This window comes from Melozone crissalis, unplaced genomic scaffold (assembly GCF_028551555.1).
Source record: "Melozone crissalis strain CALT ecotype California unplaced genomic scaffold, PUWL_Pcris_2 ptg000006l_1, whole genome shotgun sequence".
Taxonomy (NCBI): Eukaryota; Metazoa; Chordata; class Aves; order Passeriformes; family Passerellidae; genus Melozone; species Melozone crissalis.
The window spans coordinates 32,247,045-32,535,402 of NW_026535784.1; the positions used below are offsets into that span (position 1 = coordinate 32,247,045).

Here is a 288,358-nt window from a genome sequence, read left to right on the forward strand (position 1 = left end):
TCATTAAACTTTGCTGGCATACACTGAATATGCCCCCTACTGTTAAATAGTGAAGGAAAATATCTCATCTGCCCTAAAGGAATGAATATGTTCGAAAGAAACTGAGTTGGATGATTTTCATACTTGGAAAATACAAAGCTATTCTGGCTGTGTTATGCTTCTCTCAAAAAACATTTGTCCCACTGGTACAGCTGAGGCACTAGATCAAAGATGATGCCTTTTAGCAGCACTGTGAAGCACAGAAGACTTGCTCAGTTTTCGATCAAACCTATAAATTTCCAGATCCACAATTGCATACTGGGCCTTGGTTTGCTAACAGCTGCTAGTCCCAGAATCTTTTGTGGTCAGTTGCTGCTCTATTTTCTCATGGTGTATCTGCAAATGCTTGGGAGGGGAGATGAGTCAGCAGTAGAATAACTTTAAAGTAGTCATCGACTTTGTTCTCCACAACAAGGGACGTGCCCTAGGTCAAATTTCTTATTTCAGCTGGTTGAACTTCTGAATAAGCTGAAGAATGTTAGCTCTAAAAAGTTTACAGTTCAAAGAATTTCTCTCTACTCCTCTGGTAGGCAGCCTTAGTGTGTCTTTTGAATACACACAGATCAGAAAATCTCCTTATTTTCTTGCTTGTCAAAGCATTACTGTACGCTGCTATCCAGCTTGTAAGTTTATAGTACACCAGTAACTATTTGCCCCTGCTGTCACTGAAATTCTTAGCATTCAAGAATTTAAAATCTGTGATACACAATATAGCTTTTTTACAAGGATAAAGTCTAATAGTTTTTTAAAATAAAGTACTATTGGGCTTTGTAAAGATCCACATTTTCATGAAAGATAAGAACCATGCAAAAAGACAAACATTTTACAAGTTAAAAAAATGGGTAATCATTCTGCCTAGGCATTCAGTACTCTTGATTACTTGCACCAAATGTGTATTTCAATACTGAATGAGTTATTTCTGCTACAGACTTCTAAAATTCTCAGAAAGCTGGAGAGTTTCTGTTGAGGATGTCTCCAATAAATAGGAAAGAGAGAGCAAGAATGAGATGGCCTTGGAATTCTGTCAGAAGAGCCAGAGACCGGTTCAGGACCAAATTTTAAGTGGTCCAGTTGTACATACCACAACCCTATCACTGTTTGGAAGTCTGCCATAGCTGCTCTCAAGAAAATGGCAGAAGGTATTTCTCATTTGTTTTTTACCTTACCTAGAACACTCCTTTTTAAGGAAATCCACATAACTTAGTGTCAAATGCAGATAAAATTTGGCCACAATGGTAAAACACAACAGTGCTCTTGTAATTTGTTTCTCTGATTTGGCAGCATTAGTGAACACTGAGATGATCAAAGAAAAGTTAATTACTAATGTATAAAATTCTCTAGGTGATGTTTCTTAACACCACATGCTGTTCTCTACAGCAAGATCAGCAGGCTTGGGCATCAGGTTCTGAGTCTGGGAAAGTGATGCAGTTCCCTTTGTAAAGACTGACATGTCAGCAGTGAATGTGTCAGTGGGGAGTGGGTGGGAGGAGAAGCAGCCTGATAATTACAGAGGTCAGTGAAACATTCATTGCCTGCTCCAGCCACAGCTATTTTGGGGTTTTTGTTTTACAATATGCCATTCCATAGTAATGATGCTAATGCTCCTCTCCCACAGTAGGTCAGGGAGGTTTGTAAGTGGATTGGACCAAGTGTTTGGGTGCTGAAGATGAGGACCACAACAGAACTTAGCTGGTTTCATGTCTAGGTGGGCTCTGGAGACCTGGCTGTGTCACCAGAGCCCCCAGGTGCAGGCACAGCCAGGGCTGATGGCACAAACTGCTGTCAGAGCTGCATCACAGCTCAGATGGCAAAGCCAGGCTGTGAGAGCTGGCACCTCTCTTCAGAGGTCACACTGATGGGAAATGGTCAGTCGGGGGGATGTGTCTCAGTGCTGGGTGTGTACTGGCAAACCTTTGTTGTGGGGACTCCGTGGTGTGTGTTACTGATGAACAAGACAATGTGGGAATTGTTCCATCTGCTCTCTCCCTACTTTTGCCAATCAGTGTAACACGTTTGGTTTTGACTACAAAGTATCACAGTCTCATACTGGCAGTAATAGAGTGTACCCGTGCAGCTATGATTTAATTAGCCCACAGCTCTGTTTCTATTGAGTAATGGCTAAATCCACCAAGAAGTAGCTTTTGTCAAGTGCAGCAACTAATTTGGGGAAAAACTAGAAAACCTGTACTTTGGAACTTCTTGGACTTTATCAGATACTGCCATCAGAGGCTGGAACTCCAGCCAGATACTCCAAACTGGTAGTTTGTGTGTCTGAAGATCTGTCATGTGTCTGTCTGCATGTTTTCTCTACTGCAGTCCTGTCAAAAGCAACATTTTTAAGGAAATAGGTGGGTTGTTATTTTTTTGTTTGTTTGTTTTTCCCAAGGGCACATATTAGATTCTGGTCAACATCTGGTTAATATTTGTTATTCAAAGGTTATTTCTGTCTGGCATACCGAAGACACAAATAGAAAGCCCATATTTTTGTAACTAAAAGCACTGTGGACAACTTTACAAAAGCTTATAGAGCCGGCTTGTGTTGTGTTTCAGCTATATTTGGTAACACAGGAGAATGCTTTTGGAAGAGATATTAGATGCTGAAATAGTGATTCCAAATATAAACAAGGTCCCTAAGGCATTAATGTAATGTCTTGCTTATAACTTCAAATTACTTTTTTATAGCTAAAACTAGCATGTCTAGTGGCTAATTATAATGTAGCCTGATGTTATACCAAACCACCTCGTTTTCTGTCTTTTTCACATGCACCACTTAACCTCCTAGGCCTTCATTTCATAAAGGATTAAGTGCACTGGAGTATTACTAAGCAAAAAAAACCCAACAAACAAACAAAACAAACAAAAAAGAGCAAGAGCTTTGCATAACAGGAGTAGATTTAAACCTGATCTTAAATGTATGATGAGGCATTTTGCTGAATCCCAGTGGTTTTTTCTCTCTGGACTATCCTGGAAATATAATGGTGTGGTTCTAAGAAAAGAAAAAAACAATGTCACTTACAAAGAGAAGTTACTTATGCTTTTTTTAATTCAGCAAAAAGAAATGAAATTGACATTTCAAGTCTGAAATTGATTTATTGGATACTGTAACACTTAGGATGGAAAAATACAGCACTTTGGAGAGTCTGGGTATATTTTCCATATTCTAATTGAAGATACTGTTCCATTGAATAAAAAAAAAAAATTAAAAAAAATTTAAAAATCAAACCAGAAAAAAAGGGAAGCAATTTTTACCTGATCAAACAAAATGGGAATTGCAGTACTTACCCTTTTAATCTGGTCTGGCTTTGTGAAAAACAGTGTTTAACAAATGTTGGAGTGTTATTGAGATGGCCAGGCTGCAAAGGTCAATAACTGGCTGATTTTTGAGACAGGCCACTGGTGCTGTCTGCACCTTGGTGGAGGACAGATTGCCACCCAGTGAGTGGAAAAGGTGGGGGCATAAAAAAATCTTTGAATGAGATTCAGGATTCTTCTGTGTCCACTAACTTGTGGGTGGGAGGAATAGGAACGCCTCATTTGTTTCTTTGAACCAAAGTAGGGATCTAGAAGCTTCCATTGATGCCTCAGGTTTTAGCTTTTATATTTTTTCAGATTTTGTGCTGCTTCTTCAGTGTGTAGTTCTGGGCTTCATATTAGGGGATGGTAAGCTCTCTTCACAGAGTAGGTAGACAAAGCAATTCCTTCTCTAGCTGGAAACCAAAAACCAATGATCCAAATTTCAGACCCAAGAGCATAAACGACAGTGGAATGAGGAGACAAAAACAAGAAGGATGGGACTTCATAACCTAAAGCTGTAATTGGACAATTAACTCCAATATGCTAATGGACCAGAACTTATGAAGGTGGGAGACCCCATGACCGGCTGTCCATTTCTGTGACCATTTTGGGTTCATCTTGGGTGTAGCCCTAGCCAAGCTCTTGTGCTGCCCAAGGTGTATCCATTGAGCCCTTTTAATAAATACCTACTCTATTCTTTAACTCCATCTAGCTCTGTTCTAGGTCAGCCTTCACAAAGCATCACCATGAGAGATCTCCCTTTTATATTTGGGGTAAAAACATGTGGTTTCATGCAGAATACAGAAAGAACATGAATTAATTTGGCAAAAACTCTGCAAACATTTCAGAGGTGACTGTTCCTGTCTTTCCTACCTGTTATGATGGGAGCTAGGAAAACACTGCTGATGGTAAAGAGTCTGTCATTCTCAGAGGGGTTTTAAAGGAAACTGAGCTAAAACCATGAAGATTTCCAGCGTCATGAATGAGAATCTTTTGTCCTCATTTAGAAAACTTCTCAACCAGTGCTGTTCATGCAGGCACTCTGCTGAAGTGCAGATTAGCTGCACAAGAATGTCTTGTTCAGATTTTAGGGGACTTTGTGTTTGGGTAACAGGAGAACATATGACTGGACATTTGTAATCTACCAGGCAGCACAAACTGTGTGGAATAATCAATTAGTGTAACAAATGGTCTTGTTCTTTTGAAGAAGAAGAAGGAACATCTTCAGCTTGGTAGATTTGTGAGTCACAGAATCATAGAATAGCTTGGATTGGGAAGGATCTTAAAGAACATCTTGTTCCAACCTCCTGCCATGAGCACAGATACCTTCCACTAGACCAGGTTGCTCAAAGCCCCATCCAGTCAGGCCTGAATCCCTATAACAACTTTGGTTATATCTCAGAACAGTACGAAAAAGAAAACAGGACTACAATTTCCTCATAGTTTCACAAAATTTATGCCTGTAGGTTACAAATTAAAAATATCCTGAAAATATTAGCTTTTGTTACTATAAAAGCTTGATCCCTCCCGGGCCTCATTCAATAGGCTCCATCTCTTCATTCTTGGTTTCCTCCATCAGAGGCTCAGCCAATTCCTCTAATTCAGGAATCCATGGCTGACAAAATCCCACAGCTCTGAGATTAGTTCTGTGGATTCAAAGAAACAGTTAAAGCTATGAAGGATGTTGCAACTGGATGCAGCTTTACAGCCAAAAAGAGTTATAAAATATTTTGCAGAGTATACTGCTGCTAAAAATAGTTATGCACTGAGTTGAGAAAATGCAGAGAGGCTGGATAAGGTCAGTAAGCACAACATTACCCAATTCTTACAGTGGAGGAAATTGACCCACCATTAGTCCACATGTCATTCAGTAGATGTTGTCCTGCTGTCATCTGGATGAGGCCTTTGTTGTTTTTCCCTGCTTATCACATTTAGTTATGTGTTGTGCTCCTCTCCCCTTTACTCTCTGGGCTCCCTGAAATTTCCATAGGATTTCAGCTTGTTTTTTTTCTTGCATCATTGTCATCTGGCAATGGACCAACATGTCATAAGTACAATTGCTTAGCATGTATTAATCAGATTATTTACATATATTTAACAGCTCTTGAACATAAGTGTACAGTACCAAAAAATGCCTCTGTTTTTGCAAAGTGTTTGCATATGCCAGCAAATGACAGTCTGGTTGTTTTTAGTAAATTTCAGTTAATTTATTTGCAAAATTACATGAAATACAGAGTTAATGTCAAACCTGGGTTGTTTTGAGATTTTTTGAAATTAAACACATCTCTTTGGAAGCTCCCCCGACCATTTCTAATCTACATCCTTTTAAGTTTCTCGTGAACAAAATTATTGACAGCTCCCCTAATAAAAGAGAATGTCTGTCCAGATGGGATTTTAATCCTGCATATATCCAGCAATTCACTTTTACCAGGTGCAGTCCTTTCTACTCTAGGGCCTAAAGGTGTTTCCACAGAAGATGACAGTAGCTAGGTAGTAGGAGATGTTTCCCTAGGGCTGAGCCAATATGGGAAGCTGACAGTCATTAGCCTCAATTAAAGATGGGAGACTTGACATTTGGAGGGGGAAGGCAAAGTGATTTGGCAAGTCTTAAAAGAAATTTGTAGCATGACTTGTGAATCTCAGTTCATGGGGGCACCCTTTCCCTGAGGAACCCAAATATTCTATGGTGTTAGCATTCCGTTCCCCTGCTAGATTTTTTTTCTCCTTCGTCATTTCACTTGGAAAGTAATCTTGGACCAAAAACTCCTGGGAACAGAAGCTGTCATCTCTCTTTATTCTCTGAAATGGCTGGCATGCCCTTAGTTGAAGGAAATTAAATTGTAAACACATCCTTTATTTCTTGTTTGTATCATCTCTAAATCCCTTTCCTTTCCCTTTCTCTTTTCCTTTCCTCCCTTTCCTTCTCTTTTCTTTTTCCTTCTTTGTTTCCTTCCTTCTTGTGGGCATCATGTGATGTTAGCTTCCTTAAACACTCATATTCCAATGGATTTAATGAGTGCTTGGGAGCCAGATGGCATGCCATATTTTTTTCCCAAACATTTTAAAGAACATGAGAGACAATTCATGTTGACAGGAGTGCTTCGCTGAGGTGTCTGTAAAGCAAATGTGTAACTTGTTACTATTAGAGCAGAATAATTGTTTATGAAATGCATCCTCAAATTCAACAATGATTCAATGAAGTCAACAGAAATAAACTGTGCTATGTAAACAGTGCACACTCTGCAGAGATGTTACCCACTTGTATAAGATATTTATGATCTGAGTGATGCTCTCTGGTATTATTCAGTGATAGTCGCTGGAACCCAAATTCAAGTGATTCTGTATGAAAATCTCCGGTCTGTGGGCAGTGTTAGGGAAAAGACTGGAGACAAAAAAGATTCTCCTTTTCATGTTAGCTGGAAAGAGAGATGTGTTCTTCCTTCTTTTGTCTACTAGGAAGAGAGAAAACCACAAAAGCATTATCCACATAGAAGGAAAATAGATAAAAGCAATGGACTATTCTATAGTAGTTAAGATTGGTTGAAGTTCTAGGTTCAGCTTAAAATATCATGGCTAATGACCCTTGTGCTGCAGAAAGACAACCTGGAGTAGAAGCCAGATACCTGGTTTTGGGAAAACAGCAGAGTCTCTGATAAATGCATGGTCTTCATGTATCCATCTTTTCTGGTTTAGCAGCTGCACTAGCTCTCTGAACCTTTTTTTAAAAAAAAATTTTAAGTATGGACAAATTTACTTCATTCCTGAATTTTATTCATTATTTTTTTCAGTGCTCTACATTTCCGACAAATATAGAGTTCCTTAAGAACTTAAACAAACAAACAAAAAACCCCCACAAATAAACAAAAACCAAAACTAACCAAACACAAAAAAAAACCCAAAACAAAACCCCAAACCAACAAAATAAACAATTAAACAATGGTTTTACATCCAGCAAAAAAACTTGTGTGGGGAGTGTTTCTTTTGTCAAGAAAAAAACCCATGATGTGTAGAAACTGGATAAAGAGAGGCTGGATTCTGAGTGGAAGGAGAGTTTGTCTACAGCAGGCTGGGGATAATCCACCCCTGTGATGTGCAGTATACAGTAATTCTCTACGTTCAGGATAGAAAAAGTACAAAAGATTTAGGCAAGTGAGGATAAAACTATAGAAATATATTTAAAATATACATCCAGGAATTACATATATATATGTATAAATTTTTCCTGTTCTGGAAAAAAGAAATCAAACCAGGCTCCTGTATCACCCCTACAGCTGTATCAGCCTGTATTGTGTAGCTTAGAATTAGAATTTTTGTTCATCATTTTTGATGGTAAAATATATGGTAAAATACACACCATCTAAACTAATCTGAATTGCTCTTCCCCCCTTCTTCAACTCTATTTCCTATAAAGTTAGTATATAGGATTAATAACAAAATTACCTTCTGGATTTTAGAGATGGTAGCTTGTGCAGTCCTGGGTTTCTGCAAAACACACAATTAACTGGGTGCTGTCAGGCAGACCTTTTATGGGGAGCTCAGAAAATGTTTGACTTCTAGTAAAATCTCATCATAAACTGTGCTCTTACAAATCAAAACCTAGATGAGGGATGATTAAAAAAGCCCAGCTGTTGAAATAAGGTAGGTATGCATTTTATATAATCAAGCATTACTTATAAGACAGTCTGGTGTGAACAATAGCTAATTTTTTCCAAGGATGCTATCTCCTGATAATTATTGAAAGAAATTATCCACTGTGATAGATAAATTAAAAAATGGTGTAAGCAATCATCTGAAAATACTTCTTTTCATCTTTAATTACCTAATTCTTACCTTGTTAAGCCAGATGATTGGGTATTATTATGATTGACTACTTTATTAGAAGGACATACAACAGTAAGGGCTTCTGTATGTCACAAGAAGATGAAGTCTTCAGCTGCTCAGTTAAGTACATGAGTGAGGTGAAATGACAACAAAATATTTCTGCAAGAAGATGTGGTATGATACCAGATTTATTTAGGACAATCTTATGGAGAAAACGGAATGTTGGGAGTTCCTCAAAAACTCTGTAAGCATTACTAGATGTGATTCAGGCTGCAAAATGGTAACAAGCTGTAAAGAATATTGGTTTTGACATTTCCTATAATACTGGTGAAGATAAAGGAGGTGAGCAGTCTGTGAGATCTGAGTGATTGTCACTAGCACCATCACAGTTGCCATTTATTATGGAGTGTGTTCAACAGTCATTGCTGGCAAGCCATCAGCTGAAGTTTTGCCAGTGAAAGTCCTTATGTTTAGGATCACAGCTATTTGCAATTATGGAGGGATGACTACTCAGTCCCTTGACTTGCTGCTTTCTGTCAGTGAGTGGATGTGCTACATTAAGTTGGTATTCCTGTACTCAGTACATTTGTGCCTCATTAGGGCTGCCCTTGAAAACGTATTCACGGTCACATATTGGATGTATGCTGAAATAGCTGAGGCTATAAAAACAGTTTGTGCTTGTGGATGTGCCTTCAGTTTCCTGCTCTAAACAGCTTTTGAACTCTTCATAAATGTTATGAATGTCAAGGTAGGTATTTGGGGGAATGACTGAGGTATATGTACCTCAGATCTGCTATTTCCTGGGTGTTAATTACTGTGTTTATGAAACAAAGATTTTTGCTTTGCTTTGTATAAGTCCCTCATGAGAAGGGAGGTGAAGGATCAACTCTTGTTACTTATTAACTATATTTTTCTATTCTTCTAGAATAAGCTTTTAGCTGAATTTTCTCACCCTAATGAGTTCAGTCCAAATCACTTGGTCAAATCTTTGTCTTTATTCCCTCACTTCTTTATGACTTTCCCATTTCTCCCAACATCCCACCTCCTCCCCACTCCTCAACAAAGCAAAGAGTTTACTGACTGTAAATATGAGTAGATAACAGAAAATTTTCAGGAGACTGCATCACAGGACCAAAGTAGGCAACAATTTGTATTTGCCCATACCATTTGTGGAGATTGGACACCTGAGACTATGAATAGGGATGTATTATGGCAGGAAAACCTTGACACTTGCTCCACCATAACAGAAAGGAAATTTTGTCTGGTTAGACAAAACTTTTTTCTGTTAATCCTAATGTTGAGAGCAGTTTTTTGTATGTTTTGGAGTGAAAACCTTTACTGATGAATACTTCTCAAAAATACTCCCTTTTTTTCACCAGAAATTGTAGTATTAGTTAAACATAGATTTTTACAAGATAAATTAATTCCTGAAGTGATTTGTTATGAATCTTACTTTGGAGCTTATATAAATATGTACTGAATGGGAATATGGATGAGACTATGAAAGGCAAAATGGGGAAGTTAAGGATGTTCATATGTAAAATAAAAGCAAATTATGCAAGACCTTGAGTAGATGCTTATAAATGGTTTTTAGCTATTTTTAAGTGCTTTTCCCAAAACTAATTCATTTTGGGTATATTAGATATAATTAAAAGTAAATTGCCTCTAAGAGAACAGGAGGAGAGTTATTTACTCTGGAATATTCAAATACTTCTGCAAAACTTTTGGATGTTATTGTACCAGACTTCCAGTGATATTCCTAATGTTTATGAAATATGCAATACACAAAAAAAATATCCTTTCTATACAAAATGGTCAGTGGAGACTGCTAGGAGTGACATGTCACTCTGTGGTGTCAGCTTTGACTGTTTTCCAGATTGCCCTCTGGGAGATGCTGACTGCTCTGTGTGATGCACTTTGTAGTTTTGAAAAGCTGTCTGTCAAAGGGGTGCTGTACAGAACGTGGTGAGTTTATTCCCTCGATGGATGAGCTGGTTATTTCTTCCTTGTTCCTAGTCCTGGCCTGGGACTTAGGAGCTAAAAAGGGATACATTCTGTGGCATACAGAAGGAGTGGGATGCGTGGAGAGAAGTGAGGGATTTCAGGACATGCTGAGATGCTAGATTCCATCTCTTTAGTCCAAAGTCCACTGATACACAGTGGGAGTGTCCAGTGTCTGTGATCAGACAGGACCTGTGGACAGAGGCTGAATGTGAGACAAATGTTTCCTGAACACAGTTTTGCAGAGGTGGGTGATGTTGGGGTTGTTTTATTTTAACATTTCAGGTTCCTCAGGGCAGCACTGGAAGTGAGGTGCTCCATTTTAGCAGCAGATGAAGCAGCAATAACACAGGCTCCTCTCTGTTCCCTCCCTGGTGTGCCTGACTGCTCACTGGGAGCAGCAGCAGTTCAGTGACCGTGCTAACTCAAACATGGGCCCCACACTGACGTGTGAAATAATCCTGGTCCTAGTGGGAAAACCTGTTTAGCCAGGAGGATATGAAAACATTAGGTAATTTGCCAAGGTTCTGATAGCTTTGTTTTGTTCTGGGTTTTGGTGTTGTGTTTTGCTTTCAGAGTTTTCACAGAGCTTTTATACTTTTCACAGAAGTACCAGAAAGAAATTTTTTAAGAGGAAGAAGTTTTCAATTTTTTGAAAATTTACCTAAACTGTATAAATCCATTTCATGTTGGCATGATAAAAGTTCACTGTTATCACACAAGAACAAATATTGCAGAGATTTTGCATGGTCTAGAAAAACAAAACAGACTGCAGTGTCATAAAAAAAGATCACTTAAGTGCAAAGGTGTGGCAATTTGGACACTTAAATATCTGAACAGCTGTGGTTGGGAAAGTCTGTCAAGTGGCAAAATACTGGGAGGAGAGGGGTGGTTTTTTTCTGTCATACAATAAGGCAGCTGGATTTTCCCTCAGCAGTTTATCTCAGCTTTATGTCACTTGCCTAGAAGGCTGAGGCCATATCCAAGACATTTGGGAACTGCAACATAAAACTTGTTAGCTCTTTATTTATATATTTTGTATGCGTGTATAGCATGTATATATATAAAATCAGTAACTAGACCGGAGTTTTCCCAAGGTAAATGACAAGTGCATTCCTGAAGAAAGAGGAAAAAAAAGAGACAGCAGCTTCAGTGCTGAGCTGCCCAGGCAAAGTGGAAAATTATCAGGTAAAACAAGGCACCTAGTCCAGTTACACCCCTTTTTTTACTGGAAGAAATGCATGGCCGTGTGTTGACTGTGTGACCTGCCATGGAGTTATCATTTGGCCTGGAAAGAAGGAAACCTCTTAAGCTCTTCCCTGGCTTAATTCTGTTCTAAGCCCATGACTCCTGTATCCCAGATACATGTTCCCATCATCAGATTTGCTTAAGCTAGGGAGGTCATCTTTAATACACCAGTTGAAAAGCAAAATAGTTTCTTGAATGTTGATTTCAACTGATGCTTAATCCGCAAGGTTTTACATTTCTGGACAGTGATCATCTGGCTTGAGTGTCAAATCTTCTTGGCCCACTTTAATTTTTTGTTCTTGTTCCTATAAACTGAAACCACTTCAGACTGCTGGCTATGACAAGCTTGTTCAGTGGTGAAACCCTGAAGTTAGGGACCAAGTTTCCAGCAAGGGAGGAGACTTGAAAGCAGGTTTTCTCAGGGCTGAGTGCTCTAACCAGAGGTGTTTGTTTCCAACAGGACTGAGCACACGTGCAGCCAGTTGCTTTGTCCCTGGCCTTACACAAAACCCATGCAATGTGGGAGGCATTTCGCAAGCAGCACAGGGAACAGAATGAAATGCTGCTGGACATTGGAGCAGCATTGCTCTTTCAAGTGTGACTCCTGGCAGAAATCTAAGTGATTAATGATTAGACTCAAGTTCCTACGTAAATCTTGCCTTAAATCAAAACCCAGGAGGAATTTGAAATACCTGATAGAGGGGACCTCAGTTATAGTGGCCTGTTTTGTGCTATTTTGCTCTGATTTGTTTTGCGCTTTTAGATACATCAAATATAATTTCCTGTTTGAGCTATTTTGTTTTTTCCCATGTTAATAGAGAAATCCTTACTTGAAAGCAGTATCTTGGTTGTGTGGGAGAATGACTAAAAACCTTTAGAAAGGAATAAATAACTCTCTTAGGAAGAGTATTTTTGCTTTAGGCTTGAGGAAAGACAGCTGTGTCATTTTGTACATTGTGGACAGGCTCCAAGTGTGTGTACACATGGTCACACAGACAGACATACAAGAATTATTAGCTTGTATGTTCACATTAATAGTAAGGCAGGCATAATAATGACCAGGATTGAACTAGCTGTTACAGATTTGGTCATGATAGATGGAACAGGTCTATCAGATCAAGTTCTTGTATCAGCTACTGTTCCCCCAAAAGGGAAGGTAATCATTATGACACTGATCTGTCTCTTGGCACTCCACTAGCTTTATTGGGAAATCAGTGTGAATAAACTGGCTCAGCTGAACTCTGCTTAATCTGATCTCATGATTTATCCAGGCATCTGGAAAAAAAAGGCTAATGTCACTTTGGCCAATGAATGAACATACATCTGGTTTTAAACACTAAGTCAATGAACACGAATTAAACAGAATCTTGTCTGAACTTTTGAAAAGGATATTTAACTTTGTCAACTATACCACACTTTAAAATACCCACACTAAACTCATGCTTACTCTGTGTCAGCAAAATCTTAACAGCACAAGACAGATGACTCTTTAACTTTTGTACAAGGGTAGGTCAGCTGTATGGCTCAGGACACAGGTCAGAAATAAGGTAAAGTCATAATTATTTATATTTTTTTTCAGTTAGCTATGAGCATCATATTGTATAAGGACAGCAGCAGGAAGATTCTATTTTCTCTGTGGTATACACAACTTCAGAAAACATCACTAAGGACCATTTTTTTGCACTCTGTGTTACTTTGCTTGTAAGCTTCATTTGGAGAAAAAGCTGTCCTGGTCCTTAATTATGCTGGGTACCAGAAATCCTGGTCAGAGACTATTCTGAGTCACAGTCTCATCTGTCAGTGCCTTTTCTTCTTTAACACTGGGGCCTCCAGGCTTTCAGAATATGGCATGATCTGAAACATCATTGTATCACAAAATCTCATTCACTCTTTTGAAAAGAGCCACTTGCAATCTAAATATACTTGCCAAAAGAAACTAATCCTCACAATAGCTTTCCTTCAACATGTTATTTTTCTTACAGATGCTCACCTGTTTGCCAATGCCTAAATCTGCTTTATTTTTTTCTATATGTAAAGAATAATCTGTGGAAGAAGAATCCCAGATGCATAGAACTAATGTTATTAAATGCTGTACAGCTCCCCTGAAACACATATAATCTGAAATTCTGAAAACAACTTTCAAGTCAAAATCAAGAACTGTATGCTTGCTTATAGAAACTCCAGTATCATTTCAGCATATTACTCTGTGGAGAAGAATAACAATTAATAATGACAATAATAATTTTTCTCAAAAAAAAAAAATCTGAAGCATACTCTGGTACAAAATTGTCATAGCTTTAATTAGTATTCCTCAGGGGGTAAATTTACTCAGTGTGTGTGACTTAATTAAGAGTCCACAGAAACCCCTCCAGCACATCATCGGACACAGATCATAACTGTAAATAGCATTACTGTTATAACAGTTTTTTAATATTAGTTTAATTGCATATCATGAATTTTGCTTTGGTTCCTGAATAGGAACTCTCACAGATGCTTCTGTATTTTGGGCTTATCTACCTTAACGTGTTTGAAATTTAACTCCTCTGCTACAGCGATACCCCATACAAGGTCCTTGCGATTTTGGGGCAAGGATACGTGAAAATGAGAGAAACAAAATCCTGAATCATCGAATTGTTTGTATCTCTATATCAAGCACGTTTTTGTGCAGGAAGGGGGTAACAAGGGCAGGACTGAGAGCTTCAGCTCCAGGCCGGACGCCGTAAATTGGAGTTGCAAAGCGGCAAGCGTGAGGTGAAAGCAGAGAGGCCTCCCGTGTGCCAGGCTGCTGAGGCCTGAGCCCCTCAGCGCCGGGCCGTGCCCCGTCCGGCCGCAGAGCCGCGGCAGCGCCCCGGGCCCGCAGCCCGGTGCCGGCGGCCGGTGCCCCGGCGGTGACGTCAGGCCGCTCGCCGTGACGCGTGCGCTCAGCGCGGAGCGGAACCGGCCTGCCCGGGGAGGGAACCGCGCTCCGTGGGGGAAGCGAGCCGGCGGCCGGGAGGTACCGGAGCGCACGTGGGACGCGCTCCTCGCGTTCTGCTCCCTGCCCGTGCGCCCCGCAGCCCGCGCCTGGCTCGGGGCGGGGGGGGGGGGGGGGGGGGACACGCAGGGCTGGGGGGACACGCAGGGACAGCGCGGAGCGGCCGCGGGGACACGCAGGGACGGCACGGGCGACTCCGCTGCCACCGTGGCACCGGCGGCGCGCGGGCTCGGGCTCGGTCCCGGCGTGCCCCGCGGGCGCCGCTTCCCGCTGTCCGTGCCGAGGGCTCCACCTGCAGCCGGGCCCGGGCGGGAGCCCAGCTCAGCCCCACGGGCGGAGCAGGGAAGGAGGGAGGCGCCGGGCTGGGCCGGGCACGGCTGGGGGTAGCCCGCTCGCCCTGGTTGAAGGTGCCCTCCTTGGGCTGGCAGCCGGGCGCTGTGGGGGGGTGCCCTCGGAGCCCCGGCGTCCCGCATTACTTAGTTCGGCTCTGAAAGAAGAGCGAAGGTGATAGAGGTGCCTGCGTGTGCCTGTTGCTCCAAGTATAGCTGGTTTTCCCTTCCGTTGTTTATCCAGGGAGCAGCGGGGCATGAATCCTGCTGCAGCTCTTCCCTCCCAAGTCCCAGCTCCAGGGGGCCTGTGTGGCGTTTCTGTGTTAAAGCACAAACTGTATGTGCTGTGTTGCAGGTAGGCCCCGCCTGTGAATGCCTGGTCAATGCACGAGGGGCTTTCTCTGCTCTGAGAAGTTGCCAGGGAAGGCAGACACGTGGGTCGGTTTCAGGCACTTGTGAATACTTAATTAGGGAAAAGGACACACCGTCTGCTTGTTCAGACTCTGTCACAGAAGACCGAACTCATCATGCCACTGCATGGGTTGGTGGTGGCCTGGCACACTCGGTACCATGTGCTTTTCTGATCATCACTCATCCAGAAGGGTTTAATAGAGCTCAGTGAGGCCAAGGGTAAGGTCTAAGGACTGGCACACTCTTTAGTGATGTATTGAATAGCTTCCATATGTGTAGGAGTAACTGAATAGACCTGAAAGGATACAGGTGGAGAGTGAAACAGTGAGGGGAAGGTATGAGGAGAAATGCATAGAATTATCTAATCAGAAAGCAAATTAAGAACAAAAGGAAGTACTTTCCCACAAATAATAAAACTGGTTGCCTCGGGATGAAGACAGTATAATTGGGTTCAAAAAGGATTTATTCAAATCTATGGAAAAAAGATTCATTGTTACTGCTTGATTCTGCCCCTGTCTCCTCAGGAAATCCCAAACCAGCTGATTGGTTTCTAGAGCTTGCAGAATAAAAGATCATTCTACAGAAGTGCTTCCTTTGTGTACTCCATTCTGAACATCAAAGCTAGCTACTTCAGAATAATTTCGTATTTCAAAAAGCTTTTTTTCTTCCTTCAAAAGCAGAAACAAAAAACCCCAGGCTAGTGGTAAAACACAGTCTGACAGTATTAAACCAGTGTAAATACAATAGTTTCAAATCATACTCAGTAACATTTGCACTGGTGGTGTCCAACACAGATACTTTGGATGGAGTGAGACCTTGAGGCTAAATGATTTCAGCACAAGAATAGTGGTTGCAAGAACAATATAATTACAACCGGTACATCAGCTTTGAATAAACAGCTGAACAGTACATTGTGGCCTTTAGGTGCATAAATCACATAATTCATCAATTGAATAAGATTTGCCATAACTCTAGTATTGGAATGCTAGATTATGTGCATGATTTTAAATTTTTTTTAATACTTCATAAATATTTAAGAATTAACTTTCATTTGTAGAGGTGGTGTCTAATTTAGCTCAGCTGTTTATTTTGAATAAAAAAATGAATGCAGATGAACGAATAAAAACCAAATCACTCATTTTGTAACCTGCTCTTACAAACTGCTGCAAACAGGTAAAGGCTGTGAGCTGACAAGAACAGCAGTTAATGTCTTGCTCTACTGGACACAAAGTTGATGGTTTATTTGCAGTTTCTGGAATATTTTGAAGATGGGCAAGGTGTGTGCTGTCTTTGGAGGATCCCGTGGGATAGGCAGAGCTGTGGCAGAGCTCCTGGCACAGAAGGGCTGCCGCCTGGCCATCCTTGCTAGGAACCTGGACGTGGCCCAGAGCACTGCCCGTCACTGTGGTGGTATGTATGCTGCTGGGCACCCCTCCCTGCTCCCTGCTTGGGGGACTCGTGGAAAAACCCCTCTTGTTTAGCTAGATGGAAAGGAAAATAAAGGCTGAGGAACATTAAAAACCAGCTGTATTGCTTTGATTCTGTTTTCACAATAGTCGTTGAGAAAGTAGATTGCCTTTTTTATCTGCATGATGGCAATTTTAAGATGAGTGGAATTGTTTGGGGTCACAATAGAGGTGGTGTGAAATGAGTCATCCTCAGCTCCTGAAGAAGCCAGAACTGAGACCAGTCTGCTCACACTGAACTTCTGACTCCAAAGGGCAAAAAATATAAAACAAGGAATTGTCACATAACTAATGAATACTATACTTGAAAATCATCTTTATTTAATTGCCTGGGGATTAAATAGGTTCCTTAAATTATAACTAGTTCAACATCTGTTTTGCAACTGAGCTGATACATTCTGAAGGAGGTTTATGAATTAAATACAGCTTTTACTGTGACATTATATATATTTCGATACAGCAGGACATCTGGCACTTAGCTGTGATGTATCCAGTGAACAAGAAGTCCAAAAGGCTTTTGAGGAGATGCAGAGGAATTTGGGTCCTATTAACTACTTGGTTAATGCAGCTGGGATCAACAGGTTGGTTACTCCTGACAAGACAATAGGTAATTCTAGATGCAGCCTACTGTAAGGTGCTCTGGCCCTTTGTGCTTAGTAAGAGTGTTGTTAATGAGCACATCTGAAAACAATATTAAGTCCTTGCCAATATTTTGTTTCTGATGGCAGTAAAATGCTAACAGATGATACAGCTTTCACTGTAGTTTCTGCATTCTAAGTTTGACTTCCCCCTCTATTCTTTCTTCTACTTTTTCTCCCAGAATGGTCCAAAACAGTGCTTGCAAAGGAGGCTCTGTGTCTAGAAGCATGGCTAACTTGTTTTTTGCTATGTGTAGTTCTTGCAGCATTGTCATTTTGAATGCTCAAATGTATGGAGCCACATACACCCCATTAATATTCTGTCCAACAGTCTTTTTTTATGAGTAAACATGATCAGGGCGTTTTTCACTGAATTCTTTGGGTTTTTTTTGGTTTGTTTGTCAGGGATGGTTTGCTACTGAGAACCAAGACTGAAGATATGATAGCCCAGATTCACACGAACCTTTTGGGAACAATGTTGACATGCAAGGCTGCTCTAAAGGTCATGATTCAGCAGCAGGGAGGTGCTATTGTCAATATAGGTAAGTTGTTTGTGTCAGCCAGTGGAGTTCTGTGTACTAGTCTTCTAGAAATGTTTAGCAGGTGTAACATATTACATTGCTTGTTACAATTTACTTGTTTTCCTTTTATTTAGACATTCTAAATTTAGCATTTCTTTATGAGTGCTTATTCTTTTGTGTAATTTCAGCAACTTCTAAATAGCTTTTTTCAGTAATAAACACCTCAGAGTTTTTATTTTGTTGAAAAAAGAAACTTTGCTATTCTTACCAATTACTTTGCTCTTCTTACCAATTCTTTCAATATATATACCAGCTGCTGGCAATTAACTAAGAATTGATAGGTTTAGTCAGTTTCTTTCTTTATTTATTTAATGTGGGCAAGGATACTTTTTTTAGAAAAGTCTTAATTTTACTTTCCTGGTGCTTGTTGGTCAACATAGATACATGAATTATACAAAAATCATGACTAATTGGGACATTTGCTTATCCTAGCAGGCTAAAGTGCATAAAGTCATGCTTATTTTACTCTTCTTGTGACCTCATTTTTCATTCCAAGTTTAAAACTAAAATGATCAAGTGAGTACAATGTTTCAAGTTACCCATTTAATCTTCTCTTTGATGTTTCTTTATTTTAGGGAGTATTGTAGGACTTAAAGGCAACTCTGGTCAGAGTGTGTATAGTGCTACCAAGGCAGGATTAGTTGGATTTTCACGCTCTCTTGCTAAAGAAGTAGCAAAAAAGCAAATTCGAGTCAACGTTGTTGCTCCAGGTTAGTTCTTGAGGAATTCCTGCATCCTTGACTGTTGCAATTCATTAAGACTGTGGATATTTCTTGTACTCTGAAAGTAACTTAAGACTGATTTCTATTATTTTCTTCAGCTTTGTAAGTAAATATTTTTAATATATTTTGTTTGTTTGTTAGAAGTATAATACATTCTTTTAGAAAACCTTCAGTCTTTTCAAGAGAACACCAAGAAATTTAGAAGAGTGAATCTACCTATTCCTCTATCCATTATTACATAATGAATGTAGTTTTTTTCCTTTGATCCTTCTTCAGAAGTTGCTGTCCTTGCAGATGGAAGGATTAGATCTAATTAGAGACAGAGAGCTACCCTTGTCTCCAGCTAGAGGATGCTTGTTTGTTATTACAGTAACATGACAAACCATAAGAAAGCTGTCATAAAAGCACCCCTATCTCCCTGTAGTAAAAGGAGGAAATCCTGAAAGTTATTTCTGTGAGCAAAGGCTGTGCTTTTGTAAGATGATCTAGTTCAAGCAAACTGCCACCCTTAAGGAAAAAACCCTTCTATATTTTCTGAATTTTTCCACCCATAGCTGTGTACACTGCTGCTCACCTTCTGCTACCTCTGATGCCTTTCAGAATTCCACGTGAACCTGTTCAGCTTGTGAACTAGGCAGGAAAAATACTTTTATTCTTTAGTGAGTTGAGCAGCTCATCCACAGCCATCATAAAGGGGCAGAGTATTACAGTAGAAAGCAAAAGGGAGTCTTTCCCTTCTTGATGGCAGCTAGAAAGCAGGTAAGATCAGCTCTTTATAAAGCTGCAGCTTTTGTGTAGAGTTGTGCAGCAGTGGGAAAGCCAAATCTCAGATAATGGAAAACTGTAAAAAAGGTCCTTCAAAAATGTCAAGAAATATTCTTCAGATGAGTGCTCTAATAGAAACTATGCAAGAACTGCCATAAGTTCTAAAATAGAATGCAGACACTTTAAAGTCAGAGAGGGTTTCTTGCCAGACATTTTGTGCTCATATTTTAATTGAGAACATTTTGGTGAAATGAGTATATTTTTTCTTTTAGAAAAGTGATATTAAATATAGTTTTTGGATTGAATTTTAGTTACCCTTTCTTGTTTGATTTTGTTTGGGTTTTTTAAATGGACTTCTATAGATCTCTGCATTTTGGTTATTGCATCATTGCTTCCAAAAATGAAAAGTATTTTATTGGTTAAATAATAAAGTGATTTGGCCATCAAATGATGTGGGCTGCTTTGGGAGACTTTGAAGAATGGTAGCTGGTGCTGAATCCTGGTAATAGATTTCACTTTGTAAGATTCAGTGGGAAATCCACTAGATAAATTTAGTTGAAGGTTAGGTAACTCTTCCTAAATCTCTCTGCTCTTAGGCTTTATTCACACAGAGATGACAGCTCATTTGGAAGAAGATCAGTTGAAGAAAGCAATTCCCCTTGGAAGATTTGGAGAGCCTCATGAAGTTGCACAAGCTGTTGTCTTTCTTCTAGAATGCCCATATATTACAGGGAGTGTTCTGGTTGTAGATGGAGGCTTGCAGCTTATGACCTAAGTACTGCCTTGAATAAAGGACTGCTTCAATGTCATGATGGTAATATAAATATATTCTAAATAAAGGGAGAGGGTTGGAAATCGTTTGAAGATTGATGTACATAATTGACTTGGTCTTTTTTAGTCAGAGGAGAAATTCAGCAGCAGTGAGGTGCAATGTGTGTGTTTAGCTGCCTGAAGAGTCTGTTTGGTATTACAAAGTCTGTGTATGAAACAATTTAAAAAAGATCTGGTTTTGATACAGTGATAGCTTTAATAATGTGCTGATATGTTTTTAAAGCACTGTATTTTTATAAAGTCCTGTTTTCTAATTTGGGAAAGAATGAGATTTTATTTTCATTATCATGTTACACAAAGGTTAATAAAGTGCAGAGACATGTTTATTGGGTGGCAGGTATGATTGCATCAAGTTTTTCAAGTAGGGCAAAGATTGTGAACTGCATAGTTTTGCATTCTTATCAGTTAGTCCCTATAAAGTAGCAAGGAGTTTCCTTTGAGCTTTGTTTGTTTGTACCTAACACTACAAAGCTAGGAACTTCTAGATCTTCAGCATACCTGAATTGCCTTTAGAAGCTTTAATTATATGCACTGTGTTTTTATAAAGACAAAGCCTACTCGGTTCCATTCCTGAACGTATGTACAGCACTCACTCAATCCAGGGGCTCTGGTGTGTGCCCACTGGAGGATTGCTGCAGCACTGGAGCTGCTAATCCTGTCATACTCTCAGCTTGAGCTGCACATGCACTGCTGAACACTACAGCTGCACACCTTGCTCTGTAAGACACTGCAAGGACTCAGTAGATACTTAGAACATGTATCACTTCCAGAGCATGAAGTCCAGGTGTTTTGTGTTTTGCTCTGTATCTTCATGAGCACTCAGTTCAGCTCTTAAGTTGATGCTCCCTCATATGTATGTATAGTCAATAAAATGGCCATTTATTTTATCCAAAGCAGCTTTTGAAGCACAGTAATTATTCTGCTGTAAATGATTCTGAGTGTTCCTGTCTTGCTGAAAACTTACCAAATGTTTGACCTCAGGCTTTTCTATTGATCTTGAGTAATTTTTGATAATTGATGTTTTTATTATCTCTGAAAAAAGCTATGAATGTGATTCAGGACCTTCACTTCTTAGCTCTGGTGTTCATTGCATCATGATCCAGATGTTGATTCAGCTTTTGAAATTACTTCCCATCTTGGCACACACCACAATACAGAAAGAAGAGATCTCACTGATGATAACTGTGTCTTTAAAGTTGGAGATTTTCTTCCTTTGTGCAGCTGAGAAGTTTTGTCTTTGTGCCAGAAAACAATACATGTTCAAGCTTCTTGCAGGTATGTATTGAGAAATAATACCAGGAGTACTTGTATGATCAGGAGATTTTGCAGTTGGTTGTGCTACTCACTTTGGAATATCAAATACCATAGAAGTAATCCTTCCAGGAGTCGCTATCTTCCTGTTATCGCTGTTATGTGTCATATGTGTCTTTGCACCAAAAATATAATTGCTAATTATGTTTTTCCTTGATAGAAGGAGTTGGCCAGAGATGATGTGAATTTTTCCAAGGGCACTGAAGGTGAGGAAGCACAGCTGGTACATTTTCACTAGTCAAGTAGGAATATGTCAGTGACTTGGCTGCTGCCCATACCTGCCCTTGGTCTTTTACAAACAAACCCTGTGTGACATTTCTTGACCAAAAGCCAAACCTAAGAAACTAGAAATAATTTTCTTTTAGAAAGTTCTGACCCTAATTATTATTATCCTTTTTTGGGGGGGGGGGGGGGGGTAAGGGAGTTGGTAAATAAGTTATTAGCAATTAAATTTTTAGTTTATATTTGCAATTAAAACCTGAAATAATTCTGTCAGAAGAATGTCAGCATGCCACAGAGTAATTTCTTTAAAAAGTTCCCATACATACTATGTTTTTATTATTGCTGTTGCCATAGGGCCAGACTGAAGTGTTGGTAGCTTTAAATCACACTTTTAAAAAGCTCCTTCCCCCTCCCCTTTCTTTGAACTGGTAAATTAGGACAGAAAACTGGTTAACATAGTGCTGAATCTGTCTGGTCTGGTGTGATGTCCTGAACAGGGGATGTAGGGACTGTGCAGGGTAGGTGACAGGTCAGGTGTGTGTCTCCTTAGAAGACTCTGGTTCCTCCAGCAGTTTGTGACAGGGATATTTGAACCCACCAGTGTGCAGCTCTGGTTGAGGCCTGCAGGCATTAGAAACAACCCTCAGGTGCTCTGTGTTGCTTTTGAATTTGTAGACTTCTTATCTTATCCTGCCTGCCTTAGTTGTTTCTGTTTCGTACTGAAGAGTCATATTTCTTTTAATTACTTGTTGCTGGAGAGCTCTTTTGTATCCTAAATTGTCTTTGTTGAACTTTGCTTTACTCTTCCAGTTTTTCAAGGAGGGATCACCAGGTAGAACTTCTTGCAGATACACTGTGGATCTATTTTTAAAAATGAAATTATTTTATGTTTTATTTTATACTGTTTCCAAAAATGATGCCTAGGTGTTTTGCTTTTTCCTAACCTTTGCACTTGTATTTTCAGAACAGTAACTCAGTCCTGAATAATTAACAGTCAACTTGGAGTTCATTTCCATATATATGTGCAAAAGTCTGAATTTTTGTATTTTTTTCAGCATGAATTGTTCTCAAATATCTACAGTGAGTTTGGTTTCCTGGTTTTAACACCTATTTCCTCTGTGAAATCATTCTGCAATTTTTTAATTCCTTAATCTCTTTATAACTTTAACTTGGTGTTACTGGAATACACTGTGGCATTCAGAAACTGCTGTCTCAGAACCCTTAGAAATAGGTTATACTTTGCCTGCCCCTACAGAGGAACTGTGGTATTTTATTGGCACTGCACATCCTTAGGGGAGAGAACAACTGCTGATTCATACCTTCATACCCTTTGTCTTCTATCTTTAAACAATGTACTGATATGACAACTTCTTTGGCAGCACAACATCTTTAATAGTTTTTGGCAAGGGATTGTGTCAGATGCCTTTTAGAATTTCAAGTATGCACCATTATTAGATCTCCATACTCTCATCTCTTTTAAGTTTTTTTTTAGAAGAACTCTAAAATGTTTATCAAACATGACTTTCATTTGCAAAAACAACTCTGTGTGTTTATCCTGTTGTTTTCTTGGCTTTAGAACAATTTCTGGCACTTTGCTATGTAGAGAAAAATATATTTAGGCTTTAATTCCTTGAATCCCTCTGGAATCTCTTCTCAAAAAACAAGTGGTCCTTCCACCCACTAAAATCACAAGAACTTGCTGTCACGTTTGCCAGCTTCCGGTCACTCCAGGCAGGTTTCACTCAGAAGTCTCCCACTGCAGTTACTTGGTTTCTGTTAGAACTGGGGAGTGAAAGCCTCATCTTTCCCCTTTGTCACTTTCCTCTGTAACCTCTCCCAATGTAAAGGAAGGAGTAAAACCTTCAACAAGGTGCCTCTAGAAGTTCTCCTTGAGTTCCTCCATGGTACCAAAAACTGATCATAGGGATTTGTTCAGAGTCTGGGGATTTTTTTCCTCAGTAGGTTTTCCTTCCCTGAGCACTTTGCTTTTTATTTGATCATCTGCTTGCCTTCTTCAGGCATGGTTCCTATTCCTGAGGTGCCAGTGTGCTTTTGCAGATTATTGCTCTGAACTCGATCTGGCTATAAATGTTACATTCATTGATGATTAAATTTGACTCCTAAAGCTAGATTGCTGGTTTTACAAAGGTTGATGTTTAAATGCCAGGAGCTTCCCCCTTTCCACAAAAATTGTAATTTGATGTGTGTATTTAAAATTGTTGTACTGAAGTTCAGTACATTCAATCTTGGTGTTGTTATTGGGCTGCATCTTAATTTTGACTTGTCTTTTTGACTTAATTTAAATATTTTATTATATGTTGCTTATTTTTTATGGAAGTCTGTGGTAGTGGACTTCTGTCTTTATTAATAAACTGAGTCAATAGAAATAAAAGTGAAATATATGCAGAAATAAAAGTCACCATTAAAAAAAAAAATCACTATTTGAAGGTAGCATTTTGGCTCAGGCTGTGTACAATTGGGGTGACCACAGCCAGAGCTGGGTGGCCCTGATCAGTTGCATGAAAAAGAATATATTAAAATAGTGATCTTGGCCTCTTCAGTGTGACATTTATCCAACATACTCATGATTGCTGTCTGTCATCACAGTTACATTGCTGGCCTTAGACATCTCAGATGTCATAGCTATGGCCACACATATCCATCTTAAAGGTGGGAGTACCAATAGCATCTAATAACAGAGTTTACCTTGCTAGGTTTGGAAATTCAATCCATGTTTGACTGGATGATTTAATATGTTGATATTTATTTTTATGACTCTTCTATATATTTTGTATCAATATCTTTTTGATCTTCCATCATATTTCTGGTATGTCTGTTTTGTCACTGTCCTTGATTAAAAGCAAACATCTGGGCTTTACATCTTGTGCTGCTGGCATTTATGCCAAGCTGTATATGAATGTTTGGGGTTTTCTACAAATGGGTGTTTGTGAGTCAGACTGCACTTGACTGACTTAAAATGATTACTCAATTGAATTTTTAAAACTTCAGTGCACTATCATATTAGATATAGTTTCTGTGATTCCATTCCTAATGGAAATGAGAGAATGTGCTCTTATCCATCTGACGTTTCTTCACCTGCTATGTTGCTTTAAAGTCTCCTATAATCTCTTAAATATTAGCATCTTTTTGCCTCTTTTTCTCTTTAAGAACAGAGTATTTTCTGGATTCCCACTACTCCATGTTTCTGCAGTTTCTAAAGAATCTGTAGTCCTGTTCTTAGAACTGTTTTTTCAGGCATGCATTGGGACTTTGCCTCATCCACCTAGTTTTGGGAGCATTTAAAGAAGGCTGCAGTGCAAATCTGGTATTTAACTTACTCTGTGTTTTATTCCACATCTTTTTTCCTGCCCCACCCCATCTCTCTGGTTTGTACATGACCTTTCACTACCACCACAGAATTTCTAAAGAGACCATCAAGGCAGGTTTTGAGGGTGGCTGCTTTTGCAGCTGTCATTTAATTCAGCATGCAGTCCTCTTACACAGCAACCCTCTTTCTGACTCACCCATAATGATTGCTTTGAGTTTTTACTCAGCTGGGTTCCTGCTTCAGAGAGGATATCCTTACTAAAAGAAGGTTACACTGTCATTTCTGTGACCTGCCTTGTCACTACCAAGTTAGGAAACCTAAAATTGTTCCTCTGTTGGCTTTGAGTTTGATTCAGTTCAAAGTTCATAGGTAGTGTGATTTGCATGTTCTGGGGTTTAGTTGAAGCACATTGTAGACCTAGAATGTTAATTGTTTTGTATGTCTTCTCTGCATTCTTCTAATGTTTGGGAAGATGATGGACTACTCTTCTTCATCTTTTTTCCTAGGTAGGACATTGGAGCCTTACTTCTGCTTATCTCTCAAGAAATATGTTTGTAACTTAGAAATTGCTGTAGTGAGCTCACTGGCTAACACAAACAGTCTTTTCTTGCTCTTGAGGCATCTGTTGCAATGGATGGGCTGGATGGGCTCTGAGCAACCTGGTCTAGTGGGAGGTGTCCCTGCCCATGGCAGGGGACTTGGAACTAGATAATCTTTAGGGTTCCTTCCAACCCAAGCCATCTGTGATTATTGTCAGTAAAATTCTGTAGCAGGACACATAAAATGTTCATGAGGTGGTTTTGGTTTGGGATTTTTTTAAAATATTGCAGCTGTAAAGAGGAGCTCTGGTGGTGAGCAGCTTTTGCAGACTGTGGTAACAGAAGTATATAGTGTTGGCTGAGGTGGTGCATGCTGTGTGAGTTAGGGCTGTATCCCATGAAGAGATTTCACTGTGGCCTCCTGAGGGCAGTCTATGCTAAGGCATTATTGTATTGGTGATGACTCGGTGAGTAACCCTGTATTGTTTTAGGGAAGTGGAGTTGCCTGTGTGCTGATGCTGGCATCCCTGTTACTGGTTTTGTAAAATCCTGGGTCATATATCCTGAGCTGCTGGGGGTTGTAAAGCATGACTTTTAAAGATGGAAAGGATTTCATACTGAGATCAGTGAAAATTTGGATAGGAAGTAGATATCTTAATCCCAGCCTGCAAAATCTCTTTGTTATATCAGTACCTACAGTTAAATATACATTGTAATGATTATTTATTGCTGTAAGACAAATTTTCCTACTTTCATGTGTTGCACAGTGTGAGGTTGTATTACATGACCTGGAAATGTATATTGGCTGTTGCAATTATGTGACTTATTTTTTTGGAAGAACAGTGTAGTTCATTTAAGTAAAGCAAATGAAAAATTAACTCCTCAAGTCCAGGTGCTCCCACTTGATCCAGTTAATCAGTGTTTGAAAAGACAGGTCAAGTGTAGTTGTGGAGAGAAATCATTGGGTATACTTAGTGCCTGACGAAGTAAGAACTCTGCTAAGTGCCAAGTTGTATTTGATTTTCACACACACATTGTGTCCAATTTCAGATCATATGCTAAAGGCTTCATTTTGCTGTAGATATGTCTGTTAGTATAAAAATGCTACCTGTACCTTGCCAAACACCTTTGGATCAGCATGTCTATAATCACAACTGGCCTGGTATTTTTATGGTTTTATTTTTTATGTTAACAGCTCATATCTGGTAAGGTCTGGGATATGTTTTGTTCATGGTATATAACAAAAACTGCCAATTCAAATATGTCAGTATCAAATGCAGCGGGACAGCACCCAAGTAAAAGCCACCAAAGCTTCCTTGGTATCATTGCACACAGACTAGGGCAGTGTCAGTGGGAGCGTGGGGGGCAGATGTCACTGAACAAATGGAGTTGTGTGGGTGTTCCTCACCATTTCCCAGGCTGCTGGCTGATGGTACTGAGGTGCCCTTGCATGTGTAGTGTGCTGATGAGTTTGAAATTGCTGCATGATTTTGAACAGTTTGTTTAAGAGTAAGTGCAAAATGATTATATGGTATTGCTGAAGCTTGTTAGTGAAGCAGTATGATGTTTTGTGAATTCTGACTTGCAGATCTCCCAGCTCAGTATTTTTAATGCTGAATGCACTCAACTGCTTGTTCCAGCTCTGTGCTAGAGGCTGTACTGTCAACACTTGGATGCCAATGACCTGTTAAAAGCTCTCAGTTGCAGTGATCCTCTCAGTATGAGCTTTATATGAGCTTTTTAATTCTGATCCTCTCAGTATGACCTTTTATCCTAGCTTTTCAGATAGTTGGTAAATTTCTACTACAGACTTCCTACAACTGTAGAGAAAAGAAGGAATATAGTAATTTCTTGTGTTTTGTTTAGATGTCATTTAGTGTGCATGTATGATTTTTGATGGTGAGATGTCCCTGTCAGCAGCAGACTGGAACTGCATCCATTCTTTGCAGGCTCTTGTAGCTGTGTTGTTGGAATGCATATATAGAACAGAGAGCAGCTATAATTTTATAGTTCACCTTAATTTTCAGGACAGCAACATGGGAGAGGTCCTTAATTCACAATAGATTACAGGTGTGGTTCCTGTTGTATAGCAAGTCTTATCTTATTTTCAGCACCTTTTGCAGTAGCCCAGAAAGGTCCTGTTTGGCAGTCTGGGTTTTGTAGCCTCAGTTCTCTATACTCTATGATGTCTGGGCCAAGAGTTGTCCAAAAAAGCTTGATGACAATATGTTTCCCTGAAACTGTGCTGTTAAGCACACAGGAGAAAAGTCCTAACATATAATCCATTTGGTGTGATGAGATTTGTGGAGCTCCTGTAAGTGCTGTAATCATTCTGTGCAATGGCCATGTACTGTTACTTTTTTCTGCTTTCTTGTTCTGCAGCTGTTTCTGGACCATTTATGCTATTGCAGAACTAGAAAGTGATAGCAGTTACAAGACTTGGCTAATCCCCAGGGTTACCTATTACACTGCAGTTGTTTTATAAAGCACAAAATTTCTCCTTCTAGGTGGTGTTGGAGTTCATCTCCATCTGTATGGCTGCTGAAATCATTTCTGTGCAGATCCTGCCACTCCTTGTCTGGCTTTTGTGCTCTAGATGTGACTGAGCATTATGTTCCAAACACATTTTTAGTAGAGATGCAGTGCAGTGTTAGATAATTTTATGTTTTAATTACTTCTGTTAAAGAATGCAAAATGGCCTCATTTTGAGTTAGTTAGTTGCAAGCTTTAAGACAAGTCAAAGAATACTGTGTGCTGTCTGGAATACATTGTACGTTCCTTGGGGCAGGAACTGTGTTTCCATCTGCCTGATGTGTTTCACGTGCTCATATTTCTGTTCAAACAGAAAATCTGTGCAGAGGGAAGGCTGTTTCTTTTAGTTCAGGAGAGTGATATAAATGTCAGTAAATTCTATCCCTTGCCTGCACATTTGAATGGTGAGGGAGTGAATTAGCCAACATGCATAATCCAAGCAGGCATTTCTAGTCTATGCTTGAATTTTTCTGTAGTGCACAGTGTGGGTTTGGCAGCTGGGTCACGCAGTCAGAGCATGCAGCTCATCCCCTCAGCATCATGGCATGTTGGATAATGTGAGCTCATGAAGTACTTACATATGAAATCTGTTTGGGCTACTTGCAGAGGTGAGGATGTAGCAGTCCAGATGTGGAAAATCAAGGCATTTCTTAGCATACACCCTAAGTGAATTAAAATAGACCTTGAAAGTGGTGATAGAGAAAGAAACAATGATTTATAAGCTGGGGTTTCAAGCTGGACTGGTTTTGATCCCCAACTGCCAGTTAACTGTGATGGAAGCAAATTGTGTTTGTTTACTAATGGTTGCTGTTGCCTTAAAGCTGTAGGATAAAGGCACTGTGTGCTAAGGTACACCAGCAGCTGCAACAACCTTCATGCATGTGGGATTTTGCACCTCACTGCTGGTATTCTTGACAGAGGTTTCGGTTGTCATCCTGATCATTGCTGAATTGAGTCTCTGATTGCTGTGAATATGCTTGGACCGATCAGCTTCATGTATAATTAGAAGTCTTCCCATACCTAAACTGGAAGTCTTGCAAAAAGTCAAGGCTCATTTTTATAGTCTTAAAAAATGACAAAAGTACACTCTCAGGTCATGCTATCTATCTTTGGACTATGTGGAAGTTACTTTGATGCTTCCAAGAATTTTTGCTTTTTGGCTTGAGAAGTTAACTTGCTTATGCCACGCTTCTATCTCTGACTCTGTAAGCCCAAACAGTCCCGGTAACTAAGTAACAGCACAGCTGAATGTTTTCATAAAAACAATGTTGCTGCTTAGAGATGTGATTTACTACTTAAGTGTGTCTGTACATACATACAGAGGCAAAAAGTGATGATGACCTCATCTTCAACAAGTCTCAGTTTTTTAGTCCCCAAGCCAAAGGCAAACTTGCTGTGAGCAGACACAACTCCAGTGACTTCAGTTGCAGTATCACCATTAATGTCAGCGCTCACTTAATTGCTGACAGAAGCCTGTTTGTAGTGATCAGTGCTTGAAATGTAAACCCAAAAGAAAAAATGGATAATGTTGCGTCTTTCCTCGTATCTTCATATTGAAAAAAAAAAGGAGAAACTAGTTAACAGTCAGGATTTTGTAAGTAAATCTGACTTTTTTTTTTAAATTCGATTTTGATATTGTCTTGTTACTCTTAAATGAATTTACCAGTGCTCAGAACATGTCTTTTGCATAGAATCAGCTGTAAGTGACGACATATTGCAATTATTAAAAATACAAAACAGACCTGCATATTTTCTAGCCTATTTAAAAAAAAGTATCTTCCAGTTCCTCTATTTGGCAAAAGTTTCTCAGAATTTATAAGTAATGTTCCTCTGTTCTGTTCAAACAAGACTGCAGGTCACAAGTAGACTATTCTGATAAATTCTAGTAGTTTTTAAATGCTGCATATAGGCCTCATTTAATCTGTATTCATAATATTTAAAATTTCCAAATCTTATACTTGAATGCTTATACCAAAAAAGTTATTAATCTTTACCAGAAGGCAAACTTTCTATTTGTGTAATATTTATTGATGCTAAACCCACATTATATCAGCACAACAGTCCAAAGTAATGATAATACATTTTTATAAATACAAATAAAAAGTGGCAAAATAATGCTAGTGAAGCTAAACAAAAAAGTAAATTAGCATGTCACAGTTGAGGAAAATTTGGCAAAAGATATGACATACTTCTAGAATAAAATCAGATTATTCCCACCTGACAGACTGACGTTAATCTGGATTAACCATCCCCATTACTAGTCATATCCTGCACCAGAATAGTACTACCTTGTGTGCTAAAGTTTATTAGTCACTAAAAAACAAAACAAACTTTGTGTACTTACAAAGCAATACACGTATAGCAGTAATGCAATATATGGTGTACACAATTACAAAATAAAAAAAAAACCCAAAACAACAAACAAACCCCTAAGTACAGGACTTCTGAATAAATGAACTGAGATAAAAGATTTCAACACTTTTATTATAAATAATGAAAGATACCATATATGTGCTTCATATAAGGAATACAGTGTTTTCCTTTCCTAGCAAAGGATCGTAGCTCGTACCATCAAACACTCATTTTCCTTGTCAGGCCTAGTAATTTTTCCATCCATTCTTCCTCCCTCCCTCCCATTCAACTGAAATTCATTTGCTTCTAATTTAAAACTACCCAGTCAGGTGTGACTTAAGTGGGGCTCCACTTCCAGATGGATTTTCCTTGCATTCTGTAAGTAGCCTTCAGGCTTTTCACCTATGGTGCACAGACTCTACCCCTCAAAAGAGCTGACATTTGCCTGCAGTCAAGAGAAGGAAAAAATAACATCTACCAGAGACATGTTATACTAAGACGAAAAAACAAAAAGCAGATTGGATTTTTTTTGCCTATCTTCATTTTCTACTTCCTCAAATTTGCAAACTATCACCTGTGGTGTATACTTGTCACTTAAATCTGTAGTGTAGTTTTAGTTTCAATCCATTTTTCACTTACTATACATTTCTAAAATCCTCATACATATTACACAAGCTTTAAACAGTCAAACATTCCATACATACACTCTCTAATTTTCAGCTCACTTTAGAATTTCAGAATCTTGAATGGGAGCATCACAAGGTTACACACTGCTGTCTGGAAATCCAGAGAGTTTCAACGTCTTGCCCAGCCCCTCCCACCCCTTGCAGTAACTCACTGCAGTGGTTTATACTATCAGCATTTTTTCCTATCTAGTTACCAATGTGTAATCTGGAGTAGATTGTTACTATGTCTCAACTCTTCTTTGCTGGCCTGCAGAAGTAAAATTACTTCTGCTTAGACTGCCATTGCTATGTGTTTGTAAATAAGCCTCCTCTAAGATGGCAAAAAGGAAAAACACAAATGAATTGAAAGTTAGGGTATTGATGTCCATATTAACAGCATTGAAAGAAAGATTGTTTTTTTATGGTTGAATAGAAAGCAGTTTGCAGAGATACAGCATTTGCTTACATTTATTTTCCTTGTCCCTTCCTGTTTCATTCTTATAGTATTGCACTTGTTCATCGTAGCTGTCAGAATGTGTGTAGCCATTTTAGAACTGTTGATAACCTTTGAAGAAAACATCTTGCACCATTAAGACTGTGTAGCATCTACTTACTGCTTAAGAAGGTATGTAGTGAAAAATCTTTCTCTCTGATGCATTTTGGCCTCTATGGAAAGGGTTATGAAGCAACATAGGTTAAGGAACCGGTGAATGTGATTCGTTGTGCAATGTGTACATTTCTATTAATAATCTATCTATTCTTCTAATTTGGTATAATGAATAAGGAATATATGGTTACTGTGTTTGTTGTTTATCTTTTGTACATGAAGGTGTCTGCCCTTGCATAAAGTGACATAGGAGTATCATTGGTCAAGGCAATGGCTTTCAGTGTTTCTGCTTTGAAAGAAAAGGATGGAAGCGGCAGCTGAATCTACAGGTCATCGCTCTCTACCAGGCCAGGCTGCATTGTCAGGTGCACTGGGTTTGCTTCTGGCTGGAAAGCTGCTTTGATGTCCAGTCCTTGGTCACAGAGAGCAGCGTACCGGCTGGCCGAGGGCCGCACCTTCTTTGGCTTGGTCTGCTGAGCGGGCTGTTGCCACTGAGCTGAGATTGAAAAGGAAAGAACAAGTGTTAGCCTTCCTGAGCGGTGCACCCGAGTGTGCCAGAGGCTCAGTCAACCCTTTGTGAAGGAGATAGTCATTTCTGAGAAGCAGAAAACCATTATGTCAAAGGTAAATTTGTTTAATTTCTTCACATTGTTGTTTTTTGGTTTTTTTTTCTCAGCATCTAGTTTCACCTTCCAATCTGGTAAGTAAATACAACGGTCTGAGTTATTTTTGGCATTGTTTTCTATTTCCTTGTGCCACTGAGAAGGGTGACAGCAAGGAGGTTGTTTCTGTGCACTCCTATTATGTAACAGGCCTGTTCTAGGGTGAGTTGTTGCATGTAAAATGAAATTTTCAGGTTGCCATTGCCACCCCTTGTATACTGAAGAATGCTGAGCCAAATCTCCTATTCACAATTCCTACTTCCAGCACCAACCCAGAAATCATCCTTTATCAGTCTCTCCCCTTCCCCCTCCCAGTTAATTCTTGCTATGAGAAGACTGGTAAGAGATACTTCTTAAAGAAAATACAGGGCTGCTTTGGAACAAACTGAGTAATTAAGCAGAAAGCCATAAAAACATCTACTACACTTCTGGTAGCTATCACAGGTGTATTACAGACTAATGTACAAAAGAATACAAAAGGTTAGGGAAGTGCCAGCAAAACAACAGTAATAATGATCCACAAAAATCATATGATCATGCCGTTATCTGTTGTTAATTAGCTATATTTAATGTACAAAGCAAAACCAGAAAGCATGCAAGCTTGTTTTGCTTTAGGTGTCTGAAAGATGGTGAAATATACTTTGACAGAGCATTTGTTGTCTTGAAGTAGATGTTTACTATTGAGGAGAAACTATAAACAAAAGAAAGAGAGACCAATGTAAACCATTCTGTGAACAACCCAAAACTTATAGAACTGTTGCTTTTGGGGGGATTAATATGATCATGAAAATTGAAGCCACTTACTATAAACATCCAACCTGGCAGTGCAAGACACAATCCCAGCCTCATTCTTAGCTGAAACAGTGTACCAGCCAGCATCCTCCTTTGTAGCTCCCTGAATAAGCAGGCAAATGTAGCCGTAGTTATCCTGGTGCATGCTAATCAAAAGAATAGTAGAGAATTACTATTTAAATCACAAACCAGTGTAAGCTGTTTTAAAATGGCATTATGAACTGACCCAATCTTAGTTGCAGATTGATTACAGTCTAACTTTAATTAAAATTTTAATTAAAATAGAACTTCCTCTGAACTTAGCAACTGGAAAATAAAGCCTTGAGTATGCTTGACAATTTGGCAGTTTAATATCCTGTACTGAAAACTAAGAAGAAAAAACACATGGAGTAACTTTTCTTTCACGATTATGGATTAAGACATCTGGAGTAGCAGGAACATGAGATCTTACCCAGACTTTTTGTGGAAAGGATAAAGAAACTCAAGGAAGATCTTAAAATGTAAAATACTGAATCTTAGTTGCTTAACTGTACAGCAGAATTATGAATTAGAGTTTCTGCTGAAAAGCACAGAGTGTTCCTTTGGAACCTTGATTTTCACTAGCAAATTTCTGTAGTTTTGATTCAGGAAGAGTAAAAATAGTTCATCTTTTGCTTAGAGTGCAAAGGTAGTTTTCTTTAGTGTAAATCTAATGATGGAAAACAAGTAAAGTTTTATTTCTGGTTCAGGCACCAGGCTGGCTGCAAGTTTGAGTAAATGTCATAAATTATTACAATCACTAGTTAATATTAATGAGATGCCCTTTACACAAAGTGTTCATGTGACCTCTTAGGTTTTTATTTGTTTTACAGGATAAATCATCATTGAAGTTAGACATGGGGAGGTTACTCTAAGCCAGTCTCACCTCACTCGGTCAGTGTTGTATGTGAGTGACTCGTTCTCTTTCTTCCAAAATATCTGAGGAGATGGCTCCCCCGAGATTCGACACTCCAGTCGCACTGGGAATCCCTCAGTCACACCTGTATTTTGAAGCTTCTCTATAAATACAGGTGCTTTTTGTACTTCCTTAGCTGTGAAAATAAAGATTGCACTTATGTTGACACTTGTCTATGAAAACATAGCCTTTCTTTCAGCAGTGTGCCAAAAACAATTATGAAAGACCTAAGTGGCAGGAAACGTAAGCGTTGTCTTCATTAACCATGAAGTTCAGTCCTGGTTCCTCTGAAGAAGACAGTCCCATCATTATTTTAACAGGGGGAAAAGTGAGTGATAAAAAGCTGATTCTGTCTTAAAATAATTGAAATGTAGAGCATGACAACTAGATAAACTGGCTGCACCATGCTTGGTAAAAAGTGCTCCCCATATTCCACAAAAGCACAGACTTTTAACTGAAGAAGGAATTGCTGTACCAGAAGTCTGCAGTGGCATTAGTCTGATGTGCTGTAAAATGCATGAGGCATTCCCACTGGCTGCCCAGGGGTAGACGTGGGTGTGCACAGATTGTCATTACAAAGAAACACCCAGGGAAATAGTCTGGCTGTGGCCTCAAGGCCAGCAGCCCCCTTTTCTTAACTGTGTGCAAAGGCATTATATGCCAGACAACTTATGCCACAATGTAACATGAATAGCTCGCCTATAAATATCCCGTACTTCTGTTACTGCCAGGTTTCCTTTTTTCCTTTTCTTCCCTTTCCTCCACCCCTCAACGTGTCACTTGACATCATCCATGTTTCCTTTTTTCACGCTATCCTGGCAGTGTTCAGTCTGCAAGCTTAGCATGAAGATGTTACCTGCAACAGTGAGCTCCAGGCTGAATGAATTCTCACCAGCTCGGTTGCTGGCGATGCAGGTGTAGATTCCAGCATCTCTGGCTGTGACCGGCTCTATGATCAAGGAGTGCACCCCGTTCTCGCGCACCAGCATTTTGTGATTGCTGTCAGGGCGAATTGGTCTGCCATTGAGCTGCCAGCTTAGGTCTGGAGTTGGTAATCCACTAACCTTGAGTGTAAAGACAACAGTGGGAAATTGGTTTAGCCACATGAAACACTGGAGGAGTCTTGACTTGTTTCTTCAAGGAAGTTTGGTTTGGTTTGCTACTGCAAGTGTACCAAAAGATTTCAAGATCTAATTCTGTCCTGATTTACACATTGAGTCAGTTGTAGTCATTTACTTAACTTTCTGGCCAACTCCCTAAATTCCATGATGTCTTATGGGTGCGACTGAAAAAAGATCAGTGTGTAGATAGGCTAGAAGCTAAATAATAGTACATTGCAAAACAAAAGGCAGGGTGACACCTTTTGTCTTTTTTATTGTTTGCTCTTCAGGTGGAATGAGAAGATACTCCTTTCTAGATTAACTTCTTGTTGGAAAGCTTGCAGACAAAAAGATGTTAGCTGACTAACTACTGACCTCTGAAGCTGCATTCCACTGAGGTGTGCCCTAGTGACAGCACCACCTGCACTAGTTAATGCTGGGTCTGTGTGGACAAGTCTTGCACTCTTGGAAGCTGTGCCACTTGCTGTGGGGACTGCTTCGGAGCAAACAGCTTCTCCCAAATAGGTCAGCATAAAGTAAACAGGAGTCACCCAAGCCTGAATTATTTCTGCTCAGCAGAGTCATAAATCAGGTTTATACTGTTTGAAACTTTTAACAGGGGTTCAAAACTCAAGTAGTGAAAAGACTTAAAATGTAGAAACACATTGTCTTTATAGTGTGTGCTGCTTCCCTCCACACCCCTCTGTAGCTGAATTCTGTAAATCAGTTTACTGTGAGCTCTAAGATTTGCCTGAAGCACTTTCATTGGACGGGAGGGAAACTTTTACTGTCCACTTACTCACTCACAAGCAATGAGATTAATTACCCTGCTAACAGGAGCCGAAACTGCCAATAGGCAAAATTGCCTTGAAAAGAAACCAATGTGGTTTTTGAGTCAGCTGATGTTATCAAAAGGCTGCTGCTACCCTTTGCATGACACTTGCCTTGCAGTCCATCCTGCATAGTTTTCCTTCTTGAACAGTCAGGTCTCCAGGAGCCTGCAGAAAATGAGGCCGGAAGAATCGTTCCTGAATTGGTTCATTTTCATCACCACTGTCCCTTGATCGAGATCGTGGTCTTAAAATAACATGAAATAAAGGTAAATTATTTTTTTTCTCTGCTAAATCAGAAGAACCATAATCACTTATAAGACTGGTTTGAATTTTAAACCACTTTAACCTATACCTAATCACCCCATATTTACACACATGCACTGGTAGCATTTGGCCCAGACTGAGTTAATTATGACACTGCAGTTATTTAATTACATTCATTTAATTCACATCTTGTGACAAACTATGACCTATAAAACAATATTGCTACAGAATAATAGCTTGTAATATTAATTAATTTTATGAATGATAGTATTTTTGTTTTGTCTTTAAATCACTGAAATACAAATAAAACAAGTTAGCCTTGGCATGTAGCTTCAGTTCCCCATTTCTATTGTCCTGTGTATTTAACCCCTCACTGCTGCTGATTACTCCAGAAAGTACATGGACTGTTCATTAGTCATGGTTCCCTTTCAGCAAATAGCAGCAGCTAAAAGCTAACTCATCTCAATTGACAAGAGACCTTTCACATCAGACTTATCTTCTCTTGTTCTGCACTAGTGAAGACTGTACAGAAAATGCTGTGTATTGAATTGCTGCAGATATATTTATTCCTCATTTAACAGGTTTTTTGTATGTGATACTCTTGAATATTTTCAATCCCACCAAACTGTGGAATTGAAACAATGAGAGTTTCAATTGTGAGAAATAGGGAGAATAACTTTGGTTGCTAGTTTTTTTTTGTTTGATTTTTTTTAATATAAAGGTGCCATAAACAGTTTGATAAATAATAAAAATGAAAGAAAAATAGCTCCTGTCCCATACACAGTATCAATCACCTTAAGCTTCCATGATATAATTTAATTCATTTTCAGCATTGGCTATTCTTCGCTTTTAATTTGATCCAACAAATCTTTTTCTAAATGATTCCTCATTTAAGTAGATTTTTGTCTCTATTGAAATTAGATTATTCCATTTGTGTGATTTAGTAATCAAATAATCTTGAAACAAAATTTTATGTCCATTTTTGTCCTTGCCTGATCAGCTCCAGTGGGTTCCATTTTGGAGCCAGTTGCTGCCTACAGTAACATGGTGTGTAAAGAAGAGGAGCTACTCAAATATCCTCCAAAGACCTCTTTTATCAATGGCACATTACAGTGAAATTCTCTTCTTTGAATCCCACATCCTGTTAACTTCTGCCAGTGTTTTCTTTTGGCCACTGCAGTGTCCATGCTGCAGTTCAGGTGCCCATATGCATTTTCTACTGCCCAAGGTCATTTCTCCAAGTTAAAATAATTCACAACAAAAAAGAGCCTAAAACCCTCAATGGTCACATTTGGAAAACATGCTGTACTACTGCATGGGAGATAAACACTCCAGCTGCATGCTCTGCTCCTCTGAGGCTGCAGTTAGAGTTGCTTGAACTTGATTTATTTTGCCCTGCTCTTGTTGTTGCCCTTTTTTCTGCTATTGCTGTGTTTGAATTGGCCAAGCATCACCTGTGCTACAGTATTCTCTTATTAAAAGCTCAATGTTGACTTTTTAATGATCATCACAGTTGTCAGACAGCTGTAACTAAGGGCAAATGGAAGGGCTCGGGGGTTTGTGTAGATATCACTCAATACTGCTTAATAATACTGAAATGGGAAACACAGACTGACATCCCTGCACACACCAGGAGCTCATGTAACTCTTTAGGTGCCTAAATCCATGTCTGGAGCACCTCATAGTTTTTGCCACTTGAATACGTCTAAAGCTACTTCAGTAGGTCCAACACTGCAGCTCATAAGCACCTCTGAGCTTTACTTGGTGAGCTCCTGATCAGTTTTGGAGACATAGATGCCTCGTGCAGGTAGATGGATGGAAGATGGAGAGCAATAAGGAAAAAGTGTACTGATATTGTTTAGTAATGAGTTCTGCAAGACCAACTGGAAATTAAGGTATCTAGTCAAGTGAGTGCTGCACGAGCAAACAACTTGAGCAAAATCTGCCTCCACATTATTGATGAGCATCCTGTTGATAAGATGCCAACAAAGTACAAGTAACTGATGCTTCATAAGGTTTTGTGAAGCTGAGACAAACAGATGACCTGGCACCACTGAAGTGTGAAAGCCACCAACTCATTGCTGCAGCTGCAGGAAAAGGCAGCACTGCTCAAAACTGGGAGGTGTGTGGAGGGAACATATGTTAAATAAAATGGAAAACAAGTTAAGAATTTGTGAACACAGATGTTGCATTTCTACCTCTTTGTAAGTTTACCTTAAAATCACAGACTTTTTTAAGCCTTTGCCTTGAGAGGTGAAACTGGGGTCATTTCAATTCTAAAATATTTTGTGGTTTTAAACAAATAATGAAATAAGTAGAGCCAAGTAGCTTCAGATGTCTAGGAATGACAAATTGCAAAAGACTGGAATAACTTGGACTCATTGTGGGCTCTTTGGAGTTGCAATGCAGCAATGTGATCAGTTTCAGCAGAACTGACATCATGTACTAAATGTGTCCAGGGGACACTCCATTGGTACAGCACCATGCACTGGGAATTTCAGTGAGTAAGAAGATGAAGAAGACTTTATGACTGGCCATGTGGTAATGATCAGTAATTTGAAATGAAGGAGATTAAGTTCAAATTAATCCCCTAATTGACAGCAGGGTGATAGGAATGTTTAGTTTTAAAATCTTCTTTAAATCTCATGTATTTTATGATTTATTTTGGACGCTGGCTGCCATGGTTAAGTGACACAATGTTTGTTGAGAACCTTGTCATCTAAGGGATTGAGACCAAGCTTTGTACACATCAGAAAATTCAGAAGTGGCCACCCACATCAAGTGATACTAAGAAAGTGATATTTGTCAGCTAAGCAAATTTCAGAAAAATACATTAAGAGTGAAATAGAACCCCAGAGTTCTGCCAGAACACATTCTGTAAGAGGTTAAATATACTTCAGGAAAAAGCCTGTTAACAGTGTAACAAGTCATAAAATTCATTAAGTTAATAATTACACTTGTAAAAAAAGCAGTAAACAAATTTTTGTTATTCTCAAGCAGAAAATCTTATAGAAATAATATCATAGTGCCATAGGAATATTACTTATCAAAAGTCAATGGCAATAGACATGACAAATACCACAGTATATGGGAGAACAGTAATTTGGGATATTACATTAGAAAAGCCAATGGCAGGACTCTGTCTTAGGAAGGTTTTAAGTGCTCCCATTTCATCAGTCTTGGGTGAACCCTCTGATGGGCATAGTGAGATCTCACTAAACAGAGATTCTGTGCTGAATGCTTACAGACACTGCTCTTCCAGAGCAAAGATAATGGGATAAGCCCTTCACATGGTTATTTTACAGGAAATAAGAATCCCCAATAATTGCCCTAATTTTAATTAAACAGCTCTACAGAAATCCCTTCTTTCTAATTCATTACTCACTGGACACCCAACCCAAAGCAATAGCAACTTCTTGAGTGCCTGTCTCCATTAGAAAATAAAATACCAGCCAGAAGTGGCCTTGGACTTTGAATGCATTTGGAGAGATTGAAAAGAGCCTCCACCATTATTACCTGAGGTTCTGTCCCTCACAAAAAGACAGACACACACATTTGTCCTTCAGGAAGCTGCAGGAGTGGCAGCTGCTTGATGCTTTCACCCCTACCTACCTACCTACCTACCTACCTTCCCATCATCTTTGCTTTTAAAGATCTTTCCCCTTTGTCACCCCGTGTGCACTGACTTATTCAGCTGAAACCTGATTCTTCATGGCACCTTTTCCCTTCAGGGGCTAATGTGGACTTTCCATTTTTACCATTACCTGAAGGTGCTAAGTGCATTAGTGGCTGGAGATGCTACAGCAGGTGGTCCCAGCCTTTTCTGTGCTGTTCTCACACTCTGAGCTCTGGGCTTAACACAAGGTGACACTGCAGAGGGAGCTGGTGGCCATCTCAGAGAAATGCTGGGAAATGCTTTCAGGGTTGCAGTTTGTTCCATGCAGGAATAAGACTGACAAGATCTTTTAACCAATCAGCCTCACTTCCTAACACTTTATAGCTACCAGAGGGGGGAAGAGAGCCTGTTTTACATGCAGCAGTTCTACACTACATGCTAGCACAGTACTAACTGTTACAGAAGTACTTTCCTGGTTGTATACCGACTGTGTAATTACATGTACTCTGTATATTAGTTGGGCAATATTGAGATTCTATGGCTGTTGGAAGCATTAAGCAAAACACGTCTTATTACAGCAGAATCCAGAAACCAGAGCCCTCACACTGCCTTGAAACAGTTCTGATAACCAAAATCAACTTTTTTGTATAATCTAAAGCTGTCTAAGCTGTGCTAAACAGCCTTATAAATGCTTTGGGCAAAGAAAAAAATTATTTGAAGGGAAAAATTCCCTTCTATGGTCCCAAAACTTAACCCATAGCTTCATATGGGAAAAACTGTAAACTCACCAAAGTTATGTTTAATACTTTATTTCTGACTCATAATTCCTTATAAGAAACTGAACTGAAACATTAAATACTGAAATACTAAAATATTTCTAATGTAAATCTGATAAACCTCTTTGGCATGCACTTATTAAATGAACACTTCCTAGAAGCTGCAGAAGATGGAGGATCCTGGTAGAATCCTAATCACATGAAATATTTTTAAAAAGCCTAAGTGGCAAGAGCCTTCCCAACAGCTGATAGTGTAATTTGAGATACTGAGTAACTAGTGAACACCACAGAGAAAGGAGGAGACAGGGAAATGTAAAGATATTTAGAATTCATGTCATTTCAGAGGTTGCTTATACTTCTGAGTGTACAAGTCCTGTAGAAATTTCAGACAGCAGAGGTCACATTTCCTCCTGAATGCCATGTTTTTAACTTATCTGCTTACCTCACATTCTCTACCTTACCACAGTTATTTTGCAAAATCCATATTATTAAAAGAAAAAAAAAAGCATCAAATACCTTCTTATGTGAGGCTGACCTGAAGGTGACCAGGGACTGCGGCCTCTTTGATTTACAGCTTGAACCATCAGCCTGCCCGTGCAACTTACTCTGCCCTGTTAGGATGACAGAGAGAAGGAACATTAAAAGACTTAAAATATGTAACGATAAATGTTCAACCTGATCTGTTCTTTTTTTTTTCCTATTTTATCAGCTTCCAATCTAACACAGAACAGACTGGAATAACTGTGACTATAATACATTCATGTTGGTTTTTTTAAAGATTGTTAATACCACTGGCAATCAAGTTCCAAGTTCATAATGACTGTTAGTGATGTGGGCAGGAGGTTTCCTCTGTGTGTGCCAAGTGGGCAGAAGATGTCCCATGGTGATTGTTGTTAGTTACCAAAAGAGTTGCTGCCTCCAAAGTGGATTGATCTACTTGATCTGGTGGGCCCAAAACTCAAAAATCCCTCATTATTGTGAAAGCCAAAAGAATTTGACAGGTACGTAACAGGTCCTCTCTGCAGAGTGAATCTGGTTTGAGGAATTGCACTGAAAGGCACAGCTGTGCTGATGGACATTGGTGATTATTCAGGGTATTTTTAATGAATGATAAATAAAACATGGTTCTGGTGTATTTGCCCCCCTTTTTTCTTTTACTTTGTGTTTTAGAAGGCAGGTTTTCCACCACAAGCAGTAGTCCTAACAGATTTGGGATGAGACTGCCCTGTAAGGGATAAAAGCATCTGGTGGTCATAATAAATGACAGCTCTGCTCCCTGGGCTGGTAGCAGTAAAGCAACATCCACATCAGCCTTGCAGTGTATTTCAGCTCTAAGCTATGGGCTCCACACTCAAGTCTGCCAGCATAGAAGTGACAAATGTTTTTATCACAATACTTGTGGGGTTGCAAATAACAGTTCTTTAAGAACTGTCCGAAGCCCATAAAAAAACAATTTCACCAGGCTCACAAGCAGCCTTCAAATAGCAACAACTTTTGTGTTCCCTTAGAAATGAAGTCTGTGTCCCACTTCTATTCCCATGACCCATTTAGTCTGCAAGGAAAATCCCTGCATTAAAATAACCCATTAAAATTGTGCAAGACCCACAGCAATTCCTTGTGTAAAAGCTTTATTTTTCCCCTTATGTTACAAGACCATTGAAGACATCTGGAACAAATGAATTTCTATTTTGGGTACCACTGCATATTAATATTTTTCTGGCAGGTGATGAATACACATAGTTTGGGATCATTTCTGCATATTCCAGTACATGATGGTGTCACAAATAGAAACACAAAGGGCAATAAGGAATTTGGATAGGAAAGATTAAGCAGGAAGCCAAAGATTTCGGAAAAGTCACAGGATGGAGAGGATGGAAACAATGAGTGGGAAGTAATTCATGAGATGATGTCCTAGAAACTAAGGGAACTCCAGCCTGAGGACTGTGGGTGTGTAATGCAAAGAAGCAGAGGGAATGGAATAAAAAGAAAGGTGAAAATAAGAACTCGATGTGAGCCCATAGAGTTCATAGAAAGAGCTCAGTTAAGGGATATGATCTCTAACTAAAGGCCTAAACCAGGCAAGGCTTTGTGTTTGTCTAGGCCCAGGGTCCATTTGCTCTGGATTAACTTCTATGGCAAATTTTACAACAAACCCCAGTGGCGTGTCAGAACTTTAATTCCAGCTCACTGCACTTTATGCCATGGGCAAAGGGGCCTGCTGTGCTAACTACCATGGACAATCTCCAGGGTCTGTCAACAAGGCATTTTACACATAAATCCTATTATGTTAGCCCAGGTCAGGAGATGGCATGGACTGGCAGAGCTTTTATGAACTGAATCCTTTAATAAAACTGATTCCTTTGCTTTAATAAAACTGATTTCTATCAGCTGAGAACACATCTTTTGCTTTAGAGTTTGGTGATTCCAATAGCAATGACCAAACACAGCAGCAGCCTAGCAAATATCTGCCAGTCCATCAGAGTTCTGATGGGAGCTCCCTTATATTTATGTACTTTGCTCTCTTAAGGAAAGGCAGCCAAATTTGCCTAAGTTTGTGATAGCTTTGAGACGTGGACAACTTTCCATTAGAATTGAGAAGGCTTTGCCAAAATTATTTCCACTCAGGATGACTTAAAAGAATTGGAATCCAGATCTTTGAGTGTGAAAGGTTAGTGCATTAACTCACAGCCCTTCTTTGCCTCCATTGTGCTGTTAAATGCATAGTAAAAGCAAGCAAATAGTGGAAGAGATAAGTATGTTTGCTTGGGAATTACACTGTAAAAAGGAGGATGCTTCTGGTTCTTCTCCAAAGAGGGGAAAAAAGCACAAGCACAGAATTTTATCATTTAACAAAGCTGCCTTTTCAAGCTCCAAGCTGGAACCACACAAACCCAGCTCATTTTAGTACATCCAAAAATCCACTAACAAAGTAGTGCCATCATGACCAGAACTGGTAACCTGGGTCACTGTTGTGTCATTGAATGAACATTATCATGAACAACAAATGCTCCAAAGCAGGCTGTAAATATTCAGGGACAGAGTACACTGCCCAAACACAAAGGCAGTTTGTTCAAGTTCTCCAAGACTTTGAATCACACAGTAACACTACACAGTGAAACTCTGTGCATGCACCGAGACAACACTTAGAGGAAGATGAACAGGAGCATTTCTTACCTTAAGCATGCATATATTTTTAAACCTGTTGTAAAATTTCACAACTTAAGTGGTACCAAGTATTGGTAACAATTGGTCTGTCATCTATGTGTAAAAGCTCCCAGCTTGAACAATTCCGCAGCCTTACGCTATTTCATTAATATTTCTTTTATGTGCTTTACTTTTCTACATATGTAGAAATAATAATTAAACCACCCATATTTAAGCACTGCACTTCGTAGAATCTACCCAAAAGCTGCTCTCTGTGTGTTGCCTGTGTGCACAACCCCTGGTATTCCCAAGCCCTCTGCAGTATAAGCAGGACTGACAAGCTGACAAAAATGGCAGCATCATGCTGAGTAACCTAGCAACATGCATAACAGAGCACAACACTCCTGCTTAGATTGAACTCTGTCTCAGTGATCCAGTTTGTTATTCTAGTGTGATTCTGCTTGTGGGCCTAGTCTTGGCAAGATGCACTACAGAAGAAAATAATTCATTACATCCCAAAAGTTATGTTACTGCTTTGGTTTCTCACATGCAACTCTTTCCCCTCAATTTGCTGTGGTGTAGGAAAAGTGGATTGAAAAAGCTACTTCCATAGGATGAGGGATCTATAAGTTTGGCTGTGTCTAATGAACTAGTGGGCTTCTGCTATGTACCTCTGCAAAAAAAAAAATGGCATTGCTAAACCAATAACACTCTGTGTTTCAGAAAAGAGCTGTTTAAGATGAACACAGGACTGTTACAGAATAGTGCTAGATTTTTTTTGCCTTACAGACTTGCAATTTGCCTGATGTAAGCATGCTGAGGTGTGATATACTCCCACTCATTTAAAAAAATTGGCCTCAGTCAGTGAGTAGGGTGAACAAAAGAAAGTTAAATCTCTGGACTGGGTTACTTCTTCTGGTAAACTGGATCTTCTTCTCCCTTTATATATATGTGCTAGCCATGCTCAGTTAGAATACTGAGATGTTATCAGCTGAAACAACTAGTGTAAGACTAATTAAAAAATGATACCCCTCCCCCTGAAACCTCAAACCATAGGAAAAAAACGACTGTTGAGTTGCTAATCTCTTGGAGATAGAAAGGTCCCACCCTACTGATGCAAGATGAAAACAGAAATCTAACTTGCATATTTTATGGTGACTTCATCATTTAATTAAATCATGCACATGTGAGATGAGATAGTTTCCTGAAGATTTATGTCCAGAAGGATGTTTGCTCTGGAGCCAAACCTTCATTTACCTGTGGGTTAGCAGCCATAATAGTGTAATTCCCATCATCATCCAGGGTGGAGGCTGCAGTATGCAGTGAGCAAGTTCCATCAGGTTCTCTTTGAATTCGGTAGTGATCACTCCGTTTAGAAATTTGCTTCCCATCTTTAAACCAATAAATCTACAGGAAAAAAAGCAAAGCACAGCTGGTAAGGGGTGGGTGCTCATTGCCATAATTTCTCATTTAATAGCACTAACAAACTGCTAAAAAATATCATAAATATATCAAAACCATAAATAGCACTAACTAACTAACTGCTGAAACACTCTCTGGTAGGTAGTAAAAGAAAACTGCTTTGATCAACTCCTCATTCTATGAGTCACTTTCACTAACAGTTACAGGATTATCAGTGGTCCAAAGAGAAACAACGGCCTGGACAGTTTCCAACAGAACGTACAGGTGCATAAGGGCTGAACAGTTCAAGAGCTGAAACTAAATGTCATTACAAAGAAGAGATTATTGATTTCAGAGATCACTAACTTTACGTTTATTTTGCCTAAATCTGAAAAAGCTGCAGAAAAACCTTGAGAATGTTTTTGCCGTCTTTTCAGAAAATAAAAACATAAATAAAAAACCCAAGATAATGATAGGCTTAATTAATTCAGCGATGAATTAAATAGAAGCAATGATCTCACTGTTGAAACACCCCTTTTGTCTCATATCCATTACGCTGAGTGGACTGGACCAAAGTGCCAGAGGGGACAGAGCTGCTCAGCTGGCAGTGAGCAGCTCAGTGTAGTGACATGATTGAACCTAACAGCGTCACCCCGGTGTGACAGGCCAGCTACGCAAGTGGACAGCTTTGCAAAGTCATAGGAAATACTTCAAAGCAAAGCAGCACGTGGACATCCCTTAATAACTGCATGCCAGCACAGCTCCAAGCTGCACAGAACACTTACACTGGCTATCAAACAGAGGGCTTTTCCAGTACTTTTGATACATAATTTTATTCTCTGGCTGACCCAAGATATACTTTCAGTGAGCCAAAAAAGTGATGTATGCGGGATAATATCCTACAGTAATCCATGAATTACACACACAAAAAATGTACTTTTAGTGCCTCAAACTTGAAGGGAAAAAAATTGACCTAGCTTTCAGGAGGTTTTTTTTTTTACATTATAATAATAAAGTAAAATCCCAAACCGATATCTGCTGGAATCAAAAGTAAATGTTGTATGCATGAACACACACAGAGGAATATCTGGAAAATGTTATACGAGGAAGGCTGTACTCAGCTGCCCAAATCCATATTTAAGTAGAACATTATTTACTTGTTGTTTCTGAAATGTGTACTACACATAACATCAACTGTGTTCAGCATTTGAGACGCTTGTGAAGATACCTACATCATTTTTAGGAGGCCAAGTCATTCAAAGTACAACTGTATTTGTCCTGGTCCTGCTGTGACTATTTAGCATGAGGAAAACACACATTTTGCTCAAGCTCATTCTTGAAGTGGGAATTTAGGTCTTAAGAGTGAGGAAAGGGTGCTGGCTCTCTAGTAAAAAATGAAGTGACAGAGCAATGTGCAATTCCATTCCTGATAGAGTTTAATCTGCTGGATTCTTCATATGTGCCAATGCTTCAAAGCTTGAAATTCATTCACTTGGGGTTAAGGGTATACTTTTGAATTTAACAAAAAACAATGGAGGATGTTTTTGGTGAAAATCAGTGAAAATTTTCCTTAAACATTTATCACTGTATATGATTTTTATATTAACAGGCATTATGCGTAAGTTGAAATGATTTCATTTCCTCAATAGCCGGTTATACTTGTTTCCCATTTTGTCTGTCAGCAGCCTTGCAGAGGCTCTGTGGCCTGAACAAAAGGTTTAGTCATCTTCTTGTCTGCTGACAGAGCACTTACTGGAGATGTAAGAGATATTTGATCACTTACATACACATGCTAATGGGTGCTAAAACAACATTGCTGCAAAAAATGAGTTTTAACTTGCATGCTTTACATGTGTCATAATGTTGCTTGGAAATCTACTGCATTAAGTAGTAACTATTTAATAACAGTACACTTATCAGAAATATCAGGAGACATGCATGGAAATACACACAAATATTAACTGAACCAGCTATCCAAACATCATGTATATGTTGTCCAAAACTTATATCAACTGAGTTTAAAAGCACTGGCATCCCATATGAGCAATAAATTCTTAATATTACTTTTATCTTACATGCAGTTAATAAGTAAAAGAGCACCACTGCAGGAGACAATGGTCCTCGCAGTGAAATATTTTCTTTCTAGGATAACTTTCCATAAATGTAGCATTAAACTACATAAGCACTGAGCACTGCATCTGGATTGCTTTTATTTGCACCAGATTTTCAGAAACCAGTGTGCAATGACTAGGAATACAATGGTATACACAGCACAAAGGGGGGCTTGATCTTGGGCAGCACAAGCATTTTTAATCACCAAGAATTATATTCAGCCATGTGAAGAGTGAGCAGTATGAGATCTATGTAACACTGGTGTTTCAATTAACCTCTTGTATGGCATTGTCCTAATTCTGAGGAGAAATAATCCCTTAAAAAGAAGTATTCCATAGTCCCTCCTGTAGCACCACAGGTTTCTCATTTCAATGAGAAAATAGTTTTACATTACACCAAAGGTTATAACAAAGAGTAGGTTCAGATTTAAAAAGTCCTACATATGAAGACACAATTTGCACATCAGTATTCAATTTACATGGCATGTTCAGGGGAAAAAATAATCAAGCCAATAACTCTACTTAGAAAAATCCCTTGTAATGAATGCCAGATTTTAGAAACACTACAGTCCTTCCCAAAGCCATTCCTTGGCAGACCTGACAGAATACTTAGAAGGGAGGAGCTTCAAGTTAGTAAATTATTTCCAGCTTTTCATTTGCCAGAGTAAAAAATTTATTCACAAGCAACACTTCCAGCTTCAACAAATGACAGCAGAAGAGCAGCCCTCAGCCATTGAGCTTTTCAAAACTGCTGTCTTGGAATGCTCTGGCAGATGAGGGGGAGAGGGCCTTGGACATTTGTGAAGCCTGGCTAACAAGCAGCCATATAACAGGACTGATATTGGTTCCATCCAAGTAACTTAACAAATTACGCAAAGCATCTGCGAGTGGATGGAACAAAGGGCCAGAGTTCCAGGTGCAAGAGCAAATCCCTTCTTAATGTGCACACTTTGACACTGCAGGAAAACAGAACAGGGCTGTGAATCACAGGGCATTCTCATCAGATTCTCTGTAAGGCAGGCTTTAGGGGAAGTGCTAGGAATGTGGCTTCTTGGTTGTGCAATCCTTATCGCCCTAGTGAGGGAAAGAAGACATCCCCTTTCATCTGTCTTAAATCAGAGAGAGAAACTACACCTTAATTGGAAACTGTGGAAATTAGGGAATGGTGAAGTTGACTAAGGCTGACTCATAACAGGTCATCCAGCAACTTAGTCATAAGCCTCAGGCAGAAAGAATATCTCTGCACACACTGCACTTCTGTCAGCAACAGACCCATTTGCATCCCACCCTTGTTCAGCACAACAGACTCTTACCCAGGGTCATCTCAGAAGTAAGGCTGGACATGAAAATCTTGATTTCAGTCAGACTGGGCTTATCTTCCCAGTGTCTGTGTCTTCAGCTTGAAGCAGGAGTGCTTTTCTGATAGAAGTATACTGATCTACCCCGCTTACTTTGCAGTGGTTCACATCATGTTGTGCTCTTGGAGCACAGAACTGGATTCCTTTCAGATGAACCTAAGCCAGAAAGTGTGCTCCAAGAACTCATCTAGTGTGCATCTGCTTCAGTCTGTGGGAAGAGATTTGAGCTAGCCTGGAGTAAAACCTTCTGACGTGTGTAGGGGTGGAGATCTCATTCTAGAGATTTTCTTCTTCTGGTCTGCACTCCTTGCTGATGCAGATGTAGCCCTAGTTCTCTGTTGTTCTTCCTCTGCTACCTCATAAAGTCCTTTTTTTTTTAAATTAACAGCTTGTACACTATCATATACATATATCATTGGGCATATAAAGTCACTTGTATTTCTCTCTGTTTGAAATCCTGAGTACCCATAAAACCTACACTGGATGAGAGATTTGGATGTGAGGGCTTCTGCGAAGATCTTATGTATCAGACAAGGCATCATTGATCTTGTCTAAGAAGATAAGAGCCCCTGTCCACGAGAGGTCACTGTGAGAGCTGTGAGAGCTTCCCAGGGAAGACACTGGCTTTGGCAGGGGAGTTGAAGAAGCTGCTGCTGTTTGCCTGCTGCATAATCAGTCAGTTGATTGCCAAGCAATTTTTGAAATGGTTGTATGCAACCTATCCAAGGAGGGCATTCTTCCAGACTACTGACATCATGCAGCTGGTACTTTTACATTTGCTACAATGAAATGCTTCCCAAGCCCAACCCTCCCTCAGAAGTTCATCATTAAAACCTCACCATCATGTCTCATCTTGCTGGTGGGAGCTTATGGTATTTTATTACGCCGCCTTCTACATTCCAATAAAACCCAGTCTTGTTAGTGTGTGTAGATGCTGAAGAATGAGAGATACCATGCTGGCTTCTGAACTAAAACCCACATATTTTTGCATTAGCATGTTACCATGCCTGAACTAATTACCCATGCTAGCAAGATGAGGTGGCTTTTGGGCCTCCTATGCCAGCTCACGTGGGGCTTTCTAGCATTGCACTGCATTCTGTGCACAAATGTACCCTAAAAGGTAATTCTGAAAATGACAGAAGTTTTCCTTCTGGGTAAAATAATTGAGAAGAAGCCTCAGGAGGGAGTAACTGAGAGCAGAAGCATAACAGTAGCATTTTTTGCCAGATTTTGACTGATTAACTCCAGTTGTGCCAAAAGAGATTCGGCAGTTTATGCTAGATAGAAGATTTTCTTGTCAAGTGTAAATATCTCCTGTTACTGTAAGATACAGCCCATAGAGTCCAGAGTCTGATGGTAAAGGACCAACACAGAACTCTTCAGAGAAGTTCTAGAAAGATTTACTGTTTTTTCTTACCTTTGGCTTTGGATTTCCTGCCACTTTGCATGTAAATGTGACTGGCATTCCCTCAAAGATTTTGTAGTGCTTCAGCTTTATCTCAAAATAGGGTGACATACTGTTATCAATAGGTTCATCTCCATGTTGCACTTCATCATCTGATTCTTCCACAGGAGATCTCTCCAGCCTGTATTCAATTTCACTGATCAGCCTTTGCTCAAAGCTGGAGACTTTATATTCCTGTCAAATGAGAGGTAGATATTAGTGTCCAGCTTCAACACATTGCTCAGGAAGATATGTTCTTAATATTTGGATTTCTTTATTTTACCAATCTTTAACAAGCCATTAAGTTTTTACATATAAAAGGAAACTGTATCTTGTTGAAGAAAAACACTATAATCCATGTCTCCAATAGTTTCCCTATGAAACAATCGAGACATCTGGTATGAGGCAAAAACTGTATTTCATGTTGTCTTAAGGTCTAATTTATAAGGGGAAAGAAAGTCATTGGTTGCTTTCTTTCCATTAAAAAAAATCCTATAAGAATAAAAGTATTCTGGGGCAGTTCATAAAGACAAAAGGAACACACTGATATTTCCTTGAGGGTACAGACAGATTTAGGGTGGGTTTTGTTTCCAGATGGCTAGAAGACCATATGGTTCACATCTGCTATTTGCATAGAACTCTACCAGAGGCTGAACCAGAAGGATAAAATTATTTTGTTTACAGTTGCCTGTAAAAATGAGGACAAAAATAAGAGAAAATTGCAACAGTGGCAGTCCATGATAGTTGTTTCCCTTTACTCCTGTTGCTATGATTCCCTTTGTATGGGATCCTCCCTTAGAAACAAAATTTACTGTAATTGTATTGAAGATATAGCAAGAAGAGCAGAAAGGTTCATCGAGTGACTTGCTTGAATTTGTTATGATTTACTGATATACACTGTTATTTGCTTTCTTGAACTGTTACTTTGCAGAATTCCTGCTTGGAATCTTACTGATAACAGTGACAATGTCAGACTGTAAAATAGCTCAGAAGCAGGAAAAAAAAATTTTAGCTAATGCTCTTCTCAGTCAGCAGAAATTCAGACACTTCCAAATTGCTTTTGGCCGTTGTCTCTGACTCTTGTATTTAAGAACATGCATCTCATGCAAAGTATCCTTTCACATGCCCATCCCCTGTTGCTGCCTCTGGTCTGAGAATGACATGACATGCTTCTGCCATTGGTTACAGAACTAATCATAACCCTCAATAATTGCAACAAATGGAAGAGCAGAGGAATACCTTGTAAGCTGCAGATAGTTTTAAAATTTCTTTGTTTCCTGAAGGGCACCATAAAAGTAAACCATGAAGTATATGACAGTTAGTATCATGTCAGTGTATGTTATTGTTACAGCACAAAGATAGTGGAGCACACCATGATTGCTGTTAAACTGTCTGCACTCACACAGGCTTCCAGAACAACTTGAACATCCTCATAAATGGAGTGCAGTCCAATTCTCCACAGTTATTAATGCTAGAAGACCTCTTGTTATTAACCAAGAGGAGCAGAATGGAAAGGGGACAGAAAGAAAAACAGACAAAAAAAAAAAACAACCACAAGACAGAAAAAGGTGAAAATGATAACCTTTTGAATATCCATGGGACTCACTACAGAAGCACCAACAGAGCGAGCTTCCTGCAAGGGTAGAAGAAAAGATCAAGAGGAGAAAGAAGACCAAGAGATATCCATGAGAGTTCCTCAGTTTTTATCAGGAGAATGTGCTTTGTGCAGCACCATAAGCAAACGAATATTTCTGAATAGCAGCTCTGGCATCTGAACAATGGAGAATGTGTACCTGGCCTTTCAAGCAGACTTTCTGTTGTGGTTTTGGTCTGCACCCAAAAAGTGCCTATTACACAAATAAAGAGAAGATGGTTTCAAGATAGGAGATGCATTGCTGCCTTCAGAGACTTAAAGGTCAGGACAGAACAGGATAAACAGAAGAGTTTAAAGCAGAAAGCAGACATTTGAGAAGTCTCAGCCTTATGGAAAAACTGAGCAATGGACATGTGATCCTCCAGGTTATTTCACTAATAGATAACACATAACTTCTGTAATCAATAACGATCCTATCTTGTATATATTTAGCGTCTTATGTAGGATTTTATTTTAATGACAATCATAGTCAGTAAAAAAGAAAAGCTGAAAGGCATTTTTTCCTGTGAAATTGTAGAATTATGTGGCACCTGTATTGCAGGATCTTCTTCTGGTTCCTGTATGTTGAAGACAGTTGCAGCGCTGTCCGCTCCCAGCAATCGACGAGCCATTTTTTCCTCGTATGTTAATCTCTGAACAAAAAAATAAAAAGGACATGAGGGGGGAAGCAGAAGAAAGAAAAAAATAGTATTTCTCCAACGACAAAGCAGTACACAGTAAGCAACGCTGAAAGTAACGTTGATAAAAGAGAGCAGCAATATGTTTCTAACAGAAATTTTCTACCACAGATTGTAATGCATTTTTTTAGTATTACAAGTGGCTCTTTTGGCTTAAGCAACCCTTACACTGACTCTGCCATTTGTTTCCATCCTCATGCCAGGAACTTGGGTAGGAATGAGCAATAGGAACTGCTTAAATCATGGCCATCAGAAGAGGGCATATCAAATCATCCCAAATCTTATTCAAGTCATTCTGCTCAGTTTTCACATTAGAACCACAAGGCAGAAAACACTGCCACAAAATGATAAGGAGATTCTACTCTACTTGAATATTTTGTCCAAAATACAGAAAAATGTATTCTTCAAGATTTTAAAATTTCTATTTCTTCTTACTCTTTCAGAAATTTAGGAGACAGCTTATAAAAGACAATTTACACTGAGAAAACAAATTAAAGGCATATCTTAATGCATAAGCCAATTATTTAATTATTAGTTTTCTTCCTGCATTTACAAATGCATTTCAGACACTTTCTTACAAATCAACATTGCAAAAAAATGCAAGTTTGTGGAAGACAAATCAATTTCATGGTGAAACACCTAATTGAAGGAGAAAAATGAAAACTGAATGAAGAATGGAAATTGTAAATATTTAAAAGCATACTGCATGTATGCTTTAAAAAAAAAATCTCATGTAATTTATTTTTGTCTTAATGTCATATTGCAGCTAAACCAGTAGGCTGCAGCTCATGACAACTAGGTAGCGGTGCTGCCTCGGCACAAGCATCTAAGGAAATCATGAACTTTTCTTCATTTATATTTCTTCTGCAGTCACTCCAAGTGCCCACTTTCATGATTACACAGACAGAATTTACCCAAGACAGGAATCTGCAAGGCAAAAGCCACAAGGCAAGCACCAAAACAGAGTTTATTTAGTTCAAGTTCCCACATCATCTGATCACAGTTGGTCTCTTTTTTTTTTTTAATACCTTGGGCCATGTGGGCATTCTCAGGACATTCCATTCATTTGTCCAGGCCAAACATCTCCTTCACTTTCCAAAATAGGCATTGACAGTCATTCTCAGCCCACTTCCTTGGAAAAAACAGGAACTAATACACTCTGGCAGTGATTTTGCTTAACTGCTACAGAAAACTGCCAAATGCTGTGCAGTCAATGGAGAAAGGTAGCAGAAGCAGCAGACGCTCTGAACATTCTCCCTACTTCACTCCATTGACCTTATTAAGAACCAAAATCGAGCAATGTTGACAGACAGTCTGACTCAATGGGCTTTCTTGAACTACACCACCAGAGTTCACAGCTCAGACCTAGAAGCAAACTTAGTAAAATTCTGGGCATTGTCCTGAGAAATGTAAAATTCCGCTTCCTTTCAAAGTGACACAAAGGCATCCCAAGGTAGTCAGATTTTTAAAAAAATATTTTATTGACAAAAGAGGGGTGACAGTTTACATTTTAAAAATTACTTTCCTCTTAAAAGAAATTCCTGCTTCAAAGATAGTGTCTTAATAACTGTAAAAACTTCTTAGGAAAGTTGCTTCTCATCAACTCTGAGCAGGAAGAATTTGGTATTTTATCTTTCATGTGTATCTTAAGGGTATAAAAAGGAACAGAGCTCTTTGTGGCTGTGCATTTCATTACTTGATATGCTCATTTTACCTCATTTCTTGAATCCTCAAGCAGGTCATTAACCCTTGATCTGCAAGTTAGTACTATTGGTTATTTCTGTTCTACTGGTTAAAATTCTATCAGTCAAAAGAAGCCCCCCCAGCTGCAGAACCTAATGATGCTTGATTCCTACTGGGTTGTTTTTCATGATGAACTGCCTTGTACCTCCTCTGATGTCCAGTTACCACCTACTGCTTCTCCCGTCATCCAGTGGCTGGGCACAAGGTGGAATGAGCCTGGACTGAATCAGAGCTGTGCATGTTCATCCACTCAGTAATGAACAGTCGAAAGCAAATGGCCCTTGAGGCTCAAAGAGTCATGGAGGTACAGACTGTGCAGGCTTCTTATGCAAATTGACCATTTTGGTGACCTCCATTGCTTTGTTAAGTCCAAGTAAAGTTGTCAAATAGCAGAAGGAATGATAGAACAAAATGTATCATTCCTTTTGAAATGCAGTTTTGAAAGTTCAATTAAAAATTATAAATGCATAAAAAGCAATCTACAACAATTATTTTATATGTAGCACAGCTCAGAAACTACCAATGGTGCCCACCCTCACTCACTCCCATTCCCCAGGGTATTTTATGCTTTCATACCGGTTGCCCGTTGTTCAAAAGGTCTTCTTTGAAGCGAAGTTTTCTCTCCAGATCCTGAATTACAGCATCCTTTGACCCTTGAATCTCTTCATCTGATGCTATCCTAGCAGTCCTGCCTGTTTTCTTGGGAAATCCTCTGCAAGACAGTACCAAAAAAAAATCATGAGCTTTCCTGAAGTAATTTGTACTTAGGAATGCATCTGGAATCAGTGTTATTAATGAAGAAAACAACATTGTGTCTTTGAAACTAGAGGTTTGACATCTCTCTTTCTATAGTGTCCCTACTAACACTACTGATTAAATGGTTAGTTTAAGGACAAAGATGCAGCTATCCTTTATTTGTGCTTTAGTTGAAATAGCCCTCAGGATTGCTTGGCAATGCCTGCAAACACCATACACTCACAGATGAGCTGTGGCATTAAAGCAAAGTGAGAGGAAACATGAAAGAGAAAGCATGACTAGGTAAGTGGGGATGGAAGATAAACTAGGTTCCTGTGAAGTACCAGAATAAAGATCAGGAAGATGTAAGAAAAGGCAGTTAATTATTAATTTCTTATGTTATTTATTAACTAATTCCTTGTAGCAACTTTGCAATAACTGCATAACTTCATGTTTATTCTTCATATCTCTGTGAACACATACCCATAAGGCAACACATAAATGCTGTTGCTCAAAGAAGAGCCATTCACAGCCTGGGTTACACTGGGAAAAAGAAATGTCATCCTTGTGAAGCAGTTCTCAGCAGCAAGATTTCCCAGTGGAATTGCAACCATTTAGCAGTTCACATTCACAGAGCTAATTTATTCCTCTTACCAGCTTACAGGAAATTTTATTTTTCCAGACTGTACTAATATTTAACATTTTACAGTAATGTTATGATGGCTTTATTGGTGGAAATGCCCAACATGGGTGGTTTCTACTGGAGATCAGCTGTTCTTAACACAGTTGTGAAGAAATCAGCATTGGTATCATATTTGAAACTTGTAGCACACCCCATTTCTCCAGTGAAGTCACACACGATTGTTTAAAACACTGATAACTGGTTCAATATTAGTTTACAGGGTCTTTTTTGAGTAAATAGGGCTCAGCCCCATTACATGTGAATGACATGGAAAACATGGCATTGAATCAGGTAAATAGACAAATTCAGATGACAGAGATAGGAAAAAAAATCAGACTAGCATGTAATTGGCAAAATTATTTCCAATACCCAACTTAATAATTTAATTACCAGTGCCAAAATTCTAAACAAGAATCATACGCAGATAACACATTTTCTTGGATAATATTAAATTCTATGTTTCTATGGTTAGAGAGACTTCATTCTTCAGCAAGTGCTTTCAATGGTAATTACCAGCATTAGAAAAAAATGAAAAAATACACATATACTCTCAAAAGCCAAAAAGGAATTAAGTGAATAGATGCAGAAGACTATAGTTGTAAACATTCCTAACTAAAACATTTCATATTTCCTTGTTGTAAGTAAATCCAAAATGTGAAAACAGTGAAGTTCCTGTAAAAAGGACTGCATTTTTACATTAAATCCCAGCAGAAGAGCAGACATTTGCCTAATTTCACAAACAGACATAGAACTACATCCCTTGCCCTAGAAATATTAATCTGTTAGCTGGTGACCACCAAGAAGAATAATTCCCTCAGCTTTCAGCTGAGGTCTTCTCAGTCACAATAAGAAAGCAAGTCTCCTCCACTCTGTTTTGGGGAAGAGGTAGGAAAACTGTCCCATCTACAGGGAGCCAAGAGAATGTTAAGAGGCAGGGACAAGGTCTCTTCAAGAAAGAGATGCCTCAATAACTCCAGAAATTTGGTGCAGTAAATGTAAAGGAAGAGATGGAAAGAAAATGGACAGGAGACGGTGGGAAGAGTGGATCAGAAGGGAATGTCCCTCAGGACGGCTCAGCATCAGCTGGCAGGATGGTGCCACCTGCTTCTCCCCTTACAGTCCTTCCCTTCACCTCCCAGTCCTTAATCACCTAGGCCAGCATTGCCATGAAACCAAATTTTATCACTTTTGAGACTACATCCCTCCCCCCAAAAAAATTAAAAAGCCCCAAACAAACAACAATGACACCACCCAAACAAAACAAAACAAACCCAACCCAAAAATGAGCCAACTTCAAGGCAGCAAATTTCAAGTTTGGCTTCACCTTTGGCTTCACCTGTACCAGCTTTTAAAGGAGACATGCATCCTCCCTTGAAAATTCCAAGCAATACATTAAGAAACAGCTTTCATTTCTCATTCTCACAAATTTTATACTTGACTAACAAACAGAGCTTTTCCAGAAAAAGGCCTACTTATGCTTGCCTATGCTACTCAACAGGCTGTAAAGGTGAAATGTACAGTTGACCCATATAAGTCACAACAGTGTATGAAAAGAAGAATGAGCTACGTCCTTGGGAGTGGATTCCAAGTAAAGGATTTTCTGAAGCACTATTGATTATGTCTGAAAACAAAACCCCCCAAGCAAATACACACATTTTTCACAGGGAAATGAGTACCCAGAAAATTTAAAGTTAGTAAGTTCAACGTCCACACTAAGCACAGAAAAACATTATCACAGTCCATTTCTAAACAGTGTAGGATAATAAGAAAGTGGAAATTGAATCATGTCAAACCTCATGTTTATCTCTTTGTCAGGCTGAAGGGCATGCAGATAGGCAACAAGAAGTAGCTTTAATACATTTCAGCTTATGGCTTCTGAGTTAGCCTTCAGGAGCTGCAGTAAGTTCCCTAGTAAATCAGGGAAACAGAGTCTGGCTGAAATTTCTATGATATGGCTGTGTAAAGCTATTCAGTCTGAATATTCAGCTATTCAGAGATAACCAGTGATTTCTTTTTTTATCAAACTGAAATAATATAGTCCAATGAAGCATTTCAAAGAGCTCTGTATACTAAGTTGAGCGCTTAGGATAACAGCCTTAATTGGAAAAGTGAAATAGAGAAACACATTTCTCAAATTGGCTGATGACACTTAATTTGCAGAGGCTGTAATTCATTTGCAGGTAACAACTACCACTTACAATAATCTTCATCATTTGTCTAGAGGTATTCTAATGATGAAACTCAGGAAAATGTTCAAAGCATGACAGCAATGCTAAAGGAAAATTAGCATTAACATGTTAAGCATCTTTTGAGAATCTATGAGATTTAAACTTGGAAATGAACAGTATTATTTCAAAAGGAAAAGAAATATAATTCCAGGGCAGGCCAGTATAAGACATGAAACTGAGCTGTTTTCCTTTATTCCTTGCTATTAGACACTGAATCCAGTTTTACCACTGCACTTCAAGAAAAATACAGCAAACCGGAGAGTTTTAGAACAAGAAAACTACCGCACGGTTTTAAAAGCATAGCTTTTGTGACAAACTATGTCACACACAGAGAGGCAAAAATTCTTGTTTATTTAAACAGGAAATTAGGAGAATGAAGATAGACAGGCAAATTAAATGAAATGTCAGAAATCAGACAACAGCTGATATCAGAAAATGGCATTTAATAATTCTTCATGTCCATTGAGGATGATAAGTCACAATAACTTGAAGAAGAACAGGCCTAGCTTAGACACAAACAATGTAGAACTCTCCTTCCTCCGCCCTACAACAGTGACATTTAAACACTGGAACAAGTTGTGTAGCAAAGCTACATAGGAATTTTATTTAAGAACAAGGTATGCAAATATGACAGCAATGACCTGGGGATCCTGGGGAACTTTTAACAGGAGAGGCAGAGTCCTTAACAACCTTCCAGATCTCTGGTTTTGTGTTAGATGATCCCGAGCTCTGCACAGTCCATGTGGAAGTGTCACCCAAGACCTAGTCAAGGCAATTTGCCTGAAAAGTAGATTATCGTCCCTACAGTATTTAAGCAAGGAAGCAGTTGGTTTAAAAATTTAACAATAAAAGTGAGCACTGGTCAATTTCTTCAAATACCTTTGGAGAGCTTCTCTCTTCCTCTTTATTTTAAATTGGGACAAAAAACTCAAAGCAGTGCATAAGGAAACACAGCTCTTCCTGCAGATGCTCTGCTTCCACCCCCTCTTCAGAATCTCTTTCTCTAAATATATACACTTCAAAAACTGTCCAAATAGATACATGTGTGTGTATATATATGCATGCACACATACATACCCCTCAGCAAGTTAACTCTTATGACATACATTCTTGGGACGAATTTCAAAATGTCTACAAAGCAATGATAACAAATAGAAGGACTTTAGTAAATCTATCTTCCAAAGCACAGATCCTTTCAGCCTGAGTAATGGTTTACATGGCAAGACAGCCTGGCAGCAAACTTTCTTCAGCTGCTTTTGCAAATATTTTCCACCATCCTTACATGCCCTTATCTGGATGCATTTAGCTCTAAAGATTTGTGTCCTTGGTAACGCATGAGCTTTCTTTCTGTCTTCTCTCAGGGATATTATCAAACAAAAAAAATTTGCCGATTCATTTATGTATTTGTATGTTCATTCTTTGCCCAAGGCAAATTTCTGATTTGCTGCATTAAGCTAGCAAGAGACAGCATATTTCAGGCTATTGACAGCATCAGTCTCGAGCACACAACCACCGCCACAAATGTGCAGAGAAATGAACAGACTCGAGAAGTAGGCTGCAACTCATATGGATTTTAAGCACCTCTGAAATACACATCACCTAAGTCAGTGGGGGCTTGAATCCAGGTGTAGATAGAAGCACAAATGTTTGAATTCTTTTGGTCAGAAAGGGTGTAATGAAATTGCCAAAACTGTCATCTTAATTCACACAGAGACTGTCATCTTAATTCACACAGAGATTTTTGACAGCAAAGATTTTTGCAGCCTCGGCTTGGCTCTCCTTAGTTTTGAATATTTGCCCTGACATTTGTTTAGAATGAAAGCCAAACCAGCAGTACTTTTTATGTTTTAATTACACGGAGTGCATGCTGGATGCAATTCCCTCTTTTTCTATGTACCTTTTACAGTGTAAACAAGGGCAACAGGCTGGCTGTTGTTATCCTTCCAAGAACAAATTCCTGTTTGCAGCCAATATGGCTTAGTTTCACAGAAATCCAAATTAATTCTCTGGTACTGAGGTAATGAACAGTAACTGGATTTTTTTTCCTTTAAAACTAAAGACTTCCAAAAATACAGCTAATTCCTGCTCACTTCACACATTTTTAACTTACTGTAAAAGCAAAGTTACTACAAGCACTGTAACAGGTCACAAACTTTGAAGCTGCAGCTGTATAATAAAATTGGTTTAATCTGATCTTGTCATACATCTGTGGATACCAGGAGCTTCAGCTGTGTCCGGTAATGTGATGTTACATGCATCTGAATTAAGGGAATGCCTGAAGAGTAGACCTGACTACAGGTGACTTCCAGCAAATGGAACAAATGTAACAAAAGTTCAATTATTTCTACCACCAGTGTTTTGAAACTGTGGTTGAAAAAAATAAATCATGTCTCAGCATTGGATAGGGTTAAGACAGAAATGAACAACATAAATTTCTGAATATCTTTGATCCCTCTTAATGTTTAGACAACAAAGAGTACAACTCACCTACAAAGTGCATGAGTGCTACCATTTTTTTTTTCTCTAAAGCTTATGTTTAAAAATGCATTTTTACTCATTGAAAGAAGAATTACTACTTTTTCATTCCCCTCTTCAGTTCCTTCCCCTCCTGAGCAGGCTATCTCTCTGCCTCATGCTGCACTGGTTACTGTAGCTACATAAGCACCATTTGCCTTTTAAAAGATGTGCATATATTTTGATATCAAATCAAAAATCAAGTGCCTATTTTGTAATCTGAATTTCTGATTATTACCAGCAGTATGCTGAAACTGATGGTAAGAATAAATAACTAAAGCATCAACTGCTTTAGGTAGAAAAGGCTGGCACAATCCTCATAGTCCTGACATTTTTAGAAGAACAGGTAACTGTGAGAAGCATGTAAAGAAAAAGCTACACTGGACTGGGAAAAGGTGTCATATTCAAAATATCAACTAATTCCAGTTGATGTGGTGTTACTGGTTAAGGTCTCTGCAACTATCAAGCACTGTACCTGGCTTTTACATTCACAGATGTTTTTGTGGCATTTAGATCTGTTTAAAATAAAGAAGTTATAAAATTAAGTCCCCTAAAAAGAAAAACCTGCAGACCAAAACAAGCATCAAAGCCATGCTTTGAACAGCCTCTCTGTCTTTTCAATAGGAAAATACATGTACTAATTATCTTAGTTAAGTTCACTGCCATCTTCAATATTCTTAAGAAGCTGCAAATACCATTTTGAAAAAGAAGTGGATAATGCATATCTTGAAAATTAATACTTCCAGATGCAATGATTGTCAGGATACTGTTATTTTGGCTAATGTCTGAGTGTCTCCATGTTACCTCCTTGAGCTCTACTTTTGCACAGCTTAAATTGATTAGATCCGGGGCACAACCTGGATTTCTAAGTTCAAGTAGAACAAATATGCATTCATCATATCTCAGAAAAGCTGATATGGATATGTATTTTATGATAAGCATGTGCAAAAACGAAGTCCCCAATATGAACTGTTTCTTAGCACAACCAACAGGAATTGGTCTAACATCACAGCTAAACCCCTCATGTGTTGGTATAATAGCCACAAGTACTACCCAAGCTATGGGAAAAGAAAATTTTCAAGAAAATTTAAACAAAAAATTGTTTAATGGACAGGAGCAATAGCTTAACAAAATTGGAGGTTGAGAATGAATGCAAACCCTGATATTTTCTGGAATTTTTCCAGTGACAGCAATACTTGCCTTTAGATATGTTTTCCCAATATATTATCTGGGAATATCTCCAGGTATGATTGAATAGGCAGCAAAGAGAGATGAAGTCTCTCTCTTTCTCATAAGCAAGGAAAACACCCTGACCTGTCTTCTCAGTTTGATGTTGGAGTTCTTAATCAAGGTACTTCCTTCTATGCATCATGGTTTTCACATCAACCCTACTGTAGATAACCTCCATTTTTAAAAAGTTGTGACAAGCATAACTTACAGAAAGTCCCATCTACATAAGACAGCTATGCAGCTTACTCTAAAATGAAAGCTGGCTTTTGTGCTGGAAGAGTGTTGAAGGCTCTAAGATAAAAAGATAGAGAAGTGTATTTCTCCTCAGAGTGGTCACCATCATTGTCAGTTCACTAAAGGAACATGACAATTACTAAAATATTTGTTACAATTCCATTTGAGACAGAATGCAATGGACAAATCACAGTACACAGCTGCAAGAACAGACCAGTAGCTCTGATTCAAAGAGAAAAAAGTGCAATCTCTTTCTGATATTGCTTTTTTCATGATTCCCACATAATCTCCTTTATGATTTGGATTTAATGTTCTAAAGGTCACTGAGACAGCAGTTAAATTTTGTGCAGAATGATAAAAGCAGCTTATTTAATTACCTTCTATAAGGTAATTGTACAAAGTTTTCAATTTTCCATCCTTTTCCAGAAAGTGGTAACTCAATATTCACGTTCTTTCACCAATTCTATACAGTGATATTTTTCTCCTCTTTTTAACTAAGGTAGCATTACTGAAGATATCTACTTTTAGAAAAGGTCCCCTTTAAGGAAAATCATTAATTTTTAAAGTTGCCTTCAAAAGGATATATGTATAGCTAACAATATTTATTTTTACATATAGAAAGAGATCCCATTTCTCCAGGATAATTCCACATCCTTTATGGTTGTGGCAGGTTTTATACTTTTTAAAAGCAAATATTCACTAAATAGTCAACAAATCCTTCTCATGAGATTATTTGTGCTTTCACAAATGCTCATGTAAACATATAATTTATGTGTTTAGCTGGAACTTTTAGGTATACTTATCTCTATTCCTTCACACTTTTTGATTTTTTTCTAGGAACAGTGAAGATCAGTTTCTAGCTTCTACAAACTTAATTGTGAACTAACCCCCCTCTGTTGTATGTTTCTGTCACATTAACTCTCTTCCCTGAAAGTGGTTTGTAACCAAAAGCTAATCTGAACACAACAGACCCACCCACCCTGCAGGTAAAGAAGGAAAGAACTGAGATTTTTAAGAACAGTGTTCAACAAACTTACTCCAGCCAAGTTTTACCTCAGAAATTATTGACAAGTGCTCATAATTCCCTTAAGTACTTAATTAGCTATGCAGTTCCACCAGCACTTTTCTTCTGCTTAATAACACAATGCCCTAGCAAGACCTGAAGTCTACCAAATCTATTCCATTAATAAAAAAGGTTATTGCCAAAGCTTGTTCAATTAACACCACCATAGCCACAGCTTGAAAATACTGGTCATTATAAAGCGTCTAGAGCTTACTGGAAAATTGAGATATAATTTATTCAAGGCAAACACTCACCATATTGTTGCAAATAAATGCTTAAAATATTTAAAGATTGATTAGTAGGTATTAATGTCCAAATAAAATGTAGTAAATTCACAAGTAGTTATTCCCATAATACACACAAGACTGTAAGACCACATGCCATTAAAAAAAAATCCAAAACAACCAAACCACAAACTCCATTCCAAACAAATTAAGAATTCCCACTTCAATGTTTCCAAATCTATCCAAATTTAACTGGAAAGGATATTCATTGGTTCAAACTAGTTTAGCTATGCAGTCACTTCCACAGAATCTCAGGGTTCAAAACCAAGGAAAATGTTGAATCATTAGCATGGTATTTACTGTTCATGGGCCCACAGAATACTGGAATTGAAGAGAGGGTAAGAAATGTTTTTACAGAATCACAGAATATTCTGAGTTGGAAAGGACCCACAAGAAAAACTGAATCCAACTCCTGGCCACACACAGGACACCCCAAGAGTTACACTATGTGCTTGAGAGCAACCCAAATACTCCTTGAATCCTGTCAGCCTTGGTGTTGTTACCACTACTCTGAGGAGCCTGTTCGAGTGCCCAACCATCCTTTGGGAGTAGACCAAGCATCCAACCTAAACCTGCCCTGACTCAGCATCCAGCCATTCCCTTGGGTCCTGTCACCGGTCGCCACAGAGATCAGTGCCTGCCCCTCCTCTTTTCCTCACAAGGAAGCTGCAGACTGCAGTGAGGTCTCCCCTCAGTTTCCTTTTCTCCAGGCTGAACAGACCAAGTGACCTCAGCCACTCCCCATACGGCTTCCCCTCAAGGCCCTTCACCATCTTCATTGCCCTCCTCTTGACTCTCTCTAATGGCTTAATGTCTTTTTTGTGTTGTGGTGTCCAAAACTGCACACAGGACTTGAGGTGAGGCCACCCCAGTGCAGAGCAGAACAGGACAATCCCCTCCTCCTTTCCTGGCTGGGGTTGCTGTGCTTGATGCCCACCAGTGCACAGCTGGCCCTCCTGGCTGCCAGGGCACAATGATTTTCCATCAATCAGGACCTCCAGTCCCTTTCCAAAGAGCTGCTCTCAAGCCTCTCATTGCCCAGCCTTCTTGTATATCCAGAATTGCCCTGTCCCAGGTGCAAAATCTAGCACTTGCCTTCATTAAACTTCATACAGTGGGTGATTACTCAACCCTCTAATTTGTCAAGATCTCTCTGTAGGGCCTCTTTGCCCTCAAGGTAGTTGACAGTTCCCCCCAGTTTAGTATCACCAGCAAATCTACTTAGTATTCCTGTGGGTTCTGCGTCGAAGTAATTTATGAAGAGCACTGGCCCTACATTGGAGCCATGTGGAACCCCACTGGTGACTGCTTGCCAGCCTAATGTAACTCTGTTTACTGGAATTCTTTGTGCCTGAACCCATGAGCCAGGTGAGCACCCATCATATGATGTGCTGATCCAGCTGAATGCTGGACATGTAGTCCAGAAGGACACCATGAAAGAGTGTTGAGAGCTCAACTGAAGTCCAAAGAGATTACATGAACAGGCTTCCTTTGCTCAGCTAGGTGGGTTACCTTGTCATAAATTGAAATAATGCTAGTCAAATCAGGGCTTTCCCCTGATGAAGCCATTCTGGTCAATGACTGCATTATCCTTCAGGTGTTTTTCAGTAACTCCAAGAGTAATCTTCTCCATAATTCTACCAGGCACTGAAATGAGACTGACAGACCTGTAGTTTCCTTTGTGCTGTTCTTGAAAACTGGGACAACATTAGCCAGCATCGAGTCAAGTGGGATCTCTCCAGATTCCCAAAACAGTTCAAAAAGACATTGAGAGAAGTCTTGTAATGACATTAGCCAGCTCTTTGAGGATTCCAGGATGAATGTGGAAGCTCAGAAACTATAGACTTACAGGGACCCAGCTGGAGCAGTGATTCCCTCACAAGTTCAGAGTTGACTCTGAGTTTATAATTCTCAGAATCCTCATCCTTCAGCTCAGGGTACTGAGAGCCCCATAGTCCATGACTGGCTCTGAAAACTGAAGAGAGCATTAACTCCCTCTGCCTTGTCTATGTCCCTATTTGTATGGTGAACATACTCCTAATTTAACAAGTCACTGTTATTTCTGGACTGCCTTTTGCAACTAGCATATTTTTTAAAGTTCTTTTTATTGTGCTACACAGTACTGACTGGTTTCAGCTCACATTGAGCTTTCCCTCACAATTTTCTCCTTCCTCTCATGAAGGAGAACAGCATCTCTGTAGTCCTCCCATGTCACCTTGCTTCTGCTGGTCAAACATTTACTTTTTTTTTGCCTTTCCTCTAGAAGAAGATCCCTGCCTAGCCAAGTTGGCCTTCTGCCTCACCTGCTTTTCCAACATTTTGGAATTGCCTGCTCCTGCGCCCGTAGGAGGCGGTGCTTAAAAAGTCACCAGCATTGATGGATCCCAGAACCATCAAAAACATTTTCCCAGAGGACCTTACTCATTAGTTCCCTAAGCAGTCTGAAGTTTTAAATCCAATTGCTTTGTGGTTGCTGTGGCCAAGACAACCACCAATTTCCACTTCAGTCATAAGATTCTGTTAATGAGCAGCAGATCAAGGAGGACATCTTACTGAGTTGGCTCTCTTAGTGTCTGCACCATGCAGTGATCATCCAGGTGTTTATGAACCTTCTGGACCTGCTTGTATTAGCTGTATGGTATTCACTAACATTTGCCAAGTTGAAGTCCCTGATAAGGATAAGAGTGGCTAACTTAGAGATGTTCCTTAGTTGCTTAAAGAACAACTCATCAGCATCACCATTTTGGATAGGAGGTCTATAGTGGACTCCCATGATGACATTTGCATTACTTGTTCGTCCCTTAATCCTTATCCAGAGGCTTTTGACCATGCCATTGCCAACTGTAGGCACCATTCATTCCAGACCCTCTATTACATACAGTGCCAACCTCCCTGTCTCTCCTGCCCTGCCTATCCCCCCTGAAGAGCCTGTAACCATCCTTCATGGCACACCAGTCCCAGGACTCATTGCATTATGCCAATGATGTCATCTCTCTGGGGCTGGGCCAAAGCTTTTAGCTCCGCTTGCTTTGTCCTGCATCTGCTTGGATAGATTTCTCTTTTCAGTAGAAAAAATATGATGCATGCATGGGAAAGGAAATGACCAAAGAAAGCTAATGAATGTTTGACTCCAAGAGGAGTAACAAAGACTATTGGCTTGTATACAGCCACAGAGAACTTTATTGGTGCTGCCTTTGACCATTTCAAAAAACAACTGCCTGCACCTGCAATGTTTATTACTTAACCTCTATTCTGCTCCTACCACAACACAAAACTGAAAAAAATATGCCTACCAAGTTCTGCTTTTGAGGAGCAGAGCTGTGGTTGTGCCAAGATTTAGCAATGACAAAGTTTTTGAAGATAAATAGCTTGACTAGTACTTCAGCTGCTGAGCAAAACTTTGAATCCAACAATTTATTTCTTGCACCCAGTCTGTAAAGCACACTGTCAGGAAACAGCATCATAATTTTCAACCAATAGATCTTGGAGATCATGGCAAAATGGTGACACTACAGGCCGAAGTTATGGAATAGTGTGTGAAGCTCAGAAACTATGTCTCGGATAGACAAATGTGCTGAAGAGGACTTGTGAGGATGCAGCAAAAGACAAAGGAAAAGAAGCAAAAAGTGAAAGGGGCCAAAAAAAGAATTGAGGCTATAGCACAAAGCAGAAGAGGTCTAAAGCTGAGGGGGAAATGGAAGCCAGGGGAAGAACTGCTCAGGAGTGGTATTAGAATTACGGGAAACAAATTAATCTACTCAGCAAGACACACCAGACATTAACCTACACAGTAACATGAAAAAGAAGAAGCCAGGGAAAAATTGGCATCAAAGATGTATAACAATAGATTATGGCTTTTCTGCATCACACAGTACATATTTTACCATGTTTTAATGTTGTAATTCAGATGACAAATGCTCACTGTGTATGTATATATACACACACACACATATATATATATACACACATAAATTATACACACATACATTCGGTATAGTTAACACGATCCAGCTCCCATCTGGACTTTATTTCCCGAGGGAATGCAGAAAAACAGCCAACTACCTCATCCTCAGCTCAGACCCTGAGGTTGCTGCCTTGTTGGGGTGGGGGAAGGAGGAATATAGATAGACACACCATCATGTGCATATGCAGACTGGCTGCTGCACTTGGGGAAGTGAGGGGCATGGTAAAGGGCGAATAATCTTTGCAGAGTTGTTGTTCTGTCCAAAGATCAAAGGGAATGAGGAAGAACACAACTAATGCTTCAAAAGAGAACATGTATCCATAAGCACAGAGTGACAGGGAAAGAGGGACACAGCAGAGGTTCAAGCTGCTGCTATTACCCTCACAGTACACAGAGGTGAGCTCAAAAATAAATCCAGCCCTTGTCAGAGCTGTATAGCTGGACTACAACCCTTTCTTGGAAAATCAGGGGTAATAGAAGGCTTCAGTGGGCGGTGCTTACTGGTCAAGCTGTCAGTAAATTAATCATGCAATTTTCAGTGCTCAGTATCAATAGTAAAACTCAGCCAGTGCAAAGGACACAGTAAGACAGAAAATCACAACTATGATGACTGCAAGGGCAAATTGCACTATTTATTAATTTTTCTCCTAAAAATGTTTCATAGCCAGACTCCATAATGAGCAGTATGAAATAAATCAAGATAAAGAAATGCTTTTTGAAACAGATACATGACTTAGTACGTAGATATCTGTCCTCTTTCTTCTTTCTCTTCCTTTTCATATCTTGGATTGAAATAACAGAATTTCCCACTGCAACAGTATGTAGCTGAGCAAGTCACCTAGATACTGTAGATATGTTTAGACAAACTTCTGGACAAAGTTATAAATAAGCCTTGGATAAAGCTATTCTCATTTTTGTTATTCAGCATGTCTCTTTGTTCTCTAAGGATGGAATGAGAGTCTAGTGCCAGTGGAAAGAAAAACTGATCTACGATGGGAGCTGACATGCTCCAAAATACTATTTTGGCCTTTAGAGAAGACAAAAGGGGACAATAAGTGTGCGGAGTTGTTAGGGATAGGGATTCTGTTTGTTTTTATGCACTGCTATTTTAAATCCTTCCCTAAACACTTTCCCAAACTTCCTCAGAACAAAATCTCTAGCCAAAGCCAATGAACTGTTATGGCCACTTTGTTATCAGATGTATACTTTAATACTTTGTATTTTCAGTATCACAAAGCTATACGGACTTCTGAAAGATATACTCTTTACTTGAAATTTCTCTACCTGCAGATGTAATAGGAACAGAAACTGCAAATATCACTGAATAAGTGACTTTAAAAGAACTGGGCTATAAGAAGGGTTTTCTTGGATCTCCTTTCACTGCCCTGGGCCTGCAGAGCCTTTTGCTCCTGCTTTCACATTTTCTCAAACTCCAGTTTAAGGCTTCAGCTTCTCATGTTTTGTGCTCCTACTGTAGGGCTCTTTCAGAATCTCACTTCTGTGAGGGTTAAAAAACTATCTCACATCTCTAGCACAGAAGCACTTGCAATTTATTCACACATCTCTCCCTCTCAGATAACTGCTAACAGCAAAGGACCCTAGAAAAGTACAAATGAAGCGAGTGCAATAATCTTCATTACAATCTGCAGTACAGCAAGGAGCTCATCAGCTGATACTTACGGAGGCGTCACTCCTTTCGGGAGGCCTAATGCGTTGACAGAAATGGGTGGTGGCTGGGATGGCAGCATGGAGCTGAGAAAAGCTGCTGGAGACTGGCTGGAATTAGGAAATCTTGGAGTTGGAGACAGGCTGTGGGAAGGTGAAGAAAGTGAAGGAAGAGGAGGGGGTGGAGGAGGTGGAAGTGGAAAGGAATCACACACTGGATATGTCGCTGTTGGACTAAAGACAGGTGGAGGTGGGGGTGGAGGGGATGGAGAAGAAGGAGACCAGGCATATTCCCCTTCTGGAGCAAACTGCTGAGAGAAGGGAGGAACTGGCACTCTCCCAAACTGTTTCTGAGAAGCAGTTGGAGACATAGGAGAAGGAAGGCTAGATGTGGATGACCCAGAAGATGGAGTCACATAACCTGAAGCAGGGCTGATGTTCTGGGCAGCAATGAACTGCTTAGGCCGAGCATAGTTGAAGGAGCTGGAAGACTGCATGGTTGGGGAAGTATGAGAGTTAAGAATACTCATTGGCACAGGAGAGGTGGCAGACTGGCTGGACTCAAGCTCCTGGAAGGAGGGGGGAGGAGGAAAGGAAGGAGAAGAGGGAGGGTGCTGATGATCAGGTTGCTGTTGGTGACGATACCACTGTCCACTTTCTTGTTCCAGACGAATTTGGTTCTGCAGCTGCTGTATTTTTTGGGGGTCCCTGCGGGAAGGAAAAATAGACAAAAAAGACGATCAGACATGCACAATTCTGGCTGGAGAGGAGGTAAAACTTCCACTGGTCTAGAGTCCAGGAAAATTGAAAGAGAGGGAAAGTTTAAAGCATTTACATATGTTGAATAGCCCCACTTCTTCAGAGTTAACACATGGCTACAAAAGTCCATTTTTATGTCCTCAAGATGAAGGAAAAAGGGTATGCATAATAGAATTTAACAGAGCCATCAATTCTTCAAAAAGGTAAATTATATGGCAATGTGAAGCACTTAGGATATTTTAAAGGCACAATGCAGATAATGGAATTCAAGGTAAAAGTACTGAAACTCTTTCTTTTTGATTCGTGTGATTTTTTTTCAACGGCCCCCTTTCAATGATAAGGCTGAAATATTTACCCACTAAAAACTTCAGCTGTAGCTGAATTTCTGTTGTAGCCTCTGTGGCCCAATCAGACAGACCTAATTACAATCATACTTTTAATTAAGTACTTGGAGACAAGGGCCCAACTTCTGTGTTAGAACCATCCATGTATGTAGATGAGCAAAGACTTCTGAGAAACATCTGTAACCTAGGGAAGCTGTGAACTGAGCTTCCCCAGGTCTTTAGTCTCACTTTTTCTCCCCAGTTTTATTTTCAACTGTAGGTCCTGAGATGAATCTCAGTAGATACTTCATATAGTTCTGAGGCATTGCAGTAGTATCAGCTCAAACAGAAGTAAGAATTTAATTTAGAAATTCAGAAATTCACTGGAAGAAGAATAGAGACTAAAAAAGTTAATATTCAGGAGCACTCAGAACTCTTAATTAAGGGGAAAAATTGAAAGAAAAAAGTAAAATGTTCAGCACTGAAGCAAATCAGAACTGGGGGGTTTTTTGGTCTCAATACAGCTGTTTGAAAGACATTAAGCTCAAAATTAACTGTGGTCTATCATGTGACAATACATCAGACTAGCTTGCTTGAAATTGTCCTTTTTCAGCTGGAAAACATAACTTTATCTCAATACTTCAAATATCCACAAAGTTTCAGCATATGCACATGTAACTTTTCTGTATATTTAATATATAAATACTTTATTGTATACAAGTATGTCACTGTTTATATACAATTTAGGTCATCTAAGCAGACATTTTAGAAGCAGTTTGCCTAATGCATGGCATATGAATGTATGATTCTGGCACAACAATATACTTTTGTTGACAGCAACAAAATTAGAAATGGTAATAACATCATATTTTCCACTTGAAGATTAATTTTGATATTCCAACCATCTAGATTTCCCAGAAAATGTTTTCTGACAATAATTCTGCTTATGATCTCTGGCCAAAGGAGATTGCTTAGATAAGAAAAAGGGGAGCAAGCTGTTTTAGGGCAGAAAAATGAAAAATTAGTAACTTATACTTAACAGTTGCCTTTCTTTGGTATTGTTGTTGTAAAGATGGTTCAAGTCTAGCAATGTCTCACTAACAACACAAATTGCAGCACTAAAAAGGAGATTAACTTTTTAACTTAAATTAGCAACAAGAACATTTGAAAGTTACAGTTCACTTTCTAAATTTTATAATTAATTTTTTAATGTTGATAATAGAGATTCTTAATCCCTATCAGTTCGACTTTTCACTCCACAGGATGCCAGCTGAAACTTATTCTATTTTTGTGAAATTATTTAACATTCATCTTTATTTAATTCAGTTAAAACAACACAGTTTTAGTTCCCGTCGACATTTGACTTGCTTAGTTGATGACAGCACCAGTTCTGGTCACTTCTGGCTGGTCAGAGAAAACCCTGTAAGATTACTACTTTCACCTCATTCTGCATCTTTGGCCTGAACATTTGCAGACCTACTGAAATAGGTCTGCAAATACCTCTTAGTTATTTTATTTTTCATCATAATCATCCTCAATTTTTTTATTTATTTATTACAGACAGACTAAGGTAAGAAACAAAAAAGGGGACAATTTAGCATTGTAAATGAGGTATTGAATATAGAAGAAACTTAGCTGTCTCCAACACTACTATGTTTATCCAACAAGTGCTGAAAGCAAGTAGGAGTGTCATGTCTTGAGACCTTTTTATTTGCATTTGCCAAGTCACATGGCGCTGCGCCCGGCCAGCAGCATCCCACAAATGCCCATCTATGGCCCTGTCACTGCAAGTGCAGCACTGCAGCGCTGCCCTGCACTGCTGCTGACCCCGCCAGGCACAGGCAGAGACCAGATTCTGGGTATCTCTACAAAAGGGTGACAGGCAAAAATGAGGTTGCTCAGCTCTCCCACTAAGCTTGACTTGAGGCTGCAGGAATATGCATGCCTGTAAATCAGGGTTTATTAACCCAGGACAGTACTGATTCAGGTTGAACAGCTGTTGGTCAGCTTAGAATCCACCTAAACTAAGTGTTTGTTTGCTTAAAAAATAGCATGCAAACACAACAATTATCACATCAGTCCATGGGGCAAAAAACCCACAAAGATCAGCTTAGAGTAAATTTTCATGCCAGTTGTAAAAGTGCACAATCCTTGTCTGCAAAGGCATGTTCTCTACCTCAGAGCTATTCTTTTAACATCAGACACTGCCATATTATTTTCTTGAGGAGAGGTATTCTAGAGATGTGTCATTATGAAGGAGAAAAGGAGAGGAAACAATAACAATTCACCAGTGTTTCTTTGGAATGACACCATCAGTGGTGGAAGTTCTACATAGGTAGATCCTCTGCTGTGACAAAGGCAGGGAGAGCCCAGCTGCCAAAATTATGAAAATTATTAATTTCTCATTAGTAGGGAAACAAAGAAGGGAATAAAGAGTTTGGTTTTTGGATGAGATTACAAGGAAAACTAATTTAATTGTAATTACATCCTCTTTCCAATTAGTTGAAATATGTTTTGTAATTTTAAAGGGCACACATGCATTCAGGAAACACATTAAGCTTGACTAAACAATAGAGCATAAACTTATTTTCTCATGTGGAATTTTTTATTTTGCCAAATAATTAATTATAACAATATAAGAATGAGCATATAAAAGTACTTTCATAGCAAATTCAATCAGTAAATGATAAAGGTAAGTAATTAGAAAAAAAATCATAGCTAGAGTAAAATGAATATTGAGAAACTCCATCAACTCACTGGAAAGCAGGCCTAGTACTACATAAATATGTTCAAAAGTTCTGCTTTAGAATTCATAATGTTTTTCCAATACCAGGTACTATTAACCAAGATATTATAATACATTTTCAGATGATCTGATAGGTATGCTAAGAAAGTTCCAAAATGCAAGCAGCAAGGCAGTAAGATGTTAATGAAAGCAGACATCAGTTACAAACAGAGGTGAGGTTTCTGAGCCATGCTGCCTGTGAGAGCAGCTCCATGCATGGGTTTGGTACTGGGCACTCAGAACATGCTCAGTAAGGTGATGACTTTCAGAGCTAAGGGATAGCAAGAAACATTTGAAAACAGATGTCAAAAGCAAAGAGTAGGGACATGAGACATTAGGTTTCTTGGTGGACAACAATGGTTGCCAATATGTACACCACAGTTTAATAGCTACTTGAGAAATCATATTTTGAAGTATGCACTCGGTTTAAATTACAATAGGCTGGCTCATATTTTTGTCCCATTTTCATAATGCTTTTTCTTCCTGATAACCTCTGTATCACATTGCTTTGAAAACAGAGCAGTATGTGACTGAGAATTAAACTGGTAACAACCCCCATCAGGAACTGCAACTCCAAGTGGAGTAAAGGAGTGACACAGGTAGTGGTTGCACACCTCTCCAATTCTCAACAAGACCTGGCTACTGAATTGCAGATAACATTACAGCAGATGGCACTCCCAGGAATGCAGTAAATCCTTCATACTTAACTTCTGTCCTAGGCTCATTCACACATTCCCAGTATTATGGTATGTAAGAGCTTTACTTTTATCTTACATTACAAAGCTTATTTAGAAAACAATGTCCCTCTTCTGGGAAGCATCTTACTGTTTGCAGTCTAATCATCAACTTTGTGTACCTTTAAACACAAAAGTTCATATGGAAGCCCTTCTATCCAAACTACCTCTCCTGGAAGGGGAAATTCCCAAAAGGAAGAGAAATGCTGTTGTAGCCTTGAAGCCTTTGTATAAGAAATGAACCCTACTGAGTTATGCATACCATGAAGTATGCAAGGACATTGAAATTTAGTCAGTGTTTTACAACACAGTACACAAAGTAAATGGAAACAAATGACCACAGGTAAAGAACCAAGACTAAGTGATGTTTTCTATAGCATTTTAAAATTCCAAATTTTGTCCCCCTGATCTCAATAAAATAAAATGGAAAAGGGACAAAGAAAGGCAATTTTTGTTTGAAAGAAAGAGTCCTATTTATCTCAGGTATGGAAGAATAACAAGCTCCCTTCTGTCTCAAGTCATTCCTGAGCAAAAGCAGATCAGCCCCTTCACAGTGACCTGCTTTTTGAGAAACAGATGGTGCAGTTCTACAGAAATATACAAAACATAGCACTGAAACGAAGGTACAGGAATATTTTAAATGAAAAATGATCAGAATTAAGCACAATTTAAAAATGTTGAGCTATTTTTCTAAGTTAAGCTTCAAAAACAATGCCAGAAAATGCCTGTATATTTGGGGTAACAACTACTCATCTCCATAAAGTCTACTTTCCAAAGAGGATCTAGCTTCTAACTCAATACTATTGCTTCAGAATTATGCCAGAGCTCTACCAAAAGGGAGACAGTCACTATCACACTGTATCAAATGGCAGGGGCTCTTCTCACTGAGTTTAATGTCAGCAGCTCTCTATGTATAGATGTATTTTGTATATGTGTACCTTTAGATATATTTATCTCTAAACTTTGGTATTTATACAGTAAATACCAGGATGAATTTTTTCCATAATTTTTAAATTTATTAAAATTGGAATGTATCATATATATTTATATCTTTCTAGCTCCTGGGCAGCCAAACTGGATACCCGCTTCTGCATCTGTGGTTCCCAGCAGCTGTTAGGACAGATCTGCCAGGTAGCTCTTAAAGACATTTAATTTGCTTCCTACAAGTACAACATGGGCATTTTGCTGATATAGTACCTGTTGAAAATTAGTAATTTTCTTAACTACTTCTGACAGCTACTATTTAAGAGACTAAAACATACATACCAACTTATCCAAAATGTGATAGCAATCTCTGATACCTGGAATTCTACTCTTGAGAAAATTCCTAATACTATTTAAATTTTTCCACCAAACTTACTGATTACTGAGTTGTTAAAAATGAAAAAAACCCAAATCCTAAATTAATCTGCCAGTAAATTAATTACCAGATGTACTGAAAAGAAATACTCAGAATACAAAAGTAACTCAGACTGAAATATCCACTGAATAAATATTTGCTTATTTTTAGAAGTGTTAAAGATATACATATATGTCAAGGCAAGAATGTGAAGCAAAGGGAGAATAGTTGACTCTTTTAACAAAAACTGCTATGTATTCAACACACAGCCTCCAGACTGTATCAATACAAATGAATTTAGACAACTTTTAGGTTTTATGAGACTGAACAGTCCCTTAGATTGTGGGAGGAAAAAAAAGGGACTGTTTTAAATGCTGCAGGCGTTCATATTTATGTAAGACTAGAATTAGTCTTACATTACTATGACTAGAATTATCAGTTAAAATAAAAATGGGGGGGAGACAGGTGATGGAGGGGACAGGATGGAGGAATAACAACAACAACAACACACAGAAACCAGCGCCAGTTTGGGTTCTAGCATGAAAATATTCAGAGGTATATTTTGTCTATACTAACATTACAGGGAGGATGCAGGTTGTCATTGCAGTTTAAACCTCAGGCTGGGTAGCTTGCTGAAGAACTGTAACTAGGAACCAATTCCAGCAGCTGCAACAGTTTAACATTTCTATTACCTTCCCTTCAAAGCTTAACAATCTGAAAATGCAGATTTACAGAAATATTTTCTGTATTTCAGGTTGATATATAGGAGCATTTATAATTAGTTTCAATGTAAGCTAATACACTCCTACAAGAAGAAATACGGTGCAAGAACTAACACAGGGACTGTGTTATGAGCACACTGTGAAGCTGAGCTTAACTTTTCATCTAAGAAACTTCATACACCCAGATGAGAAGTGTAAACCATCTGCATTGTTTGTGGACTCTTTTGTGAGGAAGTCCTGCTGTAATTTGGCGGTTAAAAACCTTTCTATCTATCCTAAAAAGTGGCAGTTGTAGCTGTGCCCATTTTCCACTCTGGTTTGGTTATCTGTCAAACACATCAAGGTAATTTCTGTGCTAAGGAAACCAGCAGTGGAGAGGGTGCCAGTATTCAGCAAACACGAGCCATTCTTTCAGAGACAGGAACCATTTTTTACCCCTCAATACCACTGCGGGGACATTTTTCAAAACATGCACCAGTGAGATAACACATTTAGCTTGGGTACAGAAAGAGAGGAAATGGTGCTCTTGTGCACATTCATTTTCCCAAAAGTCATAAAGATACAATACACCTTTAGTAAAAATGCTAAACTTCATATCTCTGGTAGGGTTAGATCATAAGAATTGGTCTGGTAGTCAAAAACCTGTCGGGCTTGGTTATTCAATTGTTTTGCACAACTAATGCACAGGCTATCCAGTGACAGATATAACAGGTAAAATATTACACAGGCAACACGTTTTACTGAGAAAGGAAGCTAAATGCGTTATGTTATTAAGAGGTAAATTGCACCAAGACATTAATTACAATGCAGGTTCCAATCAGCTGAATCAGCCCAAAGTGTAGGAAATAATTTCTTGGGATGCAGGAATGAACTGGCCTGCAAACAGAAAAAGAGGTCTTCTGACTCTGGTTATGCTATACTAAATTATGTTCTGTGCTGACTGGTATATATTCAAAGAAAAAATGGATTGGAAAAAAATCTAAGTATGAAAAACTGTGTTAGCCTAAAACCAAAAGTGAACAGAAGAAAAAGATGTAGTACTATCTCACTGGAACAATACATGCACAGTTGTCTATTTTAATTCACATATTTATTTTAAATTTAATATATTTGATTAGCAAGATGCTGTATAAATCATCACATCTTATTACTACTGATCACCAGAGTTAGGAGATTTGCTTATTTTTATGCCACTCAATAACTGTTACAGTGGGCTTAAAATTGAATTTCCAGGTCTTCAATATTAACATTCCAGTATCTGTTAAGTGTGTTCTTTGGGTTACATATAAAGATGACTGCTTTGTACTATTGAAAGAGATTTTCTTTGTGAGGAAGAATGGATAATATACTAAAAAGGGATAAAAACTGAGTAGCTACTGGGTGTTCTGCCATTAAAGGGAGCACACAGTTGCTCACAATGTGTTTTTAGGAAAATTAAAATTTCAACACTCTATTAAAAATACTCACAAAACTAAGGTGCTTTTAGAACCTAAGTTCTAGGCCCTTTTATCAGCTACTCTGTATTCACAAACAGGTCTGATATTTGAGCAGGTAGTTGCCTCATGTAAAGCTGGGATATTACCAGCTGACATATCAGTAGTTTATGAAACTTAGTGGAGGCACCCTATTCTTAAGCCACCATATGAAAAGGAACAACTGAAAATGAAATAAATACATACGAACTGGTATTTAAATGAAATAATTATATACTTCTGCAATTCCATTACAACAACATATGATAGACTTACTTTAGGTGTCAGCCCCATTTTAATGCCATAAGAGTTTAGTGCTATACCATTCTTCCTGAAGTCCTTCTGTGCACACAAAAACAATCCCCTCAAAAACATACACTAACTTTTATGGAAGAAGGAAATGTACCACCAAGTAAAACCAACTGCTAAAGACAGTAAAAATCTTTCAGCCCTGTAGTCAGGAGCATTGGAAACTGAAAATAACATTGCAGCATTGCCCAGAAATTTTGTGACATTTATTCAACCAATACAATCCTAACACAATTATAACTTAGGCTTGGTACAGCAGAAGATGCTATATCCCCCAAAATAAAATAATTTACAGGGCACTGTCACATCTTATCTAGCCAGACATGTAATTCAGAACTGCGAGTTTGGAGGCTGAACTTTTTTGTTTGTTTTTTAAAAGGTGTCATCCCCGATGTATAAAGAGACAAGAAAAATTATGATACCCGAAATGTTGCTAAAGCACCCTCAGATATGAAGGGATGCTACTTTTTGCAAGGGTATTGTAAACATAATTTCCCCACTGCTTGGCTAAAACAAAAAACAAAAAAATCTTTCAGCAGTATTACTAAGCAGAAGCAAAATCCACCTACAGTACATAGATGTCACTGCAGTCAAAACCTGCTTTTAAGTAGTCAGAATATATTATGTGCCTGAACATTTAAATAGACCTGACCAGTACTAATTACATTCCTTGCCACCAAAAATAGAAACAATGCATACTGTTGTTACATGAATTTGGACACCAACATACAACCTGAATTTGCAATGGCAAAGCTTTTTGCAATGGCAACACATAATTTTAAACAGAATTTTGCTCATAAAGAGATATAGTAATGTAATGGTGAGGTTTTTATTTTAAAACTGCTAGCTAAGCGTACAGTATATTGTTCTGGAAAGCTTAAATGGAATACCTTATGCATAAATGGCAGAGCAAATAATTTATTTTGTACTTCAGAGTGAAAATACATTCCATAAAGATGATTCACTTCAGGTACTATTTGTTTTTTACTACAGCAAACAACCTTGAGTATGGGAGACATCTAGTAAAGACTTCTTCTCTGAATTAAGCTGCACCTTAAGTGATGTATAATCACATAAAAAAGAAGGAATCATACAGGCAAACATGTGATAAACATTTGTTATAGACAAATACTGTGCCAATGAGTATGAATGGCTGGTTCCTTCCCTAAAATTGTTTTGAATCTTGCTTAGCTCCCAGTGAAAGCAGCCAGACATCTTATACAGAGAAAACACAAGGAAGAACTATATTTCATTTCTTCCCAAATGAAATCGTGACCAGCATGGTGAGTAGCCAAAAACAAGGAACCTGATGCTTCTCCTAAGGGAACACTAAGGACATAGCTGCATTTGGGTTTTTGCTTGGGTCAGAAATGTGCATTTGAAACAAATTTCCAACCATTTCCCACTTCCTTTTTCTCTGGTTTGCATCCATGAGAAGCCTCTCAACAACATGAACTCCTTTCCTATCAGGTGAAATGAACTAACCAACCCGAGCCACTTATGAGTCCATGGAACAGACTAGAGTTAGTCCAAAAGGAAAAACCAAAATCCCAAAGCTCAATGACCCCGAAGTGTGCAGATACAACACCCTCAGCATGTTTCTTCACTCTATGGAGCCACCCTTGTTTCTGTGCACTATTTGCTAATGTAGGCTATACACTGAATAAACCACCATGAAGTGATAGTCAAACCATACAATCTAAGAGGCTTTTAAAACTAAGTGTGTATACCACAAGAGGTTCTGGCTTTATATTTTGTCTGTCAATTTCTGGTAAGTCAAACACATCTCTTTCTAAACAAATACACTGAAAATTATTTTATTTGATTTACAGGGTTTTCTTTATAGGATTTCTTTACAGTTTCAAAGTGTACAACATACTGATGTGTAATATATGTCAAAATTAGGGTATCTTGTATATTATTTAACATTTACATACTCAGAGACAATGTATTGACCTATCCTAGTTAGCAATTTTACTATTTCTATGTTGTTGTACAGATTTTCCTATTTGATTGCCTGCAGCTGACCTCTAGAAATCAATTCCACTCCTCCCATCTGCCCTGCAGTAAAAACCTCCCAGACAAAACAAACATGTCTTTTTTGCTATCAGTCTGATCACACTAGTCACAGTAGTTTGTATAAAGCTAGTTACAAAGTGTATTTCTCAGGATTTAAAACCATTTTGTCTGACAATTATGAAGATTCTCTCTTTATGGACTCAGTATTTTGATGACTCATGCACCTTCTTAGCCTGGAGCTGGACACTCTCTCAGAAAGAATATTAGAAACAGCACTTGTCAGATTTAAGGGTTCCAAGTTATATTTTTCCATATTTATTAGGATAAGATTTATGTTAAAATGAACATTCCAGAATGGATGACAAGAAGAGTGGTTTACCTACTCCTATAGTAAAGTTCATGTAGTTTATCTTGACCAACAGCAGTTTGTTTTGTCCTTATTGTCCCTGTTGTAAAAGGTTTTTACATTGAATTGTATATGTACTTTATTCCTGCCCACATTCCTTGCCCACAGCAGGAAGGTTGAAACTAAATATTCTTTAAGGTCCCCTCCAACCCAAACTGTTACACAATTCTATATATAAATTGTTTCCTTCACATAAGTAGACTACTAAAATTACATTTGGAAACTATTGGTAAATCATTGTTAGTAAACTGAAATTAGAAAAAAGTAATCCATGCTTTGTTTCTGTCATTCTAAGTACTAGCAAGATGTAGAAACTGCAATACATATCTCTCACAATTAATCCAACATTGTAGTAAATTACTTATTAATTATTATTACTTATTCATTAATTAATCCAACATGAAGTAAATTACACTTGGAGTCCGAGCTGTTGTGATACTTCTCTACAAGTACCACAACAGCTTGGATTCCAAGTGTAATTTACTTCAAAAACTGCTGAGATAGAGAAAGGGAAAAATCAGGCTGTGCTTTGATAAATGACCAATAGTTTCATACGAAATATGTAATTTAGGACTTTCATGTAACTTCAGTAACAGAAGGATATTGACAATAACAATATTGGAAACACTAAAGTCAGCATCACTGGGGATCATACGGTTCCTCCTTTTTTCACTATGAATTTCCACATGATCCTGATCCTCTCAGCAACACTCAGATCACGGTATAATGCTGGTCTGCCTTCTCATCTGCCTCCCTGCCTCTTCCCTTGGGCTACCAGCACATCTTCACCACCCCATGTGAGCTTCAGAAGGCTCACCTAGGGTGTACCAAAATTCATGACTTTACCTTCTATCTCACTGCATATTCTAGCTTCTCTGGAAAACCATGCTTCATTCTCTGGAAAACCACGATTCATTCTTGGGAAAACACTGGTCTAAAATAACCTCACCTACTACAGTTTTCTACCATGAACTCAAGGAAAGTTATTTGATGTGTTTAAACCTGCATGACCCTTGTGTCTCTGGGCCAGTTTACTTAAGCTACTCTGTAGCCACAAATAAAATTTACACAGTACATTGACCTTGTTTCTCACTTGAAGGATCCTCCTAGCTCTATCCTGTTTCAGGTAGAAACCTCAACCATAGCACTCAATGAAAGTATACACAATAACAAAAGCATTTGAATGATTTGAGGTCAGTTAATTGATTAGACAAATCATATAAAATATGCAGAAAAATAAGTAAAAAACCAAAAATCTATAAAAAACCAAAAATAATTTTAAAATTTGGTAGTTTTTGTCATAAAGGTACAAAATAAAGAAAGGACATTCAAGTTCTCCAACTAGTTGTGCTATATATCAGGGAAAGTGTGCACCCAGAACTGCAGAAAGATTTTGCTGCTTAGTATTTCTGTTTGGAGGAAAACAAGTTCATTCCCCTACAGTCATCCTCTTTCTCATGCCAAGACTGTAATGAGTCCATGCACCCAGACTTACCACACTAATTACATTCTCACGCCCTAAAGGCAGCGTTGTTTGAAGCTGTCCATTTTTTGGTCATTTCATAAACCTTCAGAGACTGAAGTTTTCCAAATGAATTTCAAGACTTCAGTATTCAAGTTACTTAAATAATCAGTAATCCAGAAGGCCTTAGTTTAAAAAATGGGGAAACAAACTTTGATAGCACACAATTCTTGCAGTCCAGGCAATACTTCACAGATTAGTTATGTCTGATCTTCGACACTAGGGAGAACATTTTCCTGCAAGAGCCTAATACTAGAAATGGCATCTCATGATTCAAGATTTTTTGTTTGATTTACATTTGTCTAATGTTTAAAATCTAATCTGAAATTAAGAGGAATCATTAAGACAAAAGTCCTAGTTTCATATAATTCATAATTGCAGGAAATGTTTTTTGACCCTTGGTTGACTCAGAATTTTTTCTCATGATTTTTAGCAGCATGATCTACTTCCCCAATGAATCACTCAGAATGAATGAGAAGAGATCTGCATACTTGGAAATAGCAACAGAATCTCGCAATCATTTTCCAATCTTCCAAACATTAGACAGCTTTATATTGCTGAAACAAGCTCCAGATGTGTAAAACGGTAATATTTGATTTGTGATATGACTAAAAGATCGCTTGCCTTTTTCTACTGGCCTTCAGTTTGACGTCATGTTGCTCTAATACTTCTAGTCAAAAGGAGATACATAGGCAAATGTTCTCATCACTCTTCTTTGGCATCTCACTTACATAACTAGTAGTATAGCCTCCTAGAGAGCCAGGGAAACCCCCAGGGTGCAGTTCAGAGTGTGTAAATTTGATGCTAAATGTCAGAATGTATGAAGACTCCCTCAAAAGCATTTTAGAAGTCATCCCAACAAACCACAGGCTTCAAAATGAAGACAGACAACTCAGATATAAGCAGAACATACATAAAATGTTTAATGCATCCTCAGTAATGCAGATAAAAATAACACAAGCCAAAATGCTTTCTCCCACCCACAACTTAGTCGCTCATGAGACAACTGAAGAACTCATAATACATCACATGGTTTCACAATCACACTAGACTTAGCATTTAATTTATTAAAGTATCTTTTTCCCCATATACATTATGAGTTAGTTAACTAGTATGACAGCTCTTATTTATCAATTAACAAATGTATTCAGTATTCTTGCTGAGGAATATTCTTTTAGGTGGAATTAGTATCAGGGAGGATCCATAGTTCCAACACTACCGCACCCAGCTAGTGTCACCATGTAGGAGTAGAATTAATAGAAAAGGTCAAATTGTTTAACAGCATTATGAAGTAACATTGTTAGAGTCAGGAAGAAATCTTGTGATTATTTATCAACACCATCAGCTGTAGAACAAAGACTTGAACAAAAGCCAGGAGGGAAAAAAACTACTAGTTTAAAAGTAGACTCATTTACTCATTTAAAAAAGCAGTCCTAAAGAAAGTCAGAGAAGGTGATGAACAAAGATATGCCAAACTGATTTCAAACCCTGCCAAAAAAGCACAGTATCACACCATATTCTGTATGAAGAGGAACATGAATATTTCAGACCAGAAGATCAGACTGCAACAGGAATGTCAAGCTTGGTTTTAATCACACCAATCTTGCCAATTAGTTTAAAGTGAGACATCTGCAGTGCCTAGACTAAAAAGACTCAGATGAATGTACTGAACTTCCTTGTACTTTATGTTCCCTAAACAATCAGCAAAATAGTTCAATTAAAATGTTAAACAATGTTTTTCAGCACAGAAATACATATCTTGGAAGTACAAATGTAAAAAAAATACCCTAGTCTTTTTTATGCACCAGGAGCAAATCAAGCATTTACTTTTCCCAAGTTCAACCTCTTTTATTTCTGTAAGATGCCCCCAAATCTTTTTATAACTCTTTCAATTGCATATAAACATAATCTCCTGGTATTAGTATATTAGCTTGGCTAAATATAGAAAGGAGCACTCACTCGTGTTTTATGGAGCATTTTCTTTGGTATGCAGCTAATATAAATAAAATGAGCAGAGAGAAGTTGGCAGTGTTCCACTGACATTACATCACTTTTCCTTAATAGGAAACCTCTCTGCAACTTAACATCTTGCTTTAAACATTCAGAAGTGTCCACAAAGTCTTCAGTGAGGATCATCATATAAGGCCAGGAGTTAACTGCAAAGGGCTAGAACATGAAGCTGAATCTCCCAGTACAACATTGAAAAGAAACTCTCTAGTGAAAACCACTTTTTAAAAGTCACCAACAACAGAGCAAGGGAGTTGCATAATGTCTAAGAAAAGACATCTGTAAAATGTACATAATTCCCATAAAAAGAAAAGGAAAAAGTTCTCATTTCTATGATGCTACTTCTCTAGACTCAGAAATCCCTCTAGAAACCAACAAATTAAAACCAGAGGCCTAATCCAACAGATACAAATAGGACAGAGACAAGTATCTACCAGTTTCATTTGCTGCTTACTCTTTGTGTTCCTCAAAAAGACATGATCTTCTATTTTGACGAAATTAATTACTGTAAAATATTATATGATATTTATTTACTAAGAGACAGATGTTGCCACCCACATAGGTTGAGCTCTTCACCAAAACAATAGGACTTTTTGACTGTACACAATGAAAATAAATTATATGTGCAGCAAAACCCAGTGGATCTATAAGATTCCTCTGAGAAAAAGACAAGTCCTTGCACTCAGTTTTTCTCATCCATCACTGAGATTGCTAGTCTTTATTGTGCCGTACTTTGAGGGATGAAAAGCAATCCACATAGCACATGAAGAAGAAAAGAGCCCAGAGAAATTTATGTTCATGTTGTAATTAACATAAACATAAATTCCTGTTATTGTATTTCTAATGTGCATATTGCTGAGCAAAAATCCCATTCCCCTTCAAGTCTGCATGCTGTATTTGCTGGCATGGAATTTTATTGAGAACATAATTTACTGAGGCACTGTCACACAGACACACACACGAACACAAAAATGTATTTATCACAGTACAAAAAGTCACGGTAGGTCACTTCGTCCTCTGCTTCGTCTTTTCCAAAAAAGTTTGAGAGAAGTTCACTGAGTGGCTTCTACTGCTTTTAGTTGCAGCTGTGCAGCAAACAGTCTTTAAAAATTTACAGTAATTGTTGCCATGTTTACATCACTGGCTCTCAGTAGAGAAAATACTAATCTAGTAAAGGTATGCAAAAAATAAATGTAAGCTGAGCTACAGTGAATATCACTATGATTGCTCTCACTTAGGAAACAGCAGGTCTTACAATACCATGAACTCTCGGTCCCCTTAGTAAGACATCCCTTAGTACTTCTTTATGTCCAACCCTGTTCTTTCACTGCCATTTGTGATGGCACAACAGCTCAGGACCCTAGGAGAAAGGGCAAGTGAAGTAAAAGCCTACATAGAATTGGATAAATTGATGGTTTTGTTTGTTGGTTGGATTTTTTGTGGCTTGGTTTTGGGTGATGGTTTGTTTGTTTGTTTGGCTTTTTAAAGTCTTGAGTCTGTTCACTCCTTCAGACTAAAGAGCAGTCACCTGAAAGGTTCTGCTGGTGCAGCAGAAAAGTGCTGCTTGTCCAGGAACAAGTGCTGAGAGCTGGACCTCTCATAGCTCACACTGCCCAGGCAGGGCTTGCAAAGCCTATCTTTAGTCAGTAATTGTGAAGAGTAAGAATGAACTTCTACATCCATTCTTCTATGGATGACTTTGCTGTTTCTCAATGGCAAATAAGATCATGAAGTTTTATTTCACATATACATCTTTAATTCAACTGCCCCAAAAATGAATGAAGTCTTTAATGGAGACTTAAACAAAGTTTAGTTTACAAGAGAAAAGTAACTTCAAACTGGTTAGTGTGCCCATTGAAAAACTGGAGAAAATTTTACTTCCATTGCTAGAACTATCTAAAGATTTCAAATAGGGGTATTTGTGCAATATTACACTCTTACCAAGAACACAGTACAGACCTAAAAATAAGGACATGTAGCTAAAGACTTGATTGCATGAATGACAAAGGTATAAATAAAAATATTCACTTGACCAGTTTCATCTTTGTGTATTTTTGTTGATACATGAATTGGCTACTTGCTCCATAACTAGATTTTCTTTTTTATAAAACAGTATTAGAATTATTAACATCAGCCAGTGTTCATTTTCCAAATGATCATTTTAGCAGTGGTTTCAACTAAAGCCAAATTTTGAGAAAACATCAGGAAAAGTAGATTAATGAAGTTAAAACAAAATTGAAAATAATAAGGCACCTATATTTATCTAACATTAATTGAATCTTATTACAATAAAACTTCACCAAAACCAGCTGATTGGACAACAGAGGTCCTGCTAAGTAAGTTGATATAACTCTTAGGTTTCAACTATCATACTGTGTTGCTGTGTTATTTCAAAATCAGAGAAAACACCTGCTAAAATTAGCTGTGATGGAAAAAAATCAACTGCAAGTCTCTCACTCATCCATCCCACTATTATTATGCAAGTTATCCTACTCTATACAGCAACCACAGCAGAACTGACATGCTAGCTGGGCACGTAGAGGTTGAATCCATCATCTTTTTGTTTTATCACAGAAAAATCAAGCTACAACTGCTTTCCAAATCTGTGTAAATGAATTCAGGAATTCACTTTAGCAGCTTGTGTGTTCAAGCACACAGACATACCATTGAAACCAACAGGAGCAACAGTAATTAGTAGCTCTGAAAATCAGGCAACTTTCATATGAATTTAACTTCCTTCAAATGAATTTGAAAATTTATGTTTAAAATTCATCCATGTATTGAAATACATTTAAAAGTATTTGTTTTAGCTCTGAGAGTAATATTTTTTTAAAGAAGAATTAAGTATCTCAGTAATTTTCTGTAACTTAAATGGCATAAAAATTCTTGGACATGTAAAGGTTTTGCACTCAGGTCCCAGGTTATGTCCTATCAGTAGCAACAAAAATGGAAAGCACCTGATCAGCATTTGTGACTGAAGTGAATCAGTCTCAATGCTCTTTCCAGAAAACTTGTTACAATGTCTGAATACGCTACCTTTTGCATCAGCCTTTATTAGCATATTTAAGCAGTAAAAATGCAGAAATCTTTCTTTTGTGCCCAGAAGATGTCCCTATATATAAAGGAGTATGAGACTTTTTTGGATGGATATTAACTCCCTGCCTTTGGTGTCACTCTAGAGTTTTTTCCAAGATTTACTCAGAGAAGGCTTACCATGGCAAAAAATCCAGGTAGTTGTAGTAACAGTGATGAATCATATCATCTGGTTCAAAAATTAAAATAAATGGTATGGCAGAATTTCTCACAAGCTCAGGAGAACTTTTTTTGTTAAATGATGAAGGTAGCAATAATACGTAACTCTTACAAGCTGTAAACTAGAACAGGCTGCCCAGGGAAGTGGCAGAGTCACCATCCCTGGCAGTGTTCAAAAACTGTGTGGATATGACACCTGAGGACATGGTTTAATGGTGAACGTGGTGGTGGTGCTGGGTTAATAGTTGGATTTGATGATCTTAAAGGTCTTTGCTATGCAATATTGAGACAGCTCACACAATGAAGTTTCAGAATAAATATCAGTTGAATAACAGTTTAAAATGCCTAGAAATGTATAAATCAGAAGGTATCTCCTTCAGTACCACCTAATTATCACTTAATTAACTTTGGCTTAGCAACCAGTTGTACTAATTCTATGTAGTACTTTTCACCTACAGTTTAGAAATGTTGCTTTTCCCTCTGTTTTGGGCTCGGAAACATGAAACTAGAGCTGAAGGAAGCAGTTAGGCTGGTGAAATTATATTAGATAAATACTCCTACCACAACAAGTGCTCTGAACTACTTTGGCATACATACTTATTATAGAACAGAAACAGAAAAGTTTAGAGTTAATGAAACACAAGTAAACTTGAGAGTTCCTAAAGACTTTGAGTTATTCCCAGCCATTGCCTGACTTAGCCTGGATATGGTGTACAACACTATTATTTCTGATGGCTTACCTATCTTTCAGTATTTAGGCCAGTGTGTAAATTCACCAAAAGCAGTAAATGAAATCCTTATTTTACTGGGGAACAAAAAATGCCACAGATAAACCATAAGAGTTAGCACCTCAATGAGAATTTGAGTAGAAAGACAGTTATTCAACAACACTGGACAATGCATACTATCATAACAGCAAAACTAGTAATATTTTCTGAAAAAAGGCACTGAAATGGTTTCATTAAACCAAAAGCACAAGTTTAGTTTGAACATAGTCCTGTCCACACAGCATCCCAACCTGTACATCAGCGCGCAATACCCATATGACCAAAGTCTGTGCCATGCAAGACCTGATTACAGATAACAAGACTATTAGGCACATTCAGCAATTTACAGGACAAACCATTAATTTAGACCTGAACAAGTACATCCAAGAGCATCCAAGGAAAATTCTGAAACACTGAACTGCTTCTCAATAAGGAAAACACATTTTTCATGTTCTTCAGTACCAAAAATCCTATTTCACTACCTCTTTTCTGTCCTTAATGCAGCATATTGCAGTTACCTTAAATTATTCTCAAACTTCACCATTGGCCAGTGATTTTAGCAAACTGTAAAGTTTGCAAAATGAAGGGCAATTAATTGAGAAACTGATCATATTAGTGACTTACTTCCTTTATAAGTCTCTCAAAGACATTTTCAAATTCATGTAAAGCAGTGAACAACCTATAACACAACTTTTGAGGAATCTGAGGTAATTAAACAGAGGAAGCATCTGAGAACAATTTCAAAAACGAACCACAGAGAGTTACATTGGTAACTCAGGAGGTTTAACAGCAAATTTCCATGATTCTACCTGTATCAAAAAGACCATCAATGATGACAGAGAGAATTTCCATAACTCAGAGGCACAGTATTATTTAATTACGAATTTGTGAAAATTTTAATCTCTCAGACAAGCAGCTTCTGTCTTGTATCACTCTTTGTATGGGGCGCTGGCCTTTCCATTAATTAGAAAGAAATTCACACGCTTTACAACTCTCTCCCAAACATCCCAGTTTCACTCTGATTAGTCAATCCTCCATTACCCGGCACAATCAACTTTGCTCAGCCAGTACTGGAAATTCTGGCAGACAAAATAAATCTTTTTGGAGAAAAGAGAAGTTACTAAGCAAAAATACTGGGCATCACAGAGCTCTGTATGTTCATTCAAATTCACTCAACTCCCTCAGCTTTCATTTACTGCTGATCAGCTTCCTGCTTAAAAGCATTCCAATTCTATTCTATTCTGCTCTTTATCAATGAGCATGTTCCTTCAAATATTAGCATTGCAAACAGTTCCTCTGATTCAGTACTCTTACAAGAATTCACTCAGTAAACAGGGCCTGTCTCTTGCATTTGTAGGCAGTAATGCTCAAAGCACAAACATCTATCTTCTTAACCCAAAAAAGGACATAATGCAAGTGCTGTGTTTTAGTCACAAACCGACAATTAGCCTCAGTGGTCAACAGAGCTTTCTTGTAATTTATTATAATTAACTGTCCCTAGGGTCACTCCTCTTTTCTAGTTACAGTCTACCACAAAAAAAGTCCAAAGTTTGTGCCCAACAGGAATGTTAACTTTACAAAGTTTCAAAACAGTTTCAAAGACTGTTAAAAGTGAGGATGCAATAGCCCTGTCTGGCAACTTGTAGAAGGAGCAAACTGCAGCCAGAAGATGATGAAACCAGAGGTATTTTATTGCCTTTTTTGCCTATTTGCCTTTTTGTACAACAACATGTTAAATCTAATATTAAAGATTTCTATACTTTTTCTGAACCAAATATTTCATCCCACAGAGCCATGCCCACAGATGATAATGACATCTGTTGAAGAAGAGCACTAACAGCCTACTTCATCTCAAGACCTGGATACCAAAAGAACCTGAAACTAATTCATAACATTTGTGCTTGCATGTTAATACCCTCTTTAATAACTGCATCCTGTAACAAACAGAACATCCACAACCTCTGTGCATGTTTCTGAGATCTAAATTTCTTGATACTTCTGTGATCCTGCAGAATCTCTGGGATTGCCTGTTGAAGAAAACTTCCAGTGAGATATCACACACCAGCTGGGTATTCTGAAACTTAGGACAATCACAAACCTCTGCTCCTGTAAGATATCAGCTCCTGCTCCAAAAAGCACTGCTTCCTTCCCAAAAAAATTCCTCAGAGTTGAAATCAAGTCCTTGATTTTGGGCTAACTGCGATGCACGTGGTCAGTGCTAAGCTTCACCACGCCAGGAATGGTTCCAGCGCACCAGCCCGCACAGCGCATGGCGCGCCTTTGACATCAGGACTGGAGTGGTGCAAGAGGCTCCAGCCAGGGCTGCAGAGAAGGCTCATGTGCTGCTTGCAGCCGGTTGCTGATGGCAGCCATGTAACTGGTAGGAGAGCAAGGGAAACCTGGCAGAGATCCTGATTCTGGGCCTCCTCCTCTGTTTTCTGGGTATTTCATGTGATTCTGACAAATGTCATTATTGATATTAATTGTCTCTGTATACCTATCTGTCAACATGACCATTAACTTTTGAAAGGATGGGAGACATGGGACCCTAGAGTTTTAGAATCAGTGTATAATTTTTATTTCAGAAACATTTCAAGCTGCTGTGGTTTATGGTCATAGACAACTGTAGATGTAACCTCAGAGTCAATAGCTGAAAGTTCATCCATTGTTTTAGAAAATGTTGACATATCATTTTGATTTTATCCTAACAGACACTCCTTTTTTCTCTCCATCTATGTGGAAAATGTGCATGCAACAGTCATCTAATTCAGTTACATATCCATGAAAGCAGCACCTAAGCATAAGTGCTTCTGAATTACAACTGGTAGGATTGTTTTTCTCTGTTTTAAAACCAAAAGCAAACAGATAAAAAAACCTAAATAGAGGCTTAGGTATTTTAATACAAAGCAGAAAACAGAAGCAGTAATTTTCCAGAAATTCCTGATGAACTACTTAAGGAAATGTTAAAGAGTTAATAACTGCAAAATCTCTAGCAGAAACTCCAAAAGTCACTAAAGATAAAGGAATGGAAACCACACGTAACATCCTAGAGACTCATAAGACAACACAATGTACTTTCAATATAGTGTGAACTTCCACAGTCTCACCTTATGGATTTCATATACCTACAGACACTCACAGAAGAGGCATCTCTCTATTTTACATCACACACAGATCTCCAGATTTTGAAAAAGATAGGAAAACAATGAAGTTTTATAGGAAATCAAGACTTTCTCCTAGACCACTGCCAAGCAATATGGCCATCTATTTATTGCCTGAAAAATTGCCTAAAAATGTTATATGTGAAAAAATAAGCATTATTAGCAAGGACATTGAACTCATGCATGTGAGAATTGCCATGGATACACAAAAATTATCAGGTAGCGTCGGAAGCAGAAAAAGAGTAGAATTTGGCCATGTCAGATGAGGAATATATGCATTCTGAAAAAGAAGACAATCTGCAGTTTATAGAGAAAAATACAATCTGGTAGCTTGTCAGCTGAGAAATACAGATGAACATTTCTGAAACCCAGGCAGTCTTTTCATTAAAATGCCTGGAAAACATTTCTTTATATGCACCAACACCTCTGTAAGTGTGGATATCAATATTCCTTTTAAATATTCTTTATATAATTCTGGTTTTAGGCACCTCAGATTTGCACAGAAATAAACAGCATCATCTTGCAACAGGCTCACCATCAGTAATGCAATACCAAGTAACTCACGCCTTTATTAAATTCCCTAGAAGTTTTAACAGGAAACACAAATCACACACAAACACAGACTGCATGAAAATACCCCATCCACAAAATATTATGATTGCCCCAGGGATTTTCAAAGCTTCACTTCTACTAAAAAATTCACTAGATCTTGGGTCAGAACAAAAATAACCATAAATTAGGTTGCCCTCCTGAAACCTTCAAACACTGCAAAGCAAGGCTTTGTATTTCAGAGCCAATGTAAGTAGAGTGAGGTGGGCTAAAAGAAATACAGTACCATTGGGTTTCTGAAAAGGAAACTCTACTTTCATTTGTGCAAAACTTTCTATGTTGCCTTGGTGAATCTCCTTGCTGGCCAAAGTTGGCTATTAAAATAGTTTTTCACTTTAATAGCTGCTTTAAACAAAGCACCCTCATAACTCAGAGATTTTGTAGATGTGTGTGTGTAAGGACACACACACACACACATATATTGTCACACACCATGAGATTCATATGTACACAGAAACAGACTTGCATTATCTTCTTTCATAAAAAAATCTGCATAATCTGCTCTTTGAAGTTAGAAACATTTTACACACATCTGGATGTACATACACACGTGGCACTTAGAACTGAAAGAAACAATTATGTTTCTAGTGAGTGCTTTCATACTGGGATTCAGCCTATTTAGAAGACTGAATTCAGCCATAGAGTAATAATTTACAAATATTTCAAGATCCAACTACAGAAAAATAATTATGCTATTTTAACGATAGGTTTTCCACGTTGTGAGTAAGGTGCAAAAATGGGTAGGAGCAAGCTCAGCTGAAAGCTTGGCCTAAACCCAGCAGGTTGGCTCTCCTGAGAAAAGTTGCTATAACACATGTGGGTCTTGATTTAAACCAGATTTCTGTATTCAGTGTGGCTGGAGAAATACTTTTTAAATGAATCTGTAGCAGAAGGACAAAAAAATCTAAATATTCCATTATCTTTTTCTATTCACTGGAGCCCAGGCAGGACCTCCTAATGAAGTTTGTCCTGTCTACCAGATACTGCCAGCATGCATTTCTTGCTCTCTGATGTACATTTCTTTTCATCACAGGAGAGGAATTCATTTTAATTTGCAATTTAAAAATTAAATCCAGCTGACTGAATCTTTATTACAGTTCAATGTTTCAGAAGAGATCTTCAAGATCATCCACCCAGCACTACCACTGTAACATCTAAATCACTAAACCATATAATTTTTTTTATTTCCTGATGTCTAATCAGAATTTCCCCCTTCTCAGCTTGAGCCCATTATCTCTGATCCTCTTCCTGCAGGTATGGAAGAAGAGACTGATCCCCACCTCAACATGACCTCATTTCAGACACTTGTAGAGAGCAATGAGGTCCCCCTGAACCTCCTCTTCTCCAGGCTAAACATCCCGAGCTCCCCCAGCCAATCCTCATGTTCTCCAGTTCTTTCACAAGCCTTGCTGCCCTTCTCTGGACATGCTGCAGCATCAAAATGTCACTTTTAAAGTGAGTGGCCCAAAACTGAACACAGTGCTCGAGGTGTGGCCTCGGCAGTGCAGAGTGCAGGGGGACAGTCCCAGCCCTGGTCCTGCTGCCACACTATTGCTGATACAGGCCAGGGTGTCATCAGTCTTCTTGGCCTTCTGTTTGAGAACAAACAGAAATTTTGTAAATTCCAGGATTCAAACAAATCCACTTGAGATTGTAAAAGTTAAATATTAATGTTGTAAATGTAATAACTTGTGTTTTCCCATTATTTACACACAGTAGCATACAAAACAAGTATCAGCCTTTACTGGTAATTCAATGGGGTTATATGGTTGGTATAAACGTTAACACCACTAAAGCAGATTTTTTTTGTGTGTGCTAATCTATTTTTACATTTAAGTCTGGAAAAAAAAATGTAGCCATGCTGCCAATAAAACCCAAAAAAATATTTTCCTGTACATTTCTGTTGGCTGACACATCATGTCTAGAAATAACAGTATTTTCCTAAAAAACCTTTACTTTAAACAATCCCAAAAGAACAAATAAGTTATGCGTCATCCTATGAACATTTACCAAAACTTGGACATTTTGGCAATGCAGTGTAGCAGCTCCTGATGCATAGACTCAACTCTTCAACTAAATAACTCTTCCATATTATTACTCAACCCCTCATTACCACTTTCTGCTTGAAATACACTACAGTGAACTGTGATACCAGATTGCTTTCTAAAAGAGAGTAATTAGAACAATTGTTTTTTCTTATCCTGTGTTATATCCTACAACATATAATGTAGACCATCTTCTGAAACTGGTAACAAACAAAATTTGAAGTCCATTTTAAAGAGAAATTTCAACAGGAACATAGTTTGTTGATGTGAATGAATACAATTTCCAAGGCTCAGAAGAATGTCCTGGGAAGGACTGGAAAGAATTCTGAGTAACTGCTACAAACAATGGTTTAAGATAATATAAGGTAATCAAAGATTTCTTACTCAAATTATCACTGGAGAGATATGCACACTATGAAAATTAGAGAAAGCAGATTTAGTTGCTTCTTGACTCACCTCACACAGGTGAACAAGGCAGAAATCCCAGCAAGAAATTGACCCCACTATATTTATTTATTTATATAAAAGTAAGTGCTGTTTTTCTTAAAATTCCTTCCCTTTGTGGAAGGGGGAAGTGCTGGGGAGCGCCATACACAATACACTAATTACAATCACTTTCTGCTTCAATAAAGGAAATACAAACTTCCTGCCTTGGCAAAGATTAGAATGTCTCAAGCAGGTGGGAAAAGGACCATGTAAGTGTCTAGACAGAAATGTGGAGGAAAAGTATTTCCTAAATTTTCTATTCATGTGCTAACCCAGAATGTGGACTATACATCTAAAAAGAACTGCCTTAATTATTGAGTCGTCTTCTTTGTAATTATGTTTTTCATTATGATAATTATATATTTAATATATGAATACCAAAATGTTAAATTATCTATAATGCTCCAATAAGTTCTGACACTTGTGGTCACAAGATTCTTCACCTTCTGCAGGTAAGAGGTTTAAATTAGCCTTCTATGCACGCTATAATTTGGTTAATAATTACTCCATACATATTTTTCCAAATGCATCTATTATTGCTACGAAATCATTGCTGAGTATTGCTATTACTGGGTGGGCACTTCCCTCTAAAGGGAACTTTATTACTTAATGTAGCATTGAAATGCTAGCTGTTCAGAAAGCAGGAATGTTTCCAATGGAAGATGATACATGAATACATAAGTCCACAGGCATATTTTGATTAAATAATATTCTCAGGATAAAAGATTTTCAGTCAATTATTATGTTCTCAAGAATATATCTGAGACTATCAGTCAATGTATATGTTCTACATAATCCTGAAATTTTTTGGGGGAAAACAAAACCTCCTTAGGGCCACCAACTCTTTGCAGATCAGTTAAGGTACAGTACAACCCCCAAATACTTGAAGACTCCTTTCTTGGACAGTAAACAGCAAATGAAAAAAAAAACACATAGCAATAATATAAAATATTTTGGTTTGAAATGATGGAACTAATCTTGCATATGCTATCTTGACCTTTCAGAGTTTCTTTGCATTGGCCTTTATCTTCATGTATTTCAGGTGTAGTGTCCACAAACATTCATAATCTACAGGAAATGATGCTATACACATGGAGAAAACCTACATATATGACATCACACTCAGTGACAGTCTACTCTGCACCCAGGCATATGGATCCACATGAATGTTGGCATGAGTAAAATTGAAAAGCAGCTAATTTAAGTAGAACCAGATGAGAAATTAGGTTGTTGTTAGAGGAATACAATATTTTCCATCAACCACATGATTTTACAAGTATGATTGGTTTCCTTTGCCCAGCTGAGAACTAGGTAAGTTCAATAAGGTAAGTCTCCCATGGATCATTTTGAAACAGAGTAAAAGGAAGAAATTCTGTAGAGGAGAGAAAGAAGAATTTCTCCATATAAGTGGACTGACCAGCATCCCACAGGTCAGTTCCAGGCAGAATGCATCCTCAGTCTTCCAATGCCTAAAGCCCCACAGCTGAACATTACTCATCAGATTTACCACTGTCCTTACAAAAAAGGAGGCATGCTGTTCTAACATAGCTATTGAAATGGCTGCTGCAGTCACACAGACCACAAAGTGGATGACAAAACTGCAATCACACTCCTGCTTGGGGAGCAGTTAGATGCCCTCCACAACCATCATATCAGCTTAAAAAACTCTGCAGTTTTAGATGTTGCAATCATCACACAGTCTCTGCAAAGAGAAAACAGTAGGCTCGAGCTAGTCAATAGGCCCACAATAATTGGTGCATGAGTGTACAGCAAGATGAGCTTTGCCAGTAATATAAACAAAAAGAAAAGAAGAAAGAAACTTCAGAACACTTTGAAGATAATAGACAATTTTCTAGGATTTCAGTAAGTGTAAGAGCACAAAAACATTTATCTTACATCAATAGTTTTAAATTGTTAGTTAAAACATGCATCAAATTGTCAGGATAGTTTTTTACTGCAAAAATGTTCTTGACTTGGAAAGCAGCAAGAAAAGTTATGTGACATATATCTACCAACTGGTAGCAAACATTTACCATATAGCCACTGTTGCGATTTTAGGAAAACTGCTATGTCAGATTGCAGTGTGATAACTTGTTAAATTCTGACTTTGTGATTATCAGATTTCCACTATCTCAAAGATGAAAGAAATCTCATCTCAAATATGAGATCCACTATCAGATTTCCCCTATCTCAAAGATGAGGATTTGTTTTATCCAAATGAGACACTCCCAATTCCAACAATATCTTACCTGCATATTCCTGTGTGTTTCAAACATTGCAAGAACATCTGTATATCTCCTACCCCATATTTCCAGTTTCTTTTATTCAAACTCTTATCCCTCTGCCCCCACCTTTTCCCACAGGGTTTCTCCTTCTGGCCAGGAAAATCAATAAAAGAAGAACATTTCACAGACAGTTCTTTCAGGTTTTGCTCCCCAACCAAAAGCAGGATGCAACACAATCTCTGTCAGAATCTTGTTCTCACAAGATTGCCTCATTTTCATAGTGAAGTGGCTTAGGTACAATCAGCGGGCATGTGCTGAACTTTTTCTATGATTTTTTTTCCACCCTCTTGTTATCAATTCTATATAATCCTTTTATGTCTGGTATGCGTTGTGAATCACAGACCAGCTCTGGATGTCTGGAAACTGCTGGGCTTTCTTAAAGAACGTCATCAAAACTTTTCCCACCCCAGAATGCCAGTGTACCTCTGTGCACACAAACCCGTGAGTGAACATAAAACTTTCTGCACAGCATGTAATACATCTCACAAAGTTAATTTCAGAAATATAAGGTTTGTTCAGAGGAATCATGGTTTCAGTTCAATACAGCCACAGAATACCATGGAAAAATAGTTTCTTGACCTCAAAGCCTAATGAAACTTTGACTGTGTCCACTCCTATTTTTAGATGTGTGCTCTGCAGTGCCATATTCCTTAATATAAAGCTGACCCAAATGTTCCAATAGCAGACGTTGGTTTCTCTTTGATAGCCAATGCATATCTCTGCTTTCCAAGTTTCTGTAAACACATCATTATAAAGAAGGCCAGTCTTACTTTTCCCAGCCTTCTTTCTAATTATGTGCCTACTGCCAGGAAACTTTTCTTTTTTTTTCTTATTTTTTTTTTGTCTTCACTACTAAAATTTAAACAAATATGTGATGTGTGCTGCAGACATGGAAAAGAAGGGGGAAAAAACCCTCTAAGTTACAAAGTTACTAAGTAACACCAAATTCCTTTCAACAAGCAGTGATAAACATTAGACAATAAAACTTAGCTACAAGAGTACATTAAGTGCTGGATGACCAAATATGTCTTCCTTCTAGACGTATGAATTCCACAGAACAACCCAAAACTCCAATGTTTGGTTTCATTTGGGTAAGAAGCTGTAGTAAATCTTCTAAAAGATCAAGTCTCCTGCCCATTACCAATCTTCTTCAGCCAGAACTATCACTGGGTTCCTACAGATGTCTCGTATAAAGAAGGCTGGCAAGGCACTCATAGTTTTCTCCCCTATCATATTTGTTATGGACAGACTTAGCAAGCCTTGGGCTACAGAAATGCACAGAGCCGCTGCCGCCACAAAAGCATCCTTTTTTTGCCTTTGGAAACATCAAGGGGACCGCCAGGGTCGGCAATAAAGTGCATCAGCCAAACTCGAATGCGACTAGAGACGATGAGGCAAACTAAAAGATCAAGAAAGTGTAGATCAAAAGTAGAAATACTCGAAAGAAAGGCGGTCAGCCCGGTCCGACTGCAGCATGATTTCATGTACCCTGACCTTTCGCCTCCCATCACCGCTTCTGCCGTGAGGTAACCTCATCCGAAGACACGTCAGCGCGAACTCCTGAGAGTACGCTGCCGTCTTACCTGGGCACGGCGGAGCGGGCAGCTCTCACATAGCCGGGCGCCGGTGTCCCGGGAGGCGGCGGAGCGGAGCGGCGCCCGCAGGTACCCGGGGCTATATAGGGCGGGCCCGGGGCGCCGCTCCGCGCCGTGACTCACCGAGAGCCGCCGCCGCCGGCGCGTCCCACTCCGCCGCTTCACGTTAAGAGTCCCGGGCCGCCGCGGGCGCCCCGAGGCGTGCGGAGGGAGGCGGTACCAGGCTGCCGGGAACGGCAGCGAGACGCGGGCTTCCCGCAGCGAGTCGCCATCGGGATGGTTCTACCCGCTGCCGCTGCCCAAGTCTCAGTTACTCCCTCGGAGCTGCAAGAACTGTGACTCTGTGGTACACTGTGGTACGCTTTTTGCCAAAAAATGCTCGGGTCCGAGGCTGGAAGCTCACTTTTTTACTTCCAAGAACATCCGTAGCCAGCAGAAAAACTTGAGAAGGCGCTGCAACAGCCTAGAGAAACATCCCAGGCTCTTCCATATTGCCATACAGCTGCACAAAAGAGAATTTACTTTAGCTTTTCTGGGAGGCAAAAGTTTCCACGATTGCCACATCATCTTCCTCTGTATGACAGAGCGGGTGGGATGGCTACACGTTTAATGTACAACTGCAGAAGCGATGTCTCAAGTTGTTCTAAGTCCTTTAACACTTCTGTGCTCTTTTAAATTAACACTTATGCCACTATTCATCACTACCAAGACCCCAAGTGTTCAGATTAAACTGAATTTAAAACTTTTTTCATTAAAAAATCATGCTATTGCATTGTAGTCGTCTGTTTTACAAATAGTCTCCTGTGCGTTCTTCACCTGCCAAAGAGTAGTAGCATCAGTGATCAGAAAAAATTTACTATATGATATAAAAATCTAATTGTTTTGTGATCTAATTATGCAAAACCTTCCAGAGTGTCACTTACTCTAAATGCATCAATTACTACAACATATTCCACTAAGGCATTCATTTGAAGGTAGATAATTCTTCTTTTTTCCTCTTTTTTTTTTTTCTTATTTTTTCCCACAAAGAGATAAAGAGTGTCAGATTTCTATTGTTGGTTCATACCCTTCCTACTATAAGCCACTTGGTCTGGATCCACACAGATTGCCTTCTTACAGGTTACACACCAACATCAGTTTTATAAGCAATCATAGCACACAACTAATGACTAGTAACATCTACTTCAACATCTGCTTAAGACAGATAATCTCAAAAGATACATCTATAAAATCACTATTCTCAATTCCATGCTTAGCCCATGGAGGTGATCAGTGGTATCACTTTCATTTACTACCTCAAGAGCAGCAAGTAAGTGTATGAACATGCTGCCTTTCAGCTCTGCTCAACATCCTGGACAACAGGCAAAAAATTTTAGGGCAGGTGAAAGCAAGGGTGATCCTCTTTCTTCTCTGGGCTCCAGTTTCTGATCAGTGTGTATTATAGATCAGATCTGGATGGCTGGAAATCTGTTTAGTTTACAAGAACATCACAATAACTCTTTTCTCCCAACTGAAGAAATGAACCTCCAAAATGAGCAAGATCTCTACCTGAGAAATTTCATTCCGCAGTGGACAATGCAGAACAAGGTGGGACTGAAAATTTCTCTGCTTACCCAACCCCTGTCACACCTTTTCACCATTAAGCCCTCTTTAGGACTCAGAACTCACTCCACATCACTCAGTCCCTCCAGAACACAACGGGAAGAACAGAGGAATGCTGCCAATTAGGAAAAAGGGCAGGGAAAATGAAGCATCTCCCCATTGCTAGAGCAGAGTGGCATGCCAGGACCTGGCAGTCAGAAGGCTGGCGCTGCACTAGCACCCTGTTTCCAATTCTGGTACATGACTCTGGGGAAGAAGCATGGCAGCTCATACACATGGTATTAAGATAGTACAAAGATAAAAGGAGTATCACTCATGGCTGGCCAGGTCTCTCCATGATTTTTGGTAGGTATGCTTGTCAAGAATTTTATCTAAAAAGCAGAACATAGTTCTGTTGCGGGCTGTAACAGGTGCAGATAATGCAACACACACAGCAACGGGCAGACTGATATACAGTAGGAAAAGTCAGTGATAGAAAAACATTACCTGGACTTCACATCTCTTAACTTCACCTTCTCCTTTGTATTTGATTATAACAGATTGAGATAATACTGCATCAAAGACATGCATTAAGTTCTTCAACATTTCTTCTGTCACAACTCTTAAAATTTTTGTATGTAAGAATTTTATGTCTATGTGTGCATGTGTATGTTCAGTTCATGGGGATGGAAGATGAAAGCAGAGACAACTTGTGCACAGCAGCTGAGTTCAAGACGCTTGTCTCTGACTCCACAGCATATTTGGGCATGGAAAGTGAAAATGAAGCTCAGCTTACTGGGAAACAAGCATGAGGCACATTGCAAGATAAAGATCCAAAGAGAAAAGAAGCAAAACCATATGCTTAACTTAATATGATCTGTGATTCTTTCTTGTAAACAACTTTGCCTATAATTCCAGTTCCAGGAACATTTGTTTCTGGTTTAAGGAGTTTCCAACTATATCAACAGCTTGACTAGCAAACCAAAATGAGGGAAAATAATTCACACATAAAAAGACAACTGCCTACAATTCCAATTAAGTCCTAATATTTAAGAAAATAATTAAAACATAATTATAATGATAACAAACAGCTTTTGGAAAAATGAAGAAGCCCAACAAGTAATTTCTGTGGGCCAGGGAAGATAATGGTAGATATCACTAGTAAAGCAGGCAAACACCATACTGCCTGAAGTTTTCTTGCTAGCATTCCTTCACACTCTGAGAAGCTTCACAAAATTAAGATTTACTTTTCAAATCACCCCATAAATAAAATGAAATTAGTATTGTTTGAAGTACAAAAACTAAAAAGGATGCCTTCAGGAAGAAAAACTGAACATGCAGGGAGAAAACCTTTAACAAAGTAATCACATCTCAGCGATGAGTGAAAATAAATGAAAATAACTCAATGCACTTCATGAGAGTGTCTGTCAAATTCTTAAACTATTACAGAATAATTTGTAGCATTTAAATACAATCTTTCTGCCTGCAGTGTATCTTCAGCGAAGGAAGTATATTTTAATAGCATACATATAATTTTATAAATAAAAACAACTGCTGTTTTCCAAGTGCTATAGTACAAAAACCTACACTTCTGTTTCCTTTCTTATCTTTGCCTCCTTGACTTTCCCTAATTATAATATATAAAAATTTAGCATTGTAGCTGCTGACTTTAGTGAGACATTTAAAGCTATATTGGAGTGTGCAATTCTGATCACATTAGTTAAGACCAGAAGTCTCAATTTTTTAAAATCAAGACAGGATATTTTGACAAAAGAAAAAAATCCAACAAATGAAACTTAAACTTAAAAAATTCTGATATCTAGGAAGAAGTTGTGATTGAAATTCAAATGGTGCTTTCTAAGGAGGGACACACATGACATTAGATTTGTTTGGTCTTAAAATCTGGAAATTAATGTGAGGATATAGGCATGCCTGTAAATCAACCCAAATAGTATTCAGCCAGCTACAATGCAGCTTTGCATCATATTACAGTTCCAACATCATCAAACTCAGATGGAAATGTCAGTAAAGCCGACCCAAAGGACTGACCAGAAGAGGGAATTGAAAGAGTTTACAAGCTTCCAAAGTGATTCACATGCAGCTTACTGAATTCAGTGATCTATGGAGGAAAGTTCAGCAATCTCCTTGCTTTTCCTACATAAGGGAAATGCATCCCATTTACACTACCTGTACAAAATAAGCTTTGGCATGCCAACCACTGCAGATTTTAATATTTTATTTAAACCAAAAAAAGTATCTCCATAAAACTACATCACCTCCCATACTGTGGGATAAAACTTTGACAGAAAAGTCAAAGCTTTTCTGCATAGCTTTGAATGTGGATTCCTAAGCCAGAACAGGACACTGATTTTCTTGGAATGTGTGAGAGTTCGAGATTTCTTTAGAAGGCCAGAATGCAAAATTAGGATTTCCCAAAACGAAAAGTGACTGACTATACCTCTGAAATGGTAGTTACCAAACATGTGCCAGTCCAAGGCATTTAGCACTATTTCAAGTATTCTGTTCTACCTAACTTGGCTGGTGTCGGCAGACACTGAGGTAGTAACTGCTTTGTCTGGTCCTATTTCTGTTTGGTGAAATTCACAATGTCTGAACTGGAAGTATCAAGCTATTTGTGGCTTTTGTTGTTCTTAGCACTTCTGGAAAATAAAAGATCACATGTTTGTTGCAAAAAATAATATTTAGGCAAACATTTCCCATCACTTTCAACTCTGCAAATACACACTATTAAAGTCATGTGCTTTGCAAAAAGGAAAACACAACCAGGGTCAACACTTGATAGCAAATCATACCGCAGTCTCTGATCTAGGAAAACAGGATTCAACAACAACGACAACAAGAATTTCATCCAAACTTCTAACAGTACAAACAGAAAACAAAAATTAGAAGTTTCTATTACTGAGTCAATTTTCATAAGGCAGCAGTTACCATTTTTGTGGAAATACACCTATGCTCACATTTGTGCATACATACATGGTGACAAAGTGACTCCCACTCAAGTCTTCTTTGTTATACCACTATTTCACCTTTCAGACTAAAATAGCAAAAGTCCTCAAGGTAAAAAAATTAAATTATATTGATCAGACTTCTTGTGCAACCCCCATGACAGCACAGAGGAAAATTGTGGGTCTACTATGTAGGCACTTTCTAATAAGGAACTGGAACAGTGATGGTTGAACAACAAGCATATGGAGAAGTCAGGTATCCCAATGACTTCCTTAAATTCCTAGATACTTCAGTATCCACATGATTGGTCTGTTCTATCCATGAGTAATCCATGAGATTTCCTGGCCTTCAGAACTACTGATACTGTGTGTGAGCTCTGGAAATTAAATATAACAAAATATAACCTAGAAAAAAACCCCCATTCACTGCTCAGGCTTTACTTCATAGTAAAGCTAACATAACACTTTTCAGCTATGATACTGACTCTCACTTTTACAAGCATTGCCATGGATTCATGAGAGGTCTACCTGCCCTTCAGATGCTAAAATTGTTAGAAGGCTTAAAAAAAGTCACAGAGGACACAGTTTGAATGTCACCTGTGAGTCCTTTCCAGTTCTGAACTCAAATCTCAACAGTACATTCCCTTCTTTAATGGCCCCGATATGGCAATAGTGAGTGTGTTGTATCTTTCAATTAGCTACACTTCAGTAACTTACAGCTGCTGTAATTGTAAGGCCTGTCAGGAAAGATAAAGAAGCTGTTTCTTCTGAGCCAGGCTTCCCTACAGTATTTAAAATGTTTTTCAGTAGCTGTTTATGAGCTGATTTTGTCACAAATTCAAGATCAAGGCATAACTTACTTCCTTTCATCAGGATGTCAGGCTCACAGTGCATGTGATTGTTTCCTATAAAGGCTGTGACTTTAGGACACATTCTGTTGCTTACATTTTCAAACCAGAGCAAAGCAGACCAGTATGTTAAATGTTACTGCTGAAGTTTGTGCCCACAGCTATTTAGTTTTCTCTATTCTAGGTTCCACACACTCAGCAGAGATTATAGCTCTTCCTTCAGAATATTTGTTGTGTAGATTCTTCCTGCTTTGAGTCTGAAGTGAAAAAGTGAATGGTGTTCCATGTGTTTTTCCACCAGGAATAAGACCTTTTAACTTCAGCCCATATAAGTAGGTAAAACAACATCCCAAGACACTGGATCACAGGGCATGAATTTTACACCTATGTTTAAACCAGTACCTAACTTGCATTTCTGAAATCCCATAACATTTTTCCATATTTTATGTTGTTATGAAATGCTATTCTATCCAATTCATCAGGACAGTTTTAGGGTTTTCTAGTACTCATTTTCTTTCTTTTCCCTCTTTCTCTACTACTGTTCTTAACTGCAAAGACACCTCTGACTCTCAGAGGTGCCTGTGTACCCTTTCTAGACGAATTTCTAAGTTTTCATTAGAACACTACAGTAGACAAAAACTTATAACATGTTTTAGTAATGCCTAAAATTATCTGCAATGGGACTCTTCCTTCCCCTTGGCAAAGGATGACTCATTTATCTTCAGTCTGCTAACCAACGGGGCTGCCAAAGACCCCTCCTTTCCAAACAAAAATCTGTAGAGAGCTTTCAGAAACATGAGAAAATATGACAAACACAGCTTGAGGCTGGCTGAAGATCACAGAAGGGTACGGACAAGCCTCGATCCCCTGCACTCAGCACTCCGCTGGTAACAGGAGAGAGCAGCTCCCTGCACAGAGACTGCTTCCCCGGCATCTCCCCCTCTGCTCCTATTCTGAAATCCTGCAGCTCCAACTTCCTTATTTGGTTGCCGGGACTGTTCTTTGTCTGGCTGAGCCCCCCGGGCCGCGCCGCCCCCGGCTGGGCCCGGCCCGGCTCCAGCGGCCACCCCGCCCGGGCCCCGGGCGAGCCGCGGCCATGCCCATGTAAGGAGCAGCGCCCGGGCCGGCGGGCCGGGCTCCGGCCGGGGCTCCCTCCGTCCGCCCCGGCTCCCACCGAGGCAGCGCGGCCGCTGCTCCCCGAGCCGCCCCGGCTGCGTCTGCAAGCCGCTGGCAGCGAGACAAAGGAAAATGAAGCGATGAAGTTCCAGTGTAAAACTCAGAGATTCCTGTCGTGTTTTCCATTGTTCTTTAGAACAGGTTACGGCGTGTCCTGCGGGGATTTCACTGGTGCTTTCTGCAGAGAAAAGAACCCCTCAACACTGCTACCTCCTTTTTAAAAAGTTACTATTCTGTCATGCTACGTGAAAAAACAAAGCAAGACTAGCTTTACTCTCAAATATCCCGAAACTTTTAAAAGCAGGGCTTATAAAGAGGAGCTAACCTGCAGGAAGACAGTGAAATGTGCTAGGGGAACACTCCCTACTGCTGCTACTGTTGCTTGATACTCAGTTTTAGTAGCACTTCAGGTACTTCATGAGAAAGAACTGACAGACAAACTGTACATGTCTATATAAGAGCCACAACAAGCGAGGAATGAAAAACAAAACCCCAACCAAAACTCAGTCCTGCTGGTCACTGTAATTTTTTGTTCACATCTTTTAGATTTAGTCTTTTTTAGTAGATTTATGTGATAGCCTTTTTTTTTTTTTTTTAACCAAAGATCAAGGAATGCTGTAGGAAGTGATTTCTTTCTTTAAATTTAAATGAGAAAATGACAACAGTTCAGGAGAATATATACTGAATATGTCCACACTGACAGCTGAGACAAAAGTTGATCCACAGAGATCTGGTTATCTGACTAAGGAGCTTATTGAGCTGTTACACCTTAAAAGGAAAACCCTTAACAAAGCAGTGATTTAAAATAAGTAAAAGTGTTCTGAAACAGTCCTTCCATGCAGTGTGACAAGAAACAACATTTTGAAAAAAATCAAAGAAGAAAGTATAGCTAAATGTTAAACTTTCTAATTCTGTCTTGGAATCTGGAGGCATTTCTGTAGTTCTCAATATGGTTCCCTAGTATTAAGTTATGAAAACAAGTCCTTAAATAATGCTAAAACTCCTTCCATTGTTGGAAGCTCCCATGGATGGTGGTTGAAGCTGAAAACAAGTAGTAAACTGGAACAGAGAGCACTGCTTTAAGTCACTGATGTACAGGGTAATAGTACTGCTCCTGGACACAAGGCTTGAAAAAATAATTACAGGGAATACAAAGGTGCATTTATAACCACCTTCCTGTAAGACTCCAGCTGCACTCAAGTCAGTTGTACTTTCAGTTCAACAGAAAACTGACTCTGGTATTTTTATACCACATTCTTGCCCTCAACAGTGGCCTGAGCAAGTTTGTTTACTTGTGAGAAACTCTCAAACTAGAAAAACATAAGGAAACAGCTTAATAAAATAACAGAATAAATATATTGATGACATCATAATTACATTACATATTTAAATTAGCATGCTGAAATTCACCTCAGAAAACAAACAAACAAACCAAACAATTTCAGCAAAATAAGAAACATATAGGAACAATTTAGGAGAATTTATGCCCAGAATGATCAGGTTTCAAGTAGTCTGTTTCAAGATTAATGTAAATAAAACATTCCTAACTGACAAAGAAAATGCTAAAATAAAAATCCAAAATACAGAAATATTTTAAGAATAAATTAAACTAAGGTCACAAAGGTATAGCATTGTCAAATAGTAATTTAAAACAAAATGTGGTATCTTATGGAGCTCATCCTTTCTACTGCTAAAGGCTGCAGAAGTACCAGTTTATTTCAGAACTACTCCATCATCTTCAGCAGGTGTTCAGGCTACTGACAAATAACTCACTGCTGATTCTGCAAGCAATTTACTGTCCAGGCCCTGTCATCTGACATCAGTTCATCTGAATGGAACAAATGACACCACAAGAGACGTGGTCAGGGTAGGAGGACATATCCTTCGACCTTTGACGTGCTGTTCTACATTTGCTCTTCTTCTGTCTCTGCTGCAACAGAAACTGGCAATGCTCTCAAGAAAGCAATCTAAAAATCTAAGATAAATGCATATGAAAGCTTAGGTTTCTACCCTTGCAGAAAGGGTGACCTCCCAGAGGTCTGGAAGTTACAACTCAACTTACTTTCAGTGAAAGTTCCAGTCCTCTCTCTGTCTGGTGAAACAGGTTTCAAAGAACAGGTTTTGTTTCTCTAAATAGTGCAGATAGCTAAATTGCTGCCATTGACCCCAGTGGCAATCTTTAATGTGCAAGTTTATTTCCATGCAAGTAGAGCACATCTGCTCCCTGTGCCATCTTCTCTTTTCAGTACCTGCCAGTTTGTGCTTCCTTCATCTCCCCCAGTGAACCCCCTCACTCCAACTACTCCACAGCTCACAAGAAATCCACAGGTGCAACTAGACTGAGCCATAGCAGCCCCTTTCTCAGGGGTTTGAAGCACTGTCCTCAGAGAACCACAGCACATCCTGTCTCTCCTTCACTTCTGCCAGAGGGTGCCCTCATGCTGTCCAGCCCCACATCCATGTTATGGCATTTTCATGTGGTACAAAACTAGAAGGCTCTGCATGAGCCATGGAACAGAAATGTGCTGTAAAAGATCACATCATTAACCCAACAGACTAGAGTAGTTTTATCACCTGAATATGAAAGTATTCAGTACCAGTGCACAACCACTCAACCAAGGTTAGAGTTCTGGCAACAACTGTTTCAACCTGCTGCCTGGAAACACTGAATTCAAAAATTACAAAATCTTTACTATTATTAAAGGAAATATGAAAACAATGAAAAAAAAGTCAGCATTTTATCAGTAAATTAAAACTGATTTTCTGTGCTAATGTTCAGTTTTGTAATAAAAACTACTGGCATTGTAGCATAAGCACTAAAACATTTAGTGATATTGTAAAACATATTCAATAACACAAAATCATATTTCTCAGACTAAACATCTTATAATATTCTGAATGTATAGATACACATATTCATAATACATTTTAATACAGATCTTCAAAAAATTCCCTGCCAAAGTATGAGTCTGTGCATTGACTTCACTGATAAAACAGGCCCACTGTACACTAGCCAGTTTGTTCATTAGCACAACTGTCCAACAATAATTACTATACATCAGTTTATAGTTTCAACTGAATTATCATTTAATCTTAATGCATGCTTTTGTGATTATAGACCCATGGAAGCAACATTAATTATATAAGAAACCCATATCAAAATAATATTGTCAGAATTTTCAGTGTGGAAGTACTAAAACTTATGCTGGGAGAGACCTGTATGAAAGCTACTCTGAAATGTAAGGTAGTTATGAGTGGTCAAAAGTCATGCATTAAGTTATATTTAGAGCAGCAGTCAAGGACAATGCACATGTCTGAGAGAGCTGGGAACAAAGTCTTGGGAAGATGAAGCACTATTCTCCATATGCATAGCTGGCAAACCCCATTGCATTTAGATCTGGAAAAAATTTACCAACATGTTTTCATCAAAATTGAGAAATTACACAGAACAGCAGCAGAAACAGCTGTCAACTGCAAGTAGATGACCATTTTTCAGTCTGGTTTTACAAAGAAATGTGTAATGAATGACTTTGTTACAGGATAACTAGTGACATCTGCAAGTGGTAAATAGTAAATAAGCACAGACTGCTGTGAGGACCAGCAGAATGAAATGAAGAAATGAAAAATTGAAGCTTACTAAAAATGGAAATCTTCTCAGTCTTATTCCATAGTTTGATTTGTCTCAGTCTGTTGGGCAAAATAGAAGTGCTAAACAGAGAATATAGAAGTGCTAAACAGAGAATAAAGCAGCACTGTAACAAAATTAACAACACAAAAGAATTTTAGCTCTCTTGATGCAGTGTTGTAGTAAGATCTTCCTTTGTAGGATGCTCACAAGTTGAACAGAACTTTGAGGAACCAAAACCCTCCATTATGTATAACAAAAAGACGTGCATCATGAAGATTGGAGATGTCAAAGCACAACATGCTAAAGACTTAATTTTGGTTTAGAAATCAGGTTTCTTCTTCCTAGACATTAAAACATATAAAACGAGAACTAAACAAAACAAAACACCCCTCAAAAAACTTCAATAGTAATTTGCAACAACTGATTTTATGGGTAATGTACTCCTAGTGGGAGTTCAGAATTACTTTTAGAAGATTTGTAGACAACATTTTTATGCCCTGTTTACATTTTCTGGGAGCTTAAGAGAAAACAGTCTGAAATAAGCTGCAGCTAACATGCTACAGGAAATGAAGGAAGAGAACCAGACTTCTCAAGAAAGATTTACATTTATATAATGGTGATGGCTATATTTTGGCTTAGAAAGAGGAATGCAATTGTTCTAAAATACACAGAAAAGCTGTTGACTAGTGTTTCTCCTTACTTAGTGGATCATGAACCACTCCAACACTGTACACTGCAACAAAATGCTTTTTGAGAGAGCTCTTTCACCATTGCACAATACTTTGTTTACAGACCAAAACATCTTGCATCAGCAATTCCTCTTTGCATGGCAACCAAAGAGATACTAAGCCAGCAAAACCCTCGCTTACACCAAATGTATTGGTGCAAAATCCACCAGGAGACTTTCCATGGTTTCCATGGAGGAAGAATTCAGTCTGTTGGGAAGCAGCAATGTGTTCTTGGAAGTGTAACATCATCTTTTATGAAAGATGTCCACAGCACATTGATAGAAGAACCTGCAATCAGCTTTTCACCACTTTGTAACATTTCCATTTGTGGGAATCAGATGCCTTTGAAATTGAAGTTTAAAAGATGAAATTGATTAAAGGGGTGTGCTTACTTCATCTTAAGGATATTATAGAATGCGAGCACTTCTGTAGAAAATTAATTTATTTTACATGATCTGAATAGTGCCAGAAATCAGACTTTTTCTCTGCACTAAACTATGCCTGTATTTGGCTTGATCACAAGATTTTTTTATCTAAAAAGAAACAAGCAAAATCCCTTGCTACCAAAGATTCAGCTTTGGACACGTTCAGTATGACATCATTACTTCAGCCAGATTTTTTTCCATTGGGTCAGAAGTCCATGAATCACACACATAGAGGGGATCTCTGGACTGCTCCTGGCTTAGCAGGATGTCTCTAGACATCTTGTTCTGACTCACAGATAAAAGGCATAAGAACTGAAAGCAAGGAGTTTATCTTGCTTTCATTCCCAATATTTGTTCAAGATGACAACAGGGCAAGTTGTGAGATGCTGTACAGTGAGAGAAAAGAGATCAAAGAGACTCATAGGAGACTAAGAAAGTAACTTCTTGTAGTTGACTTTATAAACTCACTATCATGCAATTTTTGAGATCTGTTTAGGTAGAAATGGATGAACAAACTTGTCCAAATTAGTTTTAACTTTGGTTTTGACCCAGTCTTACAGGTTCAACTTCCACAGAAATCTTTTGAGAGTTTGCACCATATATCTCTTTCTGGACTTTTTACTCTTATATGTGGGAAGCATCAAGTTTTTCATACCTCAGCTATTCAGCTGAGATGAAAATAAACTGCAAAGTATCATAAAACTTCATTTCAAGAAAGTACTGTAAGACAAATATGTTTATACTGCAGTAAGCCTGAACATTAAAATGCTACATTTCATTCAAGCAGGATTATTGGAACAGTTTTGCAAAATCTGTGATGTGTGACATAAGCCTGCAGGTTTGGATGCCTTCCTAAGATGTATTCTTCTTAACCTAAATTACTTCACATTAATCACTTCATTTTCCCTATCTAGTTTCCAGTGAATGCTGTGCATTTTTTCCCATTTCTTTTTTTCCCATGACCATAAATGGTAAAAAGATTGTGCCATACATGTAATAATTTCTGCTGTTTCATCTTGAATTTTGATAAAAACTTTACCACTCTCACTCTGCAATTCTATTTTAAAAAGGTGGTTTTCACTTTAACCTCAATTAAAACATGCAATAAAATGTCCATACTTCTGTTGTAGGATAGAAATATTAACCTGCAGATATCCAGAAGACTCTGAAATAGTCTACATATGTTTCTTCTCCAAAAGAGTATTTTTCATTGTTAAAGTGAAAATTTAAATTAAAAAAAAAATGGAAGTATCTTTAAAAACAAGGTTGAACAGCTATCATGGGGTATCTTGTGGTAAAATATTCTGAAAAGTCAATGAAGAAGCAGACACATAGAATTTCTTAAAAGCACTGAAATTCTATTTATCTGTATAGGTTTTCATTAGGTACAATAACTTTGCAAGTATGCAGTTTCCGTGTGTTGAAAAAATCATGCTCTGTAAAAAACCAAAAGTCCATGCTCAAAAGCTCCAAATTTTGGCAGTTTGTTGGGGTTTTTTTTGTATGACATGAATTGTTATGAATGATATTTTGCTTTCACATGGTTTTATCAGTTTTTAAGGTCCTACTTGAATTTTTAACTAGACTTTAAAATTATAGGAGATTAATAAGGGAAACAGAGTAGATAACATAGGTGCTAAGGTGCTTTGATATTTTCCTTTTTACAGTGTTAGGCCGTGAGAGGGACCTCTCTTTGACAAAGCTAAACAACACATGACACCTGCTTTGAGAACATGACAAAGACTGTGATGACATGTTTGAAAGCTCAAAGTTCCTCTGAGAAGATATACCCCAAAAGGAGTGCTGCAGGCCAGAGCCTAGAGGTGCTGAAAGCTTCATGAGCTTCTGCAGGTACCCACTGTGAAGGCAAGTGCGACTGCAGCAGTCATCCTTCAGCAGCAAATTCAATTCATGGTTTCACAGCTATCCTGGTGTATAATTATTTACCCATTCACATTCTACTGATATCAATAGGTACAAAAAACAAAAGAAACCCATGTTTAAACAACTTCAGAAACAGAAACGTGTCCTGACTATTCAATAACTAAAGGGGCAAAGCTGAGCATGGACCTCTGAACTATTTGCTGCACATAAACTCCCCTAATGGCTGGCAGGTCTTTTCACTGGCACACAAGGAAGCCAGTATCTCATTATTACTCCAAATTACTTGCTCTTCCTTGCACTTTATGTTGTGTGTTTTAAGGACCTTTTGTCCCCCCTCAGCCCACCTCAAAGATCTGCAATTCTTTTTTGGATTTTGGATACAGTCAGCTAGGTAACTACACCAGCTCACTCTTCAAACCCTGCCTGTCTGACTGATTTATTTGCATCACTATTTCCTGGCTTGTTCTTCTAAGAAATACTATATAGCTTCCTTTACTCAAGTACACATGCCAGAGAATACAACACACAGAGAAGTGAGGAAACAGTCCCACGTGTATGTAAAAGGCAATACAATGTTTTTTTTTTCTTTTTTAATTTCCTAGTAAGCTATGAGAAGAAACCTGCCCTAAGTAGCACTGACAGGAGAATGGTATTATCGATAGTATGGTGTGATACATGATCTGGGATGTGATTCTCAAAAACTGAAATAAGTCTGATAAGTCTAATCACTAAATATACTTTCTTATAATACTTTAATCAGATACTGCTTGGACAGTGTCCCATACATTCTACAATAAAGTAAAGGTCTAGGCTTTCGAAACAAGGAACTGCAATTCTGGTCACTGATCTGGGAAACAAAAACATGAATAATTTCAGAAAATGGGAAAAGAAAAAAAAACCCCAAACCAATAGGCACTAAGTAAAAGCTGAACATTTTCAGAAAATGGTAAAAGAAAAAAAAAACCCAACCCAACAAACCCAAAGAAAAGGAAAAAAAACCAACTCGCACTTAGTAAAGCCTACAGGAATCAACTGGCTTCAGACCAAAAAAGGCTAATGGTACATAGTTTACCTAAGGCGAAGTGAAATAACTTTCCAAGAGCCATGGAAGTTGTTTACGACAAATACTCATTGTACAGGGAAAAGAAAACAATTCCACTGAACCATTTTCCAAATGCCTGATCTTGCACTCCTTGCACAGCCTAATTCCCTTTAAAGTTACAAGTTTAGGCTATACGTTGGGGTTATTTAACTATGTCTTACAAGACAAATGCAAAGTAGTACAAAGCAAAATTATACCACACCCAGGATTAGGGAAAAAATCCCATAGCTAGACAAAACCCCTAGAAATCTGGAAAGAAAACTACAATGAAAATAGCTAGAGGTGAAATATATTGCTAATCCCTTTTCCTAGAACTGGAAAAATACTGAGGAGGAGGAAATTCAGAGTAAAGGGGGTGAAACTGTGAAAGTTAAACAGTCTTGACAAAAAGAGAAATATTTGAGTAACATTTCCTAAACTACTTTAAAAGGGAGTAAACTAACCAAATGCCATCTGAAATTGGCTGTTTGCCCACCACTTTGGTTGACTTTAGGGTCAGTGAGACAGAGGACAGACATAAGCTAGCATAGCTGAAAAATCAATGCAAATATAGTTAAAACACAGATGGAATTTATTATAGAGCAGCTGGAAATGCAAAGAAAGAATTTTGTAGATCCATACCAATAGTGTAACTTTGAAAAATATTCTCCAAGTATGAAAGTGCTTTACAAAACAAACAACTTTAAGAAGTGGTGTTAGATGTAGTCATACTACAGAAAACAGACTGTTCTACTCTGAATGGCTGGCATAATACTTCTGATCAGTTTAATAATGTTACCTTTCAAATCAGTCCAAACAGACTTGCTTATGAAGATCAATAAATCCTTCACACGAGAATATAATGTGCATATGACAAAATCCACAAACTGGAAAGAAAACAACTGCGCAAAATAAAATGGGAAATTCTGAGTGGTTTCTTTTACCCTTGATTTTCTGCTAATATATATTCTGGTTAAATTTTTAGGTATTTTGCAGTTTTAAAGAATTCCTGCAAACCTTTCAAGACATTCATCAATGTCAAGATTTTTATTCTGCTGGGAGTCATGTCAGAATCAACACAATAAATGTTACCATGAAGTACTGCTAGTGAGTCATTGTTCAAGAAAGTTTCCCAAGGTGCCACTGCACAGGACAGCCAGTGATACCTTTTAAGTTTTATATTTCAACAACCCCTCTTCTAAAATACTCTGTACCAAGAGTGACACGTAAAAGATTTTTGTTAAGGATGTATCAAAGCCACCTTCCACACTAAAAATGCAGTTTCACTGTGATTTTGGGCCAATACTGAAAGGGTAGTGATCTGATGAAAAAAAAATAATTTTGGCTTATTTTTCAACTAAATCAGTCACTTAATTGATCTAGTCATGTGGCTGCATGATTGCTGGCGCCTTTGCAAGGGGAGAAGTTGTAAGGTGGGGGTTGAGGAATACAGGTTTATCCTTTTTGTGGCAAAGTATGGCCCTTGGTGCAGCATAATCCAGAGAAAAAACTACCCACTGCAGCAACATGAAGGAACTAGATTCTACCATGTATCTCCTTGAGCTGTATCTGGCATCTGAGACTTCAGATGAAGAGAACAAAAAACTGTGAACCTTCACACTTAGAGACTGGACAAACAATGCATAAAGAATTTACAAAATACTTCTTAGAGAAAACTACGAAACTCAAAGGATAGCAAGCTGACTGAAAGGCAGGTTACAGGTATTTCATTGAGAAGATCTCCACCTACTTAAGAATGCCAGGTCATTTCTGAACCAGAGTATGATTTTATTACCCCTTTTTGTCTCTATTGAGACAAATTCCTTCTGATCCTTCTTTGCAAAGTTAAAAAATCTCCATCTGACAGCAATGGCTCCCTAATGGATCTTGCAGTCTCCCTGATATGGTGTAGAATGGTTTACTAAATAAACATTCAAAGATACTAAACATATGTTGAATTCTCAGATCAAAACTGGAGAGGTAGATAATCTTTTTTCTGCTGTTGTTTCTCCAAAACATCTGTGGGATATTAGATATGTGGGCAGCAAAAAGCCCCATTCCCTCTTTAATCCTGCAACAAGCAGTTGAAGGAGCAGAAGTAGATCCCTACTTGGCAAAACAGCTTGGTTTCTGTATTTCTGTTGCTGGAGGGAGAGGTAATTTACACTACCCTACCTACTCGGGCAAACTTTCCTCACTGACACAACATTCACCTTGGGAATGCACTGATAACTATAGTGGCAGAGAGAAATCTGCCAAGGTGCACACTGCCTATTCTATTCTATTCTATTCTATTCTATTCTATTCTATTCTCAGCATCACCAGCTCTGTCCCTCTGCAGTGCCATTGAAAGATCTGGCAACATCAGCTGCATAAGGCAGCCACAGGTTCCATCTACAAAGAGTCACTATTGAGTGGCTGGTGTCTCTAATTCATCTCTACTGAATAACGAATTAAAGCATACAATTGTTTCTGGAAGTGTTCATCTCAACTCAAAAAAATATTACTGTCATATAACTAAATTAATTTGTGTGCAGTGGCCTTAAATCTAAACCACAGTTACATCACCTTCAAGTCACTGGGCCTAGAGATCTGTAGGGCAGCTGTCTAGCTAAACTTCCATGAGACAAGTTCTTGTCTCACTGTGAGACAAGGGGGGAAGGGAACCTGTCTTGAAAGGTTTTCAAGAACTTCTCTAAGCCTTTCCAACTACATAGCAACTAATCCTTCAGGATACATTAAGACTAAAGTGTAATGCTGGGCCAGTTTGTGAAAGTAATTTTGACCACAAATAAATTTCAGGAATATTCTTTATAGTTGGTCCAGAACATAGATGGATGTGATGTCACTCTTGATATTCTGCAGGACACTGTCAAACAGTTGCCTTGTTTAGATCCTTCCTTTGCGAGCTTCAGCCCTTGACTTTGATTTGTCTGCCTGACGTAAGCTAAAGCTCTCCTATCCTCTCACCTCATGGTTGAGGTACATCACTCCAAAAATGTTTGTTGGTTTTGGTTTTTTCTTAAACCATGAAAAATAACTGAAGGAGATTTAGTAATTATTATGTATGGCTGAAAATGGGACTGGATTAATAATTTACAGTCTGAACTATTTCTTGATCCCTAGGATAGAGAACAAGTTTGGGTAAAAAGTAAAATGGAAGTACATGAAAATAAATCCAATGTTACACAGGTTATATTAGTGAGATTGTTGTGGCCCAGAAAATGAACAGCCAAAGCATAGAGCAGAAAATCCTCATGGCATGTTATGGTTACAACTGCAGTTTGTAAGAAAAATCTACAGCTTCTGTGTACATAGTTAATAAATCAAAATGTGGGGGTCACTAAAAATTGTGTTATTCCCTAGTACCCTATTTACCTGATCTCACCAATCAGTATTTTGCCATTGTTCCTTATTAAAAACTTCTACCAGCTTTTATAATCTACTAGATAGTGAGTCAAAGTCAATGAATATTATTCCATTACTGCTTTTACTGAAAAGCAAATACTCCTCAAGATTTTAAAACTCCTGCCAATATATTTTCATAGCCATGGAAAGCAAACAGCCTTGCTTGAAAGCTTTATGCAAAGATATAAGCAGACATCCACAATTAAACAAGATAGGCACCAGCTTCCCTTTGAATGTATAAGATTAATTAGAAAGTAAAAATAAATAAGCAAAAACAGTGGAACTGTCATTCTAGTTGCCTCATACATTTTTTCACATAACAGAAGGAGAGCTTTACATGAAGAGGACATATTCCTAAATTCTCAGTATAGTCTTGAAAGAGCATACAGCAGGACAGTTTCCTCATTATGGAAAATGTGATTACATATTCATTATTTTCAGCAATATTTTTGGCTTTTGACATGAAGAGGATGCATAAACTACGCTGAAGTTGTCTGTACTGGTATTTTGGTTTTCGATTCAGAGTTGTAGTAGTGGGAGCTATAAGCAACCTAGCCTAGAAATTAGCAAATGTCCAGTAGCATTGATTTGCAAGGACATAAAAAGTAGAAGAAAACCAAGAAAATCAGTCTTCTTACATGGTAAAATACAATTTGAGAAGAGTGAATGGTGCACCCTGAGTCTTTTCATGAGATAAAATCATATTGATGGGGCACCTGGACCCTGAAGTGCTCTCGGGCTCTGCAGACCAATAATCAAAACAACCACTGTGAGAACTTGTCTCCTTACTAACATCAGTGATGTGTGAGCAGGCTCCTAATATAGCTTTCTTTGCGTGTCCTGAGCAGTGTGAACCACCCCTGGCCTTTACAAGCAGCCTCTTGCACAGTGGCTGGTAAACATTTGCTTTATGTCAAATGCTGGAACAGTTTTTCTGGTCACAAGGGAATTCCAGCAGTTTGTCAGGAGCTCTAATTGCTGTGTGTGCTTGCTAGATAGACATGTATCCTGTGAAGCACCACAGTTAATATCAGACCTAACTAATTTTGAAGCCCTAAGGTCATAACTTCAACAAACCAGTAAGTTCTTCCATGAGAAGTTAGCTGTTAAAATATTAAATGTAGTAAGTGAGCCATTAGTTTAAGAATTCTCAATTCTTAAAGCAGCTAAAGTCATAGCAATCAGACTGAGTCTGCAGCGCTTCATGTGTGGTCATGAGTGAAAATAAAGAAGAAAAACAGCCTGACAGTCAAGAAACTACAAGCAAGTAAGGGTTTCCTGAAATACCTTCCTTAGGGAGCTTAAACTAGGAGACCAGGAGTTATAGTATGCTTCACTGTTAAACTGGAGCATGGAATTATCTAAAGAAAAGATGAACTAGCAACTCACATTGTGTGAAAATCAATGGGATGAAGCACCTTTACAGCCTCTTCCTAGTTTACAGTAAGTGGCTACAATCCTCCCTAGGATGCTTTTCCCCCCTAATACAATAACAAGAAAAGTTCCATTCAGATTCTTCTCTAAAAGGCAATGCATGAATGTTTCTCATTCTGTTTCCAAGCAGACTGATAAATATATGCAAACAAATACATGCCCACAGGGAGAAGAGTCTGGTTCAGCAAGTTAGTATAATTCATTCTGAAATGCTCGATTGTTCTGGCTGGAGCACCCAGTGTTTTTAATCTGCCCAGGAAAATCCTTTTCCACATTGCCACTTCAGCAAAAGAAAGCCATTGTAGAAGCATTTTTATAGTGGTTTTTTTTTTTTTTTTTTTTTTGCTTTGTGGAAATAGTTTTAGAGTCATATCTTTAAAATGAGAAAAACCAGCTGCAGCATGCAGCTCATATCAATGCACATGGGTCCATGCTGCAGCCACTCACAAATACCCAAACACTGATACCCTACAACCATTTTTATGGATGTTTAGACTAAGTGCTACTATAAACACTACACGCAATTTTACATTTACTTTTTTTAAAAAATGGTTTCCTTTTTTTTCCCCAAAAGCAGAGCTATGAATAGAAAAACACAGATACAGACCCATTTTCAATGTTGGCCTCAAAAGCTCAAACTATTGTATACTGGTCTCTGGCATTAAAAGCAAAAAGTCCTTTGGTGATGGAATTTTGACATCTAACAAAAAAAAAAGCTCCAAACATTTTTGCACGTGGACCAGGCTTTAGATAAGAAGCTGGCATGACTGCATCCTAATTCATCTGATCTAGTTTACTTTTCTCTAATAGTGAGAAAAACACTCAACTGCAAATATAAGTTGTAGGAAAAGAAATGTAACCATAAAATATAAATTATTTACTTGCTGGGAAAGAGAATTTGCCATATTTTCTGACTACTTTATTTTGCCTCAGATTGTACTGTTTCATGCAATTTTTGCTTTACAATCTGATGCCTTATATAATTCTGTGAAGTGTCTCTATGGCTCTAAAATCATAATTCCATATGAATTATTACAATGTTCATAGAAGATAAATGTTTTCATTACACTGTAAAGAGGCTTCAGTGTCTCAGACATGCACTTGGCACAATCTGATGGAGACCAACATGTAGCTGGGGACAAAGAATGGAAATGTTAAGTGGAACAAACATTTTCCATCAGTAATTTCAGAAATTTGAGTGTTCCCCTCTTATTCAGTCACTTCATCATCCCTCTAGGCACCATTGCTATAGTTTCCCATCTCTCTGTTGACACAATTGTTTGTGCAATTTGACTGCCATGTAACATAAATAATATTTCTAATAAACTATTATGATTTATCTCCGTCACCTCAGAGACAAACAATTTACTTTTATTCTTCTCTCTCAAATAAATTACTAGTTGACCTATGAAGCAAAATTCACAGTTGCATTGCATAAATTTAGAAAAAAATAACTTCTACTGAAAGTACAAGATTCAAGATTCCCAGTAGCACTACAACTGTACAACAGAAGGAAAGACAAGCTTACCCTGAAGAGAGCCTACATTTGATAATTTTCATAGGTAGAGTGCTTGTCTGGTTTTGAGTAAATGGCAGAAAAATGGAAGGAATTTGGGGAAAGCTACAATGTTTGCAGAGACAAAAATTGAGGGGAGGGAGATACAACAGGGGGTAGGCAGGAAGAGGAAAAAGAACAACAAAATAAATGGAAAGGAACAGCGCTCTACACTGGTCTGTCCCTGTGGAAGTTTCTACAACTCTCCAAATGACCTAGCATTCCCTCATACTTTTCTGAAGCCTAAGGTGAAAGTCACTAACAGAGAGTATAAATCAGTTGCAGGTGTTTCTTTGGAGTCTGATTTTCTAGGATACTTCTTACTGCAGCTTTATCTTTTCAGTTATCAAACCTCAAGGGACTGTAAATCCTCAATGAGAAACAAAAATCAGCAACATAAGGAGCAGATGAACTCATGGATAAAAATCCTGGGACAGAAATCCTTACTCTTAAACTAAAAACCATTTATACTGCACTGTCATGAAACAGAAAAATCAAAACAACAGAACAGGAAAACCCAAGAGCAACAATAATGTTTCTTCCAGTAGAATTTGTGAGCAGGAGAGCATCATTACTGGAATGGCAGGAGTTCTGAAGTCACAGCTTCACACAGAGGTGTTTAAAGGTGTCACTGTTATTCAGAACCCACTGCCCACTGCTTCCACCCTAGTGCCAGCACAAGCATTTATGTAGGCATCTGCTGCATTTACTGCTTTTCACCTGGCATGGCATCCTGGGCTATTCTTTATCCGATCCAAGCAAAGAAGGTCCATGGAACCAGCCTTGCAGAAGGAAAGCCAGAACAGGGTGATGGCATCTTTGACTTATGCTTGTTGGAAGTGCATACATGAGACTACAGCATAAACTAATCCTCTCACATCTTTCTGTACTAGTATGTTGAAAGTAAGCCAAAGCAGAAGAGGCCTCCTGGAATGCATATCACTAACATTATCTATTACTGAGAATCCATAAAAAACTCCTATGAAATAAAAAGCAATACAAGCTACAGAAGACTAGAAATATTTAAGACTCCCATCCACCTAAGAAAACTATGTTTGCTACAGCAAGTTTAAAATACCTCCTTCACTTGCTATGACTGACTTGCTCTGAAATTATTCTTAGCATTAAAAGTTCTTTGAAAGATCACAGCTGTACAGTACACAATAAAAACATTCTTCAAACAGAATAGTTTTTCTAAGGTTTCCATGGAGTATTTGTGGGTCATTTGGTTATTACAACCACCCACTAAAAACAGTAACTTAAAGTGTGTAATTAATTGGTCTAGAAATAACTGCTGTCTTTCCTCCTTCCCAGAGCATGTTTGCCGTGATTTGGAGTTAACCTGCCTTGTTTTGGCAGACTGTCTCTGACTGAGCTGAACAAACCAGTTCTAAAGAGTCAGCTTCACTCTACCTGAAACATCTGGCATTTGGTAAAACAAGAGCCTATCAAATGAAGTTTGCATTTAGAGCTACAGATTTTTTGTTTCACTTAAAAACAGTCACATACAAAAATAAAAAAATAACCTTACAGCTATGTACTGCCAAGAAACTCAAATTGTAAATGCACTAGCACTATTTCACATGTTCTGTGCTGCTTTAGCAGCCTTATTTTGTCATGAATAATGCTTATCTACATATATAAGTTGACTTACATACAAAGTTGACTCCAGTTCCACCAAGCTTAGATTAGATACCTAAAACCTGACTTCTAACAGATTGTGTGAACTCTGTGTGAAGACTGACCTCTAAATGACCATGTGAAATGAGCCTCACCAGTGAGACACCTACTCTACCCCACTGGAGAGATAGTGGGTTTTTCAGATTTGCTCCTGAAAGACAAGGATGAAGAGAAGGTAATTGTAGACATAGTTCTCGGCAATCAAAGCCAAGAGAAAAAGATTCAATCTTAATAAGTTTGAATCTGTGAAGAATTAAAAGCACACAACATACTAATACTTGTGGAGTAGCAATATGCTGTATCTATTCCATCAATAAACATGCAACTAGCTTGAGGGATGCATCTTCAGCACAATGGTCAAATAAGGAAAACCAAGAGCAACAGCCAAAAAACCTGTACCAAAACTAAGATGAATGCAGAAGTATTTTCCAGGTAAACACCAGCAAATCAAAAGTGAACTCACATTTAGCACACCTTATGCCTAGCTCAATGATTATCATACACAGTTTCTAAATTGGAATGATTGAGGTTTCCTTTTGAGTACTGCAAAATATTTTTAAGTAAAGGAATTTTCAAAAAGGATTATCATGGGAATACACACACACATGTACACCTCTAACCAATATCATAACCACAGACCTCTCCAATTACATTTGAGATAATTTTTATACATAGAAGGAAGGATCTGGTCACCCTATTATTTCCACATTCTACAAGCTGTGTGTAACATCATTGTTCTGAGGACTGGTAAGGGGTATAGTTGGATTCTTCTCCAAGCAGCACAAGACTGAATCATCTTTTGGGAGCTTAGAACTTACAGAAATTTACAATGGTTTGCAAACATTTAGAAGAGATGAAATTAGTTGTATCTGAAAAACCCACTCTCTTTCTTTCTAATTTTCTAATTCTTTCACGTTTTCTAACTCTTTCATGTTAACACACACAGCTAATTTCAAAGGGTCTTGTAGAAGTCTATACCTTAAAAAAAAAAGAAATTAAAAAGTATTATTTACTTGTATGAAACAAGAACAAAGTCCATTGGAATTTCTGGCTAAAATAAACTACAATATTACCGGGTTTTTAGATCTCTTTCCAAGAATTTCCACATACATGGATGGGGTATTAAGTAGATACTCCAGTAAATCCAAGGAAAATCAGAGTCAAGTCACTGCCAATTAAAGTGGGGCTCTGAAAGTTTATGGTTTTGATATTTGTGAAGTTTGTCCTTGATTACTATAACAAAATTTACAGAAATACCTTTGGCTTCTCAAAATTTTTTTGGCGTTTATATCAGATGTTTTATGTTTATAATACTTCTCATTTTAGAGAGAATATTTCTCTCGTTCACTTTTTCTGAAGTTTAGGTGAATAACCTTCCTTCTAATCACAAATTAAAGATGTAAAATACTTGAGTTGAAAACCAACTACTTTCTCACAGCTTATGAGAAAGCCTTTGATCTTATTAGAAAGAGATTCTAATTCCTGGAGGATACTAGGTGGCACAAAGCAATAACTAGAACTGGTTACAATGTTTAAAAGTATATGGATTCCCACACAAATAAGGGCAAATGGGTACAGAGTACTCCCAGAATCTGTGCTTATTTTCTGCAAGGTTAACAACCAACAGCCAACATCCAAAGCTGACAGAGTTACCATCTGAAATCTGGACTTCTAAAAAAGTTATTCTCTCCATAAATAACGCTGTAGTGCATTTTCCCTTGGCAAAAAGTTAATGTTTTCTCTGAAACATTCCATGGGTGAGTAAACATGAAATATACAAGTGGTATGCAACAAATTGAGTATAAACAGCTATTTCCTATCCCTAATATTTCATTTAATAGGTTACATTCATGTTGTTCAAATCCCCAGTCATTGATTTCACAATGTTTTCACTAAAATCATACTCGTACTTATCTGTTATTACATATTAAGCTCTATCTGAAAGCTTTACAGAATATCACTATCCACAGCACTGTTTCAAAATGTTTGAGTCCAAATATTGCCTGGTCAGGGCTGGCAATCCAGTTCTTGTTCTTTCACTGTTTGAGTATAAAATGGGATTTAGATGTGATTTCAGCAGGGGTTCATACCATGTGCATGCCTTTTCAGAAGAATTAGATTTAATCTTTCAAAACTGATCTTTTTGTCCTCATTTTTGTAATAAAATACATACTATACCAAGATTTATTACAGAGAGGTAAATATTTTCTAAGAATTTACTTCTAGCCATTACTGATACCAGTACTAATTGTATGATTGTAGTAAAATAATATAAAGAAACACATTTATGTACCTCCCATTTTCCCAGAATTTTTTTTCTTCAGCTATAAAATCTTATGAACTGCTGAATGAATATTTTCAATATTTCATCCTCTAGAAAAACTAACGGATTATTTGTGAAATTAACATTTGTTATAGTAACTTGAAAGTTTGCTATTTATTCTGAATTGTCCTTATCTCATTTTGGTAACAATGCCATCATTGAAATTTACATAACATTATACTTTTCTTAAATAACGGTTAACCTTGCCTTGCTTTAGTAAAGCTGGTTCTCTGGAAGAAATCAGAGAGGCTTGTTTAGAAAAGGATTTGACATGCATGCTCTATCCTGGTCAGAACTGGCAGAACAAACCTCTTATAAAAAGCCAGCTACATCAAAGCCTCGGAAGCTCATCCACTTGTATATTTAGCTTACTTTAAAAACCAAACCAAACCAAACCTCTTTTCTTTGTCCTTTGGCTACCTTTGATGAACTATACTTTTTGTCCCATAGCATTTCTTACAGATAGTTCAGTTAGTTACCAAGTAAAACTTGTATGAGTCTGTATTTTCTCTAAGTTCCCATACTCATATTCAAAAGCGTGTCTTAAATCTAAAGTTTCCAGCATTTTGAGTTTCAGTTTGACAAACTTATGTAAAGCAATTAGATACCTTAAACAAAGATGACTAAATTCTGTCTTTTACAATTTTGTGTCTAGTAACTATAGTATTTTTTCTCATTCTGGCACTAGAACAACATACAGCAAGGCTATTTAGAGATTTCTTCAATGTCTACTTTTTAATACTTACAAAGAATTGGGAGGATATTTAAAATATCTCTTTACCAATCAGCACAGAGGATTACCCTGTTTTGGGTAACTTCTATCCCTGACTCAGGTAAAACTGAAATGCTTTCCTGAAAGTCACATATGATTTTTTTCTAATGAAATCATCTTGCCATTTGTCTACTGATAACTTGTTAGAAATTCATGTGCATCAAAGTTAAAAAATTGTCTTATAATGGTCTTACCAGAGTCATAACACTCTTCTCTCCAGAGACAGAAGCAGTGTCTTAAATGAGGTATTAATAGCCACACTATAGGAGGATGCTGATAAAAAATGGAATCTGCTGCCAGATACTGCCTACGTCAATGTGATAGCAAACAACAGGGAAATTTGAACAAAAAATTGCTTGTTTATAAATGTCATGGGAGATGGACAAGCAGTACTCGGAGTGAAAGAAAAATCTGGACTAGTAATTGTTCTATAGTTTTTACACAGAATCATTAAAATTTAAATAATCACCTTAGCCATGAGAATACAGTGGAGTAACTTTAAGTAACTGATGATAATTCAGCAGCATCTCAATAACCTGCTTTAGTTATTTCAACACTTACTAGGAAGAGAGGAGTTGTTTCTCTCCAATTTTCCTCATTCTTGGAATATTGTGAGAATAGTATTCACTACTTGCCCTAGGGTGACTTTATGATGCTTGTATCCCCAATCAAGCGTTCTGTTTATTAAGTTCTGCCCCTTTCAGACTGGTTCCAAGAGTGGAAGGGAGAAAAAGCACACAGTTTGTTGGCAGGAAGGGCACTTGCTCCCCCACGTTCTCTCTCACCAACTGTGCTGCCTGCAGCACGGACACTGAGAGAGCGCTCCTTTGCTTTTAGTCAGTGTTTTTCAGCTAGCTGAGGCCAGAAGTTTTTTGGAACTGTTCAATTATTGTTCGATCTGAGAAGACCTAGGCTACGATCTGGGCGGGGTGGGGGGCCCAAGCTGCACTGCAGCTGGAACATCAGACCTAAGCCCCAGAGAGACTGAAAGAGAGCCAAGCTAGACCCCATGAAAAAGACTCTCTCTGAATTTGCCATCTCCTCAAAACAATGAAAGGTTACATTGTATAATATTACTCATTTTTTTCATGTTTGTGAGTACTTTGCTTGTTAAATAAACAGTTTTTTCCATTTTTCTCCAAAGAGATCTTTCTCAAACCAATGAGAAAAAAGGGCTGCTTGAATTTGCTTTCCAAAAAAACCCCATTCAGAATTTTCCTCCCAAATTTGCCCTAAATCAAGACAAATACTTTTTGGCACCCAGTGTGTGGCTTGAGAAATTGGAAAAAACCTGTACTGATTGCATTTTAGTTTCATTTACTCTGTAGTAGGATAAAGGAGTCAGTAGCCATGTTGCTTAAATTCATAATGTCTCTCTGGGTGAAAGCCTTCATGTGTTTCTGGTCCCTAGGCTTTTTTAAAATTTTAATACCTTTCTGGTGCCTAGGCCTATTTTCTTATCTGGAAATATCTCCAATGTTGACTCTAACACATAGCTTTTACAATAGAAGGGCACAGGTTTGGGTTGCTATTGTGCTGAGCATAGCAATAATGGTTTATAAGGTGTGGGATCTCAGCCACTCAGGACTGAGGTGCAGAGTGACCGAGACCACCCTCGGGGGGCTCGAGAGTCCTAGAATGTTGCCAGAAGTGTCTAGTAGCTGGACTTTGATCCTACACAGGAGACGACATCTGTATGAAGATGGGAAGATTTCACTGAAGTAAATAGTGAAAAGATAAATTAATTAGAGTGTAAAACACAGAGTTTAAGATTTCTGTACAGGGGGGTCTAGAGAAGTAAGATAGAAGAATTGGGGCGTGTCCTGTCCTTCTTCTTCTTCTTCTTGGCCTCCATCTTCTGTAGTGATGGTAGCACTTTGAGATTAGTTATTACTAAAAGTGCACCAGTCAAGAAGAGTAAAAGGTATTAGAAAGAATAAGTAAATATTGTATACGTAATTTTGAGTATAAAGATAAGTGACTGCCCCGGGGGCTCGCAGTGTGCACATAGCTAGCTTGCTGTGCAGACCTCTGTCGGGCAGAGAGAAAATCTTTTAGATAAACAACCAATAAATACTGAAGTCCGAGAAAGACTTGTAGCCTCTTCTCGTCCTTTGAAGCGCGGGCTGCCCAAGGCCATCTCCGAGCCTTTCCAGGCCATAAAACAGCCAAGAAGAGACAAGTGCTGCTGCTCCTGCCTTGGGAGATGGGAAACACACAACCAAAACCAATCAGCCAGTGGACAATGATGATCCAGGGAAAGGACCCTCAAAGCCAGCTCCAGCAACTGACTCAAAATCAGAAGTCATATTGAGTCCTTTTCCCTGAAGGACCTTAGTGGCCTAAAAAAGGATTACACTCCATGACCTAATGAATCTGTAATTAATTGGTTAATCTGTCTTTGGGATGCTGCAGGCAAGGCTACAATTCTGGATAATATGAAAGTGAGGCATTTGGGATCCCTGTCACATAATCCGATTATCGACCAAGGAATAATGAGAGGGGCTAACCCTGACAATCTCTGAGCATGGATCTTAAGAAGTGTGAGACAAAGATATCCCCGTGCAAACAATCTCTATATGCAGCAACTATGACTTCATGACGGAAAGAAATTATAAAATGTTTTGGGGAACATAAAATTCAAAAATTTGTATCTGTAGCCTTCTGCAATAAAACACATTACTGCAACTTCAGTCAATTATGAAGCCCTATGAGTTGGTGATAAAAAAACTTAAATGCTCTCGTGCCTCTTGTCTTTCTACTCCAAGAGACAAATATTCACATAGAAAAAATAAACTGGACAGAGCAAAAGTATCAGCATCAAAACTGCAGAGTTCTGTCTCAGGGACCTTCTCATTTGTACCATGCTGTTTTTAATTAAATTAGCAATTCTTTGTCTTTCATTTACACGAACACATAGAAGGGAAAAAAACAAGAACATAATATTTATCTGTACTACAGCAATAGCCAGGCTGGACATTTGTAATTCTGGACATTTATAAAGGCTTTTTTTGCCCCCACCCCCCAGATATTTTGTTTTGACTCAGGTGTTCTGTATGCAGGACTACAGTCCTCTGCTGTGACATACCATCAAATTCTTCTGTGACTTTAACAAAGAAAGGAGAAGGCTCATTACATAATCCCAATGGCTGTGGCTGCTGAAAGGATGCTTCTGCACATTGAGTATTTTTTTATGCACATTTCCAGAGTGTTTGCTCATAACCAGCATTATGTTATGTGTTTTAGTGGAAGCTGAAGTCACACAGCTCTGTCTTCAGGGGCTGACTTGGCAACTTCACTCAGACAAGAATTTACTAGATAACAAAGTCTGGAAATATGACTAAAGTCCATTTTAGACTGTGTTGAGAGTTAAGTAAACATGATTAGCAAGGGAACCAAGAAATTCACGATAGCTGTGAATTTCTGCTTCTGACAGAAAACATTCCTTATCTTACATTACTTCAGGGAGGAAGAGTTAATTCCCAGTGAGCATTATAAAAGTAACAGAAGTTGAAGTATATCCAAAACTAAAAATGCCAAGCAATTTTAGCTACTGAGTAACATCTAAGTCAATATAACTATTTCCCTAAGTATTTAAAATACTACAGATACTAATTTAAAAAAGACAACATGAAGCACTTCAGAGGACCTCTCATTTCTCTATAATCTCCAATGACAATTTTATCCTGTAAGAAGTTATGAAAATTCATGAATTTTAAAGATGTAATTAACATGCACATTGGAGCAATTGGTTGTCAAAAAATAAAATCAGACTTTTATAGTAATGTCTCCCATTTTATATGTTTTGAATATTTAATTATAAAATTAAAAGCATTTTTCTCAAATGTGACACAACAGAAAAAGTTACTAGTGAATCCTGAAACCTGGAAAACAAAGATGCCTCCATCCTTTAGGTGAAATCAGAAGCAAACTGTTGCAATAAAGCTGTTGCCACTTATGACTGCTTGAGCTTTCTCTCTGTGAGTATTAACAGCTCACCTTCTCAAAAGAAGGATGTTATCTAACAAACATTAAACTTTCCCTAAACTACAACAGCAGCAATCCATTCCATTATGTTTTACCTTTTGGAATGTGCCATTGATGCTTCAATTTATTCAATTGAAGGGAGAATACCTATCAGGTATTCTGCTACTAAACCACAAAGTTGCATTCTTTGACCAGATCACCACTTGCATACCTACTGCTATTCTTGAAACCTGGAGAGATTCCTCAGAGATACAGGGTTTGCTTACACAATTCACAATCATAGAATCTGAACTAGCCAGAGGTGACATTCAAGTACTCTGAATGCAGGTTCTCATTAGGACTCTATGGGCTTTGAGCTTAGTCAAGCTTATTTCCCTCATTCTCTTCCAAATTGAAAAAATAGTAACATTGTGCTGTACTTGCCAGCACAAATAAAAAACCAAAGAAGTCCTTAGTTTAAGAAATCAGTTACAGGGGGAAATTAAAAAGGAAACAGGTTCAGATAGGAATGGTGAAAAAATGCCAAAGGGCTTGCACAATGCATTTACTGGCAAGGTACTTTATGAAAGTGCAAGAGATAAACTTAGATAAATTGCCATGAGATCAGTGCCTGTTAAAGTTTGGCACATATGCTGCACACACACACAACAGTATAGAAGAGCATTTACTTCCAGGTTCTATGTCAGTCTCTAACACCAACAGAATCAGCAGAAAATTATATAATGAGAAGGTATCCTTCTGCAATCAGCAAGAAATTTTAAATAATATCCCATATACCAATTGCAGGTTCAGATAGATTTCTAATGTTTTTCTACTTTATTTAGATATATTTAAAACTAGAACCAGGTCCTTGGTAAGGTCCTTGAGTAAACAGCTGGTTTGTCAATAAGAAAATATCTCACCTAGTAATTGATGAAATAGGAACTGCAAGTACACTTTTGTGTGTGTACATTGATAACACATCCATTTCTGCATGCAGTGGAGAGGAAGCTCTGCTTTTACCAAAAATTTAATCCCTATATGCCAGTTCCAAGGAGACAGTAGACTTTATAGGTGCTATATGATGGTTTTCATATTAGGAAGCTGTAACAGATTATAAGCAATTCCACAGCTACAGGTTTTTTAGATGGTCAACACACTAACTGTTTCACAGGCCTGTATTAAAAATGTAATATTAAGACATAGAGAAATTAGAAGCACTTGCACAAACCAAGATTATCAGAACAGCCAATCAGAACATGGTTATGGAGGAACACCACAGGTGAGATTAATAAAGAAACAGAAAGGATTTTTCACTCAAATAGGTAAGAAAATGACTTAATGGTTCAAACTCTAAGGATACTGTTAACACAGTAATTTCTAAAAAACTAAATACAGGGCCTTGTAATGTCAGTTCTATTAAAGCACACCAGTAAAAACATATAATATTACATTAATATTACCAGTTATCAAAAATAATTTTCCATAGTGTCTTTAATGAAACCTCTTTAATCAGAATTTTTACATTAAAAGTTTAGGCTTCTACCCTGTCTTTCTCACTCACTGAGAACTTAAGCAATTTGATCTGCATTTTATGAATCTGTCAGGATCATGCAAGTATTTATTTCCTTCAAGCAGGAAAATGAATGCAGCAGCTCAACCAAACTCACAGAAAAGGAATTTCTACAGTAACTCTGACATTATTGTATTTGAAATGGAAAATTTGAGTTTTTCCTCTGATTCTGCTAAGAACCCTTTGAGGTCTTGTGAAGACATGATAGTGCAATAAATGCAAAGCAGTCCTTATGCTGAATTGGTGAAGCTTATGCTAACAGTGGTTCATCTGTCTGAATTGTGAAGACTTAATTGTTAAGACTTTCCATCAGAATGAAAGAAAGTGAGAGAGAGAAATGAGAGCATGTATGACTGAGAAAGCATGAGCAACAGCAAGTGATGGAAAGGGAATGAAAGAAAAGCTGCTTAAAGCTCTGGTTACTTTAACTTCTTTTTTTCTATTACAATTATTTTGAGAAAAGGTTTTGAAAAGAGAAATTTTAGGAAAGTCTTTCCTTTAATTGCATTTTCTAATCCAAGAAAAGAGAAATTTTCCCTCTGAATTGCTATTACTCCCATATCCATATGTCTCCCATTTCCATTTTTCACTGCAGAAATACATGAACAACTGCAACAGGATCTGAGTAAACTACCACTGCTTGTACTAAATTGACTTTAATGAAATGAATAACAGTGAGAAAATAGAAAATATTTCTAACAATTAGTCAAAAGAAACAAAAATGCAGTGCCTTTGAGAGGTTATAAGAGGATTGCCAAGATCTCATCCTGGAAGCAAAATTCGCAGAGTTTATCAGGTGTCCAATTCCATTAGCTTCATATATGCTAATTATTTTTCTTAATAAATACACTGCAGATTTTGGCAAGGATAACTAAAGACCTGAAACAAGGTAACAGGCAGGAAGTCTAGAACATTCTAGCTATCAATCAAGTTAGGTTTTCATGAGTTTTTTGTTTTTTTAGATAATACATATATACTATATACTATCAAGTCTCCCAAATGATAAGAGACTGATTATATTTCTAGTAAACAACTGTTCTACTTGGTACCAAGGCTAACCCTTCATCATCCCCCAGAGGCATTTCCTACACCAGTGGTGAAACTATTGTGTGTAAATACAGCTATCCTGGCCTTAAGCTTTGGGGTCGTTTCTGGCTTCCCTATGACTAATTTCAAACCAAATACTGAACTTCTTCTTTGCAGCAAAATTCTGGACTTGTGCTTCCAATTTGGTGTTTCTTATAGGATATAGACAGGGCCTCTGAAAATGGATTAGACGCTGTCTCTTACATGGTTTTGTCAGTGTTCTAGAAAGCATCAATTTATTTCCTTGACAGATATCTACTCCAGCAACATGGTCCCTCCACTGGACAAGCCTTTTCCATTCCTGCCTCCATAATACCTCTAAGAGAGCAATAATACTCTTAGGACAAGAACAAGGCTGACAGAGCAGGACCTGAAGCACTTGCTCGATTCTTAGGTCTTCTTCGGTATATTTAGTTACCTCTATTGATTCTCTTTATGACAGAAAAAAAATAGCATATGTGAATTCTGTAGCCAAGTTTCATGGCATGCACTGAACCAGAAAAAAGCAAATGCCACTGAGTTCCAACCTCTTATTTTTGTCACCAGAAAACATTTCTTAACACAGAAAATTTAAACACAGTTAATATAAGTACATGAAAGAGATATTGGTAGATATACCTGAGAACAAGGATGAAAACTTGAAATGACATACAAGAAAAATTTAGTAGTACAATCACAGATAGAAGAAGCATGGTAACCGTCTGACAATTGCATAACTTTAATAAAAAAATAAATCTGTCATATGATAGGAGGGAACAGAAAAGTAATAAAATTGAGTAGCTATATAACTACGTGAGTTTATGATTAAACTTCATGAGCAAGCACCCTGTCCAGCAAATCTCCTTACTCAAGGATGGGTTCACACTTCTGCAGAGCTTTTTAAAGCATGAGCATGACCAACTGCAGGTAGACGGGTAGGACTAATTGCAGATGTTTTCTATGATAAAGTAAATTCCACAAAAAAGTTTATTAAAGAGTAGGCACTGGGAGTTTGAGGGTAGCCAGCACCTTAACAAGTTTGTGTTTAGATAGTTTAGCTACTTTTTTTGGCTATATATTAAAAAAACATGCAGTTAATTAGCTATTCAGAAGTTATCCTTGCTAAAAAACATCCTCAAATTACCTTTTTTTTTTTTTTAAATTTCTTCAAGGAAAGAATATTAAAACAATTACTAATCAGTCCTCATAGTGTTGGAAATTTCAAGGCAAAGTCACAAAGCTTTGAAATCCCATTCAAACATAATAACTATTTAACCCAACTACCATTCACATAATTATGCTTGTCTATCATAGAGAACTGTAGTGTCCAGAATACTTTGAAGTTCATGTTATTAAAAGGAACTTTATATTTATCTAAAAGGAACTTTATATTTATCTATCCAGATTCTACTAAACACACTTTCCAAAGAAAGTGAGGATTGGCAGAACAAGCTTTGACCAGTTCCTCTCTCTGTCTCACAAACTGATATTGGTTGATCTTTTATTTCAATTTTTTGACTAATTGAACATCATAAAAGTACTGTCAAAACCTGTACAAAAGGGACAAGCAGATTTTCTAAAATAAATATTGTATTTTTCAAAATTAATCCATTTCCATGTCATACCTCAGTAAATCCTTACTCAGTTCAGTAAGAATTTCCAGTCTCTCATTCTGGATTAGAATACTAAGTGCTGTATGCAGAAGGTTTTTTTAAATTTCTCAAGAGACCTGGGTGCCAAAGAAAGTGTCAGTGCAATCTTCTGTTGTATTAGGAAAAAGTGCTTTGCCTGAATCAGATGGGACCTCTCTCTAGGAACTCACTCAGAAGGCAAAGATGAGAGATATACTATTACTGAGACTTTAAAATTTAGGTTTTCCTGAAAACCAAATCCAAAATTAGGAACACCATCTGTTTCAGTTTTTCAGCTTCATCTTCTACCTTCTACAGTTGGAGTGAGCCGTCCTGGCAAATGGGTTTAGCTGTATCAAGACAGAGTAAACAAAGGTGGTTCAAAACAAAAACTATATCCCTTCTCATCTACCTTCCTCCTCATAACCAGCATAAGATGATACATTTACAATTTCAGAATTATGTGTAGGATATTTACATGGTCAGGGAGGAAAGAATACCAAGGGAAATGTGGCTGCATGCCATATTCAAAGCCATGTAAAAATTAAGTACATATGATGATTAGACTGCAAGGATTAGCATGCATTTAATCATTTTGTTTGAGATTTCTGTCCCGTGATACCAAGAGGATCCTTGGATATTTCTGCAGGATCTCCCTACCTAAAAGCACACTGAGAACCTCCCAGAAAAGGCTGCATTTTAGAAGAACTGACCACTTGGATTTCCTTTGCTTGATAATTTCCTTGTATTAAATCCACCCAGTTATTTAGGTGAGAAGGAAAGAAACAAACAAAAACACCGAACAGAAATGTCTAAAAAATCAAAATGTTTCATTTGATTGCTTTTAGTTTATGATTACCAGAAAAATATCCATAAACTGTTTGCAGATGGATAGTACAACATTTCGTGCTGGTTCAAAGGTGCGTCATAAACTGTTGGCACAGTATTCTACTCAACCTTGTTATGGAAAAATACAAATTGCCTTAAATACATAATCCACCTCCCAGCCCAAACATTTGCTGTCCTTTTTTTAGAAAAAATCCCACTCTTGGTACCTTGAGGTGGTGTCAGTAACAAAGGTACGAGAGAGGTAACAGAGCTTTAAAGCAACTCTCAGGCAGAAAAGAGAGCAAGAACACTCTTGGAGGCACTAAAGACTTTTGCAATCTAAAGCATGTGTTTAACTGAAAGCTTAAAATGGATAGGCTCAATCAAGTGGCTGAACTTGTGCACTTGTAGCCCAGAAGACCAACCATATCCAAAAGAATCATGACCAGCAGCTTGAGAAAGCCTACTCTCCCCACTCTTGTGAGACCCCACCTACAGTGCTGCATCCAGCTCTGGGGTCCCCAACATTATAAAGACATGGACCTGTTTGAACAAGCCCAGAGAAGGCCACAAAGATGCTCAGAGGGCTGGAGCACCTCTCCTGTGAAGGTGGGCTGAGAGAGCCAGGGTTGCTTAGCCTGGAGAAGGTTCTGGGGTACCTTAGAGCAACCTTTCCAGTACCTCAAGGGAGCCTGTGGAAACCTGGAGCAGACAGGACATATAGGAGTAATGATAGTGATAGGACTTGGAGTAATGGCTTTAAACTGAAAGAGAGAAGGTTTCGATTAGATATTAGGAAGAGATTCTTTACTGTGAGGGTGGTGAGACACTGGAAAAGGTTGCCCAGAGGAGCTGTTGCATGCATCATCCCTTGAAGTATTCAAGGCCAGGCTGGAAGGGGCTTTGAGCATCCTGGTGTAGTGGAAAATGTCCCTTACAGGGGGGACTGGAACTAGATAATCCTTAAGGGTCCTTCCAACTGAAATCAATCTATTAATTTCCCTCATGTTCCTACTTGTCCTATAAACTGGATTACTTTCAGTGTTAAAGTACAAATCTGAAAAAATACCAATGTCCTGTGTGCATACCATGATGGTGGCACAAACAGTATATGTATTTCATTACTGTTTCAAGGATATTTGACTTTTCTGGTTAAAATACTGATTAGCTTTTATGTAGGCAAGATGTACACTTAGGTGTCTCCACCTCCTTGGGTCAGAAAATATCAGTGCCAAAAGGTGAAAAAAACCGAAAAAATAAATGTATCACCCTTAACGTCTCTTGTTTTTCACATCTATTGTTAGAAAGATATTCAGACTTCTATTGCCACAGATTTTAAAAGGTTTAAAGTTCATTTGTGATTACCCTTTGACACTATGTTAACAAAGACAAGTAAAAAGGAAATTTCTCAGCAATAACTGCCACTGGTTTTGGGTCATGGTATTCCTTGATCTGAAATAGGCAATGAAATGTGACTTTCAAACTATTTTTCATAACACTTCCTATTTCCTGTCTTCTGTCTTCCAGTAGTCTCAGAGATTTTCACAGTGATCCAAGATCACCAAAAAAAGACAACTAATGCCTTTTTTTAAACTTACTGTTACCTACTGCATTCAGTCCACAGGTGTACCAGGAGAAATTATAACACTTCATATTCCTTTTCAGGATTTGCAACTTTTGCATAAGTAATGAGTCTGAGAAAATGGGGAAAATCCTATTTCTTAGTATATTCTCTCATAAAGCCTCCTCTATTTTCATATATTATTTGTTATTAGTAAATTATAAACCCTAGTCCAAGTGCCTGATGATCACTGAAATGCAAGTGCTACACTAAACTTTTTCTTGTTTTAACTCCATTTTTGTTAAAAATGTATTGGTATAGAATGAGAGGAAAAAAATAATTACAATTGAAACACCCATATATTAATTGTGAAAACAGATGCAGAAAATGCTCTGGACTTGTATTATTATCAAGGGATTAACTTTATGTGCAGTTATCCTGCTTTACATTTTAGCAAGTTTAGTTAGCATTAGTAATTTTGACTACAGTAAGTGTAGATCAAGGTTTAATTGAGGGTAGACTTTACCAGCAAGATAAAGATCCAAAGGTCCTTATCAACCTTGAAAGAGCAGAGCAGATGAAGCAAAAGAAATGGATATGGATAGACCTTTGCTCATACATGTAAAGCTGCATGAATCATTGAACTGCCGCCTATTCTCACATATTGTTTTTTCTATCCAGCTCTTCTCAATGTATTCTAAAAAGTTTCTTATTGCTTGTAGATATCAAATACAATTATTATGGAAATAATAAACTCCCTTTAAGCTCATACTCTTTGTGGTCATTGTATATGACAGACTTGGAAAACACTCCAACACAAAGAGGCTGAACATGAGACAATTGCAGAGAAGCTCTCTGGTCAGGTGTTAGAGTTCTAGACTAAGTCAGGAAGCTCTGGCACCCCGTTTTAGCTACCCTGAGTCAATGAACTTTAAAATGATGGTTTGTTACAAAGCCAACAAACATCACACAGGTACATCCAGTAACCATATGAACGCCATCTTTTTTTCTCTTACTGTTTTAACAGACACATGGAAAAAATAACAGTAATACCAAGCCACTTGAATGGAAGTTCTTAATTTGAAACCATAGACATGTTATATGGTAAAGTCCTACAGGAAAGCTTTGTGGTTTTTTTGCAGACATTCACAATGAGGATTGTAAAGGGTTTAAGGTAGAACTTTCATATGCAGACTTCACACTGAAATTACTATTAACACCATTTGCCTGATTTTGAGATGCAAAATATCTTAACATACATTGCTGGGTATCTTCTGAAACCTCATCTGTGCATTACACCATTATGGACTGAAAAGTCCAAGGCACAGTAATACCTCAACCTCCTCAAATATGTCACTCCAGCAGAGATCAGAATGACAGAAATCAGGGGGTTTTGTCTCAGTTCAATAGTCCTTTCACTCTACAGAAACTCATGTTGCAAACAAGACAGCATGAAATATTGTGCCTTTTAACCATATTTACATTACTGTCTTCTAGATTTCACCTTAGCAAAATATCTGGTGTCGATTACTTCCCCAGTTAATTCTATATGTATTTTTCCCAGAATTTTTTTATATTGTCATATTAAACTTTTTAAAATACTCTTAGCACCAGACTGAAGCAACAACTAATGATGCCTCAAGGATTACTAAACTCTCTGTAACCAAAATCTGAGTGTTTTTTAGGACTTTGAAAACACTTTTCAAGCCTGAAAACAGCTACAGTAACTCTCTGCAGCATGTCCACTCTTGCATCAGATTGAATTGTGATAAATCATTATTTATAGGTGTTGGTTACAGCTACGTTGTCAAGATGCAAATGTATTTCATACTTCAAGAAGGTACTCAGTCTCTCCCTCTTGTTAAATTAAAAATAATAATAAAAAACCAAAAAGCCAAAACCAGCCTATCATTCCCAAACTCTTTGCAATTACTTTTGGTGTTGGCTGAAGAAACTGTTTTCAGAGAGTTCACAGATAAACCTGTTAAGTAATTTATAATAAACTTGAAAACAAAAGATTATTTTGGAAATTTAAAACCAGTCTTCCTGAAAAATAAACCTATTAATGATTTTCAGAAGCTCAAAGCTCTCTCCATAGTTAGCAATTTAGAAGTTTATATAACTTTTAAAAAAGGTTATAATAAGTGTCCTTGCTCTAGCACACTGCTAATATGTGCTGATTCTATCATCTCTATGGACAGATACAATTCCATAGATGAGTTCTTTTCAAGAGAGATCATTCTCACGGTTGAGAGAGCTACTTTACTGCTCAGCTAATTTTAATGTCATTATTTTGTTCACTGTTACTAAGGAAGCAGTTTTCCAAATGCTGAAAGCTGAAAGCTGATTTCAAGTGTCTGCAGTCAGGCATTTCTTTTTCTCCTCCTGTTGGCACTCTTTCCCTTCCTTATGTTATCACTGTGCTTGAGAGCAAAATACTTGGCTGAGGAGAAGGCAAGATTTCAATTTCTGACAGCAGCAGAGACTTCCACTGCTCTTGACTGCAATTAAGATCAGGCTCTTGTGCATCAAGTATTGTTAATTGCAAAATAGAGGAATCAAGTGTAATTACACTAGGGATTCCAAGGTCATCAATTTGAACATCAGCAACTGAAGGGACTTTTGCAATAGCATCCCTCTCACGTTACTGTATTTCATGTTGACTCTATGTTTAAAAACAAGCCAAATTATGCACACAGAGCAATGGAACATTATACAATGTTTACACCACATTATTTCCCTTATCTCAGGCAACCCTGCTTCTGGGAAAGAAAGCTCTGGGGTGAAATTTCTTTTTACTGCTCTGCTGGAGCCACTATCTCCTTTCTTTACAAGTGGGTCTTGCAACAGATATGTATGCTGGCAACAGATATGTATGCTGGGTATAGGACCACCTCTCTCCCATATGCACAACCACCACCATATACATGTCATTTCACTACTCTGTCCTTCTAGTTCTTCCACTCCTCCTTCCCTTTACAGTTGCCAGAGACTGCTTAGAATGACAAAGAGCAAGTGAAAGAAAAAGTGGTGAGTAGAAAGGGAATACTGTTAGCTCACTGTCTCAAATGTGGTTTTGTATATTTAAATTCAACAGGAGTGCTAAAATAACAGCATTTTTATATTTTATAAGTTTTCTGTGAAAACACAGAATAAAGCAAATGACCTAACTTAAGCTTGAAGACCATGTTTCATGCTTCTTCTTAAATACTTTTTTATAACTTACAATTCCTTCCAACTATTGATGCAAATGAAATAAAGTTGCATTTTAGTTCATCACATTCCAAATACTCTTGAGGGAGATGGAAAAGAGGAGTCTATGCAATGTTAAAATCAAACTATAAGTTAACAGGGAGCATAATATTGCTTATGCATAAGGTATCATCATTAACAAAAGGTAAAAATGTTGCTGTAACTTTTTTACCACTCATTTCTCTGTCCTTTCCTAGGGCTTTGCCTTCTCAGATTTTTAGCTATAAGAGAGCTATTGCAATCTGGCTGAAAGCAGAACAAGATATGTGTTATTGATAAACATAAGAAATAAAAACATTACACACCTGAATATCCCCTGACTACACAAACTCAAGCCCATGCAGAAATAAAAAAGACCTAACCAGTACTGAAACAGAAATAGCATCCACAAATCTCAGGCCACTATGATCTTTAGGTATGGTGAATAGGGGAAAAAAAGGCACGGAGCAACAGCCACTACAGAATTTCTCTGTTTGTGACTTTATCTTAAATCTCTCTAAAGGCATTGGGATATAGAATGTACTTCCCTTTGATGTGGCACTATGTAAAGGAAACAAGTGTCTTCTCTATTCAGCTCTTTGGTACATACATCACAGCAGCAGAAGACTGTTCAAGGGACAGGCACTGTGACTGTCTGTTTGTCTAATGCTAAATCACTTCAGGCAAAAATTTGCTGTCAACAAATATCAAGTTTATAGGAAACAAAAACACTCAAAAATACTCACAGCTTTGGTTTGGCAAGCACAGGTGGTGGCTCCTTTGTGGGTGAAAGCAAGACAGCTGGAGGTGGGATGGATTTATCACCATTTGGCTTGCTGTTAATCATTCCATTTACTCCATGAAGAGGATGAATGCCATTTGACTTTTCCTCAGACGAATGGAGCTGTTGTTGAAGGTCTATCACACCAGGTCTCAACTCAGTGTTGTTTGTTTGGTGAGTATCTGTAAGTTTCTTAGGAGGAAGCTCAAGAGAGCTAATTTCAACTGGAGGAGTTTCAACTGGTGAGAAATGATGGAAATCATCACTAGAGCATTCCAAGTTGGCTAAAAGAAATCAAAAAGAATGTCTCTTCAACGAGTCATAGACAAAGTACATGGTAAATACAAAGTGTATTTTCAGTTTTTTAAAAGGGAAATATCTTTGGTTTTATAAAGGTATTTTTCTAGTCTTCCTATTGATAATTTATGCTGAATTAGATTCATGGGTGGCTATTTATTTTCTGAGTGTGCCTCATGCAAAAGGCACAACTAGAAACCTTAGGGACCTCTCTAAATCTATTTCAGGAATCAAGGCACTAACTGAGATTGACAACTATGGACAACAACAGCTAAAACAGGACTTCCTCTTCCTGGAGTTTCAGGATCACTGAAACAAATAATTTAAAAATGCTGAAGAATGCATGTATACATGGCAAGTTTGCAATGGCAGCTGGGTTAGTGCATCCCATGAAAATATATATGGAAACAAAACTAAACATATGTCGCAGTGTTTTATTTTACAGAAGACCATCTCTAGTAGCATAGTTTCATCTCTTTAATTTTGCCTCTGCTGCCATCTAGTCTTGAACCCTAATGCTTAAGATATGCCAGGCTTTAGCAGAACTTAAAAAATATATTTCGCATTAATAAAAATATTAAACCAGGAAATGAACATAAGAAACTCTAGGTCTGCTTTATATGAATGCACTGAGGTTGTCAAACCCCATGTCTTACAACAGTCATTTTCCACGAAGAAAGCAGACTGGCAACTTCACAGGTAAATTAATTATGTAAGATTTATGACTAAAAGCTCCTCTTTGTCACATACCTGAGCAGACAGTTAGTTGTGCACTGCTTGTTACTGAACCATGTTCATTTGTTGCTGTGCAGGTGAAAATTCCTGAATCTTCAGGAAAAGTTTCTGCTATTACAAGTGTACATATCTCTTCTGAAAACAAACAGAAAAATAAAGTGCATCATAAACTATTTAAAGGACCATGTAGTGTTTTTTACACTGTATGTTAAAAGGACAACAGAAAGTAGACTTTTGCAAAGAAATACTGTGAGAGCTGCAGAAGAACTTCCAACACAAATGGCTTGAAGGAAAATCATTTTGCATCTAAAAGAAGTAAATTCATCAAGCTAAGGTTTCAAAACCAGCTTGAATAGTAATGTTGCAGTTACAGTCAGTGCAGTCATTTAACCTACTCAATGTTTTCTTAATGCAGGATAGTACTGAATAATACAAATGAATGTAATGGTTTCCAGAAACAATTATCTTTGCAAGCTCTTTTTGTGTCTGTAAATAACATCATCAGTAAAATGTCACAATTTTTTCCTTCTTTCTCTGATTTTTTTTCTGTACTTAATGCAACATTCAGATCAAATCCCATTTCCAGTAAAACTAGAAAACATTTTGTCACCATTTCCAATTAGCTCTTCTAACCACTATACTAACCAGACTTTAAAACTCCGGATGCATAAATATTCCCCTTATGCAGAGTTTGGGAAAATAATTTCTGTCTCTGTCTGCACAGCTGTGAGAATGGATACATTAAAAATATAACAAAAAACAGTACCCCCAAAACATCTTCAGAATGCTGTGATAGATATATTCTGTAGCCGTTTTAAATTTGTTCATTCTACTTTGATAAGCCATGGTATAGGCTTTGATTATACCAGGATTTCTGTCAGAAAATTTGTGTGAAGTATATTTGGTTGGGTTTTACAGTAACTTTTACAAAATCAATTTTATCCATTTATAATGGGCACACTTAACTGTTTAGGCATATTTTTCCAGTTTCTTTTAAGTCACTGTATTTTATCTCTACTTGTAATGCTACTGGTTTTTTAAAGATGTCACAGTACAGATAATTTAAATAATCCTACTATTTACACAACATACAGATAAAATTGTATACCTGGACAATGCTACATTGCTGGTCTCCTTATTTAAGACTTAATTAAGACTTAATTCAGACTTTATTTTGTTTATGCTGATTTTTTTAGTCTCAAAATCAAAGTAGGGAAGTTTTATAACGTTCAGTTTAATTAAAAAAAAAATAGAAAAATGCATTTTGCAATATGGACACTTAGAATCCCATATATCATCACAAAATCAGCTAATAAAAGCATACTGTAAAATGAGGAAAAGCACTTTAGAATCTAATAACTTCCATATGAAAATTATTCTGTAGAAGAGGTTCAGTAAGGTCAACTTCACTTCTTATAGTTCAAATAGAAAAACATGTTCAAATAGTGGGGGTTTTTTTTGTTTTTTTTCATCCCCCTGTGGAATGACAGACCTCTGTCTCATTTAGACAATTAACAAAAAAGTTTTGAATTTTTTCCAATTATAAATGACAATGTATCCAAAAGTTTCCTGTACTGGAAATGGGCTAAAAATGAATGACTGACTAAATATTTGGCTCAGAGTTGGTTTTCAGACAGCAGAACATGCCTTTTTTTTTGGCATGGCAAACCAGTCGTTCTGTGTAGCTGCAAGAGTCATGTCTGGTAACACTGTAGCACATTGGATCTTATCTAACACAGATGAAGATTAATGACTCATGAAAGGTCTTATCAGGAAAGTAATGGGTAACACAAGCTAGTTTTTGAACTACCGAGATCAGCTTTTTTTAGAGCCTTGGTGTGTCATAAGCAGTTGAAGCTGTACTGTTAACCACACGTGCGTACTCCTGGACTGAACTGACCCTGGGGATGTAATCTTATACAGGCAGCATTCTAGTTTCCTGTTCATTTAACAGCAGAATGCTGAAAGCTGGGTCTTTCAGGACTGCAAAAGAAGATCATTACACCAGGCTCAGAACTGCTCTCTGAATGAGGTCAAAGGCAATATAAAACACAGCACCCAGCAGAAGTCCTATTTTTCAAAGACCGGAGCTAATTAATGCATAACATTCTTCGAGCTTTTTAAGTGTGCAAAATGATCACATGAGAAGCTCTTCACTCTTCAGTGACAAAAGAATTCCAATGAATTCTACAATGATGTGCTTTGCTTACTGACGAGGTATGCTTTAAAATTATATATGGTAGATTGCAGCAATCTTTGTAAAAAATTTCAAAGTAAATTAATGATGAAAATAATCAGAGATTAAAATTTAGTCTTTTCAACCAGATAAACAAACTTCAACACATTTGTGATCAATCATAAGAAAACTGGCTAAACTGAAAACATGAAAATCCTAAGAACAATACAAAAGGCAGCATGGGCAAAAAGCACATGTGAACAACACATTGCTATCCTCTTTATCGATTTTCCTCCTCCAAGCCAAGAATCACTCACCCCTTGCTAAAAGGCTTACTACTGTGGAACACACAGAAATGAAATACTAATTTGGCAAAAGAAAGGTTCTTTCAAGATTTCCATAGCACGCTCTGGATATACTCAGTGTTCTGAGTATTTTTCTACCTTTACATCCTGACTTATGTAATTATTTTACTTTCTGGTACTGTGCTAAGCAGAATCATAAGATTTTAGGGAAATAATGTCTGTTCTACTTCCTGGCGTTCATCAGCTGACAAATAACTTCATCATAGAAATGTGTTCCAGAAAGCAGCTCTGAAATGCTGTTCTCAGGGCCTTAAAACATATTTAACACTTGACTAAATGAATACAAAAGCATTTTGTTCACTGAAACATGTAAAATGCTTAGGCATGCAAGTACTTGACTGTTTTGTCAGTTATTTAGAAAGAACGATTACATTTTACACAGCAATTCTTTCCCTTTATGGCTCATGAGTCCATTAGGAAGAATAAACTTTGGTAAGAGAGAAAACTGTTGCATTTTAACAAATTTTATTACTGGCAATGTGTTTACTTCAGAATGTTTCTCTGTCTTGCATTAAAGGTAGAGCAGTTCTTTTATCTGCAACTTCATCTCTGAATGTGACCATTAACTGCCTGCACTGTAATGCACACACAGCTGGGGAAATAAGTACAGTCGCTTGCTGTAGCTCTTCATTCCCATGCAATGAACAGATCAATTTCCAGAGCTGTAAGTTCAAAGCCGTAAGTTTTCAGATACACAGGGACAGTGGGAAGTCACAGTTGTGGTTTCCTGGCAAAAATCCAACAAAACAGAACCCTGTCAACTCGTGTCTTGTTCTCCCTCACGTTCCACAAGTGTTTAACTCAACTTAAACTCAAAGCAATAGGCCCAACAGGTTATATATAAATATCTCATATAGGTATCTGTGCATCTTTTATAGAAAGAGAATAGAGAAGAGTGAAAATAGAGAAGAATATGCAGAGTAGACTAATAAACAGCAGTATAGCAGACGTGTAGCTTGCAATAACATAACAAAAAATGTACTCAATTTGCCTGTTTCTGATGATCACCATCCCATACGCCTTTATCCTGTCAGACAGCTGTTCTGGCTTATTTAATAGGCTTTATGTCACTCAAGGAATGAAGAGTAAAGTTTTTAGAAGACGCAAAAAACTGACTATGTTTAAAGATATCTCAAACAGCACCTATAAAAAACTGATAAGAAAACTGAACAACAGCAAAAGTGATTGTGAGCAATAAAATGCAGTTTTAGGGTTGAGAGCCTAGGTTACACAATATCTAATCAATAATCAAGATGTCTGCTATCTAGCCATATTGGGTTAAATAAATGGGAACACTGCTATGGCAACAAAAACTTTAGCCCCCTAAATATTGTTCAGGTTTGAGTAGAAATTAATTCATTTATCACTGTCAAGGAAAAGTTCACGCTAAAGCTTACTCTAAGGTAGTTATGATACTGTAGATGCCTAAGCCACTTGGAAGTTAAGTTAGGTATAACTATGAATATTAATGCACTCCAAAAAGATTTAAATGTTTACAGTTGGAGAGGAATGACAGTGGTGGGGTTTTTTTAAATCACATAGTACAAAACAGACCAGTTGTTTACTTTGAATTTGGAAGCATCAACAAGCAAGGATAGTTGTAGCAGTCAGACTTCAGATGAGGTCACTGACAGGGACAGAATTCTGTAGGTATCTTGGGAGCACAGAGTACAATTGAAAATTTAAATGACAAGCAATAATATGCAAATTGATCAGACCACCTTAAATGAAGGGGAATTTTAGCCTATTTCCAGTTTTTCTCTTAGTCTGACCTCTTGAAATATGGCTCATAGAAGACTGATCTCTCCAAGCCCTTGTTTGCTTCTCAGCAGTGAAAGAAGACAGATCCTTAGTTGTAATTCTCTTGTTTTCACTAAAGCGTGCAAGGATCTGGCGTGCATGCTAACCTACTAAACCTTCTGTTTTGAATTTCATCAGCTACCAGAAAGGTGATTTTCTTGGTGCAGGGAAGCAACATGGATTTCTGTAACATTTGCCATGTATTTTCTGTTTCAAATGTTATGTAGAAACAAGAGTGAATTTCTAAAGGAGTTACTTAGAGTGGAGACTCTGGAACACAGCAGTAAAACAGGAAACAAGAAAGAACAATACTAGAGAAGTGATGGCTATCTTTTGAGATGTGTTTTGTGAACATACACAGTATTGTGCTTAGGAAAAAAAAGCATGTATATGTGGCAATTCCCTGGCAATTTAAGCAAAATTACTTCATACAGTTTTCTTCTTACATGCTGTTAGACAATTGTTCTAATGTAATTCAATACAGTTTGTGGCTGTCTCCAGACAGCTGAGTAATGGTCAAAATATCAACAGCTGGCAAGTGATTCCATGGGATTTTTCATTCTCAGGCAGCCTGTTTTTGAAGGATTCAATCAGTTTAAAGTCAAAATATCCAAGAAAGAAGTACAGAACAGGTAATTTGACAAACTGGGATGTTGGCTTTGAGTAATCTGACTAGCTATTAATTCACAAAGAAATCTGGAGGGGTTTGCAATGCAAACTGGTTTCTGTCTAGACAGAAAAAGGAGTGCAAAACACATTAGAGTAGATAGAGCGTAACAAAAAAAAAGTAGACAAAAAACCCCCTTTGCTTCCTAATTTTTTACCTGTGTGAGTTCATTGAATATCTTTCCTTTAAATCATTAGTACTGACCTATCAAAGGACAGCCAGTGTTATTGAGTGCTATAGTGTTTATTGATGGTTGGATTTTGGTTGACAACCAGCAATTAAAGTCACACTACAACTTGTTACAATTTATGTAAAATTCCATGCATGTTTTACACTTCAAAAAATTTTTAGAAAGCATGTCCATCTTTCAAAATTCTGAATACTTATCTAGCATATGCATGTTTCCATGTCAATCTTGCATATGTATTAACCATATGCATTGAATAGAACTTATCTGTTTGCTCATGAAAAATTTCCTCTGAAGGCATTGTTTAGTCTGGCCTCTAAGAGTTTAAATTACATCACAAACCAGTGCTGCATCTATTACATTTCTGATATCCATACCCAGCTTCCTGTTGTACAAATTTTAAGATTTTTCATCACATCCTAAAACCCAGTGTTACTTATTACTAGGAGTACTACTAATAAGTAAAACATTGCTCATTATTTATGCCAAAAGAAAATATTTACATTTTGCCCAAACTTTATTTACATTCCCTATGCACGCACAGTGCCAATTCCTCACAAATAAGTCAGTAAATGTACTGACATTAATTTCTGTAGTGTGTAAGACACTGCATTTTTAAGATACTACATTATTTAATAGGGCTTAGTAGGAAAAAAGTGTACAAATCTCAAGGGCTAGTATAGTACTTAGCTCCATGATTCCAGGGAAAACAAAATACCAAACTGAAATTCTTTCACAAAATGAAAGCACTGGAAGGTGCTCATAAATACATATTGCATAATTAAAAGCATGAAAAAAGAAATAATCCAACAACAAATAATCCAGCCAGACTGCAGTTAGGCATTCACTACTGTTATGTCTATAAAACTGCAACAATACAGATACCAAAACTGTTCTGAGATGTCTTCCTTTTTTTGTCTTGCCAACTCCCTTGAGAATAGTATGAGAAACCTTGATATTAAATAACTTTTCTGTACTTCAGAAGGCTCAAAAATACACCTTTCATGTAAGAATGCATTCCCTGGTACCCTTTAGAAGACTTCAGGTATCTTCTCTCAGGGTCAGCCAGCTCCCTAGAAATGGGAAGGAGAATGTTCAGCACTTTCAAAATGATAGTGCAGGTATGTGAGAGGGCTGGCAAAGTGATGATCTCTTTGGATCTCTTCTGTTTCCTATTTCAGGCAGCAGTTATGAAAGCAAGTTGATAGTTTCATGAACTAATACCAACATCCTTACTTCTTCCATAGCAATAACTATCAGAGAAGCTACACAAACCTCTCAACTAACAATATGAAAATTAGTTTGTGAAAAAAATCTTCTAACACTCAACTATTCACACAAAGGAAATCTTTCCTGTCTAGGAAAAAAGTGCTTCTCCTTTCTACTACATGATGCTGCATTCCTACTCTAAAATATTTGCTTCATCTAACATTATGCACATTAGGTTTATTAAAGAGGGTGAAAGGGTAAAAAAAAGTACCAGAACTAAACAAACATTCATGACTATGAGTTTTGACAGAAGAGTCTTAAATTGGATATAAAAACTCTAAGATAGGCTGGTAAATTTATACTTCATAGAAACTTTTGTGTAAAATTTCACTCCTTTCAGATACTATCTATCATTTTAAAGGACAAATTGAACACAGTTCAAGTGATTTTTTAGGAAAGAAGCTCCTAGTAAGAATGAACCAGATATGATTCTGATAATGGTGGTAGATTAAATCTAGAAGAGATTTTGGTACTTTTAGAGGAGAAAGGTTCCTCTGAGAAGGGGAAAAAAGTCAACCTATTAAGATATAAATAAAACAGTTAAACTGGGAAAATTATTCTGTAATATGAATTACAGGAAAATGTTCTAAGAAAGATATAAAATTAATCTTATTTCAACACAAATGTATTATCTTTTATTTGTTTTCATATCCAAAGGCTTGATATGATATGGAAACTCTCTTCAAATTGTTTTGTATCTTAACTTACAATATTTAAACCCTAAAGTTTGTGTTATGAATATAAAATACTAATAACCCATTGCTAGCACTTGGACATGTTCTAATTCCTCATTAGAGGTTATTTGGTTTTCCAATACTCTTTTTTCCTTCATATAGCTCACATTTCCAGCCTCCACAAATCAAATCATTCAGTCACACATATTCAGGGCATCAGCTAATGCTAGAGCTGATGATGTTGCACACCATGAATAACAGTATTAACTGTTAGGATAGAGCATGCACACCTGTGTGTGTGTGCAGCCTATATATGTATAATGGACATGAGGCAAAATAGGTATATAACAATTTTGTGAAGTAGCAAGAAAATTATGAATAACTGACAAAGAAAAGATTTTTCCCTCTTTCCTTCCTCTCATTTCCATGAAAATTAAAGAAAGTTGCACTTTTCCTAGCCTGTATCCTCGTAGTCACAGTGCTACTTTACAATTATCTCTCAGCTGCTAGGTCTGTCCTGCTGTCAATTCAACCCCACAGAGTTAAAGCATCCCCCCACCAACAGCATCCTTCAGAGACTCTTTGGAAATACTCAGATCTAAGATAGAAAACTTTTCTGGTTTTTTCAGTGTCATAATTAAAACTCTCTCCGAATTCAAGAATATTCGAGCACAACTGGCCACCCTCTTAAAGCAAAGTTCAGACTGTATTGCTGTCTTCTCTTCTAATGTTTGAGGTAGAAACATTAAAAAACATTCTCAGTCTTTCAGCATCCACTTACTATTCAAGAACTTCCCCCCAGCATATAATGATGTAGAATGGGAAAATGAAGCAGACAGAGAAAACTTGCAGCTGGAAAAACACTTTTTACTTGTTGAAATCAAGGACTTTTATCTTGTGAATAGGCTAGAAAAATTGAGTCGGTGCCTTTTTTTTTTTTTTTTTTTTAGGATCAAGTTTTACTTGTGTTTAAGACACATCACATCTGCCAAGCTGGATTGGTAAAACTAGCACTTAGTGGTTGGGTGTTATGTAATTCTTACGAGCACCATTTGGGTAATGGAATTTTGTGGGACTTGTCCTTTTTCCCTCAGTAGCAAGCAAACCATTTACTCCCCTTGCTGGTCTAAATGGAATTTACTGTTTAACTAATAAAGGAATTGATGTAAAGGACAGAGTACAGTATGGGAGGTGTGATAAAGCAGCATTGTCTTTAAGGGGGTTTCAGTTTACCACTGTTCAGCAGAAACACTTTTCTATTTATGGCTTCAGTACAAACTCAAAGAGCTAGTGAATCAAGAGATTATTTTTTCATATGATTCTTACCAGGTTCAGTTGCAGATCGTGGCTCTGCATATCACATCACAAGGAAGGAAAACAAATGAGAAAAATTTGTTAGAGATTACATTAATAAATATCAGTGTACTGAATGAACATATTATACTGAAATACTGTAAATAAGTAGAGAACCTGTACAGACATTACAAAATCAGCAATATTTAAATTGTTTGTCAGTAGCAGCAGTTCAGTTATTACTTCTAGCCATTAGCACTGAAATGGGAAGAGGAAAGGACTCTGTCCAAAACCTAATCCTGACAGACTAATTTCACGATCTTTTTCCATCCTGTATTAAAAACAGCCACTTCAGATTATTGCCTGAGCTGATTTTGGCTGAGTGCAGCTGTGCCAGATGTGCTAGAACTTCAAGATGAACTGGAGTCAAAGGCAGTCAAGTGGGATGCCACAATTGTGTGGCTTCACATCACCAATGTGTTTTTCCTCGGCCCCTTTGGCAGCAGAGTGCAGGCCAAGTTGGCTTTCACTTGGAGTGGTGTCCACTACATCTGGAATTGACTGAGGTGAAGACAGTCAGAACCTCTTGTTGCTAGCCAGGCTAGAAACAAGGAGTGGAGTTAATTGTAATGTTAAATGCAATGTTAGGGTCCAGTGGGACCATGGGTGAAGATCGTAATGGCAATACTTTTAAATTGTTGTAACCTCTGATTTGAGTTGCATGTGATAGGAATTACTGTACCAGGAACAATGCGAAACAATTGAGCAAAAGCCCTCACAAGAAGCAGTGCAAGGGCAGTGATGACCTGGCCTGGAATGGCTTTGGTGCTCAGTAAGTCCATGTAACACACCACCTCTCCTGTTCTGAGTATCATCACAACAGATGGAGGCCAAAGACATAGACTAACTGAACTCAAAGTAGGTTTTGTGAAATTTTACAGGGATGATGCATAGACTAAGGGAAAGCTATCTGTGTACTAGACCAAAGGATGAGAAATGGTGGTTCATGAGCATCTCCTGGCTAGTATGGGACCTGAGCATGACATAAATGGTATGGAATAAGGGAGTGGAAAATGTCCTGGGTTTAAGTGGGGTAGAGTTAATTTTCTTCACAGTAGCTGGTACTGGGCCATGTTTAAGATCTGTGCTTAAAACAGTGTTGGTAATACAGAGATTTTTTCTATAAAGGCCTTTTCTGCTACTTATATCTTGCTGATAGTGAGGAGGCTGGGATGCACAAAGAATTGGGAGGGAGCACAGCCAGGACAAACAAACTGCAGTGATCAAAGTGATATTCCAAACCATATGACATTATGCTCAGCATATAGATCTGGGTGAAGAAGGAGGAAGGGGTAACATTCAGAGTTAGTCAACATTCTTCCCAAACAACTTACAGGTAATGGAATCTCTCTTTCCTCAGAATAGCTAAACACCTGCCTGCCCATGGGAAGGGGTCAAAAGATTCCTTGTTTTGCTTTGCTTCTGAGACTTTTGCTTTCCCTATTAAACTGTATCTCAACCCATGAGTTCTCTCACTCTTACTTTCCAATTCACTTTCCCAGCACACTGGGGGAGAATGAATGAGGATCTGTGTGGTCCTCAACTGCTGGCTGAAGTTAAACCATGACATTGCCTTACTTTTTTGGAGAATTCTGAAGTCTGGAGAATCTTGAATTTCAATGCCCTGTCGAAACCACTTAACATGAATGGGAGGGGGTCCTCTAACCCTGCATTCCAATACTACAACTTGTCCTTCAGATGCTGTGGCTTTTTGTAGCTCCTGAAATGTAAACAGCACAATTAAAATAAACCAGAAGCACTTTACATTCTTAACAATAGTATTTGCTTCCCTTCATAATTCAACTTTATTGTGTCATTACATTTTTGCAACAGACATTTTCTTTCATTCTGATTTAATTTGTCTATATAGTTAAAAATTGAGAATGTATTTACAAATACATTCTTAAAAAAGACCAAAGATTGGAAAAGTGCAGAAGTGTTTAATTCCTCAAGTTAACACAAGCAGATCACTGTAGTTTGAGCTTTCAATTTTTGTTCTTCCACAAATTGAAATGAAAATTCTGGAACTATTGGTTGACTTAATCCTGAGAGTAGCTGAGCTGCTTTTGGGTCCAGCTCTAGAAGGTGGAGCTGCTTTTCATCTGAGCCATATGTAACAAAGAAGAAAAATTAGATGACACCAATATGATTAGGATATATTAACTAGTGTATGGATAGCTTCTGGGACAGTACTCTGGCTGTAATAAATCATTGTACACATGTGAAAAATTTCGGAAGAGACTAGATCTTTAATGAAGAGCTGCAGCCAGAGGGAAACACAATATTTTAAGTAACAGAACTGACAGATGATAGCCACTATTTTTACCTTTGTTATCTATCTCAAGATTATAAATCAAGGAGTCCTTTTTTACTCTGCAGTGGCTGTCTTATGTCCTTTGCAATTTATTGACAAAGTTTTAGACCTTACTGCAGCAAAGCACTTGAAGTTAGGTCTAACCTCAGATTTATTCTAGTTTATATTCACAGATCTCTAGTTAATCAAATGCATAAGAATTTTGTTACATGGAAACCTGAAAATCTTTGTGCTGTTCCCTGAACTTTGCATGAGGAGAAATTTATGTCAGGATGCTGGATTAAGTTTATATTTTATTCTTCATATCTGGTTTGTTTTCTTGTTTAATTAGTTATTTTGTTTTGGTATGTCCCAGCTGTCTTAAGCAGCTCAAATTCTTCAGTAAAGAATTTCAGGGACAAGAGATACGAGCATTAGGAAGAAATAGCAGAGTTTTGATTGCTTTGGTAGTCTCTGCATGGGGGATGGACTTCTATTTCCCACTCTTACCTGGAAATTGCCTGCTTCCTAACCATACAGTAACCACATTCTCTAATCTCCTGCACCTCCACTATTCACCCTCTTGTGACACCTGCAGTATGGGTGCAGAATTATGAGGGACAGAATCAGACCTTTCTAGACATGAGACAGGAATATGCTGGAGCCAAGCCAGACAGCTGTAGAGAGCAGGGCTTACTCTTACTCTTATCTCCAAGCAAAACTATTTGCTGTCCATATGAATTTTTAATCAAATGTTTTCCTGAAGTAATAACCAGAAATGCTTCATTCTGGCTTCAGCAAGTAGTGATTAAATAATAATTACTACTATGGAAATAATTGTTTGAGGCAAATTGAAATAATATTTTCAACTGAAGCTGTATTTTATAGATAGGGAAGCATGCCATCCTTTTTTTGCTGCTACCTAATTCCCGGTTCTTAAGTTTGATTTGGGATGACTGTGAAGATAAATATTGACTTAAGTAATTACGTGAGAAATACAGAATAGAATTTTCTGACTAGAAACTTCTCTTCTAAAAAGTATGATCAGCAGAAGAAAGGATTGTCTCTTGTATTAAGCAGTGGTGAGGCTGCACCTCGCATCCCATGCTGAATTTTGGCCCCCTCAGGAAAAACATCGAGGAAATGGCCTGAAGGTGTCACAAGGAGGTTTAGATTGGATATTGGAAAAATTGTTCAGAGAAAGGGTTGCCAAGTACTGGCTACCCAGGGAAGCCACCATCCATGGAGGTATTTAAAAGCCATGTAGATGTGGCACTTACCAACATGGTTTAGCAGTGGGCTTAGTCATGCTGGGTTAATGGTTGGGCTTGATGATCTTAAAGGTCTTTCCCAACCTAACTGGTTCTATGAATTTTAATTTACAATTTTTTTTCTAAATCAGAGTTAAAAAGCCTGTGTTATTTGTTCTTATCAGTAGATAAATTACTGTGAATGAAGCTTTGTCAAGACTATTATTAGTAATTAGTACTTACCTTGCTATATTTTACAAAGATTTATCAATGGAGAGCAGGCACAGCCATAAGAAAACTCATACAGAATACTCATTTTAATCCATTACTAGAATGCATAAGAACTTTGCTGTTGCAGTGGAAAAGTATTTTCTTAGGAAGTCATTGATACTGAAAAGTTTGAACTTGATCAAGCCTTCCTGCATTAGGATACATAATTTTGATATTTTCTTTTGGACTATAAGAGTATGATATAAAAATCATGATGGATAAAACATACCTTTGTAAAAATAGGTGCAGAATAGATAGGCTTGGGTCCATCCAGATGGTGCAGGTATGAAGTAGGGCTTTGAGCCTGCAAAGCAATGCAAGAATGCTGTGAAATGGAAAGAATACTAATTTCGATATATGGCCCCCATATATATGCAAAAATGCAAACTCTCACATGCGCAGTCTTATTGTTCTTTCTACCATACTTCTTGGAAGACATCACTATTTCACATCTGTTATATTCTGAAATCAAAACAAATGCTTGAGGGCTTCTATACTTCCAATAAGAATTTTGTGTCCAATTGTCTTTGCCTGAAAGTATTTTGAGGATTTGACTCCTGTTAAGAGATTCAAGTAAATCTTTTGCACTGAAGCATTTTTGCTTCTCCTGCTTCTACATCCCTTCACTGATGCAGTGATAAATAAATCCAGGTGCCTCAAAGCTTATCAAGGTTAGCTCAAGGAAGGGAAAAGAATTTACCATATATAGGATGACAGAGATTTTAATTTTGTTTGTATTTTACGATTTACATGTAAACTTGTAAAGTTAGCCACAGCGGTATTAAAGCCTTAGTACAAATGAATGAATATGATTTTCTATATTTAACATTTAGATAGTAAAATTTCTTTTTCTCTAAAGGGCCCAAAGAAATGACAGCAATAGTAAATTTAATAACAAAATTTAAAACTTTTGGTAAAAAATATTGCAGGCATTCATTTGTAGTACATTATTTTAGGACTTGAACAAGTCACTATTAAGTGATAAACTCTGTAATTTTCATCATCACTGGATCTGTCTGCTGCTTAAATGCTGTGTTACATGTTGTGTAAGAATCGATATGTATACTTACTTTTGTGTCCCATTCAGTGGATAAATACTTAATTTTTAAAAACCATAATTCTTAATATAGTAATGCTAGTTTATAGTTTAACAATATGATTCCTCAAAATGACAGAGTTTTTCAGGTGTTGTAAATCTTGGAAGAAAATCTGAAATACTTTTACTAATTCAAAAATTGTCTAAAAATACCTGCTGACTGGGCATGGAGATAGGTTGAATTACAGCTGTGGTCACTCCTGATTTTGGTGTAGAAGATCCTATTGTCAAAGAAACAGAAGTGGTTTTCTTTTGGGCCCTGAAAAATAAAAACCCAGGAAGCATTTTATAGGATCTGAAATGAGAATGTGTTAGCTTTTAATATGTAAGCCACCTTGTAATTTCTACATATTTAAGTATGTTATTATCAAGTGAAAAGATCAACATGACTGCTGAAGATCAAGATTGATGAATGAAGCTTGAGTAGAACACAACCTTTGGCTAATTTGCACTTCCTCACGCAATAAAAAGTACTGATTTAAGATGAAACTAAATTTTTTTTTCTTTAATTGTAGTCCTCTACATATTTCTTTGGAGTCACTGGATTGGGTGACTACAAATGAAAACTTGGCTAACTTGAACTTACTTTTGAATATGAAAAATTAGTATCAACAAATATGTTGTCAGAGTGAGGTCAGCCTTCTCTGACAGAACAAGCAAATTAATATGATTTACAGTTATTATACTACACATTTATATCACATGAGAGAAACAAAAAAGACTAGGCATACACAAGTGTACCCCAGATGCTTGTTCGGATTGTAAAACCAAAGATTTTCCAGTATCCCTTATTAAGAACATTTACACAATATTGGTAATGCTTTACACACTTACTGTGGCATAGCTCCAGATTTTAACTGGAAAATTAAACTTTCAGTCTCTGAATCTGTAGAACTGGCACCTGGAAAAGAAAGTTTTTTCAATAATCTCATATAATTTTATTGATTTATTTAATGTTTAAATTCCAAAGGAAAAACTATTATACTTTTGCATTTCGCTTCAAGAATTGAGAACCCTCTGTAACAAACTATGGCAGGTTTTTTATCTGATAAGTTTTTTATCTGTAACTATGTACTTTAGACAGTTACAGAAATCATAAGCATGCCAATTTAATTGCACACTGCTTTCCCCGGGCTCCTAGCTGTCTCCCTTCATATTGAGACAAATATGGCCAAGACAGAAAAAAAAAGGCTGAGTACTATTGCTTTACGGGAAATGTATAATTTTATTTACTTAAATTTTAAATTTGAAGCTTAAGCAAACATATGGCTTATATAGATAACAAATCTTCAAACTTAAATAAGAGCAACTCAGTGTACCAAGACATTTTCAGACTAAACTTGCTGCCCATGATGTCCACATTTCAGACTATTTACATTAACCTACACATAAAATTTATTCTCTGCTATTTCTTGTCAGTGGAAGTCTTGATATAATGTATGTATTTGGCAATACCCCGAGCTTACTTAAAGAAAAAAATATGAAAGCATTTATTCCCTTTGTCCTAATTTTTCCTAACAACAGATACTTCAAACATTTATTCTAGACATTTATGCAGTACATATTATTCCTCAAGGAATTTGTGCATATTTATGGATAGCTGTATGTTTAATGCAAACCATAAGCATTTCATAAACAATATGCACAGTATAGCATAGACAGATTCCAGTGTAACAATGCTGGGACTAAAAACCCTATTGATTTACAAAGTTTATGCTGTAAAAAAAATCAAAGCAATAAGTAGTATAGAACAGATGAGAAGAGAGAAGCAAATGTCCAGTCATCAAAGTGTGTCTACATGAAAGGATTTCTTAAGAACGTAGAACAACCAGGTCTTGCATGGCTGGGCCTGCTGCACAAAAGAAAGTATGACACATCAGTGTCATCAAGTCTATTAATGTACAAAGCACTGCTTGTGTGACAACCTGTTTTCCTTAAAAATGACAGGGGGTGAGCCTAATGACTTGTACAAGTCTTTTTCTTTCAAAGTAACATGTTATAAAGCTTCAAGACAGGACTTCCATATAGCAATACTGGCAGATGTCAGAGAATGAATATTTTTATTCACCTTTTACTGTTGCTTCTGTCCCTATAACCTCACACAGCAGTAGTGTTTGTACTACACCTGAGTAATTCTGAAATCATGATTACTACTGTAAAGAAAACTCCTACTAGAATCTGTAAGATTCAGAAAAGTGTTGGGGATTTTGCTATTATATCCCAATGGCATATTCAAAAGTTCTGACAATAAAGAGCATAATGCAATAAATCCTATAAAGGCTATGTCATGATTTAGCTAGTTAGGAGCAAAAAGTTTTTTGTTTGGTTAATAAAATCTATTTAATAATTTTGGTGTGTCATTATTTAGATTTCTTATGACTATTTCTTATGTTAATTTATTTTATGCTTTCAAGTGACCATTTAAATTAACTTTAATGAGTTACAAAACTGGTAAAAGAATATGTAGTACCTAATTTTTTGGGAGATGTATGAACTAAAATTGGTTTTCAGGTATAAGATAATCTTGCCTGAAATACAGTTCTCTACTAAAAGATAACTTAATAGTTTTCCTCATGGTCATCATTAACTTTTCTCAGAGAAAATAATACTTGAGTTATTACTAATTTTGCAGTCAGGAAATATTTTGACAACAACTAGCAGCTGTTTGTGGACAAAACCAATATGACTGACTTTAATCTGACTTAAAATCGGTATGCCAAAGATAATGGATTATAGTACATTTACACATGACTAAAGATGACACTAAAGATGACTCATTTTGGGCAGCCACATATATTTGCACAGGGAGGCAGATATGTCAAAACTGAGATGGGGATTACTGCTACCAGGAAAATCATTATTACTATCATTAGTCAAAACTTTAACTAGTGATTTACAGAAGTACTGCTTATAATGATATGCCAAAGTTTTTGTTGGTTCCTCCTATTTCATTCTTTATCTCTTTTCTGCCCTAAATAAATAGCAATCTACTCAGTGATTCCTGATACATTCACTGAAATATCAGAATTAATATTATTTGATGTTAAAAATGTGTTTGTTAAAGAAAAGCAGAGGAATACCATAAAATTACCACCATACTGAATGTAATGTTAAGATAAAGAAAGAAAAGTGAACTTCAGCTTAATTATCTTTTCTTATATGCATCAAGTATTTTATTATTTTATCTCTTACCTTCAATGAATATTTCAGCTGATGTGCTATCTGAACCAAAGGAATTTGAAGCCAGACAAGTATAGCGCCCAGTGTCGTCTTCAAAGGCTTCTACTATAATTAGTGAATGAAGTCCTCCACTTTCAGAATGGATCTGAATATCAGGGGAATTCTGGAGTTCTTTTCCTTCACAGAACCATCTGCAGCCCACACACATGTAGAAAGACAAAGACAAAAAGAATATAAAGGATTGGTTCAGGCTCATCGCACACAAGAAGACATTACACTCTGCTGCAAAAATCTAAATTGCTACTGAAATCAGCACATGGTGCTTTGAAGTGTTTAACAAAGAAAGTATTTCACAAAGAAATTACTTGTTAGAATAAACTTTGTTTAAAAGGTAGGGAGACATTTCTGAATACAAAGCAAATTGTACACAACACACCTACATTTTAAAACTATCTCCTGTCCTGTTTTGGTAAATGAGTTTTTCCTGCATAACTTGTGTATTGGCTTGTTTTGACCACAGTCTAATCCATTTTGATACAATTTATCACTCCCATCTACCTAAACGCTGCTGATTCTGCACACAAAGTATCTGAATTTGCAATCAGTAGCACAGGGTCTAGCTGGAAGCCCGTCACTAGTGGTCGATATTTGGCCTAGTATTATTCATCAATGTCTTGGCTGGATGAGAAGGTGCCTCCTCAGCAAGTTCACTGATGGCACAAAGCTGGGAGAGGTGGCCAATCCCCCAGAGGGCTGTGCAGCTCCTCAGAGGGACCTTGTCAGGTTGGAGAGATGGGCAAAGAGGAACCAGCTGAAATTCAGCAAAGGCAGATGCAGGTTGCCACACCTGGGGAGGGGTAATCATGTATCAGTATGGGCTGGAGGCTGGTGGACACCCAGCTGTCCAAGAGCCAGCAGGGTCCTTGTGGCCAAGAGGCCAATGGTGTCCTGGGGTGCATTAGGAAGAACATGGTCAAGGGAGGTGATCTTGCACCTCTACTCAGCCCTGGTGAGGCCTCGCCTGGAGTGCTGTGTCCAGCTCTGGGCTCCTCAGGACAAGAGAGACATGGAGCTTCTGGAGCTCCTGTTGAGAGGGCAACAAAGATAATTAAGAGACTGGAGCATCTCTTATATAAGAATAGGAGATGGGCCTGGTCAGCCTTGAGAAGAGATAACTGAGACAGGACCTCATGAATGTATAGAAGTATCTGAAGGGAGGGTAACAAAAGGACAGATCCAGCTTCTGCTCAGTGGAGTCAACAGGACAAGAGACAACAGGCAACTGATTCACAGAAAGCCCCACCAGAATATTAGGAAGAACTTTACTGTGCGGGTGACTGAGCACCAGAAGGGATTGCAGAGAGAGGGTGTGGGGTCTCCCACACTGGAGATACTCAAGACCTGTCTGGATGCAATCCTGTGCCATGTGCTCTGCTTGAGCAGGGAGGCTGGGACAGATGACCCACTGTGGACCCTTCCATCCTGACCCGTTCTGGGATTCTGGGATTTTTGTCCATCTTGCCCAGTCAACCTAACATGATCCCATGGCACAGGTTTCATATTGGTACACTTTAAATAGGTTTACTCGTGCTTTAGATCAAGAACACAAACTGGTGTCCTAGGGCTGGATTTTTATGCATGTAAGTAATACATCTTCCACTACCAAAAAGATACGTCCCAACAAAAGGGATGGATTTAGGTACAGACAAAACAGACACTTATCTAGGGTGACTTACAAGTATGTAAAAGCAAAGCATAATTTTGTTTACATCAGGTCAATCAAGCATTTGCCAGTGTAAACTACTCTGTGTTCTCAGCCCATACTGCTGCCATGAATGTACCTGTTCCCACCTTTTTTATGTTTGATACCCTCATATCAGGCAGTCCTACTACCCTGGGCTATGCCCTGATTTATCTCTATCTCTGGCAGCCCAGCAAGTATGAGAAATCAGTAATTCTTGGTTTTTAGTGTCTGCTGTGCATTTTTGCAGGGAGCAGAGACAGATTGGAGAGTCATTAAAAGAAAATCGCTCATGAGTAACCAGTCTTCTGTTCTCAGATTGTCCCCATATCCTGAAAACAAATTTTGCCAAGCCTTGCCAGGGCTGTTATTCCCATTCCAGTCCTGCAAACTGACTCTGATCTTTACCACTCTTTCTTCCCTTCTTCTCACTCCATAATCCTAATCTGTGTTTTTTTATGTCCTCTCCCTTCCCTCCTTTCCCTCTTCTTCCTCTGCCACCCCAATATTCAAATCTTGTTCTAACAAGAACAAAATGAGGAATTATTGACAACAAGCTTCAAAAGGGATCTTCCCCCCAAACTTTTGGTTTTCTACTCTAGTATGTTTTTTTTAAATTAACAAATATAACCTCAGAAATTTATGGATAGTCAATTCAAAGTAAAAGATGACCAAATTGTTAAAAATATTTTTAAATATTTAAAATTTGTAGCAAAAATTTGGTATTTTTCCTTTAACTTGTATGTGTTGATGAGAGAATTTTTGCAGTTACATCCCAGTAATACTTCAGAATTAATTTTTTTCCCCTCTATCAGATGACTTCCCATTACCCCCAGAAACAAAAATAACTCCAAGGAGTTCCTATCTATTTAGGAAAAGCATGCAACACTACAGGATGACAGATATTATAAAATAACAATCAGTGAGAAGTCTTTAAAATTGAACAGCCTCACTTTTATTGTTCTTTTTAATTACAAACTTCATGTAATGATCATAAATAAAAAATGGTTTACAGCATCCTTCTGAAAATATTGCATTGTAAAACTTGAAATGTCATGGTTATTACAGAATGCAGAGTTAAGAAATCCACCAGGTTTACATATAACACAATTCCCCTTAATAGCATAATAATTGTGGGCAAGCTCTCTGTGTAAATGAACAATAGATGTTCTTTCCTGAAGGCAAAAGCCTCAGTTTGTAGTGGCATTAAAGCTATATGCAATTGTCTTCAGTAATTAAAATGCTAACAAGTTCTTTTTCTGTCTTCTGTTACCTAGATAGTGCACAGAGAAAGTATCATTTTTGGAAAGAACTAACAAACTTCCATTTGTTTACTCAGCAGACCCCTTTGGCCTACTTTTACAACTATTTGCCTTGGAGACAAATCTATTCTGTCAGCTCTACTGCCAAAATTAACATTTCTCTTCCCCCTCTTCCCCTCCTTTCCTCTTGTCACAAGTCATCCCTTCTACCAGTGCGAGGACCTCTGCTACTATTTCTGATTATTAGACCTTCAGAGTCCTAACCTCTGTGTAGCCTTTCCTAAGCTGTATTTTAAACAATATGCACAAGAGAGAAGTTAATTCAATTTCTAGACAATCACAGACAAGAGCCTGTAATATGAAGCCCTACATAACCATTTGTTCTATTTTTCTTTCCTTTCCAGAAACATCCTGCAAAGGAAAACCTCTCCTCCAAGCCTAATTATTTTCTCAGACAGATCCCATTTTAGTTTCATGCAAGCTGTATAGCTTTCTATTGTTTCCTAAGTTCTATGTTCATAAAGTGCTTAAGAAATTGTCTTAAGCATGAGAACCTAAAACAAAAAAAATCCATTTATTTATTTTTGTCAGGTAACATTTAATAAGTAAACTGTCCTCTTAGGAGGACAAGTTCTACGTTGTCCCTTGACTTGTGCATACACATGCACATGGTCAGTCTCAAGTAGTGGGAGCTATTCCTCAGCACTAGCTGGGATTGAGACTTGTTGTATCACATCAGTGTCATACTGAAAACGAGTCCTGACCTGCTTCATCAGACACTGCCTGCCCCAGAGGAAAGCACATAAGTAAGCAATTCGATACCAAATTACCTCAGCTGTCATTAAGGCAATGTTTGATGCATGGGAAACACACCTGGTGCAGGACTCCACTGTTTATCGTGGAAAGAAGAATTCACCGTCACAACTGGCAAGAACACAGGTATTTCAAACGGTGAACACTGGAAGAGGCTTAGTTGTACTCTATTTCCGTTTCTAATTGTATTTTTTTTTTGGTGTACATGTTGATAAAAGAGGAGGATTACTTGTCATGAATTTATTTTGGTGATTACATCAAAATTAGGTGAATAAGAAAATACTCAAATATTGATTCAGCAATAACTTTCCAGTTGCCAGTTCGGATCAACAGAGTTTGTGAATTGAAAAAAGGGTCATCAAATAAAAATAAGTGAAGTATTTTTTTCCCAAACACAGGCTGAATGCCACTTTTTCATCTTTTATATATTTATATATTTGTGCAGTCAGCCTTAATGCATTACAATCAGAATAATCATAGAGGAGAATTTTCTGCTCCTAAGGACTGAAAAAGATTCAAAGACAAATCTTTGAAGCATTCCCTCTTACTGCGAAGGGATCACTAAAGCAAGCAACAAATCACTATCAAAGGGAAAATGAGCCAAAGAAACCAGGACTCATGGCTAGACACAGAAAAATAACCACAAAGCAAGTCTTACAAGAAAATTCCAGTTTTATGCTAACTAGGGCAGCATTAACTCATGTCCAGTCTATTCCAGCCTACTGATCCTCTTGGGGATAAGAGGATTATTTTCTAGCCCTGAGAAGACAGGAATACTTCTGGAGAGTTAAAATACACCAAACCGAACCCAGCCTGAAAGAAAATGACTCAGAGGAACAAACGCACGGCAGATGCTTTGAGAAAAAGAAAATTCTCTACACAGAGACCATTGTTTTAAAAGATACCTCTTTCATAACTTCTAGGTACCAAGCGTAAAATCATCCACTCATTTCCCTATCCCTTTGTTGCAGGGTCTCTGTATACATTAAGTGTGCAAATAGGAAAAAACCAGACAGAGACACCAACAAAAGGGTTTGCAGATGTGTGTACATATCAGTCCCCAGAATAAGTCTTCCAGCTTGCACCGTGGGTGCATTCCTGCAGGCCACGCTACAGTTCATGCAAATTTGTAGAGAACTGTCCCCTTGAAAAAGAACAGAAACTACTGTAAGATGTCAGATAATGGCTGACCAATTAAAAAAAAAAAAGTAACATACACTTTATATAACCGAAATCAATTTTATTAGTCATTCTCTATCTTGCCCAATTTCAAATTGCACTGCATTTTTCTGATCTTTCCTACTTTCTTCTTCATTCTCTTTCCACCATTTCTCTTCTTGTGTGCATTTCCAGCCTTTGTCTTGCTTTTCTTCAACCATGCTTAGTTTACACCTACATTATATCTCCTGTATATTAAAATTATAGCAATTAAATATTTAAGGCAGACAGTGAAACAATCACTAGACTGGAAAGTCAACAGACAAGGAAGAGATATTTTGGTAGTAGGGGAACAATGATTAGGTACTCATTTTTCATGCTTCAAACCCTCTTTGCCTTTCTACTGGCTACGTTGTGGCAAAACCAGAACAGCAAAAAAAAAAGGACAGTCAGATGCCAGGTAAGCAGCAGCTCATGCACACTGACACCAAGCAGCAAGCTACACAATGTGCCTTTCTATTCACTCCTCTTTTCTTTATGCCCTCACAATCCTCCATGCATGGAAATACATAGGAGCACGTGTGTCTGGGATTTTAATGACCCTGAACAAAATATAAACAGAGTTGAACAGTACAATGACTAAGTAAGCACAAGGGTCTTAAGAAAAACAGTTCAAGGTTCTCTCTAATGCATAATCCTGCTGGAACTTATGTTTTTTGAGAGTCACTGAGGAATAGAGAGGTTTTCCTCTCTGCACACTCTTAAAGTTAATTTAAAATGGCAGCTGAAGTGAAACTTTAAGATATAGCCTTAGGGAGAAATTATAATACGGAACTCTGACCACTACAGAAAGTGCAGAGAGATAAGTTGTAAATTAAAAAGTAATTTTATCCTTAGTGGTGTTAAGTATGTCCAGCAAGAAAAGTCAAAGTGAAATAGTCTGACATTCTCATACTGGCAGAGTCAGCATTTCCATCACAATACTGTGTAACTCCCATTTTGCTTTTCTCCATTGAAACTAAGCAGTGCAGCACTTCCAGACTATAAAACATTACTACCTAAAGAACTTGACCAGATTTTTAAAATAAATCAGCTTTTTCATAAAAGATTTAGAGTACACTGCAGGAATCAAATTATTCAGATGCTTATAATTCTCTACACACTGCCCAATATTTGTGCAATAGATATTTCATTATTTGTATAGGTAATTCATAAGAGAGTTACCAATAAAAACATACATACTTTAAGTATTTATATACTGTAATTCTAAGGAAAAAAAAATCTGAATATAAATGCTGGTGCTTTGGCTGAACCTTCAGTTAAGCAATTAAAAATGTTGCTATAATGAAAACCACAGAAGCCAATTTTATAATAAAAAGTGTTACATTATAAGCAGTGTGCGTTAATTTAACTGATTTTACTGATTCTTCAGATTTTGCACAGTGTTTTTCTGTAATAACAAGTGGTGTAGGAAGTTAAAGTAATGTTCACTACTTTCCATTCATTTTTTGCAGGAGTAACTTTTTATAAAACTGTATATGCTCAATAATTTTTTTGAACTTTGATTATAAGGAAGATACATAAATACTGAACATAAAATTAACTAACAGTATCTAGCAGATCAGGCTGATCTGGCTTCAAAGTCTCATAGGTACATTTGAGCCATGTGGCAAAGAAAGCGGGGAAGTGACTCTTGTTGGCTGCACTGTGGGGTTGGTGCAAATGATATTTCGCAAATGTACCAATGGTATCCAAATGAGATACCACATTTCAGGTAATCCTGTTTCATCATGTGGATCAAAGACATTTGTGCAGCTGTTTTTATTCAACATGAACAGCAGGGAGATCATATTTCTTTAACCGGCCAAAAAGCAATCAATATTAAAGGAAAAATCTGTATGCTTACTTCTGTAACCAGAATGAACAAATACCTCTTAAAGAAGTTTCTTCTAAAACAGTATTGTTTATGTTATAGTCAACCTTCTGAAATAACAGAATGCTGAAATGCATGCTGAATAATTTATTTTCCATTTTTGAAGCCCAAAGTTTAAACCCTACCTCACATCCTATTTTGATCTATCTTTACTCCTTTAAAAGATTTATCTTTTGTCCATATCTTTGTCCATTAACAAAACACAAAGTAATTATTATTATTGATCTTAACTAGATGTTTTCTGAAGACAAAATAATTGTCCAGGTGTAGGTGTAACCCACAGATTTCACATTTTCAGAAACCTTTCACAGAACTTTCTTTTCCCTCTTTGGCCACTAGCCTATGCAATAAAAGTGTCACTTTCAGAAGCTGCAATTTAACTGACAAATAGATGTAGACAGATAATTCCCTTTCTTCTGTATTTTTGCAATCATCAGATCAAGAAAGAGTGAGAATTCTGTGCAATTCAAGGACCACTTATGTCTTATGAACTGCAAACCACCTTGTCTACAACAGGCATGTTGATTATTTGCGACACATAAGCTGCATATTCAAAAATAATTAATTTCATCAAGAAACTTTTAAACTAGTGAGTTTGGACATATGTATAAATTTAAAAGCTATGTGACCATGTTCATGTGAAAAAAGCATGAATTAAAAATCGAGGAATAAATTAAATATCATTTAAGATATGAAGTTTTCAACACTTCTATTTGTAAGACATTTTTGAGGGCTGTTGGACTCATTAGATAACTACAAGCTAACTTAGTGAGATTCTTTACATCAGTTTTCTTCAGAATATTCAGAAAACTTATTGCATTGCAAGTCATTTACAGTATTTAATGTATCAGTTTCCATACATCATCTCTTCTTGGACAACTTATTCTCACTTCATTTTCTGGAGCACTATTTTGTACCTGACATCTAAATGTTTATAGAAGAATATTTTTTATCATCTATTTGACTAAGCCTGAATTCCTGCCACATGTATGCATACTACCAGCACTTACAACTCAGGCATACATTTGGGATAAATCTGAAAAGGGGTTTTGAGATCCAATGCAGTCTGGGCCAACCTAGCTAGAGCCTCTTTGTGAGTGCCTAAGCAAGAACTCTGCTGTCTTCCAGGCTAGCTCCACTGAAGAAGGATAAATCAGAATAACTGAAGAGAAAACTTCTATTCTCCTGAAAATTCACAATATGCACTTTCTGGCACAGCTGAAGAGTAAAAAAGAACTCTTTGCTTCACTCCAATTACAATTCTATATTTCAGTAATGAATGCCATCACTCAACAACTTGGATGTCTGTGCTTGACAATATTTAATTTTTTTCAAGCTTCCATTACATTTTGAAACTGAAATAAATTTCCTTCAGAGCATAGCCAATATTGTGTCACAACAAAATACTTTCAACTTCAGGTGGCTAAATTCTCTTCCCATCACTGGAATTTACTTTCCTCTATAAGATCCTAACATTTAATTATAAAAGCCTGCAGATATAATGCAGAAAAAGGTATTGCATTGAAAATACCTTCAATTTGAAATAACTCAACATTTTTATAATATATATATTTTTCAATATCATTAAATATGAGATATGGCAAAATAATTGAATAGTTGAAAATTCCCACTTTTTCTTAATCCCAAATGATACCATTTACTTTTGGAAAGTGGCTGTTTGCTTCATAAATATAGTAGTAAGTATATCTGTAATCCCTCCGGGTTTCATTGGTTTCAAACAAAAAAAAACAAAATCACAAATTAGGACCTGTAAATTCTAAGGAGTTAAAATCTGGTCTACAATTTCCAAAATTAATTAAAATGCATTGAAAAGGAAAATTATTTGGTCTTCTGACATATCTACAAATGCAATTCTCTATTATGACTCAATAAAAACAAAAAAGCAAATGAGCAGATACAGAAAGATACAGAAGAAAAATGCTCCCATACTAGTTTTTTGATACACTTATCTGCATTTCACAAGTCTTTACACTGAAGTTGGTAGGTGATATAAACAGGAAGTGACAGAAATAATTAAGTGGAGTAAAAGACCAACTTGCATTCATTTATAACCTTAACATTCCACGTAACTTTCTCATTTTGTATGTTTAGGTTTCATATTTCACGACAAGTTTTTTTTCTTCTGAAATATCTTCTACATTTTGATCTCCACTGCAATAGCTTGCCTCCAATGCCAAAAAACCTGGAAGCTGTTTCCATGTGTCAGAGCACAAAGAAAGAACAGTTTATAAATGTGATGAATGAGCAAGTACAGTCATAAAAAGTTTGATAATAGCTGGCTCTGCAGTTCTGTGCTTAATATTACTGTAGATGCTTTCATTAATTTTTTAATGTAATTCAAGTTTAAATGATTACCAGATAAAGCCATTCATTTAACACCCTTTGAGAGTTTTATACTTTCAGAGGACTGTCACAGGACTATGAAACATGTTACACACAAGAATTGAAGAGCAGAAAACCCCCAGCACCTGAAGCACGCACTTATTGCCTTCAACTAGCTACTACACAGGAGCTCCTATAGTTTCAGGGCATGAAAAGCCAGACACTGAGCAATAATTTCTTCCATTCTGACAGGTAATTAAATTGACTGGTTTTGTACAACTTCCTTCTGGGGCTTGGAACATCTTACCCTGAAGTCAAAGTGTGGTAGACATTATCTGCGTTTCAGATTGTTCCACTAATTCATTTGTCAGTAAGTCAAGCAGACCCCATCTGCTTGTGTCTGTAGTTGTGCCAGCAAAAAAAATTAATTGATCTGCTGTTTTGTTTCATGCAAAGATTATCATCTCTTCCCCCAAAAATCATAATGTTAGATTTCCAAAGCAGAGATGCTGCTCTGTATTTTTCACCCTGTAGCTAAAGGATTTTGCTTTGCATGGAAATATACAGATACAAATCTTTCCTCCAAAATGGACTTGAAAGTTAATTCAGGAAACTCTGCCTGGTTTATATCCCATAAAGCATCCTCAAATATTTGTTTAAACAAAGTTACAGAAAGATATCCCAAACATACTAAAAATTGTTCTCAAATGCATGCAGCCCTGTACTGAGAGTACAGTAGTGGTGCATAAAGCATTTGAGAACAGAGTTAAAGTATAGTGCTTCAGAGAAAACACACATATGGTATTAGAGACAACATGCCTGGTTCCATTCAGATTGTCCCCAGCTTCAGAGCATGCTGGAAGAGCCCACCAGAGCAGCACAGCAGGCCTCCCTCCTTTTATTCCCCCATTTCCTCCACCAAACATTTTTCCCATTCCATTAGGTTGGGCATACTCTTATGTGTATTTTCAGTAAGAACATTCACCATAATTTCCCACAGAGTCTAGCACATGGCACATCTTATTGAATATAAGCATTGGACTACCTGTTAACAACAGTTTAGACAGAATCTAATTGCACAATGAATGTTCTTGTGTCTGCAGGAGCTGAATAAAAATGTTTCTCTAAAGAAAAGCTCAATGAATAGATCTGTAAGAACTGAAACAGAAATTGGACATGAGGTGATTAGATATGTTTTACTATTGAGAAATGGAGGTTAAGCACTTTTCCCACTGTATCCCAAGAAAGTAAGAGATATCTCAAAACTCAGTTTCCACTGTCTTAACTCGAAGGCCACCTTCTATGCATTGTCTCTAAAATATGAGCAGATTCTGACCTTGCATTACCAGATGTACTGCTAGCCATAAAATTATTCAATCTTTTTGGAAGCTAGCAGATTGGCTTGAAGAGATGGATGTTAGTTATTATACAGCCCTGCATGCCAAGGAAATACTGGAATTTCATTCTTAGGGGTCTGCTTACCTGTTGCAGAAGGATATTATGTGGCCACCTTCCATGAAGTCTGAAGGCAGTCATGCACCTAAGCCCTGTAAATAGCTGTAACTTTGTTCACTTAGACCACATACCATGACTTGGCTTACGTGGACCTATGCTTAAATGAAATTACAACTTCTGGTATTTGATAGGAAATTAAGAAGATCATGGAAGGGACGGAAAATAAAAAAATTAAAGGCAGTGAAGATGGTTAGAGCGGGTTAAAAAAAATATTTAATAATCCCGTGTGAAATGCTGAACATTTTTCAGACACAAAGAACTGTTGAGGCTTGTAGGATTAACATGATTCCTTGTCTAGCTGAAATGGAATGCATAGTGCCTATAACTGAAATGCCACTCTTAGGTATTGCTTATATTCCTTTGGCCAGAAACGGATTTTCAAAAAGCATGCTGTCATATTTTGCCTTCATGGGGAAGAGTACCTATTACAGAATTGCCAGGCATAATCTTCCAATGAAATACCATTTTGAACTTGGAGGGAAGGACTGTAAAGAGTTAGAATTAAGAAAAAAGATGTAAAGTTATAAGGATGAAATTGCATTTATGCAATTTGAATTCTATACATAATTGTGTTTAACTTGATTATGGTGAGTTAGTCAGTGGCAACTTAAGGCTGACAACACACATGTCAGATGAAGAAGTAATAATTCTTCTCAAAACCATAATACTTAAAGAGCGGAAGAAGATGAAAACTGTTTAAGACCAATCACTCTAGTCCACAAAAAACAAACTAACAATATTAAATTACATAACCTTAATAACTTGCAAATCAACAATAAGTAAAAGGAAACCTCCATTCAGGATGTATAGTCTTGTTCATACTGAACACATGGAAGTGGTAACCATGGAACTTGTTGGTTTACCTTGAAAACTGGAAAACATCTTCAGATATTTGGACAGGTAGAAAGCTATTACATGAACTGTGACATACATTGCCATCACTGTGCATTTTATAGGCCAACTAAATGATGCCTATAGAAGACAGTTCTCTACATGATAGTAGCTGCATAGATCAACTTCTAATTGCCACCTGCAACATTAGCTAAACTAGATCAAATTAAATGCAAAATGAAACTCTACATAGACAATACAAAAGGATTCCATTTTTATATGGGTACTATTCCTACTATCATCTCCCTTTTTCTTCTCGATTATTTCTAAGCTAGACACAGTCAGTACAAGTTTGCTGAGCAGAAGCTAAAATACGTGATTCATTTGGGTCAGGTCAGCAACTTAGTAACTGACAACAAAGCAAGGAAGCTGTCAGCAGTTTTGTCAGTGCCTTGCATGAAGTATGACAGCATCAAATTTACTCAGTGAGAATTTACTCAGCCTGCAGAGATTGGCAACACTCAGCAGAGTGCCATAGGATGCAGAGAACAAGCACCTCTGTCCTGCTCTCACCATTGTTTTCAATACTGGCACCAGGTCTTGGAAGGCTGGGATGTCAATGAAGGAAACTGTCATCGTCAAAGAACTGAAGATTAGGATGATTTATATTCAAATGGATGAGGATGCCCTATATTCACAGACATTTGCAACTGTCATTTATTTCATGTATTTATGGCTAGAAAAATCACCATTTTAACAGGTTAGTTTCTATGCCTACTAGTCTGTAGGAAACTGAAAGCTTTCTGAATTAATTTCCAACAAACTAGCAAAACAATACTGATAATACCTGTTCTGATTCATAATATAATAATATCAAGGATAATTTTCACAGTTGTTCATGGGGAAAAAAGCTTAATCTCTACGTAAATAGCCATCATATTTACGAGGAATGTTATTTTTCTGTAGCAGGCTATTTTCTTATATTCTACCTCAGAGGCAAATTGAATCATAGATATAGCAAAAAGTTATCCATTGAAAGAGGTAAAATAAGATTCAAGACTTTGGACTCTGGGATAACATCTGTGGTGTCCTAGTCAGATTTAAAGTGTGCTGTATAAAAAGGTCACATCGAAACAACAGATTTAGGAAAGAAAGGGTGGGGAAGGAAAATTGCCTGTCTTTGGAGCCTCAGCTCTCCCAAAACTTGTGCCACTTTTTCCTCAGCGTCCTTCACAGAGCATTCCTTTACTGAAATCACATTCCATTGATTTGCTCAGTTTATACAATGAGATACCAATCATTAGGGTTAACAGCTGCAGTACTGTGCCTTTTACAACACACAAGCAATCTTCTTAGGGGAGGATTACATTCATTTCCTAAGCCAGGTCTGAGGACTAGCCATCGCCTTTCTCTAAATAAGAATGACTGACTTATGCTATCTGTTCAGATATCAGCTGAAGTGCCTTTACACACCTCATTAGCTGCAAGACACAGCCTCACTTCAGTCTTTAGTTTCAGCTTTATCAGGCAAGCTTACATCCATGTTTGACAGCTGTCAATATGGTGTGATCCTAGACCATGCATGTACCCATATTCTATACTCTGGTGACTATTTCAGAGTTTTGACTTCTGCCTTCTTGCTCCAAACACTCATTTCAAGATTATTTTCAAATTTTCAAGATTCTTCCTACCTACTGACATACACTGGCCTAGCTAGCAATGCCTCAAAGAATACCATGCGTATTTTTCACAACCATTATGAAGCCTGAAATAGGAAACAATACAAAGAGCAGGTTTGAGTGGAAAATCAAAAATTCCCTAGGAATCCAACAGGTTGAGGGTCAATACTCAAGACTGCTTTAAGTTTTACTCCTCTTTGCAATGACTTGAGTTTATATATGCTTGCTGTGACCCATGTAAATCCTTAAATTCCTTGATTCTTATTTCCTTTCCCGATGTGCCTCTCTCCATTGATTGAGAAACTGTCTGAAGAGAGGGTGTCTATTTTACATATGCACAGTGCAATGTAGATTGCACCAGCATTACAGTCAGAAAAACTTGTAAGTAGTCATAGTTTAGAAAGAATGACAACTTTCAAGCTAGTAACAGATGAATAACTGTATATGTACATATCCTATAAAAGCTGGCCTAAAGATGTTTCAAAGAACAGGATGTTCTGGAGTATGTGTGAAGACACAGGAATATTCCCACCTATACAACACAACAGAATTTTGTCACCTTTGCTTCACTTAATCTGTATAGCACTGAGGAGCTCTTGAATTTGTCAAGGACTTCAGGCACAAGGTATGGCTTTTGAGACTGGGCATCTTAAAGGCCATGCTTTCTTGTGTATTTGTAGAAAGACTGTACTGTTCTATCCACAGTACTTTTCGGATTGTGTAGTATAAAACCAAATCCAGTTGATTCTATGTATTTTATATGCATTAACTCAGTAAAATTGAACTCAACACATTAACATACCACAGGCAGGAATTTCAAGGCACTACAGTACATATTTTGACCTCTGATTAATTCTCACAGCAGTTACTCAGAAATAATAATAGCTTTCCCACCTGCATTGCACACTTCAAAGTTACAAAAATCTGCAAATTACTTTTAAACATTTACATTGTAGTTTATGTGAGGCAGAAATTAACTAAAAGTGATTCATGAACTCTGGTTAATGTTTGGGTTTTGTTAGGTTATTTTTTTTTTCGTTTTTAGCCTTTTTTAAAGTTAAGAACAAAGTTCATGCATGGTCTGTAAATTTGAGAGAGATGTAACGTTAAGCAAGGGACTAGTTGAAGGGGATGTACATAGCTATATGACCGATATTTTCTTCTTTTTTCCCCATTTCCCCCTAGCTAAATTTATCATCCCAATCCTTAAAGACAGCAAAAAGCTCATAACTATTGTTTATTGGGTTTCCTCTTGTAGAACACTACTCCTGTATTATTTCTAGATAAATTAAAGTGATTTAGTGTAAGAATTGCCTTTTATCATTACTTCACCTTCCAAACAGATGGAAGAATGAACAATAATTTTTCAATGCTGTAACTTCTGATTTGCATTCTATGTTTGAAACACCTTGGAATTTTTTACTATTTTTTTACTAATTTCAAAAGTATCCACACAAAATAACATTCATAAAAATCTAATACTCTCATTTCCCTCATTTGAGGGAAATTTATTTGGATGAAAGTTTTACATCAAAGCTATGCATCAGTTTATGGGAGAAATATAATAATTGAAAAGAAAGAAGTGAAAGCATTAAGGGAAGAAATAAATTTTCAGAATAAAGAATATGCATTAAAAGAATATAGATTACTACAGTTTCATTCTTCACAGTAGGGATATACTGTATGTAGATAGTTACAACAATTTAAAGAGAGTTTACTTATGTAAACTTTTCAATCCTCTTAAGAGCAGCACAAAATGCTGAGTAAGCAATTAACTTTTATGCAATAAAAAAGGTCTTTCCTTTTTACTTTTGGTATTTTCCATAATATATTTGGAGTGGAACATATTTACTGTGATTTATGACAGGGAGATCTTCCCTTATCTCTATCCTTCTCACTCTCCAATCAGGTCACCAATTAGCCTGTAGTGTACAAAAGAATTCCTGAGATACATTCCCTCTCTTTTAAGAAAAGTGTATTTTCATCCCATGCAAAATATTCAAAAAACTATTTTTCATTTATTCAAAGGAGCACTAAAAACTATTTGTTGTAACCCTGACCTTACCATTAAATGCTATGACCCAAACTCTCAGCCTCTAGGCAATTAAAAAAAAATAAATCGTTTGAGTACATCCAGCCAATGATTTCCATGTTAAAAGAAAAGTCTAAGTTGGAGCCATGTGGTCTCAATCAGGCAGTAAAAACTCTGTATTTTCTTAAATGCACAACTGCAGTATGCCCATAACCTCTCTTTTAAATCATCTTAACCAGATCTGAATCACTCTCACCACAAATGATTCGGTGGCCCTGGAATGTGCTGGGGTAGACAGAGTTGCTCTGCAATGAAGATTGAGATATTTCCCACTTTCCTAGTGTTAAGAGAATAGTCTGCAGAAAGAAAAAAAAAAAACTACCCAATTCTAAAAGGTTAGAGCCAAGACAAAAAGTGACATCATAGTTCAATCATTCAAGAAAAAATGCATCTACTGCCTAATAAATCAGTGTTCTGTGCCACAAAGCACAGTGAGCCAACACAGCCAAAGAACAGCTTTTCTTGCTGAGGCAGGGATACCACAAGCAGCTGGCAGATGCATATGTAATTGTATTCACAGAGAGACACTAAATCCATTAAGCTAGCCAGAGTAGGAGAAGCTGATCAATTAAAAAGCAGAATATACACCATTTCAGCAACAATTTGTGCAGCCTCCTACCCCACATTACAGTATTTCTTACCATAGGCCACCACAATTTTTTGCAGTTTAGTATACACATATATGACACTTCCTTAACAGCTTATAGGCAGATCACTTAGGATCAAAAACCATTTTGAGTATCTGCATTATCTGAATGTATGCTCCTAGCCTTCTTCTCCAGTCTCCTTAAGCAAGTAGAAAGGACAGGCACAAAACCACCTTAGCTTCCCCAGCACATCTCAGAAGGAGTTCCAAAATATTACTTATATCTAAAGTTATAACAGAGGAAAGGGAATGTAGGTCCTTGGGGGCTCCTAAAAGTCACATTTAAACAGCAAATGAGCAAGCTTTGCTTAAATAACAGTAAGATTCTTAAATGCCATTTCCTCTTTAAAACTGTGTCTGGAGCCTGAAAGATTTCTTTCAGTCTTAATCACCTCAAAAAAACAATTTAAACATGTGGCCAAAGCAATGTGCATTTAAAACAGGAATAGACCAGAGCCAAGACATTTGGATCCAGTTATTAACCTTCTTATACTTCATGGATGTAGGAATCCAGGGATTTTGGTACAGGCCCATCTCTGAACTCAACACTCATTGCCAAACCTCACAGTCAATAGAAAATATACTTTAACATATCAAAGCAGGAAAAACAGCATAAAGATGTCAGATTTTTCCACCACATCAATGAGAAAAAATGTCATTATAGCACCCATGTAAATTGTGAAACTGAAAGCAGCTGCTGAGGCAACCTGACATAGTGCCATTGGCAGAGGGGGGTCCAACTGAGGAAAACAATATTCCATTTTTAGCTCTGAAACACAATCTTTACTAGTTTTAGTGTGTAATTCCCATTCAGTGAATAACTTACCATAAACAGAGCTAGTAACTACTACAGAAAGAAATGCCTTAGTACCTGGCAAGCAAAGTGTACTAAACATCCCAAACATCCCAACTAATTACACACTGTGCTGCTGAGCACTGTTTCAGTCAATCCATAGAAACATAATTTAGCAGATAATTTTTAACAATTACCACACCTAAGTATTCTCCCAAATGAAGGGTGAAATTTAGAATTACAAAGCTTTGGTTTTGAGTTTATAAATTAGAAAAAGCAAACACACAGACCTCAAACAAACAGCTAATTGACTGTGACTGCTATACTTCACACAATCACATATTTGCCCATTCAGCATATTTTTCATGTGACTAGGTTCACCTTCAGAAATACTTGATCACCAGCAGTTAATAACTGGATAGAAGGAATGGAACTCTCACTTTGTCCACAAAAAATATTTGAATAACTACTTGAAGTAACTGATGGAGCCAGAGTTAAGGCAAGGGAAAGGAATTTTTTGCTCCTTTTAAGATGTATTGTCCCAGTAAGGTTTCTTTGGACTTTTAGCTTTAAAAGTATGTAAGTACATTCAGTCACCTGGGTTTTTTGCCTCCTTTGTCAAATTTATTATACAGTTGACTTTCTGGACTTCAAGGGTTTCTTATTTATCACTTCATTAAGATAACCCACGGAGCAAGACATAATAGCATGCTGATAGCAGGGCTTATCAGTACTTTTAAAACAAATGGGTCCCTGCAGTGAACTTCCTTTGACAGCTAGATGGCATTTCTGAAAGCAATGCATTTGGATTAACCTGCCTCGGTTCTGACGATTATAAAACTTTTCCTAAAGACAATACTGAGAGATAAAAAAAAGTCTTTGTAACAAAGCAAACCATTTTGCTAGCAAACTTATAAGGCAGCAGTCTTAGCACTTTGAAAAAGCAAGAACAGCGAAATAATTTTGCATATTGGAAGAAAGCAGTCTCTTTTGCAGGACTCCTGTCCTCTCTCAGAGTCATTTATTCAAACTTACACTCTTTTTACGCTGTACATTAGCTTTCACTTGCATGCTCTAGAACAGTAGACTCTCAAAGCTTTTTGTTTTTAAAAAGAGATTCACTTTGCTCCTAATAGCGGGAAAGGAAGGGGGAGGGGATGTGCTCTGAATGAATGCCAGTCATTTAAAACAAACTTATTTTGGGTGTTTTTGTACTAGTCCTGGGATGCATGTCATCCCTTTAACCTCCCCATCCTCCTGAACTTTAGTTCTACTCGTATCCTCTGTGATGGAACACCTTTACTTCCCAGGTTCAGCTCTTGCACTTAAAACAAATGAGTTACTATGCCAGTTAAAGTTACTCTGTACTACACATAGTTCAAAACAAAACAAGTTTGCAGAAAACCTAATAATAAAGCCATTTTGGAAAGCTTTACAAAATTGTACAGACACTTATGAATTTTGTTAAAATAGGTACATTCTTATAAAGCTTCTTGGAAAGGGAAAAATGAGGAGCATTTTACTGCTAGGCACTGTTCCAAGACCACTATAACAGCACACACTGTGTGATTCACTCGTACTTTCCCCCCCTCTCCTATTGTGGTAAGCTAAAGCACCTTATGCTTTCCTGCACCTTTATACGCATTTAGCACGGCACTTACCGTTGTGGCACAGAGGGACCCCACCCCCGCAGAGAGGCTGAGAGCTGATGGTCTCTGGGTCCTTGATTTCCCGACTAGCCCCGGCTCTTAGCTTTGCTGCTCTAAATTCATTCTAGTCCGCAGAGGAGCACAGAAAAATTTAATAGACAGCTGAGCTGCCAAATTCCAAGCACCACGACCGGCAATGAAGACGTTCTCCCCAGTTCTGACTGAGTCCAAAGAACAAAGCCTGCTGGCAATGAGGAAGCGGAGTTTAAGTCCTCTGGCTCCCGTCCAACTGTTGCTCTTGCTGCTGCTGCAGAGTACGTGAGAGTGTTTGCATGAGCTTGTAACGCGTGTAAGAGATGGGGGCTGGGGGAAAAGAGGGTGTGTGTAAGGGGAGGAATGCTAGTCATATCCAAAAATAACATGAAGGAAGTCAAGTAGTGATCCGTCTCCCCTCATTCTCTCTCCTTATCGCATGTACCGAGAGTGTCGCTACCCTAAGATTCTGATCTCAAGAGTAGGTAGAGAAAAAATTCCACTGTGACTTGCAGCTCATATGATTGAGCTTTTAAATTGTAACTGGGGAGCTGCACACTTACAAGAACACGTCACGAAATGTATGATTTAGTAGCAATCTACTTGGTGATACTGAAGCCAGCAGCATTTCACACTGTGTGCATTTGTTTGCAAACAGAAGTGAAAAACCAGAAACTACTAACGTAGTTTACTACACACCAGAAAAAAGTGTCACGTTTGCTTGTCCAGAAGTTCCTAAATTCCTGTCCTAGGTATTTCCAGCTACTATTAGTGCTGATTTTCAAAATAGCAAATGCCGCAAGTTTACAATATAATGCAGAAACAGGGATATAAAAATCTTTATATAGTTCAAATTTGCCCTGTTTTTCCACAATTATTTTTTAAAAATTGCACATACAGAAGACTATTATGTCAAAAAAAAAAAAATCAAGAAAATCAACACCTATGAGACAACACAAACAAGAAAACCCCACCTAAAATAAAAATAAAATCCTTCCTGAATAATCAGAAAGCTAAAATGTAACTATCGTGACTTTTCTTATTCTGTTAAAACCCCTAGAATACTGATTTCAAAATTGTGGGCTTTCAAAAATCTTAAAAATAGTCATTAACAAATGAAGAACAAATTTAAGGAAAAATATTAATAATCCATTTATCACAGAATCTTCTGAGTTGGAAGGGACCCATAAGGATCATCAAGTCCAGCTCTGAAGTGAGTGGCCCATGGAGAGAATGAACCCACAATCTTGGCATCATTAACACCATGCTCTGATCAACTGAGCTCATCTCATGATAGCCCCAATATTATTTTTAGTACTTGTATTTAACCTGCTTTCTGTCAAATCAACTTGAGGACCTCTAAAAATCTTTATAGACTCAGGAAGAGTCTCTGTGATTAGTTAACATTTCTGAAGAATCTTTACTCAGTCTAGTAGTACTTCAGTCTGAAGGAACTCCCTTCAAAATATTGTAAGATAACACTATGCAAGCCATACTTTTATTGTGATACTCTCTGTGAAGTGTTTAACGAAGTTCAATTTAAACATTACAATATAAAGAAAGTTCAAAGCAATTTTGGGTTTAATTTAATCTCATGCAGATTAGTTTAGCCCATGATTCTGAGGTGTTTGATGTGGCGCTGGGTATTTAGGAAAAACAAAACTGGGAAACTTCAATGATGAATGGTTTTGAAATACTAATTTTCACAACGGAAGTAACAGTGGTAAAGAAGGCAGAAACTAATTAGAAAATACACTCCAGTGTGCTGGTTTCAACAATGACAGCATAAACCAGCCACCTGTTTACACAAGACTTTGTTCCTTAATATGGGAGACAGTGTAGCTCAGACATAGAGATTTCCATATCCAGGGTCAGCACATGTGGACCTACCCCTGTTTTATCCTTTAGTAAAAATAATGAAGATTTGGATAGGAGCTTAGGTTTTATAGAACAGATATAATACATTTCCCTTCATTCCATTAAATTAAAGAAATGACAGTTTTTTTCCAAAGCTACTTCTGGAAAATTTTTTATGATAAATTTTAAAACTACAAATACATTTTATGTTGAAGGTAAATCTCAGAAGCCTATGGAAACCATCTGGAATGCAGGGAAGTTATGATGATTTAAGTTTGCCTTCCTGCATATTCCCTAGAGACTGAATTTCAATATATTAGAAGGCCATAAAAGTTACAGTAAATCCAAGTTCTGTATCAGGAAGTTTAGTCCTACTGTGTGATGTACTTTCCTGTGGGTACTTGGTCGCATCACAAAGCCTGGCTTCCTTTGTTGTCTCGAAGTTTGCCATCCAAAATTTAACCTGACAAATTTCACATGTAAGGAAAGATCAAGAACAGATAAGATTACCTGAGGGCTTTCAGTCTACACCTCATCCTATCTTGAACATCAGCTGCACTGAATTTGCTGAACTGGCTAATTACAGTTCTAACTTGAAAAACACTCTTCAAGTGGACAACAATAAACCCACATTTAGTTGGCTATGCAATCCAGACTCCACACAAGGGAGGTTAGCCCAAAACTCAGTTTTAGTCCAAACAGTTGAATTTATTTTGCTGTTATGGAAAAGCACAGGCCTGAAAGAATACAAATTCAGTAAAATTACACAACATAAAGACAAAAAAAAAAAAAGCAAGCAAACAAAAGATCAGTGGGGAACTGTCACCTTCTTTTCCTCTGTCTGTTGTCATTACCAGACTCAAAGCTCTTTTCTGGAGAATTTGAATCCAGACAACACAAAATTCCAATATTATATGATAAATTAAGGTTAAGAATTTCAGTAACTGATAGTCCACAATGTTTATCCAGCCAGAAAATCATTACTAGCATAGATACTACATTCTTGTTATTCTCTTATGTCCACATAGATGAAAGACATGCAACACATAAAAAAGCCCCAAACCATGGATTTCTTTTTATTGAACTAGAATATTGAATTTTTTTGGGGTCTACTTGCATAAACTATTACAACACTAATATTACTGTTATTTAACTCAAATATAAGGCAACTCTTTGACATTTAGGAAACTTACAATAACTGTATATTTGCTAATTAAAATTTGTATATTTGCAGCTGATCTGCTCCAAGCAAGGTCTTATTTTCTGCCTACAAACAACTTAGCTGCAGGATTCAAATTCTGATGAAGATCTACCAGAATTCAGCTTCTTTTCCAACTGTTCTCATTTCTATTTAAAGAGGGAAGAAGAAAAGATATACATTAAAAATTCTTTGATTGAAATGTCATTCTTGTTACATGCAGAAATGAGACACTTTGGGCCAGAAATGCTTTGACTGGTAGGATACAGCCATCACAACTTGATTGGTGCTCAGACTAGATGGTTATAGCAATTTTTGAAGCATTAAAAAAATGTATCTAAATTATAATCAGCAAAAAAGAACAGATTTTAAAAAGTCTTTAAGTATGATCACCATGTTCTAAGAGAAGTATGAATTGAATGCTGGCAGTAACATCAAGATTTTCTTATATTACTGTATGGGAAGGCCTATTCAGAAAGGTTATGGCAGATCTCCTCCTGGACTATTTGCACCAAGAAGCTGTCATATTTTAGTTTTTTGGTCTCCCAAAAATAAGAGTATAATAAAATAGTAGCCATGTATCAAGAGGAAAGAACAAATTTTACTGTTTTTCTTTTTTTGACATTTTACTGTCGTTTTTTGAGCACTTACTAGACGCATACTCTGGCAAATAGGGCCATTTAACAATGTCAGTGTCATGTATTCTGTACACACAAATAAATGTGTTTCCAATATAGCCTATGCAAATTTGGCATTCAGCAGTAAAGCTTACACACTCTGTGGATGTAAGGAGCACTTGCAAGACAAGGGCTATAATCTAATAAAAGAGACAAGAGTGGTGAAAAATGCAAAAAGATAGAAGACTGAGGTCAGACAGTTTGTATTTTCCTAAATCAAACATTTTCCTTTCAGTATCCACATACTTAAATTGTTTAAATGATGATTCAGGCTGAATTCATCTTTGATTATAAAATATTTAAAGGTTTTGCTTTTTTTATCCATACATCCTTATCATGGTTTCTGTGGCTACTGACCCAAAACCTGCTTTTTCATCATCTCCTTTGCTCTCTCCTCTTCTCCTAAAAACTTATGTTCTTTTAAAAAGTGAAAAGTGGTTTGTGGCATAGGTTTATGGATAAACTTTTACTCTGTAAAGATAATGTATGAAGTATTTGCATATTCTGAAATTATTTGAAATTTCATTCTCCAAAACTAAAAAGGCCTAAAGAGCAATTAAGCTTTTTTGAAAGCTAGACTTATTATGTATTTTAAATTTTTTTGCCTCAGAGGTATAACTTAAACTAGTTTTTATTTCAGGTATATATAACTTCCCTCCTTCCCCATTTTTTTTCAATAAACTTTCACAGGTAATATGATTTGAATCAGAGGAAAACAAAATTTTCATAGTGTTTGCTTTGCACAAATATTTTCTTATTTTAAAGACAAAAGAATATACATAATTCTGTCTTTGGTTGTCCAGTGTTTCTATTTACTGTTAATTTGCTTATAAACTGTAGAGATGAAGAAGAACAAGGTAGTAGAAGCAACTGTATAAGCTATGTATAAAAAAGCATGTATTCAGATATCTCAGAATAAGTTAATTAATGAGGTTTCTTCCACACAATCCAAGGCCAGAATTAACAACACACCTAAACGGGAGTTGTAAAGAAATCACAAGATTTTCAAAGTTAGTAACTATTAAAACTAATGGTACCTATAAGCAAAATGCTCTCTAACTTTGTAACTATATGACACTAACAGTATATGATCAGACAAGCTTGGTTTCCCAAATGCTCCATAGTTGCATCGTAACATAAACAGAGAGAAATACATATTTGCTACAATGACACAAATAAAAATCATCTTCATCTGTACTTATTAGTACAGATGAGGCCTGAATATTAGTCAAATAACATGACTGATATTTCAGAGCAAGAGAAAAATGTAGCAATCTGCCATTTAAATGACAACAGGAATTCCCCAAAAATCAAAATGTTCATGAACTGTTTTATTAACCAGTAATGATTACTTGCCAAATCAGAAGATATATCTGATTTCAGTGGAAACTCATTTACATTCAAGGGGGATATATGCAGGCTTGCCAAGCCCAAACAAGTCAAACGGCTGAAGTATTTGTTCCCAGAACCATCTACTTCTTTTTCCTTGTTTATGGAATCCATTGTAATCTCAGGATAAGTCTATAATAATTAGCCCTGAAAGAGATTCAATTTTAAATGCTTAGTGATTAAATAAAAGCACTTTAAAAGGATGCATGGACTAGGATAATGGTAGGGTGGAGATGAGGGAACCAAACATTTCCAAAATTCAACTAATCTACTTGTTTAGTTCATTCACTGTCCATATGATTAACAGAATTCAGATATTCTGCTTGAGGTTATTGCTCACAGGAATTGCAGAGTGTAGAAAATCCATGGTCACATTACTAAAGAAACTGGAACCACAGGCATGTCACAGTCTTTCTTTCCAGGCTGACAAGGCAAACGGCTGGGACAACTGACCAGTCTCCAAGAAACATCAATACAACTGTTTTGTTCTGTGGAAGCTGAGCAACTGCTATCAGTTCTTAAAATAAGGCTTCCAACACTGCCAGTACCTCCTTCTCTATACATACTGATGTCAGCAGATAATGCTGCTGCCAACTGACCACCAAATCCATTTTAGCTAAGAAACAAGGAGTCAAAGTAAGAAGAAGCTCGTAAAAAATTTCTTTGAGTTTAAACTAAAGAGTTTAAACTAGTGTAAACTTTGAGTTTACACTAAATCCTCTCCAATATACTCTTTTCCACTTGTTCATTTGCAATTGCAAGAATCTTTGAAGAACACAGTCTGTGAAGGAGAACTATTTATATTAGTTCTTAGCATAGTTTCTGGGTTTATTTACTGTATTTTTGTTTGTTTGTTTTTGATATGAGCAATGCCAAAATCATTATCTTATGATCTAGTAACTGTCAGGAGTTAAATAATAATGTAGCAATATAGCACGAGGTTTGTGAGGACCAAACCCTTCCACCCACCACATATCTCATATTCTGGTGGAATTTTTTGTTTGCTGGTTTATTTTTAAAATTACAGTTATTTTCAAAAGTATAGGGATTGTTTTATCCCATTTTGGTTGGTCCTTCCTTTATGCAGTGTCTTTTAGTGAAAGAAACAGTACATGAAACAATTCCGCAACTGCTGCATTTCCATTTAAATAAAATTATATTTAACATTGAAGCAACAAGTATTTTGGAAAAAATAGAACTAAATAAAGTGTAGCTGACACAGGAAAGGATCCCCTCTATTTTTTCTTGCATCCTAAAAGTTCAGTTCTTGACCTGTGATCGAGGCTTTAACTGACAGCAAGGCATCTGCCATCCCCTGAAAGTCACATAACACCTATTAAAAAATAAGTTGCATTATTTACCACAAACTCATGCAAAATTATAACCATCCTGCCCCTCTCAGCATAAAAGAATAAATCATTCTATTATCAGCAAACAGCATGTGGAGAACCAGCAACCAAAAAGCTTTTAAATAGGAAGAACAACCTCCTTTTAAAGAAACACAGTGATTAGTTTAAGCCAAGTGAAAAATGCTGCATTTTTACAAGATGTGTTTACTAAGCAGTAGAAGCATTTAACAGATTTGATGGTTAGCCAGCATTGATAAACTGCCATAAAGAAAGCAGATGAATTGAAGGAAAAAAACCCCCTTTACTGGGTTCTGATGTTAAATTTAATCAATACTCTTGGAGTTCTCATAGTCAGAATACCAAGACTTAGATTTCAAAAACCCCAATGATTCTTGGGATTACTTTTAACAGAAAACATAAATTCTTTGTACAAATACTTTTTTTTAGACAAGAGTAGAATCTAAGTAAGCCAAAAATCCACATCCAACTGTTATGGGGTAAGAGCAGTATTCATTTCTACTTATGCAGAAAGAGAACTATCACTACTGGTCTTTTTAAAAGCAAGTTACAAAAGTAGTCACAATTTTTCCTTCTCATACTTTTGTGACATTATATTTTGTGACATATTGTATTAAAAAGTTGTATTTCTCTTTAAGGTCAGAATATTTTTTATATCGAAGAAACAAAAACCCATAAATTACATTTAGATATAGAATATAAGGACTAGAAATAATTTATGAATTAACATTTGGCATAAAGGGACCATTAATATCAACATAAAATGAAATTAAAAGTAAATTTAAATAACATGCCAAAAGTATACCTTATTCATAAAAATTTTTAAAAATAAAATCTCATTCTTTGCATATTCACTTTGGAGTTGATGTGTAATTTTTTTAAACAAACTATGTAATGTCTCAAGGGATGATTTCCAGAAAAGATATTTTGGCACAAACACTAAAGATTAGGTTTGGGTGGAGGGAAAACCTCCCAATAGATCACCTAGCAGAGACTGCTGACGGGATCGGAAGGGGGTCCCAGTTCATGCATTGCCTGGAACAGACCTCACTTGAACATCAATCAATGCTTTTTATATAGATTCAAGCTTGCTTTTGCTGCTTGGATAGCTGTGGAGTGAAGGCTGAGTTTTACCAGGCTGCTTGCTTCACCTACTTCTTGTACAAATCCCCTTTCATGATTGGAAAAAAATCTTAAAAATGCTATTCAGATGGATTAACCATGCAGCAGTAATTCTTCAAAAGTAACTTGAGGTAAACCACATATTTCTATTCCTAAATTCAGAGGAAAATGAGTTCAGGAAATGAACTCATAGGTAAATTGAAAAATAAAATTAAAACGCTCCAGAAAAATCATATTAAACATATGATGCTGTTTCCCTTCTAATGCATTGCTTAAACATTGAAGAAGAGGACTTTTGGTACATAAATGTTGACACCTGGATTTGATAGTGTTTCTAGCCAGTGGTAGCCAAAGCTGTACTCAAGATTCTTTTTGCCATTGTTAATTAACTTTAAAATTAAGGTTTTTCTGTAGTCCCTCAGTATGATGAGCACCAGTAACCAGTATCCAGAAATAAAAGCAAAGAGACTTGCATGGTAGAACCCCGTCACATTTCCCATCATTCTGCTATGCAAGTTCTGAGCTAATTGCATGGCAAATAGGATTTATGGTGAAAAATGGATACTCCCTGCATACACTCTAACAAATTTTTTAATCAGCAGATATCCTGCTGCTCTTCAGCGCAGTATCCGTGATCTTTGCATACCTTCAACAATAGCCTCACAAACTGGAGGGCAAACTGCCCAAGCATTTCTGGAAACACATTCTTTGAGTTTCCTTCTTGCAGCATGGCCAGCTGCTCTATAGCAGCTGATGAACAAATGCAGAAAGCATCCACAAAGCATTTGAACACTCCTGAATGCTCGCTGCTGTCTCCCAGCTTCACCGTGCACAAAAGGGTTAAGCTAGGCTGAAAGGACTAATGAGTAATGCAGCTGGCAACACTGCTCTCCTTCCCCTCTCACTGGAAAACTGGCTTTTGTTTCTGCCTTCAGTGAATGAACTCATGCAGCAATACCTGTTGGCAAATCGAGGCTTGTTGTATTGTTAGGATACAGACAATGCTGCCAAGTCCTTGATGTCTTCACAGATCTTTGCTACACAGATTGCTGTGCCAGGGACTCATCAGATGATCAAGCCCACACAGTGCCAGAAGTAACATCCAATTGCCACATACCAGTCAGAGCTCTCAGGACACAGATAGATCATCTCATCAGTATATTCACAGGCTCCCCTCTGGATACCACTGAAAATGCCAAATTCTCATTTAAAATGAAAAGCATTTAATTTTCTGTACGTAGCAAATTAATGCAAAACTTCTAATTCCTTTTCCTTATATTTCCCCCTTACTATACTGAACATAGATACCATTAATGCTGATTTCTCACTACTTCTTGCAGTGATCCATGCATGTGGGGAATTGGAATAAATTAACATTTACTTGCTTATCTATTTACACAATTACAAACACTGAAGCTTTTGACTTGGTGGAGACAGAAAGATACTGCTATGCTCTAGCCTTACAAAGAAATTAAAGTTGTTAGGTAATAGTGCTCCATTTTCTATATGCAATTTAACCACTTTGAAAATAGCCAAAAAGCACATAAAGTCTGTCTGTGCCACTGTTCCATCAGCAGCTCCTCCGTTCCAAGGGCAGCTGTCTCTAGGAGAACTCACATATTAAGTGCCTTTCAACAGAAACGTCTTTGGAAGGAAACTTGGGCATTTCTAAATCTGTCAAGCATGTAGTGTGCTGAACTGCATTCACCCGTCTAGTCTGGGGAGGAAGGGATGAGCCCGGCTGGTTCTAGATGGTTCATAGACAACTACTTGGTATTCCCTCTTATTTTACTGCTTTTTGTAAGAGTAGCAAGCTGCTGAATGACAAGGAGAGTCAAGCAAGTGTTGCTCCAAGTACAAGTTACTGGGGATATGAAATCATATTCTAATATAAAGGGGAAGCAGATCAATACACACAAGCATGAACAATATTTTCATTAAAATTGCTAGTACATATCTAAAAATCTAAAAGAATTTATATTAAAATGCATGTATTTCAAAATGCAACATTGACTAAAAATATGAGAGTAGTATCTTGTACAACTGAAGTAATGGACAAGACTATAGAGACTTTGAGCTGCTTAGAGCTCATGATATGATTAATGTAAAGCACCTCAAACTGCACAGTTTCAATTTTGCCAGCATTATATTATCTCTGTACTAAAATATTGAAGACCTTCCCTGTAAATATGCATTCAAACCCAAGAAAATTTTCTGGCTTCCTTTCCATGCTTATCAGATCTGAAAAGAGAGAAGAAACCCAAAAACAGATGCCAGCCAATAGGTAAGATAAGTAGTCCACATCCATTATTAAACTCATATAATGAATTTAGAGGTTCAAGAACTTGCTTCTCTATAGCAAATTCCTGGTAGCAGCTCATAGTTAATGCTGCACTGCTTTTTAAAAGGAGAGCAAGACTTTTCCTTTAGATATATGCATATATTTTTAAACTGCACATAAGATTGAAATATTTATAAGAAATAAAAGTTATTTTCTTTCTGTTCATAGTGCTTATCAGATACAAAGCTTGAAGACTTTTTCTGCTGAGAATTTCAGCTTTTCCCCTTTCGCAATCCCACCTTTGCTACCTGAAAAAAATAATTAGTCAGAACACAGAAGTCTATGTTCTGAAGTGTTCACTAGAGAAAAAGTCAGGTTTAATTAGGATTCAGTTTACTTTTTTAACAGCTATTTGTATTCTAGACAGAATTTGATTACATACACAGGAGCCTGAATTATTGACACAGAAAACTATCTGCATCAGAAGAGATTACTTTTCTTTAGATTTTGCACCCCTTGTGTAATATGGATTCTCATGCAAATGTTCTGGCTATCCCAGCTCAATGCCACCACAAAGCATATCTAGCACCATTGGCACCATTCCCTAGTCAAAGGAATGCAATGACAAGATACCCGAAGGTCAGATCCTTTCAAGCACCTAAGTACAGGCAACATTAACTAAAAGTTAAGCAGAGAAATACTGAAATCTTCTTTCAGGTGACTCATGCTGAAAAGCTGCATTAGATCCCTGGAAGCATCAGCACACAACTGAAAGCAGGCAGTTTGAAGTTCCAATCGTTAACATACGGTCACTGAAAGGTCTTTTCAATAGATGGCAAATCTCAAAGGAAGAAGAAAAACACGGAATATTACATTTTGCTTTAATGTTTGTTATTTTGTATCGAAAACTAAGAGGGGGGAAAAACCACCTTTAGACCTCCAAAAGTTAAGAGAATTTTGGAAGTACTGTGTGTTAGCACAGGACGGGGGAAATCTCCGGGCAATACACTAGAGTGCAGTAGAGAGGCGTCTGAGGGAGCGCCGGTCCTGCTGCTGACAAGGACAGCGTGGAATGAAGATGTTACACTTCGAGTATTTTCATCTGGCAAAATGGTATCAACAAGGCTCTGAAAGTCAAGTCAAGTGAAATTTAAAAAGAGGACTAGGTATAAACAACAGTATGCCTACAGATATATTACACAGGACACAAAATCCAGGCTGTAGGAGCATAAGTAATCTGCAAAGGTCTGACAACCTTTCTGCAAAAGACATCCTTTTAAAAGCATCCAAGATGAGATGTCCTGCAATTGGCTAAAAAAAATTAATCTGACATTTCCATTTTTTTGGTTAAAGTTTTGCCCACCACATTTAGGAATTAATACAAATTAACACACAGGAGGATAAAACCAGGAATTGAGCTACACTTGAAGTACACCTGCTTGCAGCTTTCCTTTCTAAGAATGTGTATTTACAAAACATTACCTAATGGCAGTGATAATGCTGGAGACTGGACTATCAGTTTTCAGTCACCGCCAGAGAAGACAGGCTGATACCACACCAGCTAGAAGGACAGTCACATGAAATGTGACATTACATAATTCTTCCCCCCAATAAAAGGTGATGGAAACGATATCTGTTAATTAGTATATTGTACAAGTTTCAGTTTAACATCTGGACTAAACACCAAAAACTTCCTCCAGCATCCTTGAAGTGCTCCTTAAAATGGGTGCTGTAATATTTAAGACTAGCAATGTGAGGCTTGCTAGTGTCAATATGTAGTCAGCCAAAGATGCGACCATTGAGAAAGGCTTGGCTAACAAATTATTTAGCTCTAAATCAGAATGCTACATGCATCTGTTCTTACACCAAAAATGCTAATTTGTCTCCAGTGTAAACACTCTTCATAAAATGAGACTCTAAGATACCACGTTCACGTGTTTGGAACGTTGACCATCCTAAAAATTGTATAGCATTTGCTCTCCCTGGCTGCAGTGGTGTGTAACATGGACTTGGTGGTACAGTCAGATGTTTGCGTTTTTTCCTTTACCACAAGACTATTCCTGCAGCACAAAGTGCTTCAAATTAACACTTTTTTTTCAGGTTTCTATTTTTCATGAGATGAAATTTCAGTATGATTTTCTCAGCTGTGCATACCTAAAATTAAATGCTCCCCTCATAATTTTTAGGTAGATGTGTAGAAAACTGGTATAACAAATCTCTGTGCAAAACCTTTTGGAGGATAAAATAGCATTTGCAGTGTCTCCAGGTAATTTGATTTTACCTACACAGTCATTCCCTTGTAGCTTTCATCCACTCTTGATTGAACATATACTCTCACACCCACGTATTTACAAGAAGCAAAGCATGTATTTAGTGGTCTGGCCAGGATCACTCTTATGCAACATGAAAAACAAGGGATGCTGGCTATCAAGCTCTTGTGTTTTCGTGAAGTTTCCTCTTGTTCAGCAACAATTTTTTTTTTTTGTTATGGAAAGTCTTTTGCTATAAGATTTCTTCTTTTTTGGGCTAACAGAAAAAGAAAAAGCACATACTACAATCTTGTTTCCATCCTTCTGTTGTCAAAATGCAGAGTCTTCCACTGACAAAATGCTAAAGACCTATTGAGGCTTTTTTGGGTTATGATACAAGTAAGACAACATTTCATATGATCAGCTGGGAATTACCTTCTTTACTATCTTTTGACGCCATTCTTTTAACACTTAGGCTGTTTCTTCTGGTGCTTATATACGCATTTTTATCCATGCTTCATTCATAGCAGTCTTAAAATTTCATATGAGTCTCTACAAAAAGTTATTTCCATACTGATAATGCCAAGTCCCTATCATCTCCTACCCTGTGAGAAGATTCCAGTGCTATATTGCATAGGCCTTTGCCTTGTAGGATTGGCAAAAAACAAAAAGAAAATTTGCTTTCAAAATCCTATGGGTATGGTTACTGCTGACTGATAAGTTTCCCAACCAGTCTGTGCAGTATGTTTTGAAAACACTTCTAGCCTTCATTGCCAGGACAGGGTCAGGAATATAACAGATATCCCTAGTGACAACTTACTGCACATAAAAGTACTTACCAGACCAGACTATAGATATATCCATACAAAGAAGCACCCAGTTTACTATTAATACATAATGCAAAAGTGACTCCTGCCCAGTTCCTGCTTACCAATTCAGCACTCTGCCTTACACCCTGTACTCCTACAGAATGTGAAATGGCCTTTCCTCCTTGATGGCTTTCTGAAGGCAGAACTTTAAACAGTCCCTCAGGCCCAGGACTTCCAATACTCTCTGGAAAAAGAGAGATGTATTCATGGAGTGCACATTGCTACTTTGGAAAAGCTAAATACAAAATAGATAATATTCAGTAGAGGCTACTGATGTTGATTGCACCTCCTCCCAAATAAATGTAAGTACTTCTAGGAATAAGATCATGGGAGCTCATAGCACCTGCTACTACTCTAATTTAGAGGGGATATCCAGGAATAATAACAGCTATCTGCCAATTTTCTTTCAAGCTCAAAAAGTGCTTCCCCTGCATTTTCAAATATGGCAGCGTGATATGTACTCAAATCATTGAAATGCCCACAACTCCAAAAGACAAGTTGAATTCAAGCATGCTGAGATTATTTACTGCAATTAGTTTCGCTGAATTAACTTATAAAATATAAACATTTAATCTGAGATGCTATTGTATACAATACAAATAGTTGTAGTCAGAAAGTGAAGAAAAAAAAAAGCTGAAGACTTAACTGCTTACTACAGAATTTTCATTTTGTACACTTTTCCCAAGACCGAAATTGTTTTTCCTGAGCCTAGGGTAGATGTTACTTTATAATAGATAACTACCTATTAAAAAGCTGAATCAACTTTTCATGATGCAGTTCTGCAAGCCCTATCTATGCCTTTGGAGCTTAGAAAAAAGCAGATAAGGATGTTTTGACTACAAAAAAAAGGAAAGAAAGAAGTCTTTAGGTGAAATATTTAGCTATGCAATCACACTTGCCTTTTTTAGTTTTGGTAGCACTCAAGCTTTCTGCAGCTATGAAGCTAAAATGGTTCACAAGTCAAAAATCTAAGTTCCTAATACATCCAAATCCAGAGGTAAACAATTAATATCTTAAAAGAAATACTGTGGAAGTTTGTTATTAAGATCTTTAATCTAAAAACATTCCATGATCAAATTCCTTTCTTCTTTTGTAACATTCAAGCTTAATAAAAACAGAAGTTTGTCTACCTTTTAATCTTATTTTATCACTCTGCTGGTATGCTACTCTGTCATCAAGATGTGGAAATCAGAGACTACAAAAGTTAATTAAAATAACACAATTCAGTTTGGATCCAAAGGAAGCCATACAATTCAGGGCTTGAATTTCTCTAAGTGTTCTATGGGAAGGTCAAGATCAAACATGTATAAACGCAATATATAACGATATCATTTTGGTGTTGCCATAGTGAAGAGGGGAAGAATTACTGCTGTAAGATGACACACATTTCATATGAAAGGAAGCTCCTGCTCTCTTGCTACCACACAGACTAAATCTATTTTGTGTCTTAATCTGAGATATTTCAAACAAAATTTGTCTTACGAAGACCATATTTATGCAATTCTGGTACAAGTAACGAGCAGCGTGATGACCCTTACAGGGCTGAGTTCCTCCAAGAAAGAACATGAAAACAAAATGCTTTGTGACCACTGCTTTTACTCTACCTGCAAGGAAGCTTACTGATTTCTTTTCTACATATTCTTAATTTTCATAGTCTTTAAACACTCATTTTACTCCTTTGTCTCCACAAAGTCAAGATCATCATGGGGAAACTTATGATAGAGAACTAATGTCTAATGATGGAATTGTCATAAATAGCAAGCATAAATGTTAGAACTTAAACACCCGAAATTTTATGCCAGCTTAGTTTTCTCTAAAAGCATCCAAAAATGTTTCAATCAATGATCTTTTCTTACACAGAATACATAATGCTGGCAAACCCTTCAACAAAAAGTCTTCTGGACAGGGTAAACATTAACTCACTTTAAATTCAGTAGAACCAACAGAGGCAGAAAGCATAGCGTAAAGATAAAACCTCAGGGAAGTATTCAAGGCAAGAGATTTAAGTAAAATCAGTATATTCCTATGCTTAGAAACATTTTCTACTAAAAAATCTGTTTAATATTCTTTGTCAGCAGTACAGCATGGACATTGAAATTTTAGACTTTTAGATCCCAACCAATTTTAAATTTAACTGTGCAGCTCATGTTTAAGGACTGAGCAGAAACCATTATATCACTGAGCCTTCTGGTCTTCAAATGAAGTTGACCGATCCTTTTAAGTGACCTATTAAGATCACTAGAAAATCTGTACAATCAGCAGGAATCAGAACACGGACATGCTCTACACGCAATGAATGACTTTATGGCACAGGAAATTATTTTGTATTAAAAATTTGCATAAGCACTAACCTTTGTATGGACACTGCACATTTAAACAACTGTTCTTTCTGACTTCAAGAGAAAACATCTGATAGACTATACCTCCACAGTACTGATTGAAAATGGTCCACAGCAGATAGCTTTCCAGAACGTAATGCTACTGGTTTGGATTCATGTATGAAAAGTGGCAGGTTTGATTTCATGAATTTGAAGTCAGACACTTACCCTGAATGCTAAAAAAAATTAAACTTCAAGTAACTCTTTAGATTCAAAATACCTCAGCTTAAAATTTGAGTTTAGAATTTGGAAGAAAAACTACTTCTGTATTTTTGATATTTTTGGACCTTTGTTTCTACTATTGGCATATACAATGTAATTTCACCTCTCTCCTCAAGTCAGAAAGAGTATCTAAACCAAAAAATAACTGTGCTTCTAAAAGAAAAATTAAACCAAAAGTAAAGGTAGCATTTTCCCTATTGGTCCCAAAGGACTTTAAACCTAGATTCCCTACCATATATGCAAAAAGTTTGAGATATTATTATTTATCCTATTCACTGGTGCAATATATACCTATTAAAACTTCTACTCAAAAAACTCAAATACTGGGTTTAAACTAAAATGGAGATGAAAGTCTCTAGAATAGAAATTGGTTTTTATATAGAAAACACCATTAAATGATTGAAAACCTATAAAAACCACCCATGTTAAATGTCCCAATACTTGCTGACTTATATAGTTCATCTCTTTGGATACATTAAAGTATTTTCTTTATAAAGAAGTATATTCCATAGTAAGAAAATATAAAAGGAAAAGGAGGCAATATAGTATTTCACAGTTTATTCTTCTATCCAGAGTGAAGTAAGGGCATTTCAGGAACAAAATGAAGAATTTCCAAACAAATGGAAGAGGTGTTACTAGGTGGCAGATGTTAAAATCTTATAAACAATACCAGTGAAAAGATTTCTTTTTTTCCCAGTCACTGCCTGTTTATGAACAATAAAAAGTAGCTGAGGGCACTTCCACTAAGAGCCCCTAAGGACAATGAGGACTTGCAAACACTAAATACTGCACACACAAACTCTTACTGAAATTAGGAATAAGTTAGCATAATTATGCTTTTTGGTAAATATTAGTAAGTCATTAACAACAGAAAATTAAAATTGCTTCCTACCTAAATTCTTCATGAAGCAAACCTCAGCACTTTTTAATACTTTCCTGTCATAAAACTGCCAAGTATTTGAGATTTTCAGATGAGATCATACTCAAAAATGTTCACATCCTTGAAGCAGGAAGGGGGTTGTCAGGAGGAGGAATTGCAGCACAGTGCTACGGGCATGAGTAAAGCTGCCCCAGAGTGCCCCGCCTCTCACTGCCTGCTCTGGACCACTGGAACAATATTTGCTGGTTGCTATGTAGACAGGAGTCATTGCCAATTCATCCCATTAGCAAGACTGAATCTGGTTCTGGTTGATAAGAACGGGTATTGTTTAAATAAAATGTGTGGATAAAATACTCCCCACAGGTAAAACTGGTCATTTTTATGTGTTTGGAGAATGTTCAACTCATGCCTTGCAACCACACATTTAGTAGAAACATTTGTTTCCATGCCATTGTTATTGGCCTTTCTTTTTAGCAGATTTGGAGGAATGATACCTCATGATTTTTCAAAAGGCACATCGAATTTGTAGTGTATTTTAATCTTTTCTAACCATAGGTTAAACAATCATTCTAAAAATAATTTTACAGTTTATTGGGTTTTTTTAAAAAGTCAGCTGGAGCAGCTGTATATCTGACAAGCTGACTTTGTGCATCTCATGAGTAATGACTGACAGAGGGTTCTGAGCTCTCGGTATTATATTTGGAAAGAAAAGGCATCGCATACAAGCCTAGTGCATTAAAAAGCATTGCTAAGAGGTTAAGCACTCAGATGCTAGGAAATGCCAAATAGCAAACACATACTCGAGAGAATCAGCTGAGCAGATAATGGTGTTTGGGAGAGGAAAGGATGGGACTGTTCATTACCAGGTTTTTTCCAACATATACTAATAGCACAGGAGGGGCAAGAATAAAGATCTGAGAGACTGAAAGGAGCCTGTTCTCTCCCCATTTTCCTTAACTTCATATTCCGTGCCTATTCCTGTTCTATCTCCTTCAGAACCTTGATTTCATCAAACATTTGGACTTTGCTACATAATGTCTACCTACCTTAAAAACTATTTTAAGTATTTGTTGTCTTTTTATTTCCCTCTACATGAACAATTCATAAGCAACTCCTTTTCAGAATAAACAATGATATAAAAAGTGCTATCAGTGCTTAGCAAAGGGGATTGCAAAATTCAATATGAAATATTTAAGAGCTGGTTTATTCAGAGAGCAAATAATGCAGAATGTATTTAGAGCAGAATTTCTATTTGTTTCTGTTGCAGCTGAAAACACTGATCTCATTACCTAGAATAACATGTGTAATCTCCAGTATTCATTCAATAACTATGCATATTCATTCAATACCTAGTTTTCCAGCTCCAGCAACAAAAAAACTATGAATCCCATAAAATTCCTTTCTTGGTTTTACCCCCTCTACTGTATCTGCTGAATAAGACCATGCAGGGAAGGGGTGGGAGGGGAATGTGGTTATATAACTACATCATGTAGTGTACTGTTTGAGTGAAACTTGGTTTCCTACATTTTGAGTCATTAACTTCATAACTTCAATAATTATTTAGAACTCAAGACAATTTGATGCTTCTTGGAACAAGCCAACAAGGTAAGTTCTATCATACAGTATTACAAAAGGCATGAAATCACATCAGAATGTTTTGATCTCCCATGAGAAATTCTTACTAAACAGCAAGTGAGAGTTAAATGTTTTTGTCCCCACCCATCCTGGTCCCATCCTTTATACGGTTCTACATTTTTGTATAGGTAGCCCTAAACCATGTACTTCACATTTCCTAGCACAGCCTCCTGACCTCTCATTCAGTTTTCTCTGTTTTTCATCTCCTTCCATTTATCCTTACTGGACTGCAATTCCAGCATTCTTAACCAGGCACTCCGTCCTTCCCTCTTGCCCTGGTTTTCAAGAGCTTTTATCTGGTCAGTTCCCAGCTTGTTCACAGCTCCTGACAGTGGCCTCTTGTCATTCAGTGCACTCCGTACTCCTGTTCAAGGCTTCTCTTCAAACTGTCCCAGTCTCTTTAGCCTAATGGAGAGCACAGAAATCCGCCAGCTGTAAAGGTTTATGCTTCTTGGATTGGGCTCTGAGATGAACATAGCAAGTACTGTACATAATCTTTGCTTGAGGGCAAAATTCCTCAATCATGGAACTACATACAAATCCAGAAAGAACTGCAGGTTGCAACTTGGTCAGCTCTGAGTGGATTTTCATAGGAGTGGCAAAAGGCACATCTCTAGCACAAAGGTTGCCCTGTATCAAATCTCAAAATATGCCCTAAAGAACTGGCAGGATAATGTATATATTACCGGGCACCATTTTCTTTTAATTCAGGCAAACGAAACACCTAATTTTCTACTCATTCCTCTCTTAAAAAGAAAAAAACCTAAAAATCCCACACCCTTAGCAGTCACACAATCCTTCCCAGAACCTTTTAATGGGTTGGGACTTTTGAAGTTAAGGGATAACGAAGCTGTAATCAGCAAGCCTTCAAAGGATAGAAATAATTAAGGAAGGTGTGGATGCCCCCAAAGAAATAATTTATGATGTGATGTCATTACAGTATCTGGCATTTTGAACCAGAATGCATGCAGAACTAGCAGGACTGATGTTGATTCTGCCATGTTACCCATGGTAGAACTCCTGCACAAGACTAATAAAGAAGAAGGCATCTCACATTTCCTCCAAGACACCTTCTGTTGCAACATCCATCCTACTTGAGCAAGAGAGGGGATCAGGCTGCCTTGATGGAATAGAATGTTTTTGTCTAAGTCTTAAGTCCCTCTACTTCACCATGAACTACATGAATATTGTGATTGTTCAATTATTCACTGAGAGAAGAAATAATCACCATCACAATTCATATAACAAATGTAATACAGGTAGTGGCATTTCAAAAGCATTATAAACTGGTGTGCTTCCTGAAACAGACCTTTTTTAGTACATAATAACATATTGTGGTAGCTTTGTCCCCACAAGTAGAATAGTAGTCAACAATTTCCAACTGTCTTGAGCAAAGCCCTTTTTCACTGTTCAAATTTTAGCAGGATGAAGTTTTCTGTACAATAAATAACAGTTCTTTTAAAGGTTCAGTCAGTAACCAAAATCCTTTCAAGATTGATTTGTAATCCCTCCAACCATCTACAGCCTTCCCCCTTCACCCCTGCTTCTTCTCCTGCCTTAGTCCTTATAGATTCATTCATACAATGGTCTTGCCACAAAGACTTTCAAAACAGTGAACAAACTCACTTGGTAGTATAAACAGGAGAAGCGGAATATAATTGCAGGACCCATCACTGAACTCTTCAGGATTTATTGCTGACATTGACTGTGCCAAGTGTCAGTTCTGTTAAGTGAAATACTGCAAATATGGTATTGGAGTGTTTGACTTTATGGTGACACATTTGTACTACAGTCATGAATAATATATGCTGTTCTCTAGTATATTTCCCAGTGTACTGTTATTCACGAGTAATAAAGGTTCTTACTAAAACAATGGTATTCTGTAGTCTTCCCCCTCTTCCCTATCCAATTAAAGCATATTTTAAATAAATAACAAAAAATAGTTAAACTGCAGTTGACTTTTCAAACAAGAAGTTCTCTTCTTTAAGGTGACAATCTAATTCTAGAAAGCAGTGTGAAATGAAGTTAGTGTCTTTAAAAATATATTACTTTTCAAGTTACTCGATACCTTCACTCTCCCAGAGAAAATTTCCTGTTCTGGCTGATGGCCAAAGAGATTATTTAGTAAGAGGCCTTTTGCCTTTCATTATTTAGGCAATATTTCATACTACTACAATGTAATCAAAACACTTCCTTTCTAGCCAATATTTGGCCCTAACACAGATCAACATTTTTTTCATTGGTATTTTTTAGTAGCTGCTCTGAAGAAAAACAACATTAAATCTCAGCATTTCTTCATTTTGCCTTCATGCTGTGATAAATATCAAAAGTATTCTGTTAGATCTATGATGACTGCTCTCAAAGGGTTCTCAGGCTACAAGGTTTCATGAAACATAAAATTAGAAAAGTGAAACAGATTTAAATATTAAGTGAAAGGATACTTTTATTTCTCTAAATCCAAAATCTAGAAATAATATAACCATATGCAAATAAGAAAAACCATCCAGATACATTTTAAAAACTTGCAACAATTGTCATTTGTTTTTCTCACATGAAGTTCCTTTCCTGATTCCTGCAGAAAAGCAACAAAAAAAAGCAGTTTTGTTTTCAAACCAAGACAAGAGAATGTCTACAGAGCTTGCTGGATTTAGTGAAATGACACAGAGCACGTCTAATTTGTCTTCCTGGAAGAAACAGGGTTTTTTAAAGATCAAGGGGCCAATACAGAGGTTTGCATGAGAGACATGGTGTATTGTGAAAGCATGGTAGACCACCATCTTTTCACAACAGTGTCCGTTTTTATGTGTGGGACAGACTTCAGCAGGCACAGGCGGATTTGTTAACAAGGAGCACAATAAAGGGGTCAGGAGTTCTAAAACTCTAATGGTAGCTCTGGAATGGTACGTGATGCTCTGGTGACAGCCACCACAGCCTTGTCATAGTCATTCTCTACAACAGAGTGACTTCATGAAGTTCTATATCCCAGATGAGAGGTGGCTATAGTTAGGGTGCAGTAGAGCTACAAAAATGCAGTAAAACTCAAGTCTAGTGAAAATGGCAACACTCTCACAAGATTAGAGAAGTAGTAGTTAATAATAATAATAATAATAATAATAATAATAATAATAATAATAATAATGATGATGATGATGATGATGATGATGATGATGATGATGATGCAAACCCCGAGCTCCATCCAACCAGCTATGCCCTATGCTTACAGGCCTGAGTGATACTTGCCTTTTTTGCATTGTGTGATATCTATGTGGTCCATTAGGAGAGTCAGTAACTGAGGGACCATGAGGTCTGTTGTTCTACAGATTTCTTTAGTTCTGTAAGCTTGTTACATCAGGAAGAAGGCAAAGCTCTTTTCTGTTCACTAGCTTGCTCTGCTCCACAGTTACCTCTCACTAGTGCCCATGTTTCATTACAAGAGTTTAAGACTTGAGAAATAAGTGGAAAGTACCTGTAAGACCTGTAAATCTGTAAGACCCTTGAAATCAGTCTCCTAGCATTCTGCTTATAGCACCATGTTTATGATAAAGGGCATTTTGAAATTGGAACCAATAGTGAAACATGCCTGCTTTGTTGAAGCTTAAAAGTATGAAAGATTGCTACAAAACTGAACTAACAGTCAGGAACCTTCCCATCTCTTGCTTGCTCTCTTTAAACACTGACAGGCTTCAAAATCAATCTACCATGCCCATGCAAATTCCTCTTGCTTTACTTAACTACCAAATGAGAAGTGGACACTTCCAAGCCATTGCAAAATATGACTGCAGACTCATCATGGGCCTGAAACAAGACCCTTTGCAATGGAGTCCTTTTCTACATATTGTGCTTTTCTATTTATTCAGGACCTTGGGTCTAAGAGAACTCTTTAGTACAAGAGCTTGCATTAAAGGCAGAACTAAAATAGTGCTTTCCTCCCCTCCCTGCCAAACTGTGAATAACTAGCAGTATAACTAGCAGGAATAATTTAAAACTTTCCCAGAGCTATTATGTAGAAGAACTGCATCTATTAAAAATTAATCTCCCTCCAGCCTAAATGGTCAGTCTCAAAGATTTTGTCATTCCATTCTTCAGCAAGCTGAGAAAAGGTTCACTTCTATTCTATAAGATTTACTAAATTAACCTAGCAGAACATCTGATATAATTGATCTTATAGCTGAAGCTACCCTGCTTCAGCTTATGCAAGAAAGATTAATTTTAGAATACCAGCTGCCTGCAGCATTGTAGAAGCCTCAGAAATTCTCCTCCTCCTTTTTTCCCTTTGGCCCACAATACAAGGTTTTCTTGGAAGTCAAGATGATATGTGCCAGATTGAATATTTGATACTGTGTGTTAAATAGTTTCTTTTTTAAAAAAAAAAACAACACAGTAGTTCTTTAAACTGCCTCATAGGACGACAAATAGATGACAATCTCATTTGCACTTATTCATATATTTTGTTTTGGGGCCATAAAGTTCAAATAACACTGGCGATACACTAAGCACAATATGAAACCTACATTCACTGAAATAAACATGGAAAATGACTAATTAAAGTCCTCACAGAAACATCTATGCTTAAAACTGAATAAATAGCATCTTCTTAAAATGGATCAGAAATATGCTCATGTATGTCAACCACTACTCCTTGACTTTAATTTCCATCATGTTTGTTTCAGTAATCTTCAATACCATGCAATTTGCTCCAATGTTGCTGGGTTTTGTTGGTTTTTTATTTGGCTGGTTGGGTCTTCTTTTGTTTTGGTGCTTTGTTGTTGCTGTTTTTATTTTTATTAAAGTAAGGAAAAGCAAAGCACAGTTCTTTATGGTAAAATAAGTGACTTTCCAGGAGATTGACAGTCACATGTCTTCCCCCTGAGAAGATTATGTTAGCCCTTGATACACTGCAGAACAAAGAACCAAAAAAGAAACTCCACATTTTAAATAGCCTACTGTCACTCTAAACAAAGGTGCAAACAATTATTTTATAGCAAAGATTACATGTGTGTTAAGTCATCACTGAAATCCCCTCTACTTCAGATAGTGGGTGTTACGAATTATCATTGCACTTTTCAAGACTGGAATGGAAAGTTCAGTGCTGTGTTTACACCTAAGATATACACGTAACATACATGGAATGGGTAATGGAATAGTGCTAAAAACCCCCCACTAGCTCCCATGCTCCAGTTTCTTTCAGAATTGATTTCACATACTCAAATTTTTGGATGCTTCCATTCTTAATGTCCACATGGATCTTGTAATCTTTACTTATTTTTAAGTCAGCCATGAATTTAGTCATGGTTTTTAAATGACCAATGAAGGAAAAAAGCATTTCTGTTCAAAGACTATTATTAGATGCCTCCTATATGACCAACTATTTTGAGGGAGATTATATAACTAACTAGATGGTTTCCATTTTGAGTACAGGGAAAGGTACTAAGAAACTGTATTTGTGCTACTTACTCGGAGTAAATGAGCAAGTAAGAAAATAGAACCAATATAATATACAAGGCAAAAATAGAATGGTGTGAAGCTATGTCCTGTGCACTACTCACCAAACAGCAATCAAAAAAGAATTCAAAGGTTGAAAACTTACTAAGCAACTAAAAGAAACAAAGTTCTTCTAAAGAACAACAGAACCGCATTTTGATGAAAGTCTTAACACATTTCACATATCAAGAACTTCATATTGAGGGCGGACTTGTTCTATTTGTGGGAAGACAAGAAAAATCAGCATCACTCTTTGGAAATGGAGGACAGCCCACGTACCATGTATCTAAATGTACTAGCTCAGCTGAGGCAGTTAAAAAGAAACAAAAAGACAGCAAGAGGCTAAAGTAGAGGTACAACTACTTCAAAGTCTTAATTGTATTCTAGTGGGAGCAAAATTAGCATCTTAGTAAAATACCTTGCAACACATGATGGAGCTTCCTTGTTCTAATCAACACACCTGCAGCTGAGTTTCCATAGCCTGCTTCAATCTCCAAATTATAATTGAAAACCAGACCTAATCTGAGCAAGAAATATCCCTAGATTTAGATTCTGTATCCTATGTATGAGTGGAACTATTTTATACTGTAAAAGAGAAAATTTTCTGAATACCTAAGGAAAAAAGGGAGAGTTGAAGACTCTTGGTAGACAGACATTAAGGGTTATGAAGGCACTTTATTTCTCAAAGATAATTGCCCTTCTGAGAAAAGAAATTGCTGTTACTTGAAATACAGTTTTTAGGAAAAGCAAAAAAAGGATAGGCACAGATAGCAGTATTAAATGCTTTACCACAAAAAAAAGTATCTCTTTTTTTTTTGTAAATTACTAAAATCAATTTATAAAGCAGAATACTCCATTAGTAATATAGACAGAAAGTATACAGTAAAACACTAGGAACTTCATCTGTTCTGGTCTATGTTTATGTATCTTTATAATGTTCAACTTGAGGTTTAATTAGTAGAAACAAGTAAAGGATATTTCTATTGAAAGACAATGTGACTGGCAGAAAAGGAGTCAGATTGTAGTATTCCTTCTAAATCTGCTCCCAATAACCTCAGCTTCATCACTTATAAGCAGGAGGTAAGATTGTTGATGATAGCAGTGGGAGTCCTAAAAGAGATGTCAAAACCAGATTGTACCAGCAAATAAAAAGTTCGAGTAAAGGCTGTGCCTTAGGCCTCTCTCTAGCATTCCAAAGCACTGGCTGTTTCTTCAGTTCTTTCATTTCATCTGCATGCAGTGTAGTTTTCTGGCACTGTCAGTTCACAGAATGCCTTAGTCATATATGGGAAGAGCCACACATAGGGTCTGTGGTTCCTCATATCTCCCACTGTCAGACATTTGCATTCCAAGAATCTTTATTAGCTGTGTGGAGAGCCTCTCTAAGGAATCAGGAGTTGCTTATTTTGTCTCTGACATTCCTTATCTAATGAAGCTATTGCACGGGTAAGCACAGATAGCTGCCAAAAGTGCAGCTACAGGGTTGCCAGCCAGCACTATGCAAATTTCAGTAAAAGAAGCAGACATTTCACTTTGAATTGCAGTAAGATGGATAAATTGCTCCAATCGACGTACCTTGGTACTAGTCCTACAATTCTTGAGGCAGAAAAGGGCAACCTATGAACGATGAACAAAAGGGCAACCTAGAACAATGGTTTTGCCTTCAGCTTGTTTCTCAAAACTCTTGTGGACTGGAAAGCAAACTTAATAGAACACCATGTAAACTGGCTGTAACAGAACTTGAACTTAAGTGAGGACTTCTGTTTCTAGACTGCTATGCTTTTGTTTGTCCCATGTTTGTTCTTGCAGCTGTATGAACCCTATTACAACACTGAGTCAGGTTTCAGGTTGTAAAAATCCCTGATGCAAATGTTAAGATTAGTAAGATTAATTTTTTTTTTTAAGAAAAAAAATTAAAAAAAGAAACATACTTAGGTCTACTGAGATTACTGCAACTGGTAGTTTCATTGATGGTGGAGAGTAAGGAGATCTGGCAAGGTTCTGTACAAAACAGAGTCAATAATAGATTTATCAGGTATTGTATTGGAAAAGTTAATTCACTCAAGTTCATAGGAGATTCATAGCATATCCCATAAAAATTGCCTGAATAAGGGCCTTTCACAAAAAACCAAACTGATTTTGGTTTTCACAAAGATTAGGATAAATTCTCACTTGAAAATGGGGAACCAGTAGTCTAGATTGCATAACTTGTTCTAAGAGCAATGCGCTCACATTCTCTGTGATATTAAAAGAATTTACAGTTAGCAATAGGTGCCCATCAATTGTACTATAAATGAGAGATGGATTCTATTTGTCTAAACTTTTTTCTTTGGCCGCTTGAAAAGCACAACTTTATCACATAAGAGGAGATAAAGAAAAGCTGTTCACATATTATGCAAACTGTTTTTATAAAGCACTGCAATGATCACGTGAAAGGCACTGCATAACTGCAAAGTAAGCTATTTTTATAATGCTAATGTATGCATGAATTGCAAGTACATAATATTAATAACATGAAACAATGAATCACTTTGATTTGAAGCAGCATATTAGCATTAGACTAAAGGAAACATAACAGATATGTCTTCATAACAGATTTGTGGCAGAAAAATTTTAGTCTCCTAAAATCTACCCTGAATTTAATCCTAAATATCCTAGCCTCTGTTTTGACCTGCAGGTAGCTGAAAAAAAAAAGAACGTCAGTATTTTAGGAGTCATTCTATCTGTTAATTACCTCCAATCCCCAGGCATTTTAACTTCTTTCCCTTTCCCACAGGAAGTCAGATCTAGTCAAGTTCATACTACTCCCAGTCCTGAGCTGTGTACTCATCTATGCTGAGTAGTATCACACCAACTGGTAGCACACTACTTGAAGGCAGTGAGGTTCTTGGAGACAGGGCACTGACACACACTTTGAACATGCAGTACAGGTGTTTGGCCCTTCTGAAACTTTCCCTTTGTAAATACAGCTGAAATTATCTAGTTGAATTATTCCTCTTGATTTATTTAATAAAACAGCACCTTTTCTCTATCCAGATTAGCTACTTATTTAAGAAGTATGCTAATTTCCTGATTTATAGAAAGACATCATATGGCTATTGTTTCAGTTTTCAATACTTAAACAAATTTGTCAGTGTTTCAGCTGTTTGCAGTTTTTTCCTATTCCTTCTGATCAGTTCCCTTTTTGTGAGTCACCTCAGATACGGCAACTTACAGAGGCACAGAAATAGAAATTAAGAACATTTCTTAAAGTAATACATGTGAAAATTTTTCTTGATGACAAAAGCTAAGAAACACTTAAATCTCTAAGGGAAAGATATCTTAGTAAAGATTTCTTCTGTACAAAGCTAATCTTCCAAATTTTGTTCATTCTGCTATCTTAAAGGAAATGCTATCTCTTCACTACATAACTACATCATTTTTAAATATCCCAAAGTGTAAAAATCCCAAATAATCTTTTAATTGTCACTTTTCTTCTAAAGCATGTGGAATATGAAAACTCATCACAACATAAAAGGTCTACTTGATGTTCTTCCCCCACCACACACCTCCAAATGTGAGCAAAATTGTACAAGGTATAAAAACCTCCATAGCTAACTCCTTAACTTTCTGCTTTCTTTAGATCTTTTTGCTCAGGGAAGGAGAAATATGGATACTATGAGAAGGACTTGAACTTGGATGATCCTCGTGGGTCCCTTCCAAATCAGGATATCCTATAATTCCATGACTTACTTGTTTATTTTTCTATGTTACCGGGAATAGGAGGACAAGGGAATTTCCTTTAGTCCTTCTTTCACCATTGCATGGGCTGGAAAGGCAAGTCCATTTACTAGTAAATGAACCACGGCTCCAGCCCACTTAACAGAGCCCTATCAAACTATAACACTTGTTAGAAAAAACACACTTTCCAGATGGGTTCCAGAACCAATCAAATAAGCTCATTATTCACTGCTGTTTAATGATTTTTCTTCTATGATTGTTCTATTATAAGCTTTTCGGCCATAGCCTGTCCTACCTCCCTAAAACCCTGCCAGCTCTAATAGCCCAAACTGAAGTTTAACATTTTCAGCTATGAATGTTTGCAGAAAAGTCCTATTTGTTCAATTTCATTATCCATGTCTTTAAAGGTAGCTTTCACATTGGCAAGAATGTATTTACACAGCATATTTCAGACATGACAGTTTTTTTATTAGAAAGAATTTTTAAAGCATCAAGTTTCAAAGTTATACTTGTATTTACTTAATTTATATTTATAAAACAATGTATTTTGTTTTAAAAAGATATGTCCTGTTTAAGTAACATTAATAAACTGCTACAGTTGCCCTTAAGAAGGTTTAAAGAACCCAAGATGTGGTATTGCCTTTAGGCATATGAACAAGCATGTCAAAGTGTATGAAGCATGATATTTCAAATGGGATTTGGAATGGCACTTCATACCTGTTGAACACTGATAAGTAACGATGCCAGAATTACTTACTTCAAACACCTCTCTGTGAAAAGCCTCACTACTCTTTCTTTCTCTTTCAGTACTAGTAAAATAGGCCTAAATCATGTCAGTTCAATCCTGCCTTTGTTCTACTTAGCCGCTACATTTAGTTTTTATTTTCACAGATCACTTTCAATTAGTCCATGACAAGCAGATTGCCAATGTATTTCCTCACTGCCAGACTTCCTGACTGGTGATGCTTTGCACAATACTGGAAAGGCACTGAGACAGCATATAAGATTTATACAAATAAATTCTGAAACATGAAGTAAAAGCAGCCTCTTGGAATTCTGCTTCCGCGACTGTTTCAGCCCCACTTTTCTGGAAAATCTGTATTTTAAAACTACTTCAATTAAATTGTGTTTTTAAACTAAAAATGTTCGACATAGACAAAGCTTGTGTAGTGAAAGAGCTTTCTGAGACATGTGGTGCCACATTATTTTAAAGTTCATCCAAGTCTCATCCAATTCCTATGTAAATACATGGCAAAAGTTCTTTTTGTTTTTTCTACTATTTAGATAGCAGCATAATTTTTATTACTTTACTTTTAAGATTTTCATGTTAACCATCAAGTATTTTGATAACATTTTCATCCAATCTTTGAGTCTTTTTATAAATACCAGTCCATACTTTATTTATTTTGGGAGCATTACCAACGAATTGTAGATCTGCATTCTTTCACTGAGAGGCAGAAAAAGAAGAATAAAAAGAATAAAGAAGTGAACAGAGTTGTTTTTAAAATCTCACTAATGCAATCAGAAAAACTAAACCAGAGACACTGGCCTTCACAAACAGAGAAAAATAAAGTACTTGAGCTGGAATTCTCCTCCTAATTCCAGTTTAAGAGAGTAATTCTAGTTCCAATAACTATCCCTTTGATTTTGCAACTGCCTCTTGCAGCACTTGTCTTTATGCCCCTAACAAGCTTTATCCTTCCAATTTCAGGATGAAAAAAACCATGCACAAAAACCAAAACAAAAGCATGAAACATTCAAACCCCAAAATTTACAAGAGCTATTTCCACATTCATGAAAAATGACAGCTCCAAAGAAAGAGAGCCTGGTGATCCACATAGCCTGTATAACAAAGACGAGGAAATGCTTACATCATGTAGTCAAAACTATTCTAGAGAGAGAATAAATAAATGAAACATAAGAATAACTCCAGTGTCCAGAATCTACAGATCCTCCCTGGGGCTTTTACAAAACCCAGCAAGTAAAGAGTTTCTGTCCCCATAGGCCACCTTCCCAACCACATCCACACATTCTTTTTCATCTTTGAATACTCATTTTGTAATGGATCAGTGGATTGCTCTGCCTGTTTTCTAGGAATTTGTTTATTTATTAAACATATAAATTAAATTAACCCATATAAATTATCCTGTTATCACAGTCTGAACTTTGTAAAGATCACTTCTCATAGGAAAGAGCCATGCATTCCTTCCAGGTACCTGTTTTAAATATTGTACTCTATGGCGTTAGACAGGCAAGTAAGGGAAAAAACCTCACCTCTCAAACAAAACATTTGGTTATCATTACTGTGGGTTAACTCCAGGAGGAAATTAAACTCAAAATGAGCCACTCCCCTTTCCCCTGCCCCTTCTGGCGAGGGAGGGACAAAAGCAGAGCCTATGGGTTGAGAGAACAATTTAGTGAAAGATGGTTTTCTTAACATCTAAAGAGAATCCTAAATTTTCAAAATCTTTTATAGCAGTCCTGAAAGATGAGTGGAAAGGGAGTGGAAGGCTGGAGAAGTTCCTCCTCCTCTGTTCCTCCTATAGGCTGGGTATGACTATTGATGAATACCCAGAGGTATCGGACAAGAGCAGGCCAAATGGACAACACTGAAAGTGCACAACCCCAATGACCCTCATTGCCATTGACACTACCATGTCAGAAACCAATACCATGTGGTACATCAACAAAGCAATCCTAACACCTCTCCCTGCTTGGAAAAACACTTTGGCCAGCAGTGCATATGGGCACATCCACCAACAGACCAAGCAATGACTGTAACCAGTCACTCCCATAGAGTAACAACCAGGCAATGACTGTAACCAGTCACTCCTACACAGTAACAACCAGGCAATGACTGTAACCAGTCACTCCCATAGAGTAACAACCAGGCAATGACTGTAACCAGTCACTCCTACACAGTAACAACCAGGCAATGACTGTAACCAGTCACTCCCATAGAGTAACAACCAGGCAATGACTGTAACCAGTCACTCCTACACAGTAACAACCAGGCAATGACTGTAACCAGTCACTCCTACACAGTGACAACTTGGCTACACACACATGGCACTAAGCTCTTCTCCTCTCTGCAACCACACAATCATATACAACAGGAGTCTCCCAAACGCTGTTCTTAACGAGCCCCATGGCAAATTTTCTTTCCAAGTGGTTCTAAGGTAAAAGAACTATTACCTACAAGTTAAGAAAACTGATGCACTACTAGCATTGATCAGATAGGCCACACTGTTTTTTAAAGCAGGTGGGTGCAGGACCTACACAGGCCTTAACTTCACTGTGTGTTTTCCCCAGATGCAGAAAATCCTGAGTGTGGCCTCTTATTGCCATGAAATGAATGGAGAATGGAAAAGGAAATATCAGAAAGATGCATGCTACCTACCTAATACCTGCAGGCCCCAAATCCCTATGGGCAGCTCCTGCAATAGCTTTTCCATTTGTGCTGGGTTATTAACCCTCGATTCCCCAGCAAAGCCCACTAGTCCAGAGCACTGTTCTAAGAATTAAGAATTATGGAGCAGTTTCACAAGTCACTGAGGTGACTTTCAACACCACATTCCAGATCTGCTCTGAGAGAAAATTCAAACTCCAGGGATGCTTGGAGATGGCCAGGCCTTACCTGAAAATCAGCAAAAGAAAATAAACAAAAGACACAAGAATAGTGTGGTATGGTCCAATAATCAAAGAGTATAAAAGGAAATACATGAGGAGGAAAGAAGGGCTAAAAGAATAATGAGGTCAACTGCATATCGCTATTACGTTGACTTGTAAATGAAGAAAAAAGCCCAACAAAAGTATAGAAGACATTTTTGATAAAGATAAATAATGTCTTCTATACTACTGTGACAGAAAAATATTGAGGATGCAGAAATATAATTTTCATATTGATATGAAAGGGAATGATATTGAAGATATTTTATCTTCATTGAGTGTAAATAAAATTCTAAATGACAACATTACTTTTGAGCAGATTTTTTAAAGAGTGTATTGCCAGATTAAAGTGGCTAACAACATTTTTCTGTTCCATCTCAGCAATAAGAATGCTGTTAACACTTTCAGATGGATGTCAATGCTTCCTCCATGCACAGAAAAACATCCAGATCTGCAAACAGAACATTTTTGACCCAAGGAACTCCTTGGGTACAAGAATATTCTTCCATTCTTAACAAGCACCCTCTGTTTGCAAAGGGCTAGTAAGAAGACAGATTAGCAGGATTCAGCTCTGAAAAGATTAATAGAGGACTATGGGAGATTTGTGTAAAAAAGTATGTTTATTGGGAAAACATTTTAATAGAGAAAACTATGGGAAGAATATGAGAAAAATGTTTATATTTGTGAGCAATTTGACAACTAACTTCATGTGTATTCACCCTTAGGAAATAAATGCAAGATATTCTGGAGATACTTATTATTTACAAAAGGTTGCATAATAAGAAAGCCACTATTTCTTGTTGCACTGTCCTAGACATTAATAAAGAATTATAACAACACTGAAATAATGAAGCAGAAACAATTGCATAAATTGTGGAAATATTTTCGATAAATTTTAACAGCAAAATATGACATTTTGGGGCTCTGGTAAAATCATCTCAAAGCTCAATACAGGACTTGATTTTTTTTATTGTATGAGAATAATACATATAGTTGTTACTGATTTTCAAGTCACAAGAGCCCTCTCCTCCCACACAGAATATATCCTAATCATTTTTATGTGTTTTGAATTATTTCTGCAATCACAGTAGCTAACATAATGCTTGTAATCTACTAAACACTGTTTTTAAGACACATTAAGCATTTCATGGTTCAGAAGCAAATTTTGGTCTGGGTCAAGCAAACAAGAATGGAATTATCAAATATTTTAAACAAATTCATCATAAAATATCTTCATTAAAATTTCTCACTCATGAAACAGGTTTTGATTTTAACTAAGGATACCTAGAATGGTCAAGTATGTCCCATTACCACACATACATAAATAACTATTCACATTTGATAAAAATAAGTGGTATTAAAGCCTTGCCATTATAGCATTAGAACAACTCTATCCCCCACCAAGGCACTGGTGTTTCATTACAACTACAAAATCTACTCATAAGATACTTCAAGAAATAAAACTAAATTCTATCCCTAAACCACAGATTTTCCTACCTCAAATCAAGTCCAGCAAAGAAGCAGAAACTACATCTGGGACACCTCCTACCAAGACTTAAAACAACCAAATTTCCAAGACAGAACTACCAACTGCTGTGTAGGTAGTTTAATCACCGTTGTCCTGTACACTTGGGTTTTTACACATCTGTGTAGGTTTGTGTTAAGCATGACTTAATCTGATGTTCAATTTTCTTTGCATCTGTGCCTGATGGGTGGACCATGGTGGTGCCACAGTTTATTGTGCTTTTTTAGGCTTCAAAGCCTTTAAAGACTGTAAAACTGGGTAAGATTTGGAACCTATAGAAGTCAACATAATTTGGTTTTATTATAAATTTAAATTGTATTTTGCATTTGTTTCTGTTTTTTCTAAGAACAGTTCTAGGTTGCATGGAAGTAATGGTTCTAGGTGGGGATTTTGTGTATTGTTACAGTCAAATCTAGGCAAACAGAACTTATGAGAAGAAAAGGATTATAATGAGAGAAAATTATTTCCTTAAAGCAAAGAAACCTTGTTCTTGTCATGTAGTATGTGGAAAGTGCTTTATTTTTTGCTTTGATTTGTATATTTTTTTGCATCAATTTGCTGTGGAAAAAGGAATGTATTTTGTACAAAAATTCCAATACCTCTTATGCTACAGAAGCTGGTTGAATATCTGTAAATATTTTAATCACGGCTTACAGCTCAAGGTAGACCTCAGAAAATACTTTAATCATGGCTTACAGCTCCAGGCTTCGAAGCAATTAAATATTCAGGTGGTGAGGTGAATGCTGAAGAGGTCTAAGTCACACCCAGCTGGGATTTGCTTTAGCTAGCTCAAGGCTAATATGGGTATTTTAAACACAGCATTGCTGATGCACTTTGAAGGACAGTTACTGACTGATACATTGGTTTTGAGAGTAACAGACATTTTGTTTCAACTTGTATTTCCCATGTTTTAGACCTTCTTTAGAAGGCAGATATCCTAGAACTTCTCAAATCACCTTGTACCTTCCTAGGTCTTAGGCTGGAATCTGGAATCTTACAGAAATATAATAATTCTTCTGACCAGTGAAAAAATATTAATTTTAAGAAATCTGATTTTCTGCTAGTAGAACTAGCAAGTTAGACATTGAACTTTGAAAAAAAACATTAATGATACTTGAAATGTAACTGATTATTTTCTTTTGGATTTCAACACTAAGATTCTAGTTGTAAGTTCTTCTGTCAAAATATACTCTTTTTTCTATTTGTAGTACAAAGCTACTTTGGTCAAGTTTTGTCGCTCAAACCATAACACTTACTGGTTTACTTTCAGCTGTGTATGGCTATGAATATCTAAGGAACTTAAAATTTAAGAGGTTTTCCTCATCAAATAACCTTCAAATATACACCTTGTCGTTACACAACATTTGATGCTTTCTTCAATTGTACTAAGGTTCTGCCACATTGCTATGTTTATCCTCACAAGAAAAGTAGCTGGATAGAGAAGGACTCTAGCTTAACTTTGTATAGGCTGAGGACTTAGAAAGTTTAGATACAAGAAAGCTATGAAAAGGGAAGAGAACCAGTTATAAAGATTACTTGGGTCCAGGATAAAACATGAGGCACAGAAAAGCAGTAACATGCTACAAGACCAGAAAAGCCTATGTAGATTCCCTTGAAGGCCCTTTGATCTGGCGTCAGTTGGATATTTCATAGTTGCCAGTGCTTGATGCTGCTTAAATATCAACTGTATTCATTATTACACTGGACAACTTTTTGAGTGCCTGGTGAAATAAGAATTTAGTGAGTTTCTTGTCACCATTAAATTATTGTTACTTCCTCATGACTTTAGGAAATGTGGCTTCCAGATTTCTTCCCAGCTGAGGCAAAAATAAAACTGAACAAAAAAAACCCCACAAAAATCCCAACTGCTTTCTGCTTTAATCCACTTATCACACTAAGTTCCAAAACCAGCCTTTACAGTGTTATTGAGACTGGATTTTCTGGGGAAAACCAGAAGAGCTGAAGCCTGGTTTCTACAGATTGTGTTGCTATATGCAAATGTACAGACTGTGGCTGCCCTGGCTCATGCCCTTGTCTTCATCTCCTGTTGATCAGATTTGACATGTGCCAAAAGGGTCACTCTGACACTTCTGACACCAGGTAACTGTTCAGCTTGTTCCATTCTTTTGGCAATGCAATACAATGCTTGCCTAATATCCATTTCTACTTTCTTCCTATTCAGAAACCTTCACAATGAGCTTAATATCTTTTACACGTTTATATTTCTGGCTAGTTTCTTCAGAAAACTGTAAATATTTTGAATTCATATGATTATGGTCTGAAGATTGTTTTCCACATATATTACAAACCAAGAAACCCAGTCTAATGAAACAATAGTCTAAGTAAAGTGCTTTAGAAAACTGGATTATTTTCATTACCAAAATAAAAGAGAATGGTCAACTATTATTGTATCACTGATGTTTTGTTTTATTTTTAAACCATATAAAACTCCCATTTGCAGAAAATACTTCTGAAAGTAGCACAGACATTCTTCACTTGCTCTGCAATATGTGGGTGGTTTTAAATAGGCTTGTCTTTTTCCACTGCAGCAAATTAACTATTTACTGGCTGTATATATGATACACCATGAAACTCCTTTTTATATCCAAGAAGGACAGTGATGTGCCTAGATGACACTATGAAACTGTTTATCAGTTCCCAGTAATGCTTCTATAGATGAAAATCCACAACATATTTTTCTCATCTGAAAGAACCCCCTCCTTTCCCCAAGATTCAGACTTTGGAGTCTCCCCCAAACATCGCTCAAGTGTTTGCTGTCTCTTAACCCCTGAGCGAGCCTTGGTTTTTGCTCTCTTGGCTCCACAGCAGCGCTCACTTGAGGGCTCTGTGCCGCCCGTGCTGTGTGAGTGACCTCTTCAGCCAAGTCACTGTCACTACAGAAAGGACAAGCAAAAGAAGTGCTTCGACTTCCGAAATGAGTCGTTTTTGAGGTGCAGCTGCCGTATTTTTCCTCTCTTGAGGATCCATAATGAAATAGAGATGAAGGGGGAAATTTTTTTTCAAAGGAAACTTTGAAAAAGTAATTTTTACTAGTAACTTCTTTCAATTGCCAGACGGAGAATTATTAATAATTATTTAATAAAACCAATTTGGGAATGGACCATGAAAGTGTATTAATTCGACTGTCGGGGAGCTTTGCAAGAGCCCAAAAATTAGCATGAATCATATTTGCCACAGTGCAGTAATGGCTGTATCTACAGACTGCTAACATAGCACAATTATGTGTGTCAAAAGGGAAACAAGACAGAAGTTACAAATTAAGTTATACTGATGTGATTACTTAAAAGTATACTTGATTTTACAATAACCAGCTATTGTGTCAGCAATGTTTCTCATTACTCATTTCCTCAGTCATTAAAAGCCTTCTTATTTTATGATTCTGCCTGAGTTAAAATTCAGAAAAACAGTTTACATGGCTCTTGGAGACATTCTAATTAATCAGCAGTAAAAACTGTATCATCTTCTTGAGATATCCTCTTTAGGAGCAAGCTGTCTCTTCTTTTATCCAGATTGATGAAGTAAAAATCACATAGAATGTTGCTAGTGCCAATTCTATTTCTAATTTTGCCATGTGGCTCTTAAATCAAGAAGAATTTAATTTCCTAAGCAAACAGACATTCTAGTGTCTTTATTTCACACATTTTAGTGAAATAAAGACACTAGAAAGTTATTCTTTGTGCTTTATAAAATTACATGATTGACTGCTCTTATGTGACTGCCTCTAAGCAAGTCAGTGTCATACCTGTCCTTAGGTATCTTCCACAATCAGGTGATGCTATCTGGTGACTTAGCACCTACCTGACATCAGGGACTGGGTTGCCAGCAACTCTGCACTCCAGCAATACTTTGTTTCCTTCGGCAACTTCCTGGCTCCGGAGCTTCTGAGTGAATAGAGGAGGTGAAAGTTCATGCTCTTCCATGTTGATGAAGGGACGGCACAGGACCATTTTGCTCTCCATGATGCTCCCCCTTCCAGAATAGTGTTCTCCATTCAGATGAAGTCCAGGTAATTTTTCCTCAGGCTCAGTCTCTTGATGTGGTTTGTCAAACTCCTGGCTCACCAAGGTACTTAAAGCTGGTTGTTTCTTGTTAGGTGACAGGTATCCACTGTCTGGAGAAGAAGAGTCCCCATCGGGACTACGGCCCCTTGTCTTTGCTGCCTGTCTAAATATAGATGATAACTCTTCTATGAATGTGGCAGCTTTGTCACACAGCTTGTTCCTGAAAGGAGCTTCTCCCTGCAATGTCGATTCAGAGTTCGGGCTTGTCTTAGGCATACATGCACCACCTTTCTCTGAAAATTTCAGGCTTCTGACAAAGCTGGGACTAGCAGGCAGAAAAGGTGAGGTGCTTGCTTGTCTCCTAGAAACTGTGACAAAACTATCCTCTGTCTGAGGTGCAGTGGATTGCTCTTTCTGATTCCTTGGGAGAGCATGACTTGCAGCAGATGAAGTCCAACTGCTTGCTTGAGGTGTCTCTACAGTGTCTTGCTCATGCAGGTCAGTGTCCCTGAAAGAAGGGGTTTCTGAAGGGCTAGAAAGAGGGGTGTTGAGATAATGAGTAAAGTCTGGGGCTGTGTTCTCATCTTCCTCCATGGAATTGGCAATGGCTTCTCGAGCTATGTCAAGGCTCTTACTTATCTCCTCCTGAGTAAGGAAGGCAGAAAGTTCATTTGAAAATTCACCATTCTGTGGGTCTGGCAGGGAATCACAGAAAAAGTCATGGTAAGATGAAGCTTCTGACATATTTTCAGGATATCCCTTACTGCTGTCTCTTTCTGGAGAGTAAGTCTCCTTCAGCATTAAAGAAAGAGGCAATGCCCGGCCACAGCCTCTGTCTTGCATCCTGGAAGACACAAGAACAATTCCTTAATGAAAAAGTTACATCCTAGTTCCCATAAGCTAGACACAAAGCTGTAAGATAAGCAGAACATAATGGTGTATAACATACCATAAACCTTGTTTTCTATTACAATGAGCCAGGACTGCAAATTGTCTAGATGGAAATGAGAGCACTTAGGAGTAATTTTTCTTATGAATCTTCCCTCAGAAGTATGAAGACATCCTTTGCCTGTATATTGCCTAGCACAACATTGATTCCACTGGATCAATATGACATATGGTGTTATTTAACAACTGATTGGTTACTTTGCATCAATTCTATTATGCTTCATTTTTTTCCTGGTTTTAGCCTTATGAAGATTTTGGGAATATATTTACTTTTCTCTTTCCCATAACATTGCCTTCTAGACATTAAACCATCAAATTCTGAGAGAAGTGTTCAACTTGAAACCATTATGAGGATACACAAGGATATTTGGATTAGAAATTCTAAATTATCCTTTCTGTTTAATGTTGATAATGTGTTTAATATTATTTTACTTATTGTGCTAACATTTTTAACTTGTTACCAGTTTAGTAGCACTTTCCTCAACACTGAAAAATTACCATATGCTAGAAGTAAAGCACTGAAGAAATAGATTTCACAACCTATATATCATCCTGCTCAATGGAAGTGTATAATGTATATTTTGTACCAGTTTCACAAAGCAGAGAAGCATTTATACCCCTCCAGTTTCCCAACATGACTTCAGAATTAGGATGAGCATTCTGTTTAAAGTCAGCAAGAAACAAGACATCAGGGAAACCACACTTTCCCCAAGGGAAGGACTGGCCTGAAAATCTCCTTGCTGAAAAGCATTTGTCTACCTGGTCACTAGATTGTGGCTGATGAGAGCTGAAACATAATTATTTTTTCTGCAGAGCATTTAATTGAATTGCACATCAGCGGTTTTAATTATCCTGAAAAATTCTCTTATTCCAATGATAATTTGTACAATAAAAAATTTTACATAAGATTTAAAAAGAGAAAATTTCCTTTAATTCTCTACTGATAGTGGAGAAATGGCTTGACAATCATGCGATGCACTCGGATGTATTTTACATCAGCTTGTGCAGGCTCCAATTACCTGTAGTCACTAAAGCAGGGCTTAGCCAGCGTGTAGTCATTAAATGACTGATAGATGATTGGAATTCTTGGCTTAGCATATGTATCTCTTGATATGCCTGTTTGTCTTGCCAACAGATACAACTCAATGCATAAAAGAGAAGTCTAAGAAACCCAAAGCATTTAGGGTTTGAGAAATGTTTTTATAGAATTCAGTGATAAGTTTATTATTTGCTGGGATTACGTTTTCCTTTCCTGTTATCTGTGCTTACAGAGCAACAAATTTAGCAACCATGCCAATCTCTTGTCAACAAAATCTAAAAAAGTATATACAGTATAACTGACTACCACATAGCAGCTTTAAAGAAAGAATCTGAGAAGCCCAGCAAACAGTTGGTCTAGAGGCTCAGCTGTTCAGGCATAAACTGGAGGAATGCCAGGGAAACAAGAGTTAAAACTGCAGAGTTTCTTCCTCCTTAATATTAGATTTTTTAAAAAACTTTGTATTCAAATGAACAAAGGTGCTATTCAGACAACATGTAAACATCTGTGCTTCAAATTATATCTTTATTTAAATCTGACACACACGGGTTCCTAGCTTGTTCACATCTCAAAGTGACACATTACATACTCATGTAAACTTCCCTGACTTCCAACACTGAGCTGCTCTAATGTTTCAATGGGCTGTTTCACGGGTAGGAGGACAATTTTACTTATTGTTATCCACCCAACAGGATGATTAAAATTAGTGCATTATGAATTCACATATTTCTTCCCAGTACTCAGCTTTGTCATTAGAAAAATACAATGGCTACATATATAGTAATTTTCAAAGCTTGGTGTCTAAATTAAGTGAATAGTCTATAGCTGGATATTTAGATAAAGTTGATGGATTTAAATGTGCTGATTTATTGGCAATCTCTTATGCTGATAAGCCTTCTTGCTGAGAAGGTGCCTGAAAATGGATTCATATGTCTAGCTTTAGGGAGCTGAATGGAAGCTTCCAGGAGAAAGCCTTTTTCCAGCCATACTGTAATACATAAACTCACTATTCTTTTAGACCAACTTGTAATCACAGTGAACTGGAGGTGAAGTATCACTAACCCTATCAAGTAGCTTATAAGATCATAATTAGAAATTTTGAATGCTATTTCTAGCTTCTCCAAGTTAGACTACAATGTATTTATAACAGTTTTCATCATCATAGTCATTAGGTAACCTGCAAAGCCATATACTGTATCATTTAAAGACACAAGCATAAATTACAATGTTGCATGCAGATCAACATTATTACGTACAGACTACTTATGGAGTCCTATTTGTAAATATTTAAAAGTTACACCCAAGTAAAACCACATTTTTTATCATGCAGTTTAAACACTTATTCAAAACCCAATACAGATGCTCTAAAGAATCATATGGTAAATATTAAAATTGAAATGTATTGGATTACAATAATTTCAGGAAAAAATAGAGTAACTAATCAAATTAAGGCTTTGTAAGGATATACAGTAAAATATGAAAAAACATAGAAAAATAAAGGACTTGTTTAAAAAAAAATAACCATCTTGAATTTGCAGAACCTGCCAAATAAGAAAATATGATTTAACATGACCCAATTATTACTTGACAGGACCCATCTCTTCAAAAGAATCGTATGAAGGATGAAATGTATCTAGAAAGATTTTTTAAAACAAAAAAGGCACATGCTTTTTCTCTGAATTTTGAAATCCTGCAAAATTACTCCACAAACACAACAATTACGACCAGCAGAAAATATAAAACAGATCTTACAATGAGCAGGCCGATATGAAGAGTTCAAGTATAATTAATAGTAGGCAAAGTTGTTTTTCTCCTTCTCTATCAGAATAGGCTTAAAGTTGCTCCAGCTCTTCACTGAAGCTTGCTTGGTCCTTAGCGGAGGAGACTGTGGCCTGTTACATCCGTCCCCTGTGCCTATGCAATTCGTACCCCCTCAGCTATATTTGGGAACTGAACTCATGTTTCAGCAGACTGCCACTATCTGGAATTCCAGCAGAAGCGACGTTAGGCCTGGAAGTGGCACAAAGTTCTCTGTGCTTACTACTCAGAAATTCAGAGAACTTAGCCATTCCCTTTTCTAAACCATTTTATGGTAATAGGTTTTTAATTTTTTTCAACAGCATTATTTTCATGATAATAAATAAAATAACTGCCTTTTTCTGCTAAGAATAGTTTCAAATCAATATCTTCCTTGTGCACCTTAAAATCTTGTAGAAAAGAAAAAATTAGAATAATTTACTTTGGAAAAAACCCTTAACATTTTTGGATTTATGAGCAGAAATACAGAAACTTTTTGTAATAATTGATAAATAATCTGTAACCATATAATACAATGTATAAAGAAATTAACCTACTGAATTTTCACATCTGAAGTGAAATAATAAAAGAAAAGAAGTATCTCCTTCAGAAAAGGCACAAAAAATCCCTGGAAAACATGTATGCTTTAAAAATACCCCACAACTCTGACACATGTATTAACACTGAAACAATCAAAATACATTTTTGGTTTCTATACAGTTGTATAGCATAATGTGTTACAGAGTCAATTCTTCCTTACTGTCTCTGTTAAGGAAGTCCTTTCACCTCATTAAAACTCCTGTGAGAATTTAGTCCTAGGAAAAAGGAAAAAAACCTGTCCAAAAGCACTTTTTCAACCACATAATTTCTGTTAAAACTCAGTGAAAGGAAGAAGTAAACATGAAGACTGTTGGTTTAATCTAGAGACTTTATCACAGTTTCCAGAAATAAAAGCAGTGTGTGGGCAATGTGGTTTCTGCCAGATTGCAACCTATTGGGAGTCACATGCTGCAGAGTGGATAGAAGAAATTACAGCTCCAAAGAGACGCTACAGTCCTCCGTCCCTTCTGCCAGCATCCATTACATCTGCTCGTGGATCTGAAATCGTTTCGTGCGCTGGCATTTGCTCTTAGCTCAAGGTCTTCTACTTGCCTTGCAGTTTTTACTCAAATTTGTTCCTTGGCAACAATGGAAGTGCAGTAGATGAACTCTTGTGACAGAAGAGCTCGAGAGACTCAGAGCTCCCTACAGGATCCAGACCATCGTTATGTACTAACAAGTGCCAGTACCACACACCCTATTTCAGGGCTTGATAGAGCATCTTGGCATCTTCATACAGGCAATTTCTGTCCCCTAATCACAGCTTGAACAGGCTCACTGCTGGACTGGGAATGCTTCACAATGTGTACAAACCCCATTTTTGCAGCTTGAGATCCTTACCATGTTGTAGTGAAACTAGATAAAAGGATTTTTTTTCCAGGTAATTTTACAGTGATTTCAGTGTGTCAAATAAGAACAGAACCATGATTCTAAAAATTTCAAGCTGAAAACTGTGCACAAAAAGGAGCTGGTTATCCAAGAGTTAACTACTGTATGCCTAATTTTTAAGTAGTCACCCCACAAAGTAAAATCAATGTCCTTTTTCAGGCACCCAGCATCTCCACTAAACACCCAAAACTTTGCCACCTTGGAATGGAAGTCAAAAATAGCCTGCATATAAACAGCAACAAGCTGCCTTGGGCTATCTTCAGCATTTTCTGCAGGGAGTGGGTGGATGAAATCCTGGTTCTCGCAATTATGTGTTTAAATTTTCACTTCTGGGAAGAAAATATATCTGCCTGTAGATATCTGCAGAGATATTTTAAAAGAAATTTAGCTTTCTGAATACAAATAAAGTATTATTTTGTGTAAATGAAGTATGCCAAATACATTTTGTACAGCATGATAGAAACATTTGCCCAGAAAGTGAAAGATTAGTGTTCAATTAATTCCTCTTCAACAGTTAATGAAATAGTCTCCATAACCTGAAAATAGGGCAACGTTTTATAAAGCTCTATTAAGCCATGAATAAAGTTTCCCAACATTCTTCTTCTATGATTTAGGGAATGCTTATATTTTTTGATGTGTACTGAATATTTTGGAATCAAGATCTTCCATTTTTATTGCAAAAACAATGTGTGTTCTCCTTTATAAACACAGTAAAGGCAGTAAATCACTATAAACAAATGGCAAACAGACCAAAACTTTGGAACAGCTACACATTTTGTAAGATAAACACACTTTAATATGCAGTGACATAACAATTTAGCATTTGCATATAATATATTAAGATTAATAATAGCATCAAGCAGGATCAGAGATATACAGCTAATATGCTCACTCCATTCCTATTGCAGTATTATGGAAAATTCAGCTGATGAACAGAACTCCACGGAGATAACAGTTTTCCCTACCAATAGATTTGATGGAATGCAGCTGCAGTTTCCCTGAAACCTTAATAATAGTTTCTAACACTAGTCAGCTCAAGTCCTTCCAAATTCCATCCCAAAAGCCATAAAACTATTCTGGTTGTACAAGCTTATCATTTGATCTGATGAAGAGGTTACATAATGTGAAAGATTTTCATCGTTAATTGTATGAAACCAAAATACAAAATACAATAATATACAATACCCAAATGATTCATGTACTTGCCTGAGAAAGCAGAGCGTCTCTGTTATGGTCCTTGTTAATTTTTTTTTCTCACTCTAAATAGCAACAAGATAAAATACAAGTAGATAAGCAATCTCCTTTCCAAGACCTGAAGTCAAACACCAGTATGCAAACTTCAAATAGAAATCTCTCAGAACTGCTTCTACTTTAAGCAGCAGGGAGAGATACAACCTCCTTTACCAGTTGCCACAGAAACCTCCAGTTATTTTGAGTTACTAACAGACATTTTTTTCCACCTCTGAAAGAGCAAAAAAAATAATCTGGTTGCCTGTGCTTAAACAGACTGGGTCAATGTCTTGCTGTAGTTCGATGCCATACATAGCTTTGTTCTTTAGTTTTCCCTCAGTATGCAAAAAACATTTAATTATGCTTGTAAATACATAGTAAATGGATTTTTTTACATAACTAGAGCTAATCTATGTTTCATAGAGTGCGTTGGAAGTATCTACCTGTCATATATGTATGGAAGTGTCAAATGTAGCAAGCAGTGTCAATGATATTCAAATAAAATTTTTCCAAGTTTCTCTGAGAATCTTGGGAGTGCAGTGGGAAAGCTTATATGCCTTCAGCTTTTCCTAGTAGTTGTATGGTAATCAGTCTGGAAGAAATACAACAATTTTTCAAATTAAACTAATAACAGAACAGTAATAATAACTCCCAGCCTTCTTTTACAGAATATTTCATCAACAAAGAGATTGAGGGGTTGCAAGTAACAACACATCAATAAACTTTGAAAATAGTACAACTTGCTAGAATTACCAGAGCTGCGAATAGGAAAGGAAACCATAAAACAGAAAGGAAGGCTAAGTAACTCACAAAGAACTAATACCATTCTGTAAACTGGGAAAGAGATGAATACTTCTCAGTCCAGGATCTATGGTCTACCTAAGGTCTTGGTGAGGCAAACTACCTCATCGAGAGAAAGTGGTCATTCTGCTTTCCTTATGTCAAGACTACTAGAACACTTGGAATATCATTCTGTCTCAAGATGCTCAAGATGATCATCCTGTCTCTTTATTAGCCGAATAGGTAATAATGGAACACATGCACGAACAGCTACTTGACCAGTGAGTGCCCCCAGCATCCCTTAAAATGTCAAAGGAATTTTGTCAGGAGTTTGCATCCCTGAGCGCTGTGATTAATTCACTTTTGCAGCTGCGGCTGTGAAGCACATTGTGCCCTCACGGATTTATCACAAAGGTGAAGACACATAGGGCAAAGCTGTTTGATCTTTGCCTACGAACACTGTGCCCAGGGTACAGATGTCTCTGTGCACGTTACCTGGGGGCGGGCGGTGCCCTGATAAAGGCGGCGCTGTCTGAGCCTGCCTCTTGCCAGGCCCTGTGTCCATCAGACTCCTTCAGGGCTGTGTCACCATGACACGCTGGTTCCTGAGCCTGCCTCGCTGCCTGGCCAGACCCTTCACTCGCAGCCCCGCACACGGTCTGCTGCGTGAGGCGCTGAGGGGAAAACGCGGACGGGCTCCGGGTTTGGAGGAGCCACTGGGCGCCGGTGAACGGCGACGGTGCTGGCGGTGAAGACGGAGCCGGCGAGAGTGGCTGCTCAGGCGGGGCAGGCAGGGTGAGGCTCTGCGGTGAGGGACAGGGAGCGTGGAGCTGCCACTCTGTGCGGCTGTGGCGGCAGCAGGTGCCCACGGGCCGAGCTCGACCTGCAGGATGTGTTGCTGTGCAAAGCGCCATGGAGCTGCGGCCTCACCGCACCGGCGGAGCTCACAGCCATGCCATGGAGCTGCGGCCGCACTGCACCGGCGGAGCTCACCACTGTGCCATGGAGCTGCGGCCCCACCGCACCGGCGGAGCTCAGCGCTGTGCCATGGAGCTGCGGCCCCACCGCACCGGCGGAGCTCAGCGCTGTGCCATGGAGCTGCGGCCCCACCGCACCGGCGGAGCTCAGTGCTGTGCCATGGCCTGGAGAAGGTCTTTCCACTGCCCGGTTCTATTAAAATATTTAAAGTGTGTTATCTAGTAGTGTCAAAGAAAAGAAATGAGGTGTCAGCAAACTCTGAATTGGCAGTCTTCTGTGGTTCAAGTAGAAAGGCCGTTCCACATTTTAGCATTTGGGAATGTATACAAATAAGAATTTAGGCAAGCATGTGTTACAGCTGATTTTAGTACAAAAAGTTAAATCAATTTCATATTGAATTAAGAAGCAAGAGAGAAATGAGTGAAAGTTAAAGAAGGCAGCACCAATGCAATCTCATAAGGATAGAGAAGGCAAGGATGGAATTTGTCAGTGTAGCACATGGCAATATAGTTGAGATTGTATAGTGGAGCAAGTAAAGATTTCAAATTATATTATAAGTTTAAGAAATCTAAGCTATATCAGCTCAGTGTAGTATTACATAATTTTAGTATTACATCATTTTCTAAATAAAAGAAGGGAAATAAATTAGAGTTAAAACACTAGTGGAAAATCTGTGTCACAAAAGTAATGCTCAAACTTAAACAAGCTGTTTGAAAGAAGAAAAGCAACCTGTTATTATTAGATAGTTAATTTTTTTCCTGACTCTGCAAAGCAGAGTTAACACTAGTCTCTTTCTTAAAATTAAGTTTTCTTTTAAGAAGTCCATATACAAGACCTTAGTCCTAATTCTGCCCAGTTTTGTTTAACTTAAATGCTTTAAGTATTACTCTTCTCTGAGTTGATTTTGTCCTGTATGCTGTACATGTTAGTCATGTTCATTATGGCTTTACCAACTCTTTTATTTTTAAATTAATTACATGTGGTATAACTACCTGTGCTGTATCTGAAAAGTTATTTACTCACCCCTCTATGCAGAGTATGGAACTGCTTAATTCTAAGTGCTGCAGTCCTATTCACATTAGATATTACCTGTACCTCTGTGAAGATTATATTTCAAACAGAGCTGATTTTTTTTGTTTATATAAGAACTACTTGCACTTATGCATATCATAAAATTCCCATAGCTGAGCAGTGAGAAAAATGCTTTATAGCATCACATGTCATCCTTTAATGTTGTATGTGCTAATATTTAGACTTTCCTCTTCGTGAGGAAAATGATCTCTATTAGATCAATTTTAGCTGCAAGCCTACAGTGCATATTTTACATGCTTATATTCACAGCCAGTCATGTATTTGGATTCCTTCTTAGCATGTGAAATGTGTTTGATCTGAGCAGGCACAGACAGAGCTGAAGCTCAAAACCAGATAAAAGCTTCTTTCTTTACAAGGGGATTAACTTTGAAAATGGAATGTGCTCCTTTCAACAAAATGTGAGATGCTGGTCTGTAGGAAAATAAATATTTACTTCTTTCTCCTTTTTTCATGATACAGCTTTACATTGCTTTACCTTTGTAGCAGCTATTGCATGCTGTGTTTTGATTATGCCAAATGTATTGCTGCAGGAAAACTCCACCTGCCACCAAAAAACATGTCTGATGCCAGATAGGGCTAGACAGCTGTGTATTGCTGCCAGAGTCACAGCACTAACAAAGACAAATGTGCAGGAATGTGACATCCATACGTCTGGAAAGAGGAATGAATGCTGAAGGAGGAACATGGAACAGCTGATTACTTCCACTGTTAGCTTCAGTAGAACTAAATTAAAAAAAAAAAAGTTAAAACACAGCTGGCTATTTAGAATGAACTGCTGAGAGATTTGTCAGTCAGTAGCTCCTATTAGGGAGACACTTAGCTTGGGGATATTTTTGGAAAGAGTTTCCCTGGAGCTGGAGAGACTTCAGGCCTTTTGCTTTTTTCTGATTGGCCAACAGACAGGTGCTGAAAAAGGTGGTGGCAGAAATATTGCAGACGTGGTGAGTAACACACAGACAAGCAACAGCAACTTACTTCTTGTTTTATGATAGGCTATACCATGTAAAAATATAACAGAATTTTTCCTTTCTCTCTTTCTGTTGTGAAATGAAAAGAGATCAGACAAAGAACTGATTCATGTTGGTTGAAAGTACAATTGCCTGCATTTAGAGTTTGGGAGGGGCGTGTTCTACCATAGCAAATGTTTAACACCTTAAAACTAAAACCAGGTGGGTTTTCTTGTGTTTAAAGAATCTGTGTGCTTCAAACAGAAATGTATTATTGCATTATATATTAAAAATTTCCTTTTAGATAGAAATCATGTAGCAAACAAACTGTTTTTAAAAATAGGTGCTTTTAGGAATGACACAAAGTAGGCCTCCAAGCTTGTGAGAGAAGGAGCCTTTCAGTGGCAATGACAGCTTGTATGACAGCACTGAGAATGCTTGTATGTCTTCATTTTGGATTCAATTTTTAGAGTTTGGACCTCAAAATTGAATCCACTGGTTCTGTCAAAAGCAAAAATAAGAATTTGGACAGAGTACTGATCTTGTACTGATAAGTCCATCTCTCACTAGGCATTACAGCTTCAGGGACAGTGACTAAACATTGCTGGGGTACAATCCTGGTACTTTGACATTGATGGATTGGAAAAATTGACAGTCAGAATTTTTTAAGTTAAACAAGCTGTCAAACACCATCTCTGTTTAGACAGCATCCAGCTTTTTCTTTTTCTTAAAGGGTGATTATTTCTGGTGAAAAAAATAAATTGCAGAGGCAAATTGAGTACATTTAGAAGGCAGTGATGAAAAATCATTTAAAAATATATTTCAGACAAAACATGATAATTTCTATTCAGCATCAAACATGAAAAGTGCATGATAAGATGTGCACACATCTTTATTTAAAGATATGTTTTTTACATGCTTTAAATTCTCCAGCATCAGGTGTGGACCTTGTATTGGTTTTTTTTTGTATCAAAGTAGGAAAAATTCATTTTAAATTAGTGCATTTCATAGTTGATGAATGAGATGTCATTTGAGTTTCAGTGCTTCTTCACACAGCAATTTTCTGGTCCTTACATGAGCCTGGTGGTATTAGTCTAGAAAAGGGAGTCAGACTAATGGATCAGTGAACTAATGAATTCTCTTTAAAAAGTGAAATGTCACTGATAATCATGCAAAATATTCACCGAGTCAGAGAAAGAATGCAGATCTGGGAAGAAGCAGCCTAGAGAGCCAAGACAACCACCCTTTAATGACGATGCAAGTACACATTTGAGAGTTAAAAGCATGAGTGAGACAACTCAGAGAGCCACTGAAACAATGATTCATCTAAAAGGATTACTGGAAACACCACTTTCAGACTCTTTGGAATACAATTTCTGGCTTTGTCATCAAAACCTGACTAAATCTAAAGAACCTGGCAGATGAAAGAGGAGATTTTTTGTAATACTACCCCAAAAGACTCTAAAATTCCAAGATGCTATATGAGCAATCTAGTACATATATTATTTGCTTTGAAATTTGGGCAATGGTAAAACCTGGCTATAACCCAGAGAATTTAGGCAATAAATCTGTTACTGAAAAACTTTTTGCAAAAGCATTAACTGTACGGTTGCACATGTGGTACAGATAGAAATACAGGCATATCTGGTGGGCAAGATTAGGATCCAACAGAACCAACCAATCTAGGTTTTTCTTTATATACCAAGAGAGAAGGAAGGGTGATCTAACCAAAACAAACCAAACAACAAGCTGTTTAATTCCCTTTGTTTCCACTCTCAGATCCAAACAGTCTGGAGAGTTAAAGTTTGTGTTGATATAAGCAGGTTTAGAAGAGGTGTTAGATATATTTTATATGGAACTGGAATAATAATTGCTACATAATACATGGATTAAATACATAATAATTATATATATTATATAATTGAAAAATTATATTACAGCCACAATGTGTAAATACACTGTATTCAGGAATTAGCAAACACAAAAATTGTATTATTTTGACATAGTTGTACTTACTGTATGAGAATATCTTCCACAGTTGATATATAGCATCTATATAAACAAACCAATATAACATTCTTATCTCTGTTTTTCATAGCATCTTCCTGCAGTATGCATTTTAAATCCTAAATTGAAACCAGTCTTGTGAGTGACTCTCAGGAATCAACAACATCTAAAGCTTTGCCTTGGGAAATGCTGTCATGAGTTTTTAAACATAAGAGTCAATTACCTGAGAATCCCATAGAAGTTAGCACCTCTCCTTTGAAAACATTTAGCTGTGTTTGACCAAGAACTCTTTCCTTACCTTGTTCTACAAATTGAATGGATGGTGCAATATTCCAACAAGTAATGAAGGGGTTCCAAGGGTTTTCTGCATAGCCAGGTTTGATACTCTTCATTTTTCTGTGCACTTGTACTGGTGAGAGTGAGTTTGCAGTTTTGGGAATTGCACAGAAGAGATGTCAGAGACTATGCTTAGGGTTGTTGCTGTCCATTGACTTCAAACCCTTATGAAGTAAATTAGTAAATATAATGTGACAAAACTTTTAAAAATAATTAGCTGCCATCTTTCAAAGTTCATTGACTTAATGTATAAAGGTATTTAAAATAATAAATAATAATAAAATAATAAAGCTCATAAATTTTTTTTTCCTTACAAATGTACACGAAATGTAATATGTGGAGGTAAATCACCCCTTCTAAAAATCCTACATGAACTGAGAGGTGTCAGTGATGGCATCTACAGTTTGTTTTCAAAAAGGAAATGATAAGGACAATCTCACAGTTTAAAGTTGTAAGAAAAATTAGTATATTTTGAAAATCAAGGTGAAAATAAAAGTGCAAAGAATTTTCTAATAAATTTTCTTGGAGAGGAAATAGAGCAGTTATTAAGTGAGTTTCACCAAAAATGTCCCATCAGAAATCCAGGAAGGAAGCTGATTCTCTTTTGTCTGTATCAAACTTTAATACGGTTTGAGGAAAGTCCTTTCATCTAAGCTCTTTTTTTTTTTTTTTTTGGTTAATGTTTAATATAGAGCTTTTATTCTAAGTATTTCACTATTGTTAGAGTCGACATCATTTTGATACTTTGCTATTGTTTTGGTAACTTTGAAAATGTTTTTAACTAAATACTTTAAATTTTGATCAGTTTTAAGTCGAGTAGAAGCTAACGCCTTTCTAGTACACACTTCAATCCTTGCACAAGTCTTTCAAGTTCCTAAATGTAACAGCTTTGAAAGCAGAGTGTACATTTGTTCAGACTCATAGTTGTACAGACTGGACATCTGCCTCACTGCTAAAGTCTCGTAGAAGCTGAATAAGGTTTACATGACAAAGCCTTTCCCGTCATCATTATTTGATTTCTGAATGTTTGATTTCAGTCTTAATATTATTCCTGTACCTTGCATGAATAAAGATGGAATAAAGAGATACTTGGACATGATTATATGGAGAGTTTGCTAAGCCTTTTTGAAATTTAACTTTTAGTTAAATTGCACGATGTATGTTCCACAAACTAGTGTTTCATCATATGATCTCTGTGTAAGTTGAATTTGGTTTTTAAGTTCTGCCTTGTACACTGGCATCTGAATGATTGTTATTTAATACATCCAGACACACATTTCCTCAGAAGTACAGTTCAAAATGTTAACAAGCCTTCATCATAAATCTCTTCAATCTGGTGTTTGTTTAGTGATGCATAGTGATAACAAAGGGTCAGTATTGGCCCTTCACTGAGCTTGCAGCCCTCACATCTTTTCAGAGCATTTCTTATCAGTAGTGAATGCTTTCCAGAGCATTTCTTAATAGTGTAAACAATCCCATCCTTTAGGCCTCTATTATGGGAGTAGAGGCCTAAAGGTGGGGTTGTTCACACTATTATGTAGGTAGAACTTTGGGTACTTTGCTTCTTGGGTAATACTCACAAAATGGGACAGGACAGAGGAATGGCAAATGCATATGAGGGAATCAGTGCTTTAGGTATCATCATCATCATCATTATTATTAATTTTCAAATGAGTGATTAATCTTTTTTTTTAAATGGTTGTTTATTATAAATGTCATATTTTTTGTAGTAGCTGATACAGAGTGAAAACATATAAATTTGTTTATAAAACTTTGAGTAACACAATAGAAAAAGTATTTTAGACTGAATATATGAAGTAATCAGTTTAATATCTCTGCTGCTTTGTGTGGGTTTTTTATTAACGTACTTGTCTGGTAAAGTACATTTGCATCCTTTTACTCAAAAATCAAGAGTTCTCAAAGCCTTAATATAATTTCATCCTTGAGCATGTTTTCTTCATGGTGTTTTGATATGTTTCATTACTACTGGGTTACTGCTGGTGCTATATGCACTTACTATGATTTGTTTTGTAAATATCTTATGTGAGAGAAAATGGAAAACATAAATCAGGTTTATAAAGCAATGAACTTGGAATTTATGGAAGACATTTAGCATTTCTCAGCTAAAATTGCATAAATAATTAATATGTAATTTGATCAATCAATAGAATTCAAAAGCAAAATCCTTGAACAAAATCAGAAAAGGATAAAAGAAGAATAGGGAAAAAAAGTGGAAACAATTGAAAAATTTTGCATTGACAACCAAAATAAACACAATTTTAGGTCTGCAATAAATAAGGTAAAGGTTTTCCCGGAAACATGCCAAAGTAATTCTGTGAAATATAGTGCAGAATGTCTGGTTTCAGCTGTGGAAAGAACAATCCATCAATAAAGGTAAATGTCCATATTTTTGTGGTTTCTTTGGAGGGGATGGCAGGAATTAACTCTGTGAAGATTAGAGAAGAACATTCTAATAAACTTTGCCTGCTGTAATGGTAATGTTTCCATACTAAGAGTTTTGTGTGCAGCTCAGATCACTTCAATGAAATTAGTTTGTGAAAGAGGCATATTCTGTATCTGAGGAGTTTTCTAGGCATAACAGCAATTCATCAGCTTGGCATCAGCTGGGACTTGTGAGAAGTTATTTTTCTCAATAGGTATATTGTAGATTACATTGGGCCAGCTGAGTAGCAGAAGAGGAAAGAATGCTTCAACATGCTAAGGTACACAATAGACCCATATTGTGCTTTTTGAGGGTGTACTTATTATGTCAAGCTCACACATCTCAGTACATTCTCTTTCTATTAAATTCCTAGCAATGATGATGAACGCGTGTTCTTCACAGGATGAACAGTAAGGTGTAAAAAGGTCCCTGACTGAGGCATGCATCCACTGGGTGTGATGGCCCCTCCTGCTCAGTAATGCCTCTCAGCAGTGGCAGCCAAGGAGTGCAGGACCTGCTGCAGGTGATGTGTGGGATTTCTGGGCTGTTCAGATGGTCTGGGGAAAAGCCCAAAGATGGCCTTGGGCCCCCGGGTTCGAAAGGACGAGAGGAAGCTTCAGATTTGTTCTTGGTCTTGGTGTTTATTAATTGCTTATCTAAAAGATTTTCTCTTGGCCTGACAGAGTTCTGCTCAGCAGTCAGCCATGGGCACACACTGAAAGCCCCTGGGGCGGTCACCTATCTTTATACCCGGAGTTACGTATACAATATTTATCATTTTTCTCCAATACCCTCTACCCTTATTAACCAGTGTTCCCCTAGTAAGGTCCAATCCCGGAGTGCCAACATCACCACAGAAGATGGAGGTCTAGAGGAAGAAGAAGAAGGAGAAGGGCACGCCCCAATTCCTCCATCTTACTTCTCTAGACCCCCCTGTACAGAAATCTTAAGCCCTGTATCTCACACCCCAATTAACTTGTCCCTTCACCATTCACCCCAGTGAAATCCTCCCGTCCTCATACTGATGTCATCTCCCATGTGGGATCAAAGTCCAGCCACCAGACATTTCTGGCAGCATTCCAGGACTCCCGAGCCCCCCAGGGGGGGTCTTGTTCACCCTGCACCCCAGTTCTGAGAGACTGAGATCCCACATCTCCCCCTTCTGTTTGCACCAAAAGACCCCTTTTTTTTTTTTTTTGCTTTTATGTGAAAACCCCCCAAAGTCCTTAGTTTCTTTTCATTTCTCTTCTGGGTCGTTTTTCGCAGCCCGAGTCTCGACTTCTGTCTGAGTACTCGTCTCTCTGCTTCTTGGATCAGCATTCTCGTGTTCTCGCGTTCGGAATGGTTTCACGTGCCGCGCTGACACCCACTTCAGACCTCGATCTGTGGAGATACAAGCAAAACCCTTTCCCCAAGTGATTAGTCTGAAAGGACCCTCTATTTGTCCGGTCTCTGGGTTCCTGATCAAAACTAAAGGATTTTCCCTTAGCTTTGCCTGTGTGTTGTTTAGAAAATGTCTCACGATCGGTGGATCAGGTTCCGAGGATGAGCTATTTAGGAAATTCAGCACATACAATGCCTTATTTAATTTCATGTGAGGTGTTGCCTCTGGCTCACCCCTTCTCTGTCTGTCCAGAAGGGATTTTAGGGTGTGATGTGTTCTCTCAATGATTGCCTGACCTGTGGGTGAATGCGGAATACCAAACGTGTGTCTGACACCCCATCTTTTCAGGAATCTGTCAAGCACCCTGCCTGTGTATGTTGGACCATTATCTGTTTTTATCTCCTGAGGCACACCTAATGCTGCAAATGCCTGCAGAAAGTGTCGGCAAGCATGGTCTGCTGTTTCCCCAGCATGTGCTGAAGCAAAGACTGCACCTGAGAATGTATCTACAGAAACGTGAACATTTTTGAGCTTCCCAAAAGATGGGTATTTTGTGACATCAGCTTGCCACAACTGAAGACTTTGCAGCCCCCGCGGATTGATGGCCCCGGTAGAAGAAGGTGGCTGCACAAGCTGACAGTCTGGACAAGCACTAATGATCTCCCTCGCCTGACTCTTTGTGAGACGAAAGGACTCCATCAGTGCTTGCGCATTCTGATGAAAGAACGCATGACTTAACCTTGCCTGCTCAAAAATGTCCGGCAGCGTTTGCAAAATGGGCATTGTCAACCTGTCCGCCCGAGCATTCCCTTCCGCTAAAAACCCTGGAAGTGTTGTGTGCGCTCTAATGTGTGTGATAAAATACTCCCTTTCCCTGCTCTCTAGCAGTGTTTTCAAGCTTGTCAGGTATGAGTATAAAACCTCATTACTGACTTCTTTCAAGAGCGAACCCTCCAATCTCTTAACCACACCTGCAACATATGCGGAATCTGTCACCAGATTGAGAGGCTGTTTGAACAACTGAAATGCTCGGACAACGGCTGCCAACTCCACAATTTGTGGAGAGCCCTGAACCATCCTCACGTCTGATTCCCAATCCCCTGTCGTTGAGTCTCTCCACGTGATCACTGACTTGTGTGTCTTCCCCGAGCCATCCGTGAACACGGTGATCCCGTCCAAAGGTTCTTCACTTATCTGTGGTTTTGCTCTATAGCATATTTGCGATTGCAGTATTCTGTGTTGGGGAAAGTGGATTGTGCAAGCTCCTGGGAACGCTAACAATGCGATTAACAGGTCTTTCGATTGTTGCATTGCCCAATCGAAATAGTCTCGTTTCAGAGGTAACCTGATGACTGAGAATTCTCTTCCTGCCATTGTCAGCAGCCTTGTTCTCGCCTTTATGATGATTTGTGCCGCCATCTCCAGATCTGTGAGAATCGTTTTCGCGGGCCTGTGCGGTAGGAAAATCCACTCTATGATTATCAAAGAGTCCTTTTGTGATTCATCCCATTGGAAGATCAAACCATGGAACTGCGTTTTCTTCCCCAGCACTGCCAACTGAAAAGGCAACGATGGAACAAATCGATGTGCCTGCCTTTTCTGTATCGCATCCGAGATTTTCTCCAACTCTTTTCTTGCTTCTGGTGTGAGTGTCCTGGGAGAACGAATGTCTGTGTCTCCTCTCAAGAGATCAAGCAGTGCTGGAATGTCACTATTTGTGATTCCCAAAACTGGTCTCATCCAGTTGATTTCTCCCAAAAGCTGTTGCAAATCATGCAAATTGTTGACCTTTGTGCTGATCTCCACCTTTTGAGGCTTTATTGTTTTCTCTGAGATTTTCCACCCTAGATATTTCCAAGGTGCAACCTCTTGAATCTTTGAAATGCTGATTTCCAGACCTGCCTTTTGCACCTCTGCGATCACACAGTCACGAGCTTCTTGCAGCTCCTGTCGTGTTGATGCTGCGATGAGCAAATCATCCATGTAATGAATGATCTTCGTCTTCGGAAATTTCTTTCGTGCTGGTGCCAAAGCTCGCGCCACGTACCATTGACAGATCGTCGGAGAATTTTTCAGGCCTTGTGGAAGGCAGACCCAATGGTACCGCTGCAGAGGCGTTTCCCTGTTGATACTCGGGACTGAAAAGGCAAATCTCGGAGCATCATCTGGATGGAGTGGGATACTGAAAAAGCAATCCTTGAGGTCAATGACCACAAGCTGCCAATCTCTGGGAATCATTGAGACAGATGGAAGTCCCAACTGAAGTGGCCCCATGTCCTCTATGACTTCGTTGATCTTCCTGAGGTCGTGTAACAACCTCCATTTGCCCGACAGCTTTTTCTTGATGACAAACACCGGAGAATTCCAAGGGCTGTCTGTTGGCTTGATGTGTCCCTTCTGCAATTGTTCTTGGACCAGGTCTTTCAAAGCACTCAATTTTTTCCGCTCAAGGGGCCACTGATCCACCCAAACTGGATCATCTGTTTTCCATGTCAGCTTCAGTGTGGCGAGTGCTGCAGTGACCCCTATTAAAAATCCATTTCGATCTTCGCGCCCCATTGTGCCAAAAGGTCCCGACCCCAGACTGTGATCGGCTTTTGAACGACAAAAGGACGAATGATCGCCGTCTTATCTCCTGGTCCCGTGACAACGACGGAATTCTCACTTTGCAGACACAGAGATGCTCCCCCGATGCCTGAGAGAGAGCCCAATGGCGCGACCAAGCTCCAATTGCGTGGCCAAAAGATGTACGATATTACTGTTACATCCGCCCCTGTGTCGAGCATACCTCTGATCGATATTGTCCTGTCCCCACATGTCAATTGGCACGTGAGCGTGGGTCGGTCTCGACCTATGTGCTTCACCCATGTTGTATGTACTTCAACATGCTCTTTCATAGGGAGACCTTCTTCGTCGAAGATTGACATGACCTCTCCAACTGCATGTGGTGGCAGTGCGAAGGCTCTCGCAACCACAGTATTTTCTGGTACAGTCAATGGTGGACGAAGCGCCCTTGCCAAAACTGTTAACTCTGTATTTTTGTCTGCTGAGACAACTGTTGGATAGACAATGAGCCCAAGAATACTGCACTTATCTTGCCCAACTATCAAAAAATCTTGTTTCTTGTATGAGTCCCCGCGGATACCTGTTGGTATCTCCGCATGACTTTCATCTAGAAAGCATACTAGTTTTGAAGCTGCCAATGCACACTGTGCCCCTGGTGGGAGGAGGTCTGGGTCACTGTGGAATCGACTGAGGGTTTTGCTGAGGGCATCTGCTTGTCGCTCACTGATGACTGCCCTGTCTGTTCTTGTGACACCGCCAGTATTTGTGTCGGAGCGCGCCGGGGATTTCCCGCGCTCAATTTCCCGTTTCCCGGATGCGGCAACGGATTTCCTTCCACATCTGTCCGGGAATAACATTCTTTCACGGAGTGTCTTCCTCTTCCGCACCGTGCGCAAATTGGTCTTTCCGCTCTCTGGACTGGCGTTGGTATATGTGTCCGTGGGCAATTCCTTTTCATGTGCCCAGATTCCCCACATCCGTAACACTGTCCTCCTTGGGGTCTGTTTCTTTTCTGCATTGCCGCAAGAACTTTGTTGATATTTTCGTCCTGTTGATGGAGTAATTTTTCGAACATCTTCTCCAATGTCTTGTCCTCTGATTGCCCTTCTGAGCGTCCCTTTAGCTGTTTCTCCCATTCCTCTTTTAGTTCATCCTTTACAATCGCTGCGACGTGCTGAGGCGTCCCCACCTTGCTGCATGCCTCCACCATCTCTGCCAAGGATGGCCGTCCTGGCATGGTGCTAATCACCCGTTGACAATCCGGGTTGGCATTGCTGAAAGCTAAATTCTCCAAGAGAGGCCTCTTCACTTCTTCTGTTGTCACCTGTCGATCCACGGCTTGCGTGAGTCGGTCGATGAATGACATGAATGGCTCTGTGGGACCTTGCCTGATGCAAGAGAACGGGACATCCGGAGCTCCTGTCGGCGTAATTTGCATGATTGCCAATCGCGCTGCTTCTTTGATGTCGCTTAACACTCTCCGTGGAAGCCGCGCTGCTTGTTCCCCTGGATTGTCATCTGGAGGATCCCCTGCTAATTGCCCTTCTGTGAGGTTCGCATTCGGCCCACCTTGGTATCTGTTCCGCAACTCAGCAAGATATTTTCTCCACCTTTTTTCCCAGACAAGACTCTGTGTGTCAGTGAGGATCATTGCCACAATACTTCGAATGTCATATGGTGTGAGATCATACATAGAGAATGTCCCTCTTAATAGCTGTTTGAAGTATTGTGAGTTCAGCCCAAAAGTCTGAGCTGCCTTCCCTAGGTCTTTGAGTGTCTCATGACCCATCCTTTCCCACCTTGGATTCTGTCCCTGGGCATCATATGTCACTGGCATTGTCAAATCCCCTGATCCCGGGAATAAATGCTTTTCCTTTTCCAATGCTTTTCTGATTTGCCTCCAATCCATTGTCTTCACCGGCTCTTGAAACCCCTCTTCATCAGATTCCATTGGGATTTGCATGAATAATGGTGTTGTAGATGTCATCGGTGATTCATAGTGTCTCATTTTTTGCCTTGAGGTTTTTGGCCTTGCTCCTAAATCCGAAAAGGAAACTCGAGGATCCTGTTGATATTTCTTCTTTACTGTATCGAATGAATGCAAGAAGCTTTTTGCTGCTTCTGCTGCTGATAGCATCCATGTTGGGACACCTTCCGATGCTGTGATCCTTATGACATCTTCCCCTTGTAGCTGTTCTTCATCTGAGCTTTCATCATCTTCATGAAATCCCGAAGTGGATGGATAATCCCTTTGTCGTGTTAACATTGTTTTCTTCGAGGTGCTTTTCTTTTTATATATTGTTGGAAAAAATTGCTGCATTGTTGCAGTCTCGCCACGAGATGGCGCTGTGGCTCCGCCGAGCCGACCCGGCATGTCGTGCACTTCTGCCCTCCTGCCACTAGGTGGCGCTGTCACCGGCCCCCCTGGCTCGGATGACGGTGCAATCTCGACTACCCTACTTCCTCTTCCGGCTCGGCGTCTCCCGTGAGGGGAAGGAACTGAAACTCCGAGGCTCGAGACTAAAGGCACCAGATCTGGAGACGGTGTGGAGCCGCGGGACGTAGAATCCCTAACACGGCCCCTCCTCACCCGCGACGTCGCAGGGGACCGGGCTCGGGCCCGCCCGCGTCTTACTCTCTGCGCGTGCGTGCTCTCTGAGCTACTTCCGGTGTCCCCCAGGGTGACGTCATCATCGTCTCCCCCCTGTTTCACCTCCGAAGTTCCCGCCCCTCGGTCTGTCCCAGAATCCGACCCCTCCTCCTCTGATGTTGTGTTCGCCTCCCCCGCCGGCACCCCGGCTCTACCCGCGATTCGAGCTGATCGTCGCACCGGCTCTGACATCACACCCGCGCGCCTCCTGCGTCCCGCCGCGGCGGCCCTCCGGGGCTGCGCGTTTTCCCTCAGCCCGCCTTGCGCGCTCGCCGCCCCCGCGCTGGTATGTGAGTCTATCCCCCGGTTTTTGCGAGTTTCGCCCTCCGCGGGCGTGTCCTCATCCTCACCGGCGCTGCTCGCGCCCGCCGCCGCCGCCGCGTCGCCGCTTTCGCCGCGAGCAGGCCCCCCCCCCGATCCCTTATCTTCCTGCTCCCCCCCTTCTGCTCCTGACTCCTCCACACTCTCTGGAGTTTCAGGACGCCCTTGGGGTTTGTTGCATTTTTTGATCGGGGGTTTTAATATTTTTTCCTGCTCTCTTTTTTCGAGAGCCTTTTCCCCCTGGCCTTTTAAAGCCAGAGCTAATTTTTTCCCGGAGCTCTGCCGCTCCGCCCCCTGCTCTGAGGGTGCCGCAGCTTCTCGCTGCTTCTCCAGTTTTTTAGACTGGACTGCAATACCTTGTAACATGATTCTTGCCGGCGAGAGTAGCTTTAACGCTGTCTCATCTTTTTTTGTTGCTAAAATATATAAATGCCTATTAATCTCTTGCCAAAACCCGACTTCGAACAAAAGATATGTCTCTGCAAGTGGGTAATTGAGCCTTGCCCATAATAACAGCTGTTTTAATTCTTTCTTTGGGATCCCTTCTGTATATAATTCTGCTACACTTTGTAAGGTGGATAAGATTTCCCGTTGTTCTTGGGAGAGTGTTGCCCCCATAGTATTATTTTGGCCTTCTTACCGAATCTGTCGCCAGCGTGGTCTGGAGGCCCTTGTTCTCCGTCCAGCAGATTACGAGGGATGGATCAGAGGCGCCTTTCTGGTCCCAGTCCAGGCCGCTCTGCTACGAGCTGTCTTCAGCAGAAGCTGAGAGATGGGATTTCTCAGTGACTGCTGATTTTTGCAGCTTCTCCCGGCCGGTTTTTTCTTTTTCTTCTTTCTTTCTTCAGGCTTCCCTCCTCTGGAGTTATCAGTGCTGTTCTCTTGGCTCTTCAGCTCTTCAGGGCTTTCCCCCCCCCCGAAAGGTTTGGTGGGAGATAGCCCGCACAGCGGACGCCAGTTGTGGGATTTCTGGGCTGTTCAGATGGTCTGGGGAAAAGCCCAAAGATGGCCTTGGGCCCCCGGGTTCGAAAGGACGAGAGGAAGCTTCAGATTTGTTCTTGGTCTTGGTGTTTATTAATTGCTTATCTAAAAGATTTTCTCTTGGCCTGACAGAGTTCTGCTCAGCAGTCAACCATGGGCACACACTGAAAGCCCCTGGGGCGGTCACCTATCTTTATACCCGGAGTTACGTATACAATATTTATCATTTTTCTCCAATACCCTCTACCCTTATTAACCAGTGTTCCCCTAGTAAGGTCCAATCCCGGAGTGCCAACATCACCACAGAAGATGGAGGTCTAGAGGAAGAAGAAGAAGGAGAAGGGCACGCCCCAATTCCTCCATCTTACTTCTCTAGACCCCCCTGTACAGAAATCTTAAGCCCTGTATCTCACACCCCAATTAACTTGTCCCTTCACCATTCACCCCAGTGAAATCCTCCCGTCCTCATACTGATGTCATCTCCCATGTGGGATCAAAGTCCAGCCACCAGACATTTCTGGCAGCATTCCAGGACTCCCGAGCCCCCCAGGGGGGGTCTTGTTCACCCTGCACCCCAGTTCTGAGAGACTGAGATCCCACAGTGATGCACTGCTATTTTGGGATTGCTGAGGAATGAGAGTCTGGAGAGCAGCACTGTGGAAAGAGACCTGGGGGTCCTGGTCGATGGTAAATTGAACCTGAGTCATGGTGCCTGGGCAGCCAGGAGGCCATCCCTGTCCTGGGGTGCATCAGGCACAGCATCACCAGCCAGGCCAGGGAGGGATTGTCCTGCTCTGGACAGCCTCACCTCGAGCACTGTGTGCAGTTTTGGGTGCCACAATATAAAAAAGACATTAGGTCATTAGAGAAAGTCAGGAGGATGGCAACAAGACGTTGAAGGGTCTGGAAGGGAAGCTGTTTGTGAAGTAACAGAGAAACTGAGATCACTTGGTCTGTTCAGCCTGGAGGAGAGGAGAGTGAGGGGAGACCCCACTGCAGAGTACAGCTTCCTTGTGAAGGGGCAGGCACTGATGTCTTCTCTGTGGTGACCAGGGACAGGATTCAAGGAAACACCAGGAAGCTGAGTCAGGGCAGGTTTAGGCTGGATATCAGAAAAAGGTTCCACAGCTGGAAGTGGCTGAGCACTGGAACAGGCTTCTCAGGGAAGGGGTCACAGCACCAAGCCTTGTCCGAGTACAGAAGCACCTGGACAATGCTCTCAGGCACATGGTGTGATTAATGGAGTGTCCTGCACAGGGAAAGGAGTTGGACACAAAACTACATAAATGATGAAAACTCTTTGGTCCATAGCAGGCCATTTACATACTATTAATCTTCTGCTGCCCAATGGCTGTTAGACAAATGGAAATAAAAAATGTGTTTCTTAGTGACATAACATCACCCTTTGACCTGTGGATTCAGCACTAGTTCTTGTTGCCATTTTGAAGAGGTTTCCAAGATTATATAGCTATATTAAATCTAGAAAACTAATACACTGTATTGTATTCTAATTTTTTAAGATCGTTACTACAGTAAAGAGATAGTGGCAACATGCTGAGAGGAAAGAAGAAATCTCCAAATCACTGTAAGATTCCAAATATAAGAAGGAGAAAACAGAAAATACCAACAAAGTAGATAATACTTACAGTGTTAGACTGAACAGGGAAAACTAAACAGCTTATAGATTGCAGCTCTTCCTCCCTCTGCTGCTCATCAGCTGCAAGTGTAAATGTAGCTTACTGATGCCTATATCTATATGGATGGAACACTGGCATGCTCCAGGCTGAAAATAATCCTATCCTTTTGGCTGCTTATATTAAATTCTGTATTGTTCAGTGACCCAGGATGGAGCAAAACATCCTCACATTTTTTTCTTTAGAACACTACACTGAAAATATGACTCCCCTTCAGACCTAGATTTAACACCACAAGGAATTCTTATTACACAGTGGTAGAAGTCAGGAAAAATTGGCCAGGGCATCACACAGGTATAGACTGCTATAATTGCTACAGCAGTTGATTTCTCGGCTCTGGAAAGACGCTCCCCAGTGGAGCCCATGCGGCCAGCGACCGGACAGACTGCCCACAAGGGCTGTGGAGAAGGCACAGGCTGTGTGTGCTCCCCTCTGGCCAGCACTCCTGGAAGTGGGCAAGGGCATGGGAAAGCCCCAAGGGCCAACCAAGAGCTGGTTCTGGAGATGGTGGGAGGACTAAAATGAGGGATTTGGAAGTCTCTTCTGATCTGGAAAAATCTGTGACTCAGGGATTGCACTGGCCCAGGTGCAGCACTTGGCACCTGGCCTTGAGGAACCTCATGAGGTTCTCGTCCCACTTCTTAAGCTTGTCCAGGTGCCTCTGGATGATGCCATCATCCCATGGTGCCCCTGCCCTGCTCAGCTTCCCGTCCCCTGCAAATGTGGGGGTGCTCAGTGCCCCTGGGTATCATTGCTAAAGGCACTGCCAATCCCCAGTCCCAAGGAAGAGCCCTGAGACAGCCCTTGAACTGGTCTAGTGAAAGATATCCGCGCCCACAGGGGAGTTGAGACTACAGAATTCTGTAATGGCCTGGCTTGAAAGGAACCTTGGAGGTTATCTTTTTTCAACCCCCTGCCATAAGCAGGGACACTTTCCACTAGACCAGGTTGCTCAAAGTCCCATCCAACCTAGCCTTGAAGATTTTCAAGGGACTGTGCATCCTCCACTTCTTTGGACATCCTGTTCCAGTGCTTCACTGCCCTCACAGTAATGCATTTCTCCCTAATCAAAACCAACTATTGCAGTTTGAAGCCATTCCCCTGGTCCCATGACTACATTTCCTGACAGTGTCCCTTTCCAGCTTCCCTGTGGACCTCCTTCAGATACTGGAAGGTTGCTGTCGGGTCTCCCCACGACTGTCTCAGCCTGTAGTTATAGGGGAGGTGAACAGACCCAACTTCCTCAGCCTGTATTTATAGGGGAGGTGATCCACTGCACTTCACAACTTCATGGCCCTTCTTTGGATTTGCTCCAACAGCTCCATGTCCTTCTCCTATTGGGGATACCAGAGCTGGATGCTCTACTGTACTGTAGGTGGGGTCTCACAAGAGCAGAGTTGAAGAGGAGAATCAGCTCCCTTGACCTGCTGGCTGCACTTCTCTTGATGCAGCCCAGGATACCACTGGCTTTCTGGGCTTGTGTCCAGTTTTTTATCAACCATCACCCCCCAAGTGCTTCTCTGCAGGGCTCCATCCATGTTTTCTGAGCCTGGATTTGTGCCTAAGACTGCACCAACCCAGGTGACTGACTAGATTGCTCTTAACATCCTTTCCAGTCCAAAAATCTTCCATGTTTCCAGTATTTCAACAAAATATTGCCTGTATTAAAAAAAAAAACCCACATGGCATTCTTAACTACTAGGAACTGAGTTTATTAAGTTACTTTTCAGTAATTAGGGGTCCTTTTTGCAAAACACAGGGTCTTCATCATTGATAGAAAGCTCACACAATCTCCTGCTCAATTTAGCCAGCAAATTTGTCTGCACTGTTCCAGTTTAGCTTTGCAACAGGTTATTCAAACAGTTGATACCATGTTCTCAATATAATATTAATAAATTATCTTTTCTAATACTACTCATGAGTCTTATATGCTCAATATAATTATAGAAACATGAGCCTCTGCAGCATTATTAGTTTAAGCTTATAGCTTCTCTGCAGTGATCCCAGGGAACTACTGTTTCAGTATTTGAGCTCATATCAAATACTCTCTTCATCCTTACTCTACCTACACACCAGGGTTTATTAACAATGAAACAGTTCAAGCGCATATCTATTTGATTTTTTTTTTCAAGTTAAATGAATGATTTTTTTCTTTCTTCAGGTTAAACACGCTTACTATGCACTCAAGGATTTTTCACTGCTTATTAAATCTATTGGGTGTAGTAAATTTTTTAGAATACAATATATACTTCACTTTTAAAGAAACTTAAAAGGGAACAATGCTCCTTTGTTTTTATTAAACTAAAACAAATCTAAGTGAACTGTGATGACCCAAATAAGAATGTTCTACTGCCATTTAAACAGCTGGAAGAAAACTATAAAGGGAAACTGAACTATGTTACCTGAAGAATGAAAACTAACCCAGCACCAGTACTTAACAGTCTTACCACACAGACCATCAGTTTTTATGTTAGAAAGTTACTAGATCTGAGTTATCAAATACAATTTCAGAATAAAGCTTCAGCTAATAACCAATAATAAAATAATAATTAAACCAAAACCACAAAATAATGCAAAGTTTGCTTTAGGAAGTTAACCTTTAAATACTGACATTTAAGCAGCTCTAATGTCAACTAAACAATTGTTTTTAATAAATTTTATTTTTTTTAATAGTTACAAAACCAAATAGTTGTACTTTATCTTTCAGTTGCACCTTTTATCCAGGCAGTGACATATATGTTAATACAGCTCTCAGACATATATTGAACAAACATCACATTTCTGACAGCTGGAGAGATTAGCCTCAGTAGGACAGCACTAGAAACTTTCAGCTCATTTGTGAAGCATGTTCAAAAACTACTTTAGCTATTATAATAAAACAAACTATTTTAATTGCTTTCCAAGGCTTCTATTAAATCATCAAGTAGTATAGTCATGAACCACTAAAAAAGCTTTCAAACTGGCCTGCAGATTTAGTTTACAAAATCTGAAATACATAGAGGGCTTCATAACAATATCACAAAGCTTGATGAACAAAATTTTTCAGCCATATGTAGAATTGCTTAATTTTTTATCCCCTGTATTTTAAGGAATCAGAAAGATACAGAATTGTGTAAAACAAATTACTGAGTTTAGAAAAATATGCTATTTCCTTGGTGCTTTGGGGTTTTTTTCTGTTTTTGTTTTTGTTTTTTTTTTTTAACCTTTCTTTGTCTGTTTTTGGTTTTTTTTTCCCAGCAAGGGCAAATTTCTCAGTAGTATTTTCAGACAAATGCTTCACTTTAACACTGCCTTTTTGTTTACCTATATCTGAAAAAAAATATACGCACACACACCTAAGTTTAGATAACCTAGGAAAGTGAGGCTTTGACATCAGTCCTCACTGCTACACAGAATTTTATGATGATGACAAAGACAGTGGTGTAAGTTATTCTCTATGAATAAAAAGCCAAATATGCATTAGGGACAACTCTGAACCCCATTTCTTTGAATTAGCTCTGGTTCACCCAAAATCACTGATTGTCCTGCTTTCATCCAGGACAGGGTTAATTTTTACAGTAGTCAGGAGGAGGCAAGCCCAAGATCCAGAGGTTATTCTGTACCTCACAGCATTTTCAGGGAACAGGGGAAGGGCTCCCTTCTGGGTCAGCATAGTATGGCCCAGGGAGTGGGCGAGGATCCTCTTGTTTGTTTTATGTGAACCAGATCTGCCCTGCAAAACCTGAATGCTGCACTGTAAGGCACTTGGACAGCAAAGCCTGAAAGCAGCCCCAGGACTAGAGCAAACCCCCACACCCACAACTTTTACTTTCAAAGTAGTATATAGTAGTATTTGCTTTATGAGTGTCTTTTCACTAAGAGAAAAAGTTTCTGCATGGAAGATAGACTTTATCAAACTCTCATGAAATAACAGAAATTAACAGAAGACAGGTTGAAAATATGTTAAGCTTCAGAAACTTTTTATAGTTTCTGATTAACCCTAGCTCATTAGGATTTTTTTTGTCAGTGTAAAAGAAAACAAACATTTTCTGCAACTTTCTGGTGCTGAATTTTACAGGTGCCTCATCTGACTCTAAAATTGTTCAATTTCTCTTGCTTTTGTTAGAGTGAGACCAACTGCCACCTGTGACACTGCCATTATCATCTTGCTCAGCCTTTGTCTTCCAGTGATTTGAGTTAACATTTCTCTCTTACACATGCAGAACATGACATGAATGTCTAGAGATAACAGCAGAAAAAAAATCTTAGGAGAAATATTGAAATACAGTAAGATTTAAGTGATGAACATCAAAAACTAAAAGACTAACCATAAAGAGAATTTTTACCACCTTCCTTATTGTAATGCAGACAGAAAAGTTGCATTATTGCGATAAATAGCAGAAACATTTAATAATTTTCAGCACATTTAATAAAGGAATGCACTGCCACAGAAAAACTGAGGCCAAGAACTGAACACAAATGAAATTAGGTCAAAATTTCCTGAAAGAAGAATGGTTTCTCTAAGCTTTATGTCACAGTAAGTATATTAGTAAATACTGCAGAGATTTGAATTTAAGTAATATTTTTCTTACAGAGTTACAGAGGTAATTTGCAGGTTGATTTTTCTAGTTGCCAGTGAAAACTTCTGAAGAAATATTAAACATTCTGCATTCTGATTTAATACTGCCAGTTGCCATATCTATCTAATACACAATTAATTTCTTTAAAGCCTAGCATCAGCTTTTGCTGAAGCATAAACAGTAAACACAATAGACCTTTATTCTGAAACAGTGCTTCTGTCTGTGTATTCCAATAACTAAAGCAGTTATCTCTTGGATCCAGCAAGATAGCCAGCAAAGTAGAAAAGATGGTCTTTCTATCCTTACTGTGTACTGATTTTCAGACTAAAAACTCCATGAATTCCAAATCATTAATATATAGTAAGAAGTGCTGTTTTCCTTTTTTCTTATTATTACACACAGACATCAAAATAAAGTTTTTGTGGTTTAAAAGCTAGGGTCTCCAAAAGCTTTCAATAAAACAGCAAGTTAATCTGTCCAAGTATCCCCAAACAGTTGCCAAAAAGAGCTGAAATTCAATTGTGATGTTTCTTTTTCCTGAAAGCAGCACTTCACAAGTGTAGCTGACACCCTTCTGCAGTGTGTAACAAGAACACTGATATGATGCTTCCATTTCAAAAGCACAAGAGAAATTATTGAAATTACACTTGAACTTACACCTTCAACATACATTAAACACATCACAGAAAAAGGAACAGCCAAGGGGAGATAAGTAACACAATTTTTAGTAACACCTTCAATATCCTTTATTTTTGTGGCTCTCCTCCCTCCCTGCCTGTGAGGTGAATGCTCTCTGGCTGTTCTCTTACCCATTTAATTGCAAGTGCTGCTGCACACAGACAGCAATTAACTGCCTCCTGCCACTGAGGCTTCACCCAGCTCGCTCTCTGGGACACCTCAGCTCCCCATCCCCCAAACATACCCCAGAAGGTTTGCATTCTTGAAGATGCAGCATCTATGGCTATGCTTTGGTCTTGAGCAGGACATGACATTTTTGGTTGTTTCTCGAGATAATGACTATACTATAAAAGTCACTTCATTGCATTGTACTGCTCATAAGCAGTTATGTTTCTGACAGAGATATACCTTGATTGGTGAGAAGTGGGTAGAACAGCTGTAAAATCACAACTATGCCCACCTTTTAATGTGTTAAGTAGCATTTATTTCATTCCAGTTAATTTTCCTTTTCAGTCTCTCTTCACATCTGATTTTGTTCTACCTGACATTTTGTCTTCAGCAACAGAAAAATATTCTGATGCATGGCTGGTATCAGTAGAGACAGACGTTTGACTTAGCTCTTAAGTGTCAGAAGTGCTGTCTCTTAGCATTTCTCCTGTCTCATTTACTGCAAGCACAGAACCTCCTAAAGATGGATCGTTGCACGTGCCAGGAACAGAACAAGCTGTACTCTGACACTGTACAGACTCAGGTTCATCCTCCCTTCTAGGACACAAACAGTTGTTTTCAGAAACAGCTTCTTCATCTTTTACCATTTTTTGTTGTTGTGTTGCTTCAGGGAGTTGAGTGGAGGCGGCATTCTCATATTCAACAGGAAGGACTCCTGAACATAAAGGCTGACAAGGAGTGTTACCATCACCAAGCCTTTCTGCACTTTCAGTGTTTTCAGATGAGTTCACTGGCAAACATGAGCCTTCACATTTTGGACGACTCTGAAGAGAAGGTGGCTCTGCACACTCTGAAGTTACAGGTTTTCCTAGATTTAGAAGTGTTTTGTCAGATTTCATCTTCTCCTTATCAATTTTTTCTGTTCTGTTTCCAGAAAAAAACACAGAAGAAGTCAGCAAATCAGAGGTATTTCTGAGAATGCCTCCAAATGAAAATACTGGTGAAGGCAATGGAAAGTTACTTTTGAAAGGAAACACACAATTATTGGTGAGAAGAGGGGTCTTGGAGATGTCATTCACCCCAGCTCCAGTGTTGGTGTCTGAAGTACCACAGGCTACAGTTGTGCTGGATTCTGAGGTGTGAGGTTTTTGCTCCCTTAAGACAGATGGTTTCTGTGTACCACATCCTCCAGGTTCCTTTGCACAAGGTGTTTTTTCCTTCATGTGAGATAATGTTTTGTCAGATGGCTTCTCAGATTGGGTGAAAAATGAGGATGATGGTAACACCTTACATGAATTGCTAGCTTCCGATCCCGCAAACCAATCTCTTTCTGAATTGCCAAAGGGAAACAAAATGTGTGGTTTCTCACTTTCAGGTGAGACTAAATTAGGACTTGTTGGAGCATCACAAACTATGTTCTTGGCTTCAGGACCATATTTATCCTGGTTATTGGTTTTATCCAGCTTATCACATTTCCCTAAATAAAACTGAGGGAAAGTACACCTCTTGTCTTGCTTTTTAAAGGAAAATGTACCTCTGTCTTTACTAAATCTTGGTAATGAGTTGTTAGATGCACTGAAAGTAAAAGGTACACCTGAAGGTCTCTCTGCTGAAACATCTACAGATTCTGAAGCTGAAACAGTAACAGCCACTGTTGCTGCTGGTTGTAAGTCCAATAAAGTGCCAGAATTTGCATTCATTTCCTTGGAAACAGTACCTGCTGATGCCTGTCTTGGCCATTTTTCTTTAATTAACAAGTCTGGAGAGGCTTCTGACAAAGCTACAGCAGATACTTCCTGGCCACTTCCCTCATGAAATAATTTTAAGCCACCATTACTTGTGGATGGGATGCTGTGAGCACTGCTTCCAGGAGAGTTTCCTTTGTCAAAGCCACCTCCTCTTTGCAGGGCTCCCATTTTTATTTTATCTGTCTTATTTGCTTTGGTAGGTGAAGATACAAAAGAAGTTCCTGAGGACTTATCCTTGAAGGCCTCAGCAGTTACAAATTTATACTTTTTGTTTGCAGGGAAACTTTGAGTCTTAAACACATTGGTGAGCTTCTGAAGTTCCATATAGTATTTGTAACGTAGCTCCTAGAATTACAGGAAAAAAAAAAAAAATCACATTATCCCAACATGGTATTTGTGGATTCAGCAGTTATAAAACTCATCTATATCTAAGACTGAAGAAAAGTTTTCCTATATTCTAGAGAATTCTAATGTATTTTTCCATTGCTACTGGAAGGCAACAGGACACAAGTCCTTACAGAAAAAAGTGCTTTAAAGACAATTGAACAACATACACATAGAATCCTGATGACAAAGTAGGTTTGGAAAGAGAAGACTACATAAAACTGTATTTAAAGTCACTATCAAAACCAAAAATATATAAAAACACTAACGTAGATATTAAGCAACAAATTCTCAATCAAATTCTCATAAAAAATAGCCATCTGAAATTAAGTTAGATGGTGGGGGTTTGTTCTTTTGTTATTGTATATAATTGCATTCTTAATAGTAATAGAAAATAGGTATTTTCCAAAACAATGCAGAAAAAAATTGTCTGTATTTAAAGGACCTAAGCAATATTAAAGACACTCATCTGCCACTGGTATTCTCAGAACATGCATAATGTGATTCACTGCCAGCCATGTTTCACTAACTGTAACTGGAATCATTCTCTGCACAACAATACTGAGCCACCCACATGGAGCTGCTAGTAAGTAAAAAAAAAAAAATTAAAAATCTAGTTGCATAACTGCATAATTTGAAATGAAACAAAAAAAAGATTGAATTCAGTTTCATGTCAAATTATTATGTGTTCTTACAAGATGGAACTCTATTCTTTAGGAAACAGAATACAGGCAGATAACTGCCTCTTCAAATAGACACTAGGGAAGTTTATTTGGATTAGAAAGCAACAGATGTGACTCAAAAAGCCACATTAAATATAAAAGTAAGTATTTGAAGTCAGTAGTAAGATTAAGTTTCAGCTTTCTAAAGGCAAAAAAAACCAAGTACAATTCTGACAGCTTTAATACCTAGCCAGATTTCATTCTAGAATTGTAAGAGTAACTTTCTACTCAGGAAACTGAAAAACATGTTAAAAGCTTATTTAGAAAGTTCCATCACAACAAATAGTAACTTAGCCATACTTACAACTGATGTTCAATCATACCTCATGGCTCATATTTTGAAATGCTGACATTTCTGATATTGACATAAAGCGAGTAGGGATCCTGCTACCGTCTGCTTCATCCTGTCCTGTTACAGGCTGAAAAATATTTTGCAGCAGACATATTTCATTCTGATAAGCCAAAACAGACAAAATAGTACCATGCTGAAGAACACATAGCCAATAACTTACAAGAAATGTGTTGGGTATATTCTTCTGGTCCTGCCATTGCTTTAAGGTATCTTTAAATAGAGTTGAGCTCTCATTTCCTTCATAAGGCAGCTCTATTAGAAAAAAAACATAAGGATAGTGATGAACAATATATTAAACATAGAAAACATTGAAAGATTCCTATGCACCTAAATGGATTCCATTTAAGAATAAAAATATAGTGCCCTAAGTGAGACCCCAGTCCTTGCTGAATTTTCTGTGATATACAGCCAAGAAGCCTGTGTAATACATATTTTAAATGCTGGAAATGCCTAGCCTAACAGAAAACATCACACCTACTCCTGGGAGGTAAAGGCACCTAATGTGAGCACAGCCAACACTGGCATGACACCACAACAAACACCCCTCTAGTTCAGCAACACACTCCTGACAGTGCTACTGGCTGGGCATCCAAAGTGCTGCAGCCTGCAAACACAGCCTAGGAACCTGCTACAGAAAGCACACTCATAACACCCACTTAAAAACCCCTCATGAATTTAGCATCCATTTCATTTGCTCAGATGCTTTCTTGCATGTGTTTGCCATGCAGGTTGTTTATCAGCAATTGGATCCACAAGTTCCAGATTTCTAGACTTCCCAAATCTTGTCTTAATGAAGTCCTTTTTCCTGACCTTGAACAATGCCTGCATCAACAGGTGTTAACTCCAATGCTAAGATTTCATTAACCACAGACTTGATATCTATCTTCTTTGGTGTATACACTGGTGGTTTCTCCCAGTTGGATGCTATATTCATCACATCAAGCTGAGTTTTCATTCTGGAAAAGAAAAAAAACCCAATGTTGCAAAAATGCAATTTGAACATTTTTCTTCATGCTTACATGCTAGCTAAATTATACCTGCTTTACATTAAAAAAAAAACAACAGTTCTCTAGTTTTTTTTCTTGGAACTTGTTCACTTGAATTAGGTTTCATAATCAATGAAAACTGCAAGAAGTAGTGCTAGTAGGTCAGCAAAAAGTTACACCCTCCACTTTCTTTACCATACACTGCCTGAATCTGAATTATACTCCTTTTTCAGAGGGCATTGTTAATTTTAGTCTGAAACACAATGTATTTTAAAGAACCCCATTTTCAATATTCTTCCTTAAATAGAGGTTAAAAGGTTCTCAGAAATGTAATTAAGAACTCTTAGAAGACATTACAGGGTATGTGCACTACCAACACAAAACCAAAGGTACTGCAGAATCTCCACACACTCTCTTACACTGAAAGATTTCTGTAAAAGTTTCAAGCATGCTTCAGTGTTCCTGAGTTTAAATAAGATATCTGAAAATATCTAATCCCCAAGTATTAATGAATTTCTATATTTGCTTTTTATTAGGGAGATAATTCAAAAGCTTGATTATCTCTAATCTCAGGTAGTACATCACTCAAATTCTTGACACATTCCCTAAAATTTGTAATATTGGGCATCCAAAAATCTGAAAGTATTATAATCTCTTAATTACTCAATACTATTTTCATTTAAAATTGCTTAAGATATCAAATATAGCTATTTTTTAGTTTTTAATCTTAATAATCTAAAAGAAAACTAGAGAACTAACAAAACATGAAAAAATATACCTTGAATTCAAGCCACAGGCAACCTATAAATAAAATGAGAATTTGTAAGACATGAGCATTTCTCCAACTATCAGGAAATTATTGCTTTATCAAAATACTTCAGAGACTAAAGTATCTGTCTTTATTTCACAGATTTAAAGAAAATAATGCTGATAACATTAAAAAACCCACCAGACATAAAAAACCCAACCTAAACAAGTATGTCTATGATAAATAATTATCTTGTAATATTTTGTGATAAATACAAAAAAACTCCTTCAGAGCCAAATGAAGACATTCAAATTATGGCCAATATTGTCACCTGATCAGTTTCAGAAGTTCAAATACTTGTAAACATTCAAATGAAGGACTATTTTGTATTTCTTGGAGAGGAAAGGCTCTCCTATGTGCTCTCAATATGCTATTATACTACTAAAAACACTGTTTTCTAGTTTTAAATCAGGCAGATCATAGTGGCAAGGAGTGCAGTGCACTTCTACTGGCCACATGAGACTTCCCAGAGAACATGTAATGAAAAGTATAAGACCTGACAGGATTAGAGCTGCTTCCCTATAAAACCTGGTGATCTCACTGTACTGGATCTTTACACCAAAAAACCTAATGCACTGTTATGGAGGGCCGGCTAAGTGAAAGTGAAAGAAAGCAAACAGCAGAAAGAGGAAATAGATTTAACAGGAGGAATGGGAGGAAAAAGATGAGGAAGTTAAGAAAGAACCAAAGGCAAAAGTGGAGGAACAACAGAAGGCAAAAGAGAAACAGAAGAAATAGGCAGAATATGAAGCAAACCAGGAGACATAGGAGCAAGAAGATGAAAACAGGATGGGGAATGACAAGAAAGGAGGGGGAGGAGGAACAACAGGAAGAAAAGGAGTAAGCTGAGAAAGAGAGATGTGGCAGTGATTAGTGACATACTAATCACTGGAATCACAGTATTTTTTCCAAAAGTGAGAGTTACTTTTACTTCAAGTACAAGTTACATTTTCCTTTACAAGTCCTTGAGCAGACACTTAGTCAAACTCTATACTTTCTTAATGTCCCATTTATCTGGAGGCACCAAAGGACCACTGCAGAAATCAGCAATATGCAGCTTCTTAGGAAAGCAAACAGTAAAATTCACTGATAAGCAGCATATAAAACTTTTTCAAACTTTTCTAAAAATGAAAAACATTGTTACAAAAAAGTACGAAGTGTTAAGTAATTTTAATCTATATTTTTCATTTGTTGACTTGGTTTTCCCTGATTGATTATAATCTTATCTACAATTCAGCAGGCTCTATTTGAGTTCTTTAGACAAATGCTATCAAAACCAAAATGCCATCACCTCCAGGAAACACTGAGGATCACACTCATGGACAAGCTTTTCACAATCCTTCAAAAAATTATCAATGGTCTTCTTGTGAGTTTCTTTCATTTTCTTCCAAATCTGAAATTCCTTCTCTTTTTTACTTCTTTGATTTCCAGCATCTTCTAGTAATTGCTGTTTTTTCACTTCTAGAGTTTTGAAAATTTCTCCAAATTTCAGCTCAATTACCTCCACATCATTTTTCAATGTCATCTACAAGCACAAGAACAGATATAAATGCAATAGCAGTGTCCACACAGAGTCACTTCTCTAAGTAAGCTCAGAGCACATCTACACCACAAGGAGCACCTGTATGCTCCAGGCTGTGAATAAACTACCTTGAGAAGAGAATCAAAGACACACAGAGAATATCCAGCACTTGTAACTCACATCTGCATCGTTCGGTCGTTTTGAGATCTCATTCACCAGCTTCTCATTCATTATCCTCATTTGTTTCAGAGTGCTAAAGAAGGTTAACTGCAAGACAATTGAAACATTTATTACAACTTTATCCATTCCATAACATAAATACTTTCAGTGCTTATCTAGAATCGGATCAAGACAAACAAGGAGCTACTGGAGAGGGTCCAGTGGATGACCAGGAGTCTGGAGCATCTCCTTTATGAGGAGAGACTGCAGGAGCCGGGCCTGTTTAGTCTGGACAATAAACATCTCCAAGGCAGGTGCCAAAAGGAGGGTGCCAGACCCTTTTCAGTGATGCCCACTGAAAAGACAGGAACAGTGGCCATGAAGTAAACCACAAGAAGTTTCACCTCAAGACGAGGAAGAACTTCTTTACATTGTGGGTGGCAGAGCACTGCAACAGGCTGCCTAAGGAGGTGGTGGAGTCTCCCTCTCCCGAGGCATTCAAATCCCACCTGTTCAATTCTGTGTCACCTGCTCCAGGTGACCCTGGCTTGGCAGGGGTTTGGACTGGATGATCTCCAGAGGTTCCTTCCAACCCTATAAATTCTGTGATATTCTGAATAATACAGTAAAAAAGCTTGTGATTCAAAACATCACTTAATAACATTTAAATCTACCCTGAATCAGTACACAAACCTTCTTCTGCTGTTTCTTAAAGTAATGTTCTTAGGCTCACCTACAGTGCATACTGATAGAATGACTACTTTAGAGCTATAACATTATTTTTCTCAGGCTTTTTTAACCTCTCCCCTCTCATACATTTATCACAATATGAGTTTTAATGGTTTTATTCCAATTTGGCAAAAAGCTGTGTGATACTCACTTTTTCTTTTTATGCCTCACATTGCTAAAACAGAAAACTGCTCATAATCAGTATGTTTCAGCTTGAGTTTAATATTATCACTGAGTCTTCCTCCTTTATTTCTCAGAATCACTACATTATTTATTAAATATGTTTAGTGCAAAGTCTGCTTTCCCCTGGTTCCCACTTGTGACATACAATTGGTAATGCGAAAGGCAGGAGCAAAATCAGTGTAAAAGCAACTTTTATCTTAAATAATAGTCAGTGCTGTATTTAAACTTTTATACTTGTACTTCTCATCACTGCCCCATAGTTGTTTCAATTACTGCACAACAGAACTGCCATCCTGCATCTCAACTTGCACAGGGCATGAAAAGCTCATTCTACCTAAATAGTCCCTATTTTGTTAAAAATCACAACTTCTACAACCAGGCAACCAACCATTATGGCAGGCAGTTGCCTTCTTATGCAGACTGTAAAGCATCTTGCTTATACATTTGTTATTACTCACCCAAACTATCTATCCCTAAATATGCAATTATCTGTGACCCAAATTACCTATCACAGCTAGAGAGCCTATAAACAAAACACCTGTGGGTGTTTTTTGGCGTTGTTAGATCTTCCTGAACTTGGAAAAACAACAATAACAGAACCAAACATCAACACTCCTCCCCCTCGAATCAAAAAAATCTCCGACATCTCTCCAAAATAACTCTCCAGGCCCTCTGGTAAATTAGGTTCAGACCTGTTGCTCCTGTAATACTGCCTGGTCCCCCGTGTGCGCTGGATGCAGTCTGACGGCAGCCGGGAAAGGCACAACCCGGCAGGCCACCAACAACTCCTTACTGCCTCAAAGCAGCACAAGCCTCTCTCCTGCCCAGCACGCCGCGGCTTTTCCCGTGTTTCTGAGTAAAAACAACGCGCGCCCAGTGGGGGACAGCCCAAGCTCCCAGCCAGGCCCCGGAGCGGAGGAGGAGCGCCGCGCTTACTTTTTCTTCCTGGTACACCGTGTCTATGAGGTTGACAGAGTGGAAGATGCCCTGGTGCTCCTCGGAGACGCACTGCCCGCACCCCGCCTGCCGGCACATGCGGCAGTAGAGCTGCACCGGCCGGCTCGGATGTTTCTGGCAGCTTCCCCCGAACGCCGGCAGGGAGAGCGGGTCGGATCCCGGCTTCGGCCCCAGCGCCGCCTCCCCGGCCGTGGCGGCGCCCGCGGCGCCGGACCGGTAGAGCTTGACCACCTCGGCCAGGGTGGTGTTGACGGGCAGGGCGGCCACGCCGCCGCGGGGCAGCAGGCACAGCTTCCTGCACAGAGGACAAGGCACCCGGGCGCAGGACGGGCTCGGGCCCGGCCCCGGCCCCGGCGCCCCGCGGCCGAGACGGGCCCGGCCCGGGTTCCGCTGCAGCTGCTGCAGGCGGGCGGCCTCGGCCGAGGCCAGGCACTCCAGCACGCAGCCCCGGCAGAAGTTGTGCGAGCACAGCGGCAGCGTCACCGGCTCCTCCAACAGCGACAGGCACACGGCGCACGTCAGGCTCGCCTCCATCGGCGGCGGCGAGGGGTCGGGAGGCCGCCGCTCCTGCTGCTGTTGCTGCTTCGGGCTCCGCTCGTACAACTGCCCCTCCACTTCCAGCTCGACGGCACCGGGGGGCTGCGGCCCGGCTGCCACAGAACGCGGAAGGGCTGCGCTCCAAACACCGCTTCCAGCCGTCAACGTCCCAAGAAGTGGCGCCCGGCCGCGGGAGGCGGGGCCAGAAGATGAGCGTTGGCGATAGGCGGAGGCCCGAGATTGACATCGCTCTTGTCCAATAAAAGCAGGGGAGGCCAAGGGGGCGGGACAGAGCCTTTTGGGACCCGCCTCCTACCCGGCGCGTGAGCGCCCGCGGGGTCCTAGCGCCGGCTCCGCCATTTTGTGACGGGCTGTGGGCGGAGCTCCCGCCTCACGTGCTGGGACGGGAGCTCGGGAAACGCTGGGAGCTCAGCGCGTTTGCAGTGCCGGGAAGCGTCCTTGTTCCTTTCTGCGAACTGCAGAGATGAAACCAAGTGACCCCGCAGTGCCGAGGTACGGCTGTTGGGAGCTACCTCCAGCTACGGTTGCAAAGTCAGGACATAACTTCGGTTTAGAATGATGTTTGTGGTGAGCAACTGGCGCAGTGCTCAGCTCAGTTTCCTTCCCCCGCCCCCTTTTTTTTTGTTGTACTCCCTGCCACGTTCGCCCCAAAGTTCTAACTTAACAATTTTATTATCCGCCCGAAGTGCTTGGAAAAATGAGTCAAACTCAAGAAAGATTCGAAAGAAATTTTAAGTTTATTCTAAATCAACATGTTAGTAACACGATGTCAGTATTTGCAGTGAAGGCAGACGCGCTGTAATTAGCGTTATGTCCAGAGGCTGAGGGAAGAGACAGGCGCAGACGGCACAAATACCTGGTTAGCAGGTATCTGTGCCTTCTGTGGCAGTGCTTTATTCAGTCACACGGACTGCACCTGCACAAAGTGCCTCTGTAACAACATCCAGCGGGTCTGCGTCCAGTTGGACACCTTGTGGCGGCGGGAGAATAGCCACGGGCACATCAAATATTTAGTGAACACTAAAAAGTGTGGTACTTCCCCTCACTCCTGGCTCCCTAAGAGGCTGACAGGAGGTACGGAGGCCCAGGATGGGATGCCCTGAACAGCCCCGGGGTATTTAAGCAGTGTCACGTTCTTCCGTGGGGCGGGGACTCGAGGCCGGGCTCTGCCGCCTTCCCTTCCTTGCTGTGTCAGATTGTTCGCGGGTGTTCCAGGGAGCGCCGCATCCTTCGGCCTCTCCAGGAGGTGCAAAGTTACCCACGAATACTCAGTTCTTGATTTGTGCCACCTAGGGCATCCTGGATATACCTTCATGCTCTGAAGGTCAATATTCAATGAATGGTTAAAACTAGATGGGTAAAAATGGAATTGAGATTGTAATCCTCTGGAACTTTCCTGCTCAAAGTAGTGCTTTGTCTTCCAGGTTTTCCAGTGCATGACACTGGAATGAATGGAGTACTTGATTCTAATTTTTACTTTTGTTTCAAGCAGAATAAGGGAAAGGCCATTAAGTACGTGAGTGAAGTAAAAGAGAATACAAAAGCACTCTGATGAGTGACTGATAATACATGGGGCAGATGCTTAGTGTGGTTGTAACTAAAACAATAGTGTTCAAGAGCATAAAATATGAGGCATTAAGAAGTAGGAAAGAAAAGAAAAAAAATCCTTAAAGAAAGAAATTGTCTTGCCCAATTAAAGTAAATAAAGCAAAATATTTTCTTCTCTCTAGTGTGGAAGTCAATAAATTCTTCCAGAGCCTGTTGATGAATGTTTGGGATGTTGTGACACTAAATGATAAACAAATGCCTGCAGGGAGTAATTTTACCATTTGTTGCATTAATTTACATTAATCATAAAATCAGAAATATTAATTAGAACTAGGGATAAAACCATGTTCCTGCCAACATTTTTTCCTGTCTCAAGAAAGATTTAATATTAGCAAATGTACATTACTAATTTTGCTGTTTTGTTATATGAAATAGGGATCTCTTAGAGTTAGTGCATTGCATATAGCTTCAATTTCTATTTAAAATAGGTTTGCACAGCCTTCAGAGTGCATCTTCTTAATAATCTTCTGTATCACCAGCACAGATAGCAAGTAAAGCACTCTCATAATGCCCTGAAGCAAAATGCTGCAAATAAACAAAAAAAAAAATCAACATTTTGGTGACTATACATTTTCTGAATTTTTTTTTTTTTGGTGTGTGACAAGAACTAGACTATTATGAGGTTCTGTAAAACATTACATTGTTTTCATAAGAATTCTAGGCTGAGATTTTTTTAAAATTTCACTTGCCATGGCCTTTGGTTGCTTGGGCACCTAGAAACCATCTATCTTTGAAAGGCTGGATCAAATTTGTTTATTAATTCTCAAGTTCAATACCAAAAATTCATGACCAATTTCATAAAGTTGCTGCACATCTTGCAGTTGGATTACAGTGACATAAAAGTGTCTTAGCAAGAGACTTTTTTTTACAATTAAACACATTCAAAGTTTTTTTTTTAAGATGCAGACCAGGAGTACAAGAGGAACAGGGTTTGTGAAGCACCTGGATACCTAAGCACAAGGATAAAACCAGATATTTACTTCAGTTTTGCACAAAAGTGGTACCAGCCTAGCCTTACAGATCAGCATGGGACAAGATGTTCTCAATCAGTGTGGAAACCATTCATACAAGCTCTTGTTCAGCACACACTGTCATGCCCTGTTTATAAACACATCTTGCATTGGAGAGGGATAAAATCAGAGAGTGAGTTGAGAATTAATTTCGCACTTACTCCAATCAAACTGAGGCACTGAAAATGTGCTATTGTTTTTACACTTTGCTTTTTTGTTTGTTTTGTTTTAAAGCAAATGGCTAAACAGAGTGGTACAGTCTGTGTGATGGCAGTGGTGAATATATGCAGAAGTTTGTAAAAGCTTACTTTAATGTCATGGAAGAGTGATTTCCCATATCTCTCTTTGTATCGCTGGCGTATGTTCATCAGGTCTATCTCACTCCTGGCAATGAGAATCCTAATAACTGTTTTATTGTGAAACCCAAAGTCCTAAAATGAAAAAAGAAAATGAGAGAAGAAAATACCCATAAAGATATCCTAGATGTTAAAAGAGTCTAAGGGTTTTATTCTACTGAGTTTTCGTGTACTCAAATAATAGAATTCGCGTAACTGAGTAACAAGGGGTCCCTCCATGCCAGTGGTTTATCCATGCACTGAAACTTTTAAAAAAGGAAAATATGACAAACTTTTGTCAGTATTCCTAGGAATTCAGTTTTTGAGAGGCAGGTGACTGTTGTTGTAGTGTCCACTCAAACTATAATGAGGCCAGTAATAAATTTCACAAAAACTGCTGCCTCATGTGAATTCTGTGAGATTTTTAACCATAGCTTTAGAATTTACACTGGTTTTGTTCACACGTGTTTTATTTTAACTGTTCCTAAATAAATTTTCATAGTATAATTCTGTGAGGAATGGGGACATCTAGTGGCAATAAAACATCAAAAGAAGTTAGCACTTACACAAAAAATAAAAGAATCTGCATGAAGTCCTACAAAGAAATATAAGCATTTGTCTTCATGTAACATTAATTTATTATTTAAGTTTTAGCCATACTTATTAAATCTCTGCAGACAAAAATTATATAGTAAGAATAATGTACATTGAGTTCTGCACAGCAGGGGGAGTTTCCATGCAAAGAAAAAAAGTCTTCAATTAAAAAAAATTGACAGTTACCAGACAGATAATTTTTAAGGTGTCTAAATACTTAAACTTGTCCTTCTACTGCTTAGGCACTTCTGCTGCTTAGTTGCTTAGGCACCACTGCTTTGAAATTTATGTAGGTTCAGTTTTAAAACACACAGTCACACCTTAAAGATTGAAGAGACTGATTTGTAAGTACTGGTTTTAGAATAATCAATCAAACAAAGAAACAAAACCAACAAAATAAGGGAATCTTATGTTTAGGAAATGTGAGGTAGAATGACTACTTACATGAATTGCATTATAAAGCCTGTAAGCAAAGTAGGAAGGCTTGTCACGAATGCAGAGAACTAGGAGGGAAGAATTGCAACAGGTAAACAAAAGATTATTATAAAATACTTTCTTTAGGCTTTGGGCTCCTTGAAATGAAAATCTGGGTAGTGCAGTCCATGCCTCAGGTTAAAATTAAGCTACCAATATTCACTAATACAACCATATTTATAATTTTGAAAGTTTGGTGGTAGATCTTCATTGCTGTTGCTTCAAAGGGCCTATTAAATATCAGTGAATATACTCACATGTTCTATTTGTAGGAATATTTCTATCCTTACTCTATAAATGAAAGATAAATGTACAAAAAGCTTGAAACTAATTTATATACCACCAAAGTCCTGAAAACATAGCTGGTTATTTGATATATGTACAATCAGTTGCAAATGCAGTTATCACACAAAATTTATTATCAAATAAAGTACATACTAGTTGTGCTCAGTCAGAAGCTAGTGCTCCATAGATACATTTTTACATTTACACTAACAGGGGAAAGTAGTTAAAATATTCTTTTCTAATTTTCTCTGAAAATTTAATTGCATAATATAGGAGATTAAAGTGGATAAAATATCAGAAAAATAGTATTCAATGCACAAGAGATAATATACTAGAGTTTATGAAGAGATTGCTGCTAGTAAAAACAATACCTTTACATTACCTATTGCAACCAGTAATTCTTGAAAGTATCCATCGTAACATTCATTAATGGCATCTACTATGTCTTGCCCGGAGATATTTTGGAACTCCTGGAAAACTTGGGGGGGAGGGGTGGAAAAAAGATCTTGTTTTATTCTAGCTCATTAATAATAATCAACTTGGTTTTTATGGTTTTTTTTTCCTTGCTTCTCACCAGTACTATAACTATTGAGTTTATTTTTTACCTTTATTATTCTCAGTGTTTCATTATGTTTATATTGCCCAGGTCAGGCAACCTAAATGAGTAGCTTGAAACTTGGCTTCTAGGACATTCCCCCTTGGATTCTTCAGCCTAGAGTATAAAATGAGTGCATGCCACATATCTAGCAACATCTGTTTGTGACACTGGTAAGAATGTCCTGCTAGCAAGGCACTTCCTTGCTTGGCTTGGCTGCAGCTGGCAGGGCTGGTGGATGGTGGCAGGAGCCAGGAGCGGCGTGACGCGCACGCTCGCTGCAAGGTGCGGATACGCACACACTCAAAATGTCCAGGCTGCGCTTTCTCCGTTAGGGAAGGAGGAAAATTCCTCTTCTGCTGGCTACAGAACTTATGGAGCACTGCAGTACAGGCAGGGCCCTCAGATCTCAGGGAGAGAGCAGAGCATAGAGCAGGTGTGTTAATCCTGTCATCATCAGCTGAATGAATTTGTTGATCTGTGATAGCAAAGTAGTCCTAAGCTACTGTTGGAGGCTGAAGTAAGAAATACAGCTGGCTGCACAGTCAGCAGACAGACTGTTTTTCTACTGCAGAGCAGAAACTCAAACTTGCCAGCAGGTGAAATGGATTTATTTTCTACAATGGAAGATTTGGATAAGCTCACATAAATTTCCTGCAATCTCTAGCTATGTCTGATTTCCTATTTTTAATAAAAATGGCCCTTGTGTTTATGTGTTTATGTTCATTACTGGAGAGCAGATGTGAACACTGAAGTGCTCCCATCAAAAATTTATATGAAACTTCTGGGGAAAAGCTTCAACACATTCTAGTTTTCATATGCAAACATTTGTTGAAATGTTTTCCAGCTCTCCCTAAGTGTTTTCCCTCATAAGAGTTGCTTAAGAAAAATGGATAAAATAGTTAAGAAAAATCTCCCTCATCCTGTTTTATCATGTGTAGACTCAGTGCAGCTGTAACATGTGCCTTTCTTTGGCCATGCGTTCTTCTCTGGGTTATCAGGCATCCTGATGCCTGTCTGCTCTGTCTACAGCTGTCAGTAGTCATCGGGCAAAGTTCAGTTTTGCATTACTTCCAAATTCCCATTCACATCAGTGCAAGTCTGAGAGCTGCAACAGTTCACACTTGCTTTCAGGCTAATGTCCTGCTGCACACTGACTGTCTTGGTATGCAAAGCATGGCTTTCTCAGCAAGTCACATTTTTCCTTTACACTCTACATTCAAACAGCTGAACTGCTGGATTACCCATCCACAACTGCTGCTGACTCCTGTTGCAGAGAATCATTTGCAGCATGTTTTTGTGTTCGCCTGTCTTCTGCTGGCATGCTTCCCATAGAATCTAAGAAATCAGAAAAATGGAAAAAACAAAAAAAGCAAAATATTTAAAGTAAATCCTTAATCACTTTTCAACATTTGTTTTCTGTTTTTTTTAATGTTTGAGAACTTCACATGTGAGCATATTTACCATTGCATCCTGAGCAGCTGTAGAAGGGTCTGCGTATCCTTCCATCCTTGTTCCCTGAGAGAAAAAAGAGATAAAATGTTCTTCAAAAGTTAAATCCTAAACCACTGTAGGAATATAAAGTTCTCTGTGTGTGAAGCTGTGTTGAATTTCTTGAGGTAACATATATAGGCCTTTAGGTGGGATCAGTGTTTTGCATGGTTGAATTTGCAAATGTAGATATCTTCACATTGTCACATTATGTCTTAATTTTCTTTAGAGAGGAATTCTGGAATAAAAACCAGTCTTGTGAAATGAAAAACTGGGGAAAGTAGATAAACCTATCCCATTTTTAGTCCTATTTTAAATCTTTTACCTGACCACCACAATCCCATCACCATTTTCAGAATTATGGATGTTATATTGTTTACTCTAATATGCAACTCTGAGGGGAAAATAAGGATAGGAGTAACATTTGCCATACTGATTAGTTCTTATCAATATTCATATTACCAGAAAAATCTTTTCTCAATGTATTTTTCTTCCTGCACAAACCATAGAGCAAACTCATAAAATAATAGAGATTTTGCTTGCTCATAATTGTCTAAAATTAAGATCCAGAGCTAGGAAATGGTTTGACAACTTTGATACATAAACCCCAAAAGAATATTTCTAAAATTCACATACATTCACTAGCTTTTCAGTTACACAAACCAAGCTAAATTCTTTAGTAAACACACTATGTTCTAAATTATATAGTCAGAAAAAGAGAAGAACATGCTACTTGTGGAATTGCTTTTATAACCATAGTCATCTTGTAAAGATACAAATCAGCCTTGTCTGCAGAACTTGGAAAAATCTGGAGCTCATGTATTTTCTGCCTTAATAATATGTGCTTGAAGCAATTTTGTTTAAAATTTACAGTTGTGTTATATATGAAGGGAAGGATTAAAATTAGGTATTGGTTATCAGCTTGTAGAATGATTTATTTATAGTTCTTTTTTGTAAAAATGTTAATTTACATGTTAATTAAATGGTGAGAATTTCACTAAGTGAAATTTCTAGTAGTAGGATAAATTATCTGAAGTGAATTTGATGAAATGGCTGCATAAAATTACATACACAAGAAAACAAAGGAATAAAGACAGGGCAGTGTACAATAAAATAACTGTACTAATACTCTACATGAGTCAAATGCCCACTTTCTCCAGTAACATTTGTGTAATTATGTTTTAAATTGTAGAAAATTATCATATTTCAGTTAATACCCAAAAAAAGAGAATTAGAATAAAATCTCTTTGTTTTAGACTAGAATATTAGTTAGCCTGAATTTGAAACTCTTTTATCTCTGTTAATTTCTTTAGAAAGGACCATAACCTATACGATTAATATAATCTAATCTGCCTCAGACTGGACATGAAAACCATAAATAAAGTACTCTAGCAATTGAATAGTTTGCTCTGCATATGTGGAGCGTGTTTACTTGTCTTAGTAGTTTGATTTAATAGAATTCAAAGCAGAGGTTTTCTGCAAAAAGCATTGAAGGATGCACTGGAAATGTTCCATGGTTATAGAGTTAGAAAGGGTATGTTTTAATGGAATATCACTGAGTTTTAATATAAGCTAATATGCAAGCATGAGTGCTTTGACTAACAATCTTCATAACTGAGTCAAGTTGAAATTTCCTACAACTCTTCTTATCTTGAGTGAAATAGCAGATTTTGTTAGCCACAAAATTTCTGATTTTAGGCTTCTTTACCAATACCTAGGGTTTAAGAAAATTAGGAGTAGTAATGTATAATCAGAGATTCTTTTAAATTTGGTTCATTTGACAGGTAAATATGTCCCATGGTTTTAATAATTATGAGAAGTGAGGTTGCTTAAGTAAGGTTGCTCTTCATTTTTAAGCAAGGAAAAGTTTTCATTATTAGGGAAAAAATATCCAGCATGAGAAAAAAATATTTCTGTTTATAGCTTCTACTTTTGAAACTTCTGTCTTTTTAACTTCAGTGAAGCCTAATGTTATTTCAAATTTGTGTAAGAAGTTTTTCCTCAGACATGCACATATGTAAAAGTAGAGATACACCTTATGCATGCTGTTATGCCATGGCAGTCCTTTATTATTTGTTACTCTGGTTTACAAAAGATTCTAAAGATAACGAGCACAGTGACTGCAATGAGAATGACAAGGGTGACACTCTCTTGTATAAACTACAGACTGGTGAAACTGCATAAGTTGGTATGTAAAAGTGATACTTCCTTTTCTTCTGTGCTAGCATTTTGTGATTTAGCATATGCAATAGCACAAAGGGCATTATATTTTAAGCAGTGAACTCTTTAATTCTTTATTTTTTAGTCAAATGTGAATATATCTCTATTTTCACATAATATTTGACTGGTTTATGATGTTTTCTGATAATGGAGAAAACATATGCTTAAAAATGACAATCACATTTGTACATGCAAGTAGACACATTTTGAGATGAGACAGATGGAGCAAAGGGTCAGCAGGTGAATGCCAATGGGAATTTATAAAATAATCTGTTTACCTTTGCTTCCATCTGATATCCAAAGTCTAAGTCAGAGTAGATAAAGGAATTCAGTTTCTCTTCATCAGCTTCCCTCCTGTTTCTTGTTTAAAAGTGCAGCCCTATTGAACTAGCTTTAATCACAGTCACCTTCAAATGTAAAACTTACCAAATACTATTGAAAGTAATTATGAATCTTTTGGAAATGTAAGTCACAGTTCTTGTTTTTACAGTACCTGAGCAAGGTTCATGAGTGTATCTCTGAAGTGACCCGAAGTCTCAGAATCGATATCTTGTTGAAGATCAGAATTATATTCTAGGTTAAACCAAAACCATATAATCTTAAATCACAAATGAACATGCTCTGAATAGAACAAATGAAGATTATCAAATAAAGGATAAATAGGCTTACTCTATTCCAGTGTAACCTGGGCAGGTTCTACAAGGACCTGGCTGTGGGGCTGGCACATCCATCTGGCCCTGCTGGGGCCCCTCAGCCACCGTCCCCACTGGCCTGCCCACCCCCACATTGCTTCAGCCTTTTGTATGTAGGTGTGGGAGAGGATGTGGAGAGGGAACCAGGCTCTCCTGGTCTGTACTGTATTTTTGTAGTTCTGTTCCTTCGTGTGTGCTAATACCTCCAGAACACACATAGTACAACTGCTACTCTGCACTTGGTAAAACAGCTTACGCATCAGGTAGGCTTCTTTCATCTGGAAGATCTCCATATTTGATCTTGAGGCTAATATGTCAATTAGGCATTTTTCTTCTGTGTCTATTCCCTGGATGGAGAGAAGTAAATAGGAAAAGATGTTGTGTAGTAGAAACTCCAATTTTTAGAAGAAAGCAGTGATGTCCTTATTAGAAATAACAAAATAATAGCAGTTTCTGTAGTGTACTTTTGCATAATCTACCTGTTCAAATTACTTTAATATATTTCAAATATATTTCTAAATCTGAATTTCAGCATGTACCTTAGCAAGTGGGAAATGAAGCAAGACTAGTGTTGACAGAAACATAATAGGAATAATTTTAGAATTTTAGTAAGAATTGTTGTTTGCTGAAAGAAATCAGATGCAAAGATTGAGCATACATCCCTAGCAAGTGTGCAGGAAATCTGAAGTAGACATGAGCATAGTTATTATGTTGGTCTTCTCTCTTCTTATAATATTTTTTTTAATAGTTTATTTAGGAATGCTATAGTCTGCAATATCTAGCATGGAACTTGGTATTAAAGGAAAGCATCATGGAGTACATGCAGTGCTGCAAATCACTGTATTTTCCCAGAGTTTGAATTAATTTTATAAACTTCACTTGACATAAGATGTGGTGCACATGCTGCTTTTGACATACACATGGATAGTGTTAGTGAATATTTTGCATTTGGGATAACGGAAGAGCATTAGAGCCCATAGATACACATGGGCTGCTTTTTTTTTACCTTGGCCATATGAATCCAGGTCAAAAGAGTACTGTAAAAAAGTTCAAGTTTGACCCACATTTAGGAAAAATAAACTTGGCAATTTTGTCAATAATATTAATGAAAGACATTATTCCTTTGTTAGCAGTGATATTTCACAATCCTTTTAATGCCAACTATAATAAAGACATACCAGTACTTCTAAAAATTTATTTAAGTATCAGAAGAACAAGAAAAAACTAGTAACTTTTTTTGAGGGGGGGGGCAGAATTCTCAAAATCAGCAAGATAAATCATCTTGCCCATCTTGTAATCTCTGTCTTGCTTGTGACAGCAGACAGTAGCAAACATCCGTGGAAAGAAAAGGAAAACAATGTTGAACTCTGATATGCTTTCTTGTCTTTTAGGAGTTGGTAATTCAGGAATTAGCTTAGAAGAATTATTATTTTCAATAATAATTGAAATTCAATATATTCTTTGAAACCAGCAATCAACCTGGTTTCAAAGAATATATTGAAGTCCTCTATGAACTAAGTTATGCTTTTGGTCTTCACAATGCCCTGTAGGAATGAATTTCACCATTAAATGACCTGATATTTGATTTTTTTTTTTTTCCACAAACTTCAGTTGTGTGAGGATTGCAGCCTCAGATCCAGGGAAGACAAGGAATATTTCCTTCAAAATAGGAAATCAGTTCTGTTTCAGTGGAGTTACTCTTACTTTGTTGTAGGCACACAGTCTGTGGTGACTGGGAGTGGGGCTGTGGCCGAGCCTCATCCCCAATGGGAGCAGCTGTGAGCAGCAGGTGAGCAGCACTGACAGCAATGAGCCATGGAGGGCCCAGGGCACTGACCAACGACCAAAGGGACACACAGGTGCAGTGCATCAATGAGAGGGTATAAAAGGTTGGGCTGAAGACCAGAAAGAGCACACACTTGCAGCCTTTTGAAGTGGAGTGGTGGTACTGTGTATGGGCAGATGCCTGAAGCCTTCAGATGAGGTAGTGTGTTACTCTGGGTGAATGCTTAAAGCCTTCTGAACTTGTATGGTGATACTCTGTGTATCGTGGCCCTCTTGAGTGTGCAGTATGCTGTGACACTTTGTCACAGAGCAATTTGTAAGTGTTTCTGCAGAGAGATCTGCTAAAAAAGTATGGGTTGTTAGAGAGGTGGTGCTTGAGTGCATGGTACTGGCTGTGGGAATAAATTTGGTTTCTAGCATACATAAATGCTTGCAAAACCCAGCACCTTATGGTTCCCCGTATAAATCACCCATGAGTTTACCATGGGTGTTAAATGGGCTTTGTATGTTCCATGACAAAGATATTATTTATGCTGATTTTAGCACACTGATGGATAAACTTGAAATAGCACTGTATTTCTGTTGACTAGTGGTCTAAGTGATAGTATACTACTCCAGTGTACTAACTTTCAGTAGTTTATCAACCAGTGAAATGAAAAAAAAAATATATGCGTTCAGCACTCTAATTAATGACTGCTACTCTAAGCATTCTGAATATAAAGATTACCTTCAAGGCATGCCAAAGCTCATGGGCATCATAGGATGCAGGTGGGTACATCAAGCCAACCATAACTTCTTTAAAGTGATGAGAGAGATTCTCTTTTAGGTCTGTTATCAAATCCTTGAAAAGAAAAAGAAAGTGCACAGACAGGATTATCTCTATAGTCACACTTTACTAAGACAGCTTAAAAAATTATTAGTGGTTTTCTCCCTAAATGATTTAGGATGAACTGTTAAAGATTAATTTTGGCAAAGATTAGGTAAGATAAAAAAAATTGTTCAAGTAGTACCTGCTTGTTTTACTAGTATGAGCAAGATGAGAATAGGTGCACAAGCCAGTAGGCCACAATGGATTGTTGCTTTCAGTTCTTAGAACAGAGAAGAAAATGTAGATGTTTAAGTGCAATTATTACTTAGTCTTGGAAAACTGAATATCACATCAGAGCATCTGCAGCTTCCCTTAATTTATTCCCTGTGTGAATCTGAGAGGCGTAAGCACCTTTAGAAGATCAAGCTCATAAAACACAGGTGGTTTCTTTTGGTTCTTTTTAGTGTTACCATGTGAATAATTTAAGAAAAAATAATCTGTATTGCTCCTAGTCCATAAAAATATCAGCTTTGGATAGCTGGAAGGTTAAATATAACTTCAATTCAGTTATATTTTACATTCTAAATTAGTTCACTACTTTTGATAGATGCTGGATTAATAACATGGGACCCCCTTTTTCCTGCTCATATTTCTCAGTGCTTTCTTGCCAGATAGCTAAGAAATGGATTAGAGTTTCCTCCCCATTCCTAGCAGCATCTTTCATAACACTGCAAATGCCAAAAGCTTGTTAACTTACAACTAGTTACTGTTTTTGATTGAGGACACTTGTGGGATCTTTTTTTTTTAGTATGTTGTGTGCAGCACTAGGCACCTGTAAGATGTTCTAGTCTGTCTGAATTGAAAGGCATGCCAGAAACAGTTCCCATTATATAAGCTAGTGTATTTCCAGAGCTGTTTTTTTTCAGGCCTGTACTTTGATTTTAATATATTTCTGGTTATAATTAATTTAATAGCTAGAGTAGCAATGAAGGAAGACATATGCATATTAAATATTAAATTTATGATGAAGAAACATACACAGTCTTTGGTGAATGCACTTTAGATTCATTTGACAGCAACTAAATCACACATGGAGTAGAATTTAATTCATTAAGACGTTTTACTTCTGACAACATGCCTGTGGGAAAATGAATTAATAATACAAATGGATACTACTTAAAAATTACTCCTGCAATCAGAACTAAGGGAAGTATTGGAAAAAAATAAAAGACAGCTCAGCTATAAGTTGTCACTATTATAATTTCCTAATCATCTTTGCTACACGAAATCCTTGGAGCCTAATTGTAAGAAGGAATCTTAAAACTTCTCTGTATGTCTGAATCATGCAGCTAGTTCAAGTCTTTTTAATTTTAATATTTCTCTCCTTATGTGTCTCAGTTTACATTTGTCTAATGAATGGGCAAAGTGGCTGCCATATTGAGCAGACTGAAGGGAAATAAAGAGGGAAAGGATGGGACCAACAGGTTTACCATAAATTGAACTGAGAAGGTTAAAACTGCTGTTGCCATGCCACATCTCTTCTCTGTCCTGTGATGTTTGCCACTCATAAACTGGGCTTGCCTAATGGTGCATTTGTTCAATGCAATATAACCGGTGGGAAAAACTGCAGCCAGGGAAGTGCGATGTGTACTAAATTCTTTCAAAGCACAAACTGGCGCAACTCAATGTAAGATACATCACATTCTTGGCAGGGTTTTTTAAGGAACTGTCAAGAGTATCATGATGAATCTTGCACTGTGAAGTGTACCCAGTGCCTAATGAATTCATTTGAATTAAAATTGTGGGTGTATTGGAGTATGTTCCATGTTTTTTAGAGTGTTATGTAGCCCATTGCTAGAATATGAAAAATGTTTTCTTGCCTTTCCCTTCTATTGTTATTCATAGATTTAGACACTGTGATTCTTTAAAAGGACATCTGACATCTTTGTCTTTTTTTTTTTCTTCTAGGTCATCAGATCTGTGTCCACTGCCTTTATAGCACTTCATGTTAACTCATATGGCTGAAAGAGGTATGAATTTAAAGGTGATATGTTTTCATAGGGGCTTACTGATTTTTTTAAATTTTTGTTTTGAAAAGAAGAGCCAGTTAGACTAGTGGTGAGCAAATCAATAATTGGTCTCTGTAAATATGAAATAACTGTGTTCCTGAAGGACATTCCCAAGTCTTTATTGTGGTACTGTATTATTTCTAGGTCATCATGTATCAGAGAGTAGAAATTAAAGATAAAAACATGATGCAAAGCTTTTAAATATTTTCCCTTGTTAAAGTGATAGGTCCTGTTGAAACACTGTAGAGAAAATGTTAAAAGAAAACAGCCAGCTGCTATGGAATGAGTAGAGATGGACTGTCCAGTGGTGGAGATAAATGAACGCTTGGGAAGAATGGGCTTGGGTGCTTCATGTCCCAGGCACCTTTGGGTAGCTTGATGTACTTTAGTTTGCTGTAAGTAGCATTAAAACTTAGGAATATTGCATGGCTTAACACTGACCTTGTATGGCTTGCATGTGTGATGGTAACCTAATAAATATCTCATAATAGAAAAAACAAGTTTAATAATTTAGGTGCTGATTTCTATCATTGTCATGGTCTCTGGAAGGTAGATAGCTGTGATTGTCAGTTATTGTTGTGGTCTCTATAAAATATACTTATTCATTCAAGGCTATGTCTAAAATGCCACAATTATTGTGTGTTTCATTTTTTTGAGCAGTCCAAATAAAGTCACTGATCTCCTGGAGATGAGTAACAATACAAAATCAACCCACTACACTGATTAAATCCAGCTCTTTTTCCTCCAGTTCTAGGACAGTAAATGGGTCTTTGAGCTTATTCAGGGGTCAGTGGTTTTGAGATTTTTTTGTGTAGAGTTGCTACAAAGGTTGTCTCTAGAAAACTTGACCACCCAAACATTCTGCTGGTTAATGAACTGGAGGTGTAAAAGCATCATAAAATGTGGAGTTTTTGAATGAACCGTTTCTAGTTAACCCTAATCAAGGGAGATAGCTCTGTATTAGCATTTGTGCAAACTCATTGTTTTCACTCATGCTGATAGATTCAATGGCAAGCAGACACTGGCCTGCAAGGAATTTTCCTGTGAAACTTTGGTATTACAGGCTTCAGGAAATTAAGAAAACTGGATTTTGTCCCAAGCGTTTGTCTGCTTTCTTTCAGGGGAAGGGCATATCTAGTCGACTTAATCAAATAGTATCTAGTTTTACACTGTACTTTTCATGACTTTCACAAGAATTCTGCAAGGGATGTTACTATTGTTTTTGCCCTTGTATAGCTGTAGCAGCTAAGGAAAATGCAGGCACTGCAACTATCCTAAAGTTATTTGGTTAGCAACAATAGATCTGGAAATAGAATGAGGATATATATCTCTGTGTATGTTTAAGAACTCAGCAAAAATTCCATTGCTATATACAATAAATATAGGTAAAATACAGTTTTTTAAAAATAACTTTCTTAAATTTTAAACAGTTTTCAAAGACCATACATTTAAGCAGGTCAGATGACTATTGTGCTTAATGTACATATGGGACTATATGGAATGAGATGTGAGACTGTCAGTGCTTGAGATGTGAACATTAATCATTATGTGAGTAAGGTAAAAAACCTATAACTCTTGTGTATGGTGTTTTTCTTTGGTTACAATACTATTTTATTATTTATTCCAAAAAAGCACATAAAGGAAGAAAGTCTGTTCAGATATTATAGGTTGGTCAATAGAGAAGAATGGCCTGTAGAAGAAGGAACTTTCCCCACTCTTTTCTAACTCTGTGTGGCAGACAACACTTCTGCTGTAGAAATGACACTGTGATACCCTCGGAGGTATCAATAGCCAATGAGCAAGCTGTGTGCCAAGGTGTTGTGCCAGCCAGCTGTCTGACAGGCTTGTGGTTCCAGTGAGTGACCTGAGAGAAGGGCTGCCAGCTGCACAGGAGAGAAAGAAGTAATAAAAGCACCAAGTGTTTGTCGTACCCTGCCATACGTGTCTCTGTATGCCTCGGCAATCGTGAGCCGCTGGGAGTTGCAACGCTGCGTTAGGATTTCAATCAACACATCCTTTTCACAACCTGAAAAGGAAATGACATAGGCTCTAAATTAACAAACTGGTGTTAATTATTTACATTTGTGATTGTTCTTGTTTTGTTTAAGAACATTATGCTAATTTTTAGAAAAACTGATCAAGAGACTAATATCCTACTAATATTTGCCAACACCAGTTATGTTACTGTGCTTGTGTGTCTTGCATTTGCTGGTGTAATACCATCAAAAGGTGAAGCAGTCTGTTCTTACCAGACTCATCATCATCTCTCACCAGCTCAGTGGGTTTGAAAGCATCAATAAAACAGGCTTTCAAGGATTCAGAACTAGGCCTGGTAGCAGGATTTGTGGCTGAGCCTTGGAAGTAATATTGGTGTGTTCTGTTGATATTGATTGAATTGTCATTTAAGAATTAGGGATCTGTTTTATCAGGATAATAAATTTGTTGATAAACTCAGTTATAATTTCAGGGGAACTGTATGAAGTTTTAAAAATTATATCTTACTCCATTTAAAAAAGAGTATTTTATTGAAGGTTACCTATGATGGTTAGCTTGATAGGTAGAACTTACTAGTAAACTTCTATAATGAATCAGTATTATTGCTTAAAAAATATTATTAGCATATTCAGAAAACTATTTTTGAGTTTTGAAATTGTTTTTGCATCCAAAGGATTGAGATACTGTACTTAATGATTTCTTTTTGCATTTCAGAAAATAGTTATCACTGGGAATCTTCACAGCTTACAAGATCTCTCTAGTAAAAACTGAGAATGGTCCAGATATAGGAAATATTATAAAATATAAATATAGAACTTGTGTAGTATCAGCAGAGGGTAACTGAACATCCTCATAAGAATGAATGCCATGTGCAGGATTAAGGGTCAGTGTCAGTGCCTGTAAAGTATATGGTGACTTTACCTTCTCTGAAGATGAATTATTTATTTTTTAATTGTCCTTCAAATTACAACTTTGTTCCATGTACTTTGATAGGAAGGTTAAAGTTAAGGTTGATGTACTTAGAGTACTAGATGAAGAATATAATCTCTATATTTTCATATATTAGCAACATTAAAATATTTCATATTTTATCAATGTTATCTTAGAAGTAGTCTTTGAAGTGTAGGAAGATGTTTAAAACTTTTCATCTGTAGCAAATTTGGTCATAAAGATACTTTAGATTCCCCTTGATGAATAATCCTTATTGTGGTTCACTTGACATTAAATCTGAGTCCTCACATTTTCATTAAAGAAATTGAAAACAGCATGCAAGACTTGGTGCTGTACAATCTTGTGAAAAGCCCAAGGGGTATAAAAGCTCTGAAACAGAGAACAGTTTTAAAGTGAGGAAGACATTTAAGATTAAAAAAAAAAATCTATATCTTGACCCTCAGTAATACCAACAAATTTCAATAGGAAAAGAAAAAAATCAGAACTGAGAAAAATCCTTTTGTGAACAAAAGATTTTTGGAACTAACACTGAAAGCAAAAACTGAGAAGGTAATGAATTCTTTAAACTTTCTACTCCATTTGTTTTTATTTCTTGTGACTGAATAAGAGACTTAGCAGACCTTGGTAACACTTAGTTGTTGAAGTTACAACTAAAATCCTTTCATTTCTTAGCCCTCACTCTAGTGATGCAACACAGAATTCTGTTTTTCTTGTTTTCTCAATGAAGTGTTTGTTACTGTAAGTGTTGGTATGGATTTTAGATTAATCTTGATCAACTCTTAGTTCCTGTAAATGCAAACTATTTATTTGGACATCATCAGTGCGTCTTGTTGTGTTTCCTTGAAGACTTTGCAGATAAGCAGTAACAATTTTATGAGTTTATATTTTGTCTAATGCTTTATGAGAGCTTTCCGAAAAAGAGGAAATTCGCATTAGAATCAGTCAAGATACTCACAAATTCCCTGTAGGGCTCCTCCTAGCAACTGGGCATCCATTATAGGGTTAAAATTTGGAGCAGGAAGAATTGTTCCTTGTGTCTACAAAAGGAAAAAGCAGACTTTGAGGTGTTCAACATTTTTAACATGATATACCTAATTCTGCTGCAAACTAATAATCATAACTTTAAATTTTCTTTGCTTCATGGGGAGCAGGATGTGTGGTTTGTGATTTATGAAACAGAACTTAAGCTTGCAGGTGACCATAGGAAGACAGACCGTATTGGAGGAAGTTGCCCCTAGCATCAGTTGGGCCTTAATAGGAAAAAAATGGTGGGGATTTACCTTAAAATGTAAATCCCTTTGCAAACCCATTTAAAAAGTATTATTTTATATTTCAAAGTTCATCTGTGGTATCCATGACAGTCTTCAATATTTATTCCTCATGGTATTTCTAATTTGAAAGGACTAATGAGGAAATGATGAACAAGATCCATAGGTTGCTTACAAATCTGGTGATTTATTAAAGCAGTGATGTTACCTCACTGCCAAGTGAGATAGTTTTGAGCTTGACATGTAGAAGACAAAGCAATTTTTCTAGTTGCTTTAGAACTGATTTAATTATTGTCAACTCATTGTCAGTGATAGTTTATTTCATGAATTTTTTCTTATTCTTTCTAAGAAATTTGTGAATAATAAAAATAACTAATTTTAATAGAATCACAGAGCAATACAGACGGAAGAAAATAACTGAGGTTGACAGATACTGAAAGAACCTAGTGAGAGAGTATTGGACTCTGAAATCAGGATGACCAGTTTTGAGTCTATGGCCATTTCTGTTGTACTTCTGCAACATCTTTTGCTTCCCTAAGCTCTGGAAGGGACAGGAAAATTACCAGTATGATCTCGTGATTTCTCTTCTGCATGCCTTAAGATGGCTCACTACAGGGATGAGCAAAAATTGTTCCTCATGGCAAAGTTAAATCTACAGAAGTGACAATTCCATTGTGGTTTTCTTGGTGATGTCAGAAGAAGTTTATGTTCACTGAATATAATTTCTCTAAATACAATGCTCTCCATCCCATCCACAGGAGTAAAACAAATTGTGACAAAGTAACAGAAATCTTCTTTTAAGTTGAGAAGAGCAGGGACACTTTTGCACTCTAATATTCTTACTATGAGAGCTTTATCCTAATTTCAGGTAGTATAAATGAAAGTATTTTTATTGATTTCAGGGAGCTTTTGGTTCCTACCCTTAATGAGCAAAGACTGGGGTAGGTGGCCTACCAACTCTCTATTCAATCTAATAATTCTACAACTTTTTTCTAATAAAGAAATCAACAGTAATGTTTCCAATAAAAATTATTTTAAAATAAGTAAACATTATCAAACAACCATTAGTCTCAGTAATGTAGGATTGAGTGATAAAGGAACTTGCATTATGCTCTGGCTGTTGACTTGTTCTGTTAACACTGCAGATAAAAACAGCTGGGGTTTTTTTCCTGATTCTTTTGTCTCTGTTTAACTATGTGCTTGCAGTTTGTTTCCTCACCTTGTTCCATCTAGGAACAAGCCATGGGTCCTTTTTGAGACAACCACTGGCTAAATAAAATATGACTCAGTCCCATGACTGAGTCCAAAGTCTGAACGTATTATTTGGCAAATGCTAGGGCAATGGAATAAATGACTATTGAGTTTCAACTTCTGGCAATAGATTTTTAACTAGTAATAGAATTCAGTTTCCTCACCCCCCACTGTTCACTGTGTGAACAGTGTTTCCACAAAACTTCGTAAGAGATCGCCTTCCTCTACCAATATGATTCAAATTCATTATAAAGTTCAAAGTTACAGCTAGGAACAGGTGGATTGATGAATATTCACAAATAAAGACAAATTTGCTGAAGAAAATGGGGGAAATGTGGAAATGTCTGTTCTGGAAATGGGGGCAATCACTGAAAGGATGTGAGGAATTGTACAATTTAATTTTGATATCTGGATTCTAGCATCCGTCACAACATATTAATCATTTTGCTGGAGCTCTCATTGCAAGATTAGGATTCACCATGACAAAGAAAACGTCTTCAAAAAAGCATCAGAGGAAAGTAATTTCCAAGAGCAATTTAGCCTTTTTGTGAGTTAGTTTAGACAAACTGCTGTATGTGAACATGGAAAAATGGTTTTCATGCTGTCTTTCCTCTGCAGCGCCCTAGTGAAGGGGATATCTGTTTTGCAGGAGGAAAAAAAAAAAATTTCTCACAAAGTGTCAAAGCATTTTATAAAGTAAGTAAATCTCCAAAGGTGATTCAGTGATTTTTTTTTTTAAATTAAGATATTTATTCCTCTCTCTAATCTCAGGATATCCTCATGTTCAAAACTGCAGATCTGCCTCTACAGAGGTAGCCCAGGTGGTCACTCTATACCTATCTCTGGCTTTGCATATGTTCTTTTAACTCTCCTGTAAGAAACTGATTCCGAATTAAGCTGAGCAGACAGGTTTGTGTGGTGTTGGTGGAATGAACCAGAACAATGAAAAAGATTGGAAAGGGTCTGAAAAATTTATAATGGTTCTGGAAAATGATACGTGGAATTTACCTTCCTTCTGTGCAAAAGCAAGAAAGTTATAGCTTTTTCTGACCAAAGTCATAAGCAGTTCAACAAAAGTATCAGTAAAAGGTGAGGCTGCTTTTATCTAATTATGATGTGCAAACTTCAGGCAATTCAGTCTTGTGATGGAAAAGCATTCTGAAGTATGAACAACCTTCTAATAATATTTGTTCAGTAAGTCATTCTGCTGATAACAAGCAATTGAAGTCAGACTCCTTCGTCTGATTATTTCCCATAGGGAATGTCTGCTAAAATAAAATGTGTTCTTTACTAGCTAACCACATGCTATGAGCTAGCTATACTTTTGCAAAGATATAATTTGAGTGCAACTTCATTAAATAAAAATATCATGAGTACTTTGATTTGTTTTGAGTTTATTGTATGTGTTTCATTTAATTTCTATAATATGATACAGTAGTGGAAGGGATACTTCTAAACATAGTAAATTCATTCTCCAAAGCCTTCCATCTCTCCCTGTATATTTATTCAGAGAGGTCACAGATGTTATCTTGTCTCCTTTCTGAAAGTTTTACCTGTGGTATTTATTATAGGGTGTTTTTTATATTGTGGTATTTTTTTGTGTGTAATCTCTAATAAGGATGATGCCTTGACTTGCTGAATCTGGCAGGGCTGCTGCTGTTAATAGTTTGTATATCATTGGTGATCTTGAAGGACTCCATCCTATCTGATTGTTCACAGATAAGGTACGTAATTACTAATATGGTTGCATAAAATATAAAGAAGGTCATCTTAAAGAAGAAAGCACATTTAGAAAGTAATACTTCTGAATTATTTTTATTTTTCTTATGCTTCTGAATTAATGGTATATTCAAAGTTCTGGAATTCCTTGAAAAATATCTCTAAGTCCAAAGTGTACTTCTAGGACATTTTTGGAATCTAGAATAGTGTTTAAGAAGAGTAGGGAAGCAATTAATGCCATGGTCTCACCACTCAGTCCTGTGTAAGCCCTGTTTTCTTGATTGAGGTTTGCTAGAGTGATTTTTTTGCTATTCTGTTGCTGAGTCTCTTCAAAGGAAACTGCCACTGCTCCATGACCAAACTGCTCTTTAAATACCAGCAGCATTCAGGGGAGAATGTTTACATGCAGCTCTGCCTTACATGTCCTCATTCTGTCTGGATGCCTCAGCAGGGAAGTCTGTTCCTAGGATCCAGTGATCTAGCCCATAGAAATACCCAATTTCTCTCCCTTTCCATTCCATAATGCATGGGAATTGGAATAAACAGTAAAAATTCACCTAACCTGGGAATCCATCCCAATATTTTTCAGAGAAAGCCTGGAGTCAGGTTTTTCTGTCTTTCCTGGGACTGCTATACTCCCCATTGGCTACAGTTGCTTCTCTCTCTTTTGTTTCTGTGATGATGGGGAAAAAAAGGGTTTATCAGTGTGCCTTTTTATGTTTAGAAGAAGAGGGAATAGAGTTGATATTAAAACCATTTATTCTGGAGTATTTTGTTGTAATTCAGTGTATCAGAATTAGAAACTTGTGTCCCCTCTGCTCAAGTAGTTCAGTAGCCTAATATGTAGTAGTTACATTATATTAAGCCTCATATCATTGCAAACATCTGCCACAGTAAAAAATTCTTATCTATTTGATTTTCGTTATAATGCCATCAAAATATACTGCATTGTTATTGTAAATATGATAATTGCCAATTGCAATGACTTTAAAATATTTCTTCTGTAAGTTATTTTATAAGGAAACTGCCATTAGTTTTAGAAAAAATATTATATGCAGATGCAGTGTCAATTATTTAAATGTAATTGGTTGCAATAAATCAGTAGAAGAAAAGAAACGGTATTTCTTGTCTTCTCCAACAGAATCTGATCTGATTTTTAAGATGTAATATTCTTTCTGTCGTCCTTAAATTATCAGGAGCATATTACAAAATCACTGTAACTAAAAGAGGGGGGAAAAAAGAAACTAAGAAGAAAGTCTCTTACGTTCTTAACTGTCTTGCATCTAGTTAAGGATGCAAGGTCCTAAATTGCAGAAAACTGAAAATATTGCTAATCCTGATTCAATAGCAATCACTTTAGAAAAGCAAATATTTGCTTTATTTATATAATTTTATCAGAATAAATACTTTACTGGAAAGATTGGAATAATTAGTCAATTATACTTTATATTAAAATAAGAAAGGGAAAAATATTTATTATTTAGGAAATTCCATATTGATTTGTAAGTTTGTTGGGAATGTATGTGTAAAAAGCCTTTGAAAGGAACAAATCATTATTCATGTCAGTAATAACTGAAAGAAAATCATTAGAGAACATGATGATCAGTATGCCAGGTACAGAGAGAAATTTCATATTTTGTTGTCATGAAAATAGTAACTACAACAGTTTCCACAATGAAGATTTAAAATTTCATTTTTTCTCAAAGAGCACTAGTGAAGCCATTTAATGTATTGTGCAGATTTTCGATAGGGAACAATCACTGATAACTCTTCCTGTGTTGTGGCTCTTGTAGAGGTAGCATTTTTTTACTTTAAAATATTTTTCACGCTATGAACAAAACAAATTCTTAGAAGTGATAAAGCTATTTAGTTACTTTATGCAACTACAGATGGTCTTGTCAAATTATAAGCCCCCCCCCCCCCCCCCCCCAAACAGTGGCAGAATTGAGTATCTTCTAAAAAATTCGCATTTCTATCTTTAATACAGTTGGGTGATAGTATGTAATTTAGCTTCTTGTTTAGCAGCTTAGTGCAAACCCACCTAAAGGACCTCACAAGGAGGCTTGCGTTGCTTTTTCTTGAAAGGTCTAGAATCATGAGACAGGAGCTGATAATTCTTATTTTAGTTTTTGTTTCAGAGACTTTATATATATATACACATATACGTAACACCAGGATTAGACCCAAATCACTGATAAATTATCTTCCCTTAAGATTAATTTCTAGCAGTGAAGGGAAATGGATACCAACATGTGACAACAACTCAAGAGGAATGAAAAGGTTTGGAAGATTTTAGAGAACAAATAATTATACTCACGTAATCTCCACAATACATTTTGCTATGAGTCTTCAAGTTCTGTTGAGATGGAATAGTATCTTCCCTAGATTTAAAGCAAGAGAAAATACAGTTGCTTTGGTTAAATCTTGTTCTGCTTTGGAGATTTGTGAGAAGCCATCCAATCAAACTGACACCAAGTACATTAGGCTCCAAAGTAACAATGAAGCAGAACTTTAGTACCTTGTGTCCTTGGGCTTTTTAGATATACTGTGTGCTTAGTCATTAACCATGCATTGAATAAGTGTGATTATAATGTAAGTAAACAGAGTCATTAGCCCAACACCCTCTATTCTGCTGTGTTGATTTTAGGAATCAGAATTCAGCTAGTCATAGGATGAAGCACTCACCAAAAGGGCTCGTGTTAATGATTTACTTTTCAGATTGGATCTGGCCTAGTTCCTTTTTTCATCCTTGTGCTGAAATTGCTCAGCTCATCACTTGCTCTAGTGTCTATTTGTAGCGGGAATGCATAGGAAGATCCTTTGTAGCCCTTGTATGTCTTCCAGAGTAACCAGGTAGGCTTAGTGGAGCTCTGTAAATGAGCATCTTTTCATGCAAGTTACAACTTGCAAAATCCTGCAGAGTTGATCAAAAATCCTGTACTGTTGCTTTATCCAAGGACTTACACAGAATCCTAACTATCCAACTGACAGTAAACTAATTCTTCATAGCTAATACCATCGTTTTCTGCTTATTATAACTATTATTGTAATAAACTATTGCTAAAACATGAAGTTTTCTCACATACACCCCCACAAAAGGAATATAAAATAGAGGAACATAAAAATAGAGGTGCCAAATCAGTCTGTATCCTCTCCTGCAACTTGAATGGAAGGCATGGGCTACTGTTACGCTGATTTGAGTCCACTTTAGAGGGGTAATGTTTTCCAGTAGTTGTACAGTGACTGTAGCTCAGGATTAAATCACTCTAAACCTTCTTGCTTTCCTTAATGTATCTATCACAGATTTTGGAGTATTTATTCAAACATGCATGAAGATTTTTTCATTATAATTTAGGAAGACTTTAGAAAGAATTACCCCCCCCCCCCCCCCCCCCCGCCCCTTTGTTTTCGGTAGCTGTAATATTTTAGCAGCTCTTCTAATTATTTAAAGCTATCTCTGGAACTTGTGTAAACGCAGCAGTAGTGCTTTGGGTATAAGCTTTTTCATGTCAGCTCATGTTGTGTAAAGGCTACAGGTACAACCTTAGAAATGGAAGATTTTCACAAAGAAACATGTAAAACCTAGGCCTCACAGTGGCATGCCTTTACTTTCTCTTTTTTCATTGGGGCTGTGGGAGGTGTTTTACCTTATTGTAATTGTACCAAGTGCATACTTTATCTCTGTATCTTGAGTGCTCTTTGAGGGTGGCTGGGGAATGCAGTTCTACTGTACAGGTAAGAAAAATTACCCATAAAGAATCTGGTCTGGCTGGTTAGAGGTGTTGAAGATGTGATAGAGTATGCTTCAGTGTCCTGATGATACATATTTTAAAGCACTTATAAGAATGAAAGAATAATTTAAGCCTATCTTTTTTACAGGCTCTTAATTTTGTGTCTATTCTCTTGCTGTGATTAAAATGTAATGCAGTTAAATCTTCAGTACAACAGAAAACAGATTGAGTTTACAGGATTGTTTGGGTCTGCATGTGCCCAAATCTTTAGGAACAATAGGGTGTAAATAAATACTCAAAGTCTTTTGTTCTATGAAATATTCATTTCTGTCATATAATGTGATGAAAGCAATTAATTGTTTGCTGAACTAGATTCTGGTTTTAATTAAGCTTTTAGAGAAAAGCTGTGGGAGAGTCTAGAGGAAACAGGAGAAATGTTTCAACCTCCCTTATCCCTTTGAATGTCCTTTGGCTGTGCTTTTCTGCCATCTCTCCCCCAAGGTGAGAGGCAGGGCTTACCAACAAGGAAATGAATAATATATTTGTCCATGTAATGCTCAGCAGAATGGATCCAGTGTTTGGAGTGAGCCACACCTTCACATTTTCTTCAAGACTCAGTAGGTCAGAAGTGTGAGTTATTTCTAGGGGAGGAGCTTATCCTCTTGTAGGGGAAAGCCAAAGAAGTTGTGTTCCCAGAGATTTTGGCAATCTCACTTTTGGGAAAAACGAAAACAAAAGAGTACTTGGAAATACAGCAGAAGAGAGTAGCAATAATTACTTATGTGAAAGACAGGAAGCACTTGGTTTTTCTAAAACTAAAGAACAGTGCAAGAGACCTTAAAATTTGGAGAAAATAAAAGACCTTGCAAGGGGAAGGTAAAAAAAAAGTCTTGGAGCTCACAATGAACTGGACAAATTAAAGCCTATTTTTCTGTTTCACCTCTATTTAATCTTTGCAATTCTCTCACAGTTACCAAGTGAGATTTTCATTACTGCTTTGGCTGCTTGCTTGCTTTCCTTCCTCTTTTTCCTGTTTCTATGCTTAGTTAATTTTCTCCTCTCTCACTTTACTTGTTCTTCTTTTTTGAGCAATCTTAATTATTTTCTTGAAGCATATTTTCTGGTTCCTCTTCAAGTCCCTACAACCAATGGAATTTCTCATGTGTGCTAAAGGTTCTTCCTCAAACATTCCCTGTCCTGCTCATTGATATGCTTAGGCTTAAACATTACAACTGACCATTTCAATGTTTTTTTAATGGAAGTCTTGAGTAAAAATAATGAAATGTAATCAATTTTTATTAGGCATCAATCTAAAAATGATTATGTATTTAAAGTGAGAAGTAAATATTATTAAATATGAAATTATTCTCTTTGTTTTCCCTGAAAATTAGCTTCTGGTATATCAGTTGCATATAAATTAAAAACAAAATTCACATTATTGGTATAATAATATTCAGGTATTGCTCTGGAGTAGTAAAATAATTGAAATGTTTGTTCAGTATTACTAAAGCTGCAAGCAGTAAAATATGGGACTTCGTGCTGCTGAGCATGTAGTTTCTGTGGTGGAAAGAAAATCTGAATATGACTGGAGCTGGTGTAATTTCTAGCTCTCACCAGAGCACAGAATGTGTGAGCATGGTACAGAGGTCAAGAAGGAGGGGTGAAAAGGTAATCTCTAGCTCTAGTGTAGTAGTTACAGCCTTGGACATTTGAAAAATGTCTCTGGCAGCTTGTGCAGAATGTGTGGGGCATGTTACTCACCATGATTAAATGAAGTGTTTGATGTCAAATATCTTAATGCAGTAAATCCCTGTAGGACCTATGACTCAAATTTTACCTTTTGCAACTCCCAAGTCTTTATATTACTAAAAGAACTTGGACGCTTATCTACCTGTAAATTCCCCTTAGGGTTGCAAGGGCCAAGTTCTGCCTTCTCTCTGAGAAGAGCTCTGAGCATATGTGTACACAGGAGGCAATTTCAGATCCCTTCAGGAAAGGAAATAAAATCTTGCAATTTTGATGACGGTCAATTTGGCAAGCTTTGGTCCATACCCCTGCACTTCATGGCATCCCATGCCTTTTGATGATTTTCCCCTCAGTGAAGATATTTTTATTTTTTTTTTCAGTATCCATGCTGTTTCATTCATATCTTCCCCTCAATGTTCTGTCCTCGTGTTTGTTTTTTCCCCCTGATTTTGCAACATCTGTGAGGTTAGTTTTGGTGTGTTTTGGCCCTTTTCACTGCACCTCATTTCATCCTGGTCCATTTGATTGTAGTTACTAAATTTGCTAATTTTTTTTTTGTTCAATTGCATTTTATTTGATCATATCTCCTTTCCAGTGTGTTTGTCAGGCTTTCCTTTCTGTTTTCAAGATTTCATTTCCTCTCCTGAAAGGAACTGTGAGGGCTGTGGTGCTGTTATGCTGTGCCTTGGGAAGGTGACTGCCAGCTCCCCTTTGGCATATAGCCTTTGACAGAGTGCTGACCATATGAGCTGATACAGACTATTGAAGAAGAGAAAAGGATTTGAATGAGACAGTGGGTAATGAGAGGTAGTAGTGGGTGTAGCTTTATAGGAACAGCAGAAGCACAATGACTTTCGGGCTGTAAAATTCTGGTTTCACCATTGTGCCAATATAATTTAGAATTGCGTTTTCTGGGTTTGCGGGATATTCTGGTTTCTGTGGTTTTTGTGAGTGGAAAAAAACCTTGGGCCTACAGAGTGCTTCTTAATCCTGAATGTCACTGAATTGGATACTGGGGAATTATGCTAAGCTTGCACTGATGTTTTTGACTATCTGGAATTAAATATATTCACCATAAAAAGAAATATTTGTATGAACTAAGATTTCTGCTGATATAGAGAAACTGGCTGTAGTCTAGCACTATATGGACCATTTCTTTAGTGAGTTTTTAAAATGATGGTTAGCTGTTCATAGGTTGGTTGGGCAGGAGAGTTAGTTTTTTATTTTGGAGAGAATTATTTTTACCTTAGACAAATGGAAAATTATAGAATGTACAGAATATATCTATGATGTTTTGAGGAAGTTACATAGTGAGTCAGTGGAAATCTGGGTGAGTAGAAATGAATCTTCCTAGGATCTTTTTCTTATGCTTAGGCAGAATTGTTCTGAATACTCTCTTGGATGCTTATCATAGTGTTCAAAAATGCCTTGTTTTATTAAATTTACAGATTTAACTTTTGCTGGAGAACCATAGCAGAAGAAAAAGGCATTCCTTTGAGAAATGATACCCAAAAAGGAAAAAATAATAAGAAAATTCAATAAACTGCATAATCATCCCATCAGCAAGGTTCCTAAAGCTTCTGCCTAAAAAAAAATTGCTGCAAAATGAAAGTGAAACAGATGCCAAATTTCTTCAATACTAATTTGTGTAGATGGCAGCAGTGTTTCATAGCATTCTTAATACAATGATGTTCCAGTTTAGATTTAATATGGTTTTATGAAAATACAAGGATGAACTTTTGGTTCTGGTTGACAGAGTATTTTATTACTAGCTTTATTAGTTTCATGGCATATGAATTGTAGACATGTTACTTACCCAATAACAGTTTCAAAAATAAATCAGATAATTAAACATATATATTTTCCTGAAAGCACTTGAAGGATCTGATGTTTTTATAAAGAGTATTTAAGAATTACTTTTGATATACAATGAAATGCTCACTGTGCTCCCATAGCATATTACTTTCTAAATGAAATGTGTACAAATAAAATATAAATATTGTGAATTTGGGAAGTTTGTTAAGCCCAGATATGTCTGGAAGATGTTGCTCTAATGTTCTACATTAATCCTTATTTAAATGTTGTTAAGTCTTATCATATGTTTGGAGTTATGCCAAAATCAGGTTATACAAAAAATTAGTGATTATAGACCACTGATTTACAGGGACACTTGTAGAAATCATAATGAATGCATGACTTCTTGCATGCTGTCAAATTAAATCACTGTTTCCATTATGCAAGCACTTGATCTTGCAGATGATGGAACATTTTTCTACTGCATGTTTGTACTGAAAGTGGATTTTGCTCCTCTCCCATGCAAGCTCAGGAAGAAGCAAAGTGGCTGTGGGTGTGTACGTGGGGCAGCTATGATTTAGCTGGAGAGAGCAACTTGTTTGTGAGCTTTTGTTTCTTGTGAGGGACTCCTCTGTTGTAATGACATGCTTAAATCCGTTAGCAAGTGTCTCACCATACAGACTGAGAAATACAATTAGCAAGTTGTTTACAACAGAACTGCAACTGCTGTGACTAAAGTGTTATTGATAGAGTGAATGAACTTCCAAGAATTGTTTTCCAAAGATTAGTTTAATAAAGCTTTGACATGATGCTATAACTTAGCCTTGATTAGTTCAATGTAAGGCTTGATATTTTTTCACTGTCTAATTGCTTCACATAAAAATGACATGATATTTTGCCTACATTATTCCAGATAGTTAAGCCTGTTCTTACCACTTTTAATCCTAGCAGTTCTATTTGCCTTGGAGACTGGAAGAGGCTTGATGCTAAGCACTGTTGAAGTTTCAATTATTTGGATGCTTTAATCTGAAGGAAGGAATGATAATAATTTCCACACTTAAGCTAGAACAATTTTCTGCTAGGAAGTGAAGTCAAAAGGATGCAAGTGAAATGTAGTGCATGCGGGAGAAGAAAGAGTAAAATTAATGCTCTCTGTTTAATAGCCCAGTGCCAATCATCTGTTTTTAAATTTTTTGCCAATGCTGATCGTCACAGTTCATGTATAAACAGGAGCTGATTTTATCTGGCTTGTGCATTTTGTGAGTGTGTTCTCCTTGTTACCCTAGTAACTGGAGTAAGGTTGGCACTAGCATATGCACTTTCATCTGAAAAATATAATTTATGTCTACTATGCCTAAGGAAGAAAGCTTAGAGACATAGCCTGTAACATAAGCCCAACATTTCAAAGTTGGCCGAGAAAAGAAAGAATCATCTTAAACTGCTCCCCAATGTTGAGAACATGACTCTTTTCTGTGATAATTTGAAGTTATGATTTCTGTAGTTTGGCCATAATTTTCAGTGTTGTGAGAAAGACAACAAGGCCCCCAAGAGGACTTTGGGATTCTTGCTTTGTGTTCTTAGATATGCAACCAATGGGCTGAGGCTCCATAGGAAAGTTAACTGCCCTGTCTCCATCTTCCCTCCATAAGCAGGTATAACATTAACTTTTATAAAATTCCTTAGATGCTGTTCAGGAAGAGCATTAAGTAAGAACTGGTACACATGTCTTTATAAATAATGCAATACATTATTCTGTGAGTATAAATAACTTAAAATGTTGGAGGCAGAAAAACTATGTTAGGTTGAAAACCGTATAAGCTTGATTTCCAATATCTCCATGGCAAAGAACGTGTTAAGTGCCCTTTATTTTATTGTTCAGAGGCAAATGGAGGCTTCACTTATGGTTGGTTTGATCTCTGTATTGAAAGATCACATTAATTTTGCACAGTGTTAAAGGCAAAGGCCTCCAGACTGCACAATTTATTTACACTCAAACACAATTTTCATTGTCCTCTGTATGTAGAATCTTATATTTAAGCCTGAGGATGTACACTGCTGTATGGAATTTTTATCCTGTAGGAACTTGTGCAGCTTGGATTACACTTCCTTCTTGCTCTTTCTAAGCATTACATTTTTGTCGGAACAAATTATATGTTCCTGCAGCATTTAGGCCCTCTGATAACCATCCTTTTACAAAGAGTAGCCATTATTGTATGATGCTGGAAACCTATTTTCCAGGTATACTTAATCAATATTTTATAGTTATTCCTTTACACTTGACATATTTTAAGAGTTTTTAAAAAAATACACAAATCCCATAAACACCTGAATAGCAGGTACTTGCAGAGCAACAGCTTCCAAACCAGTGTAGCTGGTAGAAACATATGCTGTATTGTGTGCAGTTCAGTAGAATGCTAACAATATACAGGGTTTGGACCTGCTGTTAGTGCTGTTAATCTCTATTAATGCTGTAAAAACCTGCCTAAATATTTAGAGTTATATGCACTGTTTATGATGTTAAACTGGTTTTGTAATAATATGTACTTTGTGATGATCTGGGCAATGCTTTAGAAGAAAATGATACAAATGATCCATCAGCCTGTTTATTAGATAATTACACACATTTTGCTAGTTAATGTGGAGTAGCTCATTGGGGATTTTCTGGCAATGCATGTGTATTCAGAAAGGGCAAATGGAAGTGCTGAATGGAAGAATCCTTAAAGGTAAAAATGCAACATGTGACAGATATTGTCCTTGTCCTCCCACAGCTATTTAATTATGAACACTAAGTTCATAAAGGAGGATAAAACTACTTCACTGCTCTGTTAACATGCCTACACTTCTTAGTATAGGAGAAAAGTGTAGGCACCTGAAATGAATGTTTCATTATGTGTCTTGAGGGGAAATGACACTGGGAGCTTGTAATTCTGCTCCTGTGATTGTGTCCTTGGCTACAGCTACAGGCTGCACTTCCACTGTTTCCAGTACTGAAAAGAAGAGAAGGTAAAGAGAAGAAGAAAATTCCTCTTAGGGATCTTGCAGATAGGTTTGTGGGGTTTTTTTCCCCTTTCCAGATTTGGGGTATTTCTTTATTTGTGCAAGTATAGTTGGAAGGTAAGGAAGTGAAAAATCCAACAGAGAAAATTACATTTTCCTTGGGGTAAGGTAGTGCTTTCATTAGATTTTGGGGGAAAGATTCAAGAATTAGGTCATCAGCCATGCAAACAGACCCAAACCTACTGTGCTGACTATCCGTGTCTGTATTTTTCTTATAATTCTACAGTGTCTGAATAGGATGAGGAGAAATATTCAAGGATCCAAAATAGTTTTTTGTATTTATAAGCATTCCAAATGGTGTGTGTAGATGAAGAAATAGTGATAAATTTCAACATCCACTGCGTGTATATCCTTTCAATTTAGAGACATAGCACTTAAAACTTGCTAGGCTAAGACAGAATTCTGGGTATTAATATCCTAAAATTTTGAAGTGAGAGCAGCTTACATGGGTCTAATAGAAAATGTAAACTCTTGTGGGTTTTTTTTCCCACTTTTCTCATTTATGCTTCTCAAAGAAATATTTATGAAGATCTTAATCTTATCATGAAGTAGAACTCTGATATGAAGTTAATTTGATGATATACCAGTGAATTTTCTTTCCAGGATTTCAGAACTGAAATACATAACATATAGTACCCAAATCTCATTTTCATGCCTAATTAGGTATCCTGATTTTCAGAGTTCCTACACTTCTAACATCTTGCTTTGAATCTTGGCAGAAGCATCTATAAAAAAGGTAGATGAATCATTCTTCTTTTGAAATTGGCTTCCACCAATTAATTACTTGTTTAAAAATACCCAAAACAAAGCACAACCTTAATAAAAAAAATGAAGTTTTGAGTCTGTAACCAAGAGGTTTTGAAGCTTAAAATACAGAAGCATGTAGCAAATAGTAATTTTGAAAGCAAAGTGGTTTTTTCCTATATAAGTAAAAAGTTTGAGCAGAACTTTTATAAGATAGAAATATCTTAGAAGTATGATGAGATGCCATTGAGCTGAGAACCTAATCCTAAGTAGCTAAAATGTTAAGTGGAGCTGCTATAAATACAGTAGGTGGATAAATACAGTGGGTGGGATTCTAATTGGTCTCTCTCCTCTGAAGCACTGAAGAGGGTGATGTAACCTTCTGATACCTCTACCTAATCAGGAGTTTGAAGAAAGAGAAGTCAGTAAATACAAGAAAGTGGATGTAGGTGCTTACTTTAGCTCTTCATGATCTGCATGCAATCTATATTGAGTAATGAGCTATAAATCCCCATTGGCAAATATGACTGCCCTTGCCCTGTTTTAACTTGGAGAATGTCTGAGGAAATTTCTGCATCTGGATTAGAAGAACTGTAAAATGATGGAGACTTTCAAACTGGTAGAAAGTTTTGCAAGAGAATATAATCAGGAGACTTGAGATTCTCTATAACAAGTTTAGTAAATCAACAGCTACTCTTTTTATCTGGACCTAAACAAAAGAGAAAACTCCAAGCCATTTGTTTTCAGTAAGGACTTAAAAAACTGTACATATTGCTTCTTCTGAGATTAATGTAGATACTCAGTGTCATAAATTCCTTCAGTTTTTGTTTAATTATGTGACATGTACATCTGTAATACCTGGATAAATAATTTGCAAGATCCCCTTGATTACCATGACAACTACTTTGGGAGTCAAATTTGCAGGATTAGTAGATCTGGCAATGCCAAGCAAAATGACAGAGAAAAGAATTACTTAAGAAAGATGAGTGGTGTTAAAAATTTTGATAATTAACTGATTGTTTTTGACCATGACTGTGAAAGCACATCAGACCAATACTCTGTTTCCTGACTCTAAGAACGGCCAACAGTGAGTGCTTAGAAAGGAGTGCAAAGATAGACCAAGAATATAGCAGGCTTTTTTCTTGTCAAATTCTTTATGAATTTTCCCCTATATATTTTCTGCTGTTTTATTGAAATGCAGCCATTATGTTTGCACTTAAAGAGAGTTTGGGGCTGAGGAAAAGAGGAAGCTTTGGGAGGCTGGCATGGAGGACTAGGAGGAGACTCATAGGGGTTCTGAGGGTCTGCTGGAAGAACATGAGGGAATCTGTGAGGCTGAGACATTAAACTGGCCAGGGGGTCATGGTGGATGGCCAGAGAATGCTGGTGAGGAATTTTTGGTGAGGAAGGTGAGCTGGGAGTGCTCAGAGGGTCTTCAAAGACTGTAATGGTTTCCCTTTTCTTGCTCTCAGGCAGGCCTGTTCCTCTCCAGTGTCCTTCAAAAAAAACCCTATACCTGCACTTGCATAAGCACAGGAGAATGCTTGTGTCTCCCAGCAGCAGCCTTTGTGTCTCCTGGGTGACTGCTGAACTAGATGGAAGCTTTCCATAAGGCTTCTGTAAGGAACCCAGGCGGATGTGTTCCTGATGCTGCCAGGAGGGGCTGGGGTAGTGGCTCTTGCTGATGTGGGAGGCTGCTTCCCAAAACAGTAGCTAGCTCTGACTGCAACTTGCTAACACCGCTCCACAAACTGCTGAAGGACAGACACCAGTTGGGCTGTACATGTCACTCAACAGCTAATCCCTGTTTCCTTGGTACAGATGAAGAGCTGGTCATCTGTGTTTGGCTTACATTTACTCAGTGTGCTATTCATTTTCTCTGGGAACATGGATATTTTTAGCTTGATCTGATCTGAATTAGCAAGCAGTAGTAGCAGAGTAAAAGTGATTACCTTGACAAATATTTATTTGCAACAGAAATAAAAGAAAAAAAAAGAATTTTAACTGCTGCAGATTTTGGTCATAAGCATATTGTCCAGAATAGGGTAGAAGTCAAAGGAGATGAAAATATTTTGATATATATGTGTATGACCCAACAGAAAATGATGATAGATTTTTAACAAAGTATATGACCTTCCCAAGATCTAAATAACTGAGTAAAAAGTAAAAATGTTGGTATATATTGGCAGAATGGGTTAAGGGTCTCCATTTGCTGCAATTATTTACCTGAGACAAAGTGGAAATGAGGATAAAAGTACCCTATCTGCCAGGTTCCATGGCAGGCACAGTCTGTGATGCTCACAAAAGATAACAAGAGCTGTTTTTTGCAATATAGATCACATGTGACCAATGCCCACACAGTTCCTGTGCTGTTACACTGTGGGAAAGCTGTGGAAGTGGGTATCACTAACAAAAATCATGTATTGATTAAAAGAAAAGTAAAATCCTTTCAGCCTAATCTTTGCTTATCTTGTAGAGGTAGCTAGTGGATCTACATGTGGAATACACCAGTTTATTGGTACAGTAGCAATATGTAGGAGCTCTAGCAGCCATGCAAAAGCAAGGAAGTTTACTTCAATGGCATTTCTGAAACACATGGGAAAAACTGAATTTGAGTGAAAATCTGTTCTCTTTGTCCTGTTAGTTTCCTTGTATGGACTGAAGTGACCAATCTAAGCCTCATTAAGCCTTGCTCACCCAATTATTTGGCATTATCTAACATTCTTATTTCACTGGTTACTTAATGGACTATAAAATGATGATATTGACATTTCCTGCAGATGTTACATGTTGTATTTTTACTTCTGCAACTCCAGTTTATAATCAATGTTGACAGCTTCCCAGTTGCTGCAGTTCTACTCTGTTACTCTCTGTAAGAGCTGCACAGGTATATAATACAATCTGTAACCAGGGAAATCTTGTTTAGCTTAGGCTTATGAATGTTGTGCTCTGCTTTTGCATTCTTGTTGTTAAATATTTGTATTGTGTTTGTGTGTTCAGCTGATTCTGGTTCATTTAGCCTCGCTAGCCCATATGCTGCTGCAATGTCCACTCATGCATAAATTCCACAGGAGCTGGAAGGGAAGATGGTGTTAATGGTGCAGCCTCAACTGGTTTTGTAGAGGGGGAATTAACCTTTGCAGGAGTCCTCTACGGGCCAGGTATGGCCAGCTGATCTATGCCATTTGGAAAAATGAACTAAACCAAAGACAGCTGGCAAGTAATGCTCTTGGTTCCTTGGTTAGGAATATTGATTATAACTGCTTAGTGGCAATAGAAATGACTAATTTATGGGGCTGGAGAATGAGAAGGGAAAGTAAACAAAAAATTTTACAAGGATTCATATGTAGTTTGTAACATTGAAGAGCAATATGCTTTCCTTTGTGTCGTGGGAGGGGAAAACAAAATCTGTCATAAAGCTAGCTCCCAAATACCTTTTCTCTTTGTAAAGTCTAGAAAGAAGTATTCCTGATATCTGTAGAATTCTGTGACATAGTGTGTTGAAGATGCATCATCTAGCCCAAGATAACTAAAAATATTATGCAACTATATTTTGTTTTACTGTTTTGACTTTGCAGTCATCTTTTATGGCCTGACTCTGTCACAGAAGTGAGAGCTTATAGAATTAAACATCTGACCTAAATACCATTGAAGTTAAATTTCTGTTCTTCTCCTCAGTGACCAGAGAAGATCTTGTGATCAAGTCCTTGTAGCCGTTGAGCTGATCCAGGCCTGTTACAGGCTTCCCAAAATTTTCTTTAATTTGTACTGAATTCTGTTTCCTGACATTGACCTTCATTTGCTCTGTTTGTTCAAAACCTAATTTAGTCTGTTTAAGCAATAACAATTGAGGCTCTGGGCAATTTCAGGGGATTAATGACTGATTGGGAGGGTTGATGGCCTGAGGCAATGACTCAGGGCTATTAACTTCATCTACAGAAAATGTATCAGGAAATGTTTTAGACTGAAGTTGTTGCTTGGCAGTGCCTGAATTGAGGGAGGGTGACTCTGGCAAAAACAATTGCCTATAAAGTCTGAATGGGTTTATTAAAATATACTATTACAACTCTGTTTTATAGCAGCTCTAAAAGGCCTGAACTAAAATGGAAATAAGACAGGAAAGTGGAAAAAGTTGTTCTTCAGTGTGCTGTGTAAAAAAAAAAAAAAAAAGGTAATGGACAGCTCCTCTGAAGAAGCTTTTGTTACCTTTTTGAAAAAAATAATGTATTTTAGATCCTCATAAAGCAGGTGATTCCAGTTTCTTTTATAATTTTAAATATTATTCTATTCAAAAGTATTCCAAAATGGATCTCTAAAACAGAATTGTCTTACAGAAGTATTATATCCATAGATCCATATTTAACCTCTTCAAATTGTTTACAGATTATGAAATATTAGTAGAGAGAGATTCAAATTAGAATGAGAATTAGTTGTGTTTATGTAGCTCTGATAAATGTGTCATAGGCACTGAATTTTTTCCTGTAAAACTGCTTAACATAAGGTAGTGTCTTTGCTCCAGTTTAGAGATGGTAGTCAGATTGTTGGAATGACCTGCCAGAGATGAAAGAAGTTACCTGCAGAGCATGCAGAATACTGACCCTTGGAGCTTTCCAAATCTTGGCTGGATAAGACCCTGAGCAACCTGCTCTAACTTCAGAAGTGACTCTGCTTTGAACAGGGGCTTGGGTGAAATGATTTCCAAAAGTATCTTCCAATGTACTGCATTGTTCCATGGATCTTTGCTTCTGTGTATATGTGATAAAGCCAAGACTGGAAATTTAATCCTGTTGGTCCAACAGGAATTTTAAGAAAACACAATATAAATATCATATAAATATCATAATAATCTTCCTTAAACCTCTGACTTCTGGTGGGATATGGGCTTATACAGTTTTTAGCTTGTTTTGAAATCCTTCCCTTAGGTGCTTTGCTTCTTTTATAAGTTAAGGTGATACATGCAAAACTAAAATTAGTGGTTATGCTGATGTTTTTGCTTCTTCTGGTTTTCATCATTAATGTCAATCGCTACAATTACAGTTGTTAATGGTGTCTTAGTTTATTTTCAAAATTTGTCTCCACTGCAGATTCTCTTTTGGGACAAATTCCTGTATTTGACAGTTGGTCATGGCAAAAATGTTAAATGGCTTTTCCCAAGTAAATGTTCAAAAGTGCATTTGTAAATGTTTGTGTGTGCAAGCAGTGAGTTTCAGTGTAGCACAGCCCCTGACAAGAGTGCCATTTCAGGGGTACTGCCATGAGCTGGCCTCTTTGTGTAGAGAAAGAACCATTTGCACTCCAGCTTCACAGAGCTCCTTTTCTATTCTTTTGCTTCATATTGTCGTTTCCCTCATGTAATATCTTTATTAGACTGGGTTTTCTGTCAGTGAAGCCTGTTACTTTTCATCTGGGATAGGTGTTACAGCTAAGAACTGTTTTCAAAAAGTGGACACAAGGATTTGATTAAAACTTGAATTGAACTTCTATGTTTTGCTTTGATTTTTATTTTTTCTTCTTCACTTCTCTTTTTGACTATATTTGAAAAGAGACAAAAAATATTAGGAATAGGTATCTCATATGAACAAGCCCTAAATATCTATACCAGGGAATTTTATGCCGAGGTTTTTAACTAGTATTGCATCCAGTAAACTTGGGAGTAAACAGGTCACTAACCTGTTTACTGCTTGCTCAAATCAAAGCCTCAGCTGACAGCTTTTGCCAGGTGTTCAAGAAATATAAAAGTGACAGTTATTATGCATCTTTCCTCCCTTGCTAATGCATACTTAAACAAATGGAGAAATGTATTACATCAGTATTTTGAGTTTTCTATTCTTTCAATTTGCAGCTTTTCTGAATTTTCATTCTCTCAGACTTCGAAATGCGCTATCAACATTTTTAGTGTCATTTTTCTTTACCTTATTGAATAAGAAAAGACTATATATTGAACATCAAGCTATGAAAATATTTCTCTCCTGACAGCACACACCTAATTGAAAGAGTTATGGATGTTTTTCCCCATGTTACTTTGAGAGTCTTAAAACTCCCTAATGATTTATATGAACAGCAAACAACAGAGCTGGTCCATATACCAAATGGATATTTTTTTAGAGCTAAATAACTGCATTGAGTTAAAAAAGTAGATACAGAAATCTCTGAAAAGTGATGCAAAGTTGGTGATTAATCTTTATTGCTGACCCAAAAATGGCTTGAGGGGCCTGTTAAAGTAAGGAAATTCTTACTAGTTTTTTAGTGTATCTTCGATATTTAGCAGCTCAGCCTGATCCTGAATGATTATGCAGTGGAGGATGAGGGGCACTCAGTGACTGTGGTCTCTTTTTCATTCCTTGGTTTCAGCTGTAGTAATGTGTGTCACACCAAGCTGTAAGATATATTTCTATATGGGATTTACTGAAGAACTGACAAATTGCATATATTTGTAGATTAGAACATTATGTTGAATCATCTCTCCAAACACCACCTGCAAACTGTATTTTAGTGACAGTTTGGAACACAGAGAATAATATAATATTTAACTGAATAATAATGGTAATATTTAACTAAATTTTACCATAATCAACAAATGGAGATTTTACAGAACCACTGCCTTTGTGTCAGATACACCTGACCATTCTGCTTTCCATTCTGACATTCTTTATGATAAATCTTCTGGAGTCTTACTTTATTTTCTTGTCAACTTGGTAACTTGAGGTTTAATTCTTCTGTGAGCACACCAGGACTGGAAGCTCTGGCCCTTCTGAGGTGTGAATTGGTTTCTGTATTTTGCAGAGATCATGCTTGG

The 288,358-nt window shown here is 37.8% G+C and overlaps 4 protein-coding genes across 5 annotated transcripts; 1 reads left to right on the forward strand and 3 right to left on the reverse strand.

Annotated features, from left to right (window-relative positions):
- The first annotated feature begins 16,318 nt into the window (after positions 1-16,318).
- Positions 16,319-20,443, forward strand: CBR4 (carbonyl reductase 4). Of its 2 annotated transcripts, none has more exons than XM_054294697.1 (5): positions 16,319-16,527; positions 17,044-17,164; positions 17,627-17,763; positions 18,378-18,512; positions 19,886-20,443. In XM_054294697.1, exons 1-5 carry the CDS (start codon positions 16,386-16,388, stop codon positions 20,062-20,064), a joined length of 714 nt encoding a protein of 237 aa, XP_054150672.1. In that variant the 5' UTR covers positions 16,319-16,385; the 3' UTR covers positions 20,065-20,443. The 2 variants fall into 2 exon arrangements, with proteins under 2 accessions (XP_054150672.1, XP_054150680.1); XM_054294705.1 differs by having other exon boundaries at positions 17,047-17,164.
- A 9,612-nt stretch (positions 20,444-30,055) lies between these two features.
- On the reverse strand, positions 30,056-216,765 carry PALLD (palladin, cytoskeletal associated protein). Its single transcript, XM_054290671.1, has 22 exons — positions 216,626-216,765; positions 209,945-210,991; positions 155,131-155,309; positions 152,773-152,839; positions 152,092-152,197; positions 151,072-151,146; positions 148,608-148,749; positions 147,003-147,026; positions 138,554-138,673; positions 137,472-137,790; positions 68,800-69,492; positions 54,762-54,897; positions 52,296-52,397; positions 51,694-51,744; positions 50,085-50,306; positions 45,055-45,204; positions 41,170-41,264; positions 36,109-36,241; positions 34,921-35,128; positions 34,035-34,200; positions 33,143-33,276; positions 30,056-32,172 (listed from the first exon to the last, which is right to left on the reverse strand). Exons 2-22 carry the CDS (start codon positions 210,988-210,990, stop codon positions 32,000-32,002), a joined length of 4,341 nt encoding a protein of 1,446 aa, XP_054146646.1. The 5' UTR covers position 210,991; positions 216,626-216,765; the 3' UTR covers positions 30,056-31,999.
- Positions 216,766-238,036: 21,271 nt separating this feature from the next.
- LOC128950802 (uncharacterized) lies at positions 238,037-249,458 on the reverse strand. Its single transcript, XM_054295783.1, has 8 exons — positions 248,762-249,458; positions 246,935-247,021; positions 246,524-246,757; positions 245,203-245,225; positions 244,249-244,394; positions 243,599-243,690; positions 243,410-243,505; positions 238,037-242,325 (listed from the first exon to the last, which is right to left on the reverse strand). The coding sequence occupies exons 1-8, from the start codon at positions 249,314-249,316 to the stop codon at positions 240,685-240,687; spliced, it is 2,874 nt and encodes a 957-aa protein (XP_054151758.1). The 5' UTR covers positions 249,317-249,458; the 3' UTR covers positions 238,037-240,684.
- Positions 249,459-251,404: 1,946 nt separating this feature from the next.
- ANXA10 (annexin A10) lies at positions 251,405-272,825 on the reverse strand. Its single transcript, XM_054295820.1, has 12 exons — positions 272,808-272,825; positions 267,208-267,289; positions 265,238-265,332; positions 261,157-261,270; positions 258,901-258,991; positions 258,446-258,525; positions 255,706-255,759; positions 255,486-255,579; positions 254,029-254,124; positions 253,332-253,390; positions 252,267-252,389; positions 251,405-251,473 (listed from the first exon to the last, which is right to left on the reverse strand). The coding sequence occupies exons 1-12, from the start codon at positions 272,823-272,825 to the stop codon at positions 251,405-251,407; spliced, it is 975 nt and encodes a 324-aa protein (XP_054151795.1).
- Positions 272,826-288,358: the final 15,533 nt, after the last annotated feature.

Coding starts and splice junctions, on each gene's coding strand:
- LOC128950802 (XM_054295783.1), bottom strand. CDS start 249,316: ATGGAGGCGAGCCTGACGTGCGCCGTGTGCCTGTCGCTGTTGGAGGAG. Junction 247,022..248,761: donor CGGTGTACCAGGAAGAAAAA/GTAAGCGCGGCG, acceptor ATTGTCTTGCAG/TTAACCTTCTTTAGCACTCT. Junction 242,326..243,409: donor TTCAAAATATGAGCCATGAG/GTATGATTGAAC, acceptor CTGTAATTCTAG/GAGCTACGTTACAAATACTA.
- CBR4 (XM_054294697.1), top strand. CDS start 16,386: ATGGGCAAGGTGTGTGCTGTCTTTGGAGGATCCCGTGGGATAGGCAGA. Junction 16,528..17,043: donor CACTGCCCGTCACTGTGGTG/GTATGTATGCTG, acceptor ATTTCGATACAG/CAGGACATCTGGCACTTAGC. Junction 17,165..17,626: donor AATGCAGCTGGGATCAACAG/GTTGGTTACTCC, acceptor TTTGTTTGTCAG/GGATGGTTTGCTACTGAGAA.
- ANXA10 (XM_054295820.1), bottom strand. Junction 258,992..261,156: donor AGCTTTGGCATGCCTTGAAG/GTAATCTTTATA, acceptor CTCTCCATCCAG/GGAATAGACACAGAAGAAAA. Junction 258,526..258,900: donor GAAAGAAGCCTACCTGATGC/GTAAGCTGTTTT, acceptor GGTTTAACCTAG/AATATAATTCTGATCTTCAA.
- PALLD (XM_054290671.1), bottom strand. CDS start 210,990: ATGCAAGACAGAGGCTGTGGCCGGGCATTGCCTCTTTCTTTAATGCTG. Junction 41,265..45,054: donor TTATGGCTGCTAACCCACAG/GTAAATGAAGGT, acceptor TCATCCTAACAG/GGCAGAGTAAGTTGCACGGG. Junction 33,277..34,034: donor TACAACACTGACCGAGTGAG/GTGAGACTGGCT, acceptor TCTTTTGATTAG/CATGCACCAGGATAACTACG.